Source organism: Cheilinus undulatus, linkage group 11 (assembly GCF_018320785.1).
Source record: "Cheilinus undulatus linkage group 11, ASM1832078v1, whole genome shotgun sequence".
NCBI classification, from domain to species: Eukaryota; Metazoa; Chordata; class Actinopteri; order Labriformes; family Labridae; genus Cheilinus; species Cheilinus undulatus.
In genome coordinates this window covers 31,357,661-31,588,774 of record NC_054875.1, presented here as the reverse complement: position 1 = coordinate 31,588,774, position 231,114 = coordinate 31,357,661, and the positions used below count along the sequence as shown (strand labels likewise).

Genomic DNA, 231,114 nt, shown 5'->3' with positions numbered 1-231,114 from the left:
ATTGTCCTAAATTCTAATGAAATAAAACATTTCAAATCTTGTTTGTGTGACCAGTTTGAAGACTGTTTCAAACAAACTATTAAAATCTGAATTACAGTTGTTTTACTGTCCACTTAATCTCCATGCCCGTTCTACTTATTTTTATTTACAAACAGTATGAAGACAAGCAACTTTGATTTTAAACAGTAAAGAATATGTATATTACCATGAACAAAATATACTCAAAGTTGAATTGGTCAGTAGTCTTGTAATATGTACTGTACTTGTATGGAAGACAAGTAAGTGTTTGAACACCAAGGAATCAGTTTCTGACCATAACGGGCATTGGGCGCTGCAGTAGAAATCAGTTAAATCTATTTTCTCCTGCAGGGTAAGCTGTATGTGTTCGGTAAGCTGTTTGGAGGAAATGCAGCACTAAAAACCCTTAAGAGTCTGCATGCTGAGGGCCTTTTGTCCCTTAATACAGCTGCTACTGAAGGATCATTGAGTGTTGATAGGAACATCACCAGGGATTCTGGGCCCTTCCACCACAGCCTAAGTAAACCCCACTTATTACTATAACCAATCCTCCTTCCACTTATGCAAAAATTCTCCAAAAACATTTTCCAATCAACAACTGATAACATTTGTTTAGCTATACGAACACCAAATATTTCATTATCAACATATGTAAAGAAATCTAGAGGTTAAGCCAAGACTATTTACTTTATCTTCTGTGAAGTTAAAAAAAGTAATGCATGTCAGAGAACTTTATAAAAATGAATCTGATAATTTGATTAAAGCACATTTTCTTATTGTACTAAATGCCAAAACAAGAGTCAGGAATACCTTTCAAACTCTACTGAGATCTGGAACCATACTCGGTCATGAACCCTATCAGGGCGTGGAAAACACCCTGATAGGCACATGAACCCTGCTAGAGTTTGGAACCCTATTCTACTGCAATTATGTGTGAAAACCCTATGATGGTTGCGAGTCTCTACATTTACCCTACAAGGGTCAAGAACCCCGGCAGGTTTCCCAGCCTTTCTTTTAACCTGTAAGGGCCAGGAACCCTAAATTTACCCCACTGAGGTTGAAAACCCTACAAGTGTCAGAAACTGTACTCTAATAGAAGATGGACAAATTCTCAAACTCCTCTGGGGTGGGACCATAACAGTGTCAAGAACACTACTCTTATCCATCAGGGGTTGAAACTCTACTAGGGTCCTGACCTCTACATTTACCCTTCAAAGATTGCGAATCCAGCTCAACCCTTATCAGGGTGAGGAACCCTACTGTAGTCTGGGCCCCTACATTCACCCTACAAGGGTTGGAATCCCAAATAGGATCCTGAACCTACATTTACCCTACTATGACAAAAGAGCCCCACTAGGGGTCAGGTACCATACATTTACTCTACAATGTCCCTAAAAGGTCAGAAACTTACAATCGTTTGGAACCCTAATCTAGCCCTACCATGTTCAGGAACCCGACAATAACCAAGCTAGGGTCAGGAACCTTACTCTAACCCCAATCAGGATGGGAGCCCTACTAGTGTCAGGTACACAACACCAACTTCTTCTAGGCTGTTGGACCCTACTCTTTCAGTTCTAGGATCAGGAACCCTACTAGCATCAGAAACACTACATTTGCCCTACTAGGGTAAACATTTACCTTACTAAGTCTGGACTGTCTTCTTTGATTTATGAAGACCCAATGTTACAACATGTGCAACATGTTGTAACATACAGCACCAGCTTAAGATATCAGCCATCCCTCATTCTGGTTGTTTAGTGTACTGATGCATTAGATTCTTTTCCATAAGTTCCAGTTTAATATCGATAAGGAGAGCTCAGAGCTGCAAGACTTTCATGACCACAGGTTGAAAAATGTACAGTTGCTCTATGGTAGGTGAGACACTGAATTCTAAATGTCAAGATGCAGAGAAAATTACTCCCTTCTAATATAAATGGCAGAAGAAAACAGAGGATAGTAATGCAACAAATATGACTCCTCTCACCTAATTTACCCAGCACTGTTAATCTTAAACAACGCAGCAGTCTTAATGTAATATTACAAAAATATTATTAAAATATGTTTTAACAATGAGGAATGAATGAGTGTTCTATATTATATTATTATAATAAAGCCCATTAATGTGTGAATCACTAAAGTATAAACTGGAATAAAGATGAAGCTGACTTTATTAATTCAAAACTGATGAGTCAATCTCTCAGTTTCTCCAAAACATTCTCAAATGAATTTAATCGTTTTCTTTTCTGATGATATTCTGTATCAACCTGACAGGAAGTTCTCTAATGCCCCCAGATTTATGTCATTTAAACAGATCTGGACTAGACTTGGTTGAGCAGAGATATAAAAGCTGACAGTAAATTAGGACTTTATTACTAAAATAAATCATTTTTATCTCAAATTGCCCCTGCAGCCAACTTTGTGCAGTCAAAGTGACTGCTTGTGGTCTTTCTGGGTTGAAGTGAACACCTTTTCTTTTCCTTTTGTTCAATTTATGGCATTTCAGAGGAAATACATACACTTAAAAGGAGCAGCAGCACTGGACTATTAGAGTTGTTCTGAAGAGCACAGGAACAACAAGCTAGGTACTGTGATGGATGCTGCCTTTGCAATAAGTCAGTTATGGCATTTCATCCCTAATGGATATTCCACAGTCAACTGTGAGTGATATTATCATAAAGTGGAAGCGTTTAAGAACAACAGCAACTCAGCCATGAAGTGGAAGACCATTTAAAATCAAAAAGAGGGGGGCAATGACTGCTAAAGGGCATGGTGTGTAAAAGTTGCCAACATTCAAGGTTCAAAGTTGTCTTTGTTATCCCTGTTGAGGGCAAGTCATGTTCAGTCAGCATTAAAACAACGAATTCAAAAAACACATGCATCCATTAGGCCAACAATTTATACAGAGAACAACAATACACAACAAGGCACTACAGAGAACAAATTACAGTAGAACCCATAATACAAGAAAAAATTAGTCATTAATTTAAAGTTTTAAAGTCTCTTTGTCTTGCAAACTGGCATACTGACTCCTTAACCAGATGGAAGTAACTTAAACCCTGAGAAAAGAGGATGGATGTGATCAGCTAAGGTTGACTGGATCTTTTAAGAGTCCTCACTTTTTACAGGTAAGGCAGGTCAATCAACACTGAGCCAACAATTTTTCCACACTTTGACTATACCCAGCAGTCTGTTTTGATTTTTAGTAATGAGGGCCCCATACCAAGTGATGAAAGAGAAGGATGAAACAGATTCAATAAAACAAAGTAAAACAATTTCATAGATGTGTTGTCAACAAGTGTTGCGTAAAAAGTGCTTACATAGCATCTGTTTGGAGGTCAAACGCCAAATTATTACCAATCACAGTGCCCAGGTATTCATAATGCCGCATGGCATCAACAGCCTGGTTGGTAATGATGAAAGGAGACATAATGGAAGGACTTTTCCTGAAATCCAACAACATTTCTCTGGTCTTAGAATTATTAATATTAAGGAAGGAGGAGCCACACCATTCAGCAAATTCAGCCACAACAGGGCCATGATCAGATATCATCAGCACCAAGGAGAGACACAATGACAGAATCGATAGCATACTCATGCTGGCTTCGACACTCATAATTTTAGCACAAATAAAAGAGGTGATGGGACATGCCTCTGTGGAAGAAAAGAACATTTGAAAGGGTGCCGTTGACTTTTACAAGTCAAGAAATCCATCAGCCTGCATATCAAGCCAGAGTTAATGTTATATAAACTCTCTAACCTCTGCTCCAAGATGTGGGGCTGTATGCAATTAAACACTCTGATGATTCCATAGCTGAAGAGCTCTGAATTTTCACTGGCATTAATATGAGCACATAAACTCTGCATTGGCAGCTTCATGGAATGGGTTTCCATAGCCATCACCAAGTCCAGTGCTGCTTTGGAGTGGTGTAAGACTGAAACTGGACTGTTGACTGATGAATCATGCTTCTCCATTTGGCAGTCGGATGGATGGTCTGGATTTGGCAGATGCTGGGAGAGCGTTACACATTTGACTGCATTGTGCCAACAGTAAAGTTTGGTGGAGGAGGAAAATACAAGGCTGTTCTTTGGGTTTGGGTTAAGCCACTTATCATCCGTGAAGGACAATCTTAATGCCTCAGCATACCAAGACATTATAGACAATAATATGCTTCCAACCCTTTTCTATTCCAACATGACTGCACCCCAACGCTGTCTATCGTCTACTCATTCTGATCAAGTGAAAATTAAAGTACACATATACATTGTCTTGTAGCTGGAGAATTGTTCGTTTGAACTCATATTGACATAATTTGTGTTCATCCTCAGTTAACTTGGGTTATTTACTGTCAGCACTGTCTACCTCGCATGTAGCAGAATAGCTGAGCAAACTGTCATGTCTTCAAAATAAAGTGCAGACTATTTTGAGGCAGCAGTGAATCATTAGTTACTGTGTCTGAATATGACACACTGCTAAATACTGCCAAAGAAAAACATGCAGCGGTAAGTGAGTAAATATATCTGACTGGAGTAAATCCTGTAAAAAAATCCTGTGGAAACTGATATGCGATTCAAATTTGAGCTGTAAGAATAATTATAGAGCTGTGCTGTATTCATTTGTAACTGCAGGTCTAGGCTGTGTGAGGCAACAACATGACCAGATGTTAGAGGATGGATTGGCGTAAGATGAGGATGTTCAGAAGAGTAAGGTGCTTTCTTCATCTCAGTGAAGTCCAGAGGGTCACAGGAACAAGGAAACAGGATGGGTTGTTAGCGGAGGATGAGGTCTCAAACAAGGTGGATCTACAAAACTCTCATATCAAAAAGCTGTCTGACAAACTGCACTGGTCTGCCTGCTCTGACCAGCTATGAGCATCTCTTCAGCTACACAGACTGCTGTTCACATCAAAGCGACCTTGAATAACATTAACTTTAAAGATCAGCTGCTTCTAAAACATTAGAACATTTAGAGCAAAATGTGCAAAATGCAGACACAAAATTAAGGATTATTTTTTCAGTATTTATGTTGTGGATTATCAACAATGACATCATATTATGAATAGCTTATGTTGTTTTCTGTATCTCGTGTTATAAGTCGTTAATTTAATCATTCGACCTGGTTTGAGATTTATATCCCCTTTACTTCTGTTTTAATAGGTTCATATACTGGCCCTATTACTTTAACCTAATCATAATTTCAAATAATTAACTGTACTTTTACCTGAGTACAATATATTTAACACTGTTTCCACCCCTGGTGATTTGCCTATCAGTCATAATATCATTAAAACATTGTGTTTTTCAGTATGGCCTTGAAAAACATACCTGGAAACCCACAAGCAGTCAGTCCCACTACAACACTCACCAATGTTAATATCACTTCACTTATGGGCTTTACTGTGCTGTTTCATTTATCAAATGGAGTGTCTTGTCGAGAGAAACACCAGAGGGCGCCCTTTCCATTTAATGCGGAAAATAGGTTAACATTTATCTCCAGAGCCTGATTCCAGTTGTGCAAATAGATATACAGCCATGGTAACTTTGGAAACTGAGAACATTTTTTACATTAAATCAACTGAAAATATGACCCATAACAGAAACACGGAGCAGAATGCAAATCAAAAATTTTGATGAGGGCATGATTAACATCATAACAATTTTTTTATTAAACTACATAACCAGAAAAAATGACAGGTGATGAAATACTACATCAATAAAAGCTTTTAAAAACAAAACCACCAGAAGACATCCTCAGATATGGGCATGTTTAAGATGAAAATAGGTTTATTTATGCCTCAGAAACAATATTCTGGTGTATATGCTGCTAGTTTATTCAAAAGAATGCAACAGGAAAGGGATATTAACATGCAGACATTGCCTGATGGACAGTCTATCATATTAGAGGGAGTGATGTACTGAATATTAGCACTGCTTTGGTCCAGTCGCCCGCAAGAGGCTGCAGTTGTGTTGTTGTTTTGTACGTTACAAATGATAATTTTATCAAGAAACAAGTGAAATTGGGCTATGTTGGGTTATAGTTTATTGAGATATGAAATCGATTAACGTAAATAAAGCTGAATATGGATGTTAAAAGTAACCCTGTTAAATAGTCCTGGCTGAGGCGGAGTGATACAGTGAAAAGTCCCATTTATGTTATTTTTTTCTTAATTGTTACTCACGGGACTCCTCCTGTCCAATCAGATTGCTTGGTTGGAAATTGCCGTTGTTGAATGCATGAAAACAGAGACGTAAACGCGATGGTTAAAGTTCGACAAAACGAACTTGGTAAGGCTTACTTTTAGCACACTGTTGTCTGTTAACAAATGTAGGCCAAACGAGCAATATTAGCAATTATCGTGGAGTATGTTCCTGGTCACCTGTTGAAGGTAAGTCTATTATTCAGTCTCTATCAAGCAGTTTTTTGTTTCCTACTGTCTCTCAAGGGAAGTATCCGTCTATTTGTAGCAAAAGTCAACAGCAAACATTTTCTCGAGTGGCTAGTACCACTTTTGCAAGTATTTAGTAGTGTCATAATATGATTTATTCCAAATGGGTGCATTTTATATTTTTATTTTTGCACCATGTTTATTTCGCAGCTTTCGTACCCTTTGCACATACAGATGCATTTCAAAAAATTAGAACACCATGTAATAGCCCCCCATCAATTACTTTAAAAAGTTAAACTTCCATAGTCTAGATTTATTTAATCTATTATCTACAAAGTGAAATATTGAAGACTTGATGATTATAGGTTACATACCACAAAAATCCACTATCTCAAAATGGAGAATATTGTAGAAAAGTTAATTTTTCAATTGTTCCTCAGGTTTCATTCTCTCATTCTGGTTCAGTACACACAACTGGAAAACTGCTGACTAGACAAATGTCCAGAAGACAATAATTGACCCCCTCCATGAGGAGGGTAAGCCACTGAAGGTCATTGCTGAAAGGGCAGGCTATTGTCAGAGTGCTTTATCAAAGCATTTTCATGTAAACTTTACTGGAATTTAAGAACTTAGGGGAGCTTAACGAAGAGTGGACTGAGGCTGGAGTCAGTCGATCAAGAGCCACCACACATACTGGTCCAGGAGATGGGCTGCAAGTGTGGTGTTCCTAGTGTGGAGTCACTCCTGAACCACAGACATCATCAGCTTCTCACCTGGGCTAAAGAGAAAAATACTGCGTTCTGGTTGCCTCAGAAGTTTTATGACAGATGAGGAATGACATCACACCCTGAGTTGAAAGTGTTCCATTTGCTATGAGCTTGTAACTGGGGATACTGGGGATAGCTCAAACCTTACAAGTCAGAATTACGACTTCAGGGCGTATTGATGATGGCATCAACTTGGAATTTCTGAGTTCAGAGATTTAATGGAACACATAAAAAAAGAACTGGATTGTTCCTCGGTATTTTCAGATGTAAGTTAATTTTAAGTTTAATTTGTAAATCTAGGCCCCAGAGTCTGGAGGAACATCTGGAGGCCCAGAATCCAAGGTGATTGAAGTCCAGTGTTTCCAGTTTCCACAGTCAGTGATGGTTTGAGGTGCCATGCCCACTGTGAAACCATAACTATCAGAAACTGGTTTGCTGAGCGTGGTCTAACTGTACTTGATTGGCCAGCCAACTGGCCTGTCCTAAATCCCATAGAGAATCTCTGTGGATTTGTGAAGAGGAAGGTGAGAGACCCCAAACTCAACAATACAGATGAGATGAAGGCTATCAAAACAACCTGGGCTTCATAACGCCCCAGCAGGGACGCAGACTGATTGACTCCATGACACGTCACACAATTTGTACAAAAGGAGCTCCAACCAATTACCAAGTGCATAAATGAGCATAATTTCCAAAAGGTCAATCTTTCTGTATTATAAATCCTTTTTTTCTAGAGTGGATTTCTGATTTTTGTGAGCTGTAAGCCAAATCATCAACATTAAAACAAAAAAGGTCTTGAAATATTTCACTTTGTATGAGATGAATCTTGAAGTTTTACTTCTTAAATTAATTCAAAGGAAAAAATGAGCTTTTTCATGATATTCTAATTTTTTGAGATGCAGGTCTAAAAAGAAACAGAGCTGGTGTTTGTCAGAAAACAAGTGGCAACTTCAATGAGCTGCACCAAACAGACATAGTGTCATTATTGCAGGTGTTTCATAGCATACCTAACATGGATAGGATTGATTGTACAAGGCTGGGAATCTGTCATGTTTTTCTCTAAGGCACACATAAGTTGTACTGAGTCATTCTGGGGTGGACATTAATTATTTTTTTAAATTTTGTTATTAATATTATTATTTTTTTCCCTAATCTGTTGGCTATTTTTGGCAGCCTATGCCCCAGCTGGAGGTTATGGGCCTAAGTAAGTAAGTGGGCTATTTTCAGAGATTCACTCAAAGCTATTAAGTAATAAGGGAATTAACAGTGCCACCAGAATTAATCCTCTTGCTGTTGATTAGTGTCTTTATCAATTTTGCACCAATCCACCCAACATTTTACTGCAAGCCATAAATGTGTACCAGCTGGATTGCCAAAGTCAGTAAGTGGTAATCCATCCAATAGCTGTTAGGATATTCCAGTCTAGACAAAAGTCCTGGACCCACTGATATTGCCTCCCTAAAGCCATGTGGCTGTTACAGCAAAAGAGAAATAGAACAATAAAGTACATTATTGAGCATCGCAGACACCATAACACAATGAAGATAGGGTACCTTTAATGTGTCTGACAGTAAAAGTATTTTTCTAATGGAAATAATAAAGCAATAAGGCATCAAACTTCATTGTAGTCTTTTTAGTGGAAAAGTATGACAGATAATAACAAGGGAAGCACTGTGATACAATAAAGCTGGTGGGAGAAATGACATAAGCACGCCGTACGACTTAAAAGAAGATGTTGTAGGAGAGTGTTCATGAGCACAGTATAAAACTTAAAATACTCTGAGTCATTGTGCCTGTCAGATCTTATAATATGCTGCTAAATTCTACTCAGTGCAGCACATAACGACCCCAGAGACACAGTGAGCCAGGATTCTGTCTCCTGCAACAAGCTGCATGGCTTACATCAGGGTTTGCTGCAGCGCATATGCTTGTTGTTTGTTTGCAAAGAATTATTATGGATCTTCAGTTTTGATTGATGAGATGTTCATGTGCAACACACCCCACAGTGATCGGACCAGGATCAGGATCCTGTTGGGCATCCAGCTGCTGGAAAACACAGACCCTGGCCTGCGTACATATTGAGTGCAAAGGTATGATGAACAGCCTGTTGTCTGGTGTGAAGCAGTCCACATTTATTTTGCCCTTTTTTGGGAAGCAGCTCACCTCCTAAAGAAGACCTGCACAATTGTAGAGTTAGTTTGTGGGCTGCTCTGAAAGCAGTTCTGTGTGTATCCTGAGCACATATTCTTAGTAATGTGTCCAATTAGAATGAAATAAGAGTTTTTGCGAGTTTGGTGACATTGGGCCTCCGCTCAGCTCTTGCATGTGGGCGTTTGAAAGATGCGTACATGTATCTGCCACAGCTGGATGCCTCCGCTCCTGCCTGATGATTGTTTCGACAGTTCAGTAATAGCCCCTGTTGACAGTCGAGGCAGGCCTCCACTGGTGGAGGCAATTCAACTTGTGCTATTCAGAGTAAAACTCCTTATTTCAGGGTAATTAGATTCTTGAATAAGATGATTTCAAATCCCTCTGAGACCCGGGAATCCAGGGGAAACAATTAATCTGGAAAGGGAAGTGCAAGCTTTAATTGGGGCTTGATGAGTGTTGTGCTTTGGAGAAGGGCATCGTTTACAGCATCAAGGAGTCCTAACTTTACATCCAGGTAATTTGTTGGGGCAGTAGTGGTTAATTTGCAGAGAGACTGAGCCAAACCAAGTTGCTCCTTTCATAGTACTCCAAAAATCTTATTTTAAAGTATAATAATATGCACTACATATTTAAAGTTAATAAAGCTGCCGATTCTTACATGTTCTTCATGGGCTTACAGAAATTTACCAGTAACACTTTTTCCCACATTCCAATACTGATACCTACATTTATTAGGGTGATACTGAGTATATCCCCATTCCTGAACTTTAAAAAAATATATTAATTTATAAATATATTAATGGAAAACACAAATTGCTAACTTTGACTAACACACACCCTCCTCCAGCACCACAACAGTGTTTCCTGTACACTGACAATATTTGGTCGGGACATGCAGGTTTATTTAAAGTCATCCAGGTTTATTTTCAGAGTTTTTTTTTTTTTGATTCACATGTAGGCACCATCTGTGTTTGAGAGAGACATCTACGGGTACATCCCTTCTGTAAATGTGCCAATTGAGGTGCGATGTCTCATCTTAAAACCTAAGCTGTCATTTCAAGATTTTTCTGCAGCTTCTTGCTGGCAATATCATCCTGTACTCCTGTACTCTAGGATGATAGTTGGGATGTGCTACATCAGCAACAATAACATCTGTTTCGGACTGGCAGCATTAGACTTGTGTTTTGGCTGCTTGATTTTCAGTTTGTTTGCATGTTAGCAAGTCGGGGCTTTCAGACTTCCGTGAGCATGACATCTCAAACACTTGAGACATGTGGAGAATCTATATTATTGAGCTCTTGCCGATTTTTTCTGTGTGCCTTTTGCAGTTACAGGCCTGAATAGACAGGAAAATGATGAATAGAGTGCCTTGGCCTTGTTGCAGCAAATATTTATGTCCAAATCAGTAGAAAAGGCTTGCACACTGTTTCTTGATGACCCTGATGAAAAGCCACAGGCTTAAAAGCATCTTATTATTAAAGTTGTCCTCTTAACTTCTACCGTTTGGAAAGCCAGAACAGTACACTTCAGGTTTGTGCTTTTCAAAGTAAAAGCCTGGTAGCATTTCTTTAGAGAAACTCCCTTCGTTTGCACGTAATTCCTTTATTTTGATATTTCCCAGCGCAGTTCAACTATGCAATGGATCAAGTCACCTGCAGGGGGTTTTATTGAGGTAAAACTTATGAAGACAGAAGAGAGACGGGACCAACACGCAGCACACTTACACCTAGTGTAAACGCTGCACTGACAGGAACCAGAGCAGACACGTGCAGCAAAACACGTAGCCAGTCTGAAACAGCTGTAAGCCTTCACACATGGCTCACTTACTATGATCACAGAATATCAATTGGAACATTTCGAAAGGAGAAGGATGTTAGTTGAGCATCTTTATACAATATATGGTTTATGAATACTGCCAAAAGAGGAGAAAAAAAAAAGTAAACATACAGAAAGAGGCATGGTGTTATGGCCATCTGGGGGCTCAACTGGTTATGGTGGTGGTTTCTAAAACTGTGGAGCACAGGGCCCTTATGTAGGGGTGGACAGGTAGGGGCATTTCTAAAGGTGTAGCAAGGAAAGGTGGTCCTTCTTGATATCTCATTGGCCACCGAAGATGCCCTTAAAAAATAAAATAAAATAAAACCATAGGTAGTTTACCTTTTTTAAACCCGACAGCAACAAAACAACTAAACATATTTAAACATTTCTAAACACAATTCACGTGTCGCTGTTGGAATACAAATGATAAACTTTGAGACGTAAAATTTGTAGCCACATTAAATTCACTGCAAAAACAGCCTGATGTCCCCCAACAAATAACTGATCGATTAGATTAGAAGATAATGGATATATTAATTGTTCAGTGCAGCCCTAGCTGTTATACTCACCGTTATAGAAGTGTGTTTTTCCTCCTCTATGGGAGGGACAGAGGACTGCTGCATTAAAGTAGCAGATAGGAGCACTGGCTGGCCTACTTTCATTACCAGATACAAAATTTAGGCAGCATTTATGAGGTCAGTGTTTACACTGGTATGGGTATCGGATAAACTCTATTAGTTTCAAATGAGCAGCAGTATGTGTGGTGAATTTGATGTGAGAGACAAAAAAAACATTTGTGATGATCTATTTTTAGCTGTGTTTCAAAATGCTTTATGGAGCTGAGCCCTCACATTATCTGTAAAGTACTCTCTGTCACAAGGTTAAAACAAAATGCTGAATACCAAATGGCATCAGGACACAAACTTCCCTCTCTCTCACTCTGACACGCTGCCTACACCGAGGTTGATTCCCTAAATCAGCAGAGAGCTTACATAACCGGGGTCACCTGTGGACCCTTTGTGAAATAGAAAGCCCTTAATGAAATGCTTACATCGTGTCCTCAGTGTTTCAACGTGTCTGCTAATCATATCAGAAACAATAAATCCCAACCTAGTTGTGTGATGTGTCAGAGAGCGGAACCAGATTAGAGGGGTTTAAAAACAGTGAAATTGAGAAAGCACCTGTTTTTTATCCTTGTGGTAATCTCCTAAAACCTCAACCCCAACCCATCACACCATGCAATGCTTGTAGTACACTGTCTCTGGAAAACAACAGGTCCTGACTGACTCTAATACAAGATGTTACATCACATCTATGTTATGTAACCTTTGTTCAGGAATTTGAATGTTGCTCAGCAATGTGAAAACATTAAAAACTTTGCTTAATATAACAAGGCAGTAGTAGCGTGATTAAACAGAGTGCTGCAGCACGATGCAGAGCTCTCTCAGTCCAATGGATTTTTGCCTAATCCCTTGAGTTTAATGGTGATGAAACTCAAAGAGCTAGTCTGTCCGAGTTACATGCACAGCTGCCTGTTTGATTTTAGCTTCCCACCTTTTTGTGTGAATAAACATCCAAGTTGCACAGCAGTATCAGTCTCCTCAGCTTGAAAGACTTCATATTTTGATTAAGCCCCCAAGAAACGACATGCCCTCTGTGCAATGTTACAAACAAGTTCTCTTTAACATAATATGAAGGATTACATCTAATCCAACGCAATCTCAACACGATCCTTAGTCCCACTCAATGCTTGCATTAAGATTAAACAGCAACTCAAAACATTATGGATTCATGGACTTAAGAAATTGATTTATTTCTTTTGAAGCTACTGTTTGCCTCATCAGGCTTTAAATATCCCTCCATACCCGACCACCCTGTAGGATCTCTTTGGTCTTTCATGTCATCGACTTAATGTTCTCATCCCACACACTCATGTTCACAGCGTGCATGTCCTTCTTAAACATTGACTTTCATCTCTGCTGTTTCTGTGTGTAATTTTGTTATTCGAAGCATGTAACACTGAATTAGAAAAAAAAACCAAAGCTAAACAAAGTAACGCTCCCCTCGGGCTCTGCGTCAGAGATGCTTGAAGTATTTGTCGCTTCAGTTCAAATTTTGTGGTTTTGTTTGTTCCACATTGTTCAAAGTGCTCTGCTGTGTTTGATCAAAGAGATGCTGTCTTTGAAGAGCCGTGCAATTGCCGTTTGTTTTCGGTTTGTTGACACTCCTGATTTCTGTACTTCTCTATTTACCAGATAAGCGGCAGACAGATGGAGACTCATTGTATTTTCCATTGTTAGATTAATGCAACAGGTTCACTGTCAGATATGTATATGAATGATGGATTACTGCAGGATACACCTCTGTTTTCTGCAAGATAAGAATTTTAAATGATTGTTTTAAGCTATGGCTCCTTGTCAAAAACACTCCATGCTTTTCTTGCTACATCTTAATCCCTCTATTTTTATGCAGTGGAAATTGATATGCTTTAATTCCCATCAACAACAAGACTATATCAGCAGAGCTAACATTATTTAAGAAGGAGGGAAATAAGGGGTGGACAGAAATTTGACAAGTTTGACTTTGGGGTGTCAGCAGTTGGTTAATGAAACAAAGTCATTCATGCACCAAAATTACTATAAAAGTACAAGTCACATCAGTGATGCTGAGTGTTTTTTGGTGGTCACTAAGAGGGGAAAAGGTTTTAAACTGTTTCCTCTTGAGACAATGTTGATTACCACCAGTTTTCCCATGTGCAGTTTCCAGTCTTGCCAGCTAACAGTGCAAATGTTGAGCTGGTAGTCTACAGTAGCGTTGATAGTTGTAAACTCCCACAGCCAGGGAGTTGCACTGCCCACATCAGCTGGTTACAAGGTTATCCTCTTTTAAAGGAGACATATTTTGTCCCTTTAAGACAAGTTTATACTCTTCTCAGAGGTCCACAAAACATGCCTGTGAAGTTTATTGCTGAAAAACACTCCAGTATTGGATTTTTGCATATCTAAAAAGCCCTCAGAACGAGCTGTTTCTGTCTGTCTGTGGCTTTAAATGGTAATTAGCTGTCTGACTCCGCCCCTGACCACACCCCTCTCAGGAAATCTGTTGTTAGACACTTTTATCCAAAGTTGAGGACCTGACTGGGATTCGAACCATCTATCACCCAGGCCGTAGTCAGCAGGGTAACCCACTGAGCTATCCAGCATCTCAGCTGTTGGCTGAGAGGATCAGTAGAGGAGGGCAGAACCTCCAAGTGGGGGAGGGCCAACCAAACCTGGGGGCAGGTGCTTACGCCCCATGTGAGGTCACCAGGTGTAAAATCTGAGAACGACTTGTTTCAGCACACATTTTCTGAAAGGTGGAGAAAGAGAGGGGGAGAGGGAATGGATTTTTCTGGTACTTGAGGGGATTGTGGACAGGCCAGTGGCAAATAAAGCCTGAAAAAGTGATTTTTGCATAATATGTCCCCTTTAACAGTATTTCACTGTTTTCTTTGAGTGGTGACCTATTGAGGGTGAAAAGCTGTGAAAAAGTGGCACCACCTCTGGTCTGTGTTGTTATGTATCCCAGCATGTTTTTGTAATTTTTTTGCAAGGCAAAACCCATTGCAGTGCACAATTAATAGGAGCTCATTTTTAATGGCATCCAGGCCACTTCAGTGGGTGATTGTGGTAAAGCATTGTTTGTTTTGGCATTTATAGTGGTCTATGGGTCAAACCAGTGTATAGGATGCAGCCAACTGTATAGTTGGAAAAAATAGACATTAAAAAAATGGATAGAGATAGAAAGACCGGATATGTAAAAACCCTGCTTTGTACATGTTAGCTAATCAAAGTCTCTGGTTCTGCGAAAACAAAAAAAACAACTTATATTACTAGCTGCGCTGGGAGTAGCATGCAATCATAACACTGCTACAGGACAATTTTTTCCTCATCTGCGCACACAGCACTAAAAAAGTTTCTGAAACTTTGTCGCAAGTCAGGCAAAAATATAAATCCATTGTTAAAATCTATGGTGAAATTGGAGAAAAAAAAATTAGCAGACTTAATGAGCAAACAGATGGTTATATTATGGTATGTTAAAGGTCAGCTCAGTAACATGACCATTAGGTAAATGCAAATGAAATGCCATGATATTTTCAGATGCCCCATCAGGAAAACAAAAACTCTGTTTTTGACAAGAAACTTAAATTACACTTATGAATATGAGGATTTTTTTCAGCAGTATGAAGAAGATTTATCGGATGGAAACAGGACCTCTTTAACTTTCTAACTCAAGCTTTACTCAGCTTATACCACTTCTGTTAAAAATGATGTGTCATTTATTTCTTTCCAATGAACAGTGAAAAAGGATACACAGTGGTATCAATAAAGACTTGGATCAGAAAGGAGTTTCAATAAGGGTATCATCATCAGTAGGAATTAACGATCTCCATCCCTAATCGAAAGTGCATCTTACACATCAGACTTTACAGTGCCAGTCAGTTCATCCATCCATCTATCCATTATCTACACTGCTTGTCCTGATAAGGGCTGTGGGGGCATTGAGGGAAAAGTGGGGAACACTCTGAAGTGGTCACCAGTCACTCACAGAGCTGACATGCAGAGACAAACAACCAGCCATGCTCACACCAACGGGCCATTTAGTGTCACCAGTTAACCTAACAAGCATGTCTTTGATCTGTGCAAGGAAACCAGAATGTCCAGAGAAAAACCATGCATGCATGGGGAGAACATGCAAACTCACCATCGAAGGGCCCTGTCCAATTGGGATTTAAGCCAGGAACCTTCTTGCTGAGAGGCATCAATCTTAACCACTTCACCTTCACTCAGACCCCTTCTCAGTTTAACTGAATATCACTGCTTTTATTAATGTAGGCCTACAATGCTGGTAAAACGTGTCTGGCTATATCACAGCCTCCCATTGGTAAGGGATGTTGCTCCAGTTAATTGGCCTTCTCTCCTTATTTTGCTGCCTGGATGTAGCTAAACCAGCACAGTGGATGGATGACTCTCATAGGGGCAGAACAGTTGGACAGTATTTTGTACAAGTAAATAGAGGTAAAGTTAGCTACATCAGGTAAAACTGCCATATAAACAGAGCACTCAAACATATAACGTGGAGATTAACCTGCATGGAGGTTGGAATTCTGGTATTATTAGCGCTGTTAATGTTTGCCACACACATAAATATTTTCAAAATTTTAACTGATTTTTTCCAATGTGAGAGAACCCACACATGGTGACAGCTAATCACAGGTTTGACCATTTTGTTCATATAGTGCGTGGTTTGGAGTGAGAGGATAAACTCACCACACCAAACACTTACAGACTGAATCTGAGTCTGGTCTTGCTACTAAACAAACAAATCTCACGCAGTCAAATGTGACTTTGGACTGAAGAAGATATGGTGGTTAGCTCTTAGCTACATGTTAAGCCTATTGCAGTTGCCATTTTGGTCCAGCTTCCTCCCTTGCCAGTTCGTCTGTAGTATGTTTTACAGTACATGTTGTTAAAAACACTTTTGGTGCCACAGATCAACAAGTTGCTCCTTAATTTCTGACGTCCATCTAAATGAAGCTTAGCGTTAGTTCATACAGACATGATAGTTTAGCCCAGCCTTCATCAGCTGATGGCCAGCTGATCCAAATTATCATCTCCCAGCTCCCAAAGCCAATGACAGCTCTTTCTCTCAAAATAGTGGTGTATTTAAATATGACTTACTTCTCACTAATCCCTTCTGCATTGATTCTGATGCACCACACTGCTGCTGCTGGCAATGCTTAACCTCCTCCACCCCAGCCTTCTCCTTTATAGCATGAAGCTATAGCACCCTCACATTAGATTCATGCTAATATGGATTAGGGCTTGCGCTTTCTGAAAAGTCAAAGCATGCTGCTTGGCTAACTCAGGGAGCATCTTTTGAGCAAAGCCCTCTCCACCAAGTAAAACTGCTTATCCAGGATTTTTGGTTGAAATATTGATCAGCTTTAGTATTTATGATCTTGAGTCAGAGCCTCCAACCAGGTTGGAGATGGAGAATGTCACACACCACAGGATAATCTGGAAAAAAAAGTCTTATGAACCATCCAATAATTGGGCTTTTGCTAAATCAGTACAGTTACAAGTTTGCCAGGTAATGGTGCAATTTGACAGTGATTAAAAAGCCGCACACATTTTAGCAGCATTTAAAACAGCCATCTGCTTTGTTGGTAAAGAATGGGATGAACTGTTTGCCACATGTATTTTAGGCTACACACAGTGTGTTTGGGTGTTTTGCAGTGTTAAATAACATTCATTTGACTGAACGTTTTCTTATCTTTAGACCTGTTAACTTTATTTTTTTTAAATTTAAATGTCCATTTATTCAATGGAGAAATAAGTTTCTGTGACCACTCTAAGTTGAGATTTTAGATGCCTAATGCTTAGTATTAAAGAGATAAAAGCTTGACAGTATATTTAAAGATAGCTTAATTCAACGCAAGAATTTCCTACTAACAAAATGTGAAGCAGCTTCATCAAGATACACCAGCTGAACTCTCTCCCTGCAGTACAGGAGAACCAAAAACTCACTGTGCTTTCTCTGAGCTTTTTATCCTTGTAAAACAATTGCAATATAAGAAGTGAGCTAGATTCTTCCCCTTATCCTGAGGGAAATACCCCCTTCATCAGTTCTGTACCTGAGTGCACAGAAAAGTTATTAGCTGATTTTAAGGGCTGATAATGGCTCTTCTGTGATTTAGCAAAGTCAGAACACAGAGGATGATAAACCAAAGTTAAAAACTTTCATTTCCACTACTAGGTCAGATGACAGAGGAAAGCAAAACTGGAACAGCAGATATCACTTTTCTTTTCTTTTTTTTTTTTTTTTCTGTTCCTGAGGCTTTTAAACTTCATCTGGCAGACAGGAGAGAAACGCTATGTTCTTTTTCAATTTACAGCATTAGGACTCACTTCTGATTGTGTCTGATGCTAATTCCTGAGTAAGGATTTTTGCTTTCACCAGAGGTCAGCAGTTTCTGACACAAAAAAAGTACAGAAGAACTTTTACTAGATCAACTTTCAAGTGTCCATTGTGTTCCTTCCTCACTTAACATCGGCTCCATGAACGCTACGTGCTTGTTAGCTTGAACTTTGGCTTGGTCTCTCGTAGAGGGGCAGAAGACAGAGGTCAGGGTGCTGGGGTCGTACGTTGCGATGGGGATAGCTGGAGGTTTGGGCTGTTTGCAGCAGCTGCAGCGACATGGAGTCAGGTAGAGGTAGATGAGGATGAAGATCATTGTCACTGCACAGCCCAGCAGCGTTGTATAACCAGTGTTGAATGACTCGGCTGCAGGCTGCAGCACTGTCACATTTACTTCCCGTGTTGCGTTCAACGCCTGTTTAATATCCACAGCTGTGCACACGTATAGGCCTGAGTCATTGACCTTGGCAGCCTGAATCTCCAAGGTACCATTAGGAAACAGACTAATTAGCGTGTCATTAATGCTGTCCTCGGTGATGTACCCCTTGCTGGGGGAGAGCCATGTAAATGAAAGATCTGTGCTGCTCAGGGACGTTTGACAGTCTAGACGCACTCTTCCTCCCTCTGATACCAAGACATTGGAGAGGAGCACAGTCAATGGCTGTGATACCGCTTTTTCAACAGAGCAATTGTGGAAAAAGCGTGGATTCCGGAGGAATCGAATGGTTGCTCGTTGGTCGCCGAAGATGGAGCAAGTGTGCTCATCTGTAAAGTCCTTGAGAGAGTCATAACCTCTTAGATCCCAATGCCAGAACACGCTGTACATGGAGCAATCGCAGATCAGAGAGTTGTTATGGAGGTACAGCCCCCGCTGCACCAGCCTGGGCAAAGCTTTCACATCCTCCCATGGCAGGCGTGACATCCGGTTGGATGAGAGGTCCAGCATAGTCAGGAAAGGATGACTGTGGTCTTGGATTGAGAAGAACGGGAAGTGTGTGATCTGGTTAAGGCTGAAGTAGGCCTTCTTTAGGCTGCTCAGACCAATCAGTGTGCTTGCCTCCACCTGTGTGATCTTGTTATTGTAGAGCAGGAGCTCCTCCAGCCTCCACAGCCCCTGGAAGTAGTGCTGCTCCACCACCTGCAGCTTGTTTGAAGACAAGTCCAGGTGCCTCAGGCCAGTAGCATTGTTAAACACCCCGACGCCCAGGGAGCTAAGCTGGTTGTGGGCCATCCGAAGGTTTTCCAGTCTGGGCATCCATTTGAAGCTGCCTGCTGCCAGCCAGGAAAGGTGGTTATGGCTGACATCGAGAGTGGCAGAGAAGGAGGGCAGGGACAGAGGTAGTTTGGAGAGTCCACTGGAGCTACAGATGACCGCATCAGATACACAGAGGCAGATAGATGGGCAGGCCTCCTCAGAGCTGGGGAGGAGACAGAGCAGCCACAGGAGAAGGCCTGGATACAGTCCAGAGGTCATGTTTCTTGAAGTCGGATCCTTCAATGTCTCTAATCCCTCGGGCACTCCCTGGTCAGATAAGAATCAAACGAGAAACAGCATGGTATATTAAAAGTTTTTTTTTTTTTTCACCCTCCTGCTGCTTTGAGCAGTTCAACAGACAGATGATATGACTCCAAGGTTAATGCAACAAAAGAACACTCAGTATCCATGGCAGGGGATGAAAAATAGTTCAAAGTGAAGACAAGTGCTCCCTTTCCCCTAGTTTAATCTATCTTTTTGTTGACCTGAGACTATTTGGAGATGTTTCCTCTGTTTACAGAAGTGATACATAGAATTTTGACATACTTGTCTTTTTTTCTAATAATACACTTCTGATCCATTTCATTCTTCAATCCACTCAAATAATGAAAGCAGGAAAAATCATACCTATAGATGCCCCAAGGCCCAGACTGGGATTAATGTACTGGGGTTTCTTTTGTCAGACTAACAGTCCTGAAGTGGAATATGTTCACTTTATGACTGCCATGATGCCACATAATTAAACTTACACACTGTAAAAAGTAAATGATTGACTTACTTTAAATATTACTTCAATAATTGAATTAACTTAATTGAACCTTAGTTAACAAGCTGCAACCAAATTTGCTTTATTGCAAGTTTTTATCTCGACTTGAATGACCTTACCAATTGAAGCATTTTTTTTAAGTAGTTCAATAATTTTCTTTTTTAGGTTGCATTTTTAGAAATAACTATTTCATTACCACAGCAACAAAAACAGACGCACCCAATACTGGGCAATCTCTTGCTTTCAGTTATCAAAACTTGCAGCTTAAATCGCTCAAAAACATTGTCAACATTCCTGATTAAAATTTTTTATGCAATTTAGGCTGTGTGCAGGAGTTTTTTTTGCCATTTTTGATCGATTTGTTCCTCTCTACACACTTACCTCATGAATTAGATTGTTTTTTTCTTAGTTTCCAAATTTTTAGGTACCATCGGTACTTAACAGATTGTATTGTTTTTTTTTTATAACATGATGTCAAAAAAGAGACTTGTCCTTGATCCGCTTCCCACTTAGAGAAAATAAAACAGACAGAATTCACATGTGGGCGACCTTTTTTATTCTAACTTATAAAAAGTAGCTGTCAACCCATTCACAATAAAAGCTTCCAGTAATTATCCAAGAAATCTTGGTGGATAATGGACCGTCTGTTTAAAACTCAGACTGAAAAAAATGAGATACTTTACCTTATAAATGTTTCTTCTCAGTAAGCCTTGGATGATTTGTAGCTTATCATCATCAAACATCAGTCATAATCGATTTCCTGCTGCTGACTTGTAGGTCTTTATGAATTTGAAAGCAAAAAGGGGAAAAGTTCACACCACTTCCAGACAAGTGAACAATTTGGCTCACTTAGTTAATCCCATTCTCCCCTCCAAAAAAAGATGGAAAAAAACCCTCATCCAAAGTGCTTAGCGACAACTTGAGACTCCAACTTTGCCTCAGCTTTTCCTTTTCGTAGTTGTACCCCCATCAGTGAAAACCCACAACATTGCTGTCTAATCCTTATCTCCACCTCAGATCCTCCTCCCCAGGCGCTGGTGGAACAATGCTTCAGCCTGTTCTTTTCAGCCAAGTTTAAGGTCCCCCTACCAGCTTTCTCCTCTCCCCAAATGAGTGTGCCGCTCAACAAACATCCTGCAGTGCTTTTGCGGTGTAAAGCAAACAGCACACAGCTTACTTAATCTCCCACAATCCCCTCCTCCTCCTCTGTGTCATTTAGAGACCAGCCTTGTGTCTCCCTCTCTCATCATTAAGTAATGATGTTGGTGGCTGCCCTTCCCGCTCTCTGCTTTACTTCCTGCCTCTCTTCACAATATCACTTTTCTTACATTATGGGATTGATATTCTATTCCATTAAACATTTAATGTTTTCACGAGCAGATTAGTTGAACCGCAGAAGCTTTTCTCGTAAATATTGCATGTGTTATTGGGTTACCATTCACAAATCATCTCAGGGGACTGAAACTTAGCTTTTCCAACTTTGCCCTTCCTGGATCTTGCTCTATTTATCTTTGTAAAAACGCCTGTTTTCATGAGTTCCCATAATTGCCGAATTGTGTCTTTTTCTCGTCAGTGTATTTCGTCAGCATCAAAGGTTTCTAACAGTGCAAGCCTCCTCTTACCTGTGAAGCCTTGTCATTTCTGTAAATTTGAGAAAAGTTTCCCTCTTGCACACACAAAATCTTTCTTTCCCTAAGTGCCTTAATCAGTGCATCCCCTCCTTTTCTTTCCAAGCCCCTGACATCCCTCCTTCCCTTCCCCTCGGCTGTGGGTTTGACTGGATATATGCTGTCCATGCTGCTTGGTCATGGTGGTCCTGACAGCTCTGATTTCTGTCACAGTGAATTAGCTTTGCCTCCCAGCAGCCACCTCCTCCTCACTGCTGGCCCCCCTCTGTCAGCCCCTTTTTTTATAAGTGCTTGGGGCTTTGACTGACTCCCACTCACTCACTCACTCACTTTGCAGAGGCACATAGCCGATTCCCACGTGGATTCAAGCTCGCTGGATGGGGTTCACGTCTCCAAAGGTGGGCTAATGGGAGAAGGAGTGGAGTCCTTGGAAAGTAAAGTCTGAGATCAGCAGATTCCCTCTTTGTGTTTACGGACAGAAAGAAGGATAAGATGAAAACACACTTGGATTTATTTGTGCTGGAATAGAAGAAGCCATCGCCATCTTTGGCATTGTGGCATCACACAATCTTGTCCCAAGGCTAGTCATCAGCTTGGCTGCAACATGTAAGAAATATATACGCCCACACACGTACATCTGAAAAAGGATTTCAAACAGGCCGTCCTTGTAGGTGTTGTGTTCATGTGGGCTTATATCAGGGCTTAAATGGCCTCAGAGTAATTCCTCTGTTTTCCTGCAGATTGAACTTTGTCCTACTGTAAAGAGAACCTTTGTCCAAATAGCTTTTTAAATATTCATGCTGCATTGATTGTTTGAGAGTATTATGTAACACTCCTATTTGTTCAATTGGCTGCTCCAATCATGTATGTAGTGTTTTTCTAAGTCCCTAATTGTAAACGGATCACATAAGACCTATAAACCAACGTGTTCATCTGCATAAGCTGGTAATGATTCATGGTTTGGTGAGCGCAGAAGAAAATGAGCACATGAGGCATTTAAATAACCGGTATCCATGTGCCAGCGTGATGTCAGTGCCTGCATTTGTTTTTAGCTACAGTATAATTGTGCAGGAAACTTGCTTTCTTTTTTCCTTCAAACAGCCTTCATTCTGCTGCTGTGGACACAACGTGAACATTTCTGTGCTTTCATTATTTTCAGTATTGATCATTCCGTTAAGGATCCGTGTTTTCGAGTGCAATCGTTAGTCATTGTCTGCGGAGATCTGTTCAATCAGAGCATGAACAGGTAAACAGGATGAAGAGAAAGTGGGGTTTCTATTCAGACTTACTCAATTTGTAAGACAATTCTTTAAGCCTTTTCCTGCTGATTGCCTCTCATCTCACTGTAATAACATGTCCAATTTCAGCAGAATTAGTTCCTCTGGAATGTCAATAATAACACCTTCATTTCCCCCCTCTGTGGATAAAAAGTCTTCCTGTTAATCTCTGTGTGTTCCTGCATGTTCCTGAATATATCTGATGTCAGATTGGACTGTGCGCCCCTCAGCCCTGCCGCTTTGTGCAATCCCTAATCTGATCAGTAGCTTTCTATCAAGCTGCTTTGCAAATCCCGCCTTCCTCTCCCACATATATTTGATTGGACTCAGCGTATGCAAAATAGCGCTGTCAAATCCGCCAGGTTCAGAGTGGACCTCAAAGCATAAACCCTGACCCTGATGCATCCTGCCCCCAGCAGAAAGTGATTTTCTCTTCACCATCTGCTGCAGAAGAGAAGACGAAAAAAATAAAAAGCAGCAGCACACAACAGCACAGGGAAACGTCTGCTCTTATCTTGCCCTTGAGAAGCAGCGAAGCTCACTAAGAGTCAATAACATAAAGCTTTATTTTCTCAGATGTAGGAGGAGAATTTTCTTTGAACTTAAAAGCACTACACAACTGCAGACATGCTTTTAAAACTTCCTCTGCTTTTATTCCCCTTTTGTGCTTTAAAATTAATGCAAGACTCGAATGAAGTCTTGCAATTATGTTGACAGAATCCTGACTGGCTTAATACCAACTAGCTGCTTTATTTGTTCCTTTAAACAACGTTTTGTTCTGTGAAAAGAGATAAAACGAAGCAAATGATGTCAAGCTCTATGTTAATTATTGAATAAATATCTGACAGCAGACACAAGAGCAAGCTCAACTGCCAAACTCATGCACTGAAACCTCCAACATTTCCAAAAGCATCTCTGCAAAGCCTACAGCACCGAGTGTTTCCACAGCCCCCGTCTGCCAATTATGAACCCTTGAACCTGAACATTCACACACCCTTGTTCAGTATTTATTCAGCCTTTCAACGGCTCTTTGTTGGCACGCCTGACATCCAGGCTCTCAAATATGAATGAGCAAGAGCCTGCATGAAGATTCGGGGGATTGAGTTTTATTTCTTTTTCCTCCCTGGGTGAATTTGCAGTGGAGATGAGCTCTCTGTTGAATAGGAGTTTCAGACTGTTTGCTTGTCACGAGGAGCTGCACGGCAGCTCCATACGCTCTGGATTCACCCTGATCGCAGTGTATTATTTGAGAACATCTTAATCTAAACCTCCCAAAACCTGGTGAGATAGTGCTTTTGTATGTTACATAATGTGAGCCGCTCACACACACAGTGTGCTCCAAAACAATCTGACTTTATCTTTTCCTGTAGGAGCTTTTCTGCATTCAGTCCATCTGCTGGTTGTGTTGTAGTGTGAGCGTGAAGAGACGAGTGCTCCATCTAGTGGTTACTCATGATGGATAGTCTCTTTTATTTTGCTCTATTACATTATCACTGGAGCTATGGAGGGAAAGGACAAACAGAAAAACTAAATGTTAAGAATATATATCATCAGAACTGAAGGCTGTTCTTAGGACACAACCTTAAAGGAACAGTTCAACATTTTGATACCATGCTTAAAGAAATGTGCTTATAAACTAGATGGTAGTAATTGTAATTTACACATGCTCATAACAAAACTGTCATCTCTAAAAGTCGTTACAGAATAATGACTTAAACTTGCTGACTGGGACATCTGCATACATGTACAGAAAATTCTGGCTAGTTACTCCACTCATGTTAACAAAGTATGCCATAGAGACGCTACTTCCGGAGTACTTTATTATTGACTTTTTCTCTGCAACTTCTTCCATATTGAAAGTGTACCTCAACATTAACCTGACTAGCCACAGCCAGAAGGTAAAAAAGAAACACTGTATATATAACGTGGCAATTGAAGTCAAAATACTGTTCAAAAGTGGGCAATATGTCCTAAAAATGTATATCATGCTTTTTTTTAATCTAATCTGATTTTGTCTTTCCTTCTTTCTTTCCTGCTTTCTTTTTGCTGTAACAGTAGTATAAAGTGAGCTTTAAGGACTGCTCAATTATAGCAAAAACTGTGACTCGGTGACTCTTAAAGGTGCAGTGTGTAAAACTGAATATCAACATCTAGAAGTGGGTTCTAGATTGCATTTCTCTGCTGGAAACTGTGGCAACCAGTTGAATTTAATGTGTATCTGTAATGTGAATACAATACAATACAATACAATAACTTAATCCTTTTTTCCTCTATGTTACCATGGAAACATGTAAAAATCCAAGATGGCGGCATCCATGGAGGCATCCACGGCATCTATGTATGAATCAAAGGTTTATTCTGAGTTGTTTTTTTTTTCAGAATAGCTATTTTTGAATTTAGATGACTAAACACTTATTTAGATAGACCGTCTTAGAAATGTTTTGCTTTATTTTACCAAGTTTGTTCAGCTAAATGCTACTAGGCTAAATATTACACACTGCACCTTTAAAGTGATTTTTCTGCTGATTATCGAGTTTTACTGCTAAATATTAAAATAACAGTAACCCAGGAAGCTGCATCACGGGCTTTCTCTTTCTCTCTATTATTTTGTATTTAGGCAGCATGACGTGTTGATAGGACAGCCTGCCATTGATTTACAGATCCCCAATAAACAATATAATGATTTGCATTCAAGCTAGCTGTACTGAATGATCCAGAATTTATTAAAAATGTATAAAAAGGCATTCAACATCAGGTTTGCTGGTGTAGATTTAATCTTTAAATTCTGGAAGAAGTTCCAGGCTCAGTAGAAGTGCTGCTGTAAGGGATTCAAAGGCATGGATAACATCAATAGGACATCTACCTTCAAAGAGCCATAACAAGTAGGAGGCTACCATTTATGACTCAATTACAGTAATTACATTTTTGATAAATTGTGTCCCTTTTTTTCCGTGTATGACAATGCCAGTTTATACAGAGAATTATAGTCACACAGCCTTCAAACTTTGCTGCTGCAGTGGGTCCTTGATATTGGAACAACTTTAGTCACAATTATTAAACACAGCTACTCACTGATTTTACATCTGCACTGTGTGCTTCATCAAACTCTAATGCTAGTTCACTTTGAGAGCAAAATTAAGAGGCTAAATCTATGAAAAATGTTTTTCCCTTAAAATAATTTTATGCTCTTGCAGCCACTTAAACCAGAGACACACCGATTCCAATTTAATTAGCCAAGTGTAATTTCCAAATCCGACCTCTGGATAAAGATTTTGATTACAGTAATGATTACAGTTTTTGTCCTTAGAAAACTGGTAACACCAAAAAGCTTTTTTACTCTTGCTGTAATAGGTGTTCAATTTTTTTGTCCATAGTAGAACACTGACTGTCAACTTTTCATTGAAAAAAAATCTTAAAAACTGGTCATATGGGCCATGTGACCTACATGACCATCTCTGATTTGACTTCATTTTACTTTTATTCTCTAACTTAGGCTAGAATTGTTTTTTAATTGTTTATTATTAAATTATCTATTTATTATCTATTGTATTAAATCATCTGTTTGAATAATATGGGATTTAAATCTCCGACTTAAGTTCGTATTCCGCCAGGATTTAGGCTCTGTTTATTTGTCTTTGTTCAGTACAGCTCTTTGATAACACAAAAAATTAAAGGAAACAGAAGTTTATTGCAACGGCAGCTTCAGACTGGAGGAAATATGAGATATCAAAGAAATTATCACTGACTGTTTCTTTCAGCTGTTGAGCATGGTTGACCCAGCCGCCTCTCTCTGTGTCTCTCTGCCTCATTAAACGGGTTTTCTGATCATGTTGTATATCCACTTATTATCCATGTTAATCAATATTTCCTGTAGAGTGATATGTCTGATTGAAGCTCAGTCTTTGTAATCACACACTCACACGCTGAGGTTTTATCATTTAAGAAAAGGATATTACCGAAACATTAATTCAGTAAATGTTAAATGCTGCCCAGCCCACACATGTGTGACAGAGACAGTTGAAGCCAAGTGACAACCTCCAGTCCTGAAAAATGAAACCAAGTGCAAAAAATTGTAATACTGGGAGTGTCCACTTGAGGCTGGCTGCAGGAACACCAAAAGTCCCATCTGGACACCTGTTAAACAGCTGGTTTTTACACTAGAAATAAACTGGTTTACAGCCTGGTTCAAAACACCAAAAGTATCTCATTAGCTAATGTCTTCATGTGCTCACACTGTACGGGGGGTGAATTTATTTGTACCACAATGGTTTAGATTATATTTAGGATAAACCTCACTTCACACCGATTGGTGTGTCTCATTTGATTGACAGATAGCTCAACAGGCAGAGGCTACGTTTCTGTCAACCAGAATGCTAGCTAGCTGACAGGAAGTCAAGCTAGGTGGCTGGGCTGTTAGGTTGATCCAAAGTTCGGTTGAGACCGTTATTTCAATCTGGAAGCCTCCGCGGATTGGCTGTTTACTTATTTTTGAAGTTGGGTATTTAATGGGTTAGCAACATTTTCAAATTCCCTTTAGATTTTATCTGGTTAATTTACAATATTTTAAAAAAGCTGCAGTGAAACAAAAGAATTATTTTAGTTTGTGTAACTGTTTTTTCAACCCTTATTTTCTATAAATAAGTCAGTATTTGAATTCTAAAAAAATGTGACTTATCCCTACACTCTAGAAGCCTTAAGATTGTTTACCTAATCTATTTCTTTAACATTTTTGTTAATTATTTTATAGATTAAATTTATGTTGAAAGTGCTTTAATTTTTTTTTATATCAAATCCCATGGACAACACTTTATACAGCAAGCAGAAACCAGAGCTGATTTTAATTAGAAAACATTAAATTAATCTCCTGAGTGTGGTAAATTCTCAGCCAGATGCTCACATGTACAGATGCTTATCTGCTGCGTTTTTGCTACCTATGAGCACAGCAATCAGACCTAACTCATGATTACGATGCAAACCCACGTCCTCATACGTGTCAGTACACAGAGAGCAACGTGCAGGAAAAAAGGCCTGGGGTATGAAAAGCCCCACGTCTCCTCAGCCTCTGTCATCTGCGCTGATTGTTAACAGATTTCAATTAGGACTCACAGGAGTTAATATGATTGCTTGCTGTTTACTTTTTTTTTTTTTTTGCTTCCGTCCATGGAAGCCAATTATGCAGGAGTAGCAGTAGATGAGTACTGGACGCTGCTAATGGCTCTGCTTCTCCCTTTGTGTTCACATTACTGAAGGATATGGGTTGTGAAATGAGATCACTACTGACTACTGTGCTATCAGTGATTGTGCTATAAAACATTATGGGCCAGAACGTAGTAAATTGTGTGACGTGACTGTGGGGTGGCAGCCTGTCTGCTCTTTTTATCTGTTGTCGTCTCATCTCCTTTCTCTTCTTTTTTAGCACACTTTTGTCATCTCTTGTTTCTGTCATCTGCCCTCATATCTCCTCTTCTCCACTAAACCTTTCCCTTGCTCCATTCTTTTGTGTCATGCCTCCCCTCCTCTTCATCCTCGCTCATCACCTTTCGCTTATCCTCTCAATTCTTATCTCCCAAATCACTTTTTTTTTACACCTCTCCTCTCTGACTTTCATCTCCAGCCCCTGTGGTTATCAACAGAGACAGACGGGGCATGAAGCAAAGCCTCCCCTACTTCCAAATCACTTACGCTGGATTGACATATCTTGGAAAATCCATTATGTTCTAATCAATAAGCATTAATGTACATAATATAGAGATTTGACATAAATCACAGCCAAGAAATTAATTATAATCTCATTACTCAGAGAATCTTTTATCCATTTATCACCTGAATTCCACGTGCACGTCCTTGTGCATGGCCATGAATGCAGACAATTTAATCTACCTGAACTTTGCTCCGTTAAAAAAAAGGGGGTTAAGTTGTGAGAATCAGCCAAGGAAAAAATGTTTTTGTTATTTTGTGATCCCTACCTATGTTAAAAAGAGAAAAGGGAAGTAGAGAAACAGACAAAGATGAGACATGAAAACAGCAGTGTGTTATACAGAGCTGGTTTGTCTGAATGCACTTCACAGTTGAAATAGTCTGATGGATCCCGCAGCCAGCTGTCTTCAACACCTGAGCCACATCGCTGTTGCCGTGTGACTGCTTTCCCCTCGCTCAGACCGACACCCGGAGACATGGGGTGTGATGAGCAGTTAGCAGTTCCATCAAGGATCTCCGGGGCCATCCATGGAAAATGAAACCATCTCTGAACAGGTAACTCAATTTAACTGGTGGCCGCCTTCTCTGGAGCTACAAGCACAAATACTTTCCCAGCTGATGAGATGAGGTAACAGAGCATGGCCGCAGTCACCAAGTGCAACAGGAGAGGCTCGTTCCACTCAAATTGCCTGGACATGGTCAAGGGAGGCTTTTCCACCACTTTTTACAGACGGAGGAGCAGACAGTGAGGAGTAGAAAGGTTCTGGGTTTTCTCTCCTTCCTTTTCAATCAATAGAATAGACTGGCTTTAATCATGGAGCTATTGAGTGCTGAAGCTAGCAAAATGGAGAGTTGCTCTCCTGGAACCATTCCCAACTCTTCAGGCACAGGAGGGAAAAACACTTTATTTGGATGTCATTTGCAGCGCACCAAAGCCTTGGAAATGTTTTTTTTTTTAATTCCATTTTATGCTCTACACATGAAAATGAGATACTTTACATCAAGGATGTTTAAATAAAGAGCACCTTATGTGAGTCAAACTTAAGAGGTCATAGAAAGTAGCAATACTGTATTTTATTTAGCAATTTTCAACGCCTGTCACTGCTGTAATCAGCCAAGATAGCAACCAAGTGATTTACAGCATGCTGACTTAAGAGGGATAATAAGAAAGCAAAAAGAGATGCTTTGTTGGAGAATGCTTGACACACAGGTATATAGTGGGGTCAGAAAAGAGATAAAAAGCAGAAGATTGACTGACGAAGTAGATGGTGAGTCATCAGTCAATTAATCAGTCAATCAATCTGGGAAGGTCTAGACCAGGGGTCACTAACTGGCGGACCGCTGGCCAGGTTCAGACCCAGACACTATCTGATACGGACCTGGACCCGGACCCAAACCCGAACTTACAATCATTAGAATAAGAGGGAACTTTAAATTTGATGGGGCACTTCTATTTTAACCGGCACAGCTATCCTGGGATTTACGGTTCTGCAGATCAGGAAATGTACAGAGCAATTGCATGTGAGTTAAGCCATCTCACGTGACGCTACTCGGCCAATGAACTGTCTGAATTCCAGGTGGTAAACATTGAACAGCTGCATTCATACGAGGGACAGACGAGAGGAAGACAAAAAGAAAAGAAAAGAAAAAGAAAGACAAAGAGAGTAGACAAAAAGGCAAGAGAGCTGAGACAAGGAGAAATTCACAGACAGAGAAACGGTTGAGCAGTAGACAAAGAAAATCGCACTCAGATCTAGATATCACACTAACTCAAGTTAGACATTATGATGTTCTGGACCTTTGGTTTAATACATTTTCTCTGACTGGACCTCTTTGAATTTTATGTGATTACCCCTGGTCTAGATCATACATAATCTCTGTTATAATAAAGACCAGCATTAATCACCATATGCTCAGCACTGGCAGTATTTAGCCCCTGCTAACAAAAACCATCCCATAAGGGGCACAGATGTTGTGCAGGCGAGGCTCATGTTGACACCCAAAGCTGTGCTGGGGTTGGAAAGGGCTAGCAGTAGGGGTAGGATTAGGTGGGAGAAAGGCAGGAAGAGGAGAGGCACAAGAGAAACAACAAAAGCAAATGAAAGACGAATTTATGGCATGTTGTGTCCATAATTGCATCTCACATTTTGTAGGAAATTGCTATAACTTCATTAAGGATGGTAGCAATATGTGAAAAACTGAATTTGATTTAATTTTTCAGGTCCTCCAATATTTTAAGAGAAGATTCTTTTCTGATTATTAACAGAAATAATCAAGATAGTCTGGCTTCAGACCAGTCATCTCTGACGGTGACTTTCACAGATCATTCACCTGAGATGCTGTATTTGAACAGAAATACACATTAAAACTTCCAAAATAAAATCGAATAAAACTTTCATTTACAGTTAGGGCTAAGATAACTGTAAGCTTACCAAAAGTTAAGAGTTGAAAACCTGATCTGCAAAACCTTGTTACTAAACATTAAATAAAGTTGAGTAAACAGTCTGCTTCTGTGAAAAAGCTTGCCCTCCCTGAAAACATTCTAACACAGACAGTGTAGCTTAATAGCAAAACAGCTATTTAAGTTACATAAATATGTATCTTAAGTAGTTACGTTAGCTTTCTATGTTTGCTAAAGCTCACGTAGCTAAAGCTAACATAGCTACATTGGCTTATGTAGTAACGTTAATTATGTAGCTAGTGAAGCTATGATAGCTAAAAACACTAAAGTGAGCCACGGTTTTTGTTAACTACTTCTGAAACGGGTCTATACATGATTTAATCCTGGACTAGACCTTTGCAATCTGTTGCTCCAGCTGTGTGTAAGTTCAAATGTAGCCCAGTTTGAATGTAGGTTTTTACTTATGACAGAGTTAATGCTCTTCTAACATTTGAGATACTTTCAGCGTAGGCTTAAGTTATAACTGAAATATTACACCTACCTCCTACTAGATGTAAAGTCCTCCGTAAAATATGGAAGTCAAGGTGATAGTTTTGAAAGGTGAGATAACTCGGAAAATGACGAGGAGCTGAGGATTTCACTGACAATTTGGTGTCAGCAGTGTGTTCTCCATAATCGATAACACTGTTGTTTCCCATGAATGGAGATAACATCTGGCAACCGCCGTTAAATTTTCTTGTGGTATTAGCGATTTCACCCCACGATGTCAATGTTGTTATTTTATACTGGCTATAAGTTTAGGCTGAAGGCTTTAATAATCAGCAGGGAAAATTCTTTGTCACATTTTTCATCCACACTAAGCGCTGTTTGAGGATTAACAGCAGTTAGCATACCTTTTTTTAGTAGTTAGCCTGTTTAATGCCAATTCAACATGAGAGGTGTGTTGTGAAAAATACTGGGTTGTTAAAAGCTTTCTGGTTATTGGTCATTATATCTGCAGCAATATTTTGATTAGTTTGGACATAAAGGTCTACTAGTTATAATCAACTTTATGTATGTGGTGCAACCAAACAATCACACAACTTACGTTACAACTTAACTAGTTTCACCGTAGGGTTTAGTGTTGACATTACATTCTAACTTAAGACAGAACTTATGTATAGCTGCTCCCTCTCAAAATAATCAATATTTTTCTGATGGTCTTTGTTTGCTTTATATCACATGGAGGCATCTGCATTTATTTTAGTCAGTTTCCTTAGCAGACTGAGATTGTTTTTAATTTATTTTTGAGATCATTTTATTTTATATTCTGAGCAGAGAAGAAGATCAATTAAAATCAAACATCAGCTTTGTTTAAAAAAAATCTGACCAATGTCATATTGCTCAGCACGGCATTACAGTATAAATCATAGTATTAATCAGGATATTATTGCACTGTTTACATGATTAAGCATGTGAATCCTTAAATAAAATAAAAAGACAAAAATTAAGCTGGTTGGCAACAAATCTGCATCATGGGAAGTTTGCCACATGTACAGTGCTTAACAAATTTATTAGACCACCTGTCATATTTGTCTCAGAGACCATCCAGCATCATGAAGTGCTTTAATGCGGACTCTTTCCTTTTCAGTGAGCTCTCCACGTTTTATCATTTTGAACAGGAATGAGGGATTTCAAACTGAATTCACTCAAATTTCAGTTGGCTCACTGGGCTTCTCTGAGAAATCAGAAATTAATCAAGCATAACATTCAACCACTAAAACTCATTTTCTGTTCAGGAATGCAAGTAAATAACTCTAATTTGACATATTAATCAAGAAATATTAATGTGCTTTACTATTTTTTCAGTTTTTTTTGTAAATCAGTAAATTTGAAAATTCATGGATAACAATAATAATTATATTTTAGCATTCAAATATCATCACCTAGTGTGACATTGCTTTATTACACAACAGTTAGTTTGGACAAATGTTCTTTTTTGAACAGGAAGCTTTCCTTGAGTGCTGATATAAAGTACAACAACACTTAGACTTTTCACTCTGAGTGTCAGTCTGCCTTAGCCAACAGTTCTGAACTTTTTCGTTTACATATGGCAAGCAGTGTTAGTGATGGACTAATTACAGTTGGTACCTGTGAATTACAGCAGACTTTTTATAGGTCTGGTCAAATGAAAAATTAAAGCACTGTGTACCATAAAATCTTTGGGCTGCTTGGAAACAGTTCAGTGTTATTTCAGTTGTCAAACTAGTTAAGCTTATGGTAATAAATTGTTGAATTTTACTTTTTAGTATGTAGAATTGTGTTAAAGTATGTGAGAGGAAGTGATGTACTAAATAGCAGCATGACTGATCTAATATTCAGTATAAAATAGTCCCCTCTTATTTGAAAGTGCTTTATTGTGCAATTAGTTTTGATCAACTGTTCTTATTGGACAAATGACATTAATGAGTGCTAGAACTTTTCACTTTTTGTATCACTCCACTTGTGCCTAATATTCTGGGTGCTATAATTTAACATAACAGACAGAGTTTGCCCAATAAGTCTGATGTGTGCTTATTTTCAATACATTACTCCATGTTGTGTATTATTCCTTAAATATTTCTCTGTAAAATATAGAGAAATTGTAGTGTAAAATAACTAATTTAGTCAGATTTAAATACCTAAAGATTGTATTTCTGTACCAGCAGCATTGAACTCTGGTATCCAGAAAGAGGTGTAGTAACATTTAAATCACATTTGAGCTCAGGAATGGATCTCCACATTTAGACAATTAGCTCCACAGGGACGGAGGTGTCACTCTCACACTGTGCATTGGAAATCACTCTTATTAGACCATTTCATAATTGTTCCCGCTAAATTATCTAACGATCACATTGACCTTCCACAGTCCTGTTTAGTAGTCTGAGTTGGTGCATTCAGGAAAGTCGGTTTAATGAGCGCAATTTAATGGGTGGCTCAATAATGCTATCTCCTACTCCATTATTAATCACAATAAAAAAGTTAGCTCTGTTAATTATTGCAAATGTGTTACAATGAAAATGCCAATGTGGCTCAAAAGCCTGCAGGTATTTAAGCGGAAGTGATGTATTGTTCAGGCTGCAGGAAGAAGACCTAATAAAACGTCTGCTGTATAACGCAGCTACAACAGCACACAGTCATGGCAAAGGTATAGCCGTTGTCATCCCTAAAAGTCCGTATGACTCCATTAGATCACATTACATGAAATTTTAATGTTCCCTGCAGGGAAAAATGTCCATTGCACCATTTTTCTAGAGGAAAGCTCATAACGTATCGCAGGTATTGGCATCCTACATGTACTGTAAAGGAGCAGGTGATGTAATGGGATAAAAAAGACCTTCATTTAATGAAGCCCAGGTCCAAGCCTCTTTTGCATTAGCATCTTTTCTGCTTGAGTGTCCTTGAGCAGGAATCTATACCAACGCTAGAGCTTCTGTATGGATATTGGAGCCATAGAATACGCATAACAAGCAGACAAGCTTGTGTTGATAACCTGCAGTGATTCTCATTGATTATTTACTAATGCAGACACTAATTCTACTCGAAAACAAAAGCAAAGGAAAAATGATGCTGTGCCGCCGGTTCTTAAACAGGGCGAAGAAGCCGTATATCATCCCTTTGTCTGTCAGCCGCACACTGTGAAAGTAAAGCAGAAGATGAAAAAGAGAGGGGGGTGGAGAGGCTAGGAAAACCAGGGCTGAGTGAGACTGATGGTTGCCTGCAGAGGGCAACTATTAAGCTCACCAAATATCATTATCAGATTTTCAATAAGGTTGCAGCCATCAGATAGTGAGTGCAGACACTGTTGCTTCAGCTGCTTCTTCAATCCTCTCTTGCTGCACCAGGTGCAACATGTTTTTTGCAATTCAATCTGGCTACAAGGCCACAAGGAGGCTTTCCTTATTGCTTAGATCCCAGAACAAATCAGAAGCCCAGCGAGCATCAGGGGCTGGGCTGCCTGTGGAGAGGCTGCAGGCTCACGGCTCGGATGTGCACTGTTGTTTGAGTGATTACACAATGATTACCACCCGCTGCGTGCTGTTGTGCTATGTGTGCGCTGCGAAACAAGGGCACATGGAGGGATTTATAGTGTTCAGCGTTATCAAAATTTAAATGAGTTTGCTGATAAAGTCTATCCAAAATGAATCCATATTTCAATAGATTATTTTCCCCTCAACACTCATCACAGGCCAGCGCTAATGAGAGATAACAGGCTGGAGATAAGGGAATTTGGGCTTGCAGGGTTTTCTTTTGCTTGATTATTTACTAAGCGCAGAATAGCTCAAAGGTTATAGAAGACTCTGTAAACCGGCATATATTTACAGAGAAGGCGTGGGTCAGATTGGATAGAATTAGAGAGGAGGGGTACTGAAGAATAAAAGTGGGAGCCCATCTGTCAGCACAGACTGGCTGAAGTTGGCCCTTGCCTCTCTGTTTTGATTATTTCCTTATCTCTCTCTTACTGTCGGGTGTTGAGTAACAGTGACCTGCTGGATTGCTTCCTTGACCATATTTCCTGGTCTGACTCTGGCATCGCCATCCATTCCTTATGTCAGTGGATTTATTGTGAGACCTTAAAATCTCACAAAGCAACATGAGAACGACTTAACAATGAAGAAAACGTGTTAAATAAGCTGCTGTGTTGAACGTGTCTCTAAGACGAAGCCTTGAGAATGATATATGAAAGGGCGGAGACGTTTAATGTCTAATCTTCTGTATTAAATCACTTTATCTGCTTCCAACCAACAAGAAAAATATCACACACAAGACACAATACTTGACACCTGGGGCTTTTTCACAAAGATACACTTTGACTCCAGCTTAAATCTCACTTAAAGTCAGATTGCAGATAGACGTCTGCAGTCGTCTATTGCAAAAAGCCTAAGACTTTACTATCTTTAGCAAGATTTATCTGACAGGGATTCTGGGTAATTTAAGACTCCTTCATAGAAAAACATGGTAACATGGCTGACTGAACAACTGTGTCACGCCGCTCAGCTCAATTTTCTCCAGCAGAAAATGTTTGCCTTCTGGAAGAATTCAACAATTACAAAGATGCTCTGCTGGGAAAATTCAGAAAAGAGTGTAACGATACAAAAAAATAAATAAGAAATCCAGCAGCATAAAATGTCTCTGCATTGCAGACCGCTAGCAGAGCTGAGACACTGTGGTTTCTTAATGTGGTAATTCTCAGTGCCTCTGCTAGCTCATCAGTCAGACTCCAGATAGTTCCCAAACAACAACTAACAATACGCCTCACTTCTGTAAATTTCCAGCAGGTTACTGCAGTATTAAAACTCTTCCTCTCCTCATGACTCACCTTTAACCTTTTTTAATGAACCACAAATAATGAACCATGTTTATTTGTTTGTTTCTCCACTGGTTTTCCCCATGGACAACAATGGTAAGGTGCTTGAAGCAGTCTATGAAAGAAAATGAAATGAATTCAGGTGCCTCTGTATGTGTGTCACAAATCAAAACCAGATGTCAGCAACAGAATTGATTTATCTATTGTGTTGGTGTTGATGTTTATGAACACTGTGGTGGGGTAGGTCTCAAACGGGCCATGAAGTAGCTTTAATAAGAAGAAAACAAAGTTTGTGGTTTTACATAACAGCATATCTAACAGCTTGATCCTGTTGTTTTCTATTACAATGTTAAACAGCTGAGTGAGCTGTCACAGAGCAGAGCAAACTGACGTGCCATTTGTACCCTGGCCCCTGCTTCTATTTTCCTTTCTGTCACTCTGTAGACACGGACAAAGAACAAGGGAGCTCACAAGGCACTGGGAGCGTTCAACAAAATGATTCTCTTTCACTTTTCTCACTCACTAGAGCTTAATAGCTTGTATGGCAAAGTGGAGATAGTGATGCATTTAAACTATCCATAGCCGTGGTTGAAATCGTGTGGTCAGATTTGTGTTGATGCAGGGAAAAAACCCTCTGACTACTGTCATTAAAAGCTTATCAATACAAGCTGTGTTTCCATTACCCTTAGAAATGCGCAAAATCTAAAAAGCGCAATAAAAAAACAGTAATGGAAACATCTGAAATAAAAAAAAAACACATTCAAAACGCAATCGTACTTAGTCAAAATTTAAGAAATATCACTTTTATTTTATAATAATAATAATAATAATAATAATAATAATGTTTATATAGCACTTATCAAAACCAAGTTACAAAACGCTTTACAAAACATCAAAGTTCATCAGTGAAAAACACAATAAAAAGAAAATGATCATCGATTAAGAAATAAGATAAAAGAATACACCAGCAACAAGTCTGACAGACTAGATATAAGAATAAAAAAGAAAAAGAAAAATTGGATGTAATATTAAAAACCTTGACCAATGAAAAAACAAAGATATAAACAAGGGATCAAAAGTAAAACACAGTTCACAAGAAGGCTTTCCGATAAAGATATGATTTTAAAAGGGATTTAAAAGAAGACACTGATGTAGCTAGTCTGAGATCCTCAGGCAGGTCGTTCCATAGCTGAGGCACCCTACTAGCAAATGCTCTGTCGCCTTTTGTTTTAAAGTTTGAGGTGGGAACAATAAGGAGGTTCCTGCCTGAGGATCTCAGGCTGCGCACTGGATGGTAGGGGGACAGCAGCTCAGATATATATTCAGGGGCCAGACCGTGAAGAGCTTTAAAAATAAGAAGTAAAATCTTAAAATCAATCCTGAAAGAAATGGGCAGTCAGTGCAGTGTCATTAAGACAGGAGTAATGTGCTCTCTTACCTTGGTTTTAGTTAAAAGTCTCGCAGCTGAATTTTGTACTGTTTGGAGACGTTTTATTAATTTCTGATTAACACCTGTTAAAAGACCGCTAATCTTATTCTGGCAATATTTCTGAGGTGATAGTAGCAGGACTGGATGGTTTTGTTGATAGGTTTTTCAAATGTGAGGCTGCTGTCAAAAATTACACCAAGGTTTCTGTCATGGGGTTTCACATTTACTGACAGAGAACCGAAGGAGGACTTTATAGTGTGAAGAAATGTATCTGGACCAATGATTAAGATTTCTGTTTTGTCAGGATTCAGTTTTGAAAAGTTTGCAGACACCCACATTGAAATATCCTTTAGACAGTGTGTATGGTCAGAAAGATTTGTGCTGATGTTTGATTTCACCGGAAGATACAACTGTGTGTCATCAGCATAACAGTGGAATGAAATATTGTGTCTCCGTATAATTTGGCCTAGCGGTAACATATATAATGAAAATAGAATTGGTCCTAAAATTGAACCCTGTGGGACTCCACAGCTCAGTCCAGAGTGAGGGGACACGTTTTCAGAAATCGACACAAAAACTTTATATCTGACAAATATGAATGAACCCATTTCAGAGCTGTCCCTGATAAACCAACCCAGTTCTGCAGCCTTTCAATCATAATTCTGTGGTCAACAGTATCAAAGGCAGCACTTAAATCTATCAAAACAAGGACAGAGCACACACCAGCATCAGCCATTCTAAAAAGATCATTTGTCACCCAAATAAGCACAGTTTCAGTACTATGATTTTCCCTAAAACCTGATTGGAACTTCTCAGAGACATCATTTTGTTTTAGTACATCCAGTAATTGCTTGCAGACAATTTTTTCAAAAATTTTTGCAATAAAAGGTAACTTAGAGATCGGGGTGTAGCTACTGCAGTCAGATGGGTCAAGACCAGGTTTTTTGATGAGTGAAGGGACTCTCGCTGTTTTTAGATATTGTGGAACACTGCCAGATGATAAGGAGCTGTTAATTATTTTAAGTAACCAAGGAGCTGTCGCATTACATAAGTTCCATGAAAAATTTTGGAGGCAATACCTCAGTTGGTCTGGTTGAGCACTTTAACTGTGTAACAGTAGTTATCAGATCATTAAAAGAAATCGGCATAAAACTAAATAAAATAGCATGATTGGAGGAGGGGACTTCAATAAGTGAGTCAGGAAGTATGATATTTGATTGCATTTCACTGATTTTGTTATTAATTTTTTTTTTTTAAATCTTAAGCATTCCTCAGCAGATGATTCAGACTTACTAGTACAAACAGGGTTTAAAAGACAATCAACAGTGTTAAAAAGGACTCTAGGGCTGTGCTAATTAGTGTGAATTAAATCAGAGAAATAGGTGGTCCTTGCATTCCTGACCTGTTCATTAAAAGAGATCATACATGCTTTCATTTGTTGATAATGTTCTTCAAGCTTTGACTTCCTCCATCTCCGTTCCACTCTTCTACATTCTCTTTTATATTTGCGAATGTCATTGTTTATCCAAGGTTCTATCTTTGATTTTTGCACAGATTTGGTTTTGAGAGGTGCAACGTCATTTAAAGTGGACATGCAAAGGAGGTTAAAATTATTCATTAGGGTCTCTGTGTCTGAGTAGTTGGACCCCACATGGCAATCTGGAAAAGATGATACAAATTTTGAGACCGTTTCATCATTAAAAACACGAAAGCTTTTTATCACTGTCTTACTTCTCACTTCAGTTTGAATGGCATTCTTAAATGAAATACATGAGTGATCTGATATGAACAGGCCAGTTACAGAAACAGAGCTTATACTCAAACCATAGGTAAAAACCAGATCCACAGATGGATCTGGATGTGCTGACGTTCCGATTCGGGAGCGGGGGAAAGTCCTGCTAATCCAGGATGGAAAACGTATTTCTTAGGTGTAAAGCCTCAGCTGGAGGGGTATGATGTGAGGACCTTGCGCCATGTTTTCCCTCATGGGTGGCTTTCCATGGTTCCATCTCTCCAGGAGTAGAGCTGATCAGTACTTTGGGTTTTGCTCCAACCTGGGTCCAGTAGTCGATTGCCTGAGCTGATTCAGCTTCCTGACAAGGAACAGTTGAGTCGAGATCCCCTGCAGCTTGAGCCATGGAAGTAGCAGGGCCCATTGCAACTACTGGGTCTATGATGTAGTTACTTTCCATCCCTGCTATGACGAGTAGACCAATGCTTCTCAGCTCCACCCTTCTCTGCTGGAAAGTTTTTGTTTTGAATTGAGGACTTAAATAAAAATAGCACCTCATAAGATGTAGAATTTCATGTGCTCTAGTGCCGCTTCCAGCACGAACACGGAAGTGCACTTTTCAATGGATTTCTTCCTCATTATAACAAATTTATGAATAAAAACAAGACATCAAGAGGTAGTATTGAGAAGGAGTCTTCAAGGGCTGGCACTGCTGGGCAGTGCTGGTTTTAACTCGTTGGAAATGCCTGGTGTGGGGAGACAAGACATACTGTTACAATTATAAAAATTAAGAATTTCACTGTCTGAGAACTTTAGGAAATATTTGAAATGCTGTAAGATGGCATTTAGAAAAAAAATAATATAGAAATGGCCACTTTTTGAATGAACATAGATATTTCAGTGCAGAAATTCTACACTGTGTGTCTTCAACTCTGACAAACCATTCATTTCTGATTTGTACTGAATGCATCATTAGGGTTGCACTAGCAAAGGGATGTTGCTACAGACAGCACATTTAAATTCCAGAATACCTTTTATAGTAATGGCAGATATTTAGCTGGCTTTCATTTATTTGATCAGTATTGAAAAAACACTTGAGCTTTGATGAGGCTTTAATGAGACAAACTCTCATTTCTATGTTAAATCACTCCACTCCAGGATGAAAATATGCCAGTCTTTCTTTGAAACTTTCTTTTCTGTAGAAGAGTAAAATAAGAGTGAAGTAAAGGCTGGCAACTACAACAGAAAGTCTTGATTGGCTTTGCTAAAACAGCCAAAAAACATTAAAGTAATGGTGTTTGGAATTCCAAAAATTTCTGGGTTTGGCCTTCATCGCTGATTTACAGGCTTTTTAGAGAAGACAATTATCTAAAGCTGGATGTTATTATCAAAGATTTCTGCAAGAAAGAGACTTTGAAGGCATTTGGAGCAATTAAGAAAGTACATGTTTTTATAACATCCAAACATCCTCTAAAAGTTTGAAAATAACAGTTTATAAAAGGCTGATAACTTAACGAAATTAGTTTTCAAGTCTCATGTTTATCCTCCAACCTAGTATAATTCTAATTAATGTTCAACCTTTTCATTATTTTCTTGATTAGAAGATTGATGAATATGTTCACAAACCTTATCAAGCAGATAAAAATACCCAGTATATAATCCTAAAAAACAAAGGGAAAATTTGATATTCCTTCTAAATCTGAGAAACTGATGTAACCCTCAAAAATAAACAGCATAAGTGTTGTTTTCTAAATTTATATATGAATAAAAAAACAATACAGTGATTTCCAAATCATTTAAAATCTTTATTCAGATGAACACAGCTCAAAGATGCAACATGTTCCAAATCACTGGGACAAGAGCGTCACCTTTTTTGGCTAACCACTGAGGTCAGCCTTACAGATGGCTCTATACTGACTGACTGACTAAGTAAGTGACTGAGTGAGTGATGCTACTTTCAGGGCCCTACCATAACAGAGTTTAAATTTCTTGGACTGAATGCTGTCTGTAATGGCTGCCTCCACTGTGGCAACTAGAGCCATACATACAGAGCTGTGCTATGGGCAGGGTTATGGGGACTAAAAGCCCTCTTATGACTGCCTCCAGTGCTGTAAGTACTCAGATATAGCTTTAGCATTGTGTCTGTTTTACCAGAACTGGACCACATTTCTGTATGAAATAAAGAAAAAACAATCAACCCTAAAAGCTTTTCATGTTGGGAAAGATGTTTTCACTTTTCTGCTTTGGCATGCCTTTGTGATATTTAAGGGGGAAAGGGTACCTTCTTGTTTGAATGCTTGTGTACAATGGCTGCTAGCGGAGTGGTTAGCTCTGACTAAGTCACAGCAGCACTTTTGTCAAAACTGGACATTTCTTTATTAAAACAAGCAAAGACAGCAACACAAAGCTTTCTGTGAACCCGCTTCATCATGAGTGTGTGATAGTTAAAGGGGGAAAGAGTTACTTGTTGTGTGTGTATACAATAACTGCTACCAGAGCGGTTTGCTCGGCCTTAGCCAGACCAGCGCTTTTGTAAGAAATATCCAGCTTTTCTTCATTACAGTTAGCGCTGAGAGCAACACGGAAATCTTCTGGGACAGAAAATGATGCTGTTGCTCTTCTGCCGACCTACTTCAGCGTGAGTGTGTGATAGTTACGGGGAAGGGGTTAGTTGTTGTATACAGCTAATGACTGCACTAGCAGGCTCGCCAAAAGCTTTTTGTGTTGTTTTTACTCTTTATTTCATACAGAAACTTTGTCCAGTTAAAACTTTGTCCTGGTAAAACTGCTGCTATAAAATGGATATATGCAAGCTAATCACCTCACCGCTGGTGGCCACTGCAAACAGCTTTGAGTACAACTAAACCATAGCTACTGCCTTGTTTTCCTCAAACAACGCTGATTGGTTGGAACAGTATTCAGTTTGGCACGAACGCTGTGGATTGGAACTTTTCAATATGGATGTGTCTGATGACAGGCATTGAGTCTGGCAAACCCATCAAGGTTAATTCTGGACTGTGGATGGTGAAATCTCCAAATGCCAAGGTTCGTAGGCTGCTGCGATATTTGTCTACACAGTCTTTGACAAAGTGGAGAACCATTGTTATTTGTCAACAACTAAAACATTTCAGGGCTGCTCCTTTATACCCAATCATGATGCTATCAGCTGTTACCAATTGACCAAGTTACCTGTGGAATGTCCCAGGTGTTTTGTAAGCATTCCATAACTTTACAATCCATTGCTGCTCACATCTCAACATTTTTAAAAGTGTTTTGCAGGCATCAAATTCAGAATGTGTATGTATTTCAAGAAAAAAATTAAGTTGCTCAGTTTTAACGTTTATTTTCTTGTCTTTGTGCTGGATAGAGGTGGAAAGGGGTCAGCTTTTCACTGTATACTATTCTTATTCACATTGTATATAATGTCCAACCTTTTACAAAATGGGGGGTTCTATTTCTTTTTTAGTGTAACTTTTTAAGTCTAAATCAAATGGCTGATCAGGAATAGCTTACCGCTCACACTGACTGTGTGAGATTGTTTCCCCTATATTTTGAGCTGTATGTTATGGACTATAAGAAGCACTCATCCACACAATAAACAGGATTTCAGAAAGTACGTGCGTACTTTATTGAATTACATTTAAAATAACTGCTGATGTATTTTTAGCTGTTGGAAAAAATGTTTCAGCGGTGGTATAAACCAAAGCACATGTAAGTACTGTGTTCTGTTGTGTATTCCCTGTTCTGTAGTGGTAGTAGTTTGTCTGGGCACTTGTACAGTGAAATGGTCACTGCACTTCATGTCTTTAACAGATTGCCCAAATCTGGCCAAACAGGCATTTTGACACACACTGAACACACACTACACTCTCACCCTTTGCCAAATGATCACTCTTTGCCTCATTTCACTGCTGCTGTGATTTTTTTCCTCTCTCGGACTGTCTCCTGTCCAGGTAAACAGTGTCTTTGAAGTATTCCCTCAATGTTAATAGCCATTGCACCTTTAATGATGAGGCAACAGACAAGGCCTGGGAGAAATATTAGCTCAGCAAGGTCACAGCAGACAAGGTCCCATCTGTCTCCGTGCAGCCTCGGTGGATCCCCGGCCCTTACATTACTGTGGCCCCGGGGCAGGGAAAATGGATCATCAATCTGATTTAGAGACACTCTAGCCTATGCTGTCATTTCCAAGCAGAATAACACTAGTTTCTCCTGCCGTCACCTTTTGCAGGTAAATTCTTAATGGCCAGAGATGTTAAACCATCTCATACGTATATGCCGTTGCTCAGACCTTCACATCGCATTACATCACGCCAACAAGTCGCACCTCTACACTCTGCAGCCACCGTGGATATCAGAGTTTCATGCATCTAAAGGAAATATAGAGCAGAAAACTAAAGTCGGAATAGCTTTTCATTTTTATACACCCATGCTCTGTATTTGGAGTAAACTGTCGGTAAACTCAATGGCCAATCACTTTGCTCCAACTTCAGAAATGAGACGCCGTGCAAAAATGGATCAGCCATGCTTTTAGTGCAGCCACTTTTTCCTCCATGGTGTTTTTCTCACCGACACACTCACAAAACACCACACACAACTCAACAAACTCTTTCCATTGCACTTGGTGTTGGTGGCTGACATAGTGGAAATGTGGTGTGAACGACAGGCCTCTGTGGCCACACAGCACTGTTGATAATGACTCTGTAATCCATTTGATAGCCTATAAACAGGGTGAGATTCTTATGAGCCCCAGCCAGGGAAGAGAGCCAAACAGCACCCCGAGGTAGACATTACCATAGAAACATAAGCATGAAGAGGAGCACCAGTGGAGTGCGTGCGGGTCAGCATTGCTTTAACTTCACCCTTGTTTTTCGATCTTAGCATGCAAAACGTTTAAAACATCAAAAGGTGGGATTTCTCCCATCCTTGCTGATTTCTGTCATCCTCTTTTCATGCTGGTTCTCCAGTTTCCCACAAACCCCGGCTGTCGTCTTATCAGCCTTGCCCACCTATGAAGCGTCCTTTTAAGCAGCTCCTGCACCAGGAAAATGTCACATTTGTATGCCACTGTAAATTTGCTTATCTTCTACAGAAAGGAACCGGTGAGAGGGAAATGGTTGTCTCCACAGAACGGGGCCTTCAGGGATCTTTTGAAAGCCTGCTCTTTTCTACTCAGCATCCCTCTAATGTGACACAAATCCCTCTAACAGGGGAATGGCTTCTGCATCTGCAGCTTGCTTCAGGTACATTAGTTGTATTTTTCTGCCCTGTATGTTACGTGTTGCGTTCTAGCACAGCATGGACACAGCAGGGGGAACCCCGGCTGTTACCCCCGGCTGGGTGTTTCAAAACCTTGGCAACAGCCCAGGAAGCACGCGGGAGGCCAGGCCAAGCTTACCGTGCTGTGGAAGACTTTGAACCTGAATCCTGCAAATCCACACATTGTTATTCACCTGGAACTTGCTTTTTGGTTGACTTCTTAACCCAAACAGCATTATAACAGGTTTGCTCTGTGCACTTCTTGCTGGGATTTTTATACTCTGCTTCACTTTGCATTTTCATGCAGAGTCCAAACATCCCTGAAGAATTCCCCTCCCTGGACTCACAGTGTGATAGCGTGCTTTGTTCTCTTTGGCAAGGTGAATATCGTCAAGGGATCATTTAATAGGAGAAGTATTGCTTAGAAAGGACAAGGAAGGGCCTCAGGTGGAGAACCTCCCTCTGATGAGGATTAGTTTTATCCCTTGTATGCAAATGACATTGATTAAGCCAGAGACAGTACTTCCCCTGCTTCGGTGTGGCATTCCTCTCCTGCAGGTAATCTCTGGAGAAAGTACTGCTATATACAGCCTTGGGAGACAATGCTAATAGTCGAAGATGAACTGCCGCCATCATGATCATCATCATTTGGGGCTCACAGACAGAGGGGTAGTGGCAAATTACACAGACATGTCATTGAACAACTGGTGTTTGCTTTTCCTGATCTGCATGCTGATTAGCTAGAGAGGCTACACACTTCTTTATTCCTAAAATGCACCGGATGCTACTCTCAGCCCGTGACTATGCAGCCTTATCATCTTCCCATGCTGAGACTTTTAACGTCTTAATCCCTCAGCATATTGCAGGAGATTATCTTTCTAAAATTAACTAGCCCCTTGAGACTGCAGAGATAGCAGCTGCTTTTTTGCCACTTGGCGAGTTTTCAACAAACAAAGTGGCTTATTGCATACAGGGGAGTGTACTCACACATTAGCTTTTTAAAAAGCTGTGAGATTATAGGACTATTGAGCTTTTTTTTTTTTTCTAAACCGCTCCCTGATTCATTTAAATACAGGAAATGTGTGTGCAGGTCATGGGTTCTTAAGTTTTTCATTGGGAAGGCTGTTTGGCAGCATATTTGCTCTGCATGCTATCACTGTACTGGGAAATAATAAGGGAGGAATTCAAAAGGGCTGCCAATTGCGCTTCAATCCTGGTGTGTCTGACATTTATGAGCAATAGCTAGTCTGAATTAAACTTTAGCTGGCGTGCCCTCTGCAAAAGCACAATACATCTTCCTCCAAACAAAATACAGAAAAACCGTTGTCATGGCTATGTGTGAACTACATTAAATTTTGTTTCTTTTACTGCTTAAAAGCAATATTTTACCCTCTATTTAGTTTATCCATGACAAAGATATATTCAGGCTTCTCAGCATGTTTTTTTTTATTAAATCTCTTCTCTCTTTTTGTCACTTTGATAGATCCATGCCACTGCAGGCTTTGTGGCTGCCTAAAAAAGAAATGGATTTTCTTAACATAACCACAAGCTTTTTTTATTAAACTTTCTATCAGCAGTTATAAGACTTTAGAAGCCTGTTGCACCAGCTATGTGTAAGTTATGTCTTAAATTATGGTCCACACTAAAGCCTACATGGAAACTAGTTAAGTTTGGTCTTAAATTGTGCCATTGTTTGATTGCACCACAAAAGTAAGGTTCATCTTAACTAGTAGAGCAAAACATCAAAAAAATATTGTCACAGATATGACGTTATTACTTAATTTGACCCATCAAGGAAAAGCATTTCTAATGCAGTATTTGTTGCAGTGCTGCCATTCATGCCAGATTGTCTCTGTAAATTATCAATAGCTGAAAATAACTTGCAAAATACACTATATGGACCAAAGTATTTGGCCACACCTGCTAATTATTAAATTCTATCAGACCTGTTGCCACAGGTGTATAAAATCAAGCACATAGCCATGCAGTCTCCATTTGTAAACATTTATGATACAAAATGGGTCACTCTGCAGAGCTTAGAGACTTAAAGCGTGGTGATATAATGGGATGGGTTCATGAAATTTCCTCCCTGCTGGATATTCTACAGTCAACTGTAAATTATATTGTTAGAAAGTGGAAGTGTTTAGGAACAACAACTCATCCATAAAATGGAAGACCATGTAAAATCAAAACGGGTCAAGGACTGTTAAGGCGCATGGTTTGTAAAGTCACCCATGCTTGGCTGATTCCACGGCTGAAGAGTTCTTAACTTCCTCTGGCAATAATATAAACACAAAAACTGTGCTGCAGGAACTTCATGGAATTGGTTTCCATTGCTAAGCAGCTGCGTAGATGATACACATCACCAAGTCCAATGCCGAGCATTAGATGAAGTGATATAAAGCATGCCGACACTGAACTGTGGAGCAGTAGAAACTGTTCTGTGTGTTAAGTGATGAATACCACTTCTCTGTCTGGCAGTCAGATGGGTGAGTCTTGTTTTGGCAGATGAACGCTACCTGCCTGACTGCATTGTGCCACCTGTGAAGTTTGGGTGAGCAGGGATAATGACATGGGCTGTTCTTCAGGGTGTTCTTCATACTCTGGTACTGATAAAGTATGACTAATTAAGTATGTGTTTCTGTCATTAGCCGTGTGTCGATTTAAGTTTTTCTCTGGATTAAGATCCAGTTCAAGCAGAACTGATGTCCCACTGTGTGTTTATTCCTGCATTACCATTTTCAGAGAAGTTTTGGGTTTGCTAGAATCGCTGTGAGGATTGCCTCTGCCAACACTTCCTCCCGTGTTGCAAAAAAGCACTGCTGTAGCTGCATGCCTCCAGATATTTCTCCTCATCTCATCCCTCTCTGTGACTTTATTTTATTTATTTTTCTGTCTTTATCATGTACTGCAAGCAATACATTTTCAGTTTTCTCCTTAATTAAGACAAAAGAACATACTCGTCCTGCAAAGGGTAAACAGAGGGAAAATGCAAGTCTGGAGGAGTACCTTCACAAAAGCAAAGCAGGAAAGTGAGAGGCAGACATGCACCATAGGAATAGTTTTACCCCAACTATTGGAAATGTTTGCGTGTTGATCTGAAAGCAGTCAGCTCAAAGAAACCTCTTATATGGAATGAAATTTCCTTCCAGATGGATCGGAATCTTTTGATTGACGTGTATACATGAAGCATTTCTCTACTGTACCATTTGCCATTGTGTCTATGTAATCATGGCAATTGAAGGGTTAAAGCCAGACATACATTTAAAGAGAAAGGGATGAGCAGCAGCCAGTAGGATATCCTCAGAGCCTGATAGCTAAAAGTGCTTTTATCATTGTTTCCATTATACATGACTTCTTACCTAACATACAAGCACTAATTTATATATAACAGTGAAGCTAAAATAGCATTAGTATCTTATTCATGGCTACGAGTCCATCCAGCCTTTTTAGTGTTAAGGATCATTTCAGTCCCAGACAGCTTTTGTTCAATTTGAGCTTTAAACACTAATCTGCTAAATGAATGTAAGCTAATGTAATGTGATATAAAATAGACATCATTATGTACTGTCTGTAGCTTTGCAGTAATTTATAACAATAGGGATTCTGCTTTTTATTCTCCTGCTATATTAATGGGAAACTAGACACACAAAAGATTCATTCAGGTGCCTGAGGAGTCTTTCACATCTCACACTGTTTATAAAGGCAGGAAAACAGCCTGGACAGACTGCTAGTTTATCACTGAGAAATCACAGATGCACATAATAAGTCACACGTCAACCTATAGGGTAATTAAGAGTCATTAATCCTCCTGCTTTGCATGTGTTTAGACTGCAGAAAAAAAGCCTCATGAGCATGCACAGGAAAGATGTATGATTAAAACTGACATATATGTTAATCCACGAGCAATATGTGATATTCAAAAGCATCCATCAGGTCTAAGAAAGACATTTGTAAAAAGTTTTACACTAACTCCCTCAAGGCTTAACTTCATGAAATCCCCCCTTTAGTTTATTTCTAGCCAGATACCTTTTCTTTTACTTTATACTTGATTCTCTTTTTAAAATTATATTAAACTCAAGTCCATGTATTTATGAACAGAAGAAGCCCTTTGGAAACTAAGCGTCTTTAAACATTGTCTCCTAAAACCAGCTCTAGTTGCCCCTTTGGATCAAACTTGTTTGTGCATCACCGCCAACTACAACTGACAAACAAAAGCAAACAAACTGTAATTCTCCTGTATTATCTTGTTTAATATGTGCATAGAGATGAGCTTTAAAGAGAACTTACTTTAACCAGGTATTGTGGGACAGGTGTATCTTCTCATCAGGTGGCCAAATACGTTTCCTTGTGGGCGTGTTTCCGCAAAGCCCAGTTGTTTTCCAACTCTGTCACTTTTTTTCTCAGTTATAAAGAAAAAGCAGAGTCATGAGTCCCGGTGTAGTTTCTGTCATTTTGCATTTGTTGGAGTGCAAAGCAGGTGGGAGCCACTGCATTATAATACCCAACAGCAAAGTAGTATGAATCAGGATGAATCTACTGCCACAAACTTTTAACAGTAATTTACTACTCCCACAATAATACACTAGTAAAAAATCTGTGTAATGATAGAATAGCACTTATAAAGGGTTAATTCTACAGTTTAATCTATACTTTTAATACTTAATCCACAAATCCCACACAGTTCCCTTGCACCGCATTCCTGTAGTGCAGCAGTTTGCTCCAATCGGCGGCACATGTGCCCACACCCACTGGAGCAGAGTGCAGCCCCAGATGACAGGAGAACTATGAATTCATGCAGGAACAGTCTGTAAAACAGCAGATTATTTTACATTGATGAAGTTGATTTGCTGTTCACTATAATGTTATTCTTTGATTTTCTGAAATTCTAACATTGGTGAGTACATTAGAATGGTTTATGGTTCTAAAAGGAGGTGTGGTTTTGTTTAAATCCTGTGGTTTCGCTCCTCAAAAATGAACTTTTCTCTTTATCCATTGTGTCGTTTCACATCTGTATCCCCCTGACAGACTGCTGACCTGTGGCTTGTACCACAGGAAGGGACAAAATGTCAAAATAGAAACAGTTATGAGTGTTGTATTCTGAAGTTTCCTGCATGTTCTGCACATTTTCCGACTATTTTGGTTTGTCTGCTCTATGGGATTGATGCATTTCAGCAGTGGCCTCTGCCGACAATAGACCTTGCACATGAATTTGAGTGTAGCACAGTGGAATGACACTTCTGGCGTGAGCAAGAGGTGGACCTGGGCACATGCAGTAGAACTGATTAACTAGAGAGGGAGCCATTTGCTCTGGATTGCATGTGGATCGCTGTGCAGATAGAGTATGTGGTATTTGAGCTTTAGACTTCCTATATGATCCTTGAGGAATTTCTGTAAGTTGCCATTTTGGGGACCCTGTGGACAAAGCAACATCTCTCATCTTGTTGATGTAGCCTGTGTAAATTACACATTTTTCTACAAAGAGTCTGATCCTGCTGTATGACCACTACTGTGTAATATAACTGAATTAAATTTCCGTTTAAGATTAGGGTAGGGGTTAATGTAAATGATATGAAGCCAAAACCCTGACCAGCAAAATCTATATAGAATATTAGATTATCCAACTAAACAGTCTGCTTACAGCAAAAAAAAAAAAAAAAAGTCCTCCACAGCAAACGTAGCTATAGCTAAAGCTAATGACGCTACTTAAGATATAACATCAGCTTTAACAGTTTTGTAAATCTCCTATACCCATATTTTATTAATGTGAAATAGTTACACAGTTAAAGCTAACAAAGCTGCTTTAGTGTGTGCTACATCTGCTAAAGCTAACCTTGCTACATTAGCCACATGTCTACATCTCCTGTGTCGCTAACCTAGCTATGTTAGCATCATCTACGTTTGCTTAAGCTCACTTTTTAAGGCTAAAGCTAACATAGCTACATTGTCTTGTGTAGTAAGTGGTAAATGAACTTGAGCTTGTATAGTGCTTTTCTAGTCATCCAACTACTCAAGGTGCTTTTACACTGCAGGTAGCACCTACCCATTCACTCCCATTCACTCACACATTCATTCACTGATGGTACATTTTGCTGTGGAGAATTGGCTATCAGTATTAGCTAATCCCACTTCTATACTCATGTACACATCATCAACAAAGCCATGGGAGCAGATAGAGGTTTTATCTCCCGCCAGGATTAAGCTGGGGATCGAAACCACAGACAGTTGCGAGGTGGCCGACTCTACCTACTGAGTCACAGTCGCCCCATGTTAACTAGATATCATATCTACGTTCACTTAGGCTAAAGCTGAAGAAGCTAAAGCGAGCCGCTGTTCACTAACAATTTAGAAAACAGGTCTATACATACTTTAATCCTGGATTACATCCGTGTCTGTGTTATGAAATTCTGCTTAGTCAGTAATATTTGCAGTGTGGTTATTTCATGAATGTGACATCAGACTTTATGTATGAATAAAGTTGAATTTACATAAACCTTCTAAAATGGGAATTGCATTGTGTCAGCAATTTACAAACATCCTGTCCTGACAGAACCAGTGTCTCACAGTTGCGGTCTGCATGAGGGATGTCTGAGAGCTTTGGTCTGCAGTCGGACCCCTCTGGAATGTGTTGCCAATTAGTTTACAATTTCCACAGCAAAGATGTCTGTCAGTCAGTCTGTATCAGTCTTAAATATGTAGATATATTCAGACTTGTTACGTGGTCTGATGTGCATTTGTAGGTCAAAGTGTAATACTAACTTCACTCACTTCCATAACCACCAAACACAGATCTTAGAAGGTTACAAGTGAAATGAATAAGTTATTTCAAGTCCCATTTTCCATGTTATGCAAATGCTGTTAAAATATTGTAATAGTGTAACAAAGCTAGTTGCCTCACAGGTTTTTCTTTATTTTTTTCCATGTTATTTGGTTTGTTGTGGATGTTTTTTAGCCTCCATATGAATTTTCAAAATTCCAGTCTCAGTCCATCCTCTGTTGGACCATTACCCTTCCTTTTTTTCCACAAACCAAATTAAAAAGAAAAACAACCTCACCTCATGTGACTCATAGAAAGGTCTGCTGCTATCAGTGCTGGTCTGGAGTGGCCACTCTGAAGACAAGGATGTGAGTGACCAACTGAATCCAACATAAAACGACACAAATGAGCCATGTGTTTGAAGAGAAATGAGGGCTCGTATGGCTTTTTACCTGTATCAATGCTTGTGTGTGCTTTTATAGAATTACACTCATTACTCACCATTTGGTGCAAAGTGCGCCTCGCTTCAGCACACTCTCCTGCTCTCCTGTAATATAAGCTATTTTATAGAGTGCATCTATTATGTGTAATCTGATAAAGATTTAGCAGCAGTGTTTGTTCGCTCTGCTCTGGCCTCGTTTGTGTGCAGTATGAGACTCAGACAAGTGAGTCATGTCGGAAGTGACAGCAGATATTTATCACTGCCACTGTTTGTGGTGCAGCCTGCATAGGCACTTTTTCTTTTTTTTTCTGTCAATCCGAAGGTTTAAGCAGGGAAGTTAAGCACTAATAAGACAGCTTCAGTGTTCATCTTGCACACTTCCCTCCATTCTTTTCTGTCAGATGAAGGAGGAGATCTGAGCGTGTCCTGGAGAGCCTCCCCAGTGATTGCTGGGCTGAAATAAAGCCAATCGCTTATGTGAGAAAAGAACGACCACAACTGGCTGCACGTTTCGATGTGTTGCAGGAGTATATTTTGCACCCATCACCGTTTCAATGTGTGAAAATCAAACCCAGTTACAGGTTTTGCAGCATGTAAACAGAGCAGAGGCAATTGGGTTGCTGCTGTTTTCTGGCAAGCTTCCACTTTTCAAAATTAGGACTTGCTCCAGTATCGCTACGCCTTTCTCTCCTCAGAAAACATGATGAATTATTAAAATTAAATAGTGGAAGCAAGGAAAATGTCATCAGTGCCTCAACTTGATTCACACATTTTTCCTGAAGTGTAAAAGGAGGAAAAATATCTCTTCACTTTTCACAATTTGTTCTTTTTGAAGCATAAACAACCTTTCCTAACTGTTTCTATTTATCAGTTATGTTGGGATTTTTACAAGTAAAATCCATAAGAGTAAAAGATATTCACCTGATTTTTCTGCAGCCTTTTCCTTCCCAGAGTATCCACAAGATGTTTCCATTCATTGAACTGCAGATGACCATGTGAGCCTTAAACACGTTAATGAAACACTGAGAAACATTTACTGCAGAATGAACAGAACAGAAAATTACTGACCCTGAAGGGAATGATTTTCTATTTGCTTTTGGTCTCAGCCTGTGATCATGATATACCCGCATCCCTGCAGCTACATTGTGATTGCTGAGGTCGTCTCCTAATGGTCTGCTATTTACTTTCACTGCACTTTCCAATCACTCGTATCACCTTGTGAACTGCTGCTAGCGCCAACGCTCATGCTTTCTAAAAGCTTCCTGAGAGCAAACACGGAGATGCTGTTGCTTTTCTGTTGCCTGTCCGTCCCTTGTGTACTGCAGTGCCTCTGAGGCCATCATCAATTAAGTCCTCAAGGTTCAACCAGCAGAATATTTCCACTCTCAAATGAAGGAAATTCTCTATTATTTAGCTGCTAATATGGCTCCTGATGGCCCCTGAAGTCTGACAGGATGAGCTCGTGTTTGATGCTTTCCTGTACTCTGGAGCAGCTCCGACGTAAAAAGGCCCCGACACATGGCCCGCTGGTCATTTTATCTGTTCTCCTCATTTCCTGCCAGTTGCATTAGCTTGCCCGCTGGGGTTTCTTTTGGCACATTAAAACAGATTTGGGTTAATAATTGATGCTGCGATTTATGGACTCCAGTGCCTGAGGTTCAATTGTAAGCCTCCACTTAAAAAGAAAGCATGCCTCTCATGCCTGCCTTTGCCTGAGAGTGCCATGATTTATAACTTCAGATTGATGGTGTGCAGTTTATTGTATGAGAGTCTTTAGAAGAAAAGAACCAGACGGATCATTTTTCATACAACGGTCCTTTTGATGTGATTATGTTTGAGCGTTGAATTTCTCGTTCACACATCAGCTCAAGACAATGAAGAAAATGTATCGATCACTGCACCACAGGCAGTAAATCTATGGCTCCTGGATCTTCTTTGATTAAAAAAATGTTGCTCAAAATTAATATTCAATATCAACAGCAGTCCTGACATTATGGGAAAAGGTCGGTAAGATGTCTGTCAATAGAATGATTAAAGAGGCTGTGATGTATGTGAAAGCATTAGGCTTTCATTAACATTCTGCAAAGAGGCTCTAAAGAATTACATGTCTCATTTATTCGCCTGGGATGATGATGGCTGCTCTTTCTCCACACAGACGAAGGAATTAGAGTCGTGTGTTTCATTTGTATCCGTCATACTTCTTAATGCCTCGGTATTTTTCATGGAATGCCTTTTTTAGAGGGAAAATATAACTCATCAAATTCGACACTCACAGGATCAGATGCCTGGATATTAGTGCCAAGTCTAAAGGCAACTGGATAGCCAGCTGTGTCATTTTTAGCCTTGTGGCTCTGGGGATGGCAATAACAGTCAGTCAACATGTCAGTCCATGGCTTTAATATCTCAACAACTATTTGATGGATTGTCATGAAATTTCATTCTGACAATCACAGCTCCCAGTATCCAATGTGCCCTATTGACTCCAGTCATCTGCTGAATTTCCTTCGGCAGCAACATGAGGTTGGCATTTGTGGTTTGTTGTCACTGAGGCCATTTTTCCTTGATGTCATAATCATTGTAGGAAACCAAAATACTATTTCATAGTTTTATAATTCTGTTTCCCAGGCTGTAAATTATGTTAACATAGTAAGTTTTCCAAACTTTTTTACCCTTTTTAAATTCATCAACAACTAATAAATACCATGGGAGATAAAAATCGAGAGGGACAATGTGCCTTTTTTCAGCTAAAATTGAGGTCAGACTACATGTTTTCAGCAATTATATCCCGACCGACAGTTGAAGATATTCTGGACCCATCGGCCCAGAAAATCCATCATTTAATCTGTTGTGTGTCACAGTGAATGACAACCAATTACACATCAGAGACTCCTCACAACCCCCCAATAGAAAGTCTAGCATGTTTGATTTTTGTTCTATCACTGTATACATGAGAAATACTAGTATCCCAGTCTCTGATTACTACATCTTATCTGTGCAGGCGTCTGTGATGTTTAGGCTACTGTTACAACAGAATCTGTGACAATTTTTTTTAATCTGGGAAAAAAATAGACCATTGTGAATTATTTTGGGCATAACACTATTAAATGCCAACATCACTGTGGAGATATGGTATTCATCCCATTCCAACAATGTTCTTGTTCTACTGAATACTAAAAGGGGTATCTTTTTTATCTGACCATTACCACCCAGTCCTGCGGTGCATGCAGTCCACTCCAAAGTTATCACAGTAAACTAAAACTAACTAAATAACTAAAACTAAAATTTGAAAATCATTTTAGTTAACTGAAACTTAATAAAAACTAAGGTCTACAAAAAGAAAGAAACCTGACTAAAACTGTATAGTGCACTTACTAAACTAACTAAAATAAAATAAAAATGGAGACAGAATATCCTTAGTTTTAGTCTTTGACAAAACCAAACTGACTGGCACCTACACCCAAGTATGGTTGTCAGGTTGTAAAATGGCCTGATTTGATTGGTTAAGACACAGTGGCAGTCTGGAGTTGTATTCAAGCATTAAATTAATAACCACCCTGACATGTATCCAAAAAAAAAAAAAACTAAAACTAACACTAAAACGACTAAAATCTAAACTAAAATGAAGCATTTTGGCAAAATAAAAACTAAACTTAACTAACAAACCAACAGTAAAAATTAATTTAAACTAAACTTAAATTGAAAACAGAAAGTGAAAGCGAAATAAAAATAAAAAATAATTAAAAATCCAAAACCATTATAGCCTTGGTTCACTCTGACCCCCAACCACAACAGGTCCGTCCAATCCCTCACAGACGCTTGATAATCCATTTTAAATATTCAGACCAACAGACAATGCATTTGATTAAAGAAATTAAAACATCAGTGTGTTCATTTAAGCACAAGCTTGATGATGTTTACTCCCTGAATGAAGGAAAGCTCCTGAACAACCACACTGAGCTTGGAGCCTCAGATGGATTTAACTCCTAGTTATTGCTTAGTAATAGCAATGTTTAAGTTATATTTATCGACCTTATTTACACATCATTTATCATCATTTATTTTTAGTCCTACAGAGGTGGAATTGTTTCCTGATCTTTGGAAAGGTTTTGCGTCATATTAATGGCAGCACACTTCCATCCACTGTCACAGACATTGGACTAATGTTTACTCTATTTACGCTGTGCTTTTACCAACTTCATCATTAGATGTTTAATGCAATAAGGCCGAATTGTATGGAAAGGGATGTTTTCCCTAATAACTGCATAATGGCTCAGCATCTCGCATCTCTGCATGCCTGTGCGTGTTAGTGGCTGTCAGGTACATCATCAAAAATGGGCCCTAAATTAGGAATTCCGACTTGGAAAGTTTGAGCAACCCCTAGTTCCCCCAGTTATGAACTTCTCTCAGATAGAAGGCATTCAACTTAGGTGCAATGCCATTCCCAGCTATGACATCCGAGTTAGATGGAATGCAGCATGAGCATATGAGGGGGGCAAACTGTAGCAAAAGGCACCATGATTGTAGATTTTATTTAAAATCTGTACATATTAATGATTTTTTTTTTTATGGCAGCAGTTTTCAAACTAGTACAACCAAGAAGTCTTCTGAGTAGTATCAAGGACAATTGGAGGAACAGTGTGGCGTACAATCAAGACAGACACACAGAAAAACCTGCCAATTATAGTGGCTAGATGAGGTGACTGTCATTAGCATTAGCATTGAGCTAGTGTATGATTTATGCAAAGTTTATATGGACAAACAAATGAAATATAGTGCAGTAAATATGGTAGGTTTGTTTAGAGTGTTCTCTAGCGCGGTCCCTCTTCTTTCCAACATCAGGCAGAATGACTGACTGTGTAACTCCACATAGCCTGTCATATCTGTCAGTCAAGTCACAACCTGAATTTATGGCCCTGTGGTCATTGTAACCTACAAAAAAGTTAGTGTAGTCTGACCTCATTGGTCTTAAACCCCTGAAACCCTGATATAAGTTTTGAAGTCCATGGTGGATTATTATATCTGGAGGATGCATTAAAAAGATGGCTGTATAGCCACAAGTTCACACTGCACCAGAGTTTGTTCCACTCACATAGGATTCACAATAGCACACCTCCACAGTTTAATATCAGGGCATTTGCTGTTTTTGCAGCATAGAGGGCTGAGAGAGTATCAGCTTTTGTTTCTGTTCATTTCCTCTGTGCATGCTCGCTACAGCGCCATGTTCAGACTAATACACTCAATCACACATGCAGAATGTCACAAACCTGGAAGCTTTCATGCTACAGGGAGTTGGATTTATAATAAATCTTAAACATAAATGTCACTCACATGAGCCCCTCAGATAGTAGTATAAACAGCACCCTTCAGACATGTATTACAGAACACAGCCAAGGCTTCCAGCAAAGAAAATACCTAAATAAATGTTAACAGGCTACCTTTATTTCATGCTGCACCCACAGGAGATCAATCAGTATTGATTATATCTATTGATATCAATTTGATAAATGAAGATATGCTTTTTGTTCCACATGTGACAGTTTTTACTGTGCTTTTGTTTTTATAATTGTTTCTGATGTTGTGGGAATGCTTCAGCGAAATATGACTCAAAACACTCCAGACTATTTCAGACATTGTCCTGTGTGTGGTCTGTGTGTTCAGATGCTTAATGAAAGAAGAGAAAATTAAATGGACCTGATGTAGTTCACTCCATTATAGTTATTAAAGGGAGACTCTGATTGGCTTGATCCAGTCTCAAAACATACCCATATGTTATCAAGTCGCTCAGTCTATCCTCTAAGCTCTGTACCTGGGTTTGCATCTAGATTGTCCTCCATCAAGAAAGCAAAATGTACACTGAAAGTTGCCAAATATGGGTAATTTATAAAAGGAAGGAGTGTGTGTTGTGGGTTCCCCTATAGTTGAAATCATGCTCTAAGTTAATGAGCACATTTTGATTTGCAATGCAACAGCACACTTATGACAATCAGTTTTTGTGTTGGACATCAGTGGCTGAACATCATTATCGGCTCAGTCACGCCTCCAAACAATTTTGCAGGTTACAAAGAGAGTAGCTGTATTTCTGAGTTTATTTTTGGCTGACCGCTGAGGTCAGGCCTACACATGACAATTCCTGTCTGAGCAAGTAACTGAGTGAGTGAGTGCCTATAATTTATAAGCCATAGAACACAGAGTTGTGTTTGCTTGTACTGAATGCTGGCAGTGATGGCTGCCTCTACTGTGTTAACTAGAGCCATAAATACAGAGTTGTGCTATAGGCCGGGTTTACTTGTGCTGAAAGCCTCTTCATGGCTGCCTCCACTGCTCTAAATACGCAGATAAAGCTTTAGCGCTGCCTCTGTTTAACCAGAACTGAACCACAATTCTGATAAAGAATAAATATAAAGCTATACGCTTTTCATGCTGGGAAAGCTGTTAGCTTGGATGTTGCTGTAGGACTGCTGCAGTTTACTGCAAACTGGACCACTATTCTTGTACTTGATTCAGACTCGTGATTTGAGACTCCTGAACAATCTTCGGTTATTAATTTTTCCATCATGATCTCCTGTCCCCCTCTCACTCTTTCTCCAATCGTCCCTTTCTGTTTTACTCTTCATGTGTCTTTTACGCAGCAGTGTCAGCTGCTCTCCTGTCATCCTTGTCTTCTTTCATGCTGCATAATAATGACACACACAAATTTGACGCTCAAGCATACACCTACACTGAAACACACGCTAACATGTTGGTAGTGTAGACCTCAGGCTACTATCTGTTGAGGGCAAAAGTTTCAGAATACTGGAGGATAAACAGCAGAACTCTTTCCTCTTAAAGCTTCTCTCTGACCATGGGGGATCAGCACGTCAGCACTGTGTATGTGCGCTCCAGCTGTGTGTGTCTGTGTCGCCCACGTGAGCTAGGTGTGTACGCTAGGTTAAAAAAAATATTTGGTAAATATTCCCTTAATACTATATGTTTATGGGGAACTAATTAATGTTAAAATCTCTACATTTGCGTCGTTAAGAGAACGCCACGTCTTTTTCTGCAGGGAATATGATAAATGTGCTGTTTATAGATAATTAAAAAAAACATTAGGAACACTAAAGTAGAAATTTAGCTTAATTTTACACATATAAAGATGCTTACATACCTGTCTGAGGAGAATTAGGAATGTTCATGAAACCTGCTGCAGTTTTTATTTTATTTTAGAATAAACAATTAACAGTTAGTGTTTTATTGTTAGTATAAACTTTTTATCATTAAAGACTTACATCTGACAAAAAAACAGTTCATCTCCATGGACACTGTCTGTCTCTATCAGTGAAGTCTGACATATTTCTCTGTAGTGTTTCATTTGTACACAGAGAAGAGCTTTATTAAGAGGAGAGACAGAGAGAGGACAGCATGTAGCTAAACATTTAAGTAGCCACAATGAATTTGGCTCACAAAAAAATAACAATAACGACAAAATGACTCTGTCAGTCAAGCATTTCGACAGTCATCCCAGGTAGTTGCGGTCAGCCATACACCTGGTTTTTACCTAGTCTTGATGCTATTAGCGGCACCTCACCCTAGACATTCAAAATCCTTGACATTTCTCCACTGTGCATATAAAGTATATCATCATTTTATATTATACTGATTGTGCACTAACATGAGTGCTTTACACTGATATACATGTTACAATCTGGCTGATTAAATCAGTTTTATGAGTCAACATGACTGAAAGTAAAGACTTAAATGTCAGGATTTTTTTTCACTAAAACTCCTCTATGAGGTTTAGAAATGACCAAAATCTGACTAAAACAAAGAACATTTTAATTGCAAGACTAAGACTAATTTCTTGATAGCTGCCGAAATTAACACTGTGACATAGGCTCCTGCAAAATTTGTCAAGCTTACGGAGAAATGAGTCGCTCCACCTGATCTCTCCCCACCTTTCCTTCACCTTTATGTGTGGGAGCTGTTGTCTGAGGGTAGCACCCAACGTGTGAGGAATGTAGGAGAAGGTTTAGATTTGAGGCCCAAATAATAAAAATATATTTTTTAAATTTTTGTTGATGTACCTATAAAGATATTACATTTATCTGCTGTGATTTCCTTTTTTTAAATACATTTCATACTGTAGAAAGAAGAGATATCCCACTATCAATTTCTGACAAACTGATGGCTTCCTCTGCTTTGTGCTATGCTTCCTTCGGACCATCAACCAGCCACAAGTTTCCTCCTTGCAGAGGCTGCCAGTAGACAGCTACAGTTAATCAAGCTGGCCCACATTGGTTACAAGGGACTGGCTAGGGCAGCTAATAATTTAGTTTCCGTGGTGCAGAGATGCATTTCCAAAGTACTAATCCTCACGTCCATTAGTAATGTGTACCATTGTCACTGTATGGGCGGTAGTGAGGTACCTCAGGAGGTACTGGCAGGAAGCAGGAGAAAGGTGAAGGCTATCACTAACAGCAGAGATACAGATGATTTCTAGCAGAACTGAGTAGTAGTGTGTCAGCTTTGTGTCATAGCGGTAAAAGCTTTGAAACGGTCATTTCTACAATAGCTCTGCCAAAGATAAATAATTCCTCACAACCAACATTATTTTAGCATCTGATTTTCTCAGACAATGTCATCATTCTGAAACCGTAAAACATGTTTAAGACCCACAATTATTACTCTTGCTCCTCAAAAATAAAGCTTTTAACAGTTACATCACATCCTTTGGTTACCTGTATGACGAGTCCCACCTGTGATTGGTTGCCTTCTGCAGTAGTATTAGCAATTCTTTAAACAATATGAGCTGGCATGCCTCAAGAGTAGTGCCCAGAGTGGTTAACCACATCTTTCTGCATACTCTGGTAGTTAGGATGGGACAACAGATGGCAATATTTCCCCATTTATAAAATGTTCATTGATTTGCTGGTGTTCAGCCAGGGGAGGGACTGGTGGTGGATGGCACAGAGTTTTACTTAGTTTATATCCATCAAGATTCTGGCTTTAGAGAAACATCTGTGGCTTAAGCCCTGTAAGCCACCCCTGGCAACACCGATGACACCAGAGGATAAAGTTGTCATTCTTGTTGCGAATCGTTAATTTTATTCACTTTGAAAGTTCTCTGACTTTTCTCCACGCATTATCAATAGGTTCTGCATAGAGAAACTCTACCAAAAAGGTCATGCTTTACACTTTTATGACTATGCTTAGTGTCCAAAGTGCAAAAATATAAACATGTGCAATTATAAAGCTTTTTTGTCCTGAAAGTAGTGAAATATGCAGGCCAATTTTTTTTCTAAGTTTAAAAAAACTCACTGAGAAACAGCAGTAGGTAGGAATTTTAAAAAGCTTCTGTCTACAGCTTGGACAAGAGAAATCTGTCTCTTTTTAAAGATCCTGATCATTTGGCTCAGCTCAGTGGAGCTGGTTGTTTGGCTAAAATGGCTCTACATTTGGTACCAATTTGGATTAAATGATGACAACAGAAGGAGGTAAGGAAACTGACACTCAAATGGGAGCTAGCTACCGCTGCTAGCTATAAAGAGCCATTTCATAGTACAGGCTCGTTTGTGAACAGCTCATCCTCTCTCAAACTCTTACCCCATAAAGTTTGTTCTATTGACCGTACATCAGCGTTAAATTTAAAGCATGTCTTTTAATATGCTAAAGGGGCTCAGCCAGCCTCTTAGCTCAGCACTGGACTCCTCTAGGCACTTGTTTCCCTTCATCTTTCTTGACGACGCTAGATGCTAGCGGCCTGTAGGATTGAGTATTTTTGACATTAATCGCCCCCAAGCCCAGTTAAACTTTGGTAAAAAAAAACAAACAAACAAACAAAAAAACACTTTTTTTTTTTGGTAAGGATCATACCCAACATATATAGTATATGGACATTTCTGATAATTGAAGCATAGAATTTCATTTAGAATTGTTAAGTATGACCTTTTCTCATTCTTTTATCATGGCTGTACCCTACTTCCTGACTCCACACAGACATTCAGGATCAAGTGATAGCAAACAATCCATTCTAAAATCCTTAGATGTCATCAAAAACTTTATTTGCAAAATATATCTGTGCAACTGAAGACATTCTTTTATCTTAAAGTGTGCTTTTACTTTCTTATTTTAAAGTAAATACTGTTTTACGCTAATGGTGATTAACAATCAGCTTACAAAGCTCTACTGCATATTGGGTATGAGCACAATTAAAAAAAAATGAAAGCTGGTGACTCTTGCCACCCTTGGCAATAGCATAACTAGCTGTTTAATGGAATTATCTGAGGGAAGTTGTTCCTCTGTGTACTCCGGGTTGTGAAAGTGTCCTCTTGTTTCCACAGTAAATGGCACATCCTCGACACTCGACGCTCATTTTAGTTTTGTTTTAGCTTAGTTTTTTTGTTGTCTGTGTCAACGCTGCCTACTAAAACTGCTGTTCAAGAGATGATGATATAGCATGGCAGAAGAGCATGTAGCCAAAGGTTGTCTTGCAAAATGGTGTCAAACACAGAGACCTTCTGGGTGAAAAATAAAATACTTCAAAAATTTGCAATACGGTGTACAACTGAGCCAGCTGTGATTTTTTTCTTTGGCTTATTTTACCTTCAACTTGCTAAAATGCACATCTGCAGTGCTGTATGGCCTATCTTTCTTTCTACCAGCTTAAAGGGACATTGTATGCTAAAATCTACCGAGGCTAGTGCCACTGCTATTATCAAGTACCTCATACAACCCAACTTCAAAATACAGAAATACCCCTTTAATAATTTCATCAATCCGTGCCTGCATTGCTTGTCTAATGTTGTGTCTAACAGCTGCCTGCCTTGCTGGGGCTGTAGCTCTAGTACATAATCCTGTACTACCCTGATTTAAAGTAGCACAGTGGACGGATAACATCCTGTAGCGCAGAATGGTTTGGTAGTATTTTGATCAAGGAGGAGATACATGTTTTGCCCAAGTGTGGGGCTGCTAGCATCGCTTATATCAGCCACACTTGTCAAGCCAATTTGTCATTGTTTACCCGTTGACACTGCAGTCCTGTGTTCAGTATTACATAAGTTGTGCTCATTGGCTGCTTTCTGAATGTTTTGTTACCTTTAGACTTGGTGGCTAGTATAAAATTTCAATTTGCATATAATTAACTTTGAAATTTGTCACCCAGAAACATTCCCCTCTGTCCGTCCATATCAGCACAGTCTCACAGAGTTACTAACGTGGCTGTAGAGCTCTATTACCAAAGGTTTGACCTATTGGTGGAAAATTGTGGTCACTCACCCATTCATGGACAGGGTCCTTTCGTGTCAAGTGTGAACAAATTAGTTTTCTCAGTGGTGCCTGCACCATGTCTAATCATATGCTTTATGCAAATGAAGTTCAGTCTGAAGGTCAGCCGACAACTTATTTCAGCACTAATATTTCAGTAAAACAAGGCGCCAGGTGAGCAGAGCATTTGTAGCCAACGCTGAGCCTTATGACAGGGCCCATATGGGATAAGATGCAAGATTCCTGTAGCTACATTTGCACATTGTGCTTGACACATTTTTTTTTATTTGAGGCCTCAGAATACAAAAAGAATCAGTTATGATTCTGTGGCATTTCTACATTTCTCAAAGACAACAATTCTTTTTTCAGGCAAAGTAATAAGGGAGATGAGGATCCATTCCCAATAGAATAGAATATAAAACAGGAGGACACATTAAGAAATGCACCTGGTTTCAATCCCCTGAAAGAGAGATTGCTACCATTTCCAGCTCTATTTTAATTTCCTGTTTATTTCGCTCTCTAAAGCTTTGGGAACCCTGAAAGGATTTAAATGCCCTTCAGTCCCCATGTCTTTCTCCCATTGCCTTTGATTTATAGATTTGATTTTCAGCTTGAAAGCAAAAAGGGAGAAATTCCAAAAGGGGGGAAAAAAACACCATCATGACATGGTGGAGCTTAAAGCGAGCTGAAAGGTAGAGGAAATAGGAGGGATATAAAACTCCCATTGCAGGCGCTACGGATGAAATATGAGGAATTGTCGGAAACCATGTAACAAAACGTGATATGCAGCAAATGAACTGGGCTTTATTCAATCCCATAGCAGCCATAAGAAGTCTCATTCTGCTCTGTCTGTATTGTGCTGTGCCCTGTGTCGACAGGACTCACTTTCACTTGACACTGGCGGGCACCCATTAAACGCTACAATACACAGTCATTCCTCTTTCCAAACCCTATAAGCACAGTGTGTTCTCTTTTTCTCTGCTTTACTTTGAGCTGTGATTTCTCAGCAGCAGGTGTCACATCGGGACAGACACCCCTGACTGGACCGTGACTTCCTTCAACCCCACAGTGCATCCAAAACATGCCATAATGTTGTCACCCAGAAGATATGAATATATGCATTTTCTCACCTTGACTCACCCTCTATGTATGAGAGATCAGCTGCGATGGCTCCAAAAAGGCACCCAGTGTGAAAACAGTGGAATGGCCCGGGGGGAAAAAGGCTGCTTTTGTGACCCACGGTTCCAGCAACAGCGGTCCTGTGGGACACGAGAGAGTCTAAAGGGAGACAGACCATGGCTGAAAGAGACACATGAGGGATACTGAGGGACCGTAGGAAGCATGGAGCTCACGGAAGAGATAAACCCCAGGGGATTACTGTCAAACGGAACGCTCCTCAGGCTTGCACATGGTCAAAATGGGGAGCGGTTTAACTTGAACCTCTTTTAATTGAGTGCGGCCTCCAGCTGAAGGAGGCGATGTACAGAGGATGAGTCAGCCACAACGAGTGTTGCTTTAAGTGGACTGTTTTTATACATAAAAGCAATGATTTTTTTGTTCAACCTTATGTGATAGCTGGATGCAGTAATTCTTAAAAGACTTAATTCCCACCTAATGAGTGAGAAAGATTAATTCACATGCATGATAAATGGCACAGCAGCAGGAAGGCAGAGAAAGTAAATACTTTCCCCAAATGTGTTTTTTTGTGTGCATACACCTTTATGAATGCTTTCCAAACTCTAGTAAAGACTGCAGGGCCACTTATCTGAAATAAGTAGGCCTGCCCTCCACCGCAGTCCTCGCTAGCAGCTCCATATGGTAATGAGCTGTGTAAGATGAAGAAAATATGTTATTTTGCAACACAAACAGCACTGCAGTTAATTCAAGCAGCAGAGGCATAATCCACTCACACAGTTTTTCCAGAGTTCATGGTAAAAAGAGGAGGAATGAGCTCCCCTGTGTTGAAATGATACCCAAAAAAAGAAGTTTGAAGGCTTGTGCAATGTAATATATGTATTTCCTAAGCATACGCTAAGTCACGCTAAGTCACTCCGGTGCTTCTGTGACCAGCTGCCTGATCATAAATCGACATGAATAACAAACTAGGAGGCATGCCGCCAGAGTGAAATAATAATAATTTTATGATGTCCATCTGTGTACATGCAGTGTCTGAGTGTTACCATTCTCATTAACATGGAGATTATAAACCATTTAAACATGCTGACTTTTTCTCACTTCCTCCGCCTCTAGAGTTCAGCATATATCTCATTTATGTTGCATCACAAGCACAGAGCTACTATATATTTGTGAGCCACAGTCAGTACTTCACAGAAATGCCTATATTTCAGGAAAATGTTTACCATGGAGACAGAAATCAATTCAAAACAAGAGCAAGCCACTGTCAAATAAAAATGGTAATCGTAGATCAAAACAGTTCAGCTTCACATATTGTACTGAAAAAAACTGTCCTGATGTTTACCACATCGCTGAGATGTTTATCTTTTAATCTTTTACTATCTCTGATTTGTTCCCATGGGAGTAAACGTGGACTTTGAATTAACAGAGCGCTGTAAAAAAAGAAAACAATTAGCCATAGTTATTTATACGGCTGTGATTCACTGAGTCAAACTAGAGCTAAATGTACATTTTGTGGGTACTCAATATTTTCTGCTTATTTTATCCTAATTACTGTTGCAGTGTGTCTTAATTGCATGCAAGTGCAGACATTACATCGCATTGCATGTTTGCTGCCTGCATCTGTTAAAAATTTGACTGTGACCAACTATCTTAAATTATCTTATCTCACTCATGTAAATTTGCCTACATATTTACATTTATACCTCTAGTCATGCCTAGTCAGCATTCTTGCCCCCATCATGCAACCATAGACTTATACATACTACTAGAAAAAACACCTTAAAAGGGCTTTTACATATTTTAACATGATGTTTTATTCCTGATTCTGAAATTTGATTCTCTGCCCTGGGAATTCCAGGCTCTTTTAAATATTACCACATCCTGCACTTTTATTTTGAAAGCGGACAAAATGTAAGTGTGGTGCTTTGTATTGCTGAGCCAATGATGACTGTTAGGGGCATAGTTTTGCCTGTGTTGCCACAACATTTCAAACAAGAATATGAATATTCTCAACGCCTGTTTTAACTATTTTGACTTTGTAAAGCAAACTAACAAGCTCAGTCGAGTGCCAAAAGTGTAAGAAAATAAAACAGATATAGCTGTCCAACACTCCTGGTGCCTTGTCATCAACCTCTTTCCTTGTGCTATGCCCATCTCAATGCGAGCAACAGACAGGAAAACAGGAGCAGGATGGAAAAATGTTGTGCCATGTCCCCCTGCTTTTTGCTCACATGCTGTCAGGATACTACATACAATAGGAATCAATGTAATAAAGCTGATTTTGTTGCTGACACACCCTTGTGTCACATGTAGTGAGGAGACACTGTGAGAAAAAAAGCTCTTTGAACTTACAGTAGATAAGTTAGCTTTTGGCCTGCCATAAACATTTTACTTGACTGATTCTGATATGGTATGTTGGGATACATTTTTGTCCAAGAAACTCTTTTGGACTTTTGGTAAAATTTTTTAAAGATTATTTTTGGGGCTTTTGCCTTCAATTTATAGAACAGCTGAAGAGAGACAGGAAACACAGGAATAGAAGATAGGGGAAGACATGCACCAAACATGTGCCAAGACCAGGAATCTATCCAACATCTTTAGGACCCGAGTTGTGTCCATGTGCAACAGCTGAAGACATGAAAATGAAACCCTAATGAATCACATTGGTATTGCCTCAACAAAACTGACACTAGAATTCCAGCCGTTTCTTAATTTTGATTGGTCAGTGAGGGAGAAGGGGCATTGACAAGCTCAGCGCTGCTCTATAAGTTTGACAGTTTTCAACTGAGAGTGCTGAGAGCGTTGTGTGTGGCAGGGACAAAAAACAGCTGATGCCAAGGGTGATTAAACACTCAGGACTCTGAGCAGTAGAAACTCTCGACTGCATTGGTTTTGTTTTTAAAATAGAGCTGCCAGTGCAAAAATGTCAGCTGTGGACATGGACCCTTAAAATCCCCAAAACAGACTGTGTCTTACAAACCAGTGTGACTTGTATTCTGGGTTTTCTGGTATAGAAAATTTACCAACTTCAAAATAAGATTCAGATGAAAAAAGCACATGAGTCAAAAGGATTTATCTTAATAAAAGTAGACCAATAAAGGTACATTACTGTGGAAGTGGCGTTGGTCACTGCTGTCAGCTATCAGCTGAAAGGCCTTGTGTGCATCCTGGTTCAACTAAGCTCCTATCATCTTATAATCTCAAATTAAGTCAATTTGAAGTTGTCAAGCAGCAGCACACAGAATGCTTTTAAGTTGTAATTTTTTTTTTTTCTTATAGTAAAGAATGCAAAAATATTGGCTATGGTGAGAGAGCTATTGAATCCTCTGCTGCTGAATCAAAATGATCAACTATTCCAGGGATGCATGATTTTTGCTGACACTCATGTGTAGAACACTAACCTGACACCACTCATACACAGCGTTTGGGAAAGGGCAGAGCCTTAAAAAAAAAAAAAAAACTCAGAGGGTGATTGGATGTTCTGTCACATCTTTACGGGCCAATCAGAGTAACAAAACACGTGACATTGTAGCCGCTACCGAGGTGCGCATGCGCAGATACCGAGGAATAAACTCCACTACTATAGACATGTCAGTACACGACTTTTGTGGTTTCTGAAAAGAAAACAACTCACTGATGTTCTTTTTTCTTCTTTTAATGAAGAAATGTCAAGTTCTGATAAAACTGGCGCTTCAGCAGCATCCACACTAATCTCTTCCTCCATAACTGCACCAGCTCTTGCTGCTGCTTGTTTACGTCAGGACTCTGCTGCGCCTGAAAGTACAAACCCTTGTTGCTGATTGGTCCTGTCACTTTCTAACCGGGCCCAAACGGTTCAGATGGGAGCTTTGCAAGATGGATTCACCTGTGAAAAACAAGGAAACGGGCGTATCCATCTGCTTTGCAAGGTTAGTAGAACACCACATCTCTCCTGAACTAAAACGGACCCGTTACTCTTATTGAAACAGTCTTTTTCATTTAAGAAATATGCATGAAACAAGACATTTGATTTTTCAAATATAGAAATTTGATAATGAAACATTAAGTAATTTCTTTGGATTAGCATTATGTGTTCAGTGTATGTTTACCAGTGAAAGTCAAACTAAGCTTCATCTGCCTTTTTGAGAGCTACATACAGCGCTATAAAAACCTGCTAAATAACAGTGAGTGCCGTAGTGCACAATATATAAACGTGTTTTTAACAGCTAGTCCTCTAAAGTTAAACTTAATTCTCATAATTAAACCTGAGGTTGGCAGGTGGTTCTGAGGTGATCCTGATGAAGTGCTTGAAATAACAAAACCCCCATTCTTCTCAAGTGTAAAAAACTAAAGTAGTAGTTGTTAAGAAGGAGCACCTGTTTTTTTTTTTTTTTCCCAAGATGATTTTTTAGAGCTTTCTGTCTTTATTCAGATAGGACAGCTGGAAAGAAACAGGAAACATGGGACAAGAGAGCACCAAATATTTGCCGAGACCAGGACTCGACCAGTGTGTTTAGGATAGCCCTTATATATGTTGTATGATCAACCACCTGAGCTAAACTGACACCATTGCAAACACTTGTTGAGAGTTTAAGGACCAATATCGTACAGAAGCCCATGTGTTGCAATGACTTGTGAAGTCATTACTGGGTGAGCATTTGATAAACACAGTTGCTTTATTTTTATGGTTATGTGTATTAGTTAATGCTTGTAGAACCATTCTTTAAAAAATAATGGGTTTTTATTTTTCTTTTTCTTTTATGAAAATGTATTAAATGTTTTATTTGGTTTATAAATCAAACAGAGGCCTGTCCATGCTTTTTGGACTGGTATGGAGAGACTGGGGCACTACCTACAACAGGGTTGGTCTTTACTAGGTTTGTGTACATGGTCCAGTGAGCATCATATACATTATATCTGTCTCAAAATTCAAATAATCCAAAAAAGATGAATAATCAAATTGTGTTACAATGAAAAGTCACAAAACACTGCTTCTTTAAAAACCACAGACACTGGTATGTAAATCCAGCTCATGACTGGGCAAATGGCCGGTTATGGTTTAGGTTTTTGGGGGACACAAATGACAGAAAAGCAATATTTATTTTATATTTATTTTATTTCTAGTCATTTTCACTTCACTGTAAACATTAACTTATTTTTTTAAAGTGTCAATCCAAACTGAAATAACAAAAAACTTTATAGAAATTGGTTTAAACTTGAAATTATGCACAACTATTTTCAGAAGAGCTATGCAATTAAGATGTCAATCCTCATGCAAACAGGATGTGATTGAAAAGTGTATCAGCCATGCCTTCCCAAAGTCTTAATTAATGGTCTAAGCAAAATAAGTTGCTTTTGTGATTGTTCTTTGACTATTATATTATGGGAAACTTGGTAAGACTCCCAACACTGATAGAAGGAGAGTAAAACTGTTTGATTAGCCAGATTTCATGTCTGTCATGAGCAGTGTTGGGCAAGTTACTGAAAAGTAGTAACTAGTTACAGTTAATAGTTACTGCTAGCAAAAAGTAACTGAGTTAGTAACTGAGTTACTGCATTGTAAAAGTAACTAGTTACTCTGAAAAGTAACTCGTGTTTGTTTTTTTTGTTTCAGTCCTCATTATTGTACACATCACATCATTTTGTGTTGATGTGGCAGTGTGAGAGGAAATAACTCAAATTTTTTTGTCGCCATTATCATTATGTTGGAGGTGGTGAAACAGTAGAACGGTAGAAATATATATCAACTTTTTGACAGTGTTAAAGCATTTTGAACACTGTTTAAGAAGTCTAAAGTAGCTGTACTCTATTGACAGAGTACAGATTAAATCCTGGCTGCTCTCTAAATATCTTTCTGCGTGTCATTCTTGCATGGCTCTCTTCGTATCTGTTTTTTTTTTTCATTATTTCTCTGACGGCAGCGGACTCTACAGCTATATCAGTCTTTAATCCAATCCACTTTACTTATATAGCACATTTTAAAAATACATTTAAGTTTACCAAAGTGCTGCACAATAAAATCAAAGAGATCACAAGCACTACAGAAGTATAAACATTAAAGGGAAGGACATAAAATCAGGCAAGAATATCATAAAAACAATTAAAATGAAATAAAAACGCATAAAAACATAAAACAAAGCCATAAAAAACACAGGGATTAGACCATAAAAGACGTAAAAGGACAGATATCACACAACTCTCATGCTGAATTAAAAGCCAAAGAATAAAAATGAGTTTTAGGATGCGATTTAAAAGTCGGTAGGGTAGGGGATGTTTTAATTTGTTGAGAAAGAAGGGGGTAACAAGAGTTTGCAGTCTTCAATAACATACCTTGCTATCAGTCTGTTTAGTGCTTCCTCAGTGACACACTGTGCAGCTGGCAGTGATTTAGCCTTGGTTGTTTGCATGGAGTGGCTCCTACTTGGTCTGTCGAGCTTACGTGAGCTGTACCTGGGTAAGCTGTGTTTGTAGTGTCCGGCTCTCTGGAAACTAGTTTAGCTGAAGCGTGTTGTTTAACTCTGTACCTCTGGTGCTGGTATTTCCAAGGCAGTTTAGTTTAGTTTTAGTCCCATTTTAGTCATTTTTTCCCTTTTTAGTTTTAGTCTAGTTTTAGTCGACGAAAACACAAGACATTTTAGTCTATTTTTTGTCCATAAAAAGTCCTCATATTTTAGTCTTTATTTTTAGTCCAAGCATTTATTTTCTTGCCTGAATCTGGTACCAAATCATGGTAGTGTGTTCTCTGCACCCTGCCAAACCTGGGGTCCCTGCTTTCTACAGCTGAGAGGCAGAAGAGCTACAGATGCATTGCATTTTGACAGATTTACCCACAGTGGAGAAATTTCACAAATTTTGAGTGTCTGACGAAAACTAAATTACATTTCAGTGTAGTTTTAGTCATTATGACAAAAACTAAACATTGTTTTCATCTGTTTTAGTCATCACAGATCTATTTTTGTTTGTTTTAGTCTAGTTTTTGTCATGGAATAAAAGGCTGTCGACAAATAGTTTTAGCCATAGTTTTAGTCGACAAAATTAACACTGCAAGGCAGAGAGCTCAAGCTCAAGTGCTTACCATGGTGTGTGTGCGTTTCAGTGCCTGTGTTTGTTTGTGTGTCTGCAGAAACTCTATTCTTTCTCCCAGAGTGCTGCTGTGCTTATGGTCCCATCACATTGTCTGTCGAACCAGATATTTACTAAACTTAATCATCGAGTTGTCGGCTGAAATAGTAACGAGTAACAAGTGAGTCAAATTCTCTGCACTGTTTAATGTTTGTGAAAAGAAATGCATCACACCACTAGTTACCATAAAAAGTTACTCAAGTTACTTACTAAGTAACATGTCACTCCCAACACTGCTCATGAGGCAGAGCTTCAGTCTGAAACAATAGTACAAGGTCTGAGAATGACCTTACCAATCAGCATCATTTTAGGAAAACAAGGTGGTAGCTACAGGTGGGGCTTAGTTGTACTGCAAACCAATTAACAATGGTAACTATAGCCACAGTATTTAATCACACTTGACCAGATTTCTTTACTAAAATCTGATCAAAGAACCGTACTGACAGCCTTTCGTAGAAGAGATGTGGTTTCTCTTCTCCTGACAGGCCTTGGCCCGGCTTTGTGGTAGGCATGGTTTTAGTTTAGTTGTACTGCAAGTCGATGAGTGATACACTCAGACGTAGCTGTAGTGGCAGTTTTATCAGAACAAGAAAACATTTCTTTGTTATAAGAAGAGAAAAGAACCACATTGAAAGCTTTCCTTAGTGGAAAAGATGTTTTTGCTCCTGATCGGCTTGGCGAGAGTTTTATTCACCAACTGGCTCCATTGATAGTTAAAAACAATTACAGCTGCTGTGAAGCCCAAGTTATGTAGCCTACTCCTCAGGGTTCTGCATGGCCACTACATTGTATATTTGTTGCTCTGTTTGACCAGTTCTGTTCCTGAAAATATATGTGTGGTTGCCCAAATGGATACGAAACATATCTCAGGCTATGGATAGTGCCTATAAAAAGTATTCACCCACTTGGATGGTTTATCTTTTTATTAATTTTATAAATCAGTCATGGTCAGTATATTTTGTTTTTTTATGACAAAAAAAGCCCTCTGACATCAAAGTGAAAACAGATTTCTACAAAGTAGTGTCAATTGAATAAAAATATGTAATGTTAAGTAAGTGATTGCATAAATATTCACCTTTGGCTGCAATCACAGCACTGAGTCTGCAGATGGGTCTTAATTAGGCTTGCACATCTGAACACTGCAATTTTACTCCATTCTCTCCTTGTAAAACTGCTCAAGCTCTGTCAGGTTGCATGGGGATCGGCCATGAACAGCTCTTTTCAGATCCAGCCAAAAATTCTCTATTGGATTGAGGTCTGGGCTTTGACACTGCCATTCCAGAACGTTCATGTCGTTGTCTTTGAACTATTTCTGTGTAGCTTTCGCTGTACGCCTCGCCTCATTGTCGTTCTGGAAAATGAATCTTCTCCCAAGCCATAGTTCTCTTACAGACTGAATAAGAGAGTCCTCCAGGATTTTCCTACATTCTGCCACATTGTAACCTTAACTTTACAAACCTTCCGGGGCCGGCTGCTTAGAAGCATCCCCTCAGCATGATGCTGCCACCACTGTGCTTCACAGTGGACCTTCCAGACACAGGTGTGTTTATAGTTCAGTCACTTGAGACACATTCACTGCACTCAGGTGATTCCTATTGTGAGACTAATGGCACAAATTGGCTGGACTTCTGCTGAATTAGGTCAGGGGGTGAATATTTACGCTGTCGCTTAGTTTACGTTCCATATTTTTGTTTTTTTGATAGCAATTTATAGAAATCTGCTTTCACTTTGACATTAAAGAGGTTTCTTTTTAATAAAAAGTGAAATTATATTGACCATGATTGATTTATAAAATCAATAAAGAGTTAAACATCTAAGGGGGTATATACTTTTTAGAGGCAATGCATGTTAAACAGTCTATTTGGTGTACCAGGCTAATCTGACTGTATTCCTTGTATTAGGGCGGATTTTGTTGTCTTTTGACACAGGCAACCTCATGTTTCCCCCTCTTAGATGTCTTTATGCTAAGCTAATGAGCTGTTGGTAATAGCCTCATATTTAATGTATAAACCTGACAACCATACGAGGCAATTGTTAAGCACAAAAATTATCAACAGAGAGTATTTTTGGAGCTAAAACATTATTTTTGTATCGTTTTCTTTTCCTTTAGATAAACAGTAATGAAAAATACTGTAATTATGGGTAGTTCTCGCCCAGGCATGTATAATGTACATCACCCCCGCCCACACACTCACACACATATGTTAACACTAAGAGGGCATTGTTATGAGTCATTCACAAAGACTACAGATAGCATCTCCTCCATCACAATGCTCCATGAAGACACTTGTGATAGTATAATTTGCTGAGGTCCAGAGCCGCTTAGAAGGTCGGCTAATTAACAGACACAAGGCGGGAGACATTTGCTATCACAATCAAATTTGTGGCTAAAGTCCTCCTGGCTAACTAACACAGCTGCTCCCACTTATCACGTAAGTCCAGTGAAGCATGAGGTTAGCCATCATAACAAAGGCTCAGTCACAGACTAATAGGGCCTCAGGATGATTCTGGGATGGTGTGGGTGGGAGGTCAGAACCTTTTGGCCCTTTACTGCCACATAAAACACCTCCTGATCATTACTGAAACCAACAGGCTCCCAATCAGGAGCAGGTACCCATCACATCTGTAGGAGAGAAACAGCATCAGTGGTGTCAGTTAATGTTTTTACATTCCTTTCCCTTTTTTACTTTTGTCTGCCTGAAAGGCCACATTTCTGAGGCTCATTGTCATGTAACCATTAGAGATAGCCTGTGGAGAAAAAAAGCTCCGCCTGTGCAGTTTTGTATTCCAGTGGTCACTTGTGCATTATCTGTCTATCTTTCACATTTCAGAGTGTGAATGGGCCCTGGGCTCACAACAGCGACTTTACAGAGCGGTAATTAGAAAGGAGCAGGTATGACAGATGGATTACAATCATAACTGGGAGCGTGGAGAGTCGAACGTCCTAGCCGCCATGCACCTGCTTTGTCTTTGGAACAAACAGCAGAGGAGGTAAGAATATGCCTTTTCATACAGAGTGCCTGTAGAATCACAATGCTTCTTTTTTTTCCCTTCCACGCAGGCGCCAGTTCTGCTTACAATAAAGCAGAAAAGCATACATTCCCTGATTTTATTATTCCAAAGCAGATGGTGCAAAATGAGACACGGGGCCCCAGCAGCTCAGTGACCTTCATGTTGCTAATCTAACATCGCCCCTACATTGATCTAACATTAACTCCTCACCCCTCACAGAGTATGCATGACTCTAAACAGGCTGGTGGCCCGGCGTTATTTCGAACAAATCACCTAGACATGCAATTACCTCCTGATCCAGAGTTATTTCTTTCCTGTGGATATGGCGGGCCCTTTAATTTGAGTCCGGGAATTAAACAGGTTTCCAGGTTAATTAATTTGACAGACAGAGCCCATTGTGCCTGGTGTCAGCCCAAAAGGAAACCTTATTGCCTCCAGTCCTGCAGGTCGACTTTTTATTGTTCTTTGATTTGTCGTTCTTTAAAGAAGCGCGTGCCGCTTGGCGTGTAATTGACTTGAAGAAGACTGCATCCAGCAGACGCGTTATTGAATGCCAGAAACAAAAGCTTGGGTCTCTCGTAGCCGTCCATTATTTACCAAGTGGGATGCATTGAAATGTAGAGCAGCCCTGGCATGTGGAAACAGTGGCTGTATTTGTTGGTTAGGTTAGCCGTATATTGAAATAAACCTCCTCGAGGATTCTTCCTCTCCTTTCTGCTTGTTGCTTCCTTCTTTGCCACATGATGGAATTGAAATGGAGTTTATACGGCTGTGTGTGTTTGAGCACACGTGATTCCATGGATGCGAGGAAGTAGAAAACGGAGAAGATCCAAACCGAAGTGTAATCTCGGTCTAAATCACCCTGGCCTTCCCGTGGGGAAAGGCCCCTCTTCCCGGGGTTACTCAGTGAATTAAATCACAGTGAGGGCCCCATTTTTCAAAAGTAACCTTTCCGTTGACAGTGTAAGTGGGAGTCAGGCTCTCACCGTACAGTCCAAGCTGTGGAATTAGTGTCTTGCGTGGCGACACCAGTCTCTCTGGGTGTCATTTGTAGGGGGCTTTCTCTTTTTTTTTTTTTCCCCTCTCTTGCCTGTCTGAGCGTGCTCACTGTAGAGGAGACCATCTGCCTCCCTCCCCTCTCACATCCCTCATTTCTTTCCGCAGCAGTATCTTCCCGGCAGTTCCCACACACTTTCCTGAAATGTATTTTTGGTGCATCTCATGAATTTTGGCCCTAGAGTACAGTTTGTGCTCCCAGATCCCACATCAACACCTTCAGACTTGGACATAAAGGATCCTCCCATTGGAAGATACTCACGCAATCAAAGCAGCTAATGGAGATAAACACACTACATGGCCGGATTAGGCTTGAATTAATCTCTATTCAACTTAATTAATTAGAAATGTGTCCATCCGAGCCTGTAGTGTCAATAGGACATGTTTCAATTAGAGCTACATCGCCTTTTCTAATCTTTTAATTGAACAGAAATGAACGGAACGAACATGTTCATAAATTGGGATTCTATGCTTCGTAATCATTTTCAGCATATAACAACTCTCCCAGGCTGTTTATTACTCAAAGATCAGGCGACTGAACTGATTTATCCCATAATCCATTTACTGTAGAGACTGCTGGTGTATTTTCTAACAGCAGCAGCCTCTGTGGATGCTTTTGTTGGATGTGTGGCGCCTGCTTTAGAGGTGGTCATTTTCTAACTTGGAAATGAAGCCTATACATGAATTATGTATCCGCTGGGTGCTCACTTGGCACCTTTTATCAACTTCTAACCCCCTGAATGACTCCAGCAGAGCCTCTAATGCTGTTTTTTCTCCTTTAATATAAGATTTTCTCACCTTTTTTTTAAATTAATGCCACAAAATTGCAGAGTGAGTTCCCTGCTAATGCCTGCCCACGAAAGCAAATTATCATAATCTGCTTGTTTGTAAAAGCACCATCTGTGCAATTAAATAGTTTGGTGATGATGATAGTGTTTTGTTAGGAATATGTGAGGGCTCCTTTTGCTCCATGGAGGTGTGGTTAATTCTCACCAGCCTGTGTGCCAGTGTGCGTGCCAGCTTTGGTTTGTGTATGTGTGCGCACACAGGATGAATCAGGAGTGTCTTCTGAAGAAGGGTTGCCTGGGAGACCAGCCTGGACCCCTCCAAACGTGTCTGTTCTCCCTCCTCCCCCTCCTCCTCCTCCGTTTTAAAGGTGCATCAGTAATGAATCCAAAACTATTTCAGGAAAAAAAAAGCCACTTTCTCTCTTCCAGTCGGCGGGCTCATACCTGCAGCTCTGCTGTGTTTTCATAATGCCACACATCTCTGTTTCATGGCACATGAAAAGCAAAAAGAAGGGGGAAACACTTCTGTGAGGAGATAAAGGAAGGGAGGAGGGGAAGAAGATTATGAATGCGGAGACGCAGCGCGCGGAGAGGCACTCAGAGGAACAATAGTCGTACTATTAAAGTCAGTAAGTGCATTTGCTCGTCTTGTTTACCTTCTCGTTGAGTTGATGTCTGAAGACGCCGAACGCCAACTTCCTGAAAACCATGCCATGAAGTGATGCTACTCTCTCTCTCTCTCTCTCTCTCTTTTTCTCTCTCTGCCTGCTGAATGACGTCTCGCAAGGAAAGGGGCTGAAAACTCGGCGCACACAGTGAATCCCTCGCTGTGACTCATTCATTTTGTATAAATGCGACCGGTTGCAGAGCCGGAGAAGGAGCAGGGGCTTTAATTAGCTGGATTTTCTTAGTCCTTAGCTCGGAGGACACATTCCAGCTCGCTCTGGTCGTCCCTTTTCTTTCTCTTTTTTTTCCCCTTTTATGGAGACTGTGGAGATGATATGCACCCGTGGGAGACAGACAGCCGACCGAGCCTTCAATGCGCTCCCATGGAGTTGGTCTAAACAAGAAGAATGTCACCTACTTCTGCCGGTCCTGGCATTTGAGTATTGATTTTAAGTGATCGTTTCTTTCTTGATAGAATTTACTCTCTTTGCTTCAACGCTGCGGTTTGTTTTCACTCGCGCGCTTTGGATTTGAGCATAAATGGACAAAATTAGGCCACTTCTTCCGCGGAGGGTGCTCATTTTCGCTGACATTTTCTGACTTGTGGATGTAGCCTCGCTTTCTAAAAAGGAACTGAATTCTACCGCTTGACTATTCAACAAGCTGCAGCGCTCACTCCAGGCAGCAAAGCGATGGGCGCAGTTTGTCTGAGCCATCCTCTGCGTCTTGGTTCTTCAGCCCAGCTTGTTGAATCTCCTCCCTGGTGACACAAGAAAGAATGGCTTTATTATTTTAACAAACTTCCCCCAAGCCTGTTTTTGCTTCCATTTACAGCGGATTACTCAATCCTAACCTTAAAAGTTGATCATGGCTCGTGGTGGCGGCGTGCGCGTGAAGCTGGGCTTTGTTTGGAGAGTGATTTGGCTCATGAGGACTGTGGTGGATTTCGCGCTCCCCCAGGAGACTTACGCGCCCCATTCGATACGGACTGAGGGCCACCTGACCCTCGGTGGACTCTTCCCTGTGCACGCGAGGGGGTCCGATGGCACGCCATGCGGGGACTTGAAAAAGGAGAACGGCATCCAGAGGCTCGAGGCCATGATGTACGCGCTGGATCAGATCAACCAGGACGATCAACTCCTACCTAACATCACCTTAGGCGCGCGCCTGCTGGACACTTGTTCGAGGGATACCTACGCGCTGGAACAATCGTTAACTTTCGTGCAAGCCCTGATCACGAAGGACACCTCCGACGTGAGGTGCACGAACGGAGAGCCGCCGGTGTTTGTCAAGCCGGAAAAAGTGGTGGGAGTCATCGGAGCCTCGGCGAGTTCGGTATCGATCATGGTTGCCAACATCCTACGCCTCTTCCAGGCAAGTCTGTGAGCGTGTGGGATAGTTTGAAAACGATGTTTTTCATGTAACTTCTGTGAAAATCCGCCCTTTCAGGGGAGACTGTGCCTTTTCAGACCCACTTAGTGAAAAGAACAGGGATGTCAGAAGTAGTAAACATCAAAACTCTTCCTTTAGAGACAAAAACACTCAGTGAATATCTCCACTGATGCAAACATTTCTACTTTTAAATTTGTTTGCAGTGTCTTATTCTCCAGTTGACTTAACAGGCAGCCAATAACAGCCAAGTGGTGTGAGTTTGGCTGCATTCCCCCTCTGCTTCACTGTTTCGTGGAGGAGACAGCCGAGTGTGCTGTTGCCTGTCCCCGGTGGTGCTGAAGGAACAGCTCCCGTCTGTTCCAGTCTCACTCCAGAGTCTGGATGAGTGGGCACTGACAGCCTGACACAATCACACCCAAACTCAACAACCGCCTCCTGAGAATAACAGGCCCCGCTCCATGTGATTGCACATGATTATATGAGCCTCTTGTTGGAGAAAGACACTGCAAGCGTTTTTATGAATTGTTTTGATCGTGAAGGCTGAGATTTATGGTTGAGTTGCTTTTATCTGCAGCAGTAGGGGAGGACGAGGGCTGGGTCTGAGAAAAGGAGCTTGTTTCAAACTCTTTGCACCCTATCTGAGCTGGATGGCAGCGAGTAAATACAATGAATTTGCAGTGGTAATTTAAAAATGCATGTGTTTCTATGGGAATGCCTCATCCCTGCTGACCCACTGCTGGTGCTGCAGTGGAATGAGGAAACGCAGCAGGGCACTAATACACTGGATTAATTATTTAAATCACTTCATCTGCATAGCAAAACACCTAATTACAAGGATGCGTTTGCAAATGTGCAGACCTCTTTGCAGGTTTTTTTCCCCTTCGTGTGAGGACGGTGCCGTTACACCCTGGGAAGGATGCTCTGAGCTGCAGCGTTGGTGCTAATGATTTGTGGTCGCAAGTTGTAACACACTCCTGTCGTTTTGTGTTTTCTCTCAGTTCAATTAGAACAAAACCACCAGACCTGGCTGTAAGTAGCTGTTTAACTGCAACTGGAAGACAGTCAAAGTGCTTAACATGCTTTTAGTCTCCCCCTCCTTCACTCCTTTCCCTCTATCTCCTGTTCCATTTGTTTGCACACAACACTTACACATGCAACACTCACAGCTAGTCACCCTCTGTGGTTTTTCTGGCTCCACTGGCTGGACAATTAGACTGATGGTCCCCACCGCAACCTCCACCCTCGCTTTGCTTCCTCTTCACTCTTTGTAGACTGAAATTAAACTTTTAAGTTGCTAAAACCCTCCAGTTATACTTTGAAGCATTCCCATTGGACTTGTTATTTGCTGCAGAACATTGTAAGACTTCCTTTGCAAGCATTAACATGTATGAATTTGTGAAATTTAGACGATTCAAGGGGAAAGCAGAGAGGATTTCTTCTCTCCTTTTTTTTTGCAGCTCACAACAGCCGGTTTGAAAAGTGTAAAGCTGTGGGAGTGTGAGGTGTAGTCCATGTATGATGCTCCGTTCAAGCTCTGCGGATTGACAGCTGTTGTCGTGCAGCTCCGCCCGTCACTCTGCGTTTCTTCTCATTTCCCCAAAGTGTTGGCAGACAGGTGGGTTTAATCACCACAGTAAAAAATCTGCATGCAAGATAAATCCAGATCCCATTTGCCCTTCAGCTCCTTTCTTCAGTGGTGATGATGAAGCTGATAATAAACGATGATGACTTAAATGTGAGGCTCCATGATACTGTATAATCAATAAGTGTCAGAAGTGAGAGCTCCCTGCCCATTTACCCTCATTAGTTGCTCAGCGTTTGATTAAAGTGTGGCAGCAATTCCAAGTTTCTTAGATTGTTTCGACTGTGATCCATCAAGTATCAAATGATTCAAGTCAAAACTTTAAGAGGAGACCTGTTCAGTTGTAATTAAAGGAGCAGGAAGGGTTTTTTTGTAAATCAAAGGGATAGAGGATGCAGAACAAAGTCTGAGTCAATTTAAATCATATTTGATCGTTGGATATGCTTCATAACTGCGCAGTCTAATGGGCTCTGAAGTAAAATCTTTACACTTTAAGTCTGCGAATGATGACCTCTCTCTGAGCTGTCCTCCTAGCCTACTTTCTATCTCCTCATTGAATATCATCAGGTCATTTGGAGCCTCACCCCTGTGATAAATGAGTCATCAGGGAAGCTAAATAGTGATCGTAGACTTTTATTGCCCGACGCCAAATATCATAGCCGTCTATTCGGGACATGAGTAGCTGCTGAACTGTTAATGCAGGGAAATTGACATGGGGGATAGATTTTTCTAAGGACCCAGGAGGGTTGATCAATACTGTTGCCATGGTGAGGCCGATTTGCTGCTAAGATGTTTTTATTTCACTGCCTTTCATGCTGTGTTGGAAATGAGAAGCAACAATGCCACAGGAGGGGGAAGAAAAATCAATTATCCAAACTTTTGAATTGTTACCAGGAGCTGCGATGTTGTGCACATTTTGAAGCATCACCCAACTCTTTACTTACGAGTCAATCTCAGAGAAGAGGACGATTCTGCCGTTGAAAAGGCGAGGCAACTTTGTCCATTTGTAAGTCCTGGCCTCTTGAATGAATCATGAAATTGATTTTTCTCCAGATGACATTTACATCAGGGAGTGAAGCACGCTATTCTCTGTCGCATCTCCTCTTTTACCATAGACTGAGGCAAAAACTTTGTATTGAATGCAGGTGAACTCGGTCTTGTCCTCCTGTCTGGGGAAGCGGCCCCTTCAGACGAGCTGTCTAAGTGAGGCATTGACGTCTTCGCCTCTCATAGCCCTGACAGGCTCCGCTTGGCTTTTTACCCCCCCCCCCATCTCTTTTTTTCCCAAAGAATCATCACCGTGATTGATTTGAAGGAGATTGAAGCCTTGCAGTGTGATCTATTCAGCCGACACTGGTAAAGACGGACACCAGAGGAATATGAGAGCTCCTTGTGTGTATGTGGGTTACATAACAAGCACTCAAAGTGACACAATATGGCAGAGGTTAATTATGTCTCTATCCCCAAACATGGTTGCCATTTGTACATTGATGCATGCAGAAACTTGGGTCAATTAGTCACATATCCAGTCCTGCATTAAGTCCTATGATAAGAGACAGGGCTTTTATGTCAAGGATGCAGCAAATAGACACATGCATACTTTATATGCACACAAAGAGCTCCTACCCTTAGCTGAAGGAGCGAAAACACAACTGTCTGTGTGTGTTTGCCTCTTGCATTTTCTCTCTCCATCACTTGCTAATTGGCTATTTTTTCTCTGAGTGTGACACAGAGACCCTTCTCCCTATGTTATAACTTTATAACGAGCATCTGAAACAATAATGCAGAAAGTTACTCTACTTTCTCAACTTAGTTGACACCTTTCTCCAAACCAAGACTCAGCATCTTAGTTTACACATGACTCATGAGCAGCATAGACTTAATTATAATAATAATAATTCAGTCAGGGCCACTTCGTCAAGAACACACATGATTTTATGATTCCTTTATTACCAGTAATTAATTTTCTCTTGATGATGTTATTTAGATTTGGCGGTGTAGCTGTTCTTTGATCCCTGCCTTCTCACAAGACTATGTGGAAAGCTTCAAGCAGGAACAACACGCAGTCCTGCTCTTCCTGTGCCTACAAGGAAAGCCTGAGGCAGGGAGAGAAGCAGCAATAAACCCAGAGCAGAGCAGGTGTCAGTGACAACAGAATGACATTGATTAAGCCAGATATAGCATAGAGGAGGAGCTGGGGTGGAGGACGGTTGCAAAACGCAGCTTGCAGAGGTAGCGGCAAAGCATAGCAAGGCTGGAGCAGTCTGACTGTGGCAGCATGAGTGTGATTGGCCAATAGCATGCTTCGAATGAATCAGCTGGCTATCAGCTGATGAGGGCCTGCATGAGATCAGTGCTTGACTCTGTGGCCTGCCCGAACAAAAGCTATACACTCAGTGTAATACAGCTGAGTTTGTAGTGCTAGTTATTATTACCCAAGACAGTGAGGTAAATAATAATTATCATAGACTTTCAGCCCTCTCCCACTGTATGAAGATGAAGCCCAAATACCCCTGTGAAGGATGTCGGATATTTAGCTAGAGTCTGTGCAGTTCGGAAGAGCCACAGGCTCGATGTCACACTGCTTTGCTCACCATAACAGACGGGAGGTGAGTCACTCACTTGCAAGATGATTTGATATAAATCTCAATTCACAAGCCACATTCTGATTTACTCATGATTCATTAAACTATAGAATGATTTGGTCTGATTTGATTCAATATGGTCCGATACAGTCCAACTGATGCAAATTGTTTATGGAATCTCAAAAACTTTTTTTTCCCTCTACAATACTGAAAAAAAGGGCAAACAATATTAGTGTTAATTCTTAAAGATTGAGGCTTTTGTAAAATACAGGAAGTACGAGACCATTTTTAAATTTAAATCAGATTTAATGTGATCAATGCAACTACATAAGTGCAAGACTTTTCTCTCAACCTTGAGTACAGTTAAGCATTTGATTTTTTTTTTTTTTAGCTCTTCCAATATTTTTCCCTTTATTAAATATTTAAGCAATACAAATTATTTACAAAGGAACATGGGATGTTTCACATTGAACACAAATAAGAAGGAGAAAGGAAAACCAAAATAATAATAAAATAGAATAAAAACAGCAGCCAAAGAGATACAGGTAAAAAACAGATTGTACTCATGCTTTCTTATGTTTTACTCTATTCATATAGGTAAAATTTAGCTTGATGTGGTTGACATACTCAGTCCAATTGGTCTCGTCTGGCCTGATGCCTATTATTTGTTTGTTGTCTTGTTTATTAAATTCCTTTATTTCTAATTTTTTTGTCTGAGAAGTATAATTGTTCATATTTATAATTGTTCAACAGCCTAAAATAAAATATCGCTGACACATTGTTGTACAGTGAATGGTTGTCAGAGGATTCTGATGGATATTTTTTCATGGCGTCCTCAGATCAGATGTGAGTCATGATTATTGCTCAAAGATGTGTGCTGTGTCATAGTGATGTTTGACATTATTGCTTTAATCATCATACTAGTACTGAAACATATGAGACATACTGGTTTAAACTGACCGTAGCATGGGGGAGAACATATAACAGTCCGCCTATTTTTGATGACAAGTGCTATTTTTCTCCATCTTCTTTTTATGAGTCAACAGCCTCTCATGTCACTGGCTCGCTTCATTTCAATCAGGAGAGACTTGGTTTGAGTTTAACAATGGTTTAATTTACAAATTTAATGGAAGAGAAATGTGCAGTCTTTGGCAATTAGACTCCATTGTGATAACTTTTTGTACTTGAAGGTGTAGTGAGGAAAACGGCAGGAAAGAGCATCCTGCTCATTGAGTTTAGACACTGGTGTTGATAAAGGATGCAAGATCAGTTGAGGAGTAGACCTCTGAGAGGCTGGAACAGGAACCAGTGCAGGAGGAGACTGAAGTTGATTTGTTATTTGTAAAAGAGAAAAATTGTCAGGCTCCTGCCCAGTGCAAACATTCTGACATTTGGGTTTATGAACTGAAGTCTTATCACACACCTGCCCAGGTGTCTTGCTTTGACAGCTGGTTAAAATGAGAAATAATGAAATCTGTTTCTGCTGGTACTAAAATCTTTTTCTGTACTCTTCACTTCAGTGGCTTTATGAAACCCTGCTAAAAGCTAAAACAAAAAAATGAATTCCCTCAAGAAAAACAAATTCAGACAGAAACTGGAGAAACAGTGACAGAGTGTCTGTGAGTACAGGGGAATAATGAGTCAAAATATTGAAAACAGTAAAACACAAACAACAAATTAGACATTATTTTTTCTTCTTCATTTCTGGCTTTGTAAATATTTGGTCTACATGTTATTCAGACATTATTATCTCTCCTTACTTTACATCTGACCTTCTTTTGTGTTTTCATTTTTATATTGATATCCTGCTTAGTGAGAAGCTTTCTGTTTAATCTCATGTAACTGGGCTTAACTTATTATGTCAAGAACTCAATCACTCTCAACAACAAGGTATGGAAGCCTTGCAGAGCCAATGGATTAGCAAGATTTCATGCCTGTCAGCAGGCAGATCTGACTTGCAAAGCTTCACTCTGAGTTGTTCCCAATTAGAGAACCAATCAGCATTACTTTAGGAGGCAGTAACTATGAGTAGAGATGTTCCAATACCATTTTTTCCTTCATAACACAGATTCTGACAGCTTGATGAAAACAAAAGATTGATTTGAGTTTGACTTACCAACTGGCTCCACTGATAGTAAACAATGATAACAGCTGCCTGTTGAGCTTGTGTTAAGTATTATGTTACCTCCCTGGTGGCATGCCAATTGTGTCACATGTTATTTTTGAGGTTCTGCCCTTCCCAAACTCTGACTTTGGCCCAGATGGATGTGAAAAATATCCAGTATTTCCAGTGAATTACCTTGGCCATGGTGAGATGTGGCCTGTCTGCTCGGCAGTGAACCCTGTGAGCCTCGCTGCTCACACAGAGAACAGTCCCAGAGTGTGAGTCGCTGACAAACACACTTTCTCTGCACTTGTTCCTCTCTACCTTATATTCATGTAGGATCTGCGTATTCGTATGGGTTCACACACTTCTGCCATTCTGCGCTCACGCCACGTGGGCTGAGTAGTGCCGCCTGTTAATTCAATCAATATTCTGGTAATATTCACATCTTAAGTGACAAAATAGCGCGCAAGCGTGTGATTGAGAAGGCTGAGCTTCAAACATATCATCACTTTACATGAAGTAACATAGTGTTTATAGCTCATCTAAAACATTTAAAATTCCAGAAATACTGTTTACTGACTGAGGCAGAGAGAAGGGAAGAGGTAAACATTTTCAGTTCTAGCTGAGTGAAACAGTCACTGATTTTAGTTATGTGTTGGGTAATTCATAATTCCTTAAGGAGATAGAGGGAATACAGCTGCTGTAAACTACTCTCTTTCTGTGATTGGATTAATTCCTGAGTTACATTGACAAGGTGTGTTATTAATGACAAATTATTCCTCTCTAGAATAACAATTATAGCAGAAATTAAATAATAAAAGTTAACAAGAATAAAGGTAATAAAGGGTGGGACACAGTTTACTGGTGATTAGTTTAATTTAAACTCAGAGATGGTCATGCGACCTGCGGCAGTTTTTAAGATTTTTTTGAAATAAAACACTGATAGTGATTTTGATGTTAAAAAATGTCCTATAAAGATGAGGTGAAAAAGTAGTCTTTATGATGTCAACAGATTTTTAATGAAAGAAAATCTGTATCATCCCTAATCTTTGTCAGGAGGTCAGACTGGTAAAAGAAATGGAATTGGCCAATCAAATCAGGTTTAATTACTACAAAAGCACAAAATTGTTTAAAGAGAAAAAAACTTTAAGAGATATAGCTTCTTAAATTTGCACTCAAAGTGCACAAGATTGATGCATTTAATTTTAAAATGTCAATATTTTCACATTTGCATGTTAGACTAATGGATATAACATCCGATTGGTAGAGTCCAGAGCAAAACAGATTCATGTGCACTGTCAGAGCCTCATTCATCAGCAGAGGTATCGATTGTGACATTCAGACCTTTGAAGAGCATCAGATAGTAAATTAAAATGCACCCTTTCAAAAAGAAGATCAGTGTGTTAATATCAAGCCATCATGACAGAATCATGGTATGAAAAAAATTGACATAAATTGTATTTTATCGTTTGACCAAGAGTATTTCTGATCTGTTAATATAGAGGGGACAGGTTCATGACTGATATTGCAGCCAGTCAGTTGGAAGCTTCACTTGAGACGGGGTGTTGTCACGTCCAATTTTTTATACGGTCTATGAGGAATGTTACTGGGATCTTGCTATGGCATCAAATGCAAGAAGACGTCAAATGTGCACATTATTATCCACTAAACGTGCATTAAATCTATCAGAGTCGGATGCAGAGGCTGTAAATTGATGGAACTTTTACTGGCCGGATCAGAGCCTGTTGGAGGAAAGTCCTGACCCTTGTTGCTGAAGCCAGCTGCAGTTTTAACATGATTTTCTTCTTTCTGATTCAATAACTGATAAAATAGCCTGTATTTCTTGCAGCAACTATAACCACAGAATAAAGTTATAAAATAATTCTGCAGGGCTTAAAGTAAAAAAATGGGTTTGAACATTTAACAAATAGAATAAGAGAAGACAGAAAGAAAAGAGGGATATCCTTTAAATACAAGATTTAGAGAGAGGCTCACGAGGATTCTCTTGTGGATGGAAACTTAAAACTTCAATATAAATGACGTTAATAAAGTTTAATGATTTGTGCACCACCCTGCTGTAGAAACCTAAATTATTTACTGTGGAACAAGAGGATTAAAGAACAATAGTCTTCATTTCCCCTGTCCAACAGCTTTTATAACACAAAAACTCAAATGTCAGACAAACTGGACAGTTTTATTCTTTTATTCTTTTGTAAGAAAACATTTTGTACTCATGCCTTCACTGGTAATGGGGGTAGTTAAACTCTCTTGTGGTCCTTATGATTAACCCCGGCTGGTTGTCATTCCAACCATTCAATGTCTCTGTAAAGGGAAATCCAAACTTTGTGTTTTAACACAAATACACAAGATATGTTAGAGTAAGGATGCTGTAAACAGGTGAAAACACTGAGATGTATGTATGACTGAATTTTTTATTTAGATCATTAAAAAGTATTTAGATCATTAAAAAGTTGTTCCATTGTGAAGTTAATTTCCAAAATCTGTCAATGGTAGTCATTAAAAGTATCATTACTAGGGTTACATAACGTATCATTTTTTCTGATACTGTTGCTATATTAATACTGTTTATACTGTAAGGTGCCTAAGTGGTGCTTGAATGGATACCTTTGGGGGGGGGGATGTAAGAATGAAAGCTGTCTGGGTATCATAAATAATTTGTAGAAATATTTTTATAAGGTGCCAGTCAAACATAGGATTTAAAAGGAAATTGGTGTAACTGAATAAATTAATTACACCAATTTCGTAGTGTATTTCTTGCTTTTCATTAGGTGGCATGTGGCAAAATTTGTGCCAGAAAACAGTAAGTTTAATCCACAACTTGAAACAGAGGTAAATGATTTTTTTTTAAGAATTATTTTTGTGCCTTTTTGTGCCTTTCTTAGATAGAGGAGGACAGTCAACAGACTTGAAAACAGGGGTGAGAGTGGAGAGAGACATGCGGCAAAGGCCACAGGCCGGATTTGAACCCGGACCACCCGCATACGTGGTGCATGCCTTAAGCCACTCGACCATCTGCTTCCCCCCAGCAGAAGAAAATGATTTTAAACAGAGGCACTGTTTAAAATCATTTTCCACCAGCATGCCCACTCCATCCTAGAGCAGATTTTTAAAAATGATTTTTATGCTTACTTTTATAAACTCAGACATGTTTTTCATGACTGAAATGTGGCCTTGTGGTCCATAACACAGAAGCCTGTCATACAAAAAAGCTAAAATAAAGATTTTTTTTTTTTAATCACCTTACAGGGACTTAAATCTGACGCTGACTTATGCCCCAGTCAGAGCATAATTGTCAAGGTGAAATTTACTCACATAGTGGGGCGATGAGCAGAAAGGAAGGAGAAGATCCTGGGCAGAGTTTCAACAAAACACTGCCCTTGTTAGCATGGCTAACAGGCTCAGAATAGCATTCTTAACACTTCTGTCAATTTTCATCTACCATCCCTGTCCTTTAACAAGCCAGCCGCACAACGTGAACCTTCACCCTCCGCTTTTTTTTCTCTATTCAGTAAAACAAACAAGGATACAAACAATCAATAGTTAGTTAAAAGAAGGTCAATACCAGCTGCTCTTTTGAATCAGCTGGTCACCAGCCTGACATGGTATTTTTCCCAGGTCAGAGTTCACTCTGACATCTTTGCAAGAATGAAACAAGGCAGGATCGATTTGTGACAAGAGCATTCCTTCTGAATTATGAGTGAATATTGGTGTTCAGTAAACCTGAGATGCAAATGACTGCATCCAAATGAAATAATATGGTGGGCAGCCATGCTCTGAGTAAGAGTGCCAGGAATGAGCGATAGCAGGCATAGATCTGAAGTTGGAATTGGATGAGAAAAACAAACAAAAAACACCTTTTTTTTAATTTAAAATGGCATGTTTTCAAAAAGAGAGTCTGTGGCTGTTTACAAAGTTTAAACAGAACTCCAGGAAAAATCCAGACACGCAAAGGCAACAATTAGGCTAGAGAAATGCCGCCTGAAAGCCTGATATTTTAAATGCTCCTGCCTTTGGGTTTAATTTAGGAAGAGTGGTGTTCTGTTGCACTCATGTTCAGCGGAGCAGGTGAATATTTACACACAAACGTGGCACTGTGTGAATAAGTAATGTATTATTAATAAAGCAAATAAAATATCCCCGTGTTCGACATGTTGTCATTGCTTCTGACACCAGGTCATTAGGTCAGCAGCCTGCCACAGGGAGAATATGAGAAACCATGCACGCCTGATATTAATGCCTCGGCTATTCCCACAGGCTGGGGGGGGGGTGGTGCTCCACTTTATTATTGGGCTCTGTGATAGCATGAGAAGCTGAATGACTAAATGTTTTCCAGTGAAAACACAGCTAGTGTGTTCTGACTTTATTCTGCATTTGTTTTCAGACATGTTCTTGTTTGTTTCTATTTTGTTTCCTCTTATATCTGATAAATATTCATTTAGATGCCATAACAGGATGTCATCTCTCATTTATACACGCATTTGGAGCTTGTCTCCTCCAGTCAGGCTTCGTCCCACTGCATTGGAGGAGGGAAGAGGGCACCTGCTTAAAAGCTTAGCCCAGCTCACACTGGGGTCACACCAGTGTTCCTTCAAAACTTGTTGGCGGTATGACTGTAAAATGTGACTTGAATAGCACTCTTAGACTTTGTTGGAAGTTTTCTGCAGTTAATCTGGCGAGCAGAAGGAGCCAGAGAAGAGGAAACCCCATTACGTCCGATCCTCTTACGGGGATGAGTGGAGAAGCATGAGGAGGTCTCTGCTGGCTGCTGGACGGCCTCACATTTATCCCTCCAAAAAGGAAAAAATGTCCCTTTTACTTCAGTGGGAAACAATCCAAAGTGGGCTGAAAGGCATTATCACAGGGCTCATTGTAGTTTGTTTTAAGGCAGTGATATGTTTTTCCATGCAACATTTTGGACAGAGCTTGAATTACAAAGTCACTCAGCCATAGTCGTGCTGTATGACTAAATAACATCAGAGACTGTTTCTGCGGCAGAAAATCTCATGAGAGCACAAAATGTCTCCATAGATCAATGTGAACTGTTTTTCCAGGCATTTTCCTGTCTTCTCACAGGTCCTCAAATCCTGCTAAATGAGTTAGGTGAATCTCTTAAAAGGCTTCTCTCTCTGTGTAGCCTGTGAGAGTGTCTGCTGCTTCAAAAGGAGGCATCTCCTGTGGTTCCTCTCAGACCTGGGCTCTGTGCTTTGCTCCCTTATTTTATTGCTTTCTCAACACTTTTCTCATCCCGAGCTGAAATCACACAGCACATTAGAAATTATTTTGCACTTAAGACTAATCCTGTAGATCTACCTGTCAGAGAGCATTCCCTCTCAACACATAAATGATGTTGGATTTTAAAGCAAATAGAAAGTAGTAAGATTAAGTGTCCACACTGGCTCAGAGGTTGTGCTGTAAAGCAGTGCAATGCTTTATCCGAATGTTAAAAGAGGCATGGAAACATGCTGACGGTGATAAAGCTGACTCCTAATGTGCTGATGTTCAGCAGGTAGTGCTCACCATGGCTGTGTCCAAAATCATACGCTCCATAAAGTGAATGTGCCATTTTATAGTGGTGACAACACTCTGAGGGATCATTGTCATAGCTTATATAGTGTACTCATTGTATACCACAATGCATTGTGAAAAGTACTTAACAACTGATGGTCACTAACATAACAATATTTACTACCGTGCATTGCTGTCCAAGCTTCATTGAGCAAAAAGTGACGTTTGACTGCTCTCATACATGCAGGACTGACAAGAGGAGCACAGGCAGCATGAATATAGAACACAGAAACATAAAACAGTTCACACTTTGAGTGATTTTTAACAAAATATATAATTTTGTTATAATAAAACGTTAAGGCCTGTCAGCAAACAGTCCATTCCTTCCTATGGGACCATCATTGTTGCCTGCGAAACCCCTCCCTGTGCAATATTTTCATCCAGAATGTACCACAAGTAAGCTGAAAAAGTTAAACTTTGTTTGATTTTAACTATTTCAGTCAGTATGAAGTCTGACAGATTATCATGGCTCAGCGAGTTAGCTTAGCTTAGTTTGTTCAGCTGTTCATGTGCTACGTTTAGGCAGGTCAAGTTCTTTGCCTATTTGTTGACACGCAATACTAGTCCTGTTTAGTTTTGGTAATTCCCAAACACGTATTCCATGCTACCGAATGGCTGAAAACTCACAAAATTTTCCCCATGGCTACAGATAGTTTAAATCAGTTTTCTATCGAAGCATAAAAAAGGGTATTTTCTTGCATTGGACATTAGGAGGCATCATCTGCATATTTATGGATATACAGACACCAGTCACATATGTATGTGGGAACTAAAGATTTACAACAGTCACATTTGTTTGCTTGTGATGGTTATAGATAAATATGTAATTACATTCACTTAAAATTAACAGAACTTTTAAATTATGTATCATTTTAATTTTTTTTATGAAAACAAATTCTTATTCTCTTAAATATCTTTGAGCGTTGTTGCTACACTTTTTTGTGAGACAGCAAAAATGTCATTGTCCATTGCTGGAGTGGAGTCCATATGTTTTTTTTCTTTCTTTTGATTGCTGATGACTTCATATACAGGTTTTTTTTGCAGATAACTTCCTGCAGTAGCAGAGAACTCCCCTTGGGGAGCAAGACGTGAATTTCTGCATTGATAACCACTATCAAAAAGTTCATGTTTTGAGCTGTTTACAACTATGCCAAGCATCCAAAGTGTGAAAATGAAAAAAAAAAAAATCTTAATTCTTAAGCTACTTTTGTGTCCTGAAAGCAGTAAATCATTCAGGCAAAAATAAGGTTGGAAAACAGCCTGGACCCGCAGTGTCACACAACGGTTGTTTATGGTCTGGTCCAGTTTAGTTCAGTACAGTTTTGTCAGGGTTTAGCTCATGAAACTCTGATCTTAACCATGTTTCCTCAGCTCATGTCCGCCCAGAGTCACTTGTCATGACATTAAATCTGTCTCTTTTAAGAGATCCAGATCGTTTGCTCAGCTCAGTAGAGCCAGTTGCTTTGCTTCCAAGTGGCTCTTCATTTGGTACCAGTTTGGCTTTTTAAATTTGGATTAAATTACAAAAAATGGTGGAAACGAACCTGGCAGTCAAACCAGATCTAGCTACCATGCCTCACTGTTTTGTAGCACAGGCTTATTCATGCACTGCTCAATGTTACTCGGCCGCTCACCCCATAAGGCTAATTTAGATGACAGCATAGCACAGCAGTGTTTCTTTTAAAGCATGTTTGTTACAAAATGAAGATTTTTTTTTTAATGTTAAAGGGGCACAGCTAGCTTCTTAGCTCAGAACAAGACTCCTCAGGACTGTTGTCTCCTTTCATCTGGCTAGAAAATGCTAGAGAGTCTGCAGGTCTGAGTAAATTGCAATATTGATCACCTCCACAACAGGTAGATTTGTTAAACTGTGGACCAACATATGTAGACATTTTCTGAAGATGACTGCAGCTTACAGGTGTGAAGTACTAACTCGCTTCTGTTCCCATTCATTCTGCTGTCATCCACTTCCTGACCCCCAATGGACATTAGGGATCACGTGACTGCAGACAACCTAAAGTCCACAATAGACAGCTCACTATATAGGTAATGGGGGGAAGGAGGGGGAGTGTGATGTCGCACACAATCCATGTTTACAATCTTGGATCAGCATGTTATCATGCTAATATTTTCCATTTGACACTAAACGTATCAGTAGATTGACTTCAGTGATCAGGGATAGCCCAAATCATTGTGACAAGTAGGGATGGGAATCAATGGACAACTCATGAAATGGGACAATATGATGCAGTATACAGTGCAATATGGTGAGATATAATAAGATACGATACTGCAATGTGATAATGTTTGCTATACAGTGTTGATTTTAGCAGCTATTTTAAATTTTAGTCTTAGTTTTAGTCTTGAAATGAAATGCATTTTAGTTTTAGTCACATTTTAGTCATTTCTATCCTGTTTAGTTTTAGTCGGGGGAAAACTCAAAAACATTTTAAGGACGGTGATATATTTCAGTAAAAATATTTTGTCCCAACCCATGTGATGTAAGAGAGCCACAGCTATGCTAGCTGCTATGTTATCTATATGTATATACAAAAACGCTTTAGGCTTATGGTCAGCTTATGGCAAGCTAGCATCATCCCAGGGACACAACATTTAAACCAGTTGTAGGAGCAGCTTACCTTTGATGATCCCTTATCGTAGCTAAGCATGCTAGTTTGATGTTTGCAAAGTCTCTATCATTTTTGAAAAGAGGTATGCATTTGTGACATAAACATGTACCATATTAAATGTTAATCCATGCAATAACTGTTAAGGAATTTACCTGGCAGATTTGATTCATGATGGTTCAATAAAAACTGTAGAGTTTTCAATATGGGGATGATTATTGATGCTGCAAAATTCAAGGAGCCTTCAAGAGCCTTTCTCATTGTTGATGTATTTCAATAAAAGCCAAGGTGGTAAACGGACTCTGCCATTCTTGAAGCCTTGCTAGAACCTATAATAATCTCGGAGCATGGCACATTTTCAGCGTTTCAAACACAGATTATACCATTAAAAGCCACAGCTGCAGCAATGCAAAAGATGAACACAAAAAAACTCTCCAACACAATCAACTTTGTGCAGTGAGCCAACAAGTTAAAAGGGACAGGAGGTGAACTGCTCACATGGACGTCGCGCTGTCCCTGGAGGCCGGTAGCACGAGGCTCTGTTTGGACTGCATGCCCAAGCGAGGGCTCTAATGTAGACAGGCATGTCACTGAAGAGCAGAAAGAAATAGACGAGGAGTCACCGCACGCCAGCTTGAGCTGCAAGAGAGGGAAGAAGAAATACAACGGTTTCTCTATCTGTGGTTTTCATTTTTTATCAGGCACTTGGAGAGACAGAGATCCAGAGATGTTTAATTGAACCAGTTTATGTTTTATTGACTAGTTAACCCTTTGCTGAGAAAATCAACAAGCTGATTTTGTTTATTGTAGTATCTTTAACTTACATAATCAAACACGACCATTAGTAACACCTATAATGTAATTTTCAGTGACTTTGAATGTAGCCACTAGACTTGGGTATCAGGAACTGCTTCCAACCTGTTCCTAAATTTCTTAAATATGTGGTTTTAATTAGGAGCATGATTTTTCATTCTGCTTTTCGGTTCGTAATAGCACCACAAATCTTCCAGGATTAAACCTCAGAGATGATATTGCAGTCCATAAAAGTTTTACTTTTCTGCAAAGACCTGCTGTGCAAATGTAACATTACATCATCTGTGACACAGTATGATAACAAAGTTATGAGAAAAGGATCAAGGAGGACCACAGCGAGCAACAAAAATTTGACTCAACTTCATTAAGAAAACATATGACGCAGCCAAGTGCAACCCAAAGAAAGGGAGCACAATGGTACTGGCAGTATAACAAATTTGATGTGGTCTCTCATCCACTATAATGCCACGATGTAGTAGGTATGCACTCAGGTACAAATACAGTTGAGTTCACATTCAGACCTCTATCAATATTTTAGATATGTACCCTTCTAAGTTTCAAGTTCAGAGAGAATCCTTCCCCCTGTTCCTATAAAAAGATCTGTAGTGCAGAAAATCTGTTCACTTCAGTGATGAATGAACCAGGGGAAAGGAGGAGGAATGCCCCTGTGCACTGACAAGATTTGTGATGAAGGGGTAACACCTCTCACCACTGTTGAGTCAGCAGTGTTTAGTTATGCTAAAAGCATCATTGGGTCAGTCTTTTTTTATAGTAGTGTCCATAGTTGAAATTATTATACATCAGAAATGGCTTACCTAATGACATCATAGAAAATACAGTACTAAATACTCTGTAGAGCATTCATAAGGTACGGCTCTGATGTTGGACAAGAGGACCTGGCTCTCTCTCAGGGCTCTGTGCATGCCAGCCATACCATGCCTTTGTAGTCCTTGCTTTGTGCACTTGGGCACTGTCGTGTTGGAATAGAAAAGGGCCTTCTCCAAACTGTTGCATCAAAGTTGGAAGCATAGTATTGTCCAAAATGTCTTTGTATACTAAAGCATTAAGATTGGCCTTTACTGGAGATAAGGGACCTAGTCCACACCCTGAAAACAGCCCAATACCATTATCCCTCCTCCACCAAACTTCACAGTTGGCACATTGCAGTCAGGCAGGTAATGGCCCAGTGTAGGTGTGCTTTACACTCCCACATCTGACACTCAGCAGTAGACTTGGTGATGTAAGGATAGCATACAGCTGCTAGGACATGGAAAGCCATTCCACGAAGCTCCGGCTGCACAGTTTTTGTGCTTACATTAATGCCAGAGGAAGTTCAGGACACTTCAGCTAAGGAATCAACAGAGCGTTGCTGACTGTTACATAACAAGCGCCTTAGCCATGTTGAGCCCAGTTTGTGATTTTACATGGTCCTCCGCTTTGTGGCTGAGTTGATGTTCCTAAATGCTTCCACTTTCTAATAATATCACTTACAGTTGACTGTAGAATATTCAACAGGGATTGAATTTCACAAGCTGTCTTATTGCAAAGGTGGTGTCCTTTACAGTACCATGCTTGAAGTCACTGAGCTCTTCAGAATGACCCATTCTGTATCACAGATATTTGCGAATGGAGCCTGCATGGCTAGATCTTGGTTGTATACACCTGTGGCAACAAGTCTGAAACACCATAATTCAATAATTAACAGTGTGTCTAAATAATTTTGTCCATATAGTGTATAACCAGTTATAACATAATTAGAAAGTCATTCTGACAGAAAACCCTTAGCTGAGAATTCTGTTTGTTGTTCTGCTCTCATTGTTGGGAGTGTCTGGAGGCATACAGTCAAAATATCAAATGTATCAGAAATCCATTCGACCAGTCAGGAGCAGCTGGTCGGGTTGTAGTTGGGTAGTAGTCTGCCACCATGTCCCCCTGTCCACAGCCTGACAAATGATGCACAATGTGCCTGAAAGTCATCTTGAGAATCAGATGAAATGTGCACAGTGTACGCCCGACTGTAGATTGTCACTCCTCGTGCTGATTTGTTTCTCAGCCATGATGTCATGACATGCCAAGGTGGACTTACCACAAGCTACCTGAAAGATGGTTTATGTTCCTATTGAAGACAAACGTTTATGTTATCAACCTCATTTTAAGGAAAACATGGTTTAGTTGTGATTTTTGGGAAAAAAAAACAAAACAAAATGACAGTACACACATTCCTCTAAGCACAACTGTGATTGGTTGAGCCTCCTTTATGCTCGATCTTCTGTGTTTGGTTGCTACTTTTGAATTTTTCTTTTTAAGAAAAATACAGGCTATTTAAATTGGTGACTGATATACTGTATGGTTGTGTTAAAGACAAAAGTTCATGTTATTAACCTTGTTTAAAGAAAAACATGTTTTTTTGCACTAATGAATAAAAGAGCTACACTACCCATAATTCTTAGAGTGCCACAGCAACATATCTAATTAGTGGAGCCCACTCTAAGCCACACATATTAGCAATCCACTGCTACAGCTGGCAGTCATAGAAAAATTGGTGTTGAAATCTGGAACCACACACATCATCTTCCAACAGATCAGCCAATAAAAAAAATTCTACTGCTGTAGCTGGGTATCGACATGTGGAGGGCAGTTGTTCTGCATATTTCTTATAAAAAATTACTAGCTGTACCACTAATTACCTAATTACAAAATTTGCATCTTAAAATAACAGTGAGGTGCAAGTACCTCTTTAAAGTATGTGAAATCAAACATCTGTGTTTACATGTTTGATTATATTTGTGCACAGTGATGTCAGTGTCCGGTGTGCTCTCTCTGTGTGCATAATACACATCATCCCGAGTCATTCCTTGTCCTTGTGTTATTACAGCAGCGCCTCAGGGAACATCAGTTGCTAACAAAAGATACCAACAGTAATATATAACCGTGACATCAGCCGGCAGTGTGGACTTTTATAGAGACACTAAATTATTAGAGTGCAGCCTGGGCCTCAGGTAGTTATGTTAAAACACCTGTTGATTTTTTATGTGTGAAACTTTCGTTGGATTTAGTTTAATTTTGTCTGTATTTCCCCGGAGATTGAGCTTGGCGAGCGTGGTGGTGTTGTGTGTTTTTTATCCATGCTGGCTGTGCAGTGGTGTGTTTGAACAACTTTGTGTGTTGCCGCTCTTTTGAGCTTGAAATGTATACAGTGCTGCAGCAGCCAGAGCATACATAAAAAATCAGTTGACAGGACGACTGTTTTCAGATGCAAATCCCGTGGAATTTCAAGTGCTGTCTGAAAAGCAGCATCTGACACTCACATCGATTCAAGGGAAGACCTCAATCACCACTGACATTTTGCAAATTAGGGAAGCTCTCTCCTTTCAAATGGGATTGCTTAAACTCCAATTGAGTGCCACACAGGAGCTATTGATGACAGGAGATAGTGTTTTTTAACAGCCCTATCAGTGTTGAGGCACTCACATGTAACCCACAGTAAGGCTGGGAGGATCAATACCCTGTCATTTATCAGTGGATTATACACAGAGCTGTCATGTGCTCTCTACCTGGAGGTCGAAGGCCAATCAAATTGGATATCTGCCAGTAAATATTCTCTGGCGTTTGGGAAACAAAACCATCTGTGTGTTGCATCAGCCAGTCAAACATTTTTATCTCTGAACTGCAAGAGAAACAAATCTAAAACCTGTTTTATATTCCAGAGGGTGGAGTGAGTTCTGTTTTAAGGATACTGTGGTAAACCCTCATCTGTCACTTTTTTTTCTTTTTTTCACTCTATTATTCCAAGGTTTCCTCTCAAAGCCTGTATGTTTATTCTTATTATTCAAAGCAGAAACATGTGCTTTATTATTCCCATCATGAGAACATAAAGCAGATCACACAAGTCTGGTAAAGGCTAAAATAAGGCATGTTATGGTTGAGTTCAGGACAAGCCCGATTTATGCTTCATGTACAAGGTTAATAGTGGTGTGCTGCAGACACCTGCAGTGTAGGTTGTGATTTATAATACGGTGTCAGATTTCATCTGTTGATAGCTCAGCGGCCCCAAACACTCAGACGTATTGAAAGTGTTGGGGCTGCGTGTTGCTTTAATTATATTCCCCATGGGGTGTTTTGTTTTTATTTTTTCATACTCTTTGTTAAATGCAGTGACTGGAGGCTACAGTCATATTTATACAGTAGAACTTGAGTTATATTCAGGTTAAATGGCTGTTTAACCTTTTCTCATTACGGGACTTGAGATTTCTCCCTTTGCATTCACTGTGTTCATTTTTGTTTATTAGTGTCAAGAGCGAGGCATGTAGAAGAGGAGGCTTTGCAGTTAAGATGCCATTGCTTGGTATTTAGCTATCGTCCTTTAGAGTCGTTCAGCTTTGTTTACTTGATCAAAAATCTGCTGTAAATAAACACGGACAAAATCTTAATGGTTACATCCATTGTGTTACTGATGGGTCTTTAAAGCCTATTGATTAAGAACATCCATATTTTCTTCGAATCTCTTTTTATTAAAAAAAAAAAAAAGTGCTGTCAGGCGATTGAAAAAACATATTATTTACAGGATTTGTGATTGATGCATCACATTTAATTGCATATATGGATAATATGAGTAAAACTGCCTTACAGGTCAACTTCCTGTATAATCATATTTGAAATTGGATTTATATTTAAATTTATGCATATATGATACATTTTGACCATACTTTCCTCTGCTTTTCACATCATTAACAGTGAATTAACAATGTACTGGATCAGATCTGTGACTGACACTAGTTGTAAGTCTTCCTCTGGAAATATTCACACATGCATGAGCTGAAATTAGGGCCATAAAAGAAAAAACAGAGCTAGCAGAAAAAAACAATGTAAACTTGTACGCTGAATTTTTACCTCAAAAAGGATATTTGCACACCTGTGTTCTGAATGTGAAGTCATGGATTAAATATTCACAAATGTGTAGGTTGACGTGCAAATGAAGTGACTGCTGCAAACTTGTAATTCAACATTTACTTATTTTCTTTTTTAATGGAGTCTATGTTCCTTTAGAGCCACAATACAGTGATAACAACTGCTCAAATCTGCTGCTCCAACTTCATAAATGTGTTTCCTCATGAGTATCTGCACTCCTCGACTTTGCAACACTTGTGTAAAGGTGTAACAGAAGTCATTTGTACTCATAGGAGCACCTCCTTTCACAGGCAAAAAGGTGATGCTAAGGGGTGATAACACGGTCGTAGACAAGATATGCCTTTATATGATCAGCAATACTTATTAATTCTTCGTTAAAGCTCAAATATGGCAAAATCATCATCACCATCATTAAGATTGAGGTTGGGATCAAACTATGACACACAATTACTCTCTGATTTTACAACATCTGCATTACATGCATTCAAAAAGTTATGGACGTTTTTGGTGAAATTTTCAGGACATGTCAGAAATGGCATAAGGAAGGACTGATTAGATTTTTGGAGTGATCCAGATCACCGTCTGGATCCAGGAATTTTTTCAAGGATTCCTTCTTGATTCTTTGTTTAAAACATGAGCCAATGTGGAAGTGCAAAAAAACGAAAAAAAAAAAAAAAACTGCAGTTCCTAAACTGTCCACTTGAGGCTGGCTGCAAAAGCTCGACAAGTCTCATAAACACCCATTCAAAAAGGTCCATTAATACAGCAGAAACTCAAGGAGGAAGGAGAATGAATTTGTTCTGACTAACTTATTTCTATATTTTTAATCCTTTTTTCATCCTTGTTTTTTAAAGATTATTGTAGTAGTAGGATAGGGCAGTAAAACAGTATTATGGTAATGTGCCACAGTTGTTTTAATTACAGTCATGGAAAACAATTTGCATTGTAATAATTAGAATGAATGCTTTCAGAGTGTGTCTGTTTTCAGGAACAGCAAGACTGTCTGTGCTTTAAACTGCTCTAAAAGTAGTGAGAAAACTACTGATAATTATGAAAGGCTAATATTGTATCACCCTTTTTTTTATGCCCGCTGCAGTAACTGTGTTATATCACGGTATTACAAGATGAGATCATGTATTTTTAGGGGTTACAACCCTGTGATGGCATACTAAAGTTATGTCTGAGCACAAGATGCCAGAAAATGTTTTTATAACTCTCTCAGTGTTCACTTCTTTATAACTGAACCTGCAGTTTTAACTTTCACTCCTGTTTGCTGAGGTGTGTCAGGCTGCGACTGAAAACACATATTTCTTGATGTGGGCCTTCACAATAAAAGCAATCGGGGAAAACCAGAGATATTGCCTATTAATGAGGAGGATTAGTTGGTGATACCACGTTTATCATTGATTTAGTTTAGCTTTAGCAGCGGTAGCAGCAGGTTTTATGCTGCTACAGAGTCTACAGCCACTTCTCCGATCTTGTTTATCACCACAGCCTGCTTCTTTGAATCATTATAGACTTAAAACAACCAAATCCTCGGTTTAGACACATCTTTAAACAGATGTTTAAGCTTTTTTTAATGCGATTCACTGCCGTGCTGGGCTTTAGTCGAACTGTCTTGGATCCAGCTTGTATTAACGCCTCAGTAAGGAGGATGGAGTGAACACTTGCTTTATGTTGCTGTTATTACTGACATCAAACTTCAGGAGGAAGGGCTTCACTTTCTTCACACGGACACAAACGGGTCATGTTCGGCTCGTTACCGGGTTGCTCTTTTAGAGTCAGAGTGAGACATGAAGATGACTAGACTCAGACCAGGGGGCTGTCCATCACCAATCACTTTGTTAAGCTAGCAGTTGCATTTTTTATGCATTTTTTTATGCCTTGTGTGCACCACTACACACCCCGAGCATTCAGACTGGTGACGATACTGTGCATACCATAGCAGAAATTTTACCAATGACAGTATTGATACCGGTCAACCACCCACCGCCACATACAAGACACAGTGTTCATGATATAAGAGCAAGAGGAAGTAAAAGAGAGATTGTGCATCTGGGCAGAGGTGATGGTGTTGGGGTGATGAGGGACCAAAAAGAAGCACTGAAATCTGTCTTGTAATTCAGTACAGTAGGTATCGGATGGGTTGGTACTGGTATTATGTTAGTACCAGATGTCAGTGGTCATCCCTAATGAGGGGAGAACAATGGGGGAACATAAACACCCAACAGTTCCAGGATCAGAATTCAAACCTGTGACCAATGCATCAAGGACTGTAGCCTGCTATGCCATCTGAGTTGAACAAGCGCCTAAAGTCATCTGCTTTGATTTTATGAAGGATGAAGAGTTATTCATCATGCAGCTGATCAGACGGGTGTGTTGTAGTCATTTGTCAGGAGGCATTAAGGCGTACCTCAGCTCCTGCTTGCTACCTGTTTTTAGGTTAAGTGTAGGTTAGTCTGGGACAGCACTTCCAGTGTGACTGCCACTACAGGGCTTTAAAAACTACTTCAAAAACAATGGGTGACATCACTGAGACTACATCCATGTTAATATGGTCTATACTCTATTGGCCATGTTTTATTTGGGTTGAAAAGGAATTGCATTAGTGAGTACAAGGCATTCATTTATTTATTTGGTTGTTGCTTTTCTGTAATACTTTCTGCAGCATAACTGAGCAAGCCCACACATCTGCAGAAACCCCACAGAACTGGATTTTGTGTGAATCCAGCGGCAGCCAGCTTCGTGCCTGCTCTGGCATCTCAGCGAAGGGAGAGATAAAGACAGCAATGTGACCTATTAGCTATGTTTATTTAACCCTTGACCTGCTCCCTGATATTGGCTGTGGGCTAAACATCACTGCCAAAAGGTCCTCCAAAAAAATATATATATCAGAGGGCAGGATGTCTGCAGCTACAGACAAGACCGGGATTGATTGAGAGGGATTTTTTTCTCATGTGAGTCTTTACATTTTTATTAGGAAAATCCCTCTAATGTCTTAGAGGCTACTCTGAACATTAGATAAAGTTTGGTATAAGGGCTGAGGTCAGGCTTAAGCCTCCAGGGTATGAGAGTACGTCAGTGCAATGTCCTCCTAGTAATAAAAGTGTGCTTGTGTATGTGTATGTGTGAGGCTCTGTGTGTGTTTTAGAGTGGCAATAATCCTTCACTCTCAGTGCTCAGGCAATTTTCCAGTTCCAGTGCACAGTTGGAAACACATCACACCTTTTTATGTAGAGAAACCATGCAAACAGAGGTGTGTGCTTTAATGAATATAAAATAAAGAAATGAATAAATAAATTAAATGTAATCACACTGCTGGTCAGAGCACAAGTGGCTTTAACAGACTAGCTACCATGAGACTCTAATGTCTTTTTCTGCACAAATTCACTCCAAAATTGTATTGTTAACATTCGGTTTAAGCCGTATGCGGTGAATGTCAGACTCTCTTGCTTGGCTGTGCCTTGATAAAACATTTTCCATCTCTTTGGATAAAATTTCTGACTTTCAAAGCAGTAAGTTTATGATGTAACTCCCATATGAAACCCTTTAATAAAGAGACTCATTTATATTTTTTGTTCATTAATGAGCTTTCATTCTTAAGTTCTGTTTTTTAAATCTGCTTTTCCGACATGCTTTGGATTTTATTTTCTCCTCCTTCACTTTATTTGACAGATAGTGTTGTTAGCCCTCTCGAGATCCACATGAGCTGTTTTGAGGAGGATGCATGTTAGTGTTTTCTTTTTCCAAAATAAAGATAACCCTTCAGGAGCGGCTTGTGACAGTTCCATTGTATTCAGCTGTGCCCGTTCCTGTTTCGGCTGGTTAACTTGTCTGAGGGTAATTGTCTGATCTGGCGTCTGTTTCGCATCTCTGATTCTGGCTCTGAAATACATGTCAGTGTGCAGCCTTCTGACACTTTGTCTCACTGCGAGAGGAAGTTATGCGAAATGTGCATGTCACAAAAACACATTCCCCATAAATCTTCCCAGTCCATTAGTCGAGACACTTGCTGTGATGAATCATAATCTCAGTGAGAATGAGAGTCTGTTTACACAGAATAGCTCCATCTGAAAGATTGTGTCCAGTTCTTCCAGACTTGGCAGGTTATTGAACACGGCACTGGAAAAGCTTCATGTGCTCACTGAGTGGACAATCGTCTATTGTTCTGACTGTGCAGTGGAGCCTGTGTGCTGCTGACATGACTACCAGGTCAGACGTCCTCAGAGACTCTACATCAGCAGCACCCAGCAAACAGAGAGCCAATGGGTGGCCAGGTCACAACTGGACACAGGATGATTTTCATCAGAGTGAGCCGGAGGGTCAGAAGGTAGCAGACATACAAACACTTTGATGAGCTACACTTCAAGGTCTTTCATTGTACAACAGCTAGCTCCAGTTTTGGCATTTGAACATTAGAATAAATAAAAGCCTAAATCTGACTTCGAGGTTGGATTTATTTTGGCATTTTGGTGAAATAATCTACCAGAGTTAGTTCAACTCTGTATAGAGTCAACTGATCTAAGCTTTTCCCAATGCAATTTCAAATCTGGTGGATGTGTGGGCAGAGCTTCCCATCATGCCTTTGTGGGCAGTGTGTAGATGTGTTTTAAATGTGTTTTGCTGTGTTTGAATGCTGTTTGTTGTACAGTAATTATTATTATTATTACATCTTTTACTTTCTGACACAGTCATCCTGTGTTTCAAAAACACTGATTAATATTCACAGGTTTCTGACTGCTTTCTCAACTTAAAGGGATACTTCAACATTTTGGCAAATTCGCCCATTGCCATAATTCCTATAGTCTTAGTAATAGGTTCGTTTCCTTTAGTTGTCGGTGCAAGCTGTTTTTAGATCTGGGGGGACCGATATATCAGCTGCACAGCTAATGCTATGGAAGCAGACAGTATTTTTTGCTTCCCCTCATCAAACTCATCAAATACACAGCAACTCCAAAACGCTCTCGTGGACAAGTTGTGACCTGCACATTCCCCACGCTATGAAATAATCATGGAACATTACGAGACGGAGATGTTTTAAAGTTAAATGCAAAGCCGGAACTACACTCAAGACATGGCTGCTGCACTGTTTCACTTCGCCCAGTGGTTTATTCAAGAAATAGTTCCGAGTATTTGCTTCATGTGTTGTAATGTTACATAATTATACATTATTATTTCATAGCGTGGTGAATATGCAGGACACAACTTGTCCAGGAGAGCATTTTGGAGTTGTTTGATTGTGTATTTGATGAGTTTGATGAGGGAAAGCAAAAAATACCGTCTGTTTCCATAGCGTTAGCTGTGCAGCTGGTTTAATGGTCCCCCCGGATCTAAAAACAGCTTGCACCGACAACCAAAGGAAACAAACCTATTACTAAGACTATAGGAACTATGGCAATGGGCGAATTTGCCAAAATGTTGAAGTATCCCTTTAAGACAAGCCACCAATTTTACTTAAAATTTGTGTTTAACCAGATATGAAATTATTCTCCTAGGAGAATCAGTAGTTTATGGAGGATGCCTCTAGAGGGCCCAACATAGAGCACAGATCGTATGAACTCACCTGATGTGCATGATGTAGACTACAGACATGTTGACACTCAAGAGGCTTACCGTTATGTCAATTCTGAGATCAAAACTAACATAGTATGAAACATATTACCCAGACAGCAAGACGACATTGAATAAATGTTGATATTTCATCTGAACTGTCAGAATGGTTGATATTGATTTCTCAATGATAAATAAACATTGAATCATCATTGAATTGTTGATGGTACCTGATGTTGATGACTATAACATTGGAACAACATTGATTTATGATCGGCTATTGTGGTTGATTAAGCATCTATTTCTGGTTGACCTGGCGATGACACTAATGTTGATAAATAGTTGAAAAATGATTGACAGCGAAACTGCATGTTATTGAAAAGCCATCGATTTATAGTTGACCGGGAAACTGCAAGTTGCCCGGGAAATATGATCGAAAATTAGATGATGTATGGTTGACCGGGAGATCATCTTGAGGCGGACTCATCCATTTATCTCTCATCCTCAAGTGAAGCACCCAGGTAAGCACACAATCTGTTATCTATTGTTCAAAAATCTGGTATTCTTGCTTGATGATATGCAAAGGCCAAGGTGGTAACACATCCGTGAATCCTTTATTCTTTGGACGTTCCGTTTCAAAATAAAATCTGAAACCAACCAAAAAAATCTGTGTAGTTTGTAGAGGGTCCGTGCCGGTTAGCTAACCCTGCTCTAGTAGCCTATTGCAAATGAGCAGCGCTAACTCTCGCATTCACACACATCAAATAATGATGAACAGATAACAACAGTTATAACAAGCAGGCGGCGCTGCCTTGAGAAAAAGAAAAATCTCCGTTACTCACCGCTCATCTGTTTTTGGAAAGTAAAAATCTCCTTTTGCCCAGCATTGTACGGTCTTGTCTAGACGTTCCAGCTAACCACTCTACGTTCTGCCTTTTTGAATGCAGTAGCAAAAACCGCTGGCACAGCGAGTGTAATGGCAAGTGTTTCTACAGTTAACATCCACCGGCCCGTATTCGGGCCGTTGACGACATAATTTGCATAACACCATCTTTACAGAGAAGCAGTGGCAGCAGTAGCATATCACAAGTGTGATCCTCTGTTTGAAGGCTAAGAATCTCATGTTTTCAGCCATATAACCCAATCTCAGATACAACCATAACAGCAAACACAGTCCGTCAGACCTGCAGCAAAAAAGACGGAGTAAAATAAATGGAATTACTCACCTTTGAAGCCCTGTCCTGTTCCACTGCATCAGAATATTCCCACAAAAATAGTCTCAAAATCTTCCTAAGATATCCATAAATCCAATGACACTCAGCATCTTGTCCAAAACTCATAAGAAAGGGCCATAAACCATGACTAAGTATAGTTGCATTTACAAAAAGACGTTTAATTAGTGTAAATTTCCTCCTCCTTTTTCACTATATCTGCATATTTCTCTTCCCGATTGTTTACATTTCTCCTCAAAATGGCCGCTGGGGTCTGACCGTTCGATTGACACCTCATTTGAGCCAATCAGACTTTCTATTTCCAATCCACAGGCTCTAATGTCCAACCAGCGACCGCAGTTCAGAAAAGACCCACCCGGACTACCGCCCTCCAAACTTTCAAGCCAATGTGAAGCAGCTTCTTTTTGACTGGCGAATCGTTTAGCCAATAGACTGACCTTTCCTACGATGTATCACATGTAGGGGCATGGATTAGATTACATGACGTAAATGCGCCATGTACATCCCACTGTGTTTTGTGGCCTAAAAGGACTGTTACAATGACTGGCACAATACACACGGACTGTAGATTGCATGCAGATGTAAAATCAGTTGTAAATAGTGTAATCTAATTAGTTTGTTGTGTTATATATATATATATATATATATATATATATATATATATATATATATATATATATATATATATATATTATTTTTACAACCAAAGCACTTGTACTGACCTCTTATTTTCTACAATTTTAGCAGCAAAAAGGGAAAAATGCACAAAATGTCCCTTTTTTCCTGCAACAAGTCACATTTTCACTCTAGGTTTCCTGCTCCTGCCCCCTCCTTTTTTTAAAAAAAAATTTGATTCACGGAAGTATAAACTAAGCGTAACTTTGCACTTTGTTTGTATTTTCTATTTAGATGCTCTTGTACTGCAGGGAGGGCCTGCGATGGTGACCCAATTCATGTTTTCCCAGGCAGTTCAGAAGTGGCTCCGCTATGCACCGGACAGGGCAGGGGGAGCTGGACGCCTGCACCGGTAAATGTGTTATTAAATGTAAATGTAAATGTGTTATTAAATGTAAATGTGTTATTAAATGTAAATGTGTTATTAAATGTAAATGTAAATGTAAATGTGTTATCAAATGCTGTTATATTCTAATAAAAATTTGTTTATATGTACTTTAAAGTCATCAGGTGTGGTCATTTTTTTTGCCAACCCTAAAAGGTTTTCATCACTTTTTCACACCATGGCTTTAGATAAAGCAGGGTTTTTAGGCCTGGATATTCAGCTTATTACAGTTGAAATTGAATTGAAAACACCTTGATTTATAGTTGAGTAGAAATGTCCACGTTGTTTCAATATTCCTGATAATTGAAATACCGTTGAAATTCTGTTGTTCTATGTTCAGAATTTCAATGTTGTTTCAATATTAAAAAATGGTGCAACATGATGTAGAATCAACATCATATTTCAATGTTGATTCAATGACTTAATGTTGAAAAAATAACGTTGGTTCAATAGAGTTTCAATAACTGCTTGCTGTCTTGGCAACATTGTTTCAATATTCCCGATAATTGAAATACCATTGAAATTCTGTTGTTCTATGTTCAGAATTTCAATGTTGTTTCAATATTAATAAATGGTGCAACATGATATAGAATCAACATCATATTTCAATGTTGATTCAACGACTTAATGTTGAAAAAATAACATTGGTTCAATAGAGTTTCGATAACTGCTTGCTGTCTGGGTAGTCAATAGCGACATCAGAGAAATCTGATGACCGGGGTACAGTTGGCACTGTGTTGACTCTACTTCAACATTTCCCCTCCATGCACAGATCTAACAGCCCCAGACTTGTTTCCACTAATCTTGCAGGTTTCCACATTGACCTGTAAATTACAGCTTATCTGCTATAGCTCATTTGACATGCTTGCTGCTGTGTGAAGGCAATGACACATCAAGCAGATGTTGATAATTACAGACTTGGTCTTTCAACTTGTATTCAAAACTTTCTGCCAATTGTGTCCAAGCTGCTGTGTTGGCTTTGTTTCATCCCCTCTGCATCCACACTGCCCCCTATTAAGCATGAGCATACTGAATCTTGTGTAATTCTTGTGGACATGCACATCAGATGGAGCAAAAACACGCTGGGCTTATAAGCAAGTTTACCTCGAGACTGAGAGTATTAGGGTAGATTTAATGTCAGCTGAAATGAATTACACATATAAGATGTTCAAGATTCTCCCCTTACATTTCCAGATGGAACATAAGAATGACAATAGAATAATAGGAGTATGATTAGAAGCATGCATAAATGATCGTAAGTAACCTGCAAGACTACAACTACACCTGGCTTTTTTCAAAGTATTGTAAATCATGTTCAGTTTTTGAAATCAGCTCTTAAATAAAGCATGAAAAAGTACTTAGACTACTTCAACTAAGCATGTAATAAGTCTAGATAATCACAGTGGAACTCTAGTCAGTTGTCACGCAATAGAAGGTCATGGGGTTAAACTCTGAGCTCCAGGAGTTGCATGCCGATGTGTCCTAGGGCAAGACACTTAACCCCAATTTTCTCCCCCTGCTTTGTTGGTGGCATGCAAATGTGTATGCATGCAATTGAATGGGATTACCTAATACTGATGGCCAGTTCTCCATAGCAACCGTCAGAGTGTGAATGTGGAGAGAATCTGTGTGAATGGGTGGGTGTGGCCTGTGATGTAAAAGCACTGAGTAGTCAGACGACTAGAACAGTCAGTCCATTTACCAAGTGTAAATAAAACCCTGCAGTTCCTTAAATATCCACTCAGGGCTGGCTGCGAAATCCTCTCAAGTCACAAAAGCACATTTTTTCAAACTCATCTGTTTTGATTTCATGAAGGATAAGAGCTATTCATAATATGGGTCGTGGCTGATCAGGCAGACAGGTAGGCACTTTGTCGCTGTTAGGCTGATTGAAGGTTAGTTAGCATTTCCAATATGGTGACCACCAAAAATAGGGATGTCACCAAGACTACACCCATGTTAATATAAAGGCTATGATACTAACATGGCTATGTTTAGCTAAAGGCCATAGAAGCTATGCTAACATTCTTACAGCAATAATAGGGACTGCTAATTGCTTAAAAGTTGTCTTTCAAATGTAACATTTACATTGTAACACAAACTTTATCAGTTAACACAAAACAGTGCTTTAACAAAGTTTTATTTTAAATTTTGAGGACATTTTAAGGTCTGAGCTGAAAGAAAATGATCTTTAAGATATCGATTTCAGCTGAATTGAATAAGTCATAATATATGGCTTTATCTTTTTTTTTTTTGACTGTACACAGGCATAGTTGGGCTTTGAGCTATTTGCTTAAGTGTGCATGCTAACATGCTTATTATTACAATGCTAGCCTTCAAAAGATGCCATCATATTTGAACACTTATCTTTTAATGCTGTTTTGTACTGAGTGTTAGATTTTGAACATTTTAAGGCCCAAATTGAAACAGTGCAGTTGTGGCATTATTAAAGTCATTTGTATTCAGCATATGGAATCATTTACATCTCTTTAACAATTCATAGTCATACATCCAATCATTTTTTAGAGGTTTCTCCTTTAACCAAAATGGTCGGCTTCTGCCTGACTTTAGGCGTTGCCATCCCCCCACAGCTCTGCCACCAGCATGCCTTGAAGTGGCTTCAAGAAGCCTGGAATTTAAAAACTAACCAGGAACATATCTTCCCAGACATTTAGCTTCTATATTAAGTGATCGTTTCACCTCATATATTCTTGCCTGAAGCATACAAGTCATTAAAATGCAGCAGTTGGAGTCATAACCATTAAGCGACTGTACATTTTTGATTTTATCATTAGCTTATTGGCTACGAGATTTAAAGATAGTCTCCTGTTGACATCCTGATCACACTGGAAACATATAGCTGAGGTGTGACTGACTCAGAATTTCATTTCCTCATGAGTCACACTCAGCCTGACATCCTAAGGCTGTTCAGACTGTCCCCTGTATTGACAGGAGAAGAAAGGTGAGTGCAGAGGAGAGGGGACTTTATTTCCCTGGTCTGAGCCTCCTTGGCGGCGGCTGTGTACTTCCACCAATGAGTTCCAACAATCAGATGCTTCAGGTTATAGATAGTTGATGTGAGGGCCAGTTAGAGTCCCAGTGAAGGAGACGATATTTGTATAGAGCCCTGGAGGAAGGTCTGCCTGTGCAGACAAACTCGGGGAAATAAACTCCTCAGGTTGATGGTGAAGTGCTCTAAATTGACACCTTTTTTGTAACCATACCCAAGGTTGGCTACAAATCGTTTTACTGATGCCTTTAAATCTCAGATTTGTCTACCATCTGCTATTTTTTAAAAGGTTTTATTTGTTAGCTTATTTATTTTTTCATTTGCTTTTCCATTTTTTTTTAACTACTTCTGTTGTAGAGGTGCTTCTGGTTTATTATGGCCTGCTTTAATAGATTTAAATGTTTTTTATTGTTCTAGCACTCTTGTAAAGCTTTAGAGAAAGAGCATCTTACTGTGAATGGCACTAAAAGGAGCACATTCTGCCTTTTTTCCTGTGAAATATAAACATCAAGTCTGCATAAATTTCAAGGTGGGTGCATCAGTTCAATTCCAAATCCCCCTTTGGTGAGAATCATCATGACTACTGCAATGCACAGTATAATGTAAAGACACACCATCAGGAATAATGTCAGTTTTAGCTATTTAAGCACAAATGTGGGACTGTATTCGTGTGCACGTTCTACTTCACATTTCCACCTCTCTCTCAGACACACACATCTCCACGCGGGATGATGGAGGATTTGGCGAGGGCTTTTGCATGCAGGTGTTTGTGATAAGATACTAAAATCTCAACCCTGGGAGCGGTTCAAGGCAGCACTGCAGGCGATGCCAAAGCAAGTAGATAACTCTCGGTTAAAACATTCTGCTCTGATCTAAACCAGTACATACATCTCAAGTGCACGGTTTCAAGTGCGAGCTCAGACACGCCAACAGAAGGAATAGGATATCTGTGATATTTTTTCCCTGCTGTGATCACTACGTAATTACATGGCCCTGCTAAAGAATTCTTTGTGAGGAGGAGACAGAGGAGGGAAGATAAGATCGAGAAGGCTCACCCACCATTGTCTGCACTATTAGGGGAGAAATGGGCCCGGGGATGACGCTCTGTCGAGTTGGAGAAGGGAGCCGCACAGGGAGGGGGGCTTGTACAGAGGGAATCATTGGGATGCAGGTCAGAGTGTTGCAGGTGCACGACTGACAATGAATGTGTCAGACCCTGCATGCTCCAGGTGTAGGTGGAGGGAAAAAGATGTACCTGTGATCGCTCTGTGGTGAATAATGTTCCCGAGCTGGACCAGCGCTGGAAAAACGCAATGAGGCAGAGCAGATATGTAAAGATGTTGCACACACCAATAATTCCCCAAACATAAACACAGACATTTGTATTTGCAGAAAGAATAGTCTTGTTTTTCTCTTATCCGGCACATAATAGAATGCATATTTCAGCATGGGTTTATTGATATTTCATATTTCATGTTGGAAAAATAAAGTTATGATGCAGGCTGCAGAGAAAGAACACAGCCAAGAAAAACAAAGCCGCGTCCAGTGCACTCTGCAGTCTGGAAAAATCAATACAGCCCTCTGTAATGTGAGACCCCGTGGATATAAAGGAATACATTTGATAACACTTAGTCATAAACCTGCAGGCTATGTTTTATTCTTACCGTGACTCTGTGAGTTTCCATCGCACCTGGAGAGAGCGCGCAGCACAGCCGCCATGATCAAGGCCGTTTTGCTGAACTCCATTGTTCTCTGCAGGGCCTAGCTTTGAGTGAAGCCTACAAGGAGCTTTACAAAATGACTTGAAGAGAAACTGGATCTGTAGACGATATCTGGCATGAATGACAGCATAAAAGCTCAACTGTCATGCCGACTTCAAAGGCAACAACTTTAAGGTTTCTTTTAAGACATGTATTTGAGATGGCACCTTTACACCTTTAGGCTGCAAACATAGATCTTTCATGGATACAGAGTGATCTCCAATCATGCTTTTAGGTGTTTGGAAATGATTATTTCTTTGAAAATCCAATTGAGTTGAGATAGCAGTCTGTTTACCAGATGGAAAGATGGAGGTCGGTCAGGTTCCCTTTGTGAGCTATCCACACTTTCCACCCACGCCTCGGCTCTACTCTACTGTGTGGCTCTCCTGGTCAAATATCTGATTTGTGAGTCATACCTAGCCTCTATACCCATGGAGGAACATGCTGGTTGTCTTAAAATACACACTGGCAGGGCAGCCATGCAAGAGCTCAGGCAAGGCACCGAGCGCCGGCGCTGCCCAGGGGACCAATGTGGAGCGAGCAGGAGAGACAGAGGGTGAGGGAATCGACTGGGAAAAGGGGAAGTGGGCGGAAAGAAGGAGACGGTGGAAGGTCGTGTTAGATAAAGGATTATGAAAGCCTAACTTTCTGTCATGTAACACGGAGGCTAGTTCAGCAGTGTGGGCAACTCTGAAAGGGAGGTGTTTGGGCTGCAGCTAAACACATAAACATCCAGACTGGTTCAACACGATTCAGGTGAGCTCCTTGTAGAATAACTGGCTGGGAAATGGTGGAAAGATGCAGTAGGAGTGTGATGTGAGGAGGAGGAGAAGGAGAGGGAATTAAAGAAGTCTCATAACCACTTAAAAGCACAGCAATTACATAGTTTCTTTGCCAAATACAATCTAGACGAGGGAGATTTTTTGTCTGAGCTACGTTAGCTGGAAATGCTTTTTCATATCCATGTAGTGTGAGGTTTCCATACAGCAGACAGGCTGGAGTGGACTGTGGGTGTAAAAAGCACAGATCTTTTACACTGAAGGCTGGAGTTCACATCCTGCAGCCCTCATGTTGTTAAATTTAGGCTGCATAGACACTTGGTAAGTGAAGGATTTATTTTGTCCTTGTTACCTCCACCAAGGAGGTTATGTGATTGGGTGGGTTTGTTTGTTTGTTTTTTTGTTCATTTGTTAGCAATATAACTCAAAAAGTCATGGACGGATTTTCAGGAAATTTTCAGGAAATGTCAGAAATGGCATAAGGAAGAACTGATTAGATTTTGGGACTGACCCGGATCACCGTCTGGATCCAGGAATTTTTTAAAGGATTCTGTACTATTGGGAGAAAGGGCTGCACTGTTACCACTTTACACCAGGAGATGGCGGACACGAGTAACTTATCCAGAGTTTTAGAGTTTATAGAGTTTGAAAGATGCACGCCCGGTCGAGGAGACGAGTCGGAGCGTAACAGAGAGAAAGACAGCGAATTGTAGCGAGAATACTCACAATGCTGGGAGGAATAGAGGAATATTCACCCTCTGCCATGACTTTCACATGTAGTGAAGCCAATGCTTTGCCTCACCGCGTCTCAACCCCACCGAGGAGGGAGTAATCGGCGAATTAGATTTTGGGAGTGATCCGGATCACTGTCTGGATCCAGGAATGTTTTTAAAGGATTCTTCACTATTGGGAGATAGGGCTAATGGCGGAGGTTTGCACTCTCTGAGTGCTTTTCTAGTATTACAGATGTATTTATTTCATCAGATGCCTTCTGTCAGCAAATTAAGCTATGGCCAACATTTTTCAATCTTAAAGCCTCTAAAAACCAAACTCTGTTAGGGCCTCTTATTATGTGGTGAAGTGTCTGTTTACACAAAACAAAGAAAATATTAAAAATAAGCTTCTGAACCTATGATCTATGAGAATATATCCTCTAGGAGTGCCAGTGGCCAGCAGTTAAGGATAAATGCCTTCCAGCAAAATCATCCTTTCAGGCATCCTGCATTGTTTAAAATTCAATTTGTAACTTAAGATGTGGCTAATATTTTCAGATCAAAACAAAGTTCAATTTTCCCCTTACAGATATTTCTGCAAAATTAATGCTGTCATTTCTTAGCTTGCTACATTCCCCAGAGGAGCACTCGTTGGTTTGTTTCTGGTGAGTCTCTTCTCTACTATAACTAAGTTACACTGAGGCTTCACCCTGGCTTCAGTGGTACAGTGCCCGTAAAAAGTATTCACCCCCTTGGATGTCTTACCCTTTCATTGATTTAGTAAATCAATTATGGACACTGTAATTGGGCTTTTTTGGCATAAAAAATACAAAAAAGCTCTTAAATGGAAAAGTGAAAACAAATTTCTGACTGCATAAATATCTGCTGAGAAGCACCCCCACAACATGATGCTTCCATTTCCATGTTTCACAGGAGCTTGGGGTCCATCAAAGCATCTTGTCTGATGGCCAAAAAGTACCAGGGAACATTCCTCTGCTTGACCATAGGGTCTCCAACATGGCTTTTGGTGAACTCTATGTATATGATTATATGAGTTTTCTTCTACAGTGGCTTTCTCTTTTCTACCCCTCCATAAAGCTCTGACTGGTGAAGAGCCCTGGTGACAGTTGTTGTATGCAGAGTCTCTCCCATCTCAGATGTTGAAGCTTGTAACTCCTTCAGTCACTCAGGTTGTGAGGACAGCCTGATCCAGCCAGATTTACACATGTGTTATATTCCCTCCATTTCTTGATGTTCAGTGCCTTAGACGTTTTTTGGTATCCATCCCCTGACTTATACTCATCAATGTGTTTTTCTCTTTGTTGCTTGGAGTGTTCTTTTGTCTTTATAGTGTAATGGTAACCAGGAATACTGATTAACCAGTGACTGGACCTTTCAGACACAGGTGTCTTCATACTACAATTACTAGAGACACATTCACTGATGGTTTGCTGATGATTCACAACTTTATTGATGTGTTGTGTCACAAAATGCTAAAATGTGAGGTCTGCACTAGGGATGAGCATGATTAGCCAGCTTAGTGGTCAGAGTTCTGATCCCTTTGTTGTCTGTACTGGGATTGCAAGTTGGTTGGACTAATTTTAAACTTAAAAGAATTCAGGCCCACAATCCTGGTCAAATGCTCCATCTAAACTGTAAAACAACTGCCCTTCACTTGTAACTATTTGTTCTCAATGACTACTCTCTTGCTACAAAAATGCTCAGACATAAGACAACCACTAACTTCAACAGCATTGATGACATTTTGTAGGAACAGCATGGTTTTGTACTTTTTAAGAGATGTTTGGGGGCTTTTCAAGCCTTTATTTAGAGAGGGGGAGGTCAGTGGATAGATTTGGAAACATGGATGAGAGAATGGGGGTGAGATGTGCAGGAAAGTAGCCACAGGCCGGACTTGAACCTGGGCCATCCACATCCATGGGGCTTGACCTAACCACTGGTTCACACTTCAGAAAACAGGAATACAATTGTACAGAACCTATGTCAGGTTATACTCCCTTATAGCCGAAGCATTAAGCGACAATATTCAGCTCAGTAATGTGGATGTTAACCTGCATAAGTGATGGAAGGCCTGCAGTCCTAACATTAGCCACATTTTGCATTTAGTACACATTGTTCTAAATGTATCCATCCATATGGGGGTTTCTAGCCATGTGCTCCCTAGAAAGTCAAAACATGCTGCTTGACCAACCCAGGGAGCATCTTTTGAGCAGAGCCTTCTCCGCCAAGTAAAACTGTGTATCTATTTTGCAATAAAATGGTGAAATGTATGACGAGAGTGTTCCTGACTGAGCTACATTTAAACATCGATATCAGTATCAGTAATCCAATATGGTGCATCCATAGAAATTATACCCCTAGGAGCATCACTAGTCAGCACAGGTATAACTTTTATGGACAGCAGAATTCTCAGTTTGGCTTAATCCTGAGTGATTTATGTTGCTGTTAGGAACTGAAAAGTGGAACTGAAATCTATGTGCCTAATCCAATCCTCAAAAATTGGAAATTTCGACCCTTCTTGATACCCAAGCTGTGTAACTGTTCTCTGAAAAAGTTTCCATCTCAACCTTACAAGATATGTCAACTACAGTTTGCCCCATAATACTGGATATATTTATTTTAAAACACAACCACAAAGAATAAACACTAAGCTATAGTTGGCATGAGCAGATAATTAATGCTGTGAGTTTGGTTGGTGAATTTAGTATAGTAGTATGCGTATGATTGGTACATTAAAAAACATGATTTTATGCATGATTTTTGGAAAGACAGAAAAGCGATACGTGGAACATTTGGTAGTAAATAGAGGGAGGCTAAGGATTAGGAGGATAGCGTGTGAGTAAATGACTGAGGGCAGATTGACTCAACTAGGGGGTAACTGGCAGCCTGAGGACCTCTGTGGGCAGGAAGTGTCTGCTGATCATCTGTGTGGGCGTGTCTGCATGCAGATAGATGACAGGGAGGGAGGGGGAGACGTGCAGGGAGATGCGCCTCACTTTTCTCTCCCTCTGAAACACACCGAAGGGCGGAGAGGGGAACGGGGGAGCGGGGCTGAAAGTCACAGGTTGTGAAGGAAACACAGCCTTCACCAAGGGGAGAGTTTGAGTGAGTGTGAGAGACACAGATGGGCAGGAAGAGAGGGGGAGAGTGTGACAGAGAGAGGGAGGAGAAGCTGTCGGTTTCTCCCCACCCTCCACGGCTGTGTTGGCAGTGGCGTCTCTGGTGAGGAGAGATTACCAAAGCCTGGCCTGGGGTTGCATGTACGGACATAGTCATTACCTCTGCCCTGCTAACAAATGGCAGTGCTCTCTAAATACAAAGTGATGGCTGTCTGAATCACCTCCCTGTCGCATGGCTGCTGAGTCTTGATTTAGCTGGAAAGATGTAAAACTTGATAACGGCCTCAAGTCTTTACAGGCCTGTTTATTGTACTGTATTATTTTGTTTATAGGATATCGACCGTTGCTGGTTTACAGCACCCGGCTTTGCAGCTACAAATAAATCCTCCGACTTGGGATGTTTTCTGTGAGCAAATATTTATTTCATTAGGGATGGGCTGTGCACTTTTTGAGTGGCTTTTAAAATGGCTTCTTGGCCAGTTTATTGGATCACACTTACAGTCTGTGGGTGTGTGATTGTGCTGGTGTCACGAGGACAATCTGTGCACTGGCGTCCAGCCACAGACAGCACGAGGGGGTTATTGAGCCGGGTCTGTCAGAATCCGCTGTCATTTCCGCCGTCACCGTGGAGATGGTCACAAACAGCCGAGCGAATCCGACTGATGTCAAGATATACTTCGAGGCTAATCATGCAGGAAATAGAGGCACAGGGATTCCTGCTCCTCACCCCAGTTAGAGGCATTCATGGGAAACTTCTCAGCTCTGCCACTCATGTTTCATCTACAGCATTGCTTTTCCTATTGGATGAATAGAAACCCAACCCAGCTTGGACAACACTCAAGTTCTCTGTGCCTAATTTTTGACAAAGATTGCGCTCCCACAGCGCTGCCTTTAGTAGGGAAACAGTCTTTGTTTGAAAGATGGCCTTTGATTTTTGTTTAAGAACCCATACACTGTCATGTCTCTCTGTCATGTCTCTCTGTTCTCCGTGTCCCGTCTTATATTTTGCAGATTTTGCTCTTCTCAGATGGCAAGGATAGATCGCTGCCATTACCCCAACTGAGAGTCGTGTTGTGCCATATGCTGCCTGTTTTCCTTCAAATAAAACGTCGAGCATATGAGATCAAAACCAAAGCAGGGCATCACAGCGAGAAGCACTCTAAGCTTCGAGGAATCATCACCTTACATAAGCAGAGCTGGACATCAGTTAAAGCACACACATTACAGTCTCTCACCTCTCCTCAGAGCTGCCCATGGTTAGGGTGGTGCTGGGGTTGGTGCTGCATGTGAAAATACAACTGAAAGGCCAAGGCGCTCTAATTAACTTCGCCTGGCTTTCCCTCTTACTGTGAACGTGTCTAACCTTTACACAACCTCACTTCGTCACCTCTCCTCTTAAACACCCAGGTTGAAATTCTCATTTAATGTCAATAAGCAGATTAGTACCCCTCCCCCCAACCAAATGCCTGCCTTCTTCGTTTTTTTCCTCTAACCTTCTTTAGACTTCAGCAACAGATTTTTTATTCAGGGCGGCCGCAGCACTTTGCCGTGGTAAATCAATAAAACAGTGTCCCCTATAACAGACCTCTGTGTTTTCCTTCCATCGATCCTGTCAGCCCAGATACATTCAAGAGCAAGCCAGGCGATTACCCTCAGCAATCTCAACGTTGATCTATACTGCAGATGACAGGTGCCAGACATCAGCTTTGGGTAATTGTGATACTGAATGGGGGCGTCATTAATCATTCTTCGCCTCAATTCATGCGCTCATCATGGTCACTGAAGTTTCTTGGATGCACACTTCTTGCAAGAGTTGGCGTCAACTTTTTACTTTGTTGAGAAAGGACCTTGCTGTCATCCAGGTGATGAATTATATTTCAAATCAGGGCTCATGTAGAGGAATATTTTCCTCTGACAGATTGTTTTGAACAATGACGAAAGGCTGCCCATTATTTTGACAGCTGTGGGTGGCCAACTACACCTTTTAGTTATTCTCATACTACGCTGTCAATTTGCTGGAAAATCACTAGGGATGTTCCAAGGCAACTAATAAAAGTCAGTTTGACACAAATCTAAATTCAAGGTGCTCTCACACCTGGATTGTGAAAAATGGCAACAGGCTAACTTAAAGACCCTGTAAACTGAAATCTGAGGTTTTTGCTGAGGTTAGTTGCTGTAAACGTGAAAATACTGAGATCTACATGTGACTGAATTCTGGATTTAGTCTGTTAAAAGGTTTTTCGCCTCTTTTCTGGCTTGGTTTCATGTGGGTGGGGCCAATATGTGGGCTCGTGATGTCAGGTATGACCCCGCCCCTCTAACACTGCAATACAAAATCACAGAGCAGCTCATCTCAGTCGTTAGCTGATGTCACTGCCTTTATTAAAAGTTAACAGTCAATTAAATGCTGTTTTTGTTCATTGTGAGGTAAAATTTGCCGAATCTGACATCCACAGTGGATTATGGATCATTGAAAGCATCATAACTGAGGTTTGATGCGGAGAACAGACTTTGTCTCTTCTCTGGCACAGAGCCAGGCAGCTGCACTCTGCTCATAAGGTCAACATTTAGATTTTGCGTGGGCGTGGCTTCAGCACATTCAACAGACACGCCCCCCACCATCCTGGAGCAGATTTTCATTTTTCATGATTTTGAAGCTTAATTTTATAAACTTGGAGATGTTTTAGGTGACTTAAATTTGGTTTAGAGGTTCATAACACAATGAACTATCATACAACAAACCTAAATTTAGATTTAGTTTCGCTTTACAAGGCCTTTAACCCACCATCTAATCAGCAGAGTGTAACAGGACTCAACAACATCATTTAGTTCCCAAAATACTGTTCAGCTCATAGAACCACGGGAGTTTGCCCTTAACATGACAAGAAACTCCAACATTAAACACTAGAGATGGGCCAAATCCGATCAGTATCAGGTCTAATATTTATGTTACTTCTTTATCAGAGATTGTACTGATGGCGCCAATCCATGTTACTGATCTAAATTTTGACGCTCTCACTGGGGCGTGAACGCAGCATACGCACACTTGAGGTGCCACTGCTAGTTTAACAGTGCACTATGTTAGGGACAGCAGCTCCGTCTAAGTCCACTCATAATCATATTTCATCTGACTGTATCAGTGGGATTAATGTGAAAAGGGCAAATAGTGTGTTCTCTCCTCTCTAAGTTTAGTGTCTTAAAGACAACATGAAGTAGTCTGCGCTGTTGTCCTGACCATGGCTTTATCACGAGCTGCAGCGACTTGTATTACATGTCTTAAAATCCTCTTTAAGGTGTTTTAAGTCATGACGTCTCTGTTTTAAGTCTGTCATGATAACAGAAGCTGACAGTGCTTTCAGCAAGGTTGGAGAAACCGCTATACAGACAGCAAGGATGACTTTAACTACAGTGGTTGTTGCTTATTAAAATCAATGATAAATGTACTGAAGACAAATCCTTCACAATAAAAGTCAACAGTGGTCGTTTTTGTAAAGTGCTTTTATTGTGATCTCCCACATCAGAAAATGTAATGCTGTCAGTAGCAACTTGCTATTATTTGTAATTTTTTTTTTGTTTGAACACTTCACATATGTTGCTTCCTGCTGCAATAGTCCCTAGATATATCCTGTTTAGTTGAATCATTGACTTTTTTTGGTAGATATTTCTTTCTTCAGTGCCTCATTGTTATTTTAAATATTTAGTTTCTGCAGTAGCTCTGTGGTGCTGCTGGTTGTCTATAATTGTTGCAGTGATTTTTTCAGTGCAATGAAGTTTCAAATTTAATTTGAAAACATTACATTTGCTGTTGCTACCTGTTGTGAATCCAGCACAAAGATTACATAAATTTATTGGGAGTAATATTAATTTTTATGCATTTTAAAATCTGTTGCCCTTAAATAAGAAATACAGTTTAAAGTTTACTAGAGCTCTGTGTAACCCTACACATAATACCACCAAAACTATAAGAAAATTATGATTTTAGAAAATATCATATTGGATATCCTTACTGATGTATCAGAATCAGATCAGCAATTTTCAATAACATGACAAAGTTATCATCCCAGCCTGTCCATTCCCACCCTGATTCCCCCGGAGAAAACAGAAACGGAGAGTAGATATTTTAAAACAGACATGCTGCAACTTCTGTGATAAGTAATGGAAACCAAAACCACAAATTTTGTCTTTTTTTTTTTTTTTTTAAATAAACTAATCTACAGTAAAAGTGATTTCAACATCAGTAGTCAGAGAAATGGGCATGCTCCGGATACACTGGCATGAGGCAGCCAGAAGCTGAATTACACAAGGCTAATCTTAAGTGAGTATTCTCCTGCTATCAGCAGCACCTTGTCCTGATTCTGGGTTTTATATACGGTCCATTAACAGCATGGACCTGCCGACCGTTGACTTTGAAGCTCCAGGTGTGTGCTGCAGTGTGTGACAGTCACAGCTGTTGAACACGATAAGCCCTTGTTTGATCAATAGTTACACTAACTCTGCTGATGATGGAGACTGGACATTACTTTGAACATAATTAGAAGTGGTTGATAACATTTAAGAAATATATGAAGAATCAACACGTTTATTTGTAAAGTTTATGAAGAAATGTGTCACTCAACCTTCGCTTTCTCCCCACTTTTCCTGCTACTCTCTGTGAGTGTCAGAGCTGCTGTGAGACAGCTGCAGTGTGTGATATTAAAAGTCCCAAAATGAATTTAAGAACCATATAAAAAAAGTGTGTTTTTCTTAATTAATGTGAATAAAAGACACTGCATTAATCAGGTTCTAATTTCCCTTTTCTGTGTTAAAAAAACCACAGCAAATAATGCAGAAAGAAAAAATATTGCAATGTAAGTTTCTTGCAGATATTGTTCTAAAGCTGTGATAATGTTTTCATTTTAACCTGAACAATAATCTCTCCTATCACAGCAACAAAAAAAACAAAAAAAAACAAAAAAAAAATTCTTTATTAATACTGTAGGACAAAATTGCCTTTTCAAGGTGTAAACCTCTTTTCTTAAAATAGCATAACACCTTTTTTTAGGTAATGGTAAGAATGTGGCTGGGCAAATTAGACTAAATGAGACTGAAAGTAATGTCAGACGTCAGGATGCCAGAAAATGAAGAGGCATGGGCCAAAAGGGAGAAAAATGTTTTGCTATTGGTACTGTAAAGAAAAGTGGCAAACTTGGTTTAAAGTGGCAAAAAATGCTGTGAAAATGGGTTAACAGTGGCAAAAAGGGGCAAAGAGTGGCAACAAAAAGGAAAATTGGTTTGAAGTTACAATCAATTGTGTCTAAGAAGTGGCAATAAGCTTTAACAAAGTGGGGGAAATGGGTTAAAAGTGGCAAAATCTTATGAAAAATTGTTAAAGTGACAATAACTGGCAAAAAATGTCTTAAAAGTGGCTGTAAGTGTCAAAAAAAGTTGGGAAAATGTGTTAAATTTATTAAAAGTGGCAACAAAATGCAAAGAAGTTGGGAAAATCCACAAAAAGTGGCAAAATGTCTTAAAAGTGGCAAAGGTTTAGTGAAAATAAATTGTGAGTATCAAAAATGGAATCAAAAGTGGCAAAACTTGAGAAAATTGGTTAGAGTGAAAATGACTTAAAAAAGTGTCATTAAGTGACAACAAAGTGGGGAAAATGTGTTAAAATATGGGCAAAAATGTGTTAAAAGTGGCAAAGAACTGGGAAAATTGGTTTAATTTGTCAAAAGTGTGCTGAAATAGGTTGTATTTGGCAAAAATGGGTGGAAAAGTGGTAAATGGTGTTAAAAAGTTACACAACTAATCAGTTTCAATATGAGACCCATGTAACTGTTAGCCAGGATGCTTGCACCAATGCTACTGGTCCAACACATTGTCATAGTAAATAGACCTCAACAGGGGGCGGCCCATTTACTGGGTTTTTCAGGGGCCCAGCTAATTTTGTGGGCAGTCCTGGTGATGGCCATTATTACAACAGATAAAAACAGGAAGCGTACTCTTGAATGCCTCTTTTATAATGAATTACATAATATCAGAACTTGCTAATCCGTTTTTTTTTAATGACACTGAATGTCAATTAACAATTAACACCAGTTAAGAAGGTCAAACATAAACCATGACACCAACAGAGCATTGAAAGTAGTCTGCATGGCTTTTATTTTCCCATGCAGTGGGGAAGGCAAGCTGTGGTGTAATGACCGAAGCAGTAGGTTAGTAATGTCAGATTGTTTTGGTCAAGTGGATACATAGTACCTGCAAAGGCCTACATACAACTTTATCTCCATTTTCTGTGCTTGTGTACATCCAGGTAGTAGAGCGTTATGGGAGAATAGTAGTAGTCATTATCCAGAGCTACAGCCCTGGCTACTGATAGGTGTCTGTATTAAAAATTAGACAGCATTTGACCGGTGCAAATTACTAATGATAGAAAGCTGAATCATTTGTTTAACTGACCAGTAATTCTGGTGCTAACTAGAGAGGATGCTCACAGATACCTCACAGATTTACGGTGATGTTTGCAACACTCTAAAACTTTTCCCTAGTTTTGCAGAGAGTGGACTGGCTGGGGAAGGCTCATCTATCTCAATCAGTTGTGCATCTCAATCAGTTGTGCTCCAGCTCCCTCTCCCTCACTCCCCAACACACACTTTTTTGAGCAAGTGTGCATCGAACAGGGAAGCAGACGTCTGTTAATGGATCATTGTACCCATCCTAGCACACATAAAACCTTTGTGGCCTTTTTTTCTCCACAGGTTATGTTTGTAACTTACAGAACAAAAGTAACCATGGGTGCCAATTATGTGTTGTCTTTTAGTCAGAGTTTGATAGGATACTGCTGTCTGTCTCCAGGTTTACCATCTTTGCAGCTCAGAGACTGCATTAAGATGTTTGTGCAAGCTAAGGCTACTGGTGTTATCGAGCCAGTATCAACACCACTGTAACTGTGGTCCCATTAGCAATGGCTAGAGATTGCATAGGTTTGACAAACTACCACCCATCTCGAGCCTACCTTCATTCAGCAGTGTTCAATACTCTCCTGGAGTTGTATTTGTGAGTTAATAGGATCATGTGGGAATGAAGAGAGCATACAAACAACAGCGTCAGAGTTTTCTAAGGCCAGCAGATTTTTAATTTGAATAAGTTAACGCCAAAGTCAAGAAACAAGCCCTTTTCCAATTGCCATATAAAAATAGCAAAGTAAAACATGGGGAAAATGTGCCCTTAGCTGTCTCAGGCAAGTCAATATTAACTTGAGAATCAAAATGAAATACTTCAAAAATGAAATATTTTCCATTTTCCATCTCTCCTCTTTTTCATTTTCCAAAAAGAACTAAATGAATGAAAAATAGTTTGCTTTTCATTTGGAGCTGAAACATACCTTTTTTTTCACAGCACCTGCAGATCACACAATTAGGAAAAAACATTTTTACAGGCCCAGTGGTCTGTTTATTGAATCGTTTTTTTTATTCTATAAAAATGAAAAGATAGAAAATAAACCAATTTTCATTTATTAATTTATTTTTGGAAATGAAAAATGAGAGATGAATGAAAAATGTGTTTTTTTTTTTTTTCATTTTTTAAAATTCTCAATTTAATATTGAACTCCCTAAAATGGCCATGGGATTGCTTTGACATTTTTTCCTACCCTTAAAAAGCTAATTGAAAAACGCTTGTTGCATGATTTTCAATTTCTCTTTCAAAATAAAACTCCATTGGCTGGTCACTTAGCCTCTCTGTAAGTGATTCTATGTTCATTCAGTGCCTGTTTTTGAAATGTTTTTAATTGATGGGATCAGCAGGCTGTACAGGATGATTTGTTATAAAATTGACTGGATGTTCTCTGATTTCTGTCTGACTTCTTGTTGAGGTTGACATGTGCTGGATGTGCCTCTGTTGAAAATAGACTGCACATCTTTGGAGTGCACAGTGCACATGGATTTTTTTTTAATCTGTCATGTATGATGATAAATAATACTCTGTCTGTTGTGTTCTTCTTTTAAGACCACACATAAAACCATTCTTCAAAAATGATTAAAATTAAGTTACATATTTTTATAAACTAGCAGAGAGAGAGAAAATACTAAAGTAAATAACTTGTGTCTCAGATCTGTACCTTAGTAACCTTGCAAAGCAGATGGATTTGTCTGAATGTCATCAGGCAAATCTTGAAAAGCTCCAACATTTGCGCCGAACTGAAAAAGGTTCTGACCAATCAGCGTCATTTCAGGAGAATCAGGTGGTAGGTACAGGCAAGTTGCACTATTGATAGAAACAGTGCAACGTCACTTCCTGCTCTCCAGAGTGACCAGGCACCCGTTTGGGTGGAAGCAAGCTCAGTGTTTGAATGGCAGTAGATAGGGAAGCACAGGTAGCAAAGTGATCAAACACTGTTGTGTTGCAGTTTGAGCATCAAATAATCTACGACTACCATATGTTTTTTTGTCCTTAATTGACAAGGGAGAAAAAAGGAGAGCTCTGTGTTTTTGGGCCGAAACTAGAGAGGAGTAATGTTGCCAAATGTCAGACCATTAGAGTGTTTCTGATGACTTTAAGCCAGCGATCACTCTGGAACAACAGGAGCATTAGTCCGACTGCATATAAACAGATTTTTCATATATTCACCAGCCTTTTAATGACATTTTAAAGGTTGAGAATCAGCTCATTTTTTGAGGTTAAATACGTACATGAGGTCACATGATGGGGCCTTTTCTAAAGTTTGCCTAAGAGAGGTTGAACAGACACTCATATAAACATAAAACTTTGTTGTTTTATAATTTTAAGATGCTAGTTCTTACTCTGAAATGTTATATTTTTATGCATAAACCACAAACTATTGGATTTGGACTCTGAACAACCATTAAAGTGTACGGCTTTCATTTTTAAGCTTTAAAATCATGAATGACTCAATCTTCCCCATTTACCTCTGTTCATTTTGATGGAACAGTTTCACCCAGAAAGAGGCAGGACTGGCATTGTTTGGGTAAACTACCCAGATGGGTTGGACCTATAAATGAGCTGTTAACAGTGGCTGCCTCCTGTGTTGTGATTAGCTAGGATGTAGCTATAGTATAGCAGCGGTTTTATCTGAACTGCATCACATTTGCTTTTTTTAACAAAATGCAAAGAACAGCACTGAAAGCTTTTCATGATGGAAAAGATGTTTTTGCTCTTCTCCTGACCTGTTTTGGTATGGGTTTGTGATCATTACAGGTGAAGCTGAGTTGTACTGAAGGCTGCGTGTACTGATAATCCATTCAAGAGCAAAGAGCTACACTGAAAGCTTAATTTAAGATGGGCTAAAATTCAGGCTTCGGCATAAGTTTTAGCCACCAACATTTATCCAATCACCTTCCAAGAATTTTTTTGAAAAGTCCTGCCTTTCCCAGATGCTTTCTATAGGAGGTTTCCAAGATGAATGTGAAATATAACCATGTCAGGTTAGTGCTTTAGTACTATTTAAATGTTCTTTACTGCTTTTTTTGGTCATTATAGTAATTGACAATTTCATTCCTAACAGAGAGGGTGTGATGGTGATGGCTCATTGGGCAGGTAAAATTGCTGATCTCTGGGAGGCAAGGTAAAACATGAAAGCCAACAGCATGACAGTGATGATGATGATGATGATTAAAGGAGTAACAGTTTCCATTATAATATGTCAGAGCTCTGTGTAAGGCTTAGTCAATAAGGCTCTTGTAATTCACATTATGAAATGAATAAGGTGTGATTTTGAGACGCCCTTGACCCCATTTTTGAATTTTTGCTGGCATGACAGGCCTGGTTGGGGTCTGACTCTGTGCTGCTGTTGCTGTTTTTTTTTTTGTTTTTTTTTTCAGGCTGTCGTTTCTTCTTCCATTTAATTCTCAAAACACAGATGGAGGGGCTGAACAAAAGATGTGATTTCATGGTTTGTTGATAGACTGATCCATTATCCATTAATAGACTGCATCTCATTATCATGAGAAGAGTGAAAATTAAAGTAACAGGTAATAACACATAATGACAGACTTCACCAAAATGACAAACAGCCAGAAAGTCTAATGAAACCTCTGCTTCACATGCTGTAATTGAAAGTGTTCTAATGAAATGAGGAGAATTGGAAAGACAATCAAGTGCAACTGTGAAACAGTTAAATTCCTAATATAGATGGAGGATTAGAAGACAATAATCCTGTTCTCATTTCAAGCTCATTATTTACAGAAAATGATTAAAAAATGTTGATAAAATATCAATTTTCTCACCTTGTTATCTCTGCATTATCAATATATTCAGCTTCAATTTGTTTCAACAAGAGCTTATTTAGTGGAGACATTCTGGGAATCAATCATACAACTCAAGTGGAAAAAATAAACCTTGGGACCCACTGAGAGAGACAGATCAAGAGATTCTGATTCAATCATTTCATAGAGGTTGAATTATTAAATTGCATTCCCCCTTAATTTGAAGGGTCTAAGAAAGGAACACAAAGGTGTCAGATTCTTATCAGTTTGAGTCGGCATCTGCTTGTATTCGAGCAAGATTAATCCTCACACCCCTGCATTTTCTCAATCAAGGTTTAGCACTTTAGCTACCAGGGGGTCAAAGTGGTAATTAAAAAAAGCACAGACTGGAGATTTGAATGTTTGTACTGAGAGTCGTTGCAGATTTCTGGGGAATAAGGAGGGTAGGAGTTATATCGAGGAGGTGTAAGCTTCGCACAAAGTTAAAAAAAAAAAGCCTCTGCCATCTTAAACAGTTCCCTGCAGCGAAGAAGCTCCAGAGAGACAAATGTTCAAGCAGCTTTTATGTCCCAGCTGGGGCGAAGATAGGACGAGATTCAACAAACCTATAACACCTTTTGACTGCGCAGCATCTCTGTTAAGATACATCCCCCTCGATCAAATGTTTCAAATTGATGCTGCACTTTTTCAAAGTGGAGTCTTTTTAAATGCAAATCACAGTCAGTGTTGCTTTTTCATTACTCCCTTTTTCACCCCCTACACTCAATTTAGGCAGCCCTGAGGGGATTTAACCTGTGACACCACAGCAGCATCAATCCCACCTGTGAATTTGTCTAATTGCAGCGCAGATGCTGTCTTTGCTGATGTCTTACTTTTATATTTTTTAAGGTTGGGGCTGATTTGTAACATATTGAGTCATCTTGAGCTTGACCTCCTCCTTTGCTCCTCGATTTGTCAGCTTTGTGCGCTTGACTCGCTTTGAGTTGTGGGTCAAAGCTATAACTCACAGTCGGAGAGTTGGAGCGATCCCATCAGCCAGCTGCTGTGTCCTCATTCCAGTGTTTCCCCAGCGTCCGGCTGCGTTTGATCACCCTAACGGAAATGGATGGCGTTCATACAGTGCTCAGATTAGACTGTGTGATGAGGTACTGCGTCGAGTTTAAGAGAAAATGATTTCTGCCTCTGCTTGTGCATCCACCTGCTTAATGAGAGGCCATATAGAGCTCAGACACGACATCATGAGTGATTGTAATGTCAAAGAGAGATGCTGCTGAGATCCAGCAGCTCTCATCTAAAAACCTATTTTATCTTGTCTAAATGAAATAAATGTGTTTTTTTTTTTAAAGTCTTACTCACTGATAATTTTCTTGTCATTTTTTCAAATATCAATCAGGACAAAAAAAGACTAATCAAGTAAAAACAAGCATATCGAAGCAGAAAGTGAGGCCTGGATCAGTTGGGAAAATGTAACTGTTTAATTGTTTGCATGACATAAATGCGTTGGACAGGTGTCTAAGCAATCCATCCAGCAGTTTCATACATCCACTCTTTAAACCATAGTTGACAGACTAATGTTGGTGCAGGAGAAGCAGGAAAAAAAGCAGACTCAGTCACAGATTGACATTTCCCCTGCTGTTAGTGATGACGCAAACTGGGCTGAAAAATCAGAGCTTTTTAAGGAAGACAAACACCTGCAGACTATTAAAGGAACATTAGGTAAAGTGATTATCCAAACAAGCTGATTGATGCTGTATATCCTTAAAAGATGCCCCTACTTATCTCCATGTCCATTTTAGTGTTGATAAAATGTCCCCTTCAGTGGTTAACATCAGTAATCCAATGTGATTATACCGCTTACTGTATTTATAAGTTAAGCAATGCCACCTGCATTTGCAAATTAGCCTCATTATTTCAGTCAAGTAAGTGAGAGGGTTCACTCTTGAGCTTGGAACCACTGTACTAACCAATCCCAAGCAAAAAAGAAGCATGTAGAGGTGGAGCTGAGGTGGGTCTCGAGCCTCCTGATAAACAGCCACACTGCTTGCTTGCAGTCAAATCAGCCATGCCCCCAATTATAAATAATTCATATCCTTATTTCAACAAAAGTAGGTGAGTTATATAAAATCAAACGTTCAATGACAAGGACTCTGCCAGACTGCCCTGACAGAGGAAGACAAAGAGGATGCAAGACTCGAAAACATACTAAGATACTGTCTTAATACAATAAAATCCTTTTGAATGAAACCAGTTCAGTCCTACGTCATAATGAAGTGTCTCCTCAGTCACTAATGACGCATTCACCTCCTATTAGTTGTCAAACAGTGCAAATAAAAAGTCTGGATGCTGTAACTTTTTGTTGATTTTAAAAAATCAATCATGTTCAATATAATTTGGCTTTTTTGGCACACAATAATACAAAGAGACCTCTTAAAGGGAACATATTATACAAAAGTCACTTTTTCAGGCTTTTCAAAAATCCAATACTGGAGGTTTTTTTTAGCAACAAATTGAACACGCATGTTTTGGGAACCTGTGAGACCAATATAAACTTGTCCTAAGAGGGTAAAATATGTCCCCTTTAACATCAAAGCAAAAAACAAAACAAATTTCAACTAAATAAGTATTTGAAAAAAATATATAATGTGAAATAAGTGACTCCATAAATATTCACCCACTTCTACCTTTACAAGCCTTCCAGGGCGGGCTGCTGAGAAGCATCCCCACAGCATGATGCTTCCACCACTGTGGTGTGTTTGTGGTGATGTGCAGTGTTTGGTGTCCGTCCAACATAGCATTTTGTCTGATGGTCAAAAAGCACTATTTTAGTCTCATCAGACCAAAGAGCTTTCTTCAACTTAACCATGGAGTCTCCTACATACCCTTTGGCGACAGTTGTTGTATGACGAGTCCCTTCTATCTCAGCTGCTGAAACTTGTAACTCCTTCAGAACAGTCATAGGTGTCTTAGTGGCCCCTCTCTCTAGTCTCTCTCTTGCACGGTCACCCAGTTTGTGAGGACGGCCTGATCTATTCAGATTTACAAATGTGCCATGTTTCTTCGATTTCTTGATGATAGATTTAACTGAACTCTGGGGATGTTCACTGCCTTGGAAATTTTTTGTATCCATCTCCTGACTTAAACTTTTCAATAACTTTGCTTGGAGTGTTCTTTTGAGTTCATGGTGTAATAGTAGCCAGAAATACCGATCAACCAATGACTGGACCCTCCAGACACAGGTGTCTTCATACTATAATTACTTAAGACTCATTCACTGCTCTCAGGTGATCCCCGTTCTGTTCATTGTGAGACTACTCATTCAATGCCTCACTTGCAAGTGTTTGCCTTTTTTCTTGCTATTCATCCTCTACTCTGCAAATCTGGTGCACAAAACAAAAAAAAGGTTTGTTAGTCAACAGACCTGTAAATCATAGCATCTCTCGAGGTGAGCGGCAGATTGCAAATCAGATCTGTGATTAAAAGCAGCCTAACAACCAAACTAAAAGACAGGAACCATGCTTGCTGATGTAGTTTAATTGTAAAACTTGCTCCATGTCTCATTTGTTAATATGAAAGAGGCAGAGCTTATACATTACACTGCAGCCTGTCAGGCGCTGATATTGATGTGCGCCTGATAATCAAACATGACTTTTCTTCCAGAGCATTTAACATGAAAACTACATATATTGCTGAACCAGCACAGCAGCTAACACATAAATAAACATCCCACTTCCCTTTTCTTTCTTGCAGATCCCTCAGATCAGCTATGCGTCAACAGCCCCGGAGTTGAGTGATGACAGGCGCTATGACTTCTTCTCGCGTGTGGTTCCCCCAGACTCGTTCCAGGCTCAGGCTATGGTGGACATTATCCGAGCCTTGGGCTGGACCTACGTCTCCACCATTGCCTCAGAGGGCAGCTACGGAGAGAAGGGGGTGGAGGCCTTCACACAGCTCTCCAAAGAAACAGGTACCATCATGTGTTTAGTGATGAGAACTAAACCTATTTTTGAATGTTTTTGTAAGAATTAAACACAGTTGCACTGTGTAAGAATTAAACACAGTTGCACTCTTTGGGGAGGATTCTGCATTTCCAGCTCATCCTTCAATCTGTATTTTTTTTTTTTTTTTTTTTTTTTTTTGGTGGATGAATTATTGATCAGTTTGGCAACTCTTGCTTTCGGCCCCCAGTGAGTTTAAGAGTGTTAGAGGAAATGTAGACAGAGAAACAGCTTGCCACGTCACGATAATGAGCCTCTTCCAAAGTTACTGTTTTTTAAGTGTTATCATTTCAGTGTTTTGCACTCAGAAGAGAAATTGTGTGGAATCGTCTAATGTGTTCTCTTCAGCCATTGGAGAGGATGGAGAACGTTCCAGCAGAGTGTTCGCTTGGGAGACTTGAGTTTGTTTTTACACTCTTGCTTTTCTCCTTCACTCAACCTCATTTTTTATCTTGCTTGTGAGAGTGCCAGGCTCTGTGGAAGGCGATGATGGTCAGTGAGATTTGTGGTCAGTCGGTTCAAATGACCCCGCTCTAGTTGTTGTATACGAGGAAGCAATGTTTCTAGCCTTTTTAGTATTTGTAGAAAAGAAGCCTTCTTTAGTAAATGTCTTAATGGTTAAACAAAGAGACCACAGAAACAGACTATAACAGTCAATCTTGTTTGTTTCCCTCCTAAGATCAGTAATGATTGTTTTAAATGCCAATTAACCTTTCTCAGGATTAACGCTTACATTGTTAGTTTGATTTGGGTTTTTAGACATTAGATCAATGCTTTTGAAGAGTACTTACAGCAGAATTCACATTCAGACAAGGTGTTGTATTTTCGCCTGTTACTGGGCTGACTGTGCTGTATGAATCACCTGCTCTCCACAGTGCTGCTGTTGCTGGCATGTGTTGGTGGTACATGTGAATCAGCAGTCATTGCTGTCGCCAGGAAACACTCACAGTCCTTACAGTTCACTGAGCAGGCTATCTTTGTCAAATCATGTGCTGTGCTTCTAAAAGTCTGTAGGGACTTTCCAAAGTCGCTGCTGCAGGATTTCTGCAAGATCATGACAAGGATACATTCAGGATACAGCAAGTTTACTGAGAAACCGTGATTGCAGGAATGTTATTATGCCCGAGAGGTGGCAATTACTGTGGTTAGAACTCGAGCCTTTTTCCATCTTTGTAAGATAGACATTACCTAGACTTGAAAAAATTACACTGCATGTTTCACAATAGCACAGTCAGAAAACTTGATGCTGGCTATTGTTGCTGAGATGATGGTAATGACATTACAAAGCACAATATCTGTTGCAGTTCACATTGCTTGCATGCAAGAATTACACCATAGAGACACTTAACAGACTTGCAAGGGAACTACATTACATAGTGATTTACAAAATATTAGTATTGTGAACAATACTACAGTAATCAGACTCCATTTGTCTGTAAGGCAGTAATGTAGTGCATTATTGTTGGTAACTTCACAATCACATTACCATAGCTAATCAAACAATGATCTTGGGTTACTTGGAAATTTTTCTATGGCTCATTCCCATCTCTAATTTTCACCTTTACCCCTACAGTGCCTATAAAAGCATTCACAGCCTTGGATGTCTTACTCTGTCACTGATTTTGGAAATCAATCATGGGCATTATATTTGGCTTTTTTTACAAACACAAAAACCTTTTTACTGTCAAAGTGAAAACAGGTTTTGAATGAAGTTCAGCCAATTAGTGCTGATGGTGTCACAATGTGTGAAACCAGGATCACCTGAGTGTAGTGAATGTGTCTCAAGTGATTGTAGTATAAAGAAACCTGTGTCTGGGAGGTCCAGTTGCTGGTTGATCAGTATTCCTGGCTACCATTACACCATGAAGACAAAAGAACAATCCAAGTAACTCAAAGAAAAGGTTAATGAAGAGTATAAGTTGGGGGATGTATACAAAAAATGTCTAAGGCACTGAACATCCCCCAGGGTTCAGACTGTGCATATGATAACTCCTGCTGTGCTTCTACTCCAGTCAAAGCTTTATGGGAGAGTGACATGTTTAAGAAAACCCATTTCAAATCCTGACCAGAGTTCACCAAAAGGCATGTAGGAGACTCCATGGTCAAGATGAAGAAAGTTGCTTGGTCTGAAAAGAACAAAAACGCTGCTTTTTGGTCGTCAGACATAACGGTGTGCTTGATGGACACCAAACACACCATCCCCACTGTGAAGCACAGTGATGGCAGCATCATGCTATAGGGATGCTTCTCAGTAGCAAGCCCTGGAAGGCTTGTAAAGTTCGAGGGTAAAATGAATACAGCAAAATATAGGAAAATCCTGGAGGACAATGGCATTCAGTCTGCAGGAGAGCTACGGCTTGTGAGAAGATTTATTTTCCAGCAAGATAATGACCTAAAGCATACAGCAAAGCTACACAGAAATGGTTACAGAAAACAGACCTCAATCCAATATAGAATTTTGGCTGGACTTGTTTTACATAACATACTTTTATTTAATTGGCATTGCTTTGTAGAAATCTTTTTTCACCTTGACATTAAATAGGTTTTTTTTTTTTTTTTTAATTAAAAGAGCAAAATTATATTAACTATGATTAATTTATAAAATAAATGAAAGGGTGAAAAATCCAAGGGGATGAGAACCTCTTACAAGCACTGTAGTTTTTGACTGCTGCCAAAAAAAAAGATTTTTATATTTGTACTCTCTTTTGTCTCTAGAGCAGCCATCTTGCTGATGATTCACAAGGCATTCCCATGCTTCTCAGTTTAGAGTGTACCTCTTTAAAATCTCTGTTTAAAGAGCCATAAAACCCCTGATAATTCACCAGTCCAATTCATTCCAACAAGAGTTGGGATACACCACCTGAAGACCCGACAACACAACGGTTAGCGTTAGGGCTAAGTGGTAGGGGTAAGGGGTGTATTAGGACAGGGCCTGACTGCATAATGGAGGATAGAAAAACTAATCATATGATGTGCTTATACAACACTCGTCTGATATTACTCACGTCTCAGGCTTCAGTTCATGGAAGAGGACAAAAACAGCAGAGCAGCTCAATTTAACACACCTTAGAGAGATGCAGACTACTTTATATTTGTTACATGAAAGTACAAGAATGTACCAGTACAGTGTAAACTGTGCCAAGGCCAGAAAAAAACTCTTCACTGCTGTGAACTAAAAACCAAATCTCTCCTGGAATCATTAAAGACATCATGATAACACAAAGCTCTGTTTTGAGGGGATATTTAATTCTACCATGAAGTGGCTGTGGTAAATATGGCGTACTTTCATCACTCACATTTTTTAATCTTAGGTGGTGTAAGAGGCCCAAACCAGGTTTGAGGATGGTAGGCCTGCTGACAACCCCCCATGGTTGTCTTAAGAATGTTCCTAGGAAACTTATTCTAAAATCGAGTAAACACAAATCATAATTCAGAATTAGTGACTTGTCTAACAGCCAAACATGAACTACAAATGCTAAGGATCTAAGGCTGCGGGCTCAAAATCAACTCAAAAATTAATAGGATGCCAATGTAAGGATGCTAAAATTGTAATAATGTGATGCTGTGTTAAAACCAGCTAGGAGCCTAGCTGCTGCATGTTGTACCATTTGGAGGGTCACAGTTATCAAGTTGGAAAAAATGAAGATGTGAACAACTTTTCTGTCAGACAGGGGGAGGATTGGTTTAACTTACTAAGACAATGTAAATGAAAGAAGCAAGACTGTGTAATTTTAATGACATGTGCTGCAAATGTGAGGCTTGAATGGTATTGAACTCCTGGATTTTCAGCTGGTCTGTGGTTCAGTCCTGGCCAATGACAGAGGACTGAGTTACAGCTTGTATAACAAGGCACTGAAGGAAAACATGTTTTAACTAGCTAGTAACTCTGAAGCCGACTAGTTAGAGTGACAACTTCTAGTGTTTTGACTAAATTTGTATCCTGCTAAGCTGTCATGAAACGTTTTGCTATGAAAAAGAGAAGTTGGTCATGTTATTAATTCACAGGTAAAAAATATGCAAATGGTTAGTTTTTTTCTTCATTCTTGATGTAGTTAGTGAATAATTGAAGTGAATGACCAAAAAAATATACCACTAAATTAAGCACTCCCTGCAAAGCCCTTCCCCCAAATTTTGCCAGCAAAACACTTACAGCCCGTAACCGATGAAAAAGCATTAAAGTGGAATCCAGAGTACCTCCAGTTTTAGGTAACCAGTACTGGATCACTTTAAGTATTTTTTGACATCGTGCTAAAATTATTTGACAGTCGTCCATTAATGTGCACACTTTTCCAGAATGCCTTTGAGCATTAGACTCTTTCGCACATTAGTGAAGTTACCAGCTCAGTTAGACAACTCCTGCCTGTGGTGGGTAGCTTTAATGTACCATGGAGGACATGCTGGGCATGATGGAAAACCACTTCCTGGTTGAAAGTGCACCATACAGAAAATACTTTAACATATTAATAAGTTGGTTTAAAACAGAATTTTAAGTGTTGAGAGTTGTCCTCAGTTTAGTTAAACCTAAAAAAATTGAATTAACCTAACATTGATGTACAAGTAAAACTGTGTTTCAGAGTCAGTTAGGCTAGAAAGCATTCATGACCCATTGCTGGAACACCACCTGTTGGTATTTTGCTTGAGTCAACGCTTTGTTTCCATTTTTTCCCACATGATATTTCCCTCCATACACAGAACAGACATCTAGCATACCCTGAGGAAATGTTAACTGAATTTGTGAAAACATTTATTGGATTACAGTTACATCCCTCACCTACTACATCAATTCCCATCCCATCACAAGAACAGGTGTGATATTTAACAGGTATTTTGCTGCTTCTCACCTCAACCTTAGTGAAATCCCAAACAGTTTCCTTGTACATCTGTAGGAGTGATCTCTGTCTCTTCTAACAGACTAATGTGCAGAAACCTCTAGAACGGGGGAAGCTAATGATATCCCACAGGCACCGATAAGAAGTCCAGTGAGCATGAATATTTTATCTGTATGCATTCGTGTCCAGTGTGATCACTCATTAAAACTTTAAGAAGCTGTTTGTGGCTGCATAATTTGCATCGACAAGGCAAGAGGGAAAGTGTAGGATTGAGGAGGAAAATCCCTGATTTAAGGCTTATTTTAGAAGTTTCTGCTCCTCTCATATCCTGTGATAAACACATTTTCTTCAAACTGGTTTCCTCAGATGCATTTTCCACTGATGTTCCCCTTTTTCTCTCATGCAAAGAGCAGTAAGCCTGCTGATATTATTGTGGCACTCAAACAGCCTCACAAGCAGAATGAAAATATAAGCCATTGTTGTTGTTGACTCATCCTGTTGCTGCTGAGCTGCACTCACTTTCCAATATTTTGTATTCATATACAAATGGGAATTACTTCCTGTAAAGAGAAGCTCCCAGTACCCAAGGCATTTTATCTTTAATAAACACATTAATTATGTAATAGCGTAACTGTGCATTCACAGGGCTCATCCAAAGGCAGCCATTCTGTACCAGCACCGACTGGAATCCGTAGAATTGAATTAAAAAACAGCTTCTTTAAATATAGAAGTAGAGAAAATCTGTTGCAAAATATAGGTGTGTTGCGAGGACATGTAATTGAGACATTTTGTTAAGAAATTGTTGAGCTGCCAAGCTACAGCAGTATTAATAGTTGGCTGAAAGTTGATCCATGATGCCTTGAGAGTTTCTAGTTTGGTTGCAGTAAAATGTCAGATGCATTAGTAGGATTCTCGCTTCACCACTTCAAGGAGAGACCATCAAATGGACTAATGCAATATGGCTGCCCATTCCCCCAAGCTGAGACTAGAGTGATGGTCAGCCTGTATTGATCTATTTTGTTTGTTTGTCTTTTTTTTTTATTTTGCTCCGCTTTCTCTCCCCTGTTCCAGCATCGTTCCATTCTGCACCTTCATCCTGGCTCCAGGTGAAGCTGGCAGAGATTAATCTTGTTTGTATTTTTCTCTGTCTGTCTGGATTCAGGCCAGAGCGATGGAGTTCAGTTTTTATTTTCCCGTTTCATAAAAAGACTCGCATTTGAGGAAAACCACCCACAAAGTACCACTGTGGAATTGATTGCAGCGAGTTGCCAACACGATCCGTTTTGTTAGATCTGAGCTGTGAGGGAAACACAACCTGCCAGTAAAGAACAGCACTCATATTTAGCAGCAGGAGAGGAACCCTGGTAGCATGTGCAAACACCGTAAAAATAGACCATGATACTTGTGCACGACCTTACGACATTGACAAGCCCCTCACTGGCAGTGAAATGGCACAGAGGATATGGAAGGTTGCACAGACGTAGAATATGAATGTCAGGCGCCTGTCAGCCCAGTTTGATGTGTTCCCACGTGTTCATGCAGGGAGGCTGGAGGGAGCAGGTCTGCCTTGTGACTGTGGAGGTGATAAATATAATTGCAGCGTTATGGATCCCCTGGAGGCTTGGGTTTGGAGGGTGTTGAGTAGACAGGCGGGGGGTCGAATCCATCAAGAGCCTCTAATTTAAAGGGATTTGTATTTCACTAAAGCAAAATGGCGAAGCAGAATTCTTCGCCCTGAAGTGCATTTTCAGAACTGAGGGCATTGAGGATGAATAATTGAAGCAGTTAATGCAGTGCATGACCTATGGCACTCAGACAGATAAGCAGAGAACTTCCAGGAGCCTGATGAATTTAGCCATCATGATCATTGCGCTGTCTTTGATATATTACTCCACTGTGGAGCAGGGGGTAGGAGTTCATGGTGTATGGGGTTTTAATTTTATTTTGAGCTATCATAAGTAAGTGACTGAAGTGCAGCTCAACGCAACTTTCTGCAGCTTTTTAATTTCAAAAGCCAGCAGATATAAAGTCTAGTGCAGTTTAAAGTAGAACGTATGAAGCGCTAACATACAATAAGCTCTGTATTTTTAAAAAAACTCAATTTTTTCCCCCTCTATGCAACTGTAAAGGCTGTTACACATGAAAGAACCCAGCACTTTTAAAAGTTGTCCAGCCTCAAAGGAAGACAAACATGTTCACAGCTGTTCAGAATCGTTTGAACATGGGGATTATGCTACATTTTTTCAGAAAGCCTCTCCTTGAAGGAGCGCTTGAATCAGTGAAACACTTGCTGAAAAACAGTTGTGTAACACAGAACTTGAGAGAATATAAAGTTCTTTCTATCTTCTTCACAGATGGTGATTTGCTGTGTGAAATGGGTGCAAGTGTCTGAAATTTGGTTTCAGAAAGCTGTTGACACGGCCCAATCCCATCCTCTGAGTGGTGTTTCAAAAGCAGGGTTTTCAAAGATGCTGGACCACCAATACCCACGTTATCCTTCTTATTATGGGTGTCCTGGATTTATAGTGCCTGTAAAGGTGTTTGTCACCTTTTAATTGATTTTATAAACTAATCATGGTCAATATAATTTGGTGTTCTCACAAAAAATACAAAAAAAATCTCTTACATGTCAAAAGAAAAACAGATTTCTACAAAATAATTTCAATTAAATAGAAATATGTAAAATATATTCGTGATAGCATTAAAGTGACTGACCTAAATCAACAGATTTAGGTGCTAGTAGTCTCATATTTGTGAAATAGGAATCACTTGAGTGCAGTGAATGTGTCTCAAATGATGGTAGTATAATGACACCTGCGTCTGTAAGGTTCACTCACTGGTTAATCAGTATTCCTGGCTACCATTACATCATGAAGACAAAAGAACATTCCAAGTAACACAGAGAAAAGTTCATTGAAGAGAATAAGTCAGGGGATGGATATGAAAAATTTCCAAAGCACTGAACATCCCTCAGAGTTCATTTAAATGCATCATCGTGCAAGAAAGAGGCCATCAAAACGCCTATGACAACTCTGAAGGAGTTAAGAGCTTCAGCAGCTGAGATGGGAGAGACTTTGCATATAACAACTTTTGCCAGGGTTCTTCACCAGTCAAAACTTTATGGGAGAGTGGCAAAGACAAAGCCGCTGTTGAAGAAAACTCATTAAATCTTTTCTAGAGTTCACCAAAAGGCATGTGTGAGACTACATGGTCAAGTCGAAGAAAGCTCTTTGGTCTGATGAGACCAAAATGGTGCTTTTTGGCCATCAGGCAAGACACTTTGTATGGCAGACACCAAACACTGCACATTACCACAGACAGACCATCCACACTGTGAAGTACAGTGGTGGCAACATCATGTTGTGGGGATGCTTCTCAGCAGCATCCCCACAGAAGGCTTGTAAAGGTAGAGGGTAAAATGAAGGAAAATCCTGGAGGAAAATCTTATTCAGTCTGCAAGAGAACTACGGCTTGGGAGAAGATTTGTTTTCCTGCAAGACAACGACCTGAAGCGTACAGTGAAAGCTGCAATGAAATGGTTTAAATACAATGATGTGAATGTTCTGAAGCGGTTGAATCAAAGCCCAGGGTAAAACATCCAAGAGGTTGAATACTTTTATAGGCACTGTTCATAGCATCTCTGGTTAGCACCACAAATGTCATTTGCCACCAAATCAGCCAATAGAAAAATAAAAAAACAGTTGAAGTAGATGGTTTCAACTTGGAGAGGGCAGTTGCTCTGCACATTTTTAACTCAGAATGTAGAACTGAACTTTGTGCTCAAATGTCAAGATTTGGACCCTCACTGATGATCAATACTACCAAAGGCCCATATACATGCCTTTTTAGTATACAGAATGCTCATAGCTTCATGTAAAAAGGAAACCAGTGTAGCTTTCTACAAACCTTTATTATCAGTTTACTGCAAAAAAACAACAACATGATCAATTAATAATCAAATATCAAAAATTTGAAATGAGTCTACATTCAGTCACACATCTAGCAAAGGCATATGTTGCCTTCTTAAAATAAACATTTCAATAAAAGCATTCCCAAGCATGCCACAGATTTAATCTCTTTCAGTTATTCTGAATCCTGTGATGCTGAAAACCAAATGAAATGTGGAAGAAACATAATGAGATAAGGGATCCCTTCAGTTTACCATGAAAAAAAACTGCATTTGCTGCTAATTGTAATGCAATGATAATGTCAGGCAGAATAAAAGAGCACTTTGATATTGTACATTAAAAGAAATACACCAAACAACTTCGAAGTGACAAAAAAATAAATAAGAAAAATAACAAGTTTATTAATTTAGTTTAATTATGTGTTTATCTCTTGTGCTGCAAAGGAGTTTGATTAAAAGTGAGCTATTTTGAGAATTGCATTAATATGTAACAATGAGATGACATTTATACCAAGATAGGCTATGAGTCATGATTCATTTGGAGAAAACAGGCAAATCCATGAATAATTACCCACACATAGCTGGATGGAATAATTGTTATTTTATCATCAGGTGTTGGACGAAGAGAATTGCAGTCAAACGAGGCACTTCTGAAAGAATCATCAACAAGCCGACTATTAAGGGTCATGGCTGCTTCTAACCGTATAAATCTGAGCGATGTAAGGAGTTTAGAAAAATTTGATGAAATCTGAAATGGGCTGTTCAAGTTTTGATTGGATTTTCTCATGGCAGAGCCCCATAGAAAGACACCATATGTTTGTTATTACTGGGGAAATGCTGGATGTGCATAAAGACTGCTGCATAAAGAATCATGAATTGCAGCATGCAGCCATTCTGTTACTTTATTGTGTTCATGTTTTGTGCTGCTTACATGTTTTGGGCCACAATAATACTTTGCTAGCATGTGTTCTATCATCCAAGCCCCCTCCATAACGTGGACCTCCACCCAAGTCCATTTACCATTTACCACTGTGGCCTTGTAGTAGAGACTAAATGCACTGTCCAGCTGCGCCCATCTTTGCTGCATACATATTATTTTGAATTCTGGAGGTGCAATAAAACACTGAAACTGCACAATGTGTTTTTATCAAACAGCATAATTTCATTTCGAGGATTAATTTGTAAATACTAGGGTAGAAAAGCTGCTCAAAGTGTACTTCCTGGATACACTGCAAGTTGCTCATGAAGCATTCTGGGATTGCTCACAGTGTAACCAATAAGGCCACCTTTAACAGCTTTTCTCCCTCATTATTTCAAAATTCATCCATGAAATGAAAACATTAGTTGAATGTTTAGTGACTTCACCTTATTGGGTGCAAGACTTTTGAACAAAGTCTTCAGTTCAAAGTAGCACATATGCAGCAGCGATGGTTCGAGCTGAGCATCTCTTCTCACCACCTTCTCAGTGACAGAATTGACATTTTATGCATTCAAATTTAGATGGAACACATTTTGAGTTTTGCTCAGAAATTACACACAAACATGAAATGAAATACTCAAACAAATCACAAAAAATCAGTATTGTTGCATCAAGGGGAGCATAACAAGGCAGCAGTTTTGCTATTAACACCCAGTGTGAGCGTTGGCTGTGAGCGACTGTTAGCTCCAAATGTTGAGTGTTGACCATCAGTGCTTACTGAATAGAGAGGTGCTGCACTTCTCTGTTATTGGCCTTTGGAGTTTAGTGTGAAAAATTGGCTATATTTTAAGATGGAGAAATGGACAGCCACCCGGTAGCCAAAATATTAAGAGCTACTCCTGCCCACTGGCTGCAGTAAGTCATAAACCCCAGCTCCTCCAAGTTAACAGATGGGCCATGGAGGAAACTATAAAGTGGTGGTTAGTTTGAGCTCCCCATGTATAGAAGCTGTAGTCCCTGATGCAGGCAACCAGACTCAAACCCCCTGTGACTCTTTTCTGTGACATTCCTACTCCATCTCTCCCCACCATGTCTGACTCCATCCTCTCTCTTTATGAAGGCTTGAAACCCCAAAACATAAAAGAATGCGCTTCATATAAATGCCGTCAGTCTGAGAATCCGTGTTGATAGATTACTATCATGCTGATTTATATCCAAGTGTTCAATTAACTGTATTGTTTTGTTCTAATAAGTTAAATGATGCATAAAAGAGCCAATGCAATGCTATGATCAGTGATCATCTCTGGCAGCTGACTAGAAAAGAAGAGGAGGAAAAGCATGGCAGAATGTAACATAAAGTAACAATACAGTCATTAAACTTTTCAAGGATTTTACCGCTATATTTAAGCATCAACTAAAGTCAGATTCAAAATTGATTTTAAACAATTCCTGATTCACAACACATTTATTACAAAGATGGCCCCTTTTAAGGGTCGGCTTTAGTCTGCTGTGCACCAAGGAGCTGTAAACAATTATTTTGCACTAAAAATAGAAATAAAATGTGTTTTCTATTTGTGACGTTTCCAGCAGCCTTCAGGGATATAAAGTGTTCAGGGATATAAAATGCCTATAAAAAATGATTACCCACTTGGATGTTTTACCCTTTTATTGACTTTATAAATCAATCAGATCAATATAATATGGCTTTTTGGACAAAAAAAGGCAAAACAACCTTTAAATGCCAAAGAGAAAACAGATTTCAACATCCTAATGTCAATTAGATTAAAATATGTACCTTCAAATATGTGACTGCATAAATATACACCCCCTTTTTTAAGTATTTAGTAGATGCACCTTGCAAAACTGCTCAAGCTCTATCAGGTTGCACAGGGAAGTCCAGCCCCAATTTCTCTATTCTGAGACTGAGGCCTGGGCTGTGACTCAGCCACTCCAGAACATTCACTTTGTTGTCTTTAAACCATTTCTTTTTAGCTTTTACATTTCCGGTCATTCTCCATAGTTCTCTTGAAGACTGAATCAGACTTTCCCCAGGGTTTTCCTATATTTTGCATTCGTTTCACCCTCTAACTTTAACAAGCTTTCCAGGACCAGCTGCTTAGAGGCATTGAATATTTATGATATCACTTGTTTTACCATAAATGTATTTTTACTATACATGTAACAGATTTTTCTTTTTGATTTCTTTTTGTCAAGAAAGCCAAATCATCTAGACCATGATCAATTAATAAATCAATAAAAGGGTAAACGTGATCTCACCTAAATGTGTCAGTGGTTGTCATTGCTAAAACAGTTAAAACAGATAATTTCTCATATACGAAATATACCATGTACATATTTAGTGGAAAAAAAGGGCTCATCAAGATTGTAACATCTGTTGTCAACAAAAGGCACATTCAGCATGAAGTCACCAATTAACTTGGTCACTTGTTAAACTGTAACACTGGTTTTTGAAATCAAACATATTGTGGATGTATTTATTTATCTATTTTCTGTTCAGAATTGGTTGGCAGATGTCTCATGTGATTATCAACAGTTGTTGGCTGTTGCTCTGATTATTTTAACTCCAGATGGTGATGTTTGATATGAGCTCAGGCTTTTGACTTATCCTTTCAGCACTTCATTTTTATTTAGTAGACTTAGCATAACAGCACTGTACATAACCGATGCTGAGAAGTAGTGTTGCTAATGTTTTAGCAGTGCAGCTAATCAGCGAGGAGAGGGCACAGAAGAAAAAATACATAAAAGGAGGTTTGCTGAACTCAAACTTTATGGATGTTTTGAATTGTTCTAGAGTTGTAGAGATGTATATTGTGATTCTGATGTGAATTGATTTTTCCCCGCACCTTCAGCGCTTACTAAAAACTCAGTTATTCAACAGCACGCATTGGAATTTCAAAACACCAGTATTGCATGCTAGCTAACTTTTCTACAAAACACTGACTTGAATGGGAAGAGCATTTTCTAACACATCATTAAGTACAAATTTTAGAATAATTATTTAAAGCTGGAAGGGCTTCTTATCCCTTCCTAATGAGACAGCATAAACATACAGGGCTGGACAAGGCAATTCCTCCCTTGCTGTTAATGGAGCCAACGGAGATGTCAGTCAAATGTGATTTGCCACTCCTACACAGTCTTTAGAAAAAGTCAGCAGAGAATCAAGCTGTTTTGCCTCTTTTTCTATTAGATATGAGTGTTTATTTCTCTCTGATTTTTGTGGAGGCTTAAAGACATGCTTAACTTTGAAATCACATATGCATTTATGTATTTCAAGCCAAATTTCCAGAGGCTTTACTACATTATTACTATACAATCCTCTTTCTTGGATAAGACTTCAATGAGCTTGAGTAAAATACCCCACCCTCCCCTCCTCCAGATCCTGAAATTCAGCTGTCTCACATCACACCATCTTCAGCCAAGACAGACACGCGCCTCTTCTTTAAACCCACTATTTGAGTCGAGAGCTCTTTCAAGTCGGGCCGATGCTTTCCAGTGACAGGTGAAGGCGGTCCAACCTTGGGCAGAGTACTCTGGGAGTACAGATACAATACTCTCATTTCCATCATGCCTGCCTGACTGACTGACTGACAGATGAGGTATTCTGCAGGCGTTCAATAATTTAGCCACCGCTGCTACACTGCCGGTCGACAGCCTTTAGGGCAGACTTAAGCCCACAGCACGTTCAGCTGGGGCGCTCTCTCTCCGTCTCTGTGAAGATGGGATCTGCTCCAAGTGCTTCTTATCTTCATCAGTGGCTCCTGTGGTCTCTGTCTCTATTATTGACTGTTGTGACCTATAATATATCTCTGTTCAAGACTGTTACACCATTATACCTCTTCACACAAGCCCACAGGGTTTTTTTTCTGTCATAATGGAGTTAATACATTTTCATGAGACTTCTTCTTTCTTCTATTCCTCTGTGGAATTAATGCGTGTGTGATACGTTCTGTATCTGCCCTCTGGAACTGAAAGATGCCGCTAATACACCAGATATAGATATTGCAAGAGATTCCAAAAACCTAAACCCCAGACTTGCAGTGTCATACTGTAGGCTTTCTGGCTGAAATAAACTGAAATCTCTGTGCAGAAAAAGAGCTTTAGTGTCATCCCTTGGAGACCTACAACGCTGGCTGTTCTGCACAAATAACACCAGGCACGTTTCACTCTAACAGGATACCACAAACCCTCAAGCAACAGCAAGACCATTTGCGGGATCTCCATTTTTATGTTTAGTCCACTTAGGGAGGATAACAGCAGCCATCCCAGCGGTCTTTTGTCTGGGATGAAGCAACATTTCTAAGTCTGCCTTCTAATACTTGAAAAATGGATAGTTAAGAGGAGGCTCAGCAGTTGTCATTTTTGCTAGTTTGTGCCTTTAGAAATGCCACAGTAAACCGTGACTGGAGATGTGTGATCTGCCAGCTAAAAGCTGTTTATATCAAAGTAATGAGCCCGAGGAGACTGGCAATTAGGAGATTCCTTCCATTTCTCTGTCTACTCAGGGAAACTCAAACTGAAAGGTTATTGGGTAGGCTATTAAAATGCTTGAGTGGGAGAAATTTTAATTGGGTTGGGTAAAGCTTTGCTGTTGACTCAGGACAGAGGCTGCTGCCTCAAGCCTAGGCCTACAGTAGTAATGATGTTCTCTCACACAGGTTAACATATCTGTTTATACAGAGTGCCTCAAAGGTTAGCTTGTCCTCCACACGTTTAATTACCACCTTACATTGAAGAAAACTCTTTATTTTAATGAAAGATAATGCACCCTCCCTACTCATTAATGAACTGTTTAAGATAACCCTGAAGATAACAACATTTAGTAAGCTGCTAAAAGCCTATTGCTGTAATGTACTGTACAAAATATCCAGCAACTGTTTAGGAATGCACAGAGCAATCAGCACTCTTCATCCTCTACAAACTCATTAGCAGTGACCTGCCTCAGAATGATTTATTGTCTGTATTAATATCCTCTTTGTTTTTTTCACTAGGGCTGCTATCTGATTGGTTCAGGGTCCAACAAGTGATGTCTGATAATGACTTTAAATGAAAAGTCAATAGCTGGCTGTTGGATTTGTTCGCATCTATAAGATGAAATCTGAGGCTTTATGTTCCTCTTGAAGTGGGCCATTGAATTTGTTATAGCAGATTTGTTTCCGTCTCACTTTAAATGGTTTTGGTGCTCAGTCGGAGGGCGCCGTTTGAGAGCCATATTGCATGCTGCTGTAGTTTTCAGCTTATTGCCAAGTGTAAATGTATACACTGTGAGACTATCATTTAGACTCTATAGCAGCAAGCATGACAGCACCATCATCTTTATTGTATTCAGATGTTTCCTATTTCCATAGGAGGAAAAAAAAAACTATTATGACCTCAGGCTTTGTTTGTGTATGAGCGTGAGTGAATGAGCAAGATCATCCCAGAAGCCTTATCATTTTCTTCTCCTTTTCTCCTTTAAAAGGTGGAATCTGCATCGCCCAGTCCTTGAAAATCCCCCACAACCCCAAGCTGGAGGATTACGACAAAGCCATCCAGCAACTGCTGGAAACACAGAACTCGCGGGCAGTCGTCATCTTTGCCAGTGAAGAAGACATACGGTAAAGAGCGTTGATGACTTGCCATATTGAGGTCTTTAATCTCTGAATAGCAGCTCCTGAAGACAGGCTAAAGGCGCAGATTTACCATGCTTGCTACACAAACATACCTCCAACAACACAAACACGAGCGTGCCTCAGAGGAGAAGTGGGAATACAGATCTCAACAAAGCAACTGCGATATTGTTTCATTTAACTGCGGCCCATGGGAAATGGTGTAAAGAAACACAGAATGAAACATTTAGTATCTGTAAGTTTGAAATGAAGAAGCTAGCAGTGGATGTGCTTGTGAAATGTAAAAGAAGACGACTAGTCCCTCTGTCATCTTTGAATAAGAGATGGAAAAAAAACATCTTTAGCAAAAACTACACAGCAAACATTAGTACAACAGCTTCCTTCCTTCCTTTTCTCTTACCTTGAGTTGACAGAGCTGCAATGACCAAAAACACCTTTAAGCAAGCTGTCTCTGCGTAAGAGATATTGGACTGCACACACCTCCTGTGCTCTCTCCTAATTCACACATGGATGTCCTTGCAGGGGAGTTCTCAACGCCACCAAGAGGGCCAATCAGGTGGGCCATTTCCTGTGGATTGGATCTGACAGCTGGGGGGCCAAGAGCAGCCCAATCCACCAACTTGAGGATGTAGCAGTGGGAGCGGTCACTATACTGCCCAAACGCTCCTCCATTGAAGGTACACACACAAGCAAACACAAAAATAAACACTAAGTAATGAGCCCAAGGAGACAAGCAACTCACACTGCACCATCTACAAAGGGCTGTATTGTTAGGGAGTTCTAGTGGGATTTATTGTTTTTTTTTTAGTATTTGAGCCTAATCATATTGAATCACTTCTTATTAAATTTCTGTCAAAGAGAGAAACTTGGGGAATTTGTATGCAAGTATGCCTATTCACTTGTCTGAATGCTTATGTAAGAACGTTATTACCTCTCCTTTTACCTCTGATTTTCACCATGTTCTCCACTGACAATATGAAAACTAAACCTGGCTACTGTGAAAATACTTTCTTTTTGCTTAATCTTTTCTTTCAGTGGACCTCTTCCAAACAGGAAACTAGCTCCAAACCCAGCGTTGACATACAGTAGTAACACCTTATGAAGTAGCTTATGGTAAATGTTTTAACAACTCCCTATAATATTCATGCAGTTTTGTTTCTGCTGCTTGGGAAAAAAGGTTAATAGGCTTCCTTAGCTTAGTAGAACAGGAGCCCCATACATACTGATCTGTGCATGTCTTCCCCCTCTCTTTCCCCATATTCTGTCTTTCTATAGCTGTGTCCCAATTCAGGGGAAGAGTACTTAAAGAACCCAGCATATGTGGCAAGCATAGATTACTCAGATCACATTAAATTGAGACAGTTTGGTTTACAGATCATTCCTCGTTTGTGCCACCTGCTGTTCCCTCCCTAAAGGGCTGACACTGAAACTACTGTCTGTCATTATTTTTCAGAACAGGTTTCATTTATGCATCGTTTCATAATCATACAAATTATTTACACGGGTGATTTACTATTAGAGCAGTGGCTGAAGCTCCTTCTCTTCCTCACACTGGAACTTCACTTTAAAATCTGTACTTGCCTATATATTATGTGGATAGCAACCATTGATCATGCTAGATGAAGGCCAAAAGATGCACTGTCTCCAACCTGGCACAGCACTATGACGCACAAGCTTGTGTAAATAATACCCATATGAAGGTCTTGGTTTTTTTCTTTTTCATTGAGTGAGAGAGCCATAAAATCATCTTCACTGCTTTTTTTCTCTTTACAGTACAAGGCTGTTTTGCAACGTACTGCAAGTTATCGCAGTGAATAGAAAAATAAACACATTGTACTTGGTATGGCTTGAGTATGTTAAGGTTTTTTAATGGGTTACAGATCTGAAAAATGCTTATGAAAGTAATGGACTCAGAGAGCAAAGACCTTTCTTTACACCATGGTTTGTAGGCCTTGCAACCAGAACAGCTAGAGGGGTCTGGCTGCAGATCGTTTATCTCTGATGGCCACTCTAATAGACTGTTTATCTGAGACACTGTATATATCTCAGAAAGAAAGTGCTGTAGTTTGCCTGTACAATGTTTTTCAAGTTTTAGACTTTTTTCAACTTTATTCATTAACAAAGTCTGGAAGTTACATTAATGAAATAACCACATTGCAACCATGACAAACTAAGTAACATTTCATAAAAATGATCAGGGATCTAATAGGGAATTAAATCATGTATAGACCTAATTTAGATAGGGCTGGGGATCAAAACCCGGCTTTGTATTTTTCTAATACCAGAAAATCAACAACATCTTAGCGTATCGATACTGCTATCAAGTCTCACAGGCTTTGTGACGTAACGTCATTTTAAGATGCAAGTGGTGTAAAAAAATACACCAGTTCTTATAAGGGTAACATAAACTTAAAGCACCTCAATATTGTCCATCAACAGAGTGTGGTACCTTCATCTGTCGAATTGAGGGAAAAAAAGCCTCCACCTGCGAGTCGCATGCAATTATATCTGCCTGCGCTGGGAGTAATAGACACTCATTTCACTCTCTTCAGTTGATTCAAGACAGTTTTCTTCTTCAGCTGCTCAGATAAATACTGAAAAGTGCTGCCAAACTTTGTAGCAAGTCTTGTTTGTTAAAAGTTTTAATCCTGTGTAGAAATCCATGGTGTAATCGGCAAAATTGAAGTTAATTAGAGAACTTAACGAGCTGGAGGACAGAGAATATGATGCGTTCAGGTAACCTCAGTAAATTAGACAACAGTATTCTATATATTATGATATGTTTAAATGTCACATGAAAATGGGAAAACTTAGTTTTTGACGAGAAACTTCAATAAATATACTTGTGAATATGAAGAATGTGCTTGTATTTGCGGGATATAAAATAGATGTGAGTCTTAACTTAACTTAAGCACCACTCACAATAGATGCTTTCTATCAATAAGGGTATCGATACCAATAAAAATTACATTTCCCATCCCTAGTTTTAGAAGTAGTTACATGAACAGTGGCTCGCTTTAGCTAAAGCTAATATAGCTATGATAGCTACATAATTTAAGTTATTGCATAAGCCAATGTAGCAAAGTGATCTTAAGCAACATAAGCTTCAGCAAACATAGCTTAAGCTAATGTAGATAATGTATCCAAGTAGCCTACAAATCTGCTTTGTGATCTTAGATTTAGCTTCATTAGCTACGTAGCTAGATTAACTACATAGCTCCATTATCTATAGCTAAGTGAGCTTTAGAAACTTGGGCTTTATTAAATGTTGCTAAGCAGATAACATAGATATGTAGCTACTTTGTGAGCTTCACTTTTTCTACATTAGCTACTTAGCTACATTAACTATGTAGCATTGTTATCTATAGCTAAGTTAGTTTGAGCAACTAGAGCTTGAGCAACTAGAGCCTAGTGTGAGCTACGTAACTAGATAGATAACATAGATGTGACTGCTTTGTGATCTTAACTTTAGCTATGTAGCTCCATTTACTACAAAGCTCCTTTACCTACATAGTGGATATGGAGCTATGTAAGCTATATTTGTTGTGTTAGAATGTTTTCACGAAAGAAAAGATTTTTTCCCTTCATGCAGACTGTTTACTCAGCTTTATTGAATAATTTGTAAATAGTCAAGTCAAGTCAAGTCAAAGTTTATTAGCACATTTAATAACAACCTTAGTTGACCAAAGTGCTTTACAGGGTTTGACATAAATAGGTTTTGCAGTTCAGGTTTTTAACTTTTAACTTTTGTCATCCTAACCATTACCTTTACTCTTACCCTTACCCTAAATGAAAGTGTAAACACTTTTAGTGTTTCTTTTTTTTCAATTTGAGATGAAGGGTCTGTGAGAGAAGCTGTCAGAGGTAAACAGTCTGCAGCCAGACTGTCCTGGGAGAGGTGCACTTGAACTAGAACTTGCATAGCTTCATCTTATGACTCATCTTATTATTTTAAAGATGACCGGATATTTAAAGGGCCCTTTTGTTGCTGAAACCAGTAACTTACATTCAAAAGTATATTAGCAGGGTTGCTGGTTGACCCAGCCGTTAGATTGCATGCATGCCTCACATACAGGCTCAAAACTGCTCGAATCTGACCTTCAACCCCTTTCCCATGCATCATTCCCTTCTTTTTCTCCTTTGTTTCATAATATATCCACTCATATCTCCTAAATAAAGGCTCTAAAATGAACATTAAAAAAGGTACACTACTCGACTGCATGAGAGTCTGCCAGCTGGTTTAAACTGGTGGACAGTAAAGCCCAGTGTACAAAGGATGCACCAGATGGACCCTTTATTGGCTAGGGAAAGAGGGATGCATTTATCAGCTGCATTTGAAGGATCCCTCAAAAGGGGATAGCCTTTGAGGCTCTGCTGTGACGCAGTCTGTCTTTAAATGTAACCTCTGAGGTATGCAGCCCCTGAAAGGAGACATAGTGAATTAAAAGCAAAAGCCACAAAATGTATATTAAAACTGTGTAACACAACAGGCACTCTCATATAGAGGTGCTTTTGGTCTCAACAAGCATATCTATAAGTGGGTTAATAATGTTAGGCGCTGACTTGAAAATACTGCACTGAGGTATTTTTCTCAGCTAGATGCTAACTATGACTAATGTTAGGTGTTGAAAGGGGCACATATAGCTGGATTATTGTTTATTATTTGTTTGTTGTTAAAGATGTCTGCCTCAGGAAAAAACTCTTATAGCAGTACTCTTTTAGGCTATAAAATCAACAAAAGCTAAAAGCTGTTAAAATGCGCCAAAGAACTAAAAGGAACTGCAGAGCCTTGTGTTGTTCTCAGTGGGGTCACCCCCTGGGGCGACGTATTGCACATTTATAGTCCTTTTCATTTATTTTTAATTTTAAACATTAGCAGAGCGCCTTTTTAAAAATATTCTTAGAACAAGCTTACAAAAATGTACTGGCGTGTTAAACAAAAGCCTCAAGGAATATCTCTCCCTTGAAAACACTTGCACAGAAAATCTGTGGAAAGCACTTTTAAAAAACATGTTGCAATTATGTACTAGAATTTTTTTTCTGTCACACTAGTCCTTGTATATCATTTTTCTGCTTCAGTTTACGTTTTTGGCATTCCTTAGGATGACTTTCTTTAATCCTAAGCACATATTTTACCTTGTATATGATATTGAGACACACAATAATATAAGTGCTTTAATACTTAAACACTTTAGTGTCATGTTAATTTTTGACTAGTTATGTACAAACATTGGTATTGGCCAGTATTGGCCCTTTTAATGTCAGCCATTGCTGATAATGTGAGCACAAAGCAATCTGTTGTGTAACATTAAAGTCCCTGTGAAGTGACATCCAAAATTTGTGTCTTAACACACCGCATATGTTGGAATAATGTTGCTGTAAAAGTGAAATCACTGAGACCTATATGAAACTGAATTTTGGATTTAGACCATTAAAAGTTTTTCACCTCTTTTCTGGCTTGGGTTAGTTTGGGCAGGGCAAATATAGCGCCCCACAATGTCACAGGCCTCCTAACACTACTATTATATCAAACCATTGAGCTGCTCATCTTAATATAGTCTGCTGTTAGCTGATGTCACTGCCTTCATTGAATGTTAACAGCCAGCTATATGCTATGTTTTTGTTTATTGTGAGATAATTTTGCCAAATCTATCAGCCATGGTGGCCTACAGGTCATTAGAAGTATCATAGCAGAGAAATTTGTGCCAGAAAATAGTAAATTTATCCCAGCTCTGGCACAGAGCCAGGCAGCTGCGCTCTGACCAGAGTTCACCATAAGGTCAGGGGGCAGGTTACTTACCGGAGTGTTTTGTGTATTTTTTACTGGAACCAGATACAGCAGGAACAAACATCTTACCTGCTGAAGTTCTGTTTTAATCCATATTTCACTGTCTTTAGTCCTGGATAATTGAAAAAAGCAGGCTGTAGCTTTGTCTCTCTCAAAGCAGCCACAGTTAAAATCCCTCCTGTCTGTTAGTGCTGCAGTGTTAAAGTTTAGTTAAGTATCCAGTGATAGACACATTCTATTCCTGCTAAATAGGCAAGAAGAGTTGGATACAGAATGAGAAAATGAAACTGAGACCTTCTTAATATTATCTGTCTGCCTGTCATGACATAAATTGATTATTTCTCTGGTGGCTTAAAAAAAGAGAGTTGTAAAATAGCAGCAGAGCAGACAGATAAGTCCTGCATTCAGGTTGTAGCAACTTTTAAAATCAGGTGTGGCTTTGGTACCTTCAACTGACACGCCCAAACCATCCTAGAGTAGATATGACTGCCTCATTTTTCATGATTTTGAGGCTTAATTTTAAAGACTTAGAGATAAGTTTCATGACTGAATTTTGGCCTTGTGGTTCATAACAAAGTGGCCTGTCACACAACAAACCTAAAATACAGATTTTTTTTTATCACTTTACAGGAACATTAAATTAATCCTGACATTTGGCACACCTAGTAGCTGTTAAAAGAAAAGATTTATTTTCTTATTGAAGATGTGTCCTGTTAGACAAACTTCAAACTTTTTTCACAGTGAAACACGAATGGACACGTTGGCATTCTGGGGGTATTCCACCAAAAGAAGTGATGAAAAAACATGGGCGGCTGTATGGGCCATCAGCTTTATTGTTCTTCTAAACATCTGGCCCTGATTTTTACAATCAGTGCATCTCAGATTTTGGCTCTTTATTTCATATAACGCTAAAAGTAATAACATTATCATTTGTTTGTAAGTGCTTAAGTGTTGTTGTCTCCTAAATCTGTCTCTTAAATTAGTCCACCCACAACAGTGAGGGAGAAAATGAGGACATTAAACTGCTGCATCTGCCAGGACAAGCACAAATTCACCACAGAGGAAGAAAATTCTCTCCATGAACTTGCAGAACCTATTTAAAGCTCTTTCTGGCGTCACAATCCTAATATCCACTCATCATTACAATCGAGGAAGTTTTATGAAGCTTTCCTTAATTAGGGAGGTCTAACCAGGACACATGTACATTCTGGAGGCAGTGAGAATATTATTAATCCACCATGCATCATTGATGGTCTTTTGAAAAGAAAATCAGCTGAGTCATTCAGCTCTGATTAGCAATTATCACCTCTACCCACGACTCAGCTGATTCGACTAGATAACACATAGTGGAGACAGAGAGGCTGAAAAATTCACATTATTCTCAAGACAAAAAAATCATTTCTGTGACAGTTTATTTATTTTTTAATCCATACACCACAAATCCTACTGTGATTTTTGTCACAGCTTGGCTGCCTGACCCACATTGTGTGAAAAAGTTACACAAACAAGAGAACAAATGCTGGCATTAAAGACTTTCTTTTTCCTTTGTTGCAGCAATTTATCTCTCCTCAAGCTAATGCTCGAAACAGGCACCTAAGCCCTTTTGAAATTAGTGTTAAGCTAATACATCATGCCTTCAATCCATGGCTACTGTAATGGATTTTATGAAGCGAGGAAAACCTGTTCTGCACCTACAGGACCTCAGAGCCTGAGGCACCAGGCTGTGGCACCCCGTATAAGTCCTGTGTTATTTATTATGCATCCTGTTTTCTAATTAATGTAATTTCCTAGATGAAAGAAGTGATTAAAGCTCCATGGGGCTTTGGGAGGAAGAGGAACCACTGTGGTCAAATTTTGATGAAGTAGTGCTTGCTGGTGTGCTTCAAACACCTAGCGGCCAGCCCACCACCTCCACCACTACACCCCTGCACAAGTCTCGCTTCATTTCCTACAGGTTTGAATTGGCTGATAATTGGTCCGGAACTGAGCCATTCTTCTCTTTCCTTTATTCCCAGGGTTTGATGAATACTTTACCGGGCTCACCCTGGAGAACAATCGCAGGAACGTGTGGTTTGCTGAGTTTTGGGAGGAAAACTTTGACTGCAGGCTGCTCAGCGCCTCAAAGAGAGAGGATACAAGCCGTAAATGCACAGGTACATGAGTCTTGACATGAACAAAGTCTGAACATTTCTGTACTACACTAATGGATGGTGCATATTTTAACTCTCCCATGTCAAGATGATGTGAACTTGACCTTTTGTTCCCATTAGAAGCTGAAGGGAGACTGTTGGTTTTTTTTAATTCAACCCGTCTCGTCTGCGGTGCAGTCACAGAGTCTAACACCAGGTGTTTTCACCCAGCGGGTGCAGGACAGGCTGAGTTTATTATTAGAATAATAATGCGCCACGTGTCTTAGTCATACTACAGTAGCAGACCGTCTGCTCCTGTGGCTAATGTCCTGTAACTCTCAAATCCCATATTCCCTCTATTTCGCCTTAACCCAGTCACCTTGACAGCTCAGCTCGGCCGTGCTGTGAATCCTAACAGAGCCAGATAATACTTTCTTTTGGAAGGAAGTTACAGGGACAATGACAGAAAGATATGTCCTGTTTCTGCTTTCTCACTGCCTTTGTAGAGGCGTTGATGAAGGAGTTTTTAACAGTGATGCATGTTTGTATTACCTAAACACTCCCTCCTAGCAGGATGACTGGCATTGCACTGCATGTATTATCTATGAGGGTGATGCCTGTGATGTGGGATGCTGTATTAATCTTGCTTGCATACGTGATGACGGTGAAGGCAGTGTGACACAAATTAGTGTTTGCTGAGGGATTTCGTTTCATTTATAATCTCCTGTTTGGCGTCTTTTATCACACGTCAAAGACAGAAGATGCTCATTCAGCAAGTGAACCCCGCAAAGCCCCTGTAAGATGACAATAAAATGTTTTTTCTTCTTCTTTCAATTCCACTGAAAATGTTTGTCCTTTTTTCTCTTCGTTTTATACCTTTAGCTGAACTGATGTTTTTGAACATGATGCGACAGGCTTCTGCATTCAAAGACTGTCCATTTAGCACCCTATGCAAGGCGATCTGAAAAGCAAGGTTATGTGTGGGCTGAAATGTATGTTAAGTTATGAGGAATGGGCTGAAATGTCAGCACAGATTGCTTCTGACCTCCCTCAGTATGCAAGTCTCCCACAATCTTATACGTGTCCTATTAAGATCATGTGCTCCTCCACACATGAGCTATAAAGAGCTTTCACTAGGGAGAATATTTTCTTTTAGTATTCAGAGCTATCATTTTAGTTTACTGGGAGCTTAAATGTTAAGATAATGATGCTAATGATAATGATTATGATCATTATTATTGCAAGTAATAGTAGTGTTTTGTTGTTATGGCTTTAATTTGCTATTTGAATTGTGGTTTTCATCTTCCAGGGGTGTAAAATAGCTGGTTCATTCTTTTTTTTTTTTTTTTTTTTTTTTTTACAGAAAGAGAAATCCAGCAGGGCTTGTACATTATGTATTCATGCAGTGTATCAGCAGTAGAGGCTAAACCTTTACGGCAGCCCATAGTGAAAGGGCAGTACACTGGGAGGAGGATATAAAAGAGCAGAGAGCCACTGTGGAAGAGTGTGTTACTAAAGTTCATGGTGATCTTCATCACCTTGCAAATGGGACAAGTGAGGTCTGTTCTAAGCAGCCTATTATTTAGTGATACACTGCAGTAATCCTGAATGTTCTGTCTTCGTCAAAAACACTCAGTCTCACAGCTCTGCTTGGTACTTAAAGTTGGAAACTTAATGTATCTTCTTTATGCCACATGGTCCCTCCAGGTGTAAATCTGTCAAAATCAGAACAAGCATCAAATAGTCAAAGGAAGTCTAAATTGAAGTTGGCGATGACAGGGAGTTCTGTGGAGTCTAATGGCTTGTCTTTCCCTTCCTTCAGGTCAGGAGAGAATCGGGATTGACTCCAAGTATGAGCAGGAAGGGAAGGTGCAGTTTGTGATTGACGCAGTGTACGCCATGGCCCACGCACTCCACACCATGCAGAAAGAGCTGTGTCCTGATCGCCCTGGCGTTTGTCCACAGATGGAATCTGCTGAAGGGAAGACTCTGCTCAAGTACATACGCAACACCAGCTTTAACGGTGAGTGACGAAGCATGACATTCTGCACATCAAATGTTTAGGCCAGGTGTTGAACTGTGAGAATCAAGGCCTTTCAGACCTGATTTTCAGTCAGCAAACTTTAGGTCAGCCAAGCATTGTTTGCACATGCAGTGTACCGGGTCCTTCATGTGCTGGTTATAGCCAATCAGCAGCTTCAGATGAGACACATGAATTTCTGGAATGTTTAACGTTTCAATCATATGACTGCATACATTCAGACAACTAAAGTCAATTCCCTAACTGCATGCTTTTTTTCCTGACCGTGCATGCACAAATCAGCAGACAGCATGACAACAGTAGGCATGCCTGTCCAATGTGCCTTCTCCCTCCTGTCAAGAAATCCAGAAATAAGAGAAATTTTGGCAGGATATAGCAATGAGCCTCCTGCTGCTGGGAAGTATTTCTCAGGACTTAGCTTGCTCGTTAGCTTGTGCTTGTTGGTGATGCTGAGTGTGTGCATACGAGTTCACTAAAATGCATAGATAGGACCTCAGTATGTGGAACTTTTTAAAGGAACTTTGCTGATGATAGTCAATGCTGTTTTCAAAGCAGCCTCCAGTGTTGAAAAATAGGTTCTTTGCAGATGACATCAAACAGCGGCAGAGAACACCCCTTTGGGGGAAATTAGGGATTTCTGCATAGAGAAAAGTTCAAAATGCGAAAATAAACAAAATCCTAATTCTACGACCACTTCTGTGTCCCAAAAGAAGTGTAAAAATCAGGCAGAAACAAAAAGAAATAAAAATAAAAATAGATACAAAACCTCTCTGAGAAACAGAAGCAAATTAGAAAAGCCTCCATCTAAAGCCTGGACAACACTCATGAATGGTCTGTTCCCATAAAAGTGATCCGCTTTGGTTCAGTACAGTTTTGTCATGGTTTAGCTCATTAAACTGTGCTTTACCTGTGTCTCCTCATCTGATGTCCATCTAACCAGCCTGCACCCTCTTGTTGCGATGGGAAATCCTTGTCTTTTAAGAGATCTAGATCATTTGGCTCAGCTCGGTAGAGGTATTTGTTTGGCTCCCAAACAGCTCTTTACCAATTTGTCATTTTAAGTTTTGATTAAATAATAAAAGATGGAGGAAAGGAAAGTGGCACTCAAACAGGACCTAGCTTCCTCGGCTAAAATACAAGAGCCGTTTTTTTTATCACAGGCTCGTTTGTTACAGGTTAACTTCTCTCCCCACAAGATTTATTCGGTTGGTAGTCTAACACTGTTTCAGTTAAAAGCATGTTTGAGACAAAATGTGCATTTTTTCTATGTTAAAGGGGCTCCTCTAGACTGTTGTCTCTCTTCATCTGCCTAGAAGCTAGACACTAGGAGACCCGCAGGACTAAGTATTAGGGGTATTGATCGCCTCAATACAAGGTAAATCAGTTAAACTGGCATAAAAATCCCTTTTTGGTGCAGGGATCGTATTTAATCTATGTAGAAAATTTCTGATGATAGTTGCAGTGTCAAGGTCCATTTAGAGCTGCTAAGTACTAACTTTCCTTAGTTCCCATTCATTCCTGATGTTTTTTTAAAGGCATAAGTGTTATTCATAATAATGGGTGTGACTAATCTGACTGAGAGGCGAGGGCGGTGTTCGTGAGGAGGCATAAGAGCCACTCCTTTGTCTGTTGCTATGTTGTCTGAAAGTTACTCAGAGAAAGCTACTGATGGGTTTTAAAAGTCTGCTTTAGAAACCAGTGGGTGACATAACCTGAGACCGTGGCCTCGTTCATATGCAGCCTTTGGTTCCATACCGACATGACCCGCCTAGTGTGAGCACTCTTTTTTTTTCTTGACAATCACAGCGAATAGTTAGGACATAATTCCTGAGGTTTGGTTCTGTTTCACAGACAATTCATTGTGTGGAGTCCCCAACAGTACAGAATAAATGGATAAGAAATGGACTTCTTTTCTTCTTTCTTCCTTTTTACAATCGGAACAGCTCCCATTGTAACTGCAAACTTAAAAATCCTTCAACTTAGCTGTTAAACCTTAATGTTTCCATTAATGTTGAAGTGAGACAAGTTGAACAGGACTACACCACTCCCAGCTGAGCCTTATTGAGAATTTTTGCCACGTTGCCATTTTATTTTCCATTCACAAGTCTTTAAACAATGTTGTACCCATTACTGTGTTCCTTTTAGTGTTCACATCTTATGATTTCTTCACTTTTGTCGACTCCTCTGTCATCCGTCTTTTTCTGCTTTTAATCTGTTCTGTTTTATCTTCGCTGATTTTTTTTCTCCCCTTTTTTCCCTTGCCATAAAAAGATCAATGTCAAGTTTATTACTTTGTACAGAGAGGCATGATTACAGTTGGTCCTCCAGAGTCTGTGATCAGCGCTGTGTCCTCCACATAGGAACGGAATCTCATCTGTAAGGTTGCATAAGCGCAAAACAGGGCCCAAAACTAACATACACCACCTCCCACGCAAAATTTGTGATCTACAAAAGCAAAATTGATGTGTGCACAAAAAAAGTAAACTCTGGCCCATGTGTATGAACATTGTGGAGGAAGTGAAATCGCCAAACTGACACTGAAGGAGAGAATTGTAGCTGGAAACATTGTTAAATCCATGAAATCATAATCATTCAAACTAGCAGTTCCATTTAAACGTGTCCTTAAACATTTCCAGGCGGATCCTGATTTATTCAAGGACCCTTGCATGCAGATTTGTGTACGCACAGTTTCATAAATCTAAATCATTTTTGCAAACACCATTTTCATGATGTTGCTGTACGGACACTTCTAATATGGATTATACACACAGGTTTATAAATGAGACCCCATGTTACAGCAGGAGTTTTTTCTACCAAAAGAACAGCAAGTCTTAGATTGCTGTAATCAACCAACCAGAACTCAGTATTTAACTCTGGCATGGCATACATTTGCACAACGAGTGTATACATTTATAAAACTTATGGATGACCCAGTCCAAACACTTTTATATAAAGTAATGCGACATTCTCTCTCAGTGCTTTCTCGCGGGCCAGCTTCAATCTAAATTCAGTTTCATTTATGGTTCAAAAAAACATTTTCAGACTCAGAGAAATATTTGAGCCAATGTGACATATAATGGGTCTGCCAGTACTTGAACCTCTACATTATTTAGCCTTGTACAGAGAGGGATGTGGGAGATACTTAACAATTAATGGCAAATAGCTATTAATGACAACTGCTCTGAAATGCAAAAAAGGGCAGGGGAGGATGAGAGCCAAATGGGAGCGGAGTTTAAAACAAGCGAAACCTTTGTCATTACGAATGTGCTGGCATGTATGTCAGCCAGTGACGGTTCTCCGCTCCTCTGAAGTACACAGAGCCGTCACAAAATGTTCCAGATAAGATTCAGCGCTTAAAAAAAATGGGAATCATCCTAATCTGCTCACAAAACTGTCCTACTTTTAGTTGTGGATCCAGCTCATTGTCTTTAAAATAACACTCCTCTGTGATGTTTTATACATGAAGGGGAAATGTCCTTGTATGTACCTTACTGGGTTAGTTGTATCGCACAAATAACTTGAAGATTTATTTCATAATTTAATGCACTTCTCCGATTATTTCCAACCAAATATAAAATTGATGCAAAATTCAGTTATACAGAAAGCATGAATAAGTAAAACAGACACTCTAGATAACATCAGGATTTTGCAGCAGAATATGACAGTTTTTGCAGAATATTAACTTTTTAAATGGTTAAGGTATTTAAAATCCTGCTGGTTTCTGGCACATTAAGCAAGCATTAGTATTTTTAAGTCATGCACAAGGGAATTTTGCAAGGAATTTTCTTGCCTTATAGTAATACTTGATTTCAACAAAAACATTGAATTGATCATTTAGGCTGTTTTGTTTATCCGATCTTAGTGAATAACACAACCATCCCAGTTTATGAAGACAAGTTTCCCTAAAACCAGAAACAATTACAGATTGAGCTGTGGATTATTACACATGTGGGGTTGCAGTTAATTTAGCTGTAGGATGGTGTATCTAAGTAAAAAAAGACCAAACCAGCGTATTAAGAAATGTGATGCATGATTTTTGATTTGGTTTTCAACAGTTTGTTGACAGATTTGGAGGGAAATAAATCTAGAGTTGACCACAAGGGAAATACAGTCTACTTAAAGCTGGTTTGGTCTTTTTTGTTGGAGAGTTGTTGGTATTTACAAAATAATAGATACAGGAAAATCTGGAATACAAATGAAGTCAGTGTACATGATATAGTCTGTTTGGGGCTCTTCCAGAGGAGAAGAAAGGTTTAAACTGTCTTTATGTGTGATTATATTTATTGTGTTTTGCAAACACAATTTCTGTGCAGCTGTGTATCTCCTTTACTGCTACCTATTTGGCCATGTGGAGTTTACAATCCAACTAGCTTTAAGTAACCTAGTTGAGCTCTCAGACTTTGGTGATAGTTGTGAAGTACAGACCCACAGCCTCAGAGTCATGCTGCTCCCCTAAGCTGGTTACTTCTTGTCTTTAGTTGAGAAGTCTTCTTAATGAAACCAGCACTCCACACAGCTTATTTACCCAACAGTTTATCATCTTTTTTTTGGAATGCATTATTACTATATGATAAGAAAAGCTTTTAAAAGTGCCCCCTACAATGTTTGTATGGTATAAAAAAAATGAATTAAGTCATTTAAAAGAATGAGAATATATACCTTGTAGACAGACCTTGTCACCCCATGTTGCTATAGTATTTTTGAAATGTTTAAAACAGTTCATTTATAACTTTTCAAAGCTGAGTGATCAACCAGATTCCATGTCTGTCATCAAGCAAATCCATCCTGCAAAGGATGGATTGTCTAAAACGATTGTTCCAGGTCTTAAAACGGGCTGGACCAATTAGTATCATGTGAGGAGAATGAGGCAGTAGATATCGGCGGGTTTAAGTTGCACTGGAAGCTGGTAGCAATGGCTGCCGCCGTTGTCGCAGTTAGCTCAGATGTAGCTCTGGTATTGCGGCAATTTTTTCTTTATTAAAAGAAGAGCAAAGAACCAAGATGTTTTTTTCTCTTCTCCTGGTCTTCAAAATTCAGTTATATAGACAAGTGTTGGGGATTGTTGCAGACAGGATGTAGTTGCCATGTAAGCCGTATGGAGTGATTAGCTTTGATGTAGTTTTAGCAATAGTTGGTTTTTAATCAGATCTGGACAGCATTTCTCTACTGAGAGAGGATCATGGAACCACAGTGAAAGTTTTTTTGGCGTAGAAGATTATTTTGCACTTTTTCTGACTGGCCTTGGCATGAGTTTTATCCACCAACAAGCGCCACAGTACATAAACATCAACAGCACCTGCCTGCTGAGCTCACATCACTTACCAGAGCTAGACAGCCTACTACAAAAATTTTTTTCCATCACCTTCCAAGAACTTTTTAAAAATCCTGCCCCAACACTTTGTATGGGAGGTTTCCCAGAGGAATGTGAAATGTCTCTCCTGCAATGGATATTTGAAGCAGTATATATAGTATTAGTTTAGTGTATTAGTAGAGTATTATTGACCAAATGTGATTCAAATTTTAGTCTTTTCTCTTAAAAGTTGCCAACAAATGTAAGAGCAATATTAACATGAACTGTTTGTATTAAGAAACTCGCAAAGACTGGTGTCTATGTGCTTTGACATACAAGCAAAACATAGACCTCAACACAACTCCAGCAGATGGCTGAACTCTGGCCAAAACCACAAGATGATATGAGCAACAAAAGGAGATGAGAACAGTAAAAAAGAGATAAAAGCAACTCAAACAGATGATACAAGTAAAAGGTAAAAGCAATAAAATAACATAAAAATAAAGAATGCAACAAGACAAAGGCAGTAAAATAAAGCATTACTGAATAAAAGCAGACAAATAAATACAAAGAGATTAAAGCAATTAATGGAAAAAAATTATTAATAAAGAGAAAATTAAAGCAGTAAAAATGAATAGAAACCATAAAGTAATCATAAGCAAATAACTAAAAGAAAATGAGGATATTAAGGAGCTGAAGTGATTAACAGAACAATAAGAAATGAGGTAAAATAACCAGTGAAAAGATAAAATGTGAAATATTTTATGCCATTATGAGGAGAATATAATGTTAAAGCAAGTCTTTACACTTAAAAAGATGATTAAACCCATTTAGACCAGATGCAATGTTTGCACATGTTTACCTTTAAGGCTGAATGAAGATGCAACTGACAAACTGTAAAGTGACTCCTCAAAACACATGCTGGAAGATGGATAGGATGAGAAATGATTCGGTATTAGCCTCTTTAGCGTCCACAGGGAAAATTTAACAGGTGAAAATGTCTCAAGATTTACAGCTGAAGAAGATGTTGGCTGACAACTCAAGCAAAGGGAGCAACATAGAAGGAAACTTTCATTTTAGAACAGGAGTTCTCAAACTTTAGCCCGTCATATAATGGTGCCAGAGACCGGGGACTCCCACTGCCGCTAGAGGTGGTGAAAGCACATAATGCTGCACACAGCCATGCCCAATCATGGACAGTTGTTTGCAGACTAGCCAAGATTTTAAGAAAGATTTGGGAATTACTGTTTCAAACAACAGAAACAATAATGATGAGAACCCAGATTATGATGCAACTGCTGATTAAATTCTGCACAGATTTATTTAGAAAAAAGAAAAAATTGAGATTATTTTACTCCAGTTACTTACCTGAGTTCAAGGAGGCTTTAGGAAATCTTAAGGTGGCCTTAGGTGTTAAAGGTTTAAAACAAAGTCTCCACACTGATCTCCTCAGGCTGGTTGCTCTTAGGAGCCCTGATGGCAAAAGCACAATCTCTTTTAGACTGCACAAATTCTGCAAGGCTCCAACTCACTGTCAAATGTTGAGCCCAATTATGCTCGTGCTGTGTGCCATTATTAGGGGCGCATCCAAGGCACCCAGTGACCATGACTCAACAAGACTCCAATGTATCCTTACATCTACCACTATGAGAGCATTTGCTCCTTTTCTTATTGTCATCATTTATCAGAGTGATGCCATTCAATTTTTTCTCCCCAGGGTTTTATGTGTAAATACAGTAAAGCAGTATGTATTAGTGACATTAACTGGGCTGATTTTCTTGACATGTTTTCAAATTCATACCTAAAGTTCTATTTAAAGGAGTGCCAGTCCATGTTGTCCTCTTCTTTTACATCGGGATGATTCCATAATTGTTTCCTGTTTGTTGTTTTCCTTCCTTTCAGAGCAAAAGGCTGCTAGCGTTCTGTTAAAGCAGAAGTCTGATTCACTCTCTTTGACCTGCCCCCTGGATGACCTGTGAACTTGCCCACAGTGGCATAGACAGTGATGACGTCAATGAGTGGTTGGAATCACTTTTGTACTGTGGCCAGGCTCTCAGCCAACATGGGACAAGATTTTTGTTGCATAGTCTGACATGGTGCCGTTGTGAACATCCAAAGAAATCGTGTAGTCTGAGTCGACCTTTAGTTTAAATCCTTGACTTTGTAATGACCAGAAGGCTCCTACCTGTGGAACTGTGGGATAGCTCCTTCTGTGTAAACAGTCCTTCTATGTGTCTTGAAGCCAATCCTACAGTCATTGACGAAAGTATTGGCACCCCTGGAATTTTTTCCACAAAATACACCATTTTTCCCAGAAATTATTGCAATTACAAATGTTTTTGGTATACACATGTTTATTTCTTTGATGTGCACAACACAAAAAAACAGAAGAAAAAAGACAAAATTGACATAATTTTACACAAAACTCAAAAATGGGCCGGACAAAATTATCGGCACCCTTTTAAAACTGTGGGTAAATCATTTTATTTCAAGCATGTGATGCTCATTTAAACTCACCTGTGGCAGTAACAGGTGTTGGCAATCTAGAAATCTCACCTGAAGCCAGTTAGAATGTCTAAAAGTTGGCTCAATCTTTGTGTTGTGTGTCTGTGTGTGTCACACCAAGCATGGAGAAGAGAAAGAAGAGCTAAGAATTGTTTGAGGACTTAAGAAGCAAAATTGTAGAAAAATATGAACAATCTCAAGGTTACAAGACCATTTCCAGAGATCTTGAAATTCTTTTGTCCACTGTGCGTAATATAATCAGGGAGATTATAATCCATGGAACTGTGGCTAATCTCCCTGGACGTGGACAGAAGAGAAAAACTGACAAAAGAATGCAAAGTAGGATAGTTGGAATGGTGGATAAACATCCTCAGTCAACTTCCACACAAAAGTGTGCAAAAGTGTTAGCTTGGACCATACGTCGTGATCTGAATGAGATGAAGCGCTATGGCAGGAGACCGAGGAGAACCCCACTGCTGACAAAGCAACATAAAAAAGCCAGACTGGAGTTTGCCAAAATGTACCTGAGTAAGCGTCAATCCTTCTGGGAGAATATTTTGAGGACAGATGAGACTAAGGTAGAGCTTTTTGGAAAAGCATGTCCTTCTACTGTTTACAGAAAACAGAATGAGGCCTACAAAGAAAAGAACACAGTACCTACAGTTAAACATGGTGGAGGTTCAAGGATGTTTTGGGGTTGTTTTGCTGCCTCTGGCACTGGGTGGCTTGACTGTGTGCAAGGAATCATGAAATCTGGAGACTATCAAAAGGTTTTGGGCCGCAATGTAGGGCCTAGTGTCAGAAAGCTGAGTCTGCGTCAGAGGTCATGTGTGTTCCAGCAGGGCAACGACCCCAAACATACCTAAAAAAGCACCAAGAAATAGTTGGAGACAAAGTGCTGGAGAGTTCTGGAGTGGCCAGCAATGAGTCTAGATCTAAATCCCATTGAACACCTATGAAGAGATCTCAATATTGCTGTTGCAAGAAGGCACCCTTCAAATCTGAGAGACCTGGAGCAGTTTGCAAAAGAGGAGTGGTCCAGAATTCCAGTTGAGAGGTGTAAGAAGCTTGTTGATGGTTATAGGAAGTGATTGGTTTCAGTTATTTTTTCCCAAGGGTGTGCAACCAAATATTAAGTTGAGGGTGCCAACAACTTTGTCCGGCCCATTGTTTGAGTTTTGTGTAAAATTATGCCAATTTTGGCTTTTTTCTTCTGTTTTTTTGTGTTGTTCCAATGCACATAAAGGAAATAAATGTGTGTACCAAAAACATTTGTAAATGCAACAATTTCTGGGAAAAATGGTGTATTTTGTGGAAAAATTCAAGGGGTGCCAATACTTTCGTCCATGACTGTATATGGGATTTAAAAGTTGCTCAAAATCTTATAATCAGTCGTAAAGCTAGTAGGAAGCCGATGGAAAAGGCTGAAACTGGGGTGATGTGAGGTCACCTGTTCAAACCAGGAAGAAACCTAGCTGCTAAGGTAAAACAACAGCAAACATCCAAGATATTTATTTAAACAATTAGAAATACAGCAGGCTATCTGTGTTTGAGCCTTCAGTGTGTTTTTTTTTCTCTTTGCTGATCTTGTCCTGTGTTTGTAGGTAGTATTTACTAAAAAAATATCCAGTCTGCTTCCATTTAACAGGCAGTAATGTTACTCACAGTGAATCTTTCTCTGGAAATTTAAGAGACTGTTTCAGCAGCATGCTAGAACTCACCTACGCTGCAGCAGAGGTTAGGGGCATTAAAAATAACTTTATAAGAATGATCTGTGTTTAAGCTGATGGTCTTGTTTGTTTTTGTAGGTCATATAGAGGAATCTATGTCAGTCTGTTTCATAACTATTAAAAAAACAAAACAGGAGCTTTAAACTGAGCTCCTATGAGCAGTTAAAAATTAATGGATCACAGTTAATCAATTAAACAGAAGGTTCAATTCTTGTTAATTCTTTCATACAAGTGTAAAAATAAACTGTCAGTGAACTTAAGGCTACAGAGCTGCCTGCCTATCTTTAACACTGTCGCTATGGCAGCAATGCAGAGTTCCAGCAGGCAGAAGCCCTTGGATTTTAAGGTGGCTCTGAAGAAATCGTAATGTCTGTGTAGTGTTGAGAGTCCAAGGGACCTTAACGAAAAGCAGATTCATGCATGGGATTGACAATCTGCTGTCCGATCTCAAAAACCATCTGGGCCTGTGCTCACTGTTTTTTTTTTTTTTTTTTTGGATATTGTGCCTCAGAAAAACATTTACCTCAGCGTGACACTGGCAGTGCAAAAAGCTTCATTTCACCTGAGCTCAAAATACAAATCTGCACCTTCTCCATCTCCTCTGCCTTTTTCAGCAGCGCGTCTTTATTCTCAAACCTTTATACTTTTGTGGCTTAGGTATATCTCACTGGCCCTTATTGCATTTAGACTGGAGCCACACACATTATCCTGTGTATGTGCTGCTGCTAATGTATGTTTGAGGGCGAAGGAGTGTAAGCCTCCTTTGTTGATCTCCCCACTGCGCCGGAGTCACAGAGCTGAAGAGTGAGATGCTGGAGAGAAAAAAAAAAGGAGAGAATAATGATGCGAGAGAAACACAGCAGTGGATCCCCAGTCCACCCACACCGCTCAGCATAGCACAGCAGCAGTGCACTTTTGTCATGTCTTAGTTCAGAGCCACATGCAAATGCATAAATCTTTCATCTTAGACAGCACTCGCACTAAGGAGTCTACACAGAGCATTTTGTTCCCTTGAAAATATCAGGCAATAGGAAATACAAAGGAATTCCTAATGCCTTTTTATCTGCACACACAGAAACGCTGCTTAATTATTTGCTCTAAAGCAGAGGAGCGCCAAGTGCCCAATCACTCACGTCACTTCGCTGAATGACTCTGTGTGTTTGTTTATTTGTGCGTGTTTTTGCCAGCGCCGTGTGGTAAGAATGGTAACCCTGTCACAGCATTTGCTCACAGGAGTCAATACCCTGTCAACATCTTTATACACTGTGTCAACAAGTCTACTGCCTGTTTGGTGGAAGCAGAAGTGACAGGACGATGACTGCCACCCACCAATCTTTATTCTGGTTTTCAGTGTGGGAGACTCCTCACTATGGGCTTCACATGTTAGCTTGAATTCAATCCGAGCAGCCGTCCTGTTTAATTTTCTGTGCCGACACTTTAAAGGGAATTAGTGTTTTACTTTGCAACAGAAAGGGCAATGGGTCAAAAGCCTCCAGATGCACTATTTCTGCTGACTGAATGTGAAATAGAAGTGCTGTTTTAGCAGATAAGACTGCATCAACATAAAAATAACCACTTAACCACTGTTAGAAAATTGAACTTTCATTTAACAAGCACCTTAGCCCTGCCTGATGTAAAATATGCACATTTGCACTCACCAAACCATTAACCATACCAGTACTAATTTAACCTATTTACTGTACTCAAATGCTGCAAGTAATAATCTGTTCACTGTAACTCATGTGCTGTAAGGAGGCTCACTGTGGTAAAATACCTCACCTCAACTGCATATTTTACAAATCAATCTACTAACCATACTAGTAGCTGATTTATTCTATTTACCATACTTAAGTACTGCAAGTAATAATCTGTTAACTGTTACTCAAATGCCGTAGGATAGCTCACTGTGGTAAAATGCCTTACTACTTATACATATTTGCGCTAAACAATCCACTTACCATACAAATGACATATTTAATCTATTTACCATACTCAAATGCTGCAAGTAATAATCTGTTCTCTGTAACTCAAATGCTGCAAGATAGCTCACTGTGGTAAAATGCCTTGTCTCTTATACATATTTGCACGAAACAATCCACTTACCGTACAAATGACATTTAATCTATTTATCAAACTCAAATGCTGCAGAGATAATCTGTTCACTGTAACTCATATGCTGTAAGATAGCTCACAGTGGTAAATTGCCATCCTACTTATAGCACTAATAAATCCACTTACCATATTTATGAATAATTTAATCGATTTTCCATACCCCAATGCTGCAAGTATTAATCTGTTCACTGTAACTCAAACGTCTAAAGAAGGCTCTCTGTGGTAAAATGCCTTGTCTCTTATACATATTTGCACTAACTAATCTATTTACTGTACTTATGAATAGTTTAATCTATTTACTGTTATTAAAATGCCACAATTGATTAATCTATTTGTTTTCAACACAAAAGCTACAAGAAATCTCTCTGTGGTAAAGTAGCCACACCTCATATCCATAATCTCACTAATTAATCTATTTACAGTACGAATAGTTAGTTTAATCTATTTATCGTAGCTCACTGTGGTAAAATGACTCACCTTATATGCATATTTCATTAATTAATCTACCTACCATACTAATCACTAATTTATCTATGTACTGCACTCAAATTCTGCAGGTATATTCTGTTCTCTGTGACTCAAATGCCATAAGATAGCTCACTGTGGTAAAATGTCTTCCTACTTATACATATGCACACTAATCAATCTACTTACCACACTAATCAGTAATTTAATATATTTACTGTTCTCAAATGCTGCAAGTTATTAATCTATTCACTGTAACACAAATGCTGCAAGAAAGCTTACTGCGGTAAAATGCCTAACCCATATGCACATCGCTCTAATCAACTACCTTATATTAGCTTACCTACCTCGTGTAAATCTGCCCACATCCTTGCATTTTTTATAATCTGATCATGTCTAGTCAGCATCCTTGCACTCTTAACACATCTTGCAGCCATACTATCAATGCACACAGACTTTTTTATACTAGAAATAATACATTCAAGAGCTTAAGTCTTCATTTTGTAATATTTATTCAGTTTATTTATTTTTTTTATGTAGTGTTTATGTCCTGAACACTGAGAGCAAGGCTCAAATTCCATGTTATGTTAGCATACTTGGCCAATAAAGCTGATTCTGATTCTGACTTAAGGTCTTAAATACTGACTTTCCTAATTTGCAGTGATGTCAAAAAGTCAAAAACAGAAATGTGGGTGCTTGTAAACAGGATTCTGTTCAAACACTCTCTATCTTGTTGCCTGAAATTGGCTTTCTCTCCTGCTGCCTCTGCCTTTCTTGTCTTACTAGAGGCCTTTGGCTTGAAACTTTTGTAAAATGGTCAATGACAAATGTCCTTGGAAAAATAACAGGAGGGAGATGAAATTCCCTGCTGGCTGAAAACCAAGCAAAAAGGTGAGATGGCCTTCAGTCCAAAAGCCACAAGCTCTGTTCTAGATTCAGAAAACCCAACACGTTCCCAAAAGTGTTTGCTCTTGGTCCTTTCTGGACACTTTTTATAGTCAAAGCTATTACAGCACTTAATTCCCATGCCAGGTGTCGCCAGACTCCCCCTGTCCCATTTCAAAAATGGTATCTCCAATTGTGCTTATGAGCTCACAGTATGTAGTGCCAAGGTGAAGAGACTAGTCATACAATGCAGCACTTTCAATTCTCTCTCCCTCGGCATTGTGGGATGGTACAAATGACCTCATCAACAAAGCAGCCCTCATGTATAAAATAAAGCACAACTGTTTTTTCCCATTAATGCCAGTCAACATTTGCTGCTGCCAGGGAGATGTGATGTTGACTGACATCTGCATTAACAAACTGCTGCACATTCACAGTGCAGACTCTCTGCTTGTATAATTGATCGATGTGCAGACACACCTGACAGGCTCTACACAAAGACACATTTTATATTTCAGGTGTCCGTCCACCGTCCTTTCTGAGCTAATTAGTGGAATCTTCAGGGCTCTGCTTGAGATGGGCTGCTACACACTGAGAGCAGATGGGGACCGTATGATGCTTTGGCTGACCTGTGTATCCTCCCTATATGCCCTTTTGTTGCCAACTGTGTGACTGAAATGCATTTCCAACAAGAGGAGGGAGTGTGCATTTAAAATGGCAGTCCATTTCTGATATTAGCACACACAGCTGAGGGGCCAACCATGTTTTGCATGTGTAAATTTGTATTCCTGCAGTTGTCATTGTGCAGCTGTGATGGTGCATTAGAAACAGGAGGAGAATGCTTTTTCTGGTTAGTAGGGAGCTTACATCCCTGTCTGTTCTTATCGTAAAGGTTCAGCATATAGGTCATTATGTTTGGAGGCTTTAACAGGAAGAAGCACGCTGTGTTTCACTGTGTGGTCCACCACTGAGGGAGAGCCAGTGGGTCAAAGGTTCATGTTTTCCTCCTTTTAAGAAGCTGTGCTGTGTGTACTCTGCCAAACCAGCCACTAACACTTTTCTTTTTTGCTGCATTTTTCTCCCTTTCTTCCCCCTGTACAGGCAGTGCTGGCACTTCTGTTGTGTTTAACAAGAATGGTGATGCTCCAGGACGCTATGACCTGTTCCAGTTCCAGATGACCAACTCATCCACTCCTGAGTATAAGGTGGTGGGACAGTGGGTGGAGACGCTCCAGCTCAGGGTATGACGAATCACTCAGAATGCCATCACAACAGACACAAACAGGTTGTCAAATGTTGATAAAACAGAGTGTGTTTAGACAGGGTGTGTAGGCTCGGCAATGCTAAAAACGTACAAGCACAAATACTGGTTAGCAAAATTGAAATCTCTAGTGTGACGAGGGAGGGGGACATTATTTGCATCTCAAATACGTGAAGAGCTTAGGTGCAGATGTGTTTTACTTTCAGTTTAATTGATGTATTTTAGGCTAAAAAAAACCCTGAATGGCGTGTGCAATTTAGCAAGGAGAGGGAAGTGTTTATCTTTAACAAGAAGATAAATGCTCCAAATTCTTCAGGTATAATATTTTCCTCCAGAAACAAACACATTTCAGTAGAGGCGTTGAATACTAATGTTAGGCAAATGTTAAACATATTCCAAAGTCCTGGAGAAAGTAAGCAACTTTTAGACTTTATTAAAGAAGAAAGATGCTTAATTGAAGGATGTTTTATTTATTAAGGGTTATCCTATTTCTCAGCAGCTCCTCTCTGTCTTAAGAGGAGATAACATGCAATTAAACTGACAGCGGATGTTGAAATCAGCAGGGGGTGGGGGAGTCTGTAGACTGTCAGATTGTGTTTGCTATTAAAAAAGGGGTTTGATATGTTTTCACCTTTAAACAAGTCTGAGGGCTTTAACATTAAAAAGAAAAAGGTAGAGAGAAGTAAGACAATGATCTGTTGTCAGAGATGACTCCTCTCCCACAGCACAGGTTGGAGGACTGACGGTGGAAGAGAGTAGGAGGAGGAGGAAGAACTTGTTTTTAACCCCGAGTGTCAGACCGTGCGTGCGTGTTCGGCGCTTGGCAGCAGAGAACCGCTAAAGAAGTTGATGTTGTTCAAAACTGACACCTAAATACACATCTACCGTGTTGCTTCCACTGCTCAGTAGCTTTACTGCAAGTTTTACTGTACATGATGAAACTGGAAAATCTATGATCACATTTTTGTAATTTAAGGCACACCTGAGAGTGGGAGATAAATCAGATGAAAGCTCAGGTTTTTCTCGCTGGAAAGCTGGAGGATTTTAATAAGAAAATTTCTGGAAATGTAATTTCTTTTTGTGCATATGCAAAATACAGATGAACCTATGAGGTAGAAACATGGATTAGGCATTTTTCATATCATGGGAGCCTTAAATAAAGTAAATTCAGTTGAAAAAAAAAATCAATATGCATGTTAACTGCAGGGCTGCTGGGTGGCTTTTTTAAGTGTGAGGTGTTGGTTTGTAGCCGCCTTAATAGATCTTACTGACACAACACAAGAATGGAGCCTGTGTGATTCATGTGGACAATAAAGAAAGTGATTCAATGTCCAGGTACAGGTGGTTTAAAATTGCACTTACAGTGCCTATAAAAAGTATTCGCCCCCTTGGATGTTTTACTCTTTTATTGATTTTATAAATCAATCGTGGTCAATATAATTTGGCTTTTTTCACACGAAAACACACACAAAGTAAAAACATATCTCTACAAAGTAATGTCAATTAAGCAACAATATGTAATGTAAAAAAGGTGATTGCATAAATTTTCAGCCCCTTGAAAGGGACCATATTCAACCATGGTCAAGCCAATTGGTGCTTGTAGTCTCACAATTTGTGAAATGGGATCACATGAGTGCAGTGACTGTGTCTCCAGTGACTGTAGTTTAAAGACACCTGTTCCTGGAAGGTTCAGTCACTGGATAATCAGTATTCCTGGCTACCATTACACCATGAAGACAAAAGAACACTCCAGGTATCTCAGAAAAAAAGGGTTATTGAAAAGTATAAGTTAGGGGAGGGATAGGCTACAAAAAAATCCAAGGGGCTGAACATCCCCAAAGTTCAGTTAAATCATTCATCAAGAAACAGAAGGAAAATATCTCATGTGTTAATCTGTCTAGATCAGGCCGTCCTCACAAACTGAGTGACCATGCAAGGCGGAGACTAGTGAAAGAGGCCACAAAGACACCTATGACTACTCTGAAGGATTTAGAAGCTTCAGCAGCTGAGATGGGAGAGACTCTGCATACAACAGCTGTGGCCCAGGTTCCCCAAAAGTCAAAGATTTATGGAAGAGTGGAAAAGAGATAGCCACTGTTGAAGAAAACTCATATTAAATCTCCATTAGAGTTCGCCAGAAGGCATGTGGGAGACTCCATGGTCACAAGGAAGAAAGTTCTCCTGTCTAATGAGACCATAATGGTGCTTTTTGGCCATCAGACAAGCAGACACCAAAAACTGCACATCAGTGGAAACACACCATCCCCACTGTGAAGCACGGTAGTGGCAGCATCATGCTGTGGGGATGCCTCTTGGCAGCCGGCCCTGGAAGGCTTGTAAAGGTGGATGGTAAAATGTGGAAAATCATTAGAAAATCCTGGAGGACAATCTTATTCAGTCTGCATGGATCCCCATGCAACCTGACAGAGAAGAGAAGTTTTTGCAAAGTAGAATGGAGTAGAATAGCAATGTCCAGATGTGCAAGCCTGATTGAAAACTACCCACACAGACTCAGTGCTGTGATTGCAGCCAACTCACTTACATATACCTTACATTTTTTATTTAATTGACATTACTTTGTACAAATCTGTTTTCCATTTGACAGCGAAGAGGTCTTTTTTGTCAATAAAGTAAAATTATATTGAGCATGATTGATTTATAAAATCAATTAAGGGATAAAACTTCCATTAGGGTGAATACTTTTCATAGACACTGTACCCTATCACAGGATGAAAATCTGAGCTAAAATGTCAGGGTATTCCTCTGTTACTTAGATTACAAAAAAAAAAACCCAGAAGGAAAAAACAACAACAACATGAAATTAACATAGAGATGAGTTAACATTTGCATAATGGCTCTCCAGATCACAAGAATTAAATCCAACCCAATGGATTTGATAGTGCAGGTGGAACAATGTCTGCTGCTGGAGATTTGTGCTTCACTCTGTTTCAGTGTGATTACAAACCAAATGCTGTAACAATGCAATTATACCCCAATGCACCAGCTATCACTTTGTTCAGTAAAACGTACAGAATGCCATAATCTAAAGGTTATTCTGTAGTATAAGCATCCTTTTATTCACAGGATGTAATCAGGGATAAAGAAGTACAATATTACAGCGTTTCAGCTCACAGAAACTCAAATTAAGTGTAAAATTAACGACTTAAACAAAACACCCAACTATGGCAGCCGCACAAGTCCGAGGTGTCAAAAATCTCGCTGGTCTCCATGGCAACAGAGCTGTTGGTCTCATTACTGTTTCCACACTGTGTGTAATCAGGAGGTTTTCCAGAGAGCACCATTCATTGTCCAAATAACAAATGGCACCTTCATGCCCCCAGATAAATGGCAGATGATAATCTAACCAGACACCACCGTAACAACACATTTTTCAGGTACACACAACCCCACACACTTAAAGAGAGTGTGTGTATGTATGTGTTGTAAAGGTATAGCAGCTCTGGATGTGCAATAAAGGACAGTTGCCTCATTTGGTGAATGTGATGCTGATTCTATTCTTAGCTGGATTTTATGTTGGAGCGTTTTTTTTTTTTTATCTGATGGAATTTACTACTAAGAAGTAAAGCAGGCATACAGTTTATATTCTTAAAGGAATATTTTGACACTTTAGGGAGAAGCTAATTCACTTTCGTGCCAAGACTTAAATCAGAATATTGAGCTTAGCTTAACTTTACAAAATAAAACACCCACCATGCCTCTGCAGCTCACTAGTTTGCCTGTTATATTGTGTTTCTCTAAGCAATAAAAAACAGAAGTTTAGAAATGAAAAGCTGCTGTTTTATAGTATGTTTTGCAGTATTTCAGTAATGGGACAATGCCAGTTAGCAAACTTAGAGAAATACTTCATGCAACTTAGTGGATTTTATAAGCTCTGGTAGTGGGATGATGTTTACTTTGGATAGTGTAAGGCTAATTTTTTGCTTGTATATTTCTACATTTTTCTAACCTTGCACAACAGATGGATTTGCCAGAGGGCATGCCTGATAACAGAAATGCCTATTTTACAAAGCTCCAATGTACGTTTCTGCCAGAAATGAAAACGCTATGGACCAAGCTGTGTCATTTGAGGACAATGAGGAGGTAGCAACAGGCAAGGTTAAGATGCACTGAAAGCTAATAGCAATGGCTACCACCAGTAGCTACAGTATAGCAGCAGTTTTATCAGAACTGGACCACATTTCTTCATGAAATAAAGACAAAAGACTACACAGAAAGCTTTTTATGATGGAAAAGGTGTTTTTGCTTTTCTGCCAACCTGCTGAGGGGGTTGAATGTACTGTAAGCTGGTGTATACAGTGGCTCCCACCATGGTAGCAATTAGCTTGGATGTAGCTTCTCTTGGCAGAGATGTTGTTTTTGCATATCTCACAATAGGCTTCAGCATGAATATCAGCGACCAGTAAGCTCCGCCATTTACAAACTAAGGCAGTGCTAGTCTGTACAGCTTAGGTTAGTACTGGACATGCTCATGTCTACTACCTCATTTTGTCTTGTTGCTGTGATTGTCACGCTATGAATGTGAAGGACAGAATGCTAGTCCAATCACCTTCCAAGATTTTTTTTTAAAGTCCTGCACTCACCAAACGTTTTGTATTGGAGGTTTCCCGGATGAATGTGAAATACAGTATATCCTACGTAATGGATATATGAAACAGTCCGTCTGGCATGTCAGGTTAACAGCCTTCAGTAGGCTAAGCAAATCAGCTGCTTGCTTTAAGTTCACATTAAACAAGCCGGCATGAGAGTACTCTCAGGCCCTGACACACTAAATATAAATTAAAACTGCTACAGCTCTAAAAATTGCACATCATTTACTCCCACTATCCGTTCCATCTCAAGGTCTAATTGTTCAGCATTTACTTTGAAGCCTGACATAAACATTTTAATTTAGAAACCTTCCTCCCTGAGTGAAGCAAGCAAGGGCAATTCAGAAGGAGAGTTGCATGCTGCCTAAAAATAGAAGAGATGTGGAGCTGCTGATAGCTCTAGGCTGATATATCCCTTGTTTATGTTAATAATGACAATGAAATATTTACCGACTTTATTCAGATATTATTTATTTTTAAGTCATCCAGAGGTGAGCTTGGTTTTCTAATCTGCACATATTTCATGTAAATACTGCAGAGCAATTCTCAGCAGACCCCCATAGGTCCACTCTGATTGCACATGATTGTGTGCACCATTGACTTTTTTCCATTTAGGCTTATTTACACAGAGAAGAGTAAAAATTTCCCCAAATTACTGCATTGTGTTTCATTTACTTGTGTTCAGACTGTATCAATGCACATAGACGCTGTCTGCTCTGCAGTACATTTAGCTGTTTTTGAACTAGTTTAGTGGGTGCAAAAGCTGTGCAGTCATTTTGTGAATCACACCCTTAATCTTCTATCTGGACTCTCTGCTGCGTTCAAACTCTCTCATTTGAAAATAGTTCAACTTCAGGATCACTGCCCCACTTGTAAATATCATTTCTACTACTTCCTTTCCAACTATTTATAAAAGAAAGGGCCGGACTTTATATATGACTCACCTTTTCAAGGGTACATTTTCCATGTCTAAAACTGATGCTAATGTCAGAAAATGATTCATTTTCATTTTTTTCCAAATTCTGTTTTTTTATCTGTTCTATTTCAGAGATTCCCCTGAGTAAAATCAAATACAAGACATGCAGAGCAATTTCTAACAGATTTAAAAGTCACTACAAAAGGAAGCAGAACTACCATGAGACAGCTTTCATAACTGAGGGACTGTAATCATCAATAAGGATGCTTTCACCTCAGGAACCGGACAAGGATTTGAGTACACTTGAGCCCAAAATCAAAATTAGTTCCAATTGGTCAGCGTGAACACAAGCCTACTATTCTCAGCCCCCATGCCAGAGTCCACTTGAAGAGGTGGTCTGGGACATTATTCATGTGGACTCAGATATAGTATGCAGTGGATGTGAACTAGGCTCAAGTATGAGTAGCCATTAGGGAGAAAAGTTGTTCAGGCAATACAAAACATCTCCTGTCTTTTCAAAAACCATTGTATTCATGCAGCACAGACTCATTTCATCCTCCAGGCAGCACGGTACATGTGGGAGTAGAAGGAGGGTCGTTGTTTGCGTCTTAAAATAAAAACATCTGTTGTAGCTGGCAGGATGTACTCTATTTGTGCAGAGTATAAACAAAAGTCTACCTGAGAGCTTGTCGTGGGTGCCTCTTCTTTTTTCTTCTTGGCAGATTTTTAAAACAACTATATGTATACTGCCACCTACTGTACCAGATCATGTTCATACGCAAGAGTGCTAGGGTGTGGGACTAATGTGAAGGCAGACGAGTGGGGGAGAAGTGTGTGTGTGTGTAAGGGGGGGCATTTGTCCTAATTTTAGTATGAAGCAATCAGGCCTAGGGGAAAACATTTTGGCGTTTCCAGCATAAAGAAGCCATTAAAGAGCACAGATCAAGTGTCATTTCCAAAATGTCAAACTATTCTTTTGCAGCTGACCTGGGGACTTTACTTTTTAAAAAGAACAGCTTATTGTTTTTCACATTACTCAATTGAATACTCTTAAAAGGCTGTACAATTGGGGTCAACCAAGCCAGCAGGTTTTTGGATCACTGTTTACTTTTGTTTTTCTTGACACATTACTGCTGCATGTCATTTTTTTAGACCACCAGAGGTAGAAAAAGTATACAACTATTTTACACAACTAAAAGAATGGTTGTTATGGTTAAAATTTACTTAAGTAAAGTAAAAGTACTGGGGCCTCATTTATAAAACACTGCGTAGGATCCATACTAAAAGTGTACGTGCACCCTAAAGCTAAAAAATGACTTGGGTGTTTATGATTACATGGGTCTATAAGTCTGATATGTGATGACATTAAATGTATGAGATGAAACTGGCTTTAATTCACCACCTCACCATCTGCGCTGCAAGTTTCCCCCATCTCCAAAATGTTCGTGTGCAAGGATCAAAGTTGACGTACCGGTGTGCACATTCTCCCGCTAAGTTTATTTTTATAAATCACAACCTTTGTGTGGAAAGTGGCGTGCGCCACTTTCAAGCCCCGTTTTGTGCATAAGCAAGCTTTATAAATGAGGCCCCTGGTCTGTACATCTACTCAAGTAAAATTAAAAGGTATTTAATAGCTACTGATGAGTTGCACAGAAAAATATGACCTTTCCTTAATGGCAAGAACAACAAAAGAATAGATCAGATCCAACCAGGTTGTTCAGGTAAACCACACCTATATAATAAAGTAAATACATAGCAAAATTGATAGTGTTACTTAACCCTTTACCTACTGAGTCTAAAAATGGCGATTTGGACATGTTTTGTTATTATGGCTGTAAAATAGTCAGGAAATGCCCCATCTGAGAGCTTTGGTCATTTTTCTCAGGAGTACTTGAACTTGACTTTTCAACACTGGTTAATGATTAGTGCACATTATTTGGAATTGTCAGCAGTTTAAAAGAAGAAAAACATAAAAACTGTTTTGTTTTTCATGGCTTTCATGAGAAGAAATTTTGTTATTGCTCATGAAGTTTTGATTTGACATTTGAAATGTGAATCAATCATCGGTCATTTTTTTGAGTCTAGGACTCTGGGTGTGCAAAACACAGAGCAAAAGATAACCATATACATAGGCGAAATTTAGTGCAAATAAAGGTGGAAAAATGCATTCTCAACATTCTCAAGTAACATATTGTTATTGCACATGACAGACATGCACAGATGCCACTATCTTCCTCCACTCTCCTTTTCTCACTTGTCTTCTGCCAAAGCAGCCAATTTCATGGTGCTGTTCGACATTACCATGATATATATATATATACCACACATCATATATTGCCAGAAAGCACAGATTCTCAGCTCTCAGTCAGCATTGGAATTATTTAGATTGAGCAAACTTTAGAGGAGTTCCAGTGTTGAGAATCTGTGTAGCGGTCTTGCAATACTTCTGGTGTTTTGCTATGGTGTTTTGCTATGAATGTCCACGTTTTATGGTTGCGAGTACTGTAATGAGCCATATATGTGTGCATGCCCACAATTCTCAGCTTTCCAACACCGTTGGAATTTTTCTGATTGGACAAACTTTAACAGAGTTAAGGTAATAATACTATGGTCATATAAAACACAGTGCCCGCGCTGGGTCAGTAGGTAAAGGGTTAAACTCAGATTAAACTTATTACTTTAAGTGTCGATGTTGGTCTACACTACACATGGTTAAACTGCACTTTTAAAGTGTTAACTATTTTACAGTATGACAGATCTGCAGTAATTTGTACATCAGTGGCAGGATGAATCTCCTCTGGAAAGAACAAAGAAGAGTCAACCTTATTGCAAAGCAATGTATACTAATGCTAACCTGGCACGCCAGATGAATTTGTTTCACACATCCATCTGGTAAACCACTCATATACAGTGTTTAGGAAAGGGCAGAGCCTTTGAAAAAAGCTGTCTGTCACACCTTTACAGACTAATCAGCAACAAAACACGTGACATAGCCGCTACCAAGCTGCGCCCATAACTGCATAACTGCATAAAGCAAACCATGGCAACTGTAGACATACTGTACACAACTTTTGTTGTTTTTTTTTTTTTTTTTAAAGATTTATTTTTGGGCATTTTTGTGCCTTTATTAGATAGAGGAGGACAGTGGATAGAGTCGGAAACAGGGTCAAGAGTGGGGGAGAGACATGCGGTAAAGGGCCTCAGGCTGGATTCGAACCCCGGCTGCCTGCATACATGGGGAGCGCAGGCGGCCGGGGTTCGAATCCAGCCTGAGGCCCTTTACCGTATGCCTCTCCCCCACTCTTGTTGCTGCTTGCTTACATCACGACTCTGCTGTGCCAGAAAGTACTGCCCCTCGTCGCTGATTGATCCTGTCATTTTCTAACCAGGCCCAAACGGTTCAGGCGGGAACTTTGCAAGATAGATTTACCAGTGAGAAAAACGAAAACGGGCAGATCCATGTGCTTTGCAGGGTTATACTAATGCACTATTGGAGCACCTAAAGTTTCAGATGGGAACTCCAACTCAGGTGATAACTTCACTCATGGTGCAAATGTGTCAATCATAAAAAACAACAATAATCCATCAGATGCATGACCAAGAGAACCCTAGCAGACCAAACTTGAAATATTAAACCCTGAGATATCAGTACTTCAGTTTGTACTGTACTGAAGTAAAAGCACAGTTACCCTGGTTAAAACTAACTTAAGCAGAAGTAAAAATACTCATTTCAAAATGAATCCAAAAGTACCCGGAAAATACTCAGTCACAGTAATTTGAGTAAATATAATTAGATACTCTTCAACCCTGTACAGTCCTCATGAAAAAACAACTGCATGAAACTTTTGTAAGCCAGACACTCCTCAGACAACCGTAAGTCATAACTTCAGCTCACTTTGAGGCATAATGCACAAAATGATCACCTAAATGAATTCCTGTTTATTTCCAGTAGTTTTTATACGACACCATTTTGTTTTAATGTATGTTTTTACAGTCATTGTTTCAAGCACCTCTTTCAATCATTCGTGTTAAAGCAGTTTGAAAAGACAATAAACCCAGTTTGCAAATCATAACACAAGATCGTTTTCAGTTTTTTTCTCCTTTTTGTTTGTCTGCTCCAGTTGATTTACTCTGGTTAGTTGGCTGTTACTACTGTGAAACTGCCTAAACCATGTTGCAGCATCTTTAATCTTCTTTAGCTTTTTAAGCCATGGATCAGTACACTTGCAAAAGAAATCAAAAGATCAGCTCAAAGAATTATGAGAGCCTTTTTAAAAGCCCTAACAAACTATGTAAGAGCTCTAAAATATTCCATTTCTTCATGGGTTTCTTAGGGCAAACTTGTAGGCTGTTTTTTTTTTTTTTTTAAAGTTAAATTATGAAGCACCGCAGGGCCTTTTTGGATTGGAGTTTTAGATGGTTCTTCAGTACGTCTGTGTACTTCACTTTTCATTTTGATGACAAGATCATAAATAGAAATAGGTCTGTACAGTCCAAAAGAGGCATTTTGCAATTCCAAATCCCATTCTCTTTCCTTATCATCACATATTTCATACCTCACTGGCTCCTGTATTAAAACATAATGTCTTTTGAATTTCACATTGCTTTTCATTTTTTCCATTTTACTGAACAAAGGTAGGCTCTGTTGCTATGGTGATTTCAATTACTTTCAAGTATTGGAAAAGGGAATTCCTCAAAGAAATTAGCGGAAAGGTGTTGTACTGTATTACTTTTTTCCCCAATGCAATTAAACAAGTGGTTGCATTCTTCTACACTCACCAACCACTTCATTAGGTATACCTGTTCAACTGCTACTGAGCACAAATATCTCATGATACAGTCACATGACAGCAATAAATGCATTTAAGCACAAGGTCAGTATAATCTGTTGAAGTTCAAACCAGGTATCAGAATGAGGAAGAAAGACGTTTTAAGGCATGGCTCTCAACTGGTGATGCCTCGCAATGCAATGGGGTCAATATATATATGTGTGTGTGTGTGTGTGGGGGGGGGGGGGGTTGTCTGTATATGTGGCTTAAAAAATAGCCTGGCCCGCAGAACGTCTCATTGGAGCAAATCCAGCCCCCGACCCAACATGAGTTTGACACCCCTGCTGTAAATGATCGGTTTCTGAAACACTCCAACCAGTCTGTCTGGTACCAACAATGATGGCACATTCAAACTCCCATAAATCACCTCTCTTCCCCATTCTGGTGTTTTTTAAATACTTGAATAAAGAGTGAAAGTATGATTTTATGTAATTTAACATTCAAAGGTTAATAAGTTTGAAAAGTAAATCAATGTTGTCCAGATGCTCTTCATTATTAACATACTAGTTCATAATTGTTGGCCTTCTCAGTCTGCTCACTCTCCTCTGCACCCTGTGTCATGTCTCTCCCAGCTGGAGGAGCTTCAGTGGCCAGATGGGGAGCAGGAGGTGCCTATCTCTGTGTGCAGCCTGCCCTGCAAAACTGGCGAGAGAAAGAAGAGGGTAAAGGGCATGCCGTGCTGCTGGCACTGTGAGCTCTGCGATGGCTACCAGTACCAGTACGACGAGACTTCCTGCAGACTGTGTGCATACAACATGAGGCCCAACCCCAACAGAACGGCCTGCCAGCCCATCCCCATCGTCAAGCTTGAGTGGCACTCTCCATGGGCTATAATCCCCGTCTTCCTCGCCATGCTCGGCATCATCGCCACTATTTTTGTCATGGCGACCTTCATACGGTACAATGACACACCCATCGTGCGGGCGTCAGGCCGAGAGCTGAGCTACGTGCTGCTAACAGGTATCTTCCTGTGTTACATCATCACCTTCATCATGATTGCCAAGCCTGACGTAGCGGTGTGCGCCTTCAGGAGGATCTTCCTCGGCCTGGGAATGTGCATCAGCTACGCTGCGCTGCTTACAAAAACGAACCGCATCTATAGGATCTTCGAACAGGGAAAGCAGACAGTCACAGCCCCACGCTTCATCAGCCCCACTTCTCAGATCGCCATCACCTCCAGTTTGATCTGCGTGCAGCTGCTTGGCGTGCTAGTATGGTTCGCCGTGGACCCTCCGAACACCATCGTCGACTACGATGAGCAGAAAACCATCAACCCCAAGCTGGCACGCGGCGTTCTGAAGTGTGACATCACAGACCTGCAGATAATCTGCTCACTGGGCTACAGCATCCTGTTGATGGTGACATGCACCATCTATGCCATCAAGACCAGGGACGTACCAGAAGACTTCAACGAGGCCAAGCCCATTGGCTTCACCATGTACACCACTTGCATAGTCTGGCTGGCCTTCATCCCGATTTTCTTTGGCACGGCCCAGTCAGCAGAGAAGGTGAGTCATTTCTCTCTCTTTTGCTCTCTCTCCGTCTTTGTCACCACCCCTCTCTTTGTCTGCCTCCCTCCCTCTTCTCATAAATGTCCCTTTCATTCCTTCAGCCCTGTTTTTATCTTGTCCAAACACATGCACACATGCACATTTGTACTAACACAAAATGAAAACAAAAATTATACAAAGGGAGCACACACTCCAACACACATTTTGTGACCATATAAGTTATGGGTTCATTTCCTTTTGATTTTATATTCTTGGGGCTCAGATGTGTTTGGAAACCCACACCCGACCTCTGCAGACAGAAAAAGGCATAAAAAGGCAGAGGAAGGAATGATGCTAAGCACAAGAATCCTGAAATGCCTCAGACAGGGTAGGATGGGGTTGCTGGCAGCTCCAGATGCCATTATCTCAGCGCTCATGCCTTGGGCTCAACATATACCATCATGCCTTCCTCTGGAGAGGCAGACAAGCGGGATGAGGAGGTGGAGGAAGAGGATGGTGAGGAGCTGGAGGAGGAGGAAGGCGGGGAGAAGGGGGGGGGGGTAAATAGAAGTTTGATTCAACACATTCCATCTCTTGACGCCGGCGTTTGACTCAACAAAGCATTTGACATTGGCTTCTACCGGAGTTGATTGAGAATCTGACATTTTGACCTGATGTGCTCGTCATTGCTTATCTGGCTGAGACCTAGCAGAATACAGATGCATTCCTTTGCTTCATTCAGCAGCCGCTGCGTGCTGTTTGGCAGGGCGTGCGTACGAGACAGAGTGAAGGGGGAAGTTTTCCGCTGACAGAATATCGATGCTGACAGGAAAGTGTTACTCCTAACCTTTTGAGAGGCACACCGTTCAATATCCTCACTCCTAAGCTAGTGCATGAGATGGATCAGAAACTGATTTTCCTCATCTCAATTTGCTGCTGATTTCATAGATGAATTACACCCTCAGCAGCGATTAGGAGTTCATTATGCTACTCGTGGCGACTGGCGAGGCAGTAATGTGTTTATCTTTCCCCTTTATGCAGTTAACTCTTTCTTCACACTGACTTCTGCCTCACAATCACCTTCAGTTCACACCGGCACATCCTGGCCTGGTAATGGCCTTCAGGGGTGCATTTCTGCTTACTCCCTAGCCACTGTTAAGTGAGAAGTGCCTTTGCATGTCTATGATAACATCCTTTGAAAAAAAAATGTAGTTAGGGTGAAGTGAAGTTATCCTATCCATCATTTAATCTTACTTTTACCTTTTATCAGTCTGAGCTGGTAACACCTTTCTGCTAAAACTGTCGCTACCAGCACAAACATTAGTACAAAATACAAGAAAAAGTATCAGCAGTAATGGCTGAGATTGATGCTTTGTGGGTTTAGTGGGTCAAATGTCTGAGTTAAAATGTGTTAAAAATACAACAGTGCTTTTAAAGACAATCCCAGAGTAATTTATTAGCTAACCTCTGACAAGAGGAGCTCCAAAAGAACCCTTCCAGACAAAAGTGATGCTCAGAGCTAATGGATGAATAAGAAATGCTCATCAAACATCCACTATAATCCTAACATTTGTCTGTTTAACAAAGTGTCTATTAGTAGAAAAGCCTATTAAAGCATGCAAACAATACTTAAAGCAACAGGAATTGTTTTTAGTATCATCCATGCTTACTGAGGTTCTCTAAGTGCAACTGTACTGTCATAAAGCAAAGCAAGGCAAGGGTTTTTTAATTTTTTATTATTATTATTATTATTATTATTATTTTAATAGTACCATTCATACACAAAACAATTCAGAGTGTTTTATAGTTAACCCTCTGAACCCCCACTGGATGGCCAAGCAGTAGCGCATTCGTTGTTTACAATATCTCAGGAACCATAAAACAGATCTCTAGGGAGTCAGTTTTGATTGGAAGCTTATCTTACTAGAACATTTTTAATCCAGGCACAAAGCAAGCCAAAGATCAACAGGGGACAAGATAGTTATCTGACAGTGTGGAAAGGTAAGAAAAGTAGTTCTCTATGCCCTCATAATGAAAAGAGGAGGAGGTTGGCGCTCCTAAATTAGGATTCATGCACATTTTACATACTGCAATACCACGTGTGCGCAAAATATGTTTCAGATAGATAGTTGATGGTGATAGTTTCTGTTTTGTGTTTGTTAGCCAGGTTTAATTTTTTCTCCTTATAGACAAGGCCTGTTGGACGTAAATGCAGATGTGAAAAGGCGTTGATCTGGGAGTGACTTGTATAAAGTTATGATATTCAATTTCCATTTTGTTCTTATACTTTGTCTTTCTGGTAATTTAACTTTTGTTACATTCATTTGACATTCTTGCAGTGCACATATTCCGATAGTCCAGGTTGTCCAGAAAAAATAGATGTCTGCAGCTTGATTGTGCTTTAAAGGTTGAAATTCTACATACATAAAAATACAGGCGGGCAAAAAGTAGCAAAAACTGTCTTGGAGTTCCAAGAGATAAAAACCGAACAGCGATAACATCAAAAGCATTGGAAGACGGCAACAAGAAATTTAAAATTCAATATAAGATACAAAGATTAAAAGAAGTAGAATATAAAAAGAAATGAAGAAAACATCTGCTTTGTGCACCTTACAGAAAACACACATAGTGCTGTTTCAGCAGCCCCTCTTAGACAACATGCATCTGTGAACAATCAGAGCATGGTGATGCTGGCAAAGAAGTAAAATCTCTCGCAGCTGAATTTTGAACTGTTTGGAGACGATTTATTAATCTCATAGTCAAATGTCCATAACATATATACAGAGGACAGGAATCCATACATTTGTTATTCCATTTTGCCCTGACATAAATTTAAATTTCATCTTAGTTATGACATTGCTTTAGAATTTGGGATGCAGGAAGAATGAGGAATTCACTTATGACAGGTAAACGTGCTTTACCACAATGACAACAACATATGAGCATAGATTAGATCTTGTGAAAATAATCTAAATGTTCTTGTTCTGATGGGAAAACAGTCAAATTAACTGTACGGATGCATGCCCTCCTCTGTAACAATATATAGCACTAAAAGCTCACATTACTACAAATACATGCGTAGATCTGTAAAGGAATGAAGAGGCTGTGCGACCCATTGTGATGCATTTGACTACATCTTCATTTTATAAGTGCTCTGCCCTCTCGTGTTTTAAAGTGCAGAACTGACCCAAAACACCCACACAGATTTGAGCAGTCTCTCTCATTCCAGATTGTTCAATATCAAATGATTTATGGAAACACTGAGATGATATGAAGGCAGCTGCTGGTGGTAATCCATAAATACCCTGACTGCAGCTTGTCCTTATGTTCTTTTGGTGTGTGGTAGCAGAGGTTGTGACAATGCTGGATGGAATAAACTTAAACAAAAACATTATTTTCCTGTCATTATTTTCCACACCTGGGACGCTTCCCCTTTCTGACACTCATGTGGAAGGATGCCTTTCAAAAAAAGTAACAAAGGTCATAGAGCATCCCTCTCCCCTACACTTTTGCACCTGCATGTGCTCAGTAAATGACTTAACACTCTCAAGTTAATTACTTTGAGAGTCAGCGGCATCCGCATTCAGCTGTCATCAGGTCGAGAGATCAACCGACTTCGACAACAAACTCCACGCCTGCGAGGCACAATTCAAACTCATTTTTTAACAGACAACATAGAAATGTGCAAAATGGTGATAACAAAGTCCCAAAAGCTGTTTTTTTTATGACTACAGATGTTACTTTCTGAGAGACAGAACAAGCCAGTTGATTTAAGGGAAGCTGTCACTGAACACGAGAACTCTCTTTTTCAGAAACCTCTTTGACCGCAAATACATCTTCTTCACAGTTCAGAAGAACAAGATGATGGCGAAATGAAACATTTTACAGAAACTTTCCCTGTCATGCAAGGATAACTTTATGTCATTTAAACTTAAAACTCTCTGCTTCATGTCTAGTAACCACTTAGACCATTGTAAGGTGTCTCCTAAACCCACAAGCCTGCTTGAAGAGAGCGTCTGCTGCCACCTTTCATTAGCAATGACTGTCCCATATGCACATCCCAGCTTTCAGCAGGCAAAATAACAATTTAACATCTAATCCTCCTGTCTTCCCTTGACACAAGTTTGACCTGACACTTAATGTGGAGACTTGGAGCCTTTTTAAAACGTAGAAGATGAAATTCAACTGCCTATCATTTGTTCAGAGGGGGCGGGGGGCTTGTGCAGGATGCACCTGAGGCAGACTGCTGGCAAAAGTTAAAAACCAGTTGTCAAGAAGGAAAAGTTGTATTTATCTTTTGAAAATCCACATCTCCTGAGATACTGAAGATACTGTGACCCGGACCTGCATTTATCATGCTTGCTCAGAGCGTGACATCACTGTTTCACAGCATTTAGAGCAAAAACGTATGACGCCCTGCTTGTGTTGCGGTTTGGAGTATGGTTAAAATAAGATCTGGGTGTTGAGAAACCAAATTCAGATTATTTGTACACCTGTTGTTGCCTAGGTCAAATGAAGCTAAAATAAACATCTAAACTTGAAAATGATTCTTACAAGCACCTCTGTAAATTAGTAAACATTAATTTAAAATCCCTATAAAGCGATAAAAACTATGTTTTTAAGTTTTGTTGTATGACAGGCCACCGTATTATGAACCAGGCCAAATTACAGTCATGAAAAACATCTCTACATTAAAAAAATCAAGCTTCACATCCTAAAAATGAGGCAACAATATCTGCTCTAGGATGCTGGAGGTGTCGGTTGAATGCGCCGAAGCCCACTCACGAGAACAATGAACCTCACAAATTAGAAAAAAAAAAAGTCACAACCTGAATGGAGGAATCATCTGTCTGCTATGATAAACTCCCTTATTAACAATCACATTGATGTCAGGTCAGGCAAATAATTGAGAGCTATAAAGGATTAAAGTATTTATCTCTGCAGGTATTCCTTATATCTCATTTTCTGAGTAATGTAAAGTTTTTCCACTTCAATTAATGAGACTTCTTGTTAAGTTGCTCCTGAAAACACTCCATTTCCTGGTGCTGCTTTTCAAAATAACAGACTTCAATAGTGATAAGCATTGGAGGCTTTTATTGTACCAGACTTGGCAATATATGTCTATCATCGGATATCATCCAGGACTAAAGACAAGAGAAATATGGATTAAACACACCTTCAGCAGGTAAGATGTTTGCCTGCTGCTTCTGATTCAAGTGAAAAAGAGACAACTCCAGCAATTAGCATAAGAGACAGAAGACTAGGATTACATTGACTGTTTTCTGGCACAAACTCTCTATTTTTTAATGAGCTGTAGGCCACTGTGGCTGACAGAATTGGGAAATTTACCTAAAAATGAATGAAAACACAGCATATAGCTGGCTGTTAACTTTCAATGAATGGAGTAACATCGGCTAACAAGATGAACTGTTTGGGGATTGTCTATAATAATAATAATAAGTTTATATTTAGCACCTTTCAAGAACAGCAAAACCACAAAGTGTTTTACAAAGAGATAAAAGAAACACAGGCAGTGATGCAATGGCACAATGAAAGAATACACAGTACACAAAAACAAATTAAGTAAAGGCCAGCCCAAACAAGTAGGTCTTAAGTTGCTTTTTAAAGAAATCAACAGTGTCTACTGAGCTTGAAGCAAATGGGAGAGAGTTATGATGAGTTGGAGCGATGACCTTAAACACACAGTCTCCTTTGGTTTTAAGTCTGGAGTGTGGAACAGCCACAGACCCTGATCGGAGGACTGAAGAGTCCTGCTGGGATTGTAAGGTTTTAAGAGTTCTGAAAGGTAGGCTGGTGCTTGACCATGCAGGGCTTCAAAAGTAAACATAAGAATCTTAAAATGTATTCTAAAATGTATGGGAAGCCAGTGGAGAGAATACAGAATTGGTGTAATGTGTGACCTTTTTGAAGACTTGATAAGTAGTCTTGCTGCAGCTTTTTGAACTAATTGTAATCGATTTATAGATGTTTTACTGAGACAGGTCTATCATTGTAGCATTCGGGGGCAGGGTTCCTCTTTGCCCTGCCCAAATTTAACCAAGCCAGGAAAGAGGTGAACAACCTTCTAACAGTCTAAATCTGAAATTAAGTCACATGTAGATCTCAGGGTTTTCACAAGTTTACAGCAACTATATCCCAACATATCGAGTGTATTAAGACAGAAATTTTGAATTTCACTTTACAGGGAAACTAACACCATAATGCACTTTGTTGTCTTTAAAACAGGTAAGAAGATTCAAGCAGGAGGTTTAATGGTCACATGAGCCCTATCAGTCCACACAGATTTATAAATGTGCACACCGTGTGCATTTCATTGTTCTTATGTTCCCCATAGGGGGGAGGAAAGATATGTCTGTAAAGTCACCTAGTCTTTTAAACCTAATGCAACAACATGAGCACACTTTGAAACTGCAACTCGGTTCTAATTTAGAATAAAAGACTTATAAATTAGATGTAAGCCAGTTTTAGATAGGAACATTCCTGAATGACAATCAAGCCAGCAAGGGTGCAACGACTGAGTCAAAAGACAAGATTTATTGCATTTTTACTGGGGACACTTGTCCTGTTCCTTCTTGTTAACTCCGCCCATCCTCACCCACCAACCCTGATGGAAATAAAGCAGTCAAAGTTTGACTGGAGTAAGCAAAGTTTGATTTATTACATCCTATCTCGTGTTTCTGAATGAACTGCCCCTGTTTCACAGCTGCATTTCCACCCTGCGAAAGATAAGCCATTGTGGAGACAGTTGCATACGCATGATTTCACCCCTGACCCAGGAAAAGTTAAAAATAACTTTTCAATGACTGTGTCTTTTGAGAAGCACATTGTCATTGAACAATACAGAACTATCTCGCCTTTCACAGTTTTCCTGTCCTTGCACTCCATCTCCTGGTGATTGCTCACTGTCTGGGACACTTACTGAGTTCTTCTTAATATTTGCCCAGGATAATAACTTTCTGATTGAAGAAAGACAATACACTTTTCAGCCTACTACAAAGTTTAAGCTAGGGAACTACTGATGCTTTGGTTTGACAGCATCTGTCAATGTCAGCCCTGATGTCAAATATAAGTCTGTCTGTAAATAATATGGAATGAACTGATGGGTTGTTTATGAAATTAACTAAATGTAAAAATCCATTTGGTTAGCTGAAACTAAAATAAAAAAATATACTTTGTAAACAGTACTTTAATAATTAAAATGGTATTGTGTGTTCACAAAACTAAAAACTAAAATCAGAGAGCAAACGTCCTTCATTTTTGTCTTTGACATAAGCACACTCACTGACTCGTCCTTTGAGGTTTGTCCCAGCCACAGCAGCTTATATTCTGGATGAGCTTGTTAATTGCAGAGGTTAGAAGCGGGTGTCTCATTTAAACAATAGCTACTCTTTAATGTTTTCTAAAAGAACCTGCTTGGGCATTTTCTCTGAAACATAAACACTACAGCATCTTTTTATTCATCCCCAGACTGTAATTTGCTTTCTGTTAATTGACACACATGAGCAAGGCATGCTGCTCTGTAGTGATACAAAAATAATATCCTATTTATTCTTCGTTATGGGCAAGATAAGCTCATCTAATGTTATTTTTATTCTGCTTAAGTAAATCCCTTCTTTTGGTGATGTGGATGGATAAGTATCTGTAGATATGTGGGAGTTTGAGCTACAGAGACAGCACACCATGCTTTATGTGAATGAGTTTCTCAGAAGAAACACTCTCTTATTACTACTACTATTACTACACTTACTTATGGTTTAAAGACAATTTAGAGACAAGCAGACAAGGCAGGAACACCGAGCAGCACCTCCAGTCTTTTCTATGACTTGGGTTTCTCAGTCTAACGTGTAAATGTTTTTACACTTATGAAATCAGACATGGCTCTCTCAGTCAGCAGAAGCCTTGTCAGCCGCTGTGTCGCTGAGGGAAAGATGGAAAAACATCTTGTTGTCCTGAGTAAAAGTTGAGTCCCTGTCCTTTACATGTAGCTCTCTCTCCCATCAACACAACCCCACATAGATACATCAGCTGCTGAGAGAATAACATGACATGATTGTGAGTGCACTGGTGATACTTTGACAAGCAGACAAGCAAGGGTGCCGCCACAAATTTTTCATGGGGGAATGGGTTTGGGGGCACATTGGACACTGACTTTTGCAGGGGTGGTATAAAGTTTGTTTGCACACTAGAGAGGCATCATTTGTTACAATTTTAGTCAGTTAATGATTACAAAAAGCAAGGTATTTTTCAGTACTTCTGCTGTTGTCAAGACTTCCATTATGCCAACATTTTCTCCATGAAAACAAATCAGAGTTTGTCGAACAGGAAACCTGGTCTGACAAGTAAGAACATTTCTTATCAGATTCAGCAGTTAAGTGTGGCAGATTCCAGAATTAACTTGATTGGACACAACCATCCTTAGTGGACACAAGTGAATAGCATATATTTACGATTTTACAACATACTTTATCTCAATAAATCATATCTACTTTAACCTTTAACCTAAAGGTTAAGGACCTTGCCCAAGGGCCCACACTGGATACTAATGGGGCCCTGATAGTAAGACTGGGAGGACCAAGGACCGAAAGACTATGACTTTTGTTTGCATATTCAGATACAGAAATCATGACACTGCCTTGCCTAATGAACCCATTGCACGTGCACAAGGCCAAGTCTGCAGCTCATCTTAGCTTCAAAGCTGACAGATCGATGGATTATGCTGCCAAGATAGGTGAACTACTTCACAGCTGCCACGCTCTCACCATTCACAGATTCAATTCGATGGCAGCATCCAAGCTAACCCCAAATGCACAGATCTTTGTTTTGGCCAAGGAGATGTGCATACCCAACATTTCAGTCTCTTCACTCAGCAAGTTATATGTCCCTACAGGGATGTCTACAGTCTCTGGAAGGATCACAGCATTATCAGCAAACTCTAGATCAGTGACCTGGACATCAACAAATGAAACACCAAAGTTCGCTTCCCCTTTTATTTGCCCTATTATCTAGTCCATAAAAGTGCTGAAGAGCAACATAGCTACAGCAAACGTCACTGAAGCCCTGGTGGTGGTGGGTCTCACAGTGATGGTCTGCAAGAGGGGCGTCTGTGAACTACGGTTGGCAGCCAGACCCCTCTTGCTTGTGCACATTTTTTTAACTACCTGAGAGAAACATCCCTTTTATGCCCATATAAGGGCATGAGACTGCAGAGTGACCTTCAAACACAGAAGGCACACAGGAGTGAGAACAGAAGTAACGATCAGACAGTGAAGTCCACATCAACATAACATTAAAAACAAATACATTCTGGAATCCGGGTAACGGAAATATTTAAGCAGTTGAAAAGTTAATGCAGTGCTGCTCAAAACATAAAAAGAAAAACGCAGATTTGTTAATAAACTTAGCATCAGTGGTGGATGTTAAATATATGCCAAAAAAACACATCAATAAGGCTAAATCAATCATTCAGATTGTGCTGTCATCAAAAGAGACATGCATCAAAACTCCCTGCATGCTAGTTATAACCATAGCTTTTTATTTTGCATTGAAGTTTATTTGCTCTGTGCTTACAGTAGGAGCTAAATGTACTTGTGCACTTTATTTAAAAATGTTAAACTGATAAAAATTCTGTTTAATATAATTTAAAAATATATGGTTTTCGGTCTTTCTTAATTAGCCAATATTGATACAGATTATTAGTAGTGTATGAGACTGATAACCGGCACCTTGAATTGGTATTTATTACATTTATTAAATTTATTTACAAATAAAATACATAAAAAAAACTTACATGCTAAAAATGAAAGGAAATGATCAATTTAGTATTAGCTTTGTATAAATAAGAACCTGCACAAAACCTACCTCTATAAATCACAATTAAGAAGACTTTGGTGAATCTCTGAATCTTCTTAAAACCAAATGCATTTTTAAGTGCAGTTGATGAACGAGGCCCACTGATCTTTAAATGTTGAGACTTTTGACAAACAATAGCAAAGAACCTATCATCATTGGGTCCTATGTAGAGTATTTATTTCAACAAACATAGCTGGGGGACATCAAAAGGGACTTCTTCTTGACTAGTTTTGACAATAAATTACTTTATTCTGACAAATTTAAAGGTCGAGCATATGTCAAAACTTCTTTATCTTCCAATCTGAGGTCTGGGAACGGGATTTCTTTGAGTCCAAATTTAGGGATGACTGTCCACGCAGAAAGCAGTGGCTCTTACATGGGATGTGCCTTTGTAGCACAAAGCCAAAGAGAGTTATTCATGACATGAGTTGGGCTAGAAAGTAGGCCACCAAAAAAACAAGAGACATCCAGGTGGTTGAGAAGAGACTGCAAATCCCCAGATCCATTAAAGGCATTCTTTTACGGGGCAGAGAGCATCCCAATTGTCACTTACTGAATCAAGTCCTTATCGCTCTCTGCATTTATAGTACTCAACCACTGCCATCTAAATTGCCTTTGCAGTAAGTATATCCCTGGTGGGTGTAATTATGAGAATTACCCTCAACAGCTTTTTTGTCTAAATGGAAGTCTGGTCATTTTGTTGTGGCTGGATGTTGGAGTTTGGTTTGTCAATGAGATGTAAAATTTAGATGCTACTGTTTGATTCCTGATGACTGCGTTAATAAATCATTACTGTGGCTAAAAATAGAGGGTTGCCAAGCAGTTGTGAAAATGACTTCATGTATTTATTTATGTTAAAGCAACAGGAATTAATTATGAATGTTCTGTGACAAGCTAAACATTTGAGTGAAGGTTGAGAGAGGCTAAGAATTTGGGTCAAGCTCATAGAGAGACACAGTATAAAAAACCTGTCTGTGATTACAGCAGATGGTTAGAAGAAAAGGATTTATGTGTGTTTGGTTGTGCACATTCGAGGCAGTCCTGGATGGAATGAAAGCCTACATATCTACACATGCTTTTTATGTGTGTGTCTTTACCTGTGAATGATGGGTATGAGTAAGCGGCTAATACTTATTGGGCGCCCGCTCCTGAATCAACTCTCCTGCACGGTCAATAAATCAACTCTGATAGGGTCAGCATTGAAGCGTCTAAGGTATCAGAATCTCATTAAAAGCTTACTCTGGCCGTGTTTAGTTGCTTGCACCAAACTCTGTAGTGTTGCTATGGATACCAGACAGGTTACCAACCACCAAACATGGAAACACAGAAGGGGGCTGAGATTCTCCGGTGATTATCTTCCGACGCTGTTTGAAGTCCTCGCAAAGCTTTGATCGGTTGCCCCAATATCTAATCGTAAACACTGCAAATTCGCATCTCAAGACACAAGAGGAAACAGCATTTCCTCTCTCACGCAGCTCAGAGTGACAGAGAACAGAGAGCACAGAGAGCATTGTGATATTCATACGGTTATTAATGCATGGTGCACCAGCCAGATCACTGACTCTGATGCTGCAGCACACAAACAGGGGGAGACGGAGTGAAAGAGGCAGTTGAGTGCATTGGCATGTTGATGTTATCAGGTGTCTGAATAATTGCAGGAGATTGGAAGACAAAAGCATGACTGGCATGTAAATGAGTCCATCTTGTATGAAAGAAATTACCATTAGTCATGCTATTTACCAAGAAAAACTGTATGCAAATGGTGACATTTCTTCCTCATGCTGTATCTGAGAGCATTTCATCGCTCTGCAGATCCACTGTGCAGGCTAATGTATTTACAATTGTATTCTCTCCACCGTCCATATCACCACCAGCAGACTGGAAGCCTGCATATAAGTGACATCTGATGCTTTCAAGTGCAGTAGATTAGTGGGGAGGCTCTAGTGATGTGCTCTTGAACCAGCCTCTTGCGGTGATTCTCCCCCCTCCAAGAGCCTTAAATGAAACAAGAGCATCTTCGGTGTCTGCAGAATTACGGACTTCACTACCTTGTAGTAAAATCACCGTCTGTAAATTAAGTCACTATAAAAATCCTGTTAGGCTAAATTGTGGCATGATCTGGGTTACATAAGGGTGCAATTACAGTTTGATAGTGTGAAAGGTGTTATGTAAGCTCTGAAAAGGAAGGAGGTATTAAAGAGAATGTACCTGTGCAGGGCGAACATGAATGGCAATCTTATGAATGATACCACTTAACACAGTGAGAGCCTTTCACAGGCTGCACTCCAGTGTGTGCAGAGCTGCAGGGAAACAAATGTAGATCCGCCGTGTACTGCAGCCTCCTTAGCCCATGCTAAGTCTTTTTATTGTACTCCAGGAGGAATTTACATCAAAATGAGCACGGCCACATAGATTGTTAGTGTAGGAAGATGCAGCTCTGAGGCTTTAAATTAGCCTGGCTGGTGAAATAGAAGGAGTAATGTGAAGGCAGAGAAAGTAACCAGCAACATGTCACGGACAGACCCCTCAGACGACGGTCTAGTCCATCAATCTAGTCAAGGGTCTGCCTGGACAGACTCGTAGAGAGGAGGCCATGTGAGGACATTTTGATAAAGTCATGGAGATGCCTCTGCCGTTGTCATTAATTCGCTTGAGCCGTCTTTGACTTGACGAAGTAGCTGCAGGTCAGGCTTTAATAAATGCTGCTGGATTGTGTTACAGTATGCATGGCTGCTCTTTTTCCCACAGCCACACATCAGAAATATCCAGTCCACTTACATATCTAAAAGTGATGCATTGCAATTCTGTCAATGTAAAAAATTACAAAAATATATGTCACATATGCAAATGCAAGGCAGGATATTTACACCTCTGTTTGGCTTTGTGCACAATATGTAGCACACAAAGTGAGATAGTGGGGCGGAGTTGTTTTGGCCCTGATCTGCCATTGGAAGTACTAAAAGAGGAGTAAAAAGGAGGGGGGCAAGATGGTGGTGATGTGTAACATCAGATCCAGCAGGGTGGAAAAATGATCTTTGTGTGAAGCTCTTAGTGTGTGTTTATTTGTCATATTGTGTGTTTCCACAACACCATAACTAAATGTGAAATCATGCTTTCAGAAACTGAAATCACAGTGCTGCAGATGTAGTGTGCAGGTACAAAGGCCTAATGACCATGAAATGTTGTTACGTGGAATAGGAGTTGTAAAGGGCTGCTGTCTAACAGTGCAGGTCCCCGAGTCAGGAAATTGTAAGACCTGAAAAAAAGGACAATGACCTGTGAAGCTTTTTCACTACACTCATATGTTGTTATTGGGCTGGAGTTATTATTAGGCTTTGCCTCATCACTGTGCTCAACAGTGTGACTGTTCAGTAATTGGCCACAGATGTTGAGCCATTATAGCTGTCTTGTCTCTCATTTTCTTGATAAGGGTTTAAATGCCACTCCTGACTTATTTGTCTGCCTCATAAAGCTGCCAAATCAAAGTTAACACTGCATAGAAAGGAACTGTTCATTTCTATTATATTCTATTCTCTCTATTTCTGTCTGTATTAAAATGACTTTTCTGTTTCACCTGTGTGTCCTTTCAGCTGTACATTCAGACAACCACGCTGACCATCTCCATGAACCTCAGTGCCTCAGTCGCACTGGGCATGCTCTACATGCCCAAGGTGTACATCATTATCTTTCACCCCGAGCTCAACGTACAGAAGAGGAAGCGTAGCTTCAAGGCCGTGGTCACAGCCGCCACAATGTCATCACGTCTGTCCCAGAAGCCCAACGAGAGGCCCAACGGAGAGGCCAAAACTGAGCTGTGTGAGAACCCGGCTGCAGACCCCATGAGTAAGTAACCCATAGAGAGACAGAGCACACACAGACACACGTACAGGTGCATCTCAGAATATTAAAATATCATGAATGTTTTTTTTTGCTGTGATTTGATTAAAGGAGTGAAACCTCTATATATTCTAGATTCATCATAACAAAGGGAAATATCTCAAGTCTTTTTTTGTTTCAGTCTTGATTATTCCAGCTTACAGCTAACAATAATCAGAAATCCACTATCTCAAAGTATATAAATTTCACAAAACACAAGTCCAAAAATGGATTTATAATGCAGAAATGGTGAACAATATTCTCATTATGCACTCAGTAATTGATTGGTGCTTCTTTTACACAAATTACTGCATCTCTGTGATGTGGCATGGAGTCAATGAGTCTGTGTCACTGCTGGGGTGTTATGAAGCTCATGTTGCTCTGATAGCAGCCCTCAGCTCGTCTCTGTTGTTGAGTCTGATCTCAAACAGTAGCCCAGAGATTCTCTATGGGGTTCAGGTCAGGCCAGTTGGCTGGTCAATTAAATACAGTAATATTATGGTTAGCAAACCAGTTTCTGGTAGATTTGTCTTCACTATGAGAAGGTGCCAAGTCCTACTGAAAAAGGAAATCAGTATCTTTCTAAGGCCTCTCAGCACATGAAAGCAGGAAGTGAAATGCAAAATTTAGTTTCATTTGAAAACAGGACTTTGGACTACTAAGTAACTGTCCAGTTCTTTTTCTCCTTAGTCCAGATGAGAAGCTGATGAAGTCTGTGGTTCAGGATTGGCTCGACACAAAGAATACAAAACCTGTTGCCCACGTCCTGGACCCATCCATCTTGATTCACTGACTCCAGCTTCGGTCCAGTCATTGTGAAGCTCTCCTAAGTTCTTGAATCTGCTTAGTTTGACAATCTTCTGAAATCTGAGCCCATCCCTGCTGTTTGAGCACCTTTTCTTACCACACTTTTCTCTTCCAGTCAACTTTCCATAAATACAGTCATGGACCAAAGTATTAGCTACCCTGGAATTTTTTCAGAAAATACACCATTTCTCCCAGAAATTGATGCAGTTAAAAATGTTTTTGGTATACACGTTTATTTCCTTAAGTTGACTGAGGATGTTTATCCACCATTCCAACTATCCTGCGTTGGATTCTTTTGTCAATTTTTCTCTTCTCAAGATCTCTGGAGATGGTCTTTAACCTTGAGATTGTTCATATTTTTCCACAATTTTGCTTCTTAAGTCCTCAGACAATTCTCGGCTCTTCTTTCTCTTCTCCATGCTTGGTGTGACAACACAGGCACAAAACACAAAGGTTGAGTCAACTTTGATACATTCTAACTGGCTTCAGGTGTGATTTCTAGATTGCCAGCACCTGTTACTGCCACAGGTTAGTTTAAATGAGCATCACATGCTTGAAATAAAATGATTTATCAACCATTTTAAAAGGGTGCCAATAGTTTCGTCCGGCCCATTTTTGAGTTTTGAGCAAAATTATGTCATTTTTGTCTTTTTTCTTCTGATTTTTTGTGTTGTTCCAATGCACATAAAGGAAATAAACGTGTGTACCAAAAAACTACTGTATTTGCAACAATTTATGAGAAAAATTGTGTATTTTGTGAAAAAATTCCAGGAGTGCCAATACTTTCGTCCATGACTGTACACTTTAGTAAAGCACTCTGAGAACAGCCTGCCCCTCTTAGCAAAGGGTGTCAACGATTGTCTTCCAGACATTTGTCAAGTCAGCAGTCCTCTCTGTGGTTGGGGTTGTGTGTACTGAATGAGAATGAGAGAATAAAGGCTCAGGAAACCTTTGCAAATAGGAATTTACCACAATATTTTAATATTTTGAGATGGTGGACTTTTGATTTTCATGAGGTGTAAGATGCTTCACTTGGTATGAGACAAATCTAGAATATATGGAAATGTAACTTTTTAAAGTAAATCACAAGGAAAAACACACTTTTTTCAAATAATTTTAGATGTACGTGAACACAGACATCAACATCTATACTCATTCAACTGTACATTTGACCTCAACTTAGGTGTAACTGCAATATCTGATCCAACACTTAAAAACCCAGAGTGCGTATGTTTGTGAAAGTGTCTTTGTACGTCCCAAACATACTGTATCAGTGTATTTTGTACAATAACAGAGCTCAGTCATGCAGAGCTTAAAATAACCTTGAAGAAGAATCACACACATGAATTTTGCATTAAGTGTTCAAAGGTTATAGCAGGCACAGTGAATAAGATAATACTATTATGTTTACAATAAAGCTTACATAGAAGTCAGTGTGATACCTCGACAACCAGAACCCTGCAGTTTTATATTGTGTTATTTCACAAACTGCAGATACAATATCTAATCTTTTTTTCTTATATCTTTCCTACATTCCTTTTCCTGAACTAGAAAGTCCCACCGCAGCCGTTTAATGTATGGACTGTATGTATAATATCCTATAGAATGGACTAAGTTATCTCCTTCCCTGATAAACGCTCAGACCTTTAGCCTGAGTGCGCGGCAGTGAGCTTGAAAGAAGAAGGGGGACTTGCTCTGTGAGGAGATTTGAAGAAGCAGGGCTTTGTCGCCAGGAATGGAGGGAGATAATCTGTCTCTGTAGCTGTGAGTTACTCATACCACCCTTCATCTGAAACAGTGAGCGTGATCCTGTTAGCAAAGATAATACTGGGTATTAGCTGGTGGCTGGGGAAGCCTACATACTCCCATCATTAGGTGATATAGTGTTTGTTTTGGGTAGGAAAAAAACAACAACACTTAAATGCCTTTTTAAATGAGGCTTCATCTGAGAACAACGTTGCCATGGAAGCATTTGCTCTTCTCTAGTTGTCAGGATGAAGACAGAGATGATTGACAGCTCATGCAAATCGCACATCACAGGCTCCAAAGGCCTCCTCTCCCGCAATGCTTCTAATCACATAGAGCGATCATAGCACCCACAGGTGCACCAGCCCCTCAATCCCTCTTTGAATTGCGCTGATGTGATGACAGATTTTGCCTCGGAATTTCTCCAAACACCCAACAGTTGTCACACTTATCTGTCATGAGCCAAGTATGCTTGAGTGTGTGTGTATGCACACAGCCATGAGGGTGCATCTACGCTTGCAGTTTTTCAATGTGTGTGACTGAATGTGTGAGTTCCACGCAGAAGTCAGGGAGCTGATGTAAGTGTGTCAGGGGATGGGGCACATATCCTTGCCAGTCACACATGTGGCTCAATGAGCAAATACTCTGCATGGAGGGTGAAACCTCAACATCTGTCGCAGCGGTGCATCTCAAGTCCCTAAGCAGGGCGCGTGGTCTCTGGAAGGCCCTCCCAAAAGTGGCCCATGTCATCTGCTGTGTGTCTCTCACCTTCTGTCTCCCCCCGACACAAATATCTTCCCGCCTCATCTCCCCCTCCTGCATGCTCTCTCCACCTCCTACCCCTCTTTTTTTTAGCAGCAGGAGAAGTGACATTTATTAATGGCGAATTTATGTGCATGACCGCCCCGAAAACCTGAACTGTGCCTCAACCATCCCAGGAGGATGTCCGTCAATTCCTGTAACCATCAGAGCGCCAAATCCCTCCTTTTCAAGGCCCATCAGCCCAGTGTGAGAGAGCTCTGAGTGATTTATAAGATCAAGAGCATTAGCACTTCTGCAGATCTGCATTGGTATTGATACGGTGAAATGTCTTCATTATTACACATGGAGACAGGAGGATTTACCCTGCAAATCAAAGATGCTGAAATGCTTCACGGGCCTTAACTGGTTGTTTTTTATAGAGATCAATCAAAGAGGCATGTGATGTATGAACAAGAGTTCTATGGGAACAAAAAACAAAGGATGAGAGGAGAAATCAGCTATTGGTATTAAAATTCAAATGATAGCGTAGGTAGAGGTCTCAATCCTAGACAAGCAAACATGCTTTGCTCAAAAAGATGGCTCTTCCTTAAGACTGTTTATGGTTCGCAGCAAGAATCTGTGGTACATTTACTAATGTTTTATTCATCATACTCGCTGGCCAAGACTACAAAATACAGCTGTAAAGAAATGGTGCGACTTTAATTGCATAGCCCATGGGATTTGGTTGCCATAGCAACATTCAAGCAGTAGGATAAGAATTTATAGCAATGTCTGTGATTAAGAAAATGTACATTGGTCTTCTTCACTGCACAGAAAGGGCATCACACCTGCATCAAAACACATTCCTGTACTTAATGTAGAGTACATTAACATCCTTTCATCCAAATCCAGAACTGTCAGTAGCAATAAACACTAATCCCAACAACAGAGCAATGTTTAACCCTTAAAAACTTTATATAGAGCCACAAGAAACCAGAATCAATTCTGTTCACAAAAATGTGCCTTCACTCTTACAGACGAGGAAATGTATGTGAACTCTTTCAAATTATCCAGTTTTTAAAACTTTATCAGTTTTAAATTGGTCATCAAATGTGATCTAATCTGCATCTAAGTCACAAGTCTAGACAAGCACAATGTGCTTAACCTAATAACACATAAATAATTATAATATTTTATGTCTTTATTGAACACATCTGTGAAACACTCACAGTGCTGCTGAAAAAAACAAGTGAACCCTAAAGCATGTTTCAGACTAGATGCATGAGTGGACTTCTTGGCCGCAATACAGTTTGCTTTTAAGTTTGTTTGCATTTCTGACTGCCTGCATGTGCGCTGCGATTCACGCCTGATATGCACATGCACAGAGAATTTTAGAGAATCAAGGTCTCGCCCATTTTTTCGCATGCTGTAATAGGCCAAGACAGACAGGAAATTGATGAATAGAGAGCCATATTCACTTCGTTGTAGCAAATATGTACATCCACATTTGTGAAATACATTTGTAATCTGTTTCTTGATGCCCCTGATGGCCAAGACCTGAAATGCATCTGTTCAAAAAGTTGTCCTCAAAACATCTCCAATTAGAGAAACTTTCTGTTTCCACAAATATGTCACAGGAAAGATAAACACTGAATGAGTTCACACTTCTGGTTTGTGCTTTTCAAAGTAAAATCCCCATTTAGCATTTCTTTGGAGAAACTCTCATCGGTTGTACAGAAAGCTTTTATTTTGAATAGTTCCCAACACACTTCCACTATACAGTGAATCAAATCACTTGTAGGGGAGGTTTATTGAGGTAAAAGTTTTGAAGAACGACAAGGCTGACAGATGCGGCCAACATGCAGCAAATGTACCTCATGTGAAAGCTGCATTGGTAGGAGCCTATTGTGACTTATAAAAACACTCAAACTTTATTAGTTTGCGCTTCACAAGAAGTATCTGCTTCATCTGAGAGAGTTCAGAAGGCTTTGGATCAAGAATTGTTGAATTGTATGAGACTAGAAAGGGTTCCAAAGTCATCACAAAGACTTAAGATATTCACTGGTCCACAGTCAGGCAAACTGTCCACAAATGGAGATGATACAGTACCATGACTTCTCTCCCTAGAAGTTGGAACAACGCAGAATGCTTAGAGAGGTAAAAAAGGACCCTAGAATAACAGCTGAAGGCTTAAAGGAATCACTGGAACAAGTCAACATCTATTATCATAAATCTACCATACACACAAGATAGAGCAGGCATGGTGTTCATGGCGGCCCCATCACTGCACGCCTGAAGTTGCCAAGGAGCACCTGGACACTCCACAATGCTACCGGGAAAAGGTTTTGTGTATGGATGAAACTAAGGTTGAATAGTTTCTGAAGAAAACATAGAACCATGTATGGACTGAAAGGATACCAACATGAAGTGCCCACAGTGAAGTACGGTGGGGGGAGCATCATGATTTGGGGCTGCTTTGCCATGTTTGAGGGGAAAAATGGATTCACAAGTTTATCAAGGTATCTTACAGGATAATGTCAGGGTGGCTGTCTGCCAGCCAAAGCTCAGAAGAAGTTGGCTGTTCCATAAAGACATTAAATATAATTATTTGTGTGTTATTATGTTAAGCGCATCATTTTTGTCTATACTTGTGACTTAGATGCAGTTTAGATCACATTTGATGACCAGAAAACTCGATAAATCCAAAGGGTCCACATACTTTTTCTTGCCACTGTAACTCAAAGCCTCTATTTGTTGCTATAACGTTGTACAATACTTACAGGAGGACACTCAGAGAGCACCTAGGCACTCAGCCACATTCTGATATGTTTCCATGGTAATCCAGACTGGGATCACATTGCATGCCCTAGCATTTGTTCGGTGCTCACTTGTAAGATGTTTGTGTTTTTTATCACTAGTTAACATCTGAAAATAGAAAGTAAGGCTTTACACGGGGGCATTGTGAGTTGAAATGATACACTAGACCAGAAAATATTGCTGCAGATTGCACACAGCTGGTGATGAGAATGCATGGCACAGAAGGAAGAGTTTTCATAAAAAAAAGTTGGTGTTTATTTGCCTCTGCAGGATGTTTTCATTCTTTTCTTTTTGAGAAATTCTACAAATTCAATTTAATCTTTTTTTTTATTTCACTCTGTTCTCAGGTCAAGCAACCAAGAAAACATATGTGAGTTACAACAACCTCAGGATCTGATCTGCTTGAAAAACAGATGCTGTCTTAATCTATGATTGAAAAGAAGACGGGAGCTCTAGAGGAACAAAGAGAGAAACAGGAAGGAGTGAGTGCAGGCATCTCCGCACCACCTGCAGCACCTATGCACTCCAGGGCTGTGGATGGCATCCAACCTCCATCCAAGACATGATCCACGAGTCCTGGCAGAGACTAGCACGGCTGTGGGCCAGTGTGGCTGGCTGGGCCTCACCGACCAAAACAGTAGGCTTTTAAACATGTGTTGTGGCCCCTTTTTTCTCTCCGACTGAGAACAATTTGCCTGCTAAAAGGGGTCACTGTGAATGAGGACGACCGCAAAAAAGAGGAAAGTGGATCTGCTTTCAAGATATTTTCTTTTGAAATGTCATTAAAGCCATATTCTCTTGGGGTTCCCATTATCTGATTTCTGTTTTGTATTGTTTCTGAGTGATTTTTCTTCTGTGCCTCTTTTACTTGCAGTTGATTTTATTACCTTGAACAGCGAGCTCTGCCACATACAGTATTTTGTTTTACTGAAATCAACTGAAATCAGTCCCAGATGATTATTATGTAAGGAGTGATAAGCATTGTAAGTATATTTTTTGTAAATATTTGAGAGTATTTTCATGTTTGGAGTACAAAAAAAACTAGATATAAAGTCTTTGTTCAAACTGGATTTTGGATGGTAACGAAAAAGCACCACAAAGTGTTCACTTTGCATGTGCCAATGTATGTCTGTTCTATTTGATGTAAACAAAAAAAGAGAAATAAATTCTGAAAATGATATGAGCTTCAGCATCTTTCTGAGATTTGTTTATTTTTAGCAGAACTGAACTTCATCAAAAGACAGAATATGGCTTTAATCTGTTGTTGAATTGAGTCCCCCGCTCCCCCCAAGCCCTGTATCTGCAAGCATGTTTGTTTTATAGAGTTTCGTACGTGGGTATATTATGCCTCATTATGGTGTGGGAAGCATTAATATCAGAGCAATCATGCAAGTATGTTGTGATGTCTGTCAAATTATGAATATGTAATAAAATCATTTTGTTATCTTTTCTACAACTAAACCAGACACTTTATCATAGTTATTTCTGTGTTTGTGTGATGGGGCGTGTGCGAGTTTGTGGTTTTATTGATGTATGAATAAGTGCAATTAATCACTGGGTTGTTTGGGAGTTTCTTTACACTGATGGAAATGTCATGTGCTTGTCTACTGTCTCACCCCAATGACAGGGCACATTAGCGAGCTGGCTGAGCAGCGCTGTCATGCAGAGGAGATAAAACCCTGCGAGAGGAGCACAGAGGATGTCCACTAGCTGACTCCTTCGCTCACCCTTTGCTCTTTCTGTCTCTTCGGTTGTTTTTCTCTCTGGCTCCTTCCAGCACTCACCACTATTCCCATACGTGAATAATATTACGTGTCAGATCAATTTGTCCTACTGATGACCGAGCCTTTACGAGCTAACCGCTTTTTATTCCTGTGCCTGCCTGCAAGCATAATGTTACTATTTTCAGTATTGATTATTATATAAAACATGACTAGGCCACGCATGAGAGACTTCTGTTTCTTCAACCTGGTAAGCGCCTCCCTCTAGGCTGTTACATGGGCGAATGATACATGAACAAGAGATGCTGATCCCTCTTTTTTGTGCGCATGTGTATGTTTTTAGTGTGAGACAAACACAGAGAGAAACCAGGGGAGAAAAAAAGAGAGAATGAAATCCCTACCCAAACAGGTTTTCTGTTGTTTCCCCCTCCATTTGTCTGGCAACTCTCTGGGCTCCTGTGGGACCAGATGGTCTTTACTTCTCATACGCACAGTCTGTCATTTTCTGTTGCACACAGCCAAGAAAAATCCCACTTATGCCCAATTAAGAGTAGCCTCTCCTCCACCAAATTAATTGCCTGTGTCAGTGTCTGTGCGCAAGTAATCAGTGGGGGCTGTACAGAGTTTAGATATGCAGCTCAGCAAAAAGAAAAGACACAGCCCAAGTGATTGCAGTTTTGATCACAACATGACACTGAAATTTGAAGCCATTTCATTTGATTTTCAAGAAAGAAATGAATCAAGAAAATGCATGTCCAGGCATCTACCTAAAATAGCGCAGAGAAATGGTGTACTCCTGCTTCAAACTCCCAAGGCTCCTACGTCATGGCCCACCTGCTCGCTGTGCACCTGTTCTGTAGGCAGCAGTTTCCTGGAAGAAACAAGGAGGGAATACATCAAAGGGTGGAAAACTAATCATTGTGGACTGTGAGCAAGGCAAACTCCATTAGGAGGACTTACATGCTTCAAACACTGTGAACTGTCTCCCACAGGTTTGTATTGCAACCCTTGATGTTGAATAATAGATTTTATAAGCGCAAAAAATTGGACACACTCAAATCTTGGTGAAAGTTTTTACCCTTAAGAGCTGTCTTGTTACAAAGTTGTCACAGCTGTCCTGAAAATTGTGAAAGAATTACATGCCTGCGTGACCTAATTTAGATGACAAGGTGACACCGCTGCTGTACGGAAAGTCTATTTCAGCGCTCATATGACATGCCACTGCTGAAGGAGAATTTTTAAAAACTCAGGCTTTCCTCTTTTGGAGTTTTCATGTCACTGTTGTCCAGCTCTGCCTTTGAAGAAAGCCTTCCTTATCTTGTCAGAACTCCTGATGCGCTTTTTCACAGACAATTTACTGATGCTGGGTCTAGATTAGCTCTGTTTCATGGCTCCTGGGCTCTGGGCTCTCCTATCTCTCCATAAATGTCCAATTATCCAACTCCAGCCAGAGTGAAACCTTATCTGCTTCCCGTCAGTAACCAGCTGAGGCCTGATCTTACATGGAGAGGATAAAGACAATCCGCACTATTCTTACTTTTCCCCCTGCTGCTTCTTGTACTCAAAACCTCCTTAGGATGCGCTTTGTTTACCAGCATGTTCCTTTTTTTGCAGCTGAAGAAATTGGGGCCAGCTAGTGTTTCCAGCACACAGTGACACTAAGACTATATAATTAGTGGTACAGTAAGATAGCCATTGGTTAGACATGAATCACAACATCCACGTCTCTGCATAGGCACTAATTATCGTCTTAAAGAAGATCACAAGTGAATTTTATGAACAGGCTCTGCAGCTGAAATGCTGTGTTTGTTTTTTCTACAAGCGATCCAAGAAAAAGATACAGGGCTTTTTTTTCCTAAGTGAATAAATTAGTGACGGGTCACTGGGTGTTATTTCTCATCTGAAGGTTCATAGACCTGCTTGTTGCCTCTCCAAGGCTGTGTGTGTGAGCATGAGCGTGTTTGTCACAGTGTTATTGCATTTTTAATCAGCAGAAGAGACCAGGCATCATTCTCATCACATTAGTGTCTCCTGGTATTTATTCCTCTCTCTCTTCCTCCCTCCCTCTGTCACCACTTTAACTCCTGGGGGGGGAGTCGGGTGGGTGGAGAGAATACATCTGAAATTTGCTCATTTGACAGTCGTTAGAGCTATGGATTCTGACAGTACACAATTAGCTCAGTCACCTCCTTTATCTTCACTCATCTCTGGCTGGGGGATTTGGTACGTGTCGCCTCTCGCTGTCTCCCTCCCTGCCGTCTCTCCGATATCCAAACTTCTAATTCCATCTTTCCCCCAGTTAATGATTATTTGAAAATTACATATCTTACTTCATGGATTTAATTGACTGCTGCTGTGTTATTAAGAAGGCTGAGTGAGACGAATGCTCTTCAGAATTTGCAGCTGAGTAGGTGCACTAATCTGCTGCTTTCCCCCAATTTCCCCTGTCAGAAAATGCATTCATGGAGAAAAGAAGTACAGAGCGCTGGCATACATCTCGTAAATACGGTGCATATTTGTTATGCTTTGGCTGTATGAAAAGATTCAGCTCACTTTTATAGGCTAGCATAAAATAAAGTAGTACATTTTTAACATTGAATCACAGCTCAGGTTCAAACAAAAGCCAATAGCTTTTTAACCAAGGCAGATCATCTATGGCTTAAACAGGAGTTGACAGAGATAAATGCTGGCTGGCTGTGAAATTTAACTAGAGAGCTAAGCCCTTGATTTCAAGGAGCACAGCGTAAACAATGCATTTCCACATCCCACACAGATCACTGTTATTTCAAAGGAAAGTAAACGCCTTAAGAGAAAGGAAATACTGAAATGGAAATGAATAGTTAAGGGTAAGTATGAAAAAAGACACATCAAACAGACATGAAATGAAATCGAAAACCCAAAAGGTACAAAGGAAAAAATAATCACCTAGCACACTTGTTTGGTTGTTTGGGAGTAGATTAGCAGAAACAGCTGCTCGGCTTTATTGAGCCTTTTTCTTCAAACTGATCCTAATTTAGGCACATAAATCCTCCACATGACTCCACCTTTAAGAGCTTAAAAGCTACAACTTTTTGCTTTGGGCACTGAACAGAAAGTGTTCAGTCAAATGATTATAAATCAATTCAAACTGTAAATTATAGTCTTAGCACACATGCTACATCGTTGGAGATTGTGTGCCTCATTTTTCAGTTGGCGGTGGAGTGTGGAGCACTCTCCATTTGATTAAACTCTACCCAAAGGCTGCATCAATTATGTATCTTCACAATGGAGTTAATGGACTGCAATAACAGTTGAAGATGACTTGACTAAATTTCCACATGACATGGCAAGAAAAATCTCACTTCTGTAATGTAGCCCTCCTGAACGGCTTGTCAGAAAATGATAAAACACCAGGTTGGATTGCAGCTTATTAAATAAAACTACATTTTCTTTTGTTAATAACCCTGTAAAACATTTTTCCTCCTGGTACATCCATTTCCAGCTGCAGGGTGTAAAATGCAACACACGTGTAAGAATGTGAGCGCTCTGCCATGCAACACATAGTGTATAAATACTCCTGTATACCTGTGAGTGCACTGAATGTATGTGCACGTATCAGCTCAGCTTGCAGTCCGTCTACCTTGTGATCCAGCTTCTATAATTGTGGTCTCTTGGGTTTGGATCCCATGAGTGGACCCTCGCCGAGAACAGAAGGGGCCTGCCAAGCCCCAACTGCACACTCACTGACCCATCTGGTCATCAGGCCAGCAGGGAGCAGGCCGGATGCAGAGACCAAAGCGTTGCGCAAACATCCTGAGCTAACATGAGACTGGCAGATCACACAAAGCCTGTAAAAGGTAGAAACTGTGTACAGCCACCACATACAGAGCAGTCCTCATGTTTTGTTTTCAGATGCTGTGTTGCTTGGACTACACATAAGGATAAAAGGGCAAAGAGTCTGCTGCAAAACACGAACCACTGAGAGGAACATGCTGTATTGTGCATAAAGTGACAGTGATCCTGCTGCTGGGTTGTCTATAATTTAGAGCAGAAACAACATGTTGATGCAGCTGTGATCTTTTGCAACTCAGGCGGAGGTTGGCTCAACATGACTCTGCAGAGAAGGAGCTTTTAGCCTGACCTCAGTGCTGCTGTTTCTCCTCTACACTCAAATGCACATCCATGTAAATGTTTCTAATAACCATCTCATATGTCAAGTGCCTGCCTACCCTCGCCCCCTGCAGCAAGCCCTAGCTTAAAATGCTGCTCACACCATTAACTCCTGTAGGAAGCAGTCGGTACAAGGCAGAATCTGTCATGTTTTCTCTCCCTAGTTGGTAATGAAGCCCCTCCCGATTTCTTAGCTTTGTCATACGGCTGAAAATCCACAGCATCTACAAGAACAGGCTCCTTCCGTGACCGAACATGGGGATTTCCATTCCAGCCTTGGAGTGGATCCAATTCATGAGATAAGAAGCAAAATGCAATTAGACTACACTTTCTAAATCTGTGACTGAATTATTGAGTCTCACAGATGTTATAACTTATCTTACTTTCTAATTATGAGCGTGACTTAGGAGAGCGACGTCACATTTTTATGTCAAATGGAATTACGCGAGGACTGCTTCTCTGCTGATGCAATGTTAAATAAATAGAGAATATCAGTGATGCACTCTGTGATTTGCATGGAGTTTAAGAGAGACACAACTGGAAGATAATGAATTTAAATAAATTTAACTATATTCCAATAGGCTCTTGTTACCAATATGTGACATCTGATGAATGATAATTGCAGATTTGTATGTTGTTTACTGCAGCTTGGGGCAATTTCTTATTTGTCTACAAAATTTACTGTGATCTCATGCAAATGCTCTAAATCTGTGCCTTTGTCATGGTGTGATGCTACTGCCATCTACTGATTCTGCAGAGATCTCTGCTGCATCTCTGTTTCCTCCTGCATTAGAGCCCTGCATTATTACCCCCTGTCTTAAAACATAAGATCTGAACAACCAGTACTGACAGATGACAATATGTACTCGTAAATTGACTTCCTGCCCAGTGCCCCAGGGCGAGCATGTTCTCAACATGTTTGCAAAGCATACAAATCAATCTAGCTGATTTTTTTCACAAGATGGCGCTGTAGTCATTGTGGGAGGACAAGCTGCAGCCTAAGATCTGGTGAGGACTCATCATGCTGATTCCCAGTGCTTTAGAGCAGTGGTTCTCAACCTTTGGGTCAGAACCCCATTGGGGGGTCACGAGACACTGAGAGGGGGTCTGCAGATGCCTTAAAGAAACTAAGAATTTTTGTTTTTAAATTACACTGTTGCCACTTTACACCAATTTTTCCACATTTTAACCTGTTTTCATCATCTATTTTTTGCCCCTTTAAAGCCATTTCAGCCACTTTTTAATCCTCTTTTACCACTTTATATGTCTGTTTTTACCTTTTTAACCCATTTTTGCCATTTTATGGTGATTTTCTTGCCACTGTAATTTATTTTTTTACACTTCTAACCCATTTCTTCTACTGTTAAAATCCAATTTCACCACCTTATCCACCTTTTTTTTTTTTTTACCATTATTAACACATTTTATTTCTGTTTTTAAGAAAAGGGATTTATATTTTTAGGAGGACTACTTACTTCACAAATGAGTAAAAAAAAGATTTGATTCTTTGATAAGCAGGGGCATAGCCAAGGAGTTTCGGCCCCCAGAAAAAAATGTACACAGGTCCCCACAAGGCTAGTGATGTTGACAGAAGTAGCCACTAAATACCAAGTATAAAACATATCCTTTTGAACTGTAGCTACAACTGTGCAGATTTTGTTTTTATGCACTTTAAGATATGCCTGGGTAAGATGTGACCAAAATTATTTACAGAATTTCATTTTATTTTTTCATGCTGTTTATTTTATTTTTATTCAAGTGAAAAAAAAAATTCTATTAACAGGTTATTTTCAAATACAGCTCTGTTGCTGTGCTTTTTATGCACTTTTTTACGCGCTTTTGTCATGTTGCCAAATTGATCTGTATTTGTTTGAAATTTGACATTACCAGCTGCTTACTGAGTGCCAAACATGTTTGACCCAGCTCCATTTCTTGATTTTAAAATTTGGCCCTTTTAAACTTGTAATTGAATGTCTGAAATAAGGTCTGTGATGAACACAAGCTCAAGAGAGTTTAATGTTAACAACATAAAATACATCTGAACTGTGCCCCCCCCCCCCCGAATTGTGTATCTTTTCACGTTAAAAAAGGCGGTTGCTAAAGGACAGTTAACTGGACTACAGCATTTGTCGGGACCATATATGTCAAACATCCCATAGGCTCACCACCAAGGAACGCCATGCGACGCTAACTTCCATGTTTTGCCTATGAAATGTGTCACGACTGTACCACTATTGCCGCCATTGTTGGGCTTCATAGTGCTTCTGTAGACACAGATATGTGACATCAGTAAGACTACGTCCATGTTTATAAGGATCTGCAGTGGTGCCATGGCAACAACATTGTGGTTAAAGCTTGTTGAACACTTGAGAGTATGTTTCTTGATAAATATTCAGACCAGATTAACATTATGGACTTTTCTAACTTTTGCTGGGTTGCTAGAGGTAAAATCACTGTAATTTAATACATGAATACACTGAAGATTATCTATTTTGCTTGAATTTGATGGCACATGTATCACCATATGATCACCACATTAGAGTGTAGAAAGGACTCCATGTTCAGGAAACCTCCTATAGACCCCCTGTGATGCTGTTAAGCATTCTAAGAACAGAGATTAAATACTGGAACTGCCACAATTTCTCATTCTTCCTCAACATTTGATCAGGTTAACAACTCTGAGAGTATTGAGAACAATTTTGCATTTTGAAAATACTTCTTGGTAAGCATGTGGACCAACTCCTGGAACCAGAGACGCACTGCGTGGCATTCAGCTAACAGTAGACAACAGAGTAAGTTGTAACTTTTTCCTAATTTTAAAAGAAAATTCGAGTTGCAAAGATTTGAAACAATATTTATATTTTAGACTAAATTTTAATTTAGTCAATTCTAGTGCTGCACGGTCTGAAAATATTGTGCGGTTGTAATAATAGTGGACAATATTGCCATTTGTTATTATGAAATAAGACAAATGGAATAATGTGTCTACTTGCTTGGTTATAAAGGATAATGCATGAAATTATGGTAGTGTTTAGAGTATTTCTTAACTTAAAACATGGAAGTATTAATCAGCATTTGAAAAAAATTAAAAACAGAATTTTTAACAGTACGGCTTTCAGAATATTTTCCACAGAGTAAAAGTTTATCATTTTTTGATATTAAGGAATGCATTTTTTCAACATTACATGTACTACTTGATACATAAATAACTAAAGCCTTTAATGTAATCATAAATGCAAAGCCTGACATTGCAATTGGATAATCTGTGCAGCACTAGATGACACGAATGAGTGTATTTTTAGTAATGATTGTAGAAAGGCTGTCTTTAAGGGAGTTAGCTTTGCATTCATTATACATGTTTTTATTGTTTTACTTCTGTTTTCTGCAGGTTGCTACTATGACCCTCGCACTTATGTGCAAAGAAGAGGGCTTTCAGGCGTTGTCCCTGAGTTTTCTTCTAGCTACTGGTCCAATAATCACAACAGGACAACACCTATCCGTCCAACATCACAAGTACGTTGAGAAGTGTCTGATCATTGATTACTAAAATAAGAGAATGACTGAGAGTCATGTTACAAGAAATTTTATAGAATTAAGCTCATTTTAAAGAATCTATGTCAAAAGGCAGGAACAAACCAACAAGTGTTGAAAATGTCAGGATGATCCACAGATAAATGCACCTTAAAATTTCTTGCATGTCATTATGCTAATTTATTTGACTTTTTCTGCTCTCAAGCTTTAAAAATTACTCTAAAGCTTTCCTCACCTCCCAATGTTTTTCTGTTCTCAGGTTTGGACACAACATACAACAGTAAAAGGGACCGTCCCACATATGAGCCTGAAGAGGGGCCTTGGAAATGTCAAAGAGAGTCCCCCAGTTCTGCACAGGGCTACATCAACAGCTCATGTGGCTGGTTTTCTAATAGGCTTGCAAAATCTGAAGATAAGGGTATATTTACATTTCTAATCATTATTTTATTGTTATTATTTAACAACTACGTCAAAAATGCAATTTCAGCTGAAATTGTGTGGGGATGCTGAGAGCTGAATTGTGGAAGAACTGCTGAAAAAAGCCATAAAGTCATAAAGCACAAAAATAGCTGAAAATAGCATAAAATAGCATAAATGGCATAAAAGTAGCTGAAAGGGGCATCCAATAGTTAAAAAGAATAAAATAAGCTGAAAGTAACCCCCAAATAGCTGAAAATAGCTTAAAAATAGCTGAAGGTAGCCTGAAAATAGCTTAAAAACAGCTGTAAGTAGCCTGAAAATAGAGGAAAAAATAGCCGAAAACAGCATAAAAGCTGAAGAGTGCAATACCTGATTTGTGAAGAATGTGAAATCATTGCTCAAAATATAGAATTTAGTTAACAAAAACATTGAACATTGCTTTATTGACAGAGTAGCCTCTTGAGTCTAAAGGCTGAAGGTGTGTGAAATTGTGCTTAAGATGGTGGAGATTTTGTTCACAGCAGTGTTACTTAACCAAAGAGCCAAATTGTTGAAAAATACCTTTGCAAGAGCCACAATCTGAAGCAAAAACAGCTTGAAGTATAATAAAAATAAGTTAAAGGTGGCAAAAATGGTCAAAAGCAACTGGGTGAAAAGAGGTGAGAATGGGGACAAAAAGTGGAAAAGGGCTCAGAAAGTAACAAAAATGGCCAAGAAGTGACCAAAAAACGAGTTATAGCTGACATAAAATGGTCCAAATGTGGCAAAATTAATTAATTAATTAATTAAAAAAAAAAAAAAAAAAAAAACAGGAGTGAAAAGTTACTCACATGGGCAAAAAGCAGTCAAGAGTGGCAAAAATGGGCAAAAAATAGGAAACAAGTGGTATTCAATAGCAAAAGTAGCTGAAATGGTTAAGAAGTGTTGTTAAAAGGCAATAATAGGATATAGTGGCAAAAAAATGGCAAAAATGGGAAAAAAAAAAAAGAGGAAGCAAGTGGTATTTAATTGCAACAGGTAGCCTCAATAGGTGAAAAATGGCAACAAAAATGGTGACAAAGGGCAATAATGGGATAAAAGTGGCAACAAGAAGTGGTTAAATGGGCAAAAACTGAGGAAAAAGTGGTATTTAACAACAAAAGGTAGCTTTAATTGCAACAAAAATGGTGAAAAGGGGCTCAAATTGGATAAAAATGGCAACTAGAAAAGCTCTCGGAGAGTGCAGACCTCCGCCATTAGCCCTATCTCCCAATAGTACAGAATCCTTAAAAAAAAATTCCTCGATCCAGACGGTGATCCGGATCACTCCCAAAATCTAATCAGTTCCTCCTTATGCCATTTGGCATTTCCTGAAAATATCATCAAAATCTGTCCACAACTTTTTGAGTTATGTTGCTAACAAACTAACGAATGAACGAACCCATCCGATCACATAACCTCCTTGACGGAGGTGACAAGTAGTGGCAAAAATGGGCAAAAACTAGGACAAAAAAGGTAGCTTAAATGGGTGAACATTGGGAGAAAAAAATGGTGAAAAGGGGCAAAAATGGGATAAAAGTGGCAAAAAAATGGGTAAAAAATTGCAAAAAAATGGGTAAAAAAAGAAGGTGGCTTTTAATGGCAAAGGTAGCTTAAATGGGTAAAAGTGGCAAAAATTGGTGATAAAAGGACAAAAAAGTTTCCTTTTTTAGAGTTTCCCAACTTATCTGTGCAAATAGACGATGCCCTCTCTTTGCCTGATTTCTACTCCTGTGTTGATTCTATGCTGAGGTGAATGCTGCAGTTTGAGTAGCCTTAAATCTCTGCAGAAGCCTCGATGCACAGCTAACATGCTCCAACATCAGCCCTGTGATTGGTCTGCCAGTCTCTGATAATGTCTGCAGGCATGTTGTGAGTTGAGAGGCTGCAGACGCTGACACAACTAGTCAAATCTACCGGCCAACACCCAAAACTGCAGTGCACCCGCTGATCAGCATTTCTCAGGTTCACTGCAGACTTCGCTCAGGCTTTATGGTTAAAATCTGACTGTAATCGTTAGTTAGCTTCAGTAAAAAAGTGTATTTATTCTCTGGATGTAATGGAATTACTCTATTTACCTTTTGTGTTGCAGCTCCAGTCGCCCCTCCAGAGAATCATTCTGGACAGGTGGATGTCAACGACCTAATGTCCTTACTCATCTCCACAGGCATCATCAAACTGTCACAGCCTAATGCCGCTCCCACCGCTGGCCCTGTTGCTCCTGCTGTGGTGGAGAATGGAGACTTTCCTGACCTTACTACGTTCAACATCAATGACATGAAGCAGTGAGTACATACTTCTGTCAAAACCAGGCATCACATGCTTGAAAAGCAAAACATTTCTGCACAGAAGGTCTTTGTGGTAACCTCTGAACCTAAACAGAGAGAAGGCGTTGTCAAATATGTTGGCAATGTTTCAGTTTCATGGGTTACGTTGATTTAAAAACAATGAGGCTGATACAGCACTGATTTCCAACCCACCATCTCCCTGCTTTCTTCCTCTTTCCCACCAATTAGAGTACTTTTTCCTGTTCTACTTCTGATCCGTATTGATCGCCTCTTTCCTGATCATATATCGGTAATAAATGATGTCTGGTTTGATGTCCAGGCGTTATGAGAGCGTGGTGACATGCCTGTACTTGGGGAAACTGTGCAGTATGTGCAGCATGAGGTTCTTCACCGAGCAGACTGACATGTACGCCGACCACGTGGACTGGCACTTCAAACAGAACCATGAACACAAGGTGGCCAAGGGGAAGGACACGCGTGGTTGGTAATGCAGCCTCAAGGTGAGCGAGCACACACACGTGCACACTCTTTGGGTCCTACATTATATCAGTGTAAATTTTGACAGCTGTTTTTAATTTAAGTCTTTTGGTTACATGTTTTAGTTTTAGTCTGGTGTTAGTCATTTCTACCCTTTTTAGTTTTAGTCCATAAAAACTCCTCAGATTTTAGTAGGGCTGACAGTTTCCATTCCATTGGTCGATATTTTGGTCGAAAAGCTTGTGTTTGACCAAGATTAGACCCCCTCCCCACTTTATGCTCGTAAATGACATGGTGCAGGCTGGATCAAGTGATCCTGTTAATATATACTGTTACAAATGAGTAAAAATCAATGATCTGAGGTTATTTTGTAGGCTGTATGAGTTTGAAGAGTTACTGCGCTGATCGTTTCTCAATTAATTATTTTTTTGGTGAGACTTAATGAGCCGAAAGAATGTATTAATGCTTCAAAAGGCTTGTTATGTTCATTTAAGGTTTATTTAGAGTACCAAGTAGGTAAGGAACCCAGATGGATTGAACTGGTCCCCAACAAGATTACATTGTTTTAAAATTTTTTATTATTTTTATTTTTATTTATTATTTTATCTGAATGACCAATCGATTGTTTGGTGCCTGGGTGTGATTTGGTCAACCAAGTTTTTCTTTGGTTGACTACAGCCCTACATTTTAGTCTTAACTTTTAGTCCAAGCGTTTATTCTCCTGCCTGAGTCTGGTACCAAATCATGGTAGCGTCTTCTATGCAGTGAAAGTACGTATGATCTGACTGGTGATCCCATCTGCTCGCTTTCATTGGTTGTTGTGGGAACTCTGTCAGCGGCACTACACTGATGGTTACCACTAGTAACACAATCCTGTTGACACCACACACATGCAGACTACTCAGACAAATGCTCGTTTGCGACAAGGCTCCACTCGGGATACACCCCCACAATCATCAGGGGAGGCTAAGCTTGCCCCAAATCGGGCTTAAAATCCTGTAGCATGTGGCCGGCCTTAGTCGTCAAAGATCTGTTTTTGGTTAGTCCTGGTCTGGTCTTTCTCATGGAAAAAGGCTGAAGATGAACATTTTTAGTCGAACACAAATGTTGGAATCTCCTGCTCCTGCTCTTCCAGCGTGTTAAATCTGTCTGTTGTTGTGCCGTGTCTCCATCAGGACTGGATTAATTTGGAGGAGCTTGCTGACCTGAAGCAAGCGAGGAATGAGTTCTTTGAGGAGGAGGCTCAAAAGAGTCAGGAGGAAGAGAATGATTTCCAGAGAGTGAGAGCCGCCAATGACCATATGACAGAGGTGAGATGTTTTACTGGTGATCCAAATTCACCATTAAGCAACTCAACAAAGGAGCAACTGCTCTAAACTGTGTAATACGACACATTTTTCTGAGAGTTTGTGAAGGTTTCTGACAGTAAAACCATCGCTAAAGGTGTTTTCTTTATTCCTGCAGTTGCGTGAGGTCTGTCAGGAGCCACTTAAAATTTTCTGGGTGGATGAGGAGGAGGACTGGTTCCTGGAGAACGCCATCAGGGTCGACAACAAGGTAGTCAAATGTTTGATAGCTTTGATTCCATGTGTTTTAAAACACTAAAATCCCTTTTATTTGAATGATTGTATCGAAAGTATCAAAGCTTTGACAAAACCACAGGGACAATGTTCATCCAGCTTCATAAGAACAAACCTGATTAGACAATGCTGTTTCTGTTATTATGACGGTCAGTGGTAATCCTGACAGATTTGTGTGGAATGAGAACAGTCTGATATTTAGCTCAGACTGACACAGAGGGGGCTGGGATGTCCTCATCTAGACTGGATTATTAGAGTAGACATGACACCTGCTGGCATGCATGTCAGCTGATCTGATCTGCAGGTAGACAAAAAGGATGGCTTTATCTAAGTCTGTCTGGCCTCCCTCAGAGTGAGGGGAATGTGACTCTCCACAGGGCTGGAGGATTTGTCTGAGCTCAGTAAACTTCTAAACATCTTCATTTGGTATCCATGTTAGGATTTCTCCTGATATCTGATCTCTCCAGCATCTTTCAGGCTGATCCTGTAATCATATTTAGAGCCAGTATTGGCAGAAACAGGCAATTCATTACAGCTGATATAAGCCAGTATTTACAGCCTTAAAGCAGTGGTCATCAATCTGCACAAGGGCCAGATTTAGTCTCGACAGAATCTCCGGGGGCCGGACTTTCACACAAACAAAAATTATATAAATATTTTGGTCTGACTTAAATGTTATTGTAGGAGTATTTGTATTTTCTTTTAACACGCTGGATGTTTTTAGGAATTAGCAGTGAGATCTATCCCTGTTATCTACAGTCATGGACGAAAGTATTGGCACCCCTGGAATTTTTCCAGAAAATACACCACTTTCATCCATGACTGTATAATGCAACAGGCCACAAAGAGACAGGCCTGACAACAGAGTTGCCTGGGCTTCTGAAAATCCAAGAGAATGGCTCCTCCCCAATTGTGATTTAGCACCAATATTAACTCATTTTTGATACTTTTAACCCCTTTTTGATATTTTTTTTTTTTGCACCTTTTCGCCTCTTCAACCCAATTTTTTGCAAGATTTTAACCCCTTTGACCCACTTTTCCTGCATATTTTAACCTGGTTGTGCTACTTTTTATCCATTTTGGCCACTTTTCTTCTATTTTTGCCACTTTTAAACCCTTTCCATTACATTTTTTTTCAAAAATTTTTGCAACTTTAAAACCAAGTTTTGCCACTTTTAACCCATTTTTGGGTTAGGAAGCTGGGGTGCCCCCAGTTAGAAGGTTTCTTATTAATAATTCAACTGAAAGTATAATTTCTGCCATTAGTTCTCTAAGACTCCCTTGCATACTCAAGCAAAAAAGGTACTGTAGCTGAAATATCCCTCAATGAATTGATATTAAATCGAATCGAATCAGAAATTGAATCGAATCGTGTTGTTGCCCCGAGCCCCTAAAAATGAAGAACAGGATAACAATAGTGTGGATGCTTACTCAGCATCCCCACTAACAAAGAAACAAGATGGCCGACACAAATATCAATAGTGTGGATGCTTACTCAGCATCCCCACTAATTAGCTGCCAAAATTAACACTTGTTCCAACATACTTTTATGCTGAATGTAAAAATAGCAAGAAATACAGAATAAGGCTTGTTCCTCTAAACTTTTTTACAACACCTGGTTAGATGAAAAAAAAACTGACATTACTATAATTTATTGTTTTGCAGAGCTGGCAGTGACAGTGTTATTTAAGAAAGAGTAAGCTTGTCAGATGCAAGACAGAAAGGAACTGCTCTTTAAAGGCACATTGTGGATGATATAATATGGTAGCCCATCTATTTTATGGAATGCATGGTTAATTAATGGCTTGTCTAAATATGATATATATGTACAACCTCTCGCCTGGATGACAGTACCCTTCATCATGATGTTTTTTTATTTCTGTGCTTTCATTGTAATGGGAAGCAGAGTGCCACATTTCTTGGGCGTTGGGTATCTAATGAGGCCTATTACTGAGCTGTCCATACCATAAGGCACAGCCCACAACATACCCTTTCTGATATTTTCACAGCTCAGCTTGCCTCCTCAAGCACTAGGGCACATACGACTGATTAGTTTTCTTTTCTAAAGCGAGTGGAAAGTTTGTGTCAATAATACTGCGCAGGGGAAATAATTATCCTCCTGTTTGCAATTAGAGTCTGGCCTGGCATGACTACAGGCCTAATTAGAATTTGTTATGACCCCAGGAATTATAAGCATGCTCACAAAACACTCGTTTTGATTAGTGTTCTGCCAGTGTCTGAACTAACAAAGGTGCAGCAGGTGTTTTATAAACACTGAATGGGTTTGGGTGAAAGTCTGTGATGCAAGTTTCTAGCAATTAGTAAACAAAACATTAGTTTTCATCTGTATTTTCTGAAATTTTCTCTTATTTCAGAGACTAAAACATTATAGAATAGATGAGAGTTGTGGGTTTTGTGTGCAGAGCTGCAAAGCATCCACAACAGCAGTTCTTAAGTGCAGTGCATCAGAACCGTCAACAACTTAAAGGTCACTTCTTCCTATAGTTTTTCATGAGGTCATACATTTTTCATCACATACATTAACTTTCATTCCTGATGCATTATTAATGAGTGCTGGGGGGAGGCTGATGAAGTGAGAGATTGGCAGGGCATTAAATAGCCTGAACTCCACATTTTGATACAGCCTCATTACCTACTACAGGCTGCTGCTATCGATTAGCTCAACTCCATTTGTAGATTCAAGCTGCTCAACTTCTCTTGCAGCTTATTATTTATGCAGGATATTCATAGAAAGCATATCTTTGCATTACATATGCTTTAGAAAACCACAGTAGTTTTTGTACTCTAAGGAATCCTGTTACATTAAAACTCACATTTACAGTTAAAATGAGGCTGATCTGATGATTTTTGATCTTAGAAAGTCTACTCTGGTTTATGTTTTGAACACCTTATTTAAGCTTAAATGTCACCGCAAGGTAAAAAAAAAAAAACTCTTTTTGTGTCACAGGTGTCTTGGTAATATTGGGGTGTGATATATATGCCTTCTACTCCATGTAGTTGCTGTCAGTTGCCTGAATTGCAACATCAGGGGATGTGACTTCTGTCATTGGTCAGAAACTTGATTCGTGCTTCAGAATTAAAATAGCATCCTACAGCTGCATATTGAGAGGCTTGAGGTGTCAAATAGAGACAGTGGGAGGCGATCATTCCTACTGTTGTGGGAGGAACTGGCTGACACGACATTTTTCTGAATGTAAGAATGTAGGCTTAGGGAAAGTACTTTGCAAACTAATACTTGAAGTGTTCATCTTAGCACCAGGGCTGCAACTACTTATGATTTTAATTTGATTCAAATGCCGGTTATCTTCCCATTTAATTGTTTAGACAATGAAAAACATGAGGCCAAATTGATGTTGTCTTGTCAAAAGTTCTAAATTTATATATAAAAAAACTCTAAACAGAAATACAGTCAAGGAGAAACAAAAAGGAACAACCTTAAACCACATTTTTCCAACAGTCATCTTAAAATACCTTACCATTCCATCCATCCACAATCTCTCCTGTTTATCCCAGGCTTAATAATTTCACACAGCTGTACTTCATGTCCTTCGTTTTGCCAATTTAATTTATCAATTAAGTCCCGCTGTTTTGTTATGCACTGTATATTTCAAAGTTTAAAAAAAAACACCATGTGAGCCTCCTAGTAAACATCTGAAATAATCTAAAGCAGCGGTTTTCAAAATGTTAGGTGGGCCTCCCCTGGGGGGTGCCTCAGGACTTTAGGGGAGGCGTGGAACTGTTAACCAATAAAAGGAGGGGTCATATTGAGACAAAAGGACAAAGTCTATAGACCAAACCAGGGGACTTTTTTACAGGACGTAAAAAGAATTTTGGTCACTGGAGGTAACTGAGACATTTAGCGCTGTAAACACTGAGCCAGCCTCTGCTGGTGCAGGTTTTTGACAATGATCAAAAGTGAGTACCAGGCAAGGCTGAAGATAGAGAATACCCTCAGTTATGCAATCCTGCATCAACTGCATGCAAATTCATAGTTCCCACTAAATTAGAGCATAATGATCAGGTAGTATTAACTAATAAAAATATAAGGATGTTATAATAAAAAAGTTTCAAGAGACATGAAAATATGAAATTATAGTTGTTTACATTTTTACATCTTTTATATGGGTGGGTGGGTGGGGGGGGGGTCCACAGAATAAATTAATTTCTCTAAGGGGAGGCTCACTCTCCCACACTTTAAAAACTTGTGATCTAAAGCCAGTATTTCTGTCTTAATAATGTCACTCAATGTTACATGATGTTGAAAAAATAGCCTCTAACTAGTGTGTAACACAGCACTTGTAAATGGATCAATCACCCACAGTGCAGAGGATGTTAATGCTAATTGATTAATGATCATTAAATTCCTTTTGAAATACCATCCACCTCAGTGTTATCTATCATCTTTCATAATAACGAAGACTGCCTCTACTGAGACAGTGTGAGCAGGTCAGATAACATTATTAATGACACTTGAGAAAGTAAAGAGGCCCTCCTTCAATCTGTACTTGTTTGATATCCATACAGTAAGCTTGCAGACACTGCAGATGTGTGAAATGTTTGAAATCAAAGGTATCAGTGCTAAAAATCTCTTGTTTTAAGTTAAGGTCTGTAACCAGGCTATTCAACCTGAGGCTGGGTCAGGCTCCTATGAGTAGACTACTAAAGCTTTAAAAACAATCCACATTAGATTATGTTATTATATTTGAATGATTAATTGTCACATTAATCCCCCAGTTTATTTGTCACACCTCACAGTGTCACAAGTTATTCTATCCATTTCCTTTCATTCCCGCCTTAAACATCAGCAGCTCCCCACTCTGATGTCTCAACACACACATTTGGTCTAGCAGGTGAAGCCTGGTGTACACTGTGCAATTTTCCACCAATCTGGACACAAATTTCTAATTGAATGGAAGCAATAGAAGCTATGGGGTATATGACCAACTTTCAGCCTGATAGTGTGTCATTTACAAGGGGACATGATTTCCGACCAGCTGCTCCTGACACAGCCTGACAGCAGGAATATCTTTTTGATGTACCTACCCCAGCTATAATAAAGGAACACCCGCACACCTCCAGCTGAATATTTATTATTCAGCTGCTAGTTGTGTTTGCTAGTGATGCTGTAAGAAAGAGAGCAATAATGAGAATGGTTTGTTGCTGCTTGTATCTATTTGAAGTGAAAAAGCAAGACAACAGATCTGAGACTCTAAAAAACAAGCTTCCCTGACATTGTTACAGTACAGATTGAGAACTCTGGTTTTGGCCAACCATCGCACAGTGTACAGTGTGAGCACACACATCGGGAATGATAGCTGTGCATTGTAAATGATTCAGTCGCACAGTGTGAGCTGACATTCCTTCATGACTGTCAGAGTCAGAAGAATTTTGCACAGTGTGTCTGGCTTTAGCTTTAAGCCGGAAAAAAAAAAAGTGTTTCATTTGAAAAAGACAAAAGTGCAGTGAACAGACGGTTCAACAGCAAATAGAGAAGTATTTGTCCATTGATCACCTTTTCACTCGGCTCTGATGTTCAATGCAGAATATTTTGGGGCCAACCTCATGATATGAGTAAAGATGTCATACCATTTTTTTTTTTTTAAAGATTTATTTTTGGCCTTTATTTGATAGTATAGGACAGGGGATAGAGTTGGAAACAGGGGAGAGACATGCAGGAAATAGTGCCACGGGCCGGATTCGAACCCGGGTCGCCTATGTATATGGCATGTGCCTTAACCACTCGACTACCGGCGCGCCAAAGATGTCATACCATTTTTAAGGCTTGTCCATAAAAGACAGCAAAATTAGCATCACCAGCAGTGTCATGAATTTTAGTCCAAAAGGAAAACCCATTTACAGACCTAGAGACTGTGAAAACCTGCTAACATTGATTTTGACAGAGAAAATCCAAAACAGTTTGATTAAAGTTATAAAAATGATTATGCATATGCCTTGCGATATCTCTCTGGCCCTTCATTTGGAAACCTTTTCCAGGAAATGGCTCTAATTCCAAGTTAAGTAAATCCCTGATGAGTCTGGAGGTTGTTAGTGCTCATGTGTGAGCTTTAGGAAATTTATCATTGACAATTTTTGTATAGTCAAAATTATGTACTAATGTAAGGATCTTAAGACCATGCAATGCAGAATCTAAGGACTTTTGCAGCACTGAAAATGTCCTTTTGTACTTAAAACCTTTGCAAACATTACTTTTATAAGCAGCAGCAAGGGTTTGCAACATGTCACCAACCCTTGAAACAGTTCTTGGCCTCTCCTGAATAAGCTTTCATTACACAAGCCCTGCACTAAAAGAACTGGAGAGCAGACTTAGTCATTGTTATTGATATTTCTCACAGAGATGTAGGAGCACTGAGCCAAAAAAAGAAAAACTGCCCACCTAAATGGCACAGAACAGGAGTACTTCTCTTAAAATATCACGCTCCCTCTCTCTCACAGGCCAGCTTGTGTATATATATATATTTTACAACTGGGTGTAAAGTTCAAGAATGTGACAGTCCTACCATAAAACCTGGGTCCTTGTATTTAATGTATGATAATAGATTTGATGGCAAAGGAATTTTGTAAAAGAAATTTATGTTTTAAATATTTCAGACCAACCTTTTTATCTATAAGAAATATATACACTGACATTTACTAGTCTGTTCTTTATTCTACTGCCTGTAACAAATCCTGATGCTGCTCAATTTTAACACAATGACTGTATTGCAGGGGTCATCAGCTACATTTGTACATGAGCCAGGGACTGTTAAACTGAATTAAATAAACATTTTTTCTAATTAACATGTCAGTGTTAAAATATTTTTTCTTTGCAATGTAGCTTTATATAGCTTTTAGCAGTGAACTCAGTCCCACAAGTGGGTGACTGAGATATTCAAGACACATATTTCTGGCGCTGACATGCAGTCCATCACTGGGTTTGATGGGTTTGAATATGCCGCATCCTTATTGGTGAAAAACTAAAGGAAACAGGTCTTCTGTTCTAACTTAGGCAGTGAAAACTACTCTCTCAAAGCACCTGAACTGTTCAGTTGATGCAGAAAACGGTAACTTTGATCGAGGATGGAATGATGAGTATGTGTTGGTCATGCATCTTATTTTCTTATAATGGCTGAGTGGTGGATTTTTGTAAAACTGATCCAAAATTAAGCTAATCTTTATTAAAAAAATGTTTAAGTCTCACTTATTTTGGGGGTTACTTTAATATCTGTAGAGATTAAAGAAGAAAAAAGAAAGAAGATACTCTAAATACAATAATTTATTTTTAACTTAGCACAGTTTCTTTAAAGTACCTGTAAAGTGATTTAAAAATATCTTTATTTTAGGTTTTTTGCGTGACAGGCCACTGTGTTATGAACAGCCAGCCAAATTTCAATTATAAAAACATCTGCAAGTTTATAAAATCAAGCTTTAAAATCATGGAAAATGAGGCAGTAAAATCTGTTCTGGGATGGTGTAGGCGTGTCAATTGAATGAACTGAAGCCACGCCCACCCAGGAGAAAAAATTATTCTCTCAAATAAAAAAAAAAAAATTCTGATCTGGCTCTGTGCCAGAGCAGAGAGACAGAAGTTGGGGGTTACATTTACTGTTCTCTGGTACAAATCTCTCTGTTATAATACTTTTAATGATCCAAAGACCACCGTGGCTGATAGATTTTGGAAACTTACCTCACAGCATGTATCTGGCTTTGAACTTTAAATGAAGGCAGTGACATCAGCTGACAACAGAATGTACTGATATAAACTGTTAAGTGATTTTATGTCAGAGTAGCATTAAGGGGGCAGGTTAATTCCGCATCAAGACGTGATGTCACGGGCTCATATATTTGATGTGCTTTAAAAAAAAAAAAAAAAAAAAAAAAAAAGCTAAGAAAGTGGTGAACATCTGACAGCCTAAATCAAAAATTCAGTCACACATAAATCTCAATGTTTTCACATGCTACAGCAACCTTATTCCAACATAAGACAAAGTTTGGATTTCACTTTACAGGGACTTTAGTATCTGTAGGGATTTCAAAAAAGAAAGAAAGAAAAGATATCCTTAATGCAACAATTACGTTTTTTCCCCAGCACGTTTTCTGGATTTAGCCAGCCTTTTGGGGGCTGGATGGGAAGCTGTGGGGGTCCTGATGCGGCTGTTGATGATCAGTGATGTATTGAATGCACTGTACTTTTGATAAGATGGACTAATCCTCCCTTCTATACACATTGATTGAAACCTTGTATTTTGATCTGGTAGTTCCACTCAAGTAAAAAGGTCCATACATGTTTGAGGCTTTACAAATAGTATTACATTTTATTAATATATTTTCATAAAACAAGTTTAAGACTGTATCAAAAACTCAGTAAAAACATTAGATTTTTAACCATTTTTTCTTATTGTGATATCAGATATGAAATGTACATAATTGACATGTTGTGATTTCCCCATCATATTGAGATAATGCATTATTTTTTCGTGATGGGCAGGTAAACGTTCTTTTGTACCCTCACAAACTATAAAGTCTTTTTTTTCTCATGATTGTGATCATAAATCTAGACATACAATTAAAAAATAAAATTATTTCCCACTCTGGCCCTCCCTTTCCCCGACTAGGTTTACTGATAAAACACTAACATTATGGAGTTGTTTAATTTCACAGGCACACAATTATGTACATCCCCATGTCCTCATGCCTCATCTGAACTGACAACAGGCAGTGCACTAAACATAACAGTGCAGCACCTAGAGGCAGAGCAGTGATAATACAGTACTCTAAGCCCACCCACCCCTCAAACTAGCAACCTAAAATAAGACAGTGGATCAACTAATTTTCACCCTGCTGTGAACCACAGCATTCCACTGGCTCTAGCATTATTGTTGTAACAACCCCCCAGGGTTGGTGCAACCCCCCAAAAGTTTGCCTTGTGACCACAAAGGTCACAGCAAAAAAAAAACACCTTTCTCCCAGGCAGGTTCAGTGGCACACACATTAAGAAAATAAAATAAAATCATTACTTGTTTGTAACTTAATGAGGCTACATCTACAACAGGCGTGATCAGTGTAATGTCCTTTGTGATCAAGTACCAGAGAATCTCAGTCATGTGGTGAGCTCAAGGACTCAAAAAGACTATTCTTTTCTCCTGATTGAACTACCACTCACTGCGTTCAATTCTGCGCAAGACACATAGTGCAAGGTTTAACAAGAATTTGCATAAGTGCAAGGTTTGCATGTTATTGTCAAGAGGGAGCAAAGCATAGAAGGGAAACAGGGAGAGATCAAAAACAGATTTTTGTGTAAATAAAGTGTTTCATGCTTTCAGTTTGGCATTTTGTATTTCATTCCCCTCTAGAAATAACAGGTGCAAAATCTTAGTAAACCTAGCCGAAGGACAGATCAGAGTGATATAGAACTCATAAAGATTAACATTGTGAGGAAGAGCCTCAAGTCTGTTGTCATGGTGACATCTGTTCAGAGGCCCTGTGGGCTTCAGTCTTTCTTGCTTCTTTATTATTTTCTATACAATAGAAATAGTACGTCATTGAAGGTAAAATTGACTCTTCTTGGCAAAAACAGACAAAAAAGAATATGCAAAAAGTCAAAAGCAGATCTGAAGGAGAAAAGAAAAGAAAAAGGGCAGGAATGATAAACTGTTCCCCATCCATGTGCCCTGTGCCGGTAGTAGAATTGTACGATACAGTGTCTTATCCATGATAGTCAAATATATGAGTATGGTTGCCTGCTCCTCTACAAAGTCAAAGCCGTTTCATTGAACACATGTAAAATTACTCCTGTAGTAGTTTTTAACAAGCACATCCCTACATTGCACCTGCTTTCCAAACTGAAAGCGCAAGTGTGCGTTAGGGAGGCACATAGGGAGGTGGCGACCTGTACGAGGTCATGTTCTTGGGGCGAGAACCTTTGCCCTCGATGGGGACAGTAAATGGTGGAGGGGGCTGGTAAGGAGGGGCATTAGGATCATCATCCTGATAAACAGAATACTCCTCAAGCAGATCCTGGTTCAGCAAGGTGCTATGGGGGCCAGCCATGTTAGGGTACTCTGGAGGGGGGAGTGGGGGCTTCTCCTCCTGAAGGATAAGAGGGATACTGGAGGAAGGGGGTGACTTGGAATCATCTAGCTCATCTGCAAAGATAATTGGAACTCCTTTCTTAATGAAAGTAGCTTGCTCCTCTATGGTCATCTTCCCTTTGCGTTTCTTACGGTAGCAGACCATAGCGATGATCCCGGCAATGAGGAGCAGGGCTGCTACCACTACGGCTGGAATGACAGTGTGTAGGTAAACGTCATCAGTGTTCCTACGACTCGTCCCAGGTGATGGTACAGCCGTAGGAAGAACAGGCATTGGCACCTCTCCTGGTGGAATGAATGTGTAGCTCTGGCATTTGTTGGTGCCACGGACAGAGATGTTGATGGGCTTGAATTCAGGCTCCATGGCTTTAATGAAAGCCAGTTTTGGTGTCCCTTGGGGATCAGCGATCCTATTGCTGAGGACTGTGATCTGCTCCTTTGGACATGGGCTCTGTTGGAGACTGTTGTTGGTCCATTCCACCACAATGGAGCCACTTGTGATGCTCCTCAGTGTTACAGTGCTGCTGTTGCGATCACCAAGGGCATAAGACAACTTTTTGGTCAAAAGAATCTTCTTATGGACATCATTGCTCAAACTACTTGGATCACCATGGAAGCGGGCAGCAAACACAACTGACGGTTTGTCATTGGAGGACCAACGATTTACTCTAACCTCAAATGCATCAATTATGCTCTTCCCACCTTTATCAGTGGCTAACATGTAGTACTCATGTTTTCCCTCGTGCTGTTCATCTGGGAGACCATACAGAAGCTGAATAGTGCTGTTAAACTGGATCCAAGATGTTTCATTTACAGCTTCTTTGGGGGTCGTCTTCAGAGTCAAACGCAACTTATCAGTGGTCCCATCTTCCTTGTCATAGAATGTATCAGGAGGAATTTTAACCTCAAAATAAGTGCCAACCCATGCATTCACCTGATCAATGGGGTTGCGGATGGCTGGGATCTGATTTAGATCTGGAGTCATAGAGAGAGTAGTGGTGCGTCTAGTTGGTTTAGGTGTGGTGGACTTTGGTTCCCGAGGAGCTGGTGTGCTGGCTTTGGGCTTCTTGGGTCTCTTTGTTGCAGAGGGTTTGGGTCTTTTAGTGGTGCTTGGTGGAGTTGGCACAGCAGTGGCCTCCACGAATGTTGGCCGGGTCATGGTAGGTTGGATTGGGATGGTGCTTGTGGTCCCAAGTACTCTTGTTGGTTGGGGTGGTCCAAACACGGGCGTGTGTGCTATCTGATCTCTTACCCTCATGGTGGGCTTTACTGGAAGAGGCAAAGGACCTCGGACAGGGGGAGCAGAGTTGTCTGTTGCTGGGGCAATAGACGGCGAAGTTGGGGTGGGAACAACACGTACAGGGGGCTCAGGGTGAGTAGTTGGAGGAAGCAGGGAGGGGACTGGAGTAGGGGTGTTGTACAACTGTCGTCTAACGCGTTTCACTCCATGTGGTTTTTTGTTGACAATGTGCCAGCCAACCACAGGGTATCCCAGCCTGGCTGACATGGTCCCATCCTTCGCTGAAGATTGGACGCTGTTAATGTCTGGGATGCTTCCCTGATCGAGGGCACAGCCAAGTTTCCAAGACAACAGAGCCCCATTCTCCACCACCTTTTTGGCATTCCCTGGTCCAGCCATGAAAGCAGACATGTCAAATAGGCGGTTGTTGACAACTGGAACTACCCTCATGTGCTCCAGGGGCACGTGGGAAAACTTTCTCATAATCCCAAGCAAGTTCACTCTCTGCTCAGCGACCATTTTTGTCAAGTCAGCATCCAAGATGACAGTGAGGACAGTGACAGGCTCTTCAGCGCCACAGGTGAAAGGCTGGATGCCGCTGATATCAGACTGTAGGGTGAGCAGGGCTGGCTCAGTGTCTGCTCGTTCTTCTGGGTATACTTCAATGGAGAAGACAGTGCTGGGGAACCCTTGGCCTGCAGTCTTCTCTATTAGTTCTTCTCCAGACACCATGATATGATACACACCTTTATCCTGCTCCAGGGCCATGCCTCTCAGAATGCAACTTTCTTTGTCCCAATATAGCCAGGACGGTAAAGAGTCCTTTCCCATCTCAGTGAGCTGTAAGAAATAAGAGAACACTTTAAAAAACAAGAAATAACCATGAAATGTAAATCATGTCTGAAAGGTAAAAACTTTGTTCTTATTTCATTAGGTTACAATCATCAATTGGTATCTAAAGATAACTTGGTTAGAGTGGGACTACATTTTATTAGACTGCAGAACATATAAAAGCAATTATCAGCAACTGATGTTTTTGACTATGAAATGTTTGGTATTAACTACAGAGCTGAATAAATCATTGCATCACGATTTACAATCTTTATTTCACATTGACCAAGCTGCCAGTGAATGAGATCTACTACCAAAAACATGCACAAGAAAGAGGAATGCAAACCCTTCAAATGTGTACAGTAAAAGCAGAAATGCTTTCACCATCTATCCAACCACCATCTCCTCCATATTCCATTCAGTCTTTCAAATCTCCCCAAATGTGAACAGGAAGCAGAGTAAGCCTGTATTCATGATAACTATGTGAGTCATCACTATTCATTTTTACTTATTACCGTATGACAGGATATCATTCGGCATCACCACTCGGGCCAATAATAATCTCATCTCATTCATGAGTCAGACTGGAACAAATTGCACCACAGTCAGCTTCAATCAGCAGTTATACAGTAATCAAATCTGAAAGGATAAATACTATGTATTATGTATTTCCACAGTGGCAGAAAAAGTACTTCAGCCACATCTAGTCCCCACAAAAGGACATTGAAATTTTAAAAAGGGTTACATTTGTAACATTAAGATGACTTTTTTTCCGATTCCATTTCAGTTCACTATAGTTGGCCCATACCTTAGGTATACATTTACAGAGTACAACCAAGTCATGTACTTTTAGATATTACCATCCCTAAGGCTGTAGATGTGATTACTTTTCCTCCTACTTTATTATTCCAGGTCCACTTTCCTTTAAACGTAAATGCTGTTCTAACTGATTAATGCTTCCCTTATTAAATTGTTAAATAAAACACATTAAATAATTTACAAATTCCAATATTACTGCTATGTAATGACAAACTGCAATGACACGCCACAATTTTCTCATACATCATAAACATTTCATCAACATGGATTATAATGAAACTTACATGGACATTACAAGTGGCATTTGCAGGCCCTGCAGGAACCTTTAACTGAAAAACCTGGCCCACAATTGCAGAGGAGTCAGGAATGCCAGTGTGTACTCCCCCGTTTTTTACAGAGGACTCAGGGAAAGCTGAGGGCGGACCTTCACCAACTGAAGATGCTGCAGCCTGAAGCTCAGAGAGCACAGAGGACTTCATAGAAGCCTCTAGTTCCACAGATATCATCTCCACCATTGTCTCTTGCTGTTCTTGTACAGTTCCCTGGGCTATGGTCACCAACAGCCCTATTACCAGTGGGATAGTCCTGCACGATAGTAGCCTGCTCCTCCCAGCATTGCCGCTGCTCATGTCTCTCCTTTTATAGTGCATAGCAATAGGCCTTTGGGCTGCCCAACAGATGTCTGTGAACAACTTCGGAGGCCACATGCACTGAACTCAGTCTGATGATGTGCTCGTGGGTCAGACTCTCTAGTTATTGGCTTTGCTCACAGATGCAGAGATTTCTCTTTGTTTTCTTCTGTGATCCATGAAGAGGTCTTGGCAACCTGTTAGACAGCCATGCCAGCCAGCTCTGTGAGAAAAACAAACAAGAGTGTGACATTTGTGAAAAACATCAGTGCAAACGTACAAGTAGTATTACATCTTACAGTAAAGTCAACTTCTCAACAGATCCCAATATGACAAACATGGTGTATATTTTATCTGCAAAGGCTGCATATTTGTAACCTAGTTTGAAAAAGCACAGGGAGTCTTCAGAATATGGTGCTACAGTAGAGTGCATATCCATTCATCTTCTTCTAAAAAAGAAACCTCACTATGTTTTGGCAGTCTAAAATCACTGTGTTTTTGCCGTCTTTTGCACTTTGCTTTGTCTTGCGACAACTGGTGATAAGATGGACTGCCCCCAGGTAAGTAAGGCATGCATCAAAGGGGCTTTTTTCCCCTTTCCACTATCTTGACACACTGGGTCTATTTTTGATAGCCCAATCTCAGAGGTATCAACAACAGCTGGTTAGTGTACAACGGAGTACACGCCTACTTCCAACTGTAGCATTATATGTGCTTCTACTGAGGGGAAATGGATGCCTTCTGCAAAAGAAAAAGAAAAGTGAAACTGGGGTGCTATCGCCTGCCTTTGATTATCTGTAAATGAACCACTTAAGACTTAAGGATTTCTAACCCTGAAACAAAATGAGCTAATTTCAGCAGTAGAGAGTCAACAAAACACATTTTGAAATGTGATACTGCTGTAATGATGTTTTTAATCCCTATACACTTAGTGTTGCCACATTTAGTTTACTACAATAATGTAACTGTTGTGTGATGGACAACTGCGGCATCTTTAACTACATTTCTAAGTTTAGTAAATGGCTTTCACAGGCTTTTGATTGTTTTTTGGATTGCTCAGCCCTTAGAGATGAATTTGTTCAGATTTATTCATCACATTTTAAAATCTCACTGTTTTGCTTTATTTAGCTTTTTTGTCATTTTGAATTTTTTTGTGTGTCTTAAACTAAGGGCAACTAACTTCCTGTTTGGATACAGACCGGCTTTTACAGTTAGACTGAAGATTTACAAGTCGGTTAAACTATTCACCTACCATTCTTCATGAACAAAGGTTTGAAATTCTGGTCTAATGCTGTTTTAAACTTTAATGAAGCATCCCGCCACTAGAAGCTGCTGTAGCTTCAGTTATTGGCTGCTGTATTCCTGTCTAAGTTTTCCCCCGTTGCCTTGCTGAAGCTTAGCAGTTAGCATGTAGCAGGAACAGCACAGTATGGCAAATTTTTGAAGTAGAAAACGGAAATAAAGGATGTTGGCTGTCGAGCGTTGTACTCACAAACTCAGCTGAAGTGAAGAGAGGCCACATATAAAGGCGCAATATTAATCTGCAAAGAACTAAGCCTGGTAGAGATAGCGAATAATATTAGCCATGCTCCACAGAGTATATCAGGCTCACATAATAACTGGTGACACAATGACCCTGTGAGGAATTTACTATTTCCAAGTAATTTCTTTTCTTTAGACTAGTCAGTTAAATGCAATTTAAAAGAACAATTAGCTGAACAAGGAAATAGATGCCTGGGAAAATCCTTAAGTACTTACTTAAAACCTTCACTGGTTCCCTTTGAACTACAGCATTGCAAATACTGTTTAAACCACAGATCCTAAACTTCATGGAATACTGAAAATACAAGCAGGATGGTTTAGTAGTTTTAGATCAAATTCACATTTTATTTAGATTATACAGGTTTATTTGAAAGTTCTCAACAATAATATCAAAAGGACACGTCGATCTCATACTGATCTTCCCTTCCCTGTCATGGCATTTTCAGCGATAGCGATTCTCACGAGATG

The 231,114-nt window shown here is 39.7% G+C and overlaps 3 protein-coding genes across 4 annotated transcripts in view; 1 reads left to right on the top strand and 2 right to left on the bottom strand.

The window, feature by feature from the left end:
- Positions 1-9,205: 9,205 nt before the first annotated feature.
- Positions 9,206-202,591, top strand: LOC121518216 (metabotropic glutamate receptor 7-like). Of its 2 annotated transcripts, XM_041800476.1 has the most exons (10): positions 9,206-9,258; positions 129,858-130,074; positions 145,240-145,375; positions 145,910-146,064; positions 153,191-153,328; positions 155,127-155,327; positions 169,434-169,573; positions 180,518-181,453; positions 194,896-195,148; positions 201,640-202,591. In XM_041800476.1, the coding sequence occupies exons 2-10, from the start codon at positions 129,963-129,965 to the stop codon at positions 201,687-201,689; spliced, it is 2,121 nt and encodes a 706-aa protein (XP_041656410.1). In that variant the 5' UTR covers positions 9,206-9,258; positions 129,858-129,962; the 3' UTR covers positions 201,690-202,591. The 2 variants fall into 2 exon arrangements, with proteins under 2 accessions (XP_041656410.1, XP_041656409.1); XM_041800475.1 differs by lacking the exons at positions 9,206-9,258; positions 201,640-202,591 and adding an exon at positions 195,872-195,984 and having other exon boundaries at positions 129,885-130,074.
- LOC121517330 (amphoterin-induced protein 3-like) lies at positions 18,189-20,853 on the bottom strand. Its single transcript, XM_041799034.1, has 2 exons — positions 20,802-20,853; positions 18,189-19,619 (listed from the first exon to the last, which is right to left on the bottom strand). Exon 2 carries the CDS (start codon positions 19,569-19,571, stop codon positions 18,189-18,191), a length of 1,383 nt encoding a protein of 460 aa, XP_041654968.1. The 5' UTR covers positions 19,572-19,619; positions 20,802-20,853.
- Positions 202,592-223,790: 21,199 nt separating the features above from the next.
- The window catches only part of LOC121517902 (dystroglycan-like), a 13,643-nt gene continuing 6,319 nt past the window's right edge, over positions 223,791-231,114 (bottom strand). Inside the window, exons 2-3 of the mRNA XM_041800006.1 lie at positions 228,760-229,327; positions 223,791-227,665 (exon numbers count right to left, since the gene is read on the bottom strand). Coding sequence (XP_041655940.1) covers positions 225,356-227,665; positions 228,760-229,182 — 2,733 coding nt within the window. The 5' untranslated portion in view covers positions 229,183-229,327 and the 3' untranslated portion in view covers positions 223,791-225,355. The remainder of the gene's footprint in view (positions 227,666-228,759; positions 229,328-231,114) is intronic.

Bases quoted from the DNA above. Each gene is read 5' to 3' on its own strand.
- LOC121517330 (XM_041799034.1), bottom strand. From the start codon at position 19,571: ATGACCTCTGGACTGTATCCAGGCCTTCTCCTGTGGCTGCTCTGTCTC.
- LOC121518216 (XM_041800476.1), top strand. From the start codon at position 129,963: ATGGTGGACATTATCCGAGCCTTGGGCTGGACCTACGTCTCCACCATT. The intron at 153,329-155,126 runs GTACATGAGTCT...CCCTTCCTTCAG, and splicing joins TACAAGCCGTAAATGCACAG to GTCAGGAGAGAATCGGGATT. The intron at 155,328-169,433 runs GTGAGTGACGAA...CCCCCTGTACAG, and splicing joins ACGCAACACCAGCTTTAACG to GCAGTGCTGGCACTTCTGTT.